The 288358-nt window shown below is 44.5% G+C and overlaps 3 protein-coding genes across 3 annotated transcripts; 1 reads left to right on the forward strand and 2 right to left on the reverse strand.

The window, feature by feature from the left end:
- Positions 1 to 9375: 9375 nt before the first annotated feature.
- On the reverse strand, positions 9376 to 143526 carry SMPD3 (sphingomyelin phosphodiesterase 3). The gene is made up of 9 exons (XM_081200830.1): positions 143339 to 143526; positions 99160 to 99254; positions 46012 to 47635; positions 34550 to 34625; positions 27605 to 27760; positions 22414 to 22503; positions 21763 to 21826; positions 17251 to 17413; positions 9376 to 16556 (listed from the first exon to the last, which is right to left on the reverse strand). The coding sequence occupies exons 3-9, from the start codon at positions 47356 to 47358 to the stop codon at positions 16455 to 16457; spliced, it is 1998 nt and encodes a 665-aa protein (XP_081056956.1). The 5' UTR covers positions 47359 to 47635; positions 99160 to 99254; positions 143339 to 143526; the 3' UTR covers positions 9376 to 16454.
- Positions 143527 to 235348: 91822 nt separating this feature from the next.
- PLA2G15 (phospholipase A2 group XV) lies at positions 235349 to 259356 on the reverse strand. Its single transcript, XM_081200858.1, has 6 exons — positions 259037 to 259356; positions 244786 to 244942; positions 242961 to 243079; positions 241739 to 241837; positions 240827 to 241051; positions 235349 to 239841 (listed from the first exon to the last, which is right to left on the reverse strand). The coding sequence occupies exons 1-6, from the start codon at positions 259200 to 259202 to the stop codon at positions 239330 to 239332; spliced, it is 1278 nt and encodes a 425-aa protein (XP_081056984.1). The 5' UTR covers positions 259203 to 259356; the 3' UTR covers positions 235349 to 239329.
- Positions 259357 to 272572: 13216 nt separating this feature from the next.
- Positions 272573 to 274940, forward strand: LOC308592509 (leukotriene B4 receptor 1-like). Its single transcript, XM_081204053.1, has one exon. It carries the CDS (start codon positions 272684 to 272686, stop codon positions 273692 to 273694), a length of 1011 nt encoding a protein of 336 aa, XP_081060179.1. The 5' UTR covers positions 272573 to 272683; the 3' UTR covers positions 273695 to 274940.
- The last annotated feature ends 13418 nt before the right edge of the window (positions 274941 to 288358 follow it).

Consider the following 288358-nt stretch of genomic DNA (forward strand, 5'->3'; position numbering starts at 1 on the left):
ATGAGACTGTTTCAGATTGTTTCCCCTTGTTAATGTGAGGACTGAATCATTGACAGCTGCAGCTTCAGAAGATTCCCTTGTTGCTTTCTAGGAACCAGGCTTGTTCTGCCATCCTATTGTTGCTGGTCTGGCTGGTTTCCTCACAGTTTCCTCCTTTGGCCAGACAGTGATGGCATCCCTTCTCAACTTCTGCATAGTATTCCTTTTCATCTTAAGTCATTTACATAAGCCAAGACAAATTCCTTCAAGTGTTGGTATATAAAGAAGATTACAATGAAGTTTTACAAACTTGCATGCACAAGGTTTCCAATTTCAAGCCCCCGCAACTTCAATTGAGAGAACTATAGGAAGTAAAAGGTGGGAATGATCATTGTCTGAAACCCTGGCTGGGTGTGGTATACCAATGCCCTGACTTGTGGCAAGGCTAATTCAATAGGTTCAGTTTCTGGGGATCCCTTCCCTTCATTTGCCGAAAATCTCTGCATGTCTGCTATGGAAACTCATCACATTGTATGAAATCTAATAGCATGTCCTAGGGTGCAGACTGCTGGCCCAGAACATACCAAGTACACCTCACTGGCCACAAATTGCACAGGTGGATCAGTCAGGGATGACAAGCATGTGCCTCCATGCCCACCCCTAATTACTGATCTTCTCTTTGGAAACGTCTGATGGGTCACAGTTGAAAACTACTACTATAATGTTAGGCAGCAGTTGAGATTATTGTTGAAGACTTTGAGTGTCCATCCTTTATGAGATCCACTAGAGGGCGGTAAAGCCTTTGCCCATTTAATCAACAGCATCAGGGAGGTGTTTTTGTGTGTGATATCAAAAGGATACACAATGTTATTGAAAAGGTATTTAGATGGTAACCAACTCGTTTCTGGAACCATTGGTAGAAAATAGGAAATGTGTCTTTATTTTATCCTATGTACTAATAGTGAACTCATTCTCTGAGTGAATCCTTTTTGTAGCATAAGCCACCCACACGAGGAGGAATGGGAATGCAGCATAGTTTGCAGAAATACAAAAATTATTTGGGGGAAGCCCAAAGGGTTAGGGCTGGGCTCATTGACTGCTGTGGTGTGTGGGAATGGAGGGCAGCTGGAATGGAGTATCCTAGAAAAGGGTTACTGGCGTATTGGAACCCTGAACAGGAATACTCTGCATGGCAACATTTTGTTGCAAGTCCCACTTGTTTTTAAATAATTAAACTACTATGAACCTATAGGCATGCCTAAAGTGCCACTTCTGATGAAGCTCACTGGGTGACCCTGGGTCCAGTCACCATCTCACTCTAACCTACCTCACAGGATTTTGTGTAAGGATACATTTAAAGGAGCAGAAAGATATAGGATTATAAAATGCCCCCCAGCCACTCTCCCCTCCCCCCATGAACGGGGAAACGCACCTACATCACCCACTGCTATGCTCACACACAGAAAGAAGCTGTTTGCACCCTTCCATTGTTCAGAACTGGCATCCAGTGAAATGTGGGCATGCTTCAGGGGGCATATTCCATGTAGGAGCAGGCAGTCCTTGCATTGTGGATTTTTGAGGGGATATTTACTGAGACTTTTCCTAGCACCATAAGAGGTGCTACTAGCAGGCACATTGGTGCCTGTGAGTGCAGCATGGTTGACCCATCCTCTTAAAAGCTTGGGAGAATCCTTTGTGGTGCCCCGCAAAGCAGCTTCTAGTTCATATTCTGTTGAGTCATGAACACAAAGCAGAAAGAAATAGGACTTTTTTACAGTTGTGCTCCCCTCTTTCACTATTACCACTGAACAGCAGTGTGTTTGTCACAATGCAGCAGTGAATGTATATATACAAGGTTTTGTTCTGATTCTGCAGAACAAGTGCTGGTTAATGTTCAACGTGTATATCTGTAAGGCAAATTCCATTTTAGTTCAGTGAATAAGGGTGCTCAGACATCAATACTGGCTATGCTAATGACCCCAACCATTAGTGCCTGAGCTCATCTGGATTCTGGTTCTTCATCCTGAGCTGTGTAAATGCTTTGGGGGAAGCTATATGCTTTCTCAACATCTATGAGTTTAGGGCTTAGAAGACCTTTTCCTGTAAATGAGGCACATCATCTTAGATGTATGTGTTAATTAAGGATAGGCGAATGCCACTTTTTGATTAATTGGTGTTCTGTTTTACCAAGACACTCAAAAACACAATAACTGAGCAACTTATCTCACGGCCCGGCTCACTCTCCTCACTTGCAACCTGAGATCTTGTCCCTGATTGGTTTGGATTGTACACCTCTGTCCCTTTTGACCCTCTTTTACTGCCTTTGAACTTGACCCGTGAACCACAAACCTGGCTCTGCCTGATTTGGATCAACAGCAAGCTACCTACCCCTTCTGTCCCCCAAACTCAACCACCTGGGACAGATCCTTGCTGAGCCATGACAGATTAGCAGTACATCCTAAAAATATGAATCATTTATTTCAACATGAATGGTTCAAAAGCAATAATAATTGCAATACCCCCAACTTTCACATTCATCAAAATCCTCTGAAATACCTGCATTTTAGGGCCAGTCCTACCATTAAACAAAGTGAGGCAGCTGCCTTAGGTAAGTAGTATACAAAAAAGGAGGGGGCATGCTTGGTCGGTGCTGTTAGCAACAATTGCAAATAAACATTCATGAGTGCACTTGAAGCTCCTGATTCTTCTTTTGCAGGATGCCTGACATCACATATAACATCATTTGTGAGTCAGGTGGGTTTGGTGTTAAGGGAAATTGCCTCATGGACCAAATTAGGACCCTGGACCAGAGGTATCCTACCACTGCCCAGTATATAAAGCTAGCACTGTTCTTTGAAACCCCCATATAAGACCACTTAGGAGGCTGGTTTAATGCCCAAGAATGAACATTTGTGGTCTTGGGGGGCCTCCTTTATTGAAAGCTGAGGTGCTCAACTCAAGCGTTTTGACTGTAAATGGGATACTAGCAATACTGAAAGCAGCAGCTAGGGAGATGATGTCTTGTCTCACAAGATGTGTGTGTTTGTGTGTGTAAGAGAGAGCTCATTAAAAACAACATCGTCCTGTGCATGGTCTTATTAGCCTGAGTTCTATTGATTTCCTTTTTCTCTGACGAGAGAAGAAACACAGATTTCAGCTCAGCTTGCCCGTATGGCTTCTGATTAGCAACCCTTGAGAAAAATTCAGGGGAAAGGGGGCAGAAAAGCAAACCGGATGCTTTGGCTTTGGTGCTTGTGTTGCAATCAATAGAAGTCAAACTCCTTCGAGCTTGTGTGTATTTGATGAATTTCAGCTGATTTGGGAGCCTGAACCAGCCTCAGATCAATACTAACTTGCTCAAGGGCCGGACTCTAAATAACAAAGGCAGCAGAGTTTTGATCCGCACAGAAGGACGTGTCAGCTTAATGAAGTTTTGTGAGTGCAATTAGCTTTGAAGTTAGGGGTGAAATTCGGGTCTGGCAGATTCAGACGAGGCTCAAATTGGTGTTTCTGCTATTGATTCCTATTGATAGGACACTGGGAGAGTCAGATCCCTGTGACTGGGACTCAAAAGACTGGGACAAAAATTACATCCCTATCCGATACCTCCCATTCCTATTTTCAAGACCACCTTGCATAAACAGTGTTGTATAAATGCCACCTGTATTATTATTAATTGAATTTATATACTGCCCTATACCCGGAGGTCTGAGTGCAGTTCACAGAAAAGATCAACATAAAAACCACAGTATATATAATCAAAATAAAAACAACAACCCAATAACCCCCCCCCCAAGGAGCCACATTTTAAAAGAGTATAGGATGTCAATCAGATCAACCAAAGGCCTGGTTAAAAAGGAATGTTTTTGCCTGGCGCCTAAAGGTGTATAATGAAGGCGCCAGGCTAACTTCCCTGGGGAGAGTATTCTGCAGACAGGGAGCCGCTGCAGGGAAGGCCCATTGCGTGGACAGGCAGAGTCCCCCCACCCCCAGGCGACCCCCGAGCAGAATGATGACTCAAGACAACGTGCTATGGGATTAAAATTGGCCACAACTTTATTAAATTTCTGATGTAGGGAGACCTTGGCTCACGCATTGGGTGTTTATCTTTACTAGTCCCCAGCCAGGCATCTGGGAGACATCAGGCTTATCCAGAATGTGGGGGGATTGGGCTGGCTTTGGGGTACATATGTTCAGAGATATGTTCAGAGAGCCTGCCCCCCGTTTCACCGCCGTTGGAGGGGAGAGCAATGACAACCTCTCTGTGTATGGCCAATGCCTCCCCTCAAGACCCCTTTAAAGGGGAACCCTGGGATCACCACCACAAGGGGGGTGTGGGTCACCACTTCACAGCCCCCCCCCCCTTTTAAGAAGATAGACTAAAGGATTCCGCCCAAGGCCTGAAACCGCCGTTCTGTGGTTCCCAGCAACTGGTATTTAGAGACAGATTGCCTCTGACAGTTATTGCAGATGCATACAAGCAGGTGGTTCCATTCTGGAAACATTTAGTGGACTTTTTTCTAATTACTACAGCAGAACATAAAACCTTAACCTTTACAGTGGTACCTCAGTTTAAGAACTTAATTCGTTCTGGAGGTCCATTCTTAACCTGAAACTGTTCTTAACCTGAGGTAACACTTTAGCTAATGGGGCCTCCTGCTGCTGCTGCACTGCCGCCGCTGTGCGATTTCTGTTCTCATCCTGAAGCAAAGTTCTTAACCTGAGGTACTACAGGTATTTCTGGGTTAGCAGAGTCTGTAACCTGAAGCGTCTGTAACCCGAGGCACCACTGTATTTGCAGGGCTTGTGGGGGGAGGCAGAAAATGATTCTTCCTTTCCCTTACAAATTGTAATGTTTTGACGGCTATGTTGCCATTGTGCTGTTTCCTGGTTTTAATACAGTTGATTTCATTTAAAGGTTGGGTTTTAATATTTTAAGTACATGCCGCCTAACAATCGTGGGTGTTGCTTCTGTACATACCGCCCCAATGGTCCCTTCCGCACCTGGAAAGAGCCCTGACTGCAAACAAGCCCAGTGCACACTAAGCTGGCCCCAAGCCTCAGAGGCTAATGCTTCAAGCCACAAAATCCCTGAGCCTGGCAGGCCTGCATTTTCCACTTGAATGTCTGCCATTTTAGAATCTGTTTCAAAAGTGGGAAACCCTGATTCTAGCTCAGAATCCCCCAAAACCTGTTGGATTCTGGCAATCGGGTTGTGTGTGTTTCAGATTACATGCTCTCCTATACTGCAATTTTTATAGACTTATTAAATCCCTTTTTATTTGCTGAGTACTTTCCCTATCCTTGGGGAATTCTGTGTTTAATGGTGGATTCCAGCCCTGCAATCATGGAAATGTATAGCCATGTTCCTTGCTGTCATCATCAGAGTCAGGTGACAACTTTTAAAGGAAAGAGTTCTGAGTCAAAATGGTTGGTATTTCTATCTATTTCTCGTGGAAATGTCTATTGTCTCCCCCTCTTTTTTCTTTTTCTTTTGCTGTGGCTGTACTGATAACCCCGCAGTGTGTCTGATGTTTATGGTCAGTAGACCAAGTAAATTGAAGTAAACACATTGTAGATTTTTCTTACACTGATGTGGCCAGATTGCACCAAATGTGGCAAACCACATACACCATATATGTAGTGCATATATGGTGCCACAACCATGTCCTTGATGCCTTTAGAGGTTCACTTCCATTTAGAAATATGAGGGTGAGACATGTGTTTTACATCAGATGTTCTGCCCCTTCTTTCACACTAGTATCTTGCCCATAGAATCCATAATAGACAGAAGGTGTATTTTTTAGCCTTAAAATTTTATTATATCATTTGCATCAACCATATTCCTTTCAGCACCATAGAAGTGAAGAAGAAAGACTTCTCTTCATTTGCCAAAATATCTTTTAAAAAAGAGAGAGAGGTGTAAGCTGATTTCATTTCATTACACACAAAGAAATGGATGGAACATTTTAATTTGGCTTTCTTTAATATATATTTATATATTATATATAATCATAACAAAAATGCCAGAAGGTTTGTATGTGCTTACCATATAAAAACATTAGTTTTTAGAAGGATACAATACAGAAAAAATCATTGAAATTAAAAAAGTTTCTTTTTTTAGGCTTTCTAAATCTATTAATACAATATTTAAAAAGACAAAGATTCATAGTTAAACTGTGTGCAGGTTATGGACAAAGGAGAATGACCGCTTTAGTAATACCAGATTTATTTATTTTTTAAAAAAGATTAATCTGTCTTGTCACTGAAAACAGTTAAATTGGGAATTTTTCTATTACACAGTTTGAAGTCTACACAAACTCCCTTTCCCCAGCTGGACAGAGACAGGCAACATTTCACTCTGTGAGCTGGGCCGATATGTGTTGACTAGCAGATTTGCATTCCAGGCTAACCATATGTTAAAATGGACTGGGCTGATTCTATGAGACTGCAGCCACTCATTAGGGACTCAGGGAAGTGGCTTCCAGCTGCAGTAGCATGGTCATCGATTGAGTATTCCATAATGCTAAGAAGAGAAGAAAATGTGGCAATGGAAGAGAAGAAAGAGAAGGAGGGGGAGAAAGAGAAAAAGAAAAAGGAGGAGGAGGAGCAGAAGGAAGATGAGAAGGAGAAGAACAATAAAGCAGGAGAAACAGAAAGAGAAGGAGGAGAGCATATTTTAGGGCTGACATTTCTGGAATCATGGCAATCTAGAACATTATGAGAACTACCTGTCTGATCAGATCAAAGGTCCATCTAGTCTGGCATTTTCTCACCAAAGGTGGTCAACCAGCTACCTCTGGGAAACTTAAGAGCAAGACATGAAGACTTCTCTCCTGCTGTTTGTCCACAGTGCCCGGTATTCAAACTGCATCTGAACATGGAGGGTCTATTGAGCTACTGTGGCTGCTTGCTGTTATGTATATGAGATAGGTGATGTCTGAGATAGCGGCCTAGTTCAGATACAGAACGATCTCAGTCTGACAAACCATGGTTTACCAGAAGAAGAGGTTTGGGCATGCATTACCTGCTTTGTTCCCTCCTTTCTCTCTTACAACTTTATGCAGTGCTTCTCAGGTTTGTTTCACTATTTTATATCTGATCTGGGTTTAAACTCTAATTAGAAGCCAGGATTGTGAAACACAGCATGAATGTAGTTGGAACTGAAACCACAGTTTCCCACTACTGTGGTTTAACAAACCCCAGCAGTATTGAAACAAGGCAAGAGAAAGGAGAGCGCTTTCAGGAAATGCTGCTGCTTCTCTGTCTGGTTTTTCAGACTGAGATCACTACAGCTGAATAAGGCTGGACACTGTGAATCCTGTAACTTGGGCAGACCTCAACTTTTCAAGAAGCACAGAGCCCCTGCTGCTTATTGTCTCTCAGTGATTCTTGGTAACATGTATCCTATGACACAACCATTAATGTGGTTCATTATGCTGTATGTTTCCCCGCCCCCATACTGCACAATCAACTATTGTGTGCCAAGGAATGTGCAGTGTGGTGTTGTCATGCTACATGTTGTGTTATAGGAAGAAGCAGGAAACAGATATGCAATAAACCCAACTCTGTGTCTCTCATAAAGTCTACTTCTGCCTTGAAAGAACAAGCTGATACTAAGTATACACATGTCCTTCCCTCCCTATTTCATCATGCTTGATCAACATAGTAGCACCTGTCTCCATCCTGATGCCCTCCAGATGCTGCTGAACTACAACTCCCATCATCCCTAACCATTGGCCATGCTGGTTGGGACTGACGGGAGTTGGAGAAGAACTGCTTGGATGCAGAAGGTCCCAGGCTTAATCCTTGGCATCTTTAGGTAGGGCTACAGTGCTAGAAGCACTAGATGGGCAGACTCAATATAAGGGAGCACCTTTTGCACATAACCTCTGGCAAGCACTAGGTTGTAGCTAATGGGCAGCATCAGTTGCTAAATATTATTTAACAAAGCTATCAGACCCAACAAATTTTAAAAATTCCATCTAGCAACAGCAGGCATGGCAAGGGGGAGCCATTAGGTTATGTACTTTGCACTAATAATAAGCACAGTATTAATAGGGAAGGAAGGAGAGCACTTACAGAATATCAGACAGCAGTAGCTACAGACAGGAAGTTGAGTCCAATATTTCTCAAGAGAGGAAGTGGTGAAGGTGGGTGTGTTCTTACGGACTGTATGTAAAGAGTGTGGATAGCCTGCGCAATGCCCTCAAGATGTTGAGGACCACAATTCCCACAATCCCTGGGCATGCTGGCTGGGGCAGATGGAATGTGAAGTCTAAAACAGTGGAAGCACATCACATTGGTGACCCTTGACATCGAGTATATCCGGTTGGAAACCATATTCTATGATGGACAGTGTAATCACTCAGTTACTGATAGTGCAGTCCTATTCCTGTTTGCTCAAACACAAGTCCCACTGAGTTAAATAGGACTTACTCCTAGGTAAGAGGGCTGTGAATTTATAGACTGAGGGGCCCTGAGCATATTCTTGAAGGTAATTCAGCTTGAGCAGTTTTCCCTTAAGTAGCCAGGGGGCAGGGTGTCCTGTAATTGCCTAAGAAGAATTAGGGATGTGGAGAGGCTCTCTTGGAAAAATAGTTGGTCTTGTTTAATTTCTCTCATTAAAAACCCCTTCCTTCCTTCCTTCCTTCCTTCCTTCCTTCCTTCCTTCCTTCCTTCCTTCCTTCCTTGACATTCCTAATACTTTTCTCTGTAGCAGGAATCAACCAAAAATGACCTTGAAGGATCACTTTAAACAAAATCTGTTGATCCCTCTGACACCTGGATTTTTCTCTCTGCAGAGAGTTTTCTCACCAGTCCTGTACTCCCTGTACTTGGATTCCTAATGCTGATTGGTGAATGGCAGGTCACAGCACACTATGGCCTAGCAACCTGGTTACTGTGAGTCCAAACAAGCATGTTTGTAAAACTCTTTGCTCAATGTTTTTCAAAACTTTTTTTTCTTCCCTTAAAATCCCCTAAATGTTTCTCCTAACAAGGGACCAACAAATTCACTTTCAAAATGTCGGTGGTGAAATTCCATGGCAACTCTAAAAAGGACAATAAAGTATCCTGTATCTAAGGGTAGTGTTATATAATACTTTAAGAATAGCATAGTGCTGTCTCAGGCTATACTTCCTAGATACATATCATATACCATGATGCTAGATCCCACAGGACTCTGAAGAGGACTCAGATGAGTGCAAGATTCAGGTCACTTTCCTCAGAAGAGAATATTCAGTAGCTGGTCCTGTGATCTCCTGCCTAGAGGATGTTGACCTACAACCAACCTTGGACTTAGAGGATGAGACTACTGTTCTTCAACCTTAAGTCCCCAGATGTTGTTGGACTCCAACTCCCATCATTCCCAACCAGCATATCCAACAGCACAGAAGCCAAAGGACATAGAATTGGGTGAGGGCCTCTTAAGGAATGTAGATGCCTCCTTCAAGGAGGTGGGGCTTAATGCAGTATAGGTCTTGCCTGCTTTAGAAGGCCTCAGATGGCTTCAGCTCCCTATTGTGGCAAATATCTTTCACAACTCAGCCAGCAAGACCTACTGGGAACTGTCCAGGGTTCTTATTCCTGGATAGCGAGACCTGCCATGACCACCCGTCTAGATTTAACTATACTTGACCCTGCCCAGAACCATATGTTCCCATTTTCCTGAAGTTCAAAAATTCCACCCATTTTCAAAGCTTTATGGCTCGCAGGATACATGTAGAGTTCTATAAATTATGCAGGCAGCACAAACCTTGGTCTCATCCTCCCTTAGGGAGCAAGTATCTCATTGAGTCATGAGTGGCTATGAGGAGATGCAGATGGTTTCTGCTCCTTTGAATTTGATTCTTCCATTTAAACACGCCTTTGGGGAGCTCGTTGAGTCGACCAGTTAACCATTTTGAATCGTTGGCATGAGCCAAACTTGAGGTGGCTTTCATAAGAAATCCTCTATCTCTAGTATCACCTTGCTGGCGTTGTGCATGTGCACATGATGCCTGTTCAAATGTCAACATTTCCTAGTCTTAGAAAAACACTTGGGGGAGTCCCTTTGGTAGGGAACTGGCTGGTTGTAGAAGTGTGGGAAATCAAGTTCTTGGGAACCAATGCCTAAATACAAAATGCAGACATATATTAACACAGTTATGATTGGTGTGCATGTGAATATATCAGGGCATTTTCCCTTGCAACATACAGGGGAGCCAATGGGAAAGGATTGTGTTATTTCCATGGTTAGTTCTACTCAGAGTAAACCCACTGGACATGGCTAACTTAGGTCCTTTAATTTCAGTTGGCCTACTTTTACTAGAGCTTGGTTGGTGATAACCCTTTGTGACACTCTGTGCATGAATAGGAGACTTATAAATTCAAGATACACCAGAGCCTGTGCTCAGCTTCCTCTGGCTCAGCCTGGTGCTTTCCAGATGTTTGGGCTACAACCCCTGTGGCCACTGGCTGAGGCTGATGGGAGTTGTAGTTCAAAACACCTGGAGGGCAGCAGGTTGGGGAAGGCTGGTCTGGGGCAAGGCATGGCAACCAGCACCAGTCATGCAGCTCAGGGACAGCCTTTATCTGCAGGACTGGGATGGCATGCATAGGATTCAATAGCCACATTTCAGCTAGGGATTAAGGACAAGGTGACAAAAGACACACCATGTTCACCACCTTCCCATAAGTTCAAGATTTCTCCCCTCCCCAACAAATAGGGAGGAGAAGGTGGTAATCAGTGACAACTGAAACCGCTCCTGTGACTTCCTCCCACCAATGGGTTATGTGGAATACTGGAATATGCTCCAAGATCTGGGTGTTTTATCCTTCCATCTGGTGTCCACATCATTGAAAATAAAATTGCATCCTAAGGGACTTTAGGCCATGTACATAATACAGCTGTTGTCTGGACAAAATGTAAATTTGCAATAACAGGAAAGAATGTGATCACAGATGTACGGAATTTACTTTTCTTTTTCAAAACACCGTTCTCTGGAATGAGAAGTATATTTCTTCCATTTGCCCTCAAACAGGATTCCAGCTCTCCCATAGCATATCAAGGAAGCAGAAGGCACAAGGTCAATGCACTAATAAGGCAAAGGAATACAATTCCCAGCCTAAAAGTTTCCCCAAAGTTTGACCCACAATACTATTCAATGGTTACGAATGACATTGTTGTTGATTAATCCAAAAGTATCTACCTCTTTTTACAACTATCAAATTTTCTACAGTTTTAAAAATGGAGAATATCCAAGAATGATAAACTCTGAGAAAGTTTACTTCAAAACTGACCCTGACCCCCCCCCCGAAAAGAAACCCCACAACTCACACAAAAAAGAAATCTTAACGCATCTAAATTTGAAAGGGGAAGAAGGAAAAACCTGGTTTGGTTTTCTTTCTTTCTTTCTTTTATAGAAAAGCAAGAATTCCCAGAAAGTAACCTGTAATTTAGACAGTTAGCTTTTGTGGGTTTTTAAAACTGTAAATAGTGTAGCACAGTTTGGCAGTAATTGGTACAATTGCTTATAGACCACACAGCATGTCTACTTCAGCTACTCACAGAATGTGGATATCTGGTGGTAATTTACACAGCTTAAAGGGAGCTATTTAAATACTGCGCCTTGGCTTAGTTTTACTGCTAGTGGTAAACATTCTAGACAGAGATGGTGGACAGCATATGAGCTGTAATTCATACTTTGGACAGAAAAAAGTTAATAAAATACAAGCAAAACAGAAAAGTAGAATGAGAAGCAATGTTGCAGATAAAACAACCAGTCAGGTTTAGCTTGGGTCATGACCTAGAAAATCCATTGGTTCATGCCCCTGTAGAGAAAGTTTGATGCAATGAAGACAGATGAATATGTGGGGAGGGAGCATTTTTCTTTTCTCTCTCATAGAATCAGAAAGTTGGAAGGGACCCCATGGGTCATCTAGTCCAGCCCCCTGTAATGCAGGAATCTCAGCATGCAGTCCCCCATCCAATTTGAAACCATACTGGACCCTGCTTAGCTTTACAAATGTGTTAGCAGTTTTTAATGCAGATTGATTTCTGTACTGGGTGATGAAATGCTATTTGCTCCTGGTCATCACCACCACAGGGGTTGGTACAGTCCATAAAGGTGCTTTGATATGGACATGATCCAAACTAGCCCTGATTAATACACTTTCTGTCTCTGCTTCCCTGGAACATGCAAAGCAGCCCTGTGGGTGCTAGTCATCTAGGGCAAATGGGCCCTGCCCCACCAACCTCACAGCCTGCCTGCCTTTTTTCTTACAATGGCTGGTGGCACTGACCATCAGCTTCCTCCTTTGTAGAACACAGCAGGGAGGAGGATGGGAACAAATGTAGAGTCAGTTGGCACCACCTGTCATTGTCTCGGGCTCTGCCTCCAGTTGGCCTCCCTGCCTTCCACCCTGTCTCAGTCTGCACCACTGGTGGTGCCTTAGCAGGTCTGCTGCAATCTCTGCTCACAGCTATTTGCTTTCTGGAGTTCCCTGCTTTGGAATGGCCTGATCAGGCATCTGTGGAAGTTTTACTATTGCTTAGGCTTTCAAAGCACGGGAGGAGAAAGGTGATTCCCCTTAAAGCTGAGGCAGTCAAGTCTCCTTCTCTATGAGGGTTGTGGAAAGGCAAATTTCTTCCCACTCTGATGTCTCCAGAATTTTACAGGTGCAATGATGTGCCACAGACTATGGCCCACCTGTAGCAAGCCTTTGCAGCCATTATGGACTTCACTTCGGAACCTGGTACAGATCCCATTGTCCAAGTCAGTTTTCAAATCCCTTTTAGAGTCATTTCAGGTGGACCCACCCTGTCCTTTATAGAGAAAACCCCATGACTGATTTTTTTTAAATATTATGTTTGCACTGTATTCCATTTCTCCAGAAATGTTTGCATCATTTCCAATCAGTTCTCTCTGATCCACCAGTCTTTTATTTCATCTTCCTTGATTTCTTGTTCTTTGTTTTTCAGAAGAGGCAAAGAAAAACCCTGGTTCTGGAGCCATCTGGTTCTATGGTACATCTTGTTCAATCTCACAGCCATAGCACTGAGATCTGTTGCCAGATTCTGAGACATGCTCTCCACTTAGGATGGCCCCCAATTAATGCAATTAATGCAATTAATGCATCTGTACAAAGATACACTAACTGGGGGCTTGCCCTTCCCTCCCGAGATGATCCAAAGTGTTGCACTGGCAACAACCTCTGTCATCCTTAGCTGCAGAAACGCAGAATTTTGAAGCATTATGAAATCAGAGATTTCGCTAAAGACTGGTGGGGCGGTTTGGCTCAATCTATGCTACACCCTAATGTATTTTGGCAACCGTGGAGCTGAACAGGCAACAATAGTGCCTCCCAGTGTACCTAATACATGACAGGAACATGTTTCAGTGTGCAGCTGCATAATGCTGAATGACAAGCCCACAACTGCTTAAGCATATTTGAAAATTCTGCCTCTGAGTTCAAGAGGGATATGAAAAGCAGATTGGGTTGATCTATGACATTTGATCTTCCACCATTTATAAGTGGCAATACTATTTTGGAGAGGTACAGATTCTTCCTGCTCTGGAAGGTGTGCTTGTCACTTCTAAAAAAGGAAAGTGTCACATCAGAAGTGCAGACTAGGAGAGAAACAGATTGTTTCAGGTGAGGGTCTATTTAGAGTTCATAAAATAAATTTGTGTTCAGGTAGGAAATAGATAATAGTGTTTGGGTACTTATTCGTGAACTTTATAGATGCCTGTGGGAAACCAGCAATCAGGATTCAAACACAAGATCATGGCTAGTAGCCATCAATAGCCTTCTCCTTCATTCTAACTCTCCAGTCTAATTCTCTTTTAAAGCCATCCAAATTGATGGCCATCACGGCCTCCTGTGTGTTGCAAGTGAATGAGGTTATAAACGAATGAGGTGCTGTGACTGGACAGTGGAAGTCATGTTTAGGCCACGCTGCCCCAGAAGCCACTCCCTCTATCATTGGGTGGGCAGAGAACACTGGATAGTTCTTAGTGGGGAAAACTTGGGCACTCTGCATGTGTTTAAAGGCACTCTTTCCTTCATACATGCTGTCCAAGCCCTGCTGTGGGAAGAGGGATGGGGTTCAGAAATTTCAGTCCACCACCTCAAATCAAGCTGAACTACCAAGCTGGGGGAGCGGGGCAGGAATGGAAGTCCATCAGCACAAGAGAAGAACGAGCAAACAAATCTTCTGCAACAGAAGTTAAGAGGTACAAATGGTAATGTGTGAGATCTTCCTCTCCTTGGAGTGACAGGCACATCTTCCGCATGTGGCACCTTTTAGTGTGTCTGATTCAGAATTTACAGAACTTCCCTACTATGTCTTGCTATGTGCTTCTGGTGAAGTTGCTTGTGTTTTAGCTAAGGCTCTCTGCCACCTATTTCCTTGCATTGCTCTTTCTGTTCTCACAATGCATGAGGACTAATATACACATCACTAGAGTAGCCACTGCTTCCCTGTGACTGGTTCCCATGCTGCTCTGATTGTGTTCAAATGAAGAAATCCCACTGGGATGGGCAGGCAGAATAGGAAGCAACTGCACTGGTGCTATACCTCCTTGAGGGTTGATAGCACTGGTGTGGTTGCATTGCACATGACCCATCTGTTCCATGCGATTCCTTCATCCAGACAGCACTGGAACTGCATGGGATTCAGCCGTGCCACTTTCTTGACATATTCAGTAGGTCTATGAGCCAATTCAGGCATTCAGCAGAATCCACTGGTCATGTTTCCCTTGTGGTTGTGATGGCTGGGTTTACATAGTTCAGTTCTCCCTCTCACCACCTATAGAAAACTAACACACTAGGGAGAAGGTTTAGGCTAGCCTTTCCCCTGACATACTACCTTTCCATGTGCTGAGAACCATCTTTTGGTGGAGGAACGTTCCAATATTCACATAACTGAGGTGGGTTCCATAGTCTACGCCAACTTTACATGTGTTTATTCATAAATCCAATCTGTTCCTGTTCCGTATTAATCTGTCTTTTTTTAAAAAAACACTGCACAAGAATTTGTATTTTGGTATTTTGATATGGATTTCAATATGCATTTCATCACAAAATATTTAAGTATGTATTTTGTCTCAATGTAGGCGTTTTATTCTAAAATATGCATTATTAAATGCATTTTGGTATCACAAAAGTTCAGAACCTGAAGGGTAATTATGGCCCCATCCACACAGAAGTTGCTGCAGATCAGGTTAGAGCCACCAGAGAGTCAGAGCAGACAATGTTGAGATAGATTATTAGACTGACGGGGTTGTATCCAAGAAAGTTGTCCTGTTAGTAGACGGACTCCCAGAAGCACAACAGAACCTCCTTCCCTTCCCTCCTTCCAAAATCTGCTCTGGAGGGTTGGGGAGGAACCCCAAACAGGTTTTGGGGAAACACCTGAGGGAAGGAGAATGAGGGGCAACTCCATTCCACTTTGTTAGATACAACTTATTGTCTGGTGGTGACATAAGACAGCTTTGAAAGTTTGTGTGCCAAACCTCTCATACTGCAAGCTGCAATGGACCAGTCCAGGAAAGATGCCGCCACTTGTATCTGCCACATCTGCCATAGTGTCTTCTGAAATCTTATCTCCAGGATTGCATTGGTAGAGAATACTTTAGGATTTGGCCCTACTGTTTTGACAGTCGCCTGCTTATAGGCAATATGACACTGTTTTCCAAACCTGGGTTTTCAAGGTCCTAAGAATGCTGTCGCCAGGATGCTTTGGGTTCTGAATTACCATTGCCATCCTTCTCGTTTCCCCTACCTGCCCACCCACCTCCACCCCAATGGTACCTCACTGACCATTCCATTCCTAAGTGAGTGGCATGCAATGTGGAGGCATGCTTCTGACGCAGGCATGCTACTACAACATTAACAGGCTAAAAAGAAAAAAGGAAAGGAAAGGGGGTGGGGAAGAAAAAGGATTTTTTTTAAAAAAAGAAGAGAGAAATTAAGCATTAGCTCATTAAGGATATATAAAGAAATGATTCGAAAACTCGCTTTTGGAGCAGCACTAACACAGAGACTGATTACAAACTAAATTGTGCTATATATCAGTATATATATATAAAAAAACATTGTTTTGTAAGAATGGCACTGGTTCAAAAGAATTGGGACTTCTACCTTGGTTCCTTTTAAGTCCACAGTGAAAGTATAGAAATACAGGCTTGCCCGGTTGCCTGGCAACTCCTGACGCTTGTGGGTGGGCTGACACCCCCCTCCCTTCCCCATCTCCCCATGCACACATTCACATACGTTCTCTGCTTCCCTTTTTAACATCTTCCTAACAGGATGCAAATGGAGAGGAATCTGAAAAGCAGGTAGAATCGCAGCCAGAGGATAGTCTGAGTCAAGCCTGGTCTGGAGGGGGTGGGGGCATCCGAAAAATCCCACACTCTGTCTTGCATCTTGGTCACAAGTTTGGAAGTTCCCTCCTCTACACACTTGGGGGACAAAAAAATGGTCCTTTTTTAAGGATCCTCTTCTCCCGTTGAAACCATCAGGCGCATGGCAACAGGCAGGTGATCAGTTAAGCCTGCCAGCTGAGTAATGAAACTGAACTCTTCCACTTCCTGCGGAGGAACAGCAAAAGAAATGATTTTTAAAAAGAGCTCTATGGTGTGTGTGTGTGTGTGTGTGTGTGTGTGTGTGTGTGTCTCCCCGCCACTTTTAAGGTTTCAGATGAAAATAAACATATCAGAAGAGCCTGGATAAGGCCAAAGACCCAAATAGTCCAGTGCTGTGTTCTCATAGTGACCTACAGAATTCTGCCCACCTGTGGGTCCCAGGAACTGCTCTTCAGAGGAATCCTGCCTCTAACAGTGGGATGAGAACATTGCCATCATGGCAAGTACCTGCTGATAGCCTTGTATTCCATGAATTTATCTAATCCTCTTTTAAAGCTATCCATATGGGTGACCACCTTGACTTCTTGTGGGAGCGAACGCCACAGTTTAACTATTTGCTGTCTGGGAAAAGTCCTGTCTTTTGCCTGACCTGAATCTTCTGACATTCAGTTCCATTGGCTGATTCTGAGTTCTAGAACGATGATGCCCTGCCTACAGTATGGCTGAAGCAAAACAAAACAAAACTGGGCGTCCTCCCAGGGGCATCTTAACATAATGGGATCCCATCAGAGGGTGACTGTTCATAGTGAGCCTTGGGGAATGCTGCTTGAATCAAGAAGCATTGTCCATCACAGCTGATGCCAAATTCTGACATGCAGAACTGTTATCAGTATGCCTGTTCATATGTGACTGGGCTTACCACTTTCCACTCTAGATAGAGTCCTTCTTCAGTGTAAAGCATGTAGTCAATTCGCCTCCCATTCCCCTTCAAAGCTCTCTTTCTCCCCTTCTGACTTGAAGGATGGGTCTTGCTGGTAGGAAAGACAATATAGGCTTTTCGCCCTTCTTCACTTTCCATTGTCCTGGTTAAACACACACACACACAATGGTTTATTATGTGTCAGATCTACATCTGTGTCATCCACTGTTCTAACAAATTTCAAATGGGTTCCCAGTTTTTGGTGGTGGGTGCTTTACTGGAGATAGCAAAGGTATAAGATCTTCTATTTCTGAAGTTTCATTTTATATCGGTAATTTCCACTTAACTACGCAAAACTATGGAATAGCATATAAATACACATTACAATTCTCACACACCCAATATCAACAAATTATCTCATGTGCATTGTTGTTGTTGTTATTGTTATTCTAAAGTGCCTAATGTTTCCTGAGAACTGTACAATTCTTTAAAAATAAGATATAAGTTGGTCCATCTAGCTAGATTGTCTACACTGACTGGCAGTCAGAAACCTGGTTTCAGGCATAAATCTTTCCCCATCCTACCATAGCTGTCAACCGTCCCTTATTTGGCGGGAAACTCCCTTATCCCAGCACTGTTTCCCGCTGCTGTCCCGGATTGATGATGTCCCTTAAATTTCCCAGGTTTCAAAGGAAGCAGCTCCTCTCCCTCCCTCCCTGCCGGCCAGGGAGGAGGGAGGCTCCAACTGTGTTGCTTGGCTGCGTTGTGACGGTGTTTTTCCTTGCTGCATCCCCTTTGCCAGGTTGCTGCGCTGTGGGATCCACCTCTTGAGGCTTTGTTTTGCTGCTGATTGACTAAAATCCCTTATTTTGTCTGCTGATCCCTTATTTTTGAGGCTGCTGGTCCCTTATTTTCAAATCTGTAAGTTGACAGCTATGCATCCTACCTAGAGATAATAGGGGTTGAACCTGGGACCTTCTGCATGCAAAGCAGATGTTCTGACACTGAGCTCCGATTCTTGTATCCTTGGACAATAAAGTATGCCTCTCTTTGGCTGTCCAGTTCTGGCGGAATGGGCAGTCAAAGCAGTATACTTCCCTAGATGTTTACTCAGAGGTATCTCACTGAACGCAATGTGGTTTACTTCCAAGTAAGTGTGCATAGGATTATTGACAATTTGTGGTGAATCATGGGCTTATTCTTCAAATAGTAGTCTTGGATTGAAGATCCACAGTTGGCCTTTGTGAATAAGGCACACACCAAAATTACCAGACTATACCATCAATTATTTTGGAAATGAGAGAGATGAAAACTTGATTTTTCCACAGAAGAAAAGGAGACACCAGTTGTCAAGGCCTGTGGCTCCTTTTCAGGAAACTTAAAAGCTTAAAAGAAAATAATTGGTACAATTGATTCTTATTACCCAGCCTTTATCAACCTTTAAAATGTAAAATCCAGTTTTAACATGTTCTGAAGTATTATCTCTGGAGACCTAAGTCAATTGGCACTAGCTTGCTTCTGATTAATTTCAGTATCAAGGAATCAATACTTATCAATGATCCCTGGATGCAATTTTTTTTTTAACTGCAAAGATCTTCTATGAAGATGGTGGTTCAAATATGGACCGTTGTATAATTAATTGTCTTCAAAAGTGCCACAGACAAGACATTCTTCAGACTACTTAGGGGGAAAAACTCATGGAATTTTCATTTTTTTAAATGAAAGAGCTGTGGCTCTGACAGAATTGACCTCTGTTGAAACACCAGCAGATTATCTCCGCTTCATAATAGCAAATTAAGCAAGAAGCTGAGAAAAGTGGCTGGTGTGTGTGCAACACATTTCGCCATATTTCCTGCAATATATTAATTTGAAAAATGGCTGTGTTCTATGGTGTGGTTACTTTATATAAATGGTGGATTTAGGAATGCCTGGAATCCCTTTGCGCATTGTAATTTCTGCCTCCCACCACTCTTCAGCATCCAGCCAGTCCATGAAAGACTTTTACCTTTGCCCAATGAGTTACATGTGCTACCACAGTCCTGTGCATTTAACTGAGAAGAGAGCATCAGACTGAAACTTTCTAGAGGGCCACCCAGTCTGGCTGCTTCAGTTCACATGTTGTTTTCGAACTGCAAATTAGGTTAAGTTCACCTTTAAATTCAAACTGAATTGAATTTCTCCCCCATCCATACTCAAATTACCACCCCCGGCTGCTTTTCTCCCCAGGACATAAAATATATGTGTCTACATATTTCCACTGAGATTTAAAATCTACTGCCCTGCCTGTATTCCCCCCCTTTTCTCCTCTAGAGGAAACAATCTTTGTTGGTCAGTCAACAGAAAGAAGCTTGGGTTCTGGATGCCACAGAGCTGAAAATTATGCCTATGGCACCCTGGAAGTGACACTTCCCACCTTTCAGTTTCTTGATGGCAGGTGAAGAGTTTCCCTTTCCTCATGAAGTTTGAAATCCAACTACACAATAAGAGGCACAGGGGTTTGCGGGTGCAGACAATTAGCTGATTGGCAGCACTCCACACTCCACTGTTGGGGGAGAGCTGCAGCTTTACATGCCCCACATAATGTATGACTTTAGGTGCCGGGCAGGTGAGCATGGTTTTGGGGAAATGGTCTCATGGGCCAAATTAGGACCCCTGGCAGCCAGCCCCCATTAAGCCCATGGACCAGAGATTCCCCACTCCTGGTTTATACTAACTGGCAGTGGCTCTCCAGGGTTTGGGGCGGGAGATCCCAGGGCAGAATTTGAGACCACCTGCACACAAGGCAGATGATTTACCACTAAGTTAAGGCTGTCCTTCCCCACTGTATCCACTACAGTATGTATTAAAAGTAGCTGTAAAGTCCTCCAAAACCACCCTGTCACAAAAGTAACTCCATCTCTCTGATACCACTGAAAAATTATGTAGTTCGGAAAAGTGTGCCACTTCAATCTCAGTGACATCCGCCATGATAATCAATATAAGGAACTGATAAATTGCCCTTTTGGTGCCAAAGATTGTCTGGGCTGATAGACTATAACCTGACTGTATACAACATTGTGACAGCTTTAGACCCGCAATAAAACTTGACTGATAGGCAGGTGACCGCCCCTTTGAATAGTGGATTGGTATTAAGTGAAAGAGACCAACAACCAATCCACCCTAGGTCTGTGAATATCTTAATTAAATGGCCGTTTCTTCACTAGTTGCCCTAACAGTATCCTATTAATCAAGTCAGAGGTGGAGGCACATTGTGACTAAGTAGCAACGGTGTTTATTGATCTTTTAAATAAGGAAATAGGTCCATGTAGTCACTCTTATTGATGTATTTAATAGTGCGGGCTTCTTAACTTTATTAATAGATTTCCAGAGGTTGGTGCTGGAAGTCTAATGGAAGCCTAATTTACTGGGCTCTTTCCAGAACTATTGATGCCATTATAAATAGGGTGATAAATTAGTTTCTATAGCTTGGGCAAATTTTATTATTGAAGGATTTCCACAAGAGTCCATTCTAAACCTCATCTAGTTTGTCAATGACAATAGCAATTTCAGATGGGTATCATTTGCAAGCTCTTCAGCAACTTTTCTTTTTAAAGATGACATTACAATTTGAGAGCTGCTTGACAACACATCAATTATGCATGGGGATTAAATGCCAATCAAACAAGGTGTCTTGAAAGACCAAGAGGAACTGGACTTAAAATAAATGAGAAGTTGGCTTTCAAAAGTGCTACAGACCACAAACTTTGTGAGTGCTTACTTTTTTGCCTTAGGGCCTGTGGAATTTTACTGCATTTGATTTTGGGGCGGGGGGGGGAGGTCAGTTTGCACTGTGGCAAATCCTACATGCCAGAGTAGAACGGAAATGAGGTCTAGGCCCTCCAGTCTGGACCAACACAGGGACTGTTCACCCTGCCCTGGATTCAGCCCCAAATCAATCTGGAGGTGAGGGTAAAGGTAACGGTAAAGGGACCCCTGACCACTAGGTCCAGTTGTGGATGACTTTGGGGTTGCGGCACTCATCTCACTTTATTGGCCGAGGAAGCCGGTGTACAGCTTCCGGGTCATGTGGCCAGCATGACTAAGCCGCTTCTGGCGAACCAGAGCAGCACATGGAAACACCGTTTACCTTCCCGCCGGAGCGGTACCTATTTATCTACTTGCACTTTGATGTGCTTTCAAACTGCTAGGTTGGCAGGAGCAGGGACCAAGCAATGGGAGCTCACCCCATTGCGGGGATTCGAACTGCTGACCTTCTGGTTGGCAAGCCAGGGGGTACTCAAGGGTACGCAGTGCCAGCACCTCCTTTGTTGTTATTAAAAAGTGTGGCATTTACTGTAACAACTTCATGGTGAGTACTGGCACCTACTTGGTGAGAGCGAAGAAAGACACTCTCTCCTCCCCACCACCACCACTGAAAACACTATTCAAAATATAAAAGCAATACTCATTGGTGGTGCAGATTTAAAAAGCAGCCACTATATTGTATAAGCAGAGAAACAAGGCGGTACTTACTTCTGCAGGTTATCTGCTGTGCACACTTCTTCATCGTATAGTCCTTCTGGATCTAACAAGGTTCCTAGGAAGAGAAAGGAATTTATGGGTCTCCTATCAACCTTGGCTTTCTCCCTAATGGATGTAGACCAGAGTCTGTATGCAGTACTGAGTTGCGTTTCTGCTTCCATATATGATGCCAGTTTTGAGGCAGGTAAAGGTGCAGCTGGGCCAGGAGGCGGTTTGTACATGCCAACCAGCTGGTTGGCAGCACCTGCCAAGCCCTGTGCACAGCTCTTTGCCGCCATCTTTAGTCCCCTCTCCATCTGAAATGTCATGCCGCTCTTTAAACTTAAATACAATGATGGTTGGGGAAGATAAATAAAACCATTATTCGTGTTACACCGTGAGTGTGTGTTTTGATGTTTTCTTAATCTTCTTAAGCATATTTTATACAACAGCAGAGCAGCTTGTCAAATTCTGAAGGCTGAAACAAAAACCGCTGAGAACTATGTGAATGGGTTGTGAATTGAACTGAAATGGAAATTCTTTCCTTTCCAGAGGAAATGAACTAATTCCTTTTTGGAGGGGGTGAACTGGAACAGATTAATGAGCTCCCCCCCCCAAGCACTGCTCCCAACCCAAGCCCAAGGCCATGGCAGCATCCCTTACCAATTGCCCATGATTTGTCCTCCCCTGGACCAAGCCGGCATGGGTCCTTGTAGCGCGTAAACAAGGAATGCTGCTGCTCCAGCTTGTCATCTGTAGCGAGAACACAAAGGACCAAGAACAAGGACATCAGTGGCATGCGAAGAAAGGCAAGGGCAGGGGGAGGCAGGGTTGAGCAACCTGCAGCCCTCCTGATGTTGCTGGATTGCAACTCCCAGCAGCCCCAGCCAGCTCAGGCAATGGTCAGGGAATAAAATCTAGATGCCCCAGCTTGAGAAACCAGAGGCCACACAGGGGGCATCCCTCACTCATCCTGGATTTATATTGCATTGCATTTACTTGGGGCTGCCCTATGTCTGGATTTTCCTGTACGTCACTGGGATTTCAAAGGTGGAAGGGCAATTTCCAAAATGCAGCAATTTGTCCTGTATCTTAGGCAAGTCAATCTAAAATTTGTGGGGGGTTTTGGTGTTTTTGTTTAAAAGAAAGTTCAACAACTTTCAGGTCTTCCTAAAAAACCTCACCAATTTTGGGGGTTTCCTTTAAAAAGAAGCTCAACAATTTCAGTGGTTTCCTTTAAAAAAGGTTGGGGTGTCCTCGTTTTTACTTTTTGAAATATGGCAACTCTAACTTACTTCCATGCCACTTAATACCAAGGCAGTCTCTAAGCAATTCATTAAAACATGAAAGAGTTGTATCTAACTAAGTTTTATGCAGAGTAAGCCCATTGAAATTAATGGACCTGCACTAGATCCCAAGACCTGCACTGCACCCAAGTATGACTAGCAGTGGATAAAGCCCACACTATACACTTTTCTTTTCCTCTTCCTTACTCCAATGTAGATCTCTCTAGACCTGTCAATTATTCCTTGGGGTTGGACTGATCTTTAGATTGGCTAAGGCAGGCAGCTAATTCAAGCAGTCAAAAATGGTGAATTTTCTATTTTATTGCTGAAGTTTGCTGGGAAAGGGGAATTATTTGGAAATGCCATTTGAAGGCATAAAATTGTCTTGTTAAGTTTTGGGCAATTGTTTATTATTTATTCATTATTAAATTTCTATACTGCCTGTCATCTAAAGATCACAGGGCAGTTTACAATATAAAAACACAAAAATACTTACCATGAAAACAACATACACACACACACACACACACACACACACACACACACACACACACACCTGATTAAAAGGCCATAGATTGTTTAACTAGCTAGTGGCTGGGGGGAAAGGTGTGTTTTTGACTGGCACCTAAAGATATGTGGTGAAGGCACCAGAGCATTCCACAAATGATGAGCCACGGCCAAAAAGGCTGCTCTCATGTTGCCGCCCTCTGGACCTCTTGCAGAGGAGGCACATGAAGAAGGGCCTCAGATGATGATCGTAGGGTCCAGGTCAGTTCATATGGGGAGAGGCCCATACGAGGTTTATGCAGTTAACCCATTCTGCTTTAGATCTAACTAACCCTGTGCAAACACCTGAAACCTATGATGCCTCTTAATTATTTTTCTGCATCTCTCCTGGAAGAAAAGAAAAAAGAATTTCTTTTTGCTTCTCCTGGGGGAATCCCACAAGTGGCTGCCACCGGCACTAATGATGTCATTTGTCACTGTCTATTGTCAAGGCAACACAATCCATAAATGCGAGGCTTTTAAAAAGCGGTAAGGCAAAGAAGAAAGAAGCCAAACTGCTAAAAATAAAACAGTGCTTTGAAGGTTATGCCGATCAGAACAACTGGCCAGGGTTCACACCTCTCCATCTTTTCTTATAGAGCAGTGACCTGATTTGCATCCAGGTATCTAAGGGTGGGCCAAAAAAAAAGGTTGCCAAAAAGTAGCTCTTTCAGTCTCATGCCAATTTATTATTGCCCATTTCATAGGTCCATCACAGGCACTGACTCTTAAGGGCTGAGGCAGTCTTGGTCCCCTGAATGTATTTTTTTTTTAGGGGGCCTGGCCCCCTCAATGCTCAGAGGACATTTGGCTCTGCCCACTGGCTCCTCGCAACGTTGTGTTGGGCCACCTAAAAAATATGGATAAGCTGGAGCCTCTGTTGTCCATCAGTGCTGCTAACAATGATACCAGAGGCTATAAATGGCTTCTAGGGATGGGGGAGATTTTTTGTTCAGTTCATGTTTAAAGGAAATTTGCACTTTCCAAAACAATATGTGAGCTGAAACACAGCACTCCTTCAAAATTTTCACATCATCCAATTTTGTTCTCATCTTGCCTTGGAAACGGCAAATGTGGCAAGTTGGCCATGAAATCAAATTTCTCTCCATCTCTATTACCAGCTACACCGACTTGAATCTTTGTAAATCTCAGTAAGCTAAAAATTTCTCCAAAAAGAGATTTCTAGGAAACCTTATCGGGAATTTCACCCTTTGGATATTCAGTGAAATCCACCCACTCCCCATTTTGCTGCCTGCAAAGAGCATGGATAATTTTAAGAGGCCTGCCCCGTCCTTGCAGTAGCCTAGCTTCTGTTTATTGATTTGGCCATTTATGCCTGTCTTTCTATGATAAAGTCAAGTGCAAGGTGGTTCACAAAGAAAAGACACAGCACAACTAAATTAAAAGCAAACTGAAGAACAGAATGAGCAGCAATAAATCAGCATCATTTCAGATTATCTCTGTTTATTTTAATAAATTAACCCCATTTATTAAAAAGCATCGCTTTCTCCAGTGATTCATTATAACTCTACTTCACCCTTGTTTATCCCAGTACATTGTCGTGAACTTCACACTAGGAAGGAGAGCAGGGAATAATTAGGAAAGAAGGATGATGATGAAGAAGATGAGGGTAAGGACCACTGGGGTTCCAGGCACGACACAGTGTTGGCCAATGAAGGCTGGTCCATTAGGATGAATGGGGCACTGCCCCACCAACCTTGGTCTATCACCAGCCAGCCTTCCCCTGTCTGTCTTCTAGGGGGTGACACTAGCTGCCAGCTTTGCTTTCCTTAATCTCAGCAGTAGATAGGTAGCCGTGTTGGTCTGCCATAGTCAAAATAAAAAAATTCCTTCCAGTAGCACCTTAAAGACCAACTAAGTTAGTTCTTGGTATGAGCTTTCGTGTGCATGCACACTTCTTCAGATACACTGAAACAGAAGTTGCCAGATCCTTCTATATAGTGAGAAGGTGGGGAGGGGTGTTACTCAGAAGGGTGGTGGGAATGGGAGATAGGCAGATAGCTGAGAGAGCCTCTTGACGACTCTTAACGACTGTAATAGGTCTTACAGGAAAAGGCAAGGGGTGGGAAGGTGAGAAATGGTTTAGTCATGTATAGTGAGATAAGAATCCAATGTCTTTGTATACCAATCTCTGTATACCAACATCCCACACAACGATGGTTTACAAGCTATAAGGAACACCATATCAGATAAAACCACAGCGGACCTTGCCACCAAACTCTGCCAATTTGTCCTTACCCACAACATCTTCAAATTCGGTGATGACCTGTTCCTTCAGATCAGCGGCACAGCAATGGGCACCCGCATGGCCCCACAGTATGCCAACATCTTCATGGCAGATTTAGAACAACGTTTCCTGAACTCCTACCCACTCAAACCTCTCTTGTACCTGCGATACATTGACGATATTTTTATCATCTGGACACATGGTCAACAGACCCTGGACACCTTTCACCAGAAATTTAATGATTTTCACCCCACAATCAACCTTACAATGAATCAATCTATGCAAGAAATACATTTTTTGGACACTATAAAAATACAGGATGGGCGCATAGACACCACCTTATACCGCAAACCAACTGACTGACAAACATATCTACATGCCTCTAGCTACCATCCCAAACATACCAAACAGTCCATTGTATATAGCCAGGCACTACGTTACAGCCGCATCTGTTCCAATTCTACAGACAGAGACTCTCACCTAAGAGATCTACAGCAAACCTTCTCAGAACTAAAATACCCAGCAGATGAAGTTAGACAACAGATCAACAGAGCCAGACTGATACCCAGAGAGAACTTGCTGCAAGACAGACCCAAAAAAGAAAATAACAGAACACCTCTAGTCATCACATACAGCTCCCAAGTTAAAACAGTACAACGCATCATCAGAGATCTACAACCTCTCCTGGACAATGACAGTTCTCTTTCTCAAGCTCTGGGAGGAAGACCTTTCATTGCCTACAGACAGCCACCCAATCTTAAACAACTCCTAACCCACAATAATACTACAACCAGACTTAACACAGACACTGGCACCAGAGCCTGCAATAAACCCAGATGCCAACTTTGCTGCCACATACACCCGGACAACACCATTACTGGCCCCAACAACATCACACATACCATCTCGGGACTATTTAATTGCTCATCGTCTAACATTGTGTATGCCATCAAATGCCAACAGTGTCCTTCAGCTCTCTATATTGGACAAACAGGCCAAACCTTACGCCAAAGAATAAACGGACATAAATCTGACATCAAGAATCACAGAACAGAGAAACCAGTAGGAGAACACTTCAATCTCCCAGGACATTCTACACAAGATCTCAAAGTAGCTGTTTTACTACAAAGGAATTTCAGAAATAGACTGGAAAGAGAAGCTGCTGAATTACAACTCATTACCAAACTTAAAACCATGAAAAGACCTGGGCTGAACAAAGACATTGGATTCTTATCTCACTATACATGACTAAACCATTTCTCACCTTCCCACCCCTTGCCTTTTCCTGTAAGACCTATTACAGTCGTTAAGAGTCGTCAAGAGGCTCTCTCAGCTATCTGCCTATCTCCCATTCCCACCACCCTTCTGAGTAACACCCCTCCCCACCTTCTCACTATATAGAAGGATCTGGCAACTTCTGTTTCAGTGTATCTGAAGAAGTGTGCATGCACACGAAAGCTCATACCAAGAACTAACTTAGTTGGTCTTTAAGGTGCTACTGGAAGGAATTTTTTTTATTTTGACTTAATCTCAGCGTTATCTTTAGCAGGGAGGAGGATAGGGGTAAAAGTAGAATTAGCTCTGCCTGCCACTGGCTCTGGATTTATCTACTCTTTACTGGATTTCTCTGCCCTTTGCCCCACCAGTCCCAATGGGCACCAACCACCACGGGCAGAGGTGGATTTAGGGCAGTGCAACCAGCACTGCTGTGCTGTGCACCGAGCCTAGGGCTTAGCAGCTTAAAATACATCAAGCAAATAAGTGGCTGTCTCACCTGATGAGCAATTGTCAAAGTTGAGATCTCCACAGAGTACATCAAATGCCACCAGCTCCTCTGGATTGGCTGTGCTGGAGGAGGAGGTAGATTTTCTGAAATCAGCCAGCCAATCCTGAAGCAGATCCAGTTGTTCGCATCGAACAGTACTGTCCCCTGCAGGAAGCACAAAACAAGGGTTCTGGAACAATTCCAAGTTTCATTGTATTTATTGTGTTGGTATCTTAAGCTACTAGACCATAAGATGCAGTTCTAAAATAAACATCTTGGAGTTCCTTCAAATATAAAGAGGTGTTTTTTTTTTAAAAGGAGTAGAAGAATGTGAGTATTGTGTAGAACAGGAATGGGAACCTATGACCTTCAAGAGGTTGTTGACCATTGTTCATTCTTCCTGAGACTGAGGGAAGCTGAAGTCCAACATCTCCTGAACAGCCACAGATTTCCCATCCCTGGAGTAGAATGTGGATTTAAAAGCATTTTCAATGAAAGCCAATGGGCAGACTTTCTTTGTTTCTTTATTTTAAATACTTCTTACCCACTTTAGATGAGCCAGATGGACCAATGGTTTAACTCAGTATAAGACAGCTTCCTACATCTGATCATGGGATTAAGGTGGCAGCTTTGTTGGGTAAGGACCAAAGAGCTCAGTGGTTGAGCATCTGCACATGGTCCCAGGTTCAGTCCCTGGCACCTCCAAGTAGGGATGAGAGAGACCCCTGCCTGAAAATCCTGGAGAGCTGCTGCCAGTCAGTGTAGACAATGCCAAGATATTTGGACCAATGATCTGACTCAGTATAAAGAAGCTTCCCATGTTCCCAAGGGCTCAGTCAACTGCTCCTTTTGTTTGTACAAAAGAATGAAAGTACTCCACACAACATAAGGAACACAGGAACCTGCTTATATGGGACCAGTCCTATGCTGACTGGCAAGATTTCTCCAGTTCTATCAGGAGAAGTTGGGGATTAAACCTGGGACCTTCTGTATGCAAATCAGGTGCACTACCAAAAGGGTTGGGGAGAAAGTCCTTTTGGTTATGCAGCTATAAATGGAAACTGAGCATCTACACATGGCGGCGGCAGCATTCCATGCAGTGGAAAGGGGCAGGGGGAGATTTCTCATATGCCTTTGTTTATCTAGTGAGGTCCAACTGATACTCTCCAAGGGCTCTGCCAGTTTTGCATCATCAGGTAGCTGCCCCTCACTTTTGCAATTTGATTTATGGCACAGTGTGTCTGTGTGATGCACAAGCCGTAAACGTCCTTGCTTGACTTCCTTACCTCATCCATCATTCACACCATTCTGTTCAAATATAATTTGGAGCTGGCTTGGAAATTTCCCTTTTGAATCACCAATAACGGCACACATGTATGCGACATGCTATATATGTTTTCATTAGCTCAGGCTGAACCGCTTCCCATCTAGTGTTTTCAGTTATTCAATATCTGTCGGCTGGTTTTAGGCAAGGAAAAAAATATAGATCTACAAAATTTGTGACTGAAGGCACAAGGGGGTATTGAATGAGTAACTTTTAGCTACCCAGTGTGTCATGTGCCTTATTCGCTGAGCCACCAGGACAACTCTCCACAAGAGAAAGCCACTGACTACTATTTCCTGCTCTTGGGTTCTCCCAACTGCAAACAGTCAGAAGGAGGTACTGCTGCTCAATGATTTAGAGCAGGCTTCCTTAACCTTGGCCCTCCAAATGTTTTTGGCCTACAATTCCCATGATCCCTAGCTAGCAGGACCAGTGGTCAGGGATGATGGGAATTGTAGTCTCAAAACATCTGGAGGGCCAAGGTTAAGGAAACCTGATTTAGAGATTGTGAAGTGACACAAGGGGCAATGGGATTTGCCCTGACTTAAAAAATCCAACTCCAGCCTGGATCTACAACTTGAGAAACAATATGTCTCTTGAGTAAAGGCCAAATTGCTAGCAGACAAAGTTGGTTACTCAAACGTTAAGGCCTCCAAGTTAAATGGGACTTGCTTCCTTAAAAGTGTGGATTGGGTTCTGAGAGCCCTGACACTCTCAGTGGAAAATGGTCTTTTAAATTTTTGAGTTGCTTTTGTTGTTGTCTGGTTTTATTTTATTTTTTAATCTGAACACGCAGTGTTGGTGCTAAACATAATAGGAGTGATTTTTAAAATTCATATCTACAACTCAAGCAGCAAATCAAAAGAAGTCACTGTGAAGAATGCAACAGATCACTTTTGAATCAAGTATAATTGAACGAGGCAGAGGGTTGGGGTGGATTTCCCAGTTCTGATTTGTAAGTTTCCACCAGACTGGCTGTAACCAGCATCCTGCTCTGCTTTTCTTTCTGATTTCCAGTGGATAATTCCTATAGATTATTTTGTGATATTTTTGTTTATTTATTCAAACGAAAAAAACATCTATTCTATTTACTTGATCTTTTTTATTGAAATGAAATGTTTTCATGCCGCTCGGTTAGTTAATTGCATATCATGTTCTTATTGTTGCATGATTTCATTTGACAGGGTTTCTTGCCCTGCAAGGCTATATAAAAATACTGGGTGGTGTTAAACTAAGTTTTACTCAGAGCAGACCAACTAAAACAAATGGGCCTAACTTAATGTTCATTAACGCCAATCGGTCTACTCTGAGTAAAACTTACTTGACCCATATCCACTTAAATTAAATAAAATATTAAATGCCTTGAGTGGAGTTTGTTCTTTTTCTCTTTGTTGGGAGCTTTTTGTCACCCTTTTATTTAAAGCATGTGGTTTGTGTGTAAGAGATTTATATTTATGGTTTGCACTTAAAGGGGAATCAACTGGATTCGCACTTTCTAGAACAATCCGCAAACACAGCCATCCTTCAAAATTCACATTTCTCTGAATTTTGCAACACAGTTCTCCAACCGAGTGCACAAAAAATGCATATGCTGGTGAGAAATGAGCATGAAAATACATGCTAATGAAAATAACATACAAAATTGCATTTTATTAGGGGAAATTACTTTGCAGAAATGTGTATATCAAGGGAAATTTGTTCTAAGAAGAGTTTGGATTTGATATCCCGCTTTATTACCACCCGAAGGAGTCTCAAAGCGGCTAACATTCTCCTTTCCCTTCCTCCCCCACAACAAACACTCTGTGAGGTGAGTGGGGCTGAGAGACTTCAGAGAAGTGTGACTAGCCCAAGGTCACCCAGCAGCTGCATGTGGAGGAGCGGCGACACGAACCCGGTTCACAAGATTACGAGTTCACCGCTCTTAACCACTACACCACACTGGCTTTCTAAGGATCAAAGGGTTTGGGGGGGCAAATTGATGTGGAAATGTGGACAATGGAATTTCATTTTGGGAAAATGAGAAACTGAAATGGATAGATTTTCTCATGGTTGGTGGTGGGTCTTCCCCCTGCTCATGATTTTCAATTCAAAATCACCTCCAACACATTTTCTTAGTTAAGAGCAGCTCCAAGGAGGTTATCTGTAAGGGCCCGGTGTCTTTGGGCTGACAAAGGGTCTCCACTTCTGCTTTAAGTGCTGACTCCACTGTCCCCAACACTATTCTTCTGTTACTTCTTTTTCAGGAAGTACAGCTCCTGCTTCCCAAATTGCAGCATCTGACAACTTGAGTTGTTGCACGTACACCTCTGAATTCTAAACTGGAGCCAGGCTTATTTTCAGCAACCATCAATTTGTATGTTTCAAAACATTTCCAAATAGGCTTTCTTTGACAAAAACACATCCCAGACCAGCACCTTTTATGTGGCTCAAGCTTTCCTTTTCTGCCATCATGTCCCATCCCTCATTTTTTAGAAACACAAGAAATGTTTTGGATGAGATAACCAGCACAGCCAAGCAAACTCCACTGTTATGAACTCAGGTCATTCTGTTTTGTTCCATAAATGAACAGAGATTTATTGAAGGACATCTAAGCTTTTAAAACCTAAGCTCTCTTGTATTTGAATACAGTGTGATAGATAAGCCGGGAAATATGAAGCAAACATATGAAAGACAAACAGGAAAGGAACTTGGAAGCCTTAAAGGGAGACATTCTGATGGGGCAAAGGGGGATTATTCTAGTCCTCTCTTGCCATGCTCCTTCTTTGCCTTAAATCTCAGTGAGATGGTCCAAGAGTAAATCCACTAAAATTTGGCTAAAGTGCAGGGGGTGGGGAATAGTATGAAGGAACTGTACAAGAACTGCACAGATAGCCATAATATCACATCTGAGTATTATTATGACTACATTTGTTTCAATACTTTCATACTTTAAGGTTGAATACCAATGTTTCAATGTTTCTCCAATGGCTACCAGCCATGATGGCAAGGTTCTCCCTCCATCGATGGTGGCAGTATGCCTCTGAAAGTCAATTGCTGGGAATCACAAGTGCTCAGAGTACTGTTGCATTCAGGTCCTGCTTTTGGGCTTCCCATTAGGGCACTTGATTGGTCACAGTGAGAGCAGGGTGATGGATCGAATGGGGCATTGGCCCAATATAGAGAAGGTACCAAATTGGTACATCCCTACTACAAAAGAAGTGTATTGAGAAGACAACAAAACCAGAGTCTGTTTCTTATCATGAATAAGATCAGCAAAACAAAGAATAGAATTGGATCAAAAATATATTGGGAGGCCTATTACTCATCGGGCACTGTGATCTAAACCACTGAGCCCATTGGGCTTGCCGGCCAGAAGGTCAACCTAGCCATTCAAAAGCATACCAGTGCAAACAGATAAATAGGTACTGCTGTGGCGGGAATGTAAATGGCATTTCTGTGTGCTCTGGTTTCCATCATGGTGTCCTGTTGTGCCAGAAGCGGTTTAGTCATGCTGGCCACATTACCTGGAAAGCTGCTGTGGACAAACACCAGCTCCCTCAGCCTGAAAGCGAGTTGAGCACCGCAACCCCATAGTCGCCTTTGACTGAACTTAACTGTCCAGGGGTCCTTTATCTCCTTTTTATCTCCTCTTTTGACCCAAGAACCACATTCAACCTTTGCACCCCAAAGTTGATATTGTTAACATGTCCATACCAACCCATTACTCTTTTGTATCAGCTCTTTACAAAACAAAGTCTAGAATGTTCCATCTCCAGTGTTGTATATACAGGAGAAATATTTTTACAAAGAGTCCTAGACTTCTGCTAACAGTTTATGCTGGGAGAGGAAAGGTTGACAAGTTGGATTTATTTGATCGCTATAAAGAGACTTGGTCTATAAGGTGTTTCCCACCAATGCCACCATTCCCTGTAGAAGTTAGGTGGCAGCTGGGAGGGCAAAGCTTTTAAATTTATAGGCTAACCCCAAAGCTTTACCAGATGACATAATGTTTATCTTGAGATAAGAGTTAAATAATATTTGGATTATCAACCATTACGCAGATTGGCTGAGGATGGCAAGTTTATTTGCTGACATGAGGTTGGTAGAGAAACAAAGTTGCCCTGGTCTCTTTCTGGATATTCTCGGGTGGCCATGAAATGACTCAACATGGTGGTTTTCCCCTTCCACATCATAAACTGATTTTTTTACAGTTGTATTGTGCTGGAGATTTACGTGAAACAAGGTAATGGGAAAGATCCAGTAAACAGTGGAAGGAGAGGCCAAGGAGAGTTCAGTAAACCATGTTTCACATGGAGTGAATCACACCACAATCCAAGCTCCTTTGTGCTGGCTTGGGGGTAGTTGGATTGGATGTCCCTTCACTAAGCTCCCCCAGCTTCTGCCGGCCTCTGTCCAATGTCACTCTGCCAGCATGAAGCTCACTATTCTGCCTGCCAAATGTATGGGACATCAGGATCTGGGGACAGAGGGGCAGAGCAGGCCTAGGATCTGCTGAGAACTCAAGGCAGACTGACTACCACCCCATGACAGCAACTAGACCCAGTTTGGGCCCAACTCCTGTGCCAAGTCTAGGTTGGTGAAGATTTGCAAGCTGCCCAGCTTCTGCTCCAGCCAGCACACAGGAGCCAATTCCTAGGGGCAGAGGTCCTTCCGGTCCCCCCAATAAATTATTTGAGGGGGCTGGGCCTCCCCAAAGTTGATGGGCATTGCCCTTCAAATGGTATGTGTGCACCATGTCTTGTGATCAATTATGTGCTTACCTCCCCCCATATTTTATTCATATTGGTACCCTTGCGCTACCAGCATGAGCAACAGATGTGGTAAAGGTAAAGGGATCCCTGACCATTAGGTCCAGTCGTGACCGACTCTCACTTTATTGGCCGAGGGAGCCGGTGTACAGCTTCCGGGTCATGTGGCCAGCATGACTAAGCCGCTTCTGGCGAACCAGAGCAGCGCACGGAAACACCATTTACCTTCCCGCCAGAGCGGTACCTATTTATCTACTTTCACTTTGACGTGCTTTCAAACTGCTAGGTGGGCAGGAGCACAGACCGAGCAATAGGAGCTCACCCCATTGCAGGGATTCGAACCGCCGACCTTCTGATCAGCAAGTCCTAGGCTCTGTGGTTTAACCCACAGCGCCACCTGAGTCCCTGTCCCCAACAGATATGGTAGCCTCTGTCTATTTCTAGTTTATGACACTTTTGCATCTACTCACTCGTATATCTGCCCAATCTTTCATCTATCGATATTTTTTTAGCCCTCACAGAAATTTGTATTTAAATATGTATTTTCAATCTATTTTCTTTTAAAATTCATTTCTAAATGTGTTTCCTCTCTAATTCCCACCCCGCTTGAAGCCAACATTTCTGCACCCAGACCTCTCTCGATGGATCTTAGGCTTCCAATAGACCTTGCAGACCTGATGTCTGTCTGCTTGCCCTGGCTCTGCAGAATACTTAGGGTAATGTACAACCCTTCCCTGTCTGCAACATTTTCAGCTGAGATTGTTAAAGTACTTACAAGAGACCATTGAGAAGAGAATAGCCAAACCCACTCTTTCTATCTCTATTCTACAATAAGTAGCAAAAGAAGCAAAACAAAGATTGGGAGAGGAATCCGTACAGTACCTGCCAGAGCTTGCAAGTGAGTGCAGGAAATGTATCCCACAATTCTTTGGTCCTGAGGTGTACTTCCCACTTGCACCTGGGAGGAAAATAAGAGAGGAACAGAAGGGTTAATGGACAACCATCAGACCTTTCAGGATCAAAACCCATTAACTGCAGGGAAAACATGAGAACTATTTTTTTATTTTTTATTTGTAGCAAAGCATAACTGTTCTCAGAGTAGACCTATAATGAGAAGAGGCACTGGTTGTTCTTCTTGGGGGTTTTTAGGTGAATTTTGCAACATGCCCTTGATGCAATAATTAGTGATAGCTTTATACAGGACCATCCACATATCATACTGCTTTATTACTTGTATTGTGATGCTTCCCCAATGTTACAACACAAATACCATCTGGAGGGGCACCCTTGCACTATAGTGCAAAGAAAAGAGGAGAAGATCCAGAACACACACAGACACACATACAGCTCTCCTCTTTGCCAGAGGGGAGCCTGAGAGCCCATTCTCACTATCCTTGTTTGTATAGCTGACATCTGTAGGATGTGTCTGCAGCGGAAGCATGAGAAGAGGACAATAGGTGAACCTTCATTAAGGACTCCTAGCCATGTGTGGCCAGGGTGCACTTGCTGGGGATCACACATGGGGAGGGTCCGGTTACACTCAGGTCTTGCTTTTGGACCAGAAGAGGCACCTGAGACCAGGATGCTGGACTAGATGGGCCTTTGGCCTGATCCAGCAGCAGGGCTCTTTTCAGGTAGTGTTGTTTTATTGCTATGGCTGATGGCTGACTCAAATAAAGATTCATTCATTCATTCTTTTCAGATAATTATCTTCTTAACGTTTGGCTTGACAACATTTCTTTCCTATGGTTCCAGGGTTGATCTTGCATTATGACTTCCTTACCACTGAGTATTTTTGACTACAGTGATACCTTGGTTCTCGTACTTAATCCGTTCTGGGAGTCCTTTCGACTCCTGAAACCATTTGAAAACCAAGGTGCGGCTTCTGATTGGCTGCAGGAGCTTCCTGCACTCAAGCAGAAGCCGTGTCAGATGTTTGGCTTCCAAAAAACGTTCACAAACCGGAACACTTACTTCCGGGTTTGTGGTGTTTGGGAGCTGATTTGTTCGGGAGCCAACCATTCGAGAACCAAGGTACCACTGTATATACTTTAAAGGATTTCTGTTGAGTGGCAAAGCATCTATAATCCACCTTTTCATGCAGGAACCAAACAGGCAACACGTCACCCCAGATGCTTGATGAACTCTCCTGCAAAGGCACCTCACTCAATCATTCATTTAAAGGTTTGCTGCAGACTTGAAAGTAGCTGCATTCTATCTCCACTCTTAATCAGTTTCTGGAAATCACAAAGGGGGGGGGGAGTGTTGCTATTGCTCTCCTGCATGTGGCCATCCCATAATGGACATCTGGTTGGCCTCCTTGGGAACAGGATGCTGGAGTAAATGAGCCTGATCCAGCAGGGTTCTTCTTATGTTTTTATTGTTCTGTGATGGCAGGAAAACTACCATTTTCTCTCTCTACTCCCCGACAACCCTTTTCTGTTCCTTTAGCAGGGTGAAATTTGCACCAATTTTGCACCTGCTCTGACTTCATTATCCAGGCTCCCCCTGTGCCCAACAAGTCAGGCATATTATACTACCCAAAGGGTCTGGGGGGCGGGAGCCTTTGGAAGTGATCTTGCCAGAAGGCACATTTCACATTTGCTCTTGATTTCAAGTTGATCTTTCATTGGGGAACAATGAGATGGACAGAAATGTTGGTAGAGCCTACAATCAATCAGTAACCTCAACAAGGAGCGTAACTTTGCAGGCTTAGTCACCACCCTCCCAATAAGACCATTAATTCTAGAGTCTAAAATTACCCAATTGCACTGCCTCCTCTTGCCCCAAGTGAGATTTGTAGGCCTTTACGCAGACAAGGACAAGGGGAAAGCCATTGTGGGCACTTGCATTGATAAGGCCACCTCTGGAACAACTAAAAACGATGTGAAGATTTATTTCCCCTTTTACTTCTACATTTTTGCATTGTTCTCAAGCACAACCGGGTTCTATTGGGAAGTGTATTTTAGGAAGCATGGGCAGCCAGTGAAACTATAAACAGCTGTCCAGAGAGCATGGTCCCCCCCCAAGTTAAAGAACAAATACACACCCAGCCCTCACCAGACTTGTAAAATTAAGGCAGGTTCTGTGCCAAAATCCCACACCCCAGAGGATTTCTTTTCTCTGCCCCTCACAAAAGAGGCAGAAAAACTGCAGCTTTTTTCACAGGGCTGGGTTGCAATTCTCGAAAAGGATGGGCATGCTTCTGCCCAGCACAACATGATATGCTGCCCCCAGCGATCACCAGTGAGAGTGTCTCTTTCAGGGCTCTCCATGGGGGAGATTTTTCTCAGGGCCACAACGGATGAAGAAAGTGGCACCCCTTCCTTCTGTGCACTTGCAATGAAAATTGGGCCCCTCTGCACCTAAGAATTTCATTTTGGAAAAGGATGCAAATGATTTCCGCTGAATACTAGCCCTGAGAATCGCAAGGGAGGGCAGAGCTGTTGCACTCTGCTCCTGCTTGCGGACTTCCTGTTGAAGCATTTGTTTGCCCACCATAAGAACATGATGCTGGACCGTGATGGGCCAGACCTGACAGGATTTCGCTTTTTTATGTTTTATCTCTTAGAGCCTCATTTTCTTACGTCTTTTAACCCTCTGGTAGGCATTTAATTAGTGACTGCAGAATGCTAGTAAATCATATGCAATACATTTTCAGAAACACAGGCTTTCCAGCTTGCCTCTTGCTAAGTTGAGAACACAGGTGCAGCCTTTCAAGGACACTTGAGGGCAAGACCAAAAGGCACATTCACCTCAAAGCTTTGGAAATGCATTTTCTTCTCTCCGATGTGCTGCCTGCCTGCTGCATATTTGGCTTCAAACTGGGGTCGAACAAGATTTACAGAAATCCCTTTTTATGAGTTGGCATTCTTGCCCTCTTGCCTGCAGAGATTTATTGTACTTTACAAAGCAGCTATGCTATGTTAATATATTATTTAAGCACGCTAAAACAGAATTAAATGTAAGTATGAAATGTTAATGGAACTAGCTCTAATCCACCCTCATTGCTTGGAGTGCCTGGTGGCATAACACAGCAACTTGTGGAACTCACTGCCACAAGATGTGGAGTAAGCTACTATCTTAGATGGCTTTAAAAAGAAAAAAATATTGGCTTGCCAAAAACTAAATGCCATTGCACACAAATATTGTAGAGTTGTCCATTTTGGTGCTGACCCATAGCTGTCCCTTTAAAAGCACACCGTGGTCCAGCAATCAGCAGGTGATGATTTAAGCAGGGGGGGGGGCTTTTTCAGCCCAAGATTCCATTCTGGGCAACTGTTTCAAGGGCCACATGTCAGTGGGGTGCGGGACCAGAGGCAAAAGTGGGTGTAGCAACTAATGCAAATTCTACCATTGTACGGTAAGCTAATTTCTACACACTCTCACAGGTGCTTCTTTTCCTGCAAGCAAGCAAACAAGCGGCACTATAAGAGTTCAAGGGCACATTCCAGTCAAACAAAAATACACAGGGTGTGAAGCAAAGCCAGTGAGTGAGTGTGGCCTTGGCAAACTACAGAGGGCCAGATAGGGAGGAGGCCTGGGGGCCCGCATTCAGCCCCCAGGCCTGAGGTTCTCCGCCTGATTTAAGCTCTTTGCAAAAGAATTTACCCTGCAGGTTATAGCAGAAAAGACACATCTGTTTAAAGGTAGAGGAGCAAGGCAGTTTGTTCTTTTCCTGGTCATTTGGCAGCACTACAGTCATTGAAATAATTGGGCATCAAATGCAGATGCTAAAGAAATACAAGGCAAAATGTTTGTATTAATAGAGCTCCAGTTCAGGGTTCCAGCAGGCCTTGCTGGCTGTGCTCTTGTCCATGATACTCCATTCCATTCTTTTCTCCCCCAAGCTTCCTTCTCAACCTTCCAGCATTCAGACAGCATTCAGTGTGGCCATGAAGCATCCTCTTGTTGAATGATCTCTTTAAATTTTAAGGTTTGTTCTTGTTCCATAAGATGTGTATTTCTTTAAAGGCCAGAGCAAATAACGTGACCTAGTTTTACAGCTGTGAAGCAGTATAGCAGGTGCTGTTAAGTTGTGGCAATTAAGCTGTTGGGTATGGTATATAAAGAGCAGCATGGAGCTCTCTCAGTACCCTGGTGGATGGGTTATGCTTATTGATATATTGTAATTTAGTGTAAAAGGAGTTTTTGTTTTTGTTATTAAAACCTAGCAAAAGTTATTTTGCGTTTCCTGAATGTGTGGTCTCCCCAGCATGCCTTCTGCAGCGCAACTAATCTGCAAATAGCCAACACCTCTACCCCCACTTGAGTGTTCTGGGGTCCTTCCCCCCCACCCCCCATTTATGGTTTTATCCCTTAAATAAAATTTGTATACTTCTGCAAACCATGGGAGTCCCCTTGAATCTTCTGGTACCTCCCTCTTGTTCATTTTTCCAGGCAGATTTTAAAGGATTTTCCATTACAAATTTGCCTGGAAACAGGATGAGGCAGACTTCGTCCCATCCTCTCTGAAAACTGGGATGGATCAGACTTTTATAGGTCCAATCATCCCCATGTGCAACAGTCCCACTGCCAGGTACCTCTGAAAGGTAAAGGAAGTGAATGAATGTGGTGGCAACTAAATGCCCCGTTATCTCCACGATGGTGATTCCCAGTAATAAAGGAAAGCAGGAAACAATAAGATAGCTAATCACATTCTTATTTAAAGGAGGGCCTATTCTGCTTAATAGTCAAAGGCAAGAGCTGCCCACTGTTGCTTTTCTCTTAAGATTCTCGTGCATCTAGAATGTGTGGAATCCAGCCAAGTCTTGCATTAGCAGAGGCTGTGTGTGCATATATATAAAATATTTAGATTACTGCCTAGGAATAAATGGGAAGCTGCTTTTAAAAGCTGATGCAGAAATTCCCAGGACAGGTATGTAGGCAGAAATAAGCATGAGGTGCTTGCAAAACCCTAGAATGGTTACTAAACCTCTGAGGGTTTGTCCATCTGTACTTGTAAATAGGCAACACAGTGGGACTTATCACAGTTCACACACGAGGCTTACACTAGCCCAGTTCAATTTTGGACTTCTTCCTTCCTTCCTTCCTTCCTTCCTTCCTTCCTTCCTTCCTTCCTTCCTTCCTTCCTTCTTTCCTTCCTCAGCTATTAGATTCATTTAAAAAATAAATAAAAATGCTACCCTATCTTTCTTCCTTAGCAGAACTCAAAGTAAGGCTTTCTGGGGATTTCCCATCCAGGAACTGACCTGCTTAGTTGGCTCCCTCCTGATGTTTTGGACTACAACTTTCATTAGCCTCCACCCAGAATGGCCTGGTGGAAACTGTAGTCCAAAACACCCAGAAGGTGACAGGCTGGGGATTGGTGCTCTGATCACTACACCATACTGGCCTTTTTTTGACGCTCCCTTCAGTTTGTGATTCGCCATGGGGAGTGGCGAGGCTGCTGCTGAAGAAAAATAAGTCTAAAACTTCATTGAGCTGATGGAGCTAGTTTGCTGACTCTTTAGTTCTTGAACAGCGTAATTGCAAGAACAACAAGCAAACAAGACAGTTTGGAATTCATGACAGACCACACTACAGCATGCCTTGCAAAATCTTATGGTGATCGATGAGATTTAGGCACCCATAACTTTGCACCCAGCATGCTTAATAAAATGCTTTGCACAAGATTTTTTGAAATGGCACCGATGTTGCTCCAGTGCACTTTCTAGCTAGGCTGGAGGATCTGAGCAAGATTTACTGATTTGTTTTATTTGGAGTCCTGGCAGTAAACAAGTCCCTCCATCCCATCTTAGTGAAGACTTGGGAGTTGATAATTAAGTCTATCAATCCTCATAGTAGCTGGAAAAGAGGCTTACTTTCCTGCAAGAGGGGTGGAAAAACAGCTGCCAGCTTGCCTGGATGGGTCATAAATCAATGACTCAGCTTTGGGCATCTGGAAGCAGACTGGTTTTTTAATCCCTTAATCCTTAATATATGCACATGCTGAAGGGAGTCAGTGACATGAATGATGCCCAGATTTTGGAAAGGTTTGGCTTCTTCTTTTTTGTTTTATTTTTAATTTTATGAAAGCCCCGTACAGTAAAAGAATCCAGATTTACACACTGCTGCCCATCAGAGCAGATAAAAATTGTGCTTTGTCTTGGTACAAGGCACCTTTCCGTTTTTTTGTTCAGTAAACGAAGATCATGGCCACTGGTCCCATCACCTCCTGGCAAATAGAAGGGGAAGAAATGGAGGCAGTGAGAGATTTTACTTTCTTGGGCTCCATGATCACTGCAGATGGTGATGGCAGCCACGAAATTAAAAGGCGCCTGCTTCTTGGGAGAAAAGCAATGACAAAACTAGACAGCATCCTAAAAAGTAGAGACATCACCTTGCCAACAAAGGCCCGTATAGTAAAAGCTATGGTTTTCCCAGTAGTGATGTATGGAAGTAAGAGCTGGATCATAAAGAAGGCTGATCGCCGAAGAATTGATGCTTTTGAATTATGGTGCTGGAGGAGACTCTTGAGAGTCCCATGGACTGCAAGAAGAACAAACGTATCCATTCTTCAGGAAATCAGCCCTGAGTGCTCACTGGAAGGACAGATCGTGAAGCTGAGGCTCCAATACTTTGGCCACCACATGAGAAGAGAAGACTCCCTGGAAAAGACCTTGATGTTGGGAAAGATGGAGGGCACAAGGAGAAGGGGACGACAGAGGACGAGATGGTTGGACAGTGTTCTCGAAGCTACCAGCATGAATTTGACCAAACTGTGGAAGGCAGTGGAAGACAGGAGTGCCTGGCGTGCTCTGGTCCATGGGGTCACGAAGAGTCGGACACGACTAAAGGACTAAACAACAACAACAAATGTTCCTACCCCCTGTACCAAGGGTGAAGGATATCTGCCAGTGGAGGGCACATCCAAGTGGTGGGCTGGGTCAAGGGCCAATGTGGGCAGAACCCCCCTTCTCACAGTGTCTTTCCAGAACCCCCTTTTCTCCTCCCGTTTCTCCTTACCTAGCAGGCTGCTGGTTGTCCCTTGTGCCACAGAAGCCTGCTAGTCTCAGGCTCAAAAACCCTCTCCCAACATAGATCCAACAGGCATCCTCACTTTTGACTTTCAGCTGACTCAGGGAGGCCTTTTTTATGTAGACAGGCCTCTGCACCTGCTTACATTTTTTTATCGGCCAGTCCCTGTAATCATATTGCACTATTTTTGTGGTGTTTAATACATCGCCACATTATATTGTGTCTGTTTTGGTGGTATACAATACTTGAACGAATGAATGAATAACATACTTGCCAAAGCTCTGAACATGCAGAATAATTTTGAAATTAGACTAAAGGCTGCCCACTGCCCTATTTGGAAAGCCAGAGAGGATCCCTAAAGGAACACCTTTCCACATATCTTTCCCTACCTTTTGCCACCTGCCCATAAACTGAGGCTCTCCTCTGAGTGCCACCTCCAAGGGAGCTCCAGCAGGTGGCAACAAGAGAACAAACCTTTTCTTTAATAGCCCCTTATTATTGCAATACTTTCTCCAGGGAGGCCTGCCTGGTACCTGCTTTGTTATGATTTTGGTACTAGGCACAGACATTTTCTCTCTCCTCTATACATTCTGGCTGCCCCAATGTATGTTTTGTTTCGGTGTTCATCTCCAGTTGGGTGCGGTGATTACAATAGGGATGAACCCATGTTAAAATTCTTAGTATGTTTTTCACATGCTTTCATCATTTTCATGGTTGTTTTTATTTTTTACTTGTGTTGTAAATCACTTTGGGACTTTTTTTGTAGTGGGAAGCGACATACAAATGTAACAAATCTAGAAAAAGTTCCCTTGGGAGCAATGCAAGTTGTGCCACCATTTTCAGTGGGGTTGTACAGGGGAAAACGTAGCTGCCCCCATGGAACCAACAAAAGACAAGAGAGGAAGCTCTCAGACCACCTTCTAAGTGAACGCATTTTTGAAATTAAAAAAGTTTCATGCAGAGGTTTGAGGGGTTTTTTAAAAAAAGGATTTGTGCATATTCCTCCTAAAATATCCACATGGAACCAGAACAATGCCGGCACTACTGTAGAACTCTGCAGAACTGGAACCAGTCAGGATTTGGTATCGTGTCCATCGCTACCTTGTATGCAAAATGTCCCAGTTTTGGGCTCTAGCAATTCCCGGGAGATCTGGGAAACACTGAAACCCTGCAGAGCTGTTGCGAATCATTAAAGATGCTACTGAGGTAGACAGATCAGTGACCTGCTTCATAAGAACATAAGAAGAGACCTGCCAAAGCAGGCTGGTGGCCCATCTACTCCAGCATCATGTTCTCACTGTGGCCAACCAGATGCCCCTCATCCAAGCAGGACTGAGCACAGCAGCACTCTCTATATTTGTGATTCCAAGCAACTGGTATTTAGAAGCACACTGCCTCCAACCATGGAGAAAGAACATAGCCATTGTGGTCAGTAGCCACTGATAGCCTTAGCTACCACCGCCCATGAATTTGTCTATACCCCCTTTAAAGCCACCCAGGTTTATGACCATCATTGAATCTTGTGGTTGTGAATTCCAAAGGTTAACTGTGTGTTGTGTGAATAAGTGCTTCTTTGCATCTGTCCGGAAGCTTCAGCTTCAGTGGATGGCCCCGGTGGGTTCTCGTATCATGAGAGAGGTTCTTCCTACCCATTTCCCTCACACCATTTTCAAGAAAGCATCCTTTAAGAATTGGAGGGCATGGCTTGCTTAATTGGCAAATGGGACCCAGGTCTTGGAATCCTCTGAGATTTATTGCATTCCGTTGTGAAAGAGTTCCCTGTCGGCCCCTGCAAACTGTTTGCTGCGGTGCTGATAAAGAACAAGGGACGGAAAGTACAGCCAAAAGTCCAAGTAAGAGCTTGGGCAGGAGGTGAGCCAGCAGCTCCCCAAGCTCATAAACTGACAGATGCGCCACACAGTAAAGTCAATGCAACTGGGTTTATGAGATGGGCAAAGTCCATGGCCACTGAGATCATAATGCCTGCCTTTTCCTCCCTACCTTCACAACAGCTCTTTTTGCATCTCTCTCTCAGAGATGTGTTTTTACCAGGGATGGGCGACATTTTGGTTTCTCTCTGTTTCTCATTTCCCCCAATCTCAAATTCACTTATCCACACATATTTGCAGAACAATTTTACTTAATATAATGTACTTTCGTATGCTGCTTTTCACTAACATATGCATTTTTATTCACACTGAGGGAAGACTGAGGTTGATGGGGAATGTCCCTATTCATCTGAATGGACTAGGACCCACTGCCTAGCTCCTTGTCCCTCCCCTATCAACAGCAAAAGCAGAAGGCAGAATAAGAAAGATGACACACATTTTCTTAATTTGCCACAATCTACACAGGTCAGAGAAGCCCACTTTGCTTGGGGCCTGGCTTACAGCAAATGGAACCCCAGACTCATTTGCCCAGAAGAAAGGAACAACTGAAATTTTACTAACATTGTAAATGTAGGTGGGAAACAAGCGATGAAACAAAAAAAAATTGAATTTACAAAATAAACCAGGGAAGTTATTAGCCTGGCAACCGAAGAAAGAAAAAGAAAAAAAGGATAATCCATAGTCCGCTAAAAAATGGAACCTCCATAATCAATCAAAAAGAGATAAGACACAAATTTGTTAAATTCTACATAGACCTTTCTAAGAAAGAGAAAGAAAACGCAGAATTGATATTGGCGTATTTGGAAGAATGTAAATTGGACAAATATCAGAAGAAAATGCAAAGATATTAAATACTCCAATATCAATGATGGAAATGCAAAGGGCGCTAAGTCAAATTAAGACAGGAAAATCCCCAGGGCCAGATGGTCGGTCAGCAGGATATTATAAGAAATTTTAAGAGGACTTAATGCTTCCACTCAGACGTTATGAACAGGGTATTGGAGACAGGAAGGATACCAGAGTCCTGGAAAGAAGCATATATAACTTTGATACCAAAATATAATAAAGACCTATTAGAACCTAAAGATTATAGACCAATATCATTATTAAATAATGATTACAATTTTTTCACGTTGATATTGGCAAATAGATTGAAAATGACTCTAAGACATTTGATACATGAAGACCAGATGGGTTTCCTTCCTGGGATACAAATGAAAGAAAATGTTAGGAACATTATAAATGTTTTGGAATTCTTAGAAGTCCATAATGAAAAGTAGGCAGTGATAATATGTGTGGATGCCGAAAAGGCCTTCGATAATGTCTCCTGGCTATTTATGATGAAGTTACTGAAAAGATGGGATTTGAAGAAACCTTTCTAAAGGGTATAAAATCAATCTATAAAGCTCAAACAGCCAATATTATAGTAAGTACTAATATTTCAGAAAAATGTAAGATACACAAAGGGACGAGGCAGGGCTTCCCATTGTCTCCACTGTTATTCATATTCATATTAGAAGTTTTGGCGCAAAATATAAAGAAAAATGATAGAATACAAGGAATAAAAGTGGGGCAGCTAAACTATAAATTAAAAGCACTTGCGGATGACTTAGTGTTAATTTTAGAATAACTGAAAAAGAGAATATCAGAAGTGATACAACAGATAGACAGATTTGGAAAACTAGCTGGTTTCAAATTAAATAAAGGAAAAACCAAGTTGATGGTTAAAAATATGGACAACCAAACAAAAAATGATCTAGAAATAATGTGTGGGAGGAAAGTAGAGGGGAAAAATAAATATCTGGGGATCTGGTTAACAATGAACAACTATAACATCTACCAAATAACTACATAAAGGTTTGGAAAGAAATAAAGAGAAATTTGGAAATGTGGGAAAGAATAAAACTATTGTTACTGGGCAGAATTTCAGCTATTAAAATGAATATCCTTCCCAAACTGTTATTCTTATTTCAAAATATTAAAAAAATTAACAACACTTGATGCTTCAAAGAGTGGCAGGAAAATATATCAAGGTTTATCTGGCAGGGAAGGAAGCCCAGAATACAGTGGTACCTCAGGTTAAGTACTCCCCAGGGCTGCAAAGTTCAGTGAGCTGATTGTAAAGTTCTTTGCACACAAAATGGCAAAGAAATGATATAAAAGAGAGAAGAGGAGATCCAAAATCATGGCCCATAAGGATGTTCTCGTTTGCAGGCCATATCAAAATGGATAAGGGCCACTCCCAGGACTTGGGACAGGTCCCATTCATTTTGATGCTGTGTTAGATGGACCAATGGTCTGACTCGGTATAAGGCAGCTTTCTATGTTCCAACGAAGCAAGGGGTTCTTTATTGCACACCACAAATTTTGCATTTGCATAGTGGCCCAGACATGCAAAGTACACAAACATATATGCACTTGTCCTGCTTGCAGGCCAGAAGGTCCCTGAATCAGTTTTTATAGAAAGAGACCTACCTTGAGAAACAGGGCCCCCTTAGAAGACAAGGCGTCTGTTCCTTTTCCATTGGGATAACAGTGATAAGCAGCATCCATAACTGGATAGCGGCTGGCAAAAAGCAGGCCACTGTTCACAAACTTAAAGGTACAGCAGCCGTGGCAGCTGTAGACCCCAACATCGTACAGAATGTATTCAAAGTAATGGTGGAGCTCCTCTTTCAATTTCTCAGCCGCCCTTTTGTCAAACACTTCCTGCAAGCACAGGAAGTCCAAATTGGCAGGGAAGAAAGCGGAGATCTCGTGGTCAAAGAGCTCATCTGTGTTTCTCTTTTTTCTCAAGGAGGTCTTCTTCATCAGTGAGGCCTTGTAAAGGAGCTTGCTGTTGACAGTGCTCTGGTCCACAGGGCCATCTGCGGCACGCACCTTCACTAGGGACTCTCGCGAGGCAGTGTAGCTATCTAGGCTCCCAGAATCCCCCTCTTTCTGCTTATGGTTCGGAGTCTGGCGTTTCAGGCTCTCGGCTTCAGATTCTGGTGATCGGTCTGCTGGCCCCTTGCTGTTATTGACTTGGCCACCAGTGCCATCTGCTTCCAGGTCTGAAATGTGCCCATTGTCCTCTCCACCTATGCGCACAATGCACGTGTTGCCATCTTCACCCTCATTGGTATCTCCTCCAGCTTTGCCATCTCTACCATCTTCACTGTTGTTCGAGCCGGAGTTGTCCCCTTTGTACTCCATCGAGGTTGTCCTCTTGATGCCCACATTGACTGTGCGGTTATTACTATCTCCGCCCTGAGGAGAGACCAGGCTGCTGAAGCTTGCTGCGCTGATGGACGTGTTTGTGGGGGAATCGATGTAGATTTTGATCTGTGGCCTGCTAGCCCCATTCCGTATCCGTCGCCCAACCTCCTTAGCACGGGCCTGTGTGTTGAAAACATTGTTCAATCTTGCCAAGGAGTCTGGGAGCAGGCAGACATTGGCGCTGCCAAAGCAGAAGCTTTTCCCATTGCTGGCGGCCTTCCACTCTGTGAGCAACGTGCTTCCATGGATCTGGCTCTTGTCTTGCAGCCTAGAGTAGATGTACGGTCGCCTAGCAGACTGGAGAGGGGACCAGAGCAGGAAGCCAATCAGGGCAAAAGGCAGAGAGACCACCAGCAGCGCCAGGTAAATTGGAGTGGTGATGATGATGCACAGAGCGTGGAAGTAGCACGGATCATCTCCCCTTTGGCGCTTCTCATAGGTGGTAGGCACAAAGGAGGCTATAAGCCTGTCTCCAAGCCAATAACATGGGAAGATCAAGCCCCAGGAGAAAGAGTGCAGTGCTGACAGAAAGCCGTTTGGAAATGGGGAAGTGTATAAAACCATTGCAACTCAGTTAGGACACCCCTTCAGGACCTTCTACATGGTGTCATCACCGCCCGCCAGCCATCAGAATGTGCGTTTGCAGACAAAATAAATAAAAATAAAATGTCCTAGTGAAGTTGTGTCTTCTAGACTGCAAGAAGCAGTTATCACCTTAGGAACACCATGTCATTTCGCGACAGTGAGAAGGAAGCGAAGCAACCATTCCTTTGGATGTTTGGTCTCTGTAGACTTCAGAGTGTATCATTGCTCATCACAAGAAGCCATGGCAGAAGTTCACCTGCGAAGACAAAAAGAACAAGAATGCTCATGTTCAGAGGTGTCCACTGAAGGGAAGAGCTATCAGAATTATAAAGCTGTAATATTCCCCACAAATAGTCAACCAAAGGTTCCAGGGTGATACCTCCACACACCAGTCTGGCCACCAGCATCTCCTATGGCACCTGCAAAAGGTTTCAGTAAGTATTTCTTCAAAAATCCACAATGCATGAGTAACTCTTTGCTCTTCCTGCCAAGTACCTGTTTACACTGGTTCAGCCTCTCCTCCATTGCACATGCACCCTTAGGCATCCCCACACTTCACTGGATGTCAGGATTGGACACCCACCCTCCCACCAGTTTTGGACAGAGGAGCAATGCAAAGCACTTAGTGAGTGTGATGGTGGTTGATATAGGTGCCTTTTCCCCAAGGACTGAGTGGGGAGGCAAGCTCACAATTTTTTGTGGCCCTGTCTCTTTTTCTGCATTTTTAGAAATGTATCTTGCCACACACCCTATGGCAGCCATATTCTGACTGGAGCCCAGGGCACTTTCTCAAAACAGCCTACTGGCCCAAAAAGGTTGGCGATACCTGCACTGAACCATACAAACTGAGGGCTGCAGCCATAAAGGTCCTGTGCGGTCCTGACCCCCTCAATAATATTTCATGCCCCTCCCTGAATATTCAGCTTTCATGAAAAAATGTAAGCTTTTATAGAGGTATAAAGGAAAACATGTAGGCAGTATTCTACCCAAGTCCATGCAAAGTAGCACACCTCATTCTGCCTTCTTGTGTATTGGCCAATGAGTGCAAAGATAACCCATGCTGTTAACCTCATGATTAAGAAGAGAAGACATTGCAAAAGCAACAGAGCCCCTCCTGCCCTTCTCTCCACAATAGTGAAGCATACTCAGTAACCTGCTCTTCCAGAAGTCAGTTTGGAAAAGGAGGCAGAGGGGCTGCTCCACAGGAGTTTGGAAGAGGCCTGGATCTTTGCTTTAAGCTTGTTGTCAAGAGTTACAGATTTATCTGGGTTCCTGATCTACCACCAGATGTAGTTGTGGGATGAAGCAGAGAATTCCTGCAAGGAACTGTGAGCTGTATCCTGATCAGAACATGTCCTTGGAACTTTGAAATTTCTGAAACTGTTACATCTTTACATGGTTTCTCTCTCTTTTCCGTCTGTCCAGTGCAGCTTCTTAGGTGGGATGGAAATGTGATAACAAATAAATAAGCAAGTTCCAGGGCCAGCACAGGGTTGGGCATCATCAGGCACTTGCTGAGGCCCATGGCCCTAAGCACGTGCCCCCTGCCTACCTCCACAGCCCCCTGGGGCCGAGTCTGCTCTTCCTGGCTATTGTTGACTGGCTATTGCTGTCACCTTGGGGTGGGTATGCAAGCACTGGCAAGCGGGAGGAGATGACGCTGTACCCCACAATGAGGTTTTCTCCTTCCTATTTATCCTCACAGCAACACTTTGAGGTAGGTTTAGGCTGAGATACTCTCACTGGCCCAAGGTCACCCAGTGAGCTTCGCATGAGCTTAGTGGGGACTTGATCCCAGGTTTTCCAGGTTCTTCTCTGGCCACAGAGTTCTTATTGTGCATAACCTTTGCCTCAATTTTTTAAAAGTGTGGTGGTCAAACTGCACTGGCAGCTTGGAGGGGATTTTATAATCTCTTTCTCTCGCCGTCTCTGCTTGAGCCACCACTGCTTCTTATCTCAGCTCTGCCTACCTCTTAGCAAAGGCAACTTGCCAGTTATCTGCAGGTTCTTCCTAGACAGCATTATGTGTGTCTTGCATTTTATCACTTAAGCTAATCAGGCTTGAAACAGCAGAGAAATCTAGGGACTGGGCAAGAAAAGGATGGAAAGAGGCATAATTCCAGGAAGCAGCATATACTGAGGTCCTGAGACCTTGTGAGGTGCTGGTGAAAATGTACCCCGGAACTGTAAAATGTACTATCGTGAGAATTCTCTTTGTACAGAACAAGGTAAATCAAGCAGTACTTGAGGGTCTTCCGGCCATTGACATGGGTGCAAGTTGCATTGCAGAGCACACAACACCCCCCCCCAAATGGGGGCTGTGTGCCAGTGGAGGGTGGGGCCAGAGGTGAAAGTGGGTGGGGTTACCTTTGTACAGAAACACAAAAGCCAGAAGTTGCTTTCTACACACAGACTGCAGCATCCTCCATCCAGGCGAGAGCAAGAGGAACGATCACAGTTCATGCAAAAGAAGGAGGCTGCAAAGCAAGGCCGGGTGTGTGTGTGTGGCCTGGGGAGAATCACAAGGGATGGATAGAGAGGCATTGAGGGCCAAATCTGGCCCCTGGAAGCCTCAGGTGTCAGGGTGAGGAACCTGCAGCCCTCTAGATGTTTTTGGAGTACAATCCCCGTCACCCTTGGCCATTGGCTATCCTGTCTGTGGCTGATGTAAGTCCTATGTACAGTTACTGGGGAGGAGATCCCACTGAACTGAATGGGACTTACTTCTGAGTAGACATGTCTAGGATTGCACTAGAAACATTTAGTTGTCTGGGGGGGGGGATGTCTGAGGCTGCAACCCTATGAAGACACTTACCTAGAAGTAAGTCTCACGAAATTCAGGAATGCTTCTTTCTGAGCAGAAATGCATAGGATTAAGTTTTTTCATATGGTGTGTGGGTTGTTTAAATGCGTAACAAATTGGCCAAATCTGCTGTGACGTGGTTTATACATTTGTATATTTCTAAATTTGCTACGGCCAATGGCTAAGGAATGTAATGCCACTAATTGAGCTTCTGCCTGTGGTTCATCGCTCAGAAGCTAAGCTATTATGTGCCTGACTTTGGAAATTAATGTGTTTGCAAACAGCTTTAAATGCTATTGAATGAGAATGTGTGTTAAGACAACTTTCTCTAAGAAGTTAAACCAAAACTCAGTGGAGCAAAACAGCAGTTTGCTGTGGAGGATGAAAAAGCCAATCTGGCAAGCAACGCAAAACACTCCCCACAAGTAGAAAATGAACATAGCGGGATGAAGGCTGGGAAGATAGCTTTATTTATATTTCACAAGGGGGACTGTTCTGATGTGACACAGCACAGTCCAGCACATCTTGCTCCACAAACCACATGTTGTGACCAGGGCCAGATTTAGGTTTGATGAGGCCCTAAGCTACTGAAGGTAATGGGGCCCTTTATATGTCCAGCTGTCCTTTGCCAACAACAAATTGTTGCTGTTTTTTGTGTTGAATATATGCTCTATGGTAATTTATGGACCTAATAGGTATCTAAAGCCTTTTGCACATAACAAAATACGTATTTTATCAAAGTAATTTGCTTTTTATCTTATATTTTGGAAATGTACACCCAGTTTTTTTCATTTTTTGGGGGGGGGCCCCAAGAGAGTGGGGCCCTAAGCTATAGCTTGTTTAGCTTATACGTAAATCCGGCACTGGTTGTGACAGATGGAATGTTCCACTTGGACTAAGTTTCAATCCCTACCCAACCTCAAAGCTTATTTATTGATTAATCTTAGCTACACTCAGCCGAACCCTTCTTCACTGGGTTGTTGTGCAGATAAAATGGAGGCAGGCGTGTACCTTAGGGTAGTGTTTCCCAACCTTTTTTGGGCAAAGGCACACTTGTTTGAGGAAAAAAATCTCGCGGCACACCACCATTACAGCCCCGTGACGTCAGCGCGCAGCGTCACGCTGGGAGGGACGCACGAAAGTGAAAGTTTTCAATTTTTTTCCCTCCCCCTTGCCGGGGAACCTCCAAGCTTTGGGGGTGGGGGGGGAGGAGGCAGCAAAGCGAGGTACTGAGGGATGGCGGCAGCTGAGGCGGCGGCGGCTGTTGTGGTGGTGGCGGCGATAGCGGGCGGAGGAGGGGGCGGCGGCGGGGCCGAGGTGGCCGGCGGTGGTGGGGGAGGCGGCGGCGGGTGGAGCAGGAGGGCGGCCGAGGCCGGTGAGGGAGTAGGGTTGCCCGGGGCTTGAGGAGCCGTCGCCGGGAGTTGCTGCTGCTGTTGTTGCTGCTGCTGCCCGGACATGCCGGCCTCCTCCTCGTCCGCTGTCTCGCGCTCCTCCCTTTTGCACGCGCTGCCCCGCCGCCGCCCCATTGGCTGGGTCCTGTCAGCTGATCCTGTGTTATTTCCTGTGTGTGTGTGTGAGGGGAGAATGGAGAGAGAAACCTCGGCACCACCACCGCGGAGCCGCCCCCGGCTCGACGCGGATCCTCGCCGCCGCCGCCTCTCACCGCCCGACTCGCCCGCCTCCCTCCCACGGCACACCAGCCAACTTCTCACGGCACACTAGTGTGCCGCGGAACACCGGTTGGGAAACACTGCCTTAGGGAAGAGCAGAAGGGGACCAAGCAGGCTTTCTCCCAGGCAGGCACCTGTTTGACAACACCAGGAATATTATTGATATTCTGGAACTTTTGCAAACAAACATTAACACTAAAGCAGTGCTAATTTTTATTGATGCAGAGAAGGCCTTTGATAACATCTCTTGGAAATTTATGAAGAAAAACTTGGAAGGGATGGGAGTGGGACAGGGGTTTGAAAATGGTATAGAAGCAATTTATTCAGAACAAAAAGCTAAGTTGATAGTGAACCATGTGGTGACAGAAGAGTTCCAAATTGAAAAAGGAACACGGCAGGGGTGCCCCCTCTCCCCCCTATTATTTATCTCAGTCCTGGAGGTACTCCTGAATATGATTAGGAAGGACCGGCAGGTACAAGGAGTAAGAGTCGGAGCGAAACAATATAAACTGAAAGCTTTTGCAGATGACTTGGTCTTAACACTACAGGAGCCAGAATCTAGTACAAAAAGAGTTTTAGAACTGATTCAAGAGTTTGGTCGGGTGGCGGGATTTAAGTTGAACAAACAAAAAACTAAGGTTTTGGGAAAGAACTTGACATCATCAGAAACAGATGGGTTTCAGAAGGAAACAGAATTAAATGTGGTTAAAAAAGTGAAATACCTGGGGGTCAACTTGTCTTCCAAAAATCTGAACTTATTTAAAGATAACTATGAAAAATGCTGGTCAGAAGTTAAAAAAGACCTAGAAACTTGGTCAAGATTGAAACTTTCCTTGTTGGGCCGAATTGCAGCTATAAAGATGAACGTATTGCCAAAGATGTTGTTTTTGTTTCAAACCCTACAGATCGTGGACAGAGTGGAATGTTTTGGAAAGTGGCAGAAGGACATTTCAAAGTTTGTCTGGCAGGGCAAAAAGCCCCGAATAAAGTTTAAAATACTAACTGATGCAAAAGAAAGAGGGGGGTTTGCCCTGCCAGACTTAAGGTTATATTACGAAGCTGCAGCCTTCTGCTGGATGAAAGATTGGTTTCTGTTAGAGAACACTGATGTCCTAGATCTGGAAGGTTTTAATAATTCGTTAGGATGGCATGCGTATCTGTGGTACGACAAGGTAAAAACACATAAAATGTTCAAAAATCATATTGTCAGAAAAGCAATATTTATGGTCTGGACAAAATACAAAGACTTATTAGAAAGTAAGACCCCGAGGTGGTTATCACCAGTGGAGGCCAAGGCTCGGAAAAAACCCAATATGGAGGCCGGCTGGCCGAAATATTGGGAAATTGTAGAAAAAATTGGAGATAATTGGAAACTGCAGAGCTATGAAAAACTAAAGAATAAGGTGCAGGACTGGTTCCATTATGCCCAAATTCATGAGGTTTTTAAGTTGGACAAAAAAAAACAGGATTCCAGGTGGAAAAATCGAAACTAGAGACAGAACTGTTAGAACCAAAGACTAAGTTATTATCAAGAATGTATAACTTGCTGCTTAAATGGAATACTCAGGATGAAACAGTTAAATCAGCCATGATAAAATGGGCTCAATACATTGGGTACAACATCATGTTTGAAGACTGGGAAAGGTTATGGACCACCGGTATGAAATTTACGGCATGTAATGCCCTGAAAGAAAACATTATGAAAATGATATACAGGTGGTACATGACCCCAGTCAAGCTTGCTAAGATATATCATCTGTCCGATAACAAATGTTGGAAATGTAAGGAGGCTGAAGGGACTTTCTTTCACCTTTGGTGGACCTGTCCAAGAGTGAAGGCCTTCTGGGAAATGATCTACAATGAGTTAAAAAAGGTGTTTAAGTACACCTTTCCTAAGAAACCGGAGGCCTTCCTCTTGGGCATTGTCGGCCAAAAGGTGTTAAAGAAGGATAGAACGTTTTTTATGTATGCAACTACAGCAGCAAGAATTCTTATAGCTAAATATTGGAAGACGCAAGATTTGCCCACACTGGAAGAGTGGCAAACGCAATTGATGGACTATATGGAATTGGCCGAGATGACTGCCAGAATCCGAGATTTGGGAGAAGAAACAATTGAGGAGGACTGGAAAAAATTTAAGGACTATTTGCAAAAATTTTACAAGCTATATGAACTATAAAAATTCGCATGATTTGGAAAGGTTAGCTCCAGCGATGAGAGCTGATGATATATGAAATTAGGTAATACCAATGAAAGGATTAAATGTTTGAGTGTCTAAAACGATATTATATTTGTTTTTAAAGTAAATGGATAATAAGTAATTTAAACTCAAAATGCAATGATTTGAAAGTATAAAAGAAACACATGAAACAAGGTTACAATTTGCTGATAATTTTATTGTTAAGAATGCATTGTGTGGGAGATGTGGGGAAGTCCGATAGATGACTGAAATAAGCTTTGAAACGATTCATCTTTTTTTCTTTTATTTTCTTGCTGTTCTTGTTTTTTTTGTATATCTGAGCAGCAAAGTCAGTCCTCAGGGAATGTGCAGGCGAACTTGGAACGGACAGCTCATGGAAGAACCCCGACCAAACCTAAGAGGAGGCGTGTAGTGGTGATAGGGGATTCCCTACTGAGGGGAACAGAAGCAGTGATCTGTGGGCCTGACAAGATGTCTCGGGAAGTGTGCTGTCTCCCCGGGGCTAAGATCCAAGATGTAACTGAACGACTGCAAGAAATCATAAAACCCACTGACAGATACCCCTTCCTCTTGGTTCATGTGGGAACCAATGACACTGCAAGCAATAGCTTCCAGAAGATCAAAGGAGACTACGAGGCTCTGGGCAGGAAATTGAAGCAATTAAATGCACAAATTGTCATCTCATCTGTCCTCCCAGTTGAACGACGTGGCCCAGGGAGAGAGGGAAAAATAGTGGAAGTGAACAGCTGGCTTCGCAAATGGTGTAAACAGGAACGGTTTGGATTCTTAGATCACGGACTGCAGTTTCTTGAAGATGGGCTTCTGGCAAGCGATGGGCTGCACCTCACAACGGTTGGGAGAAATGTTTTTGCCAAAAATCTCAGAAACCTCATCAGGAGGGCTTTAAACTGACTAATGTGGGGGAGGGAGACAGTGCTCCTGAAGGTAGGAGTCTATCAATTGATGAAGATGATCATCCAAATGTCATAGACCAAATGGAGCAAACAGCACGCAGACCTAGTGGTGGGAGGAAAAAAATCCTTAAATAAGAGACATGGGGGAATGATTAATGGACTTCAATGTCTGTACACTAATGCGCAAAGCATGGGAAATAAACAAGATGAGCTTGAGCTCTTGGTACAGCAAACTAAATATGACATAATAGGCATCACTGAAACCTGGTGGGATAAGTCCCACGATTGGAATGTAATAATGGGGGGATACAATCTATTTCGGAGAAACAGACCAGACAAGAAAGGAGGAGGAGTGGCGTTATATGTCAGGGATGTGTATACCTGTGAAGAGATCCAAGATTTAGAACCTCAAAGCCAAATTGAGAGCATTTGGGTCAAAATTAAGGAAGAGAAGAATAACAGAGACCTCATTGTGGGAGTTTACTATAGATCCCCAAGCCAAACGGAGGACATAGATGATGCCTTCCTGGAACAGATGGCCAAGCATGCAAAAGGAAGGGAGATAGTAGTAATGGGGGACTTCAATTACCCGGATATTTGTTGGATGTCAAACTCAGCCAAGAGCATAAGGTCAAACAGATTCCTCACTGGCCTTGCAGACAACTTCATTGTCCAGAAAGTGGGAGAAGCAACAAGAGGAACAGCCATTTTAGATCTGGTCCTAACCAATGTTGATGACCTGGTTAGTGGGGTAGAAGTGGAAGGATCATTAGGCGCGAGTGATCATGCTCTTCTGAAGTTTACTATACAGCGGAAAGGAGCAGCCAAGCATACTAGGACTCAATTTCTTGACTTTAAGAAAGCCGACTTCATAAAACTTAGGGAAGTGCTGGGTGAGATCCCATGGACAGTAATACTAAAAGGAAAGGGAGTTCATGATGGCTGGGAGTTTGTTAAGAGGGAGATAGTAAAAGCACAACGTCAGGCAATACCAATGAGACGGAAACATGGAAGGTGCCTAAAGAAGCCAGGGTGGCTATCTAAAGAACTTTTAACTGAGTTAAGATTAAAAAAGGATGTGTACAAAAAATGGAAAATGGGGGAAACCACCAAAGAGGAATTCAAACAAATAGCCAGCACGTGTAGACACAAAGTCAGAAAAGCTAAAGCACAGAATGAACTCAGGCTTGCTAGAGAGGTTAAAAGCAACAAAAAAGGCTTTTATGGGTATGTTCGTAGCAAAAGGAAGAACAAAGAAACAGTGGGGTCACTCAGAGGAGAAGATGGTGAAATGCAAACAGGGGACACAGAAAGGGCTGAACTCCTCAATGCCTTCTTTGCCTCAGTCTTCTCCGATAAAGAAAACAATGCCCGACCTGAAGAATTTGGAGCAAATGATTCAGCAAAGGAAACACAGCCCAGAATAACTAAGGAGATAGTACAAGAATACTTGGCTAGTTTAGATGTATTCAAGTCTCCAGGGCCAGATGAACTGCATCCAAGAGTATTAAAAGAACTGGCAGATGTGATCTCAGAACCACTGGCAGTCATCTTTGAGAATTCCTGGAGAACAGGCGAAGTCCCGGCAGACTGGAGGAGGGCAAATGTTGTCCCTATTTTCAAAAAGGGGAAAAGAGAGGACCCAAATAATTACCGCCCAGTCAGTCTGACATCAATACCAGGGAAGATTCTGGAGCAGATCATTAAGAAAACAGTCTGTGAGCACCTAGAAATGAATGCTGTGATCACCAATAGTCAGCATGGATTTCTGAAAAATAAGTCATGTCAGACTAACCTGATCTCGTTTTTTGACAGAATTACAAGCCTGGTAGATGAAGGGAACTCAGTGGATATAGCCTACCTTGATTTCAGTAAGGCATTTGACAAGGTGCCCCATGATATTCTTGTAAAGAAGCTGGTAAAATGCGGTCTTGACTATGCTACCACTCAGTGGATTTGTAACTGGCTGACTGACCGAACCCAAAGGGTGCTCATCAATGGTTCCTCTTCATCCTGGAGAAGAGTGACTAGTGGGGTGCCACAGGGTTCTGTCTTGGGCCCGGTCTTATTCAACATCTTTATCAACGACTTGGATGATGGACTCAAGGGCATCCTGATCAAATTTGCAGATGACACTAAACTGGGAGGGGTGGCTAACACCCCAGAGGACAGGATCACACTTCAAAACGACCTTGACAGATTAGAAAACTGGGCCAAAACAAACAAGATGAATTTTAACAGGGAGAAATGTAAAGTATTGCACTTGGGCAAAAAAAATGAGAGGCACAAATACAAGATGGGTGACACCTGGCTTGAGAGCAGTACATGTGAAAAGGATCTAGGAGTCTTGGTTGACCACAAACTTGACATGAGCCAACAGTGTGACGCGGCAGCTAAAAAAGCCAATGCAATTCTGGGCCTCATCAATAGGAGTATAGCATCTAGATCAAGGGAAGTAATAGTGCCACTGTATTCTGCTCTGGTCAGACCTCACCTGGAGTACTGTGTCCAGTTCTAGGCACCACAATTCAAGAAGGACACTGACAAACTGGAACGTGTCCAGAAGAGGGCAACCAAAATGGTCAAAGGCCTGGAAACGATGCCTTATGAGGAACGGTTAAGAGAGCTGGGCATGTTTAGCCTGGAGAAGAGGAGGTTAAGGGGTGATATGATAGCCATGTTCAAATATATAAAAGGATGTCACATAGAGGAGGGAGAAAGGTTGTTTTCTGCTGCTCCAGAGAAGCGGACACGGAGCAATGGATCCAAACTACAAGAAAGAAGATTCCACCTAAACATTAGGAAGAACTTCCTGACAGTAAGAGCTGTTTGACAGTGGAATTTGCTGCCAAGGAGTGTGGTGGAGTCTCCTACTTTGGAGGTCTTTAAGCAGAGGCTTGACAACCATATGTCAGGAGTGCTCTGATGGTGTTTCCTGCTTGGCAGGGGGTTGGACTCGATGGCCCTTGTGGTCTCTTCCAACTCTATGATTCTATGATTCTATGATTCTATGATCTTTATCTGGAAAAAATGCAATAAAAATCTTATTAAAAAAAAAAGGGAAGAGCAGAAGGTACTGTAGGTTGGGATCTTCCTACAGTCTATTAGCATCAGTTTATTTCTGATCCCCAACAGTTTAATGACGGCAACAAAAATGTGCCCCCTCCCCTTTTAAATGAAGATCCCTTGGAATAACCAGGAGGGGACACTCTTGTTAAAGGACTGTGGAACAAACTCCCAAGGCTAAGAATGTGCCTCTGCTTTTAATTCTAACTGTGGGCACCAGTAAATACCAGATATAATCTAAACTCTGTACAAGTAAATCAGGATGAATCTACTAGGGGTTTTATTCAACCAAGACTTTACTTGGAACTTAATGACTACAACTAATTTAGGTCCATTTATTTTGTTGGGTCTACTCCAACTAGAAGTTAGTTGACTATAACCCTGCAATAGTTTGGAAAGTTGTTTGTCCGTTCACTCTGCATCTGAAGATAGCCTAGCCAAATGCAGCATGATGGTTCCTGAGATCAGGGAGCAGGTTTTCATTTAGGTTTTGTTACAGTTTGGAGCCATTTTGAACTAAGGTGCCAGACTGAACCTTTCAAACCTGCACGGATTTTAACTAATGATTTCAAAAGTGCATTGATGTTTTGGGTTTCTTAGAATGCCTAAGTAATGCTGGGCAGGAGACCGCAAATGCTCAATAAATAGGAACCAGGCAGAGGGCCTTCTCAGTAATGGCGCCTGCCTTGTGGAAAGCCCTCCCTTCAGATGTCAAGGAAACAAACAACTATCTGACTTTTAGAAGACATCTGAAGGCAACCCTGTTTAGGGAAGTTTTTATGTTTTATCGTGTTTTTAATATTCTGTTGGGAAACCCAGCCAGATGGGCAGGGTATAAATAATAAATTATTATTATATTATTATTATAGGTCACCTGGAAGGGTCCTGCATGGGATTTACACCTGGCTCTGCTTGGTAGACTGTGAAGACCTATGGGTGCTTAAAAAAAACAAAAACCAATTAAAATATAGATTCAGCTTAAGAAATAATGCCAGAGGGTCTGGGAATGGTAGAGTTGAATTTTAGAGATGGCAGAGGGATGCAGTAATGAAATTGAACTAAATGTAGCCTTCTTGGTCCAGTGTACCAAGGTAACATGATCCCATAATTATCCAAGAGAATGGAACAACCATGAAGAACTCTCAGCAGTCCACTGGGTACTTAGCATGCTTTGAAGAAACCCCAGCCTGATTGTGTAATTACCCAGCAGACCAGGGGTAATTGGTCTCTGGGGTAAACAACATACGGTCCTTCAGGGTGTGGAGATACCAAATGGAGAAGGGACTCATCATGCACCCCTTGCAAAAAGATGGCATGTGCTTCCAATGGGAATAGTTGAATGCAATATAAAAGCTTTGATTTGCATGTAATAGCTAGGTTCCCTTTCCCACTCTTTATTTTTATTTTAAACTACCCACATAAGATAAGCCACAGCAGCCAAAGACAGATCCCAGGGTTATTCCCTGCACATTAAAAAGATCCATAAGTATCCCTTTGAGAAAAGCTTTTAGAATGCAATAGAGATCAAAGCAATCCCAAAAGAGTCTGACTTCTAGTTACAATCTTAGTTTCTGTGCTGGATGGCTTGGCTCAGTATCGGGTGACGTGGCAAAAAAATGAGATTTATTGGAGCTGTTTTAAACCACCCCCACCCCCAACCTAGGGCACAATTTCAGATCTCATGAGGACGGAGACAAGGAGATTTCAGTGGGAGGAGAACATGATTCCTAGCCAACCATCAAGTGGGGAACCTGTGGGGCCCTCCAGATGTTTCAGGGTATCTACTTGCTCATTGGCCACCCAAAACAGCAGAAAAGATTGCATAGGCTAGATTATATGCATAGGCGCAAATTTTCAAATTACTATAATTTAAATAGAAATACATTACATTGTTTTATTAAATTTATATCTCAGCTTAATGATTGTTTCTTCTATGCTTTTACCTGTTTCTGATTTTATCTTTAAGCTTTTGGATGCTGCATGTTGCTTAAGTAATCTGAAGGAATCTTTTATATTTACAGTACTGAAATGTGTTTTTTGTGTTCTTGTATTTGCTGTGTTATTGTTATGCTATTATGAAATTGTTTTTGTGCTGCTTGAAATGTGTTGCTGTTTCCTTTGTTGTAAGCCGCTATGAGCATTGTTGGATATTGTTCCTGTTTGGTTTTATTGATGGATTTACAGTAATATATATTTTTACTGTTTTAACTTTGTGTTATGTTTTTATTTCTTTCTTTTTTGTACACCACCACAATATTTTCAAATGGTAGGCAGTTTACCCATTCTTTAAACAAATAGATATTACTTAGAGCACATTCACATCGTACACTGAAAGAACGTTCAACACACTTTTCAAGCACAAAACCTTCTCCAAAGAGTCCTGGAAACTGTAATTTCCCCTCACAGAGCTACAATTCCCAGCACCCTTAGCAAACTAGTCCCCCAGGTTCTTCTGGGGAAGTGATGTGCTTTATATGTGCATCAGGTGTTCCTTAAATGCTTGACGTGAACAAAGCCCCCCATTTTGGTTCTTGGGCGATGGTGGAGGCCTAGTTTCACTTCCTGTGTGCCTTTGATGAAGGAACAAAGCCATGGAAATCTCTCTCACCTCTTCCCACTTTCCCCAGTGGGGGAAAAATGGGGGGGGCAGCCTTAGCTCAGTTGAAGGGCATCTGTATTACATGCAGAAAGTCCTATGTTCAACCCTTGGCATCTTCAGGTAAGGCTGAGAACAATGCCTGCCTTAGAGCCACGGCCGATCAGTGTAGGCACTACTTAGTGAGATGGACCAATGGTCTGACTCAGTATAAGGCAGCTTCCTATGTTGAGCTATATTTACCAAATGACCCAATATACTGCCTGATCCAGGTTAAACTTAGCTGTCGCCATCATAGCCAAGACTGCCTGGTTGCCTACCTTGCTGCTCACTTACTGTCATGCCAGGGAAGAAGCGTGGAAGCTATCAAACACTACTTTGCTCTCAGAGTTTACTCCTTTCCTTTCAGCCCTTAAGAGCTAAATCAAACAATTTCCAGCCCTCTCCAAATATGCCACTCGGGCAGCCCATAAGCTACCAGAGTCGACAGTAAACAAGCTGTCAATTTAATTGAGTGCTGCTATAAAAATGTATTTCAAATATGTGTTCATAAAGTTACAGGAGATGCTCTCCCATGGATTGTTGCTGCCAGGCTCATCCCTAAACGAAAATCCCCAAATAGTCGAATCATTCTTTGCTGAATGGAACGAAGCCAGGAAGACTGAGCCACATGTCCAGTATTAAATGAAACTCAGAGCTTCATGCTCTGGACCTATTTATACACGCACTGGGGACATTTCAAACGCAAGCGTTTTTTGGCCAAGCAATGCAAATATGAACACAAACCTCTTCGGGCCAGTGCTTCATTTGATTTTTACTTTGTCAAGCTGGATTCAGTTCCTCTTTTGGCTGCCAGCACGCCTGGGCTGTTTTCAGCGAATGTCTCTTTCTCTCAAGACCACTTCAAGCCCAGCATATTTCTTACAGCATAGATGGAGAGCAGGGACCCTGAAGACATTTTTGCCAGCATGGCTAATGGTCAGGGATGATGGGAATTGTAGTCTGACAACATTGCTGGGGTGAGCACAGATTCCCTGTCCCTCTTTTACAGTGAAGTTAGGAATCAGATCAGCAGTGGGCCCTGAACCTGAGAAATGTCTGGCAGATTCAGTTTGAAGAAACTTGACCCCAGTTATATAGTGGAAGAGGAATGAGAATGGGGGTAGGGAGGACAGCTCCAGGCCATTTTTCAGAGCAGAACTGATGACATTATCTCTCAGAGAACCAGGGTTAATTGACAGACTCTCCTTACGATGGCGGGTGAATCTGATGATAATGAAGCTTTCAAGTTCTACATTTTTTTAAAAAAAACAGTTTAGCATAGTGGAAGGCAGGAGAAGAAGAAAACCATCTAGCAGAGGCTGAGCATTTCTTTCCTTTGATGGGGTTCCTACTTCATACTAGAGCTTTAGATTATTCCATTTAAAAGCTAAATGTTGCATCTTGTTGTTTTAACCAGAGAAAGTGGGATATACATTGCAAAGCAAATAACCATTCACTATTTGCTTGCACAGAGAGGCCAAACAGTTGCTCATGATGCCTTGTGACCACCAGATATTCTTTGCCAAGGATTGTGTTTTGCATTGGGCATCACAGCCAGGAGGGCCAGATCATGAATCTCTGCAGTATTTTTTTTTATCTTTTTGCTAGGGGCAACACAGAAGGTTTATTTAGCGTAAAATGGAGATGTTTACATTCCTTTTTTCTTCTGTGCTAAACTGTCCCAGTGGAAAGAAAGCAATCTCTTTTTAAGTAAAACATGGAGCTGTGCAAGTGATCTGCAGAAGCCACAATGGGAGAGTGAAATCTGTGGTGAGGCCTTTTGAGGAACTGCTTTTCTCTAGACTCCACATGTCCTGATAAAAACAACAACAACAAAAGCCCAATCAAAGATGTTTTCCTTTCGCACACGAGCACACTAACCCCCTTCCAGTGTGTGAAATAATTCCACCAGCCTCTCAGTGCAACTGAGGTCGATGTTTTTTGCATTCACTGAAACAACCTACATCCATGTGAATAAGAAGAGGGAATTCCTTATGCAACCATCTGAGTGTGGGAAAGACAGCAGGGGATCCTCAATTCTCTTCTAATCACAAAGAGATGATGTGGCATAATGGTTGGAGCATTGGTCTAGGAGGCCAGGGTTCAACTCCCTACTTGGCCATGGCATTCAGTGGATGACCTTGGGCCAATCACCATCTCTCAGCTTTACCTATCTCATCGGGTTGGTGTGAGAAAATAATGGGGAGAGAGAGAGCCATGTATGTCACACTGAACTCTTTAGAGAAAAGGTGGGATATAAATGCACAGTTGAAGATGGGAGGAAGGGAGAAAGATTTGTAATGGTGTTACCCCCACCCACCCACTGCTGCCCAGGACTCGGTGTCAGACACCCACCATTTAAATTACCCACAATGCCCTACAATAGAATTTGGATTAGAGATACTGTGGAAAATTTAAATGGAACTCACCGAGCGGAGCACCAGGAAAGGGGCTCAGCAGAATGCACTGTGGCAAGAGTCCCCTTAGCTAGCAAAATGTATTTTTTGTGGCAAATTGGAGCTTGCCACCATGTCACAAATGGCAAGACCTCTGGTAGCACACAAGTATGTATGCTCTATTAAACTAGATCATGGCAATAGTGTGTGTGTGTGTGTGTGTGTGTGTGTGTGTGTGTGTGTACACACACATATACACACACACGCAAATATAGATATAGATCTATAGATATAACTGCAGATTGGATACTGGGCAGCATGTGAGGAAAGCCTCATCCACCCACCCTGTTAAATATTTTTAAAGTAGACAAATCTCACCTTCATGTCCTTATTTGGCACAGGGGATCAGTAGGATAGGCAAGTGAATCCACACAGAGCCTTGTTTATAGAGGAGCAATGGAACTGGCTGTTTTTGCAAAACATTGCTGGGTCTGGTTAAGTCTCCTGCTTCATAGCAGCTGTTGTAATTTAGTTTATATTTCAATAAATCTCATCTCTGTGGGCATTTTGTTTAACTGATCTGCATGGAGGCAGAAGGGATGTTTGCGTTGGTGCTCTGGGTCAATGGCAGCAAAAGAGGAAGGGATGTCAGGGGTAAAGACCAGCTCTGCACTTTCCTCACAAGTCCATGGATTCTAAGAGGGCTCTTGGTCCCGACAGAAAGAGTGCTTTGTTAGAAATTGAACTGAATTAAATGGACATTGAACAAACATCTGAGGCCAGCATTGTTGATAGAAGGATGGTGGTTGTACAACTCAAACATGATTAGTTTTCTTAGGGGGTCGGATGCTAAGGGAAAGTAACATGGTAATAACACTTTCCTTAATTCCACCCTGATCAGCGAGATTTTGTATCCCCAGATGCCTCGCTTGTGAAGTGTTTAATGAGGTGTACAAGAGTATAATGGGGAACCTAATGTGCTTAATTATCAATAGGTTCCAGAGTACAAGGAGATTTCTACCTTTGATAATGATCTAGAATTTTACCTGGGTGCATGTCAGTGAGAGATGGGAGAAGACTATGATCATTACCCTTATCAAAATTTGTAGTTGCCCTTCACCATAGGATCCCAGGGCAGGCTTACAGCAATTGAAAACACAATGTTAAGAACTGTCTAAAACAGAAATAATGCAAGCTTGCGTAAATGAAGTTCTTTTGTTTTATATTACTCCTGCTTGATTCTTCATGCTAACTAATACCTCTTGAAACTTCTTGGAGACCGGGCCAGAAAAAAAATAGTAATTAAAGATGGTGGTGGTCATGCCAAAATTGCATCAGACATTGGAGGTGGGCCTTGGCTGGAGCATTAACAGATGCTGCCTTTTCCCCTGACGGGGACTCGAAGCAGCTTACGGATAAAAATACAAATCACAGATAAAATACGAAAAGCTAAAAGCGGGAAGGAGAAAATCATTAAAAAGTAATTAAACCCTAATATAATTTTTTAAAATACAAACACATATCTATTAAAATACATATAATAAAAACACCACAGCACTACAGTGGTACCTCGGGTTACATTTGCTTCAGGTTACATACGCTTCAGGTTACAGACTCCGTTAACCCAGAAATAGTACCTCGGGTTAAGAACTTTGCTTCAGGATGAGAACAGAAATCGTGCTCCAGCAGCGCGGCGGCAGCAGGAGGCCCCCATTAGCTAAAGTGGCGCTTCAGGTTAAGAACAGTTTCAGGGTTAGAATGGACCTCTGGAATGAATTAAGTACTTAACCTGAGGTACCACTGTATTAAAACTCATTCCTTTAAAAGCAGTCAATTCCCCAAAGCCTGTTGGAACAAGCAAGTCTTCACCAGTTGGTAGAAATGCAAGGAAGGAGCCAGTCTAGCTTCTCTAGGAAGGGAGCTCCAAAGTTGGGAGCAGCCACCAAGAAGGCCCTCCCCCATGCCCCTACCAAGTGTGCCAGTACTTTCCCTCCTCATTTGAGCCTCACAACCCTGCGAAGTAGGTTAGGAGGCTACAGCTACAAGGAGTGGTATGTAGGGCGGGGATGGCGAATTATTTTTCCAGCCCAAGGACCTCATTCCCTCAAGGGTAAGCTTCTGGGGTGGGGGTGCCAGTGGTGGGCAGAGCCAGAGGCAAAATGTAGGGGGAGCAAAATATGTGAGTTAGTGGACCAATGATCTGGCCTGTTCAAATGCAGCTTCCTATGCTTTTAGAGGAGCAAGGAAGAAGGAACTGGATAGGATGATAATCATTATATCATGTCTAGCCTGTGAGCTTCTGAGGCACCTGCTTAACCAGAACACTTGGCTAGATGGACCTTTGGTGTGATCCAGCAGTACTCTCCTCCTCCTTTCCTGCTTTGTGGGCTGCATGGTGCCTTTTAATGGCTCAAAGGTATGTATTGTCATTGTTCTGTAGACTGGAGGATGCTCTTAAATGACTGCTGGCAACAGGGATGAGTGTTTGATAGTACAGCAGTTCAACTGTTGCCTGGGAGACCGATCCACTTCAGCACAGAAGATCTGGGACAAACTCCCCCACAGCTCAAGGGAAGACCTACAGCTAGGCACAGAAAATCCCCAAAGAACTTAGGGGAAATCCTTGGGGGGGGGGGAGTCATAGAATCATAGAGCTGGAAGGTTTCCTCAGCTCCTCTACAACGTTTCCTCTGGCCCCTCAGCTTTCATTCCTACCCTGACTAGTAGTAACTCTCCAAGGTTTCAGGCAGGCGTCTCCATTGGTCCTACCTGGACATGTCAGGGATTGAACCTGGGACCATCTCCACACAGAGCAGATGCTCTATCACTGAGCTATGACTCTTTCAGCAAGGGACCAAAGGCAATGGTCTCCCATTCAAGCACGGACCACTGAGTCAAGACATTGGTCCATCCAACCTAGTATTGTCTACGCGGCCTGGCAGCAGCCCTTTGGGATTTCAGGTTGGGGGCTGTGAAAATGGGTGGGATGGCATTTCATCTCAGTTCTGTAGTGACCCATAAGTATGGAATTGCCTATCCTGTCTGCGCAATCCAAACTGCACTTTTAAAAGAAGAAGCACCAGCTCCCTTAGCACAGATCCTGATCCAGCCACAGATACTTGCCTGATTAGACTTGTGGTGGGTGGAGAGAAGTGGTGTCTAATTTGCCCAGAAAACTGATTAGCAACCAATAAATGTAATGGGGCCTAAATGCAGTGCTTTCCAAGCTTGATGACTTCAATTAAATCACACAGCCCACTGAGTAATTCTGCAGGGGACGTCACTCAAGACTGGTCTCCATAGCAACTCCTACCCACTCCAAAAAAATAAAATAAAAAATAAACAGCCCCTCTATCTGGCATCAGCAGGGTGTGATGAAACACTAAGATGCAAAAAAGAAAAGTTTAGTTGGGGTGAGGAGGGAACATCAGCCTTAATATCGCTCTTTCAGCACTTTAACCGCTGATTATCTCACACTGTAGAATTCAGATTAATATCTTTCCCCCTTGAATTGCTTTCAGACCCTAATTTGGAATGCTGAAGCAACAGGGAGGCTTAAGGGCTTGCCACAGAGTGGGGGTAGGAAAGCTTTAATAGAAATGAATTTTGCACTGTCTTCTTACTAACTCATCTACTGCTATGCCATCCCTGTGAGGCTCATAACGAGGCCTGACTTCATAAGCAAGAGGGAGTAGCTTTGAAAATGCAGGCAAAGGGCCTTCATTGCCAGGAGTATATTTTAAAACAAATATCACGGGGTTCAAGGCTTGAAAAAGTACATGGTGTATAACTGCCCTTATCACCCACTTAGGACCAAGCAACTTACAACAGTTTTTGCTTGTATAGTACCAAACCTCTATAGCACAGAGGGCTATTTCAAAGAACAAGGTTCCAGCTTTGATTGCAGGAAAGCAAATTTGGCTTGTCTTGGGAGCAACATGGGGATTTAGGAGACTTTTAATGAGCCATTTGGCCCATCTAGTCCAGCATCCTGTTCTCACAGCGGCCAACCAAGTTACTTGGGGAAGCCCATTACTGCCTCTGATGGTGGAGACAAAACACAGCCACCATGGCTAGTAGCCACCAATGGTCTTCGCGATTAATTCATCTTTTGAAGCCATCCAAGTTGGGGGCCATCCTTTAAAAATAGATTGGGTGGTTCTGACTTGAATGAGTTCTGCTTGCCTTGTCCTGCCCCTTGCATTGAGCGCCTACGTATGAATGCCACTCATGCAGGTTTTTTTAAAAACCAACTAACTGTATACAAAACTATCTGAAAAAGTGTACAGTGGTGCCTCGCAAGGCGAAATTAATCCATTCCGCGAGTCTCTTCGTCTAGCGGTTTTTTCGTCTTGCGAAGCAACCCTATTAGCGGCTTAGCGGATTAGCGCTATTAGCGGTTTAGCGGCTATTAAAGGCTTAGCGGCTATTAAAGGCTTAGCGGATTAGCGGCTAAAAGGCTATTAGCGGCTTAGAAAAAGGGGGGGAAAGCGGGGGGAAATCGGAACACTCGCAAGACGTTTTCGTCTTGCAAAGCAAGCCCATAGGGAAAATCGTCTTGCGAAACAGATCAAAAACGGAAAACCCTTTCGTCTAGCGGGTTTTCCGTCTTGCGAGGCATTCGTCTTGCGGGGCACCACTGTATTATACAGTGGTATCTCTGGATGCGAATGGGATCTGTTCTGGAGCCTCGTTCACATCCTGAGTAGAACGTAACATGGGACTGTGCGTCTGCACATGCGCAGGTCGCGTTTTGCCGCTTCAGTGAATGCGCATGACGTTATTTTGAGCGTCTGCACATGCGTGAGTGGCGAAACCCGGAAGTAACGTGTTCCGTTACTTCCAGGTCGCCACGGAGTGTAACCTGAAAATGCTCAACCTGAAGCATATTTAACCTGAGGTATGACTGTATGTATAAAATAGTCATACCCCAGGCAGCAGTATATTCCTACGGCATAATTTTATACATATATTCATACCTACACATTTTTATACAGTGATATGCATTGTTGTATGCATCTGTTTATATGCTGGTTCCTTTAGCAAACATGGAGTGTATTTGTATTTAATATTATACCTATAATAAACAAGAACTGTCTGTATTTTTAGCAGAACCAGAAAGTGGGGGGGGGGAGCTTGCTTCTCTCCTAGATTAAAGGGCGAGATTGGTATTAGAAAAAATATGCCGAGATAAAACTGATATTCATATTTCCAGCTGTGCTGGCTGTTCTTGATAGGAATGACAGGCCAAAACATCTGGAGGGTACCAGGCGGGGGGGGGCAAGCTACAAAATATGATCTCATTTGGGGGCAAAGACCAGGTAAACCCATCTTCATCTACCTGCTTATCTGCAAGTTTAATCTGCTGTGAGTCATTTATCTGAGCTGCTGAACATGGGCTAGGTGTGAGATTAATGTGTGTGATTAAACCAGTGCTTGGTCTATATCTCACTTTGGGACATGCATTATTCATCCACTACACAACTCTCCATGGACAAAGGATGTTTAATGCACAAGTATAAGACACACATTTTGTTAAGAACCCTGTAAGGGCCCCCTCTTGGGGAAGAGGGGCAGCTTCCTATCTCTTGGGGAGGAAAGGCCATTTCTTGGTTTATGCCCCCACTCCAAACAGACCCAGTAACATGACACAAAAATTGATATCATAGAATTAATCCTCACTGAATGGCCACAAGCATAACTTGGAGAGAGGAATAAAACTTTGACAAACTAAGCTAGAAGGACCAATGGGTTGACTCAATACATGGCATCTTCTTTTGTTCCTATGTTAAGCAGCCTCTTTCTCCACCTGCTGCTTTTCTAGTCCTCACTGCAGCCTCCAAGGCTGCTTTTCCCGTATACAGTATATATAATAACTGTCTGGGGAAAGAGAGACAGGACTGTGTGTCATGTCTAGTTTGGCTCATAGATCGTAAGTATGAGGGCAAAGCTGGTGTCTTATTTTGATTAATCGACAGAGCCCAGTTAACATTAAAATACATTACTGTCATCATCATGATAGCAAGGAATAGAACACCTTTTGAACTACCAAACTGCCCACCAATCGCATACAGCCACTCTCTAGGGGCTTGGAAAAAACCTCCTGATTTTGTGCCTGTTTTGGATTGCAAATAGGGGGAAAATATACACACCCTGCACAGGCATAAGTGGGTTGTGAAACACCTGCAAGCAACACTAATCACAGTACATTTATTTAAAGTGTTATATGCAAGTTACACTGACTTTTAGTTAGGGTCACCATATTTCAAGAAGTGAAAATCCGGACACAAAAGTTTTTGAGCTATTTTAAAGAAAATCTACACTTCCGACATGGGTTGTCAAACGTCCAGATTTCTCCAGACATTTCAGCAATTTCCACCCGATGGCTGAATGTCCAGGAAATTCCGGATGTATGGTAGCCCTATTTTAGTTCCTTTCTAAGCACAAATTAAGGTGCTGGTTATTATAAAGCCCTAAATGGTTTGGAACCAGGATACTGCATGGATCACCCTCTTAAAGTGATCCAAAGTGGGGGCCTATCTCTTGTGGGAGCAAGTTCCATAGTTTAACTATGCATTGTGTGGATAAGTACTTTATTTTATCTGTTCTGAACTTTGCAACGTGTCAGACATCTGTTGGATGTCCAAAATTCTAGCATTATGGGAGAGAGAGAAGAACCTCTTCTCTAGCTACTTTCTCCTTGCCATGCAAAGGACACCCTGACTTGAAGCCTTATCCTCCACGAATTTTAAAGCCATCTATGCTAGTGGCCATCACTACATCTTGTGGTGGCCAATTCCATCATTTAACCATGTGACCAAGTTCTTCCTTTTGCCTGTCCTGAATCTCCCAACGTTCATCTCCATTGGACAGTCTCGAGTTCTAGCGTTACAGGAGAGGGAGAAATTTTTTCCTCTATCCACTTTCTCCAGCAAGTGCTATCCTGTCATTTGCCACAGGCCACCTCTCCCTTGGAACCACCGGTTGCGCACATATTTCCCTGACGGAAAAGCGGAACGTGAGTGTTTGCAGAGCCCCGTCGCCTTCCTGAGATCCTCTTGCTCTGCTGCATTGAATGCCTGCTTTCTGTAGCAGCAGCAGCTTTGTATTCCACCCACCCTCAGCCTCAGCCCATTAACATTCTATTCATCTAGCTGCACCTATGCAATTACAGCTCACTGCATCCACTTTTCATATGGAAGTGGTGCTGGCAAAGCAAAAGCACTGCTTTCTCCATCAGGTCGCTTTGCATCTGGATGTCAGTCATAATATCCTTAGTATGTCGTTTCTGACAGGAGGTCTCCTTGCCTTGAGCTGGATATTAAATGTCCTCTGGATAGCAAGCCAACCTTGATCGGGGGATGGGTTCTGTAGGAGGAGCAGGAGACCCACATGCATCTCAATGATGTTTGCTTTCAAGAATCAAGGAGCTTTGAATCTCAGCTTGAATACCGAAGGATGCTTCCCGGCATTACCATTTCATAATGCAAGTTCCCCATCATAATCACTGGGTGAATGTTGTTCATCAAGAGCTGTGATGGGAGTGTTATGAAAGAGGCTTGCTGGAGAAATGCACAGAGCAATTCAGGCAACCACAGCGAGTTCGGCATGGAGATTTCATGGATGGTCCTCACTCGGCATGCAAAGTGGCTTGTTCTCATGGTGCATAGTTAAGCTCTGGCATTCACTCTCACGAGATGTAGTGAGGACCCGCAGCTTGGATGGCTTTAAAGGAGGAATAGATAAATTTCATGGAGGATAATGCTATTAATGGCCACTTGCCATGATGACTATATTCTCCCTCCACTGTCGGAGGTAGCAGGTCTCCAAACACCAGTTGGTGGGAATCATGAATGAAATGTGTGCTATTGCACTTAGGTCCTACTTGTGGGCAGCAGTAAAACTGCTGGCACATTTGCAAAGCTAAGCAGGGTCCAGTATGGTTTCAAACTGGATGGGGGACTTTGTGTTGAGATTCCTACATTGAAGAGAGTTGTACTAGATGACCTTTGGGAGCCCTTCCAACTCTACGATCTGGTAATCTGGTTGGTGACTATGAGAACAGGATTCTGGACTAGATGAGCTTTGGCCTGATCCAGCTGCAGGCTTCTTTTTATGTTGACTACCTCTAAAGCAAATTCAACAGTAGATCCAAAAGGCAGTGAAGAGTCTTCCTCAAGCAGCAAAATGTACAGCGCTATAAAGAGTTGCAGGTTTATTGTGGCATAAACTTTCATGGACTCAATAAATCAGTTAATGTTTAAGGTGTCATAAGATCCTGAATTGTTTTGGCTGCAGCAGGCTAACACGTTACCCTTTGGGAAACTGGTGCGGTTTATTGTAGGATCTACTTCGAAGTCTTGAAATCCTATATGTGTGTACTCTGAAATATGTAGATTCATCCCAGATAAGTGGATATAGGACTGCAGCCTTAGAATCACAACTTTTTAGCCTTTATAAAGATAGATTTGAGAATGTAATGGGGAAAATACTGTTAATAAAAGGTTGGGGAAGCTTTCATAATTTCTGCCACTCCAGTCAGAAACACATTAATGTATATGAATGGATTGCCATTTTTAATGGAATTCATTTTCATTTACGTATGCCTCGGATCGGCACCTTTATCTGTTTACTGTTTACGTATACAGCTTCACCAAGGTATTAGGTGCTTAACAGCAGTTCAGAACCAAAAAAGCCCTCGACAGGTCCCTGCCCCAGGAGGTTGCAATCTAAAATGCAGAAAGAGGCTGGCAAGAGTCAAGGGAAATTATTGGTGACAAATTTCAGTTTATATGTATTTTAAGAACGAGCATCTATCATGATTTTGTGAATGATGGTCTAGTCCTTTTACCTTGCTGGATAAGGGCAATTTCTTAATCAGCTGAAGTTTGGCATCTAGTACATCGATGAAAATAACAGGCAAATGGTGTGAAACTAAGTGCCATTGCATTTGGTCAGTGTCCATCTTTTGCCCATGAGGTTGGAGAGGATCCACAACTGATTCTTCCAAGCAAAGTGCCATTTCCAACCCCACTTTTGAGCTGCTGAGCCTGGCGAAGTGAGCACTCATTGAAGGTCAGCAACAGAAGCAGCTGTTTGCCTGGTCCTTCTCCAAATCATGGCGATGCCGAGAAATTAAAGGGCATGGGAGGAGAAACTTCATTCTTCAGCCATAACTGGGCCTGGAGCCACTGGCACGTCATGCTTCAGGCCAGAAAACCCATCATGACATGGCTGTAAATGATCTCATTGCAGGGGGTTAGACTAGATGGTGCTTTGGGTCCCTTCCAGCTCTGCATTTCTACGATTCTAAGATTCATTGCAGCAGCAAATGGCCTTCAGATCTAATGGGCCGCTTGCTTTTTCCACTGGTGCCAAGTTCGGGGCATCGCATTCTGCTGCTGCTTCTTTTAATTACGATTTATAGATTTGCTTCTCAAAACGAGAGGTGGGCCTCTTCACGGAGATGCATCCCAAGCTGCCAGAACTCTTTCTGCCAGGTGGTTTGACCAGGGTGGGAAACACAGAGCTAGCCCACACCATAATTCCTGCCAATGAATGTTCCTATGCCAGTGTTCTTAGAGGACTGGCTGAATTCAAGGAGAATACTACCTTCAGTGTGAGAGGCAGTGTGTGTCTGAATACCAGTTGCTAGGAATCCAAAGAAGGAAGAGTGGTCTCGTACTCAGATTCTACTTGCAGGCTTCCCTTGGAGGCCTTTGGTCGGCCACTGTCAGAACAGGATGCTAGGTGGGTCTCCAGCAAGTTCCTTCTGATGTCCTAATCTCCTGTCTCTACAACAGGCAAACATTTCAAGCGATATAAATGAAGGTAAAACCCAGGAATCCCAACCCCTGAAGGCAAACGAATGGCTTCACAAATGAATAAATATTATTTGCTTTAGAAATAAAACATTTGCCTCTCTGCCCTTCCCTCATTTGCTTCCCGGTTGTGAAGCCTTTGAGGCATGATTTGCAGTCATTCACATATATGCCTATATAGACAAACATATATATATATCCATCCCTAACAGCTATGTAGGCTGGGGTGGGGTGTGGGGAGAGATGCTTTCCTCTTTCTCTTTCGTCTTTTTTCCAGAGAAAACCGAAGCTTTCTCATTTTGATCCTGAGGGGAATGTCGGCTTTAAATCACTCGACTTGCAATTAAATAAGGTGCCTAAGCTGGCACCCTGGAGGCAGCCCGGCCAGAGGGCTTACAGGGGTGATGTATCGCTGTGTGAGTAATGCGCAGAACCATGACTGTGGAGCTGCTGGAGCATTTCCCTTTCCACAGTCACCCTTCATGCGCCTCTTACATAAGTGCAAACTTGGACAAGAGACGCTGTCGTATTTTAAAGCAAGTCTATCACACTGAAGTAATTAAACAAGGGAGAAGAGGGACCGATTAGGAATCCCCAAGGGGCAATGTTGAAATAGGCAGTGGCTGGCTGAGATGAGACAGGCTGTTCTAAACTAAGCGGAGGAAGGGACTGAGTTGAACATATGAAGCAGCCTCATACGGAGCCAGAACGCAGCTCCCTCTAACTCGGGATTGCTTGTTCTAGCTAGTGGTGCCTCACTGGGGTTTCAGATGCGGGTCTTTCCCAAGGCCTGCTATTTTCTCCTTTAGCTGGAGATGTTGGAGAATGAAGCTGAAACCTTCTGTGTGCATTCTTTCATGAGAGGTGCCAACACAAGCCAGGCCCTGTAACTCAGAACCAGGGATGAGAGGAATCTGTCGATTTCAGTTTCTCTCAGTTTTCCATTTTCCAATCTTAATTTCAGTTCTCCAGATTGCCACATCAGTCTTCAGTCCCCCCCCCAAAGTCCTCCTGAAATTCATCAGTATTATACTGATCTGTATAATGAAATAGATTGTGTAAGAAACAGACTGCTTTGCACACCCCTCTCTGAAACTGACCTTGCTGAAGATTGGATGTTTCTAGCGATGGGTGAATTGGTCAATTTCTATTTCTCTGAGTTTCCCATTTTTCCACATTTCAGTCCTCCACTTAAAAAAAAATGAAGTCCTCATGAAATTTCACAAGCATTTTTGTTGACTTTCTCACAATATACACATGCTTATATGCAATTTGGCCCAATATAACATTTCTGCAAAACATTTTTTCTTAATATAATGAATTTTAATGCATGCTATTATATCCACTTAATATATCCACTAACATATGCATTTTTATGCACACTTTACTGCAGCATATATATATATTGTATCCATTGCCTGAAGGGAGAGCTGCAATGCAAAATTTGAGAAAGTGCAAATTTTGAAGGATTGCTGCGCTTCAGTTTTTGTATCATAGTGGAAAATGCTAATTAGGGAGGTTTACATTTAAAGGAGAACGAAATCAAAGGTCAACCCCACCCCTACTCAGAAGTCCTGCTCCATTTATTTCATTGTTCATTTGATACATTGCACTGATTAGTTGCTGGTTGTTTTGTCAGCTGCCTCAGAAGGGTTTATAGCAAGGGTGGTGTGTGTGTGTGTGTGTGTGTGTGTGTGTGTGTGTGAGAGAGAGAGAGAGAGAGAGAGAGAGAGGAGATTTGCAGAGCGAAGCCAAGATTCACAACAATGTTCAACAGCCTGCCTAGGATATATTCAGAATTAAATTGCAAGTAAACAGTTATGGGTTTGTTTTTAAAATCCTATCATAAGGAGAGGCAACAGTGCTCCAGAGGCAGAATCACATTAGGCCTCAAAATGCTTCCCTGAAAGGACACTCCTGAAACATCACTCCTTTTTCCTCTCCACTCCTTTGCTGTTTTATGAAAACTGTGATATTTTCCAGGACACCATTCACAGCTATCAATACTCCACTTTTGCTTTGTGAAATTAAAATGGGCTATCCCTGCTGTAAGGTGTCGTGTTCAGGCAAATGATGGTGACCAAACCTCTTTACTGAGAACAAACATGTGACAAAAACAACAACAACCACCCACTAGAAACCTGTTGTGCAAAACCAGACTGAAATTGCCCCAGGCTTTGGTGAAATGGTACACACACAACACAGATTGAATTTCTGTAACATTACACCCAATGCTTTTTTTCTAGAAAAAGAGGTGCAGGAACTCCCACTTTTTTTTTTACAGACAACCCTGTTGTTGCTTTTTTTTAGGGACAGAACAACTCCTTTTTGGGGGGACACACCTTACAACGTCGCCTGAGATGCGATGTCCCACGGCCTCCAACACAAAACCACGAGCAGCATGCAACCCAAAGCCTCCGACACGCAGCTCTGAAAAAAGCCCTGATTATACCTATTGCAGAGGATTTGCCTGCCCAGTTGTTCATGTCAGCATCCAGGCAGTGATCTGGAAACCAGCTGGACCAGGAGAGCCAGGAGCAGAGGTGCATTGAATCAGGTCCTCTGACACTGAGCCCAATCCAGAGCCCCCTGAACCTGAGACCCCTGAACCAAGAACTCCAGATCTAAGAACCCCTCAGTGATGGCAATCCTTGAAGCTCCTCATCGCTAAGGGCCTCACATCCCACAGAGCCTACTCAGTCCCACAGGCAGTGTACCCAGCAAAAGGTGATGCCCCTTTAAGGCTCTCTATGACCCCAGCAAGGAGGTGAGGCCTAATAGGAGGTAGACAGGCCCAGGCCATAGTGGACTCATTTTAAGACCAAGCACTAGTCTGAACAGGTTTTTTGCTCCATTGGACCTGTCCAAGGTCCTGATGCACCTTTCTTTGACCTCACTCTGTCAGCTCAACCTCGCCAGGACTGGAAAGTGGGATGGTGGTGGACCACAATCAAAACTGGGTGCCTGACAAGTGGTTTGCCTGATGCGCTCATTGTGACAGGCAGTGTGGTTCAGAATGTCAGACCTGGAAGACCAGGATTCAAATCCCCACTCAGCCATGATACTCACTAGATGACCCTGGGCAAAGTCACCAACTCCCAGCCTAACCCATCTGACAGGGTTGTTGTGAGAATAATATGGAGAGGAAGAGAGCCAAGTATGCCACTTTGAGTTCCTTGGAGGAAGGGTGGGATATAAATGCAATAATGAATGAATGAATGAAAAATATAATGCTTCGGGTGATATTGGAACCAGGGGCTCTTAGCAACACCAGTTTTGGCACAGTGCAGCATCCTCTGGGAACGTCCACCTTGAGGCATTTGCTCGCAGGCATTCTGAAGTGCTGAATGGCTCTTGCACGATTCATCCCAGTGATTTCATGGCAAGCCACCAAAAATGCTTTCCCTCTTAGATTGCAGAAGTCACAGCAAGGCCTCTCTTGGGGACACTTTGCATACCCAATATGTGCACACAGAAGGCAGCGGCGGATGGCTGGGTGACTAACAGATCAATTCAGCAACCAGGACAATGAGGGAAGCCTCATTCAGTCAGCATCCTACCAATGTAAATGGGGGTTGGTGATGGGGAAGGCCTGAAGTTATGAAATTATAATATCCATTGATTTTAGAGACATGATCCCCACTTCTTTCCCATGAAGGAGGGAATGAGCCTTTTAAAATGTCACTTTCCCTTTGCAATTTATATATGTATTATATTTAAAATATTTGCTAAAATAATAATAATTAAAACTGCTGCCCGATTAATCAGGGCTGCTTTCTGAGTGTATGAAAATATTTCTAATGAATTAAGCCAGTTTTTGCCACCCTGGTGCCCTCCAGCTGTTTTGGACTACAATGCCCATCGGTCCCAGCCAGCATGGTCAATGGTGAGGGATGCTGGGGGTTGTATTCCACAAGACCTGGAAGGTACCATGTTGGCCGCCCCATCTAACTGATCTGGCAACTGAATGCTTCTACCTCTCAACAATGTGTACATTTCCAGACAAATCTATTATTGTATGAACTGGTTCCTTTCTTCCTGCTAAGCATTCTTTAACATGCCAGCGTTGTGTGTGGTCTTTAAAAACAAGCTAGTGCTCTTGTATTTTTGCAAAGCATTGTGTATGAATCTCTCCAGGAAAAGGTGGGGTGGGAAAGAGAAGACTAACGGATTGGCAAAGAAGCACGGAGGGAAGGCAGCAATTGCTATCTGAACCTCTGCTGCATTAGCTTTGCTGTCAGTCCCTGGCTTCTATACCAACTCATCCCCTCTCCACAGTCAAGTGGTTCAACCTTCCCTTTGGCATCCATGACCAGGAAGCACGGATTCCATTGAACAGTTCTCAGCATCTCACTGCAGTGACGTTATGGAGACCTCCTCTGGGACAGGCACTGACCTAGTTCAGCGGTATCAATGGAAATAAACAGTGCTGGGAGTGGGGGGATTCTGCCCAGTTCCTACAGAACATTTGCAATGAACTCTGGGTAATAGGAGGAACCGAACAGCATCAAGCTGGAGACTCTGAGAACTGAAAGCACAGCTCTCTACAGCGAACGGCAATGGAAAACTATCAGAGCTGTAAAGAAGGGAATATCTGTTTGGAGGGCTTTCTCCTAGGGATCCTTCCTTGTACATGGCAGTTCATAAGAATCCGTAGCCAAAGGGATAAAGAACGATGGGGAAGGGGCATAGCTCAGGGGTGCAACTCCTGCTTTGTGTGCAGAAGGTTCCAGGTTCAATTCCTGGGGACTTCAGATAGGGGTTGAGGAAGGCTTCTGCTTGGAAACCTGGAAAACCATTTCTAGCCGGAGTAGAGACAATGCTGAGGAATCTTAAACAAAATGGGCCAATTCAGCGTATTCTGGGGAAAGGACATTACTTGATTGTTTTGTATGCAGGAAGTCTCAGGTTCAATCCCTAACATCTGGGGAATGTTCAAGGGCAAGAGCTCATTATCGCAGTCCGCACAGCAGGGGAAAAGGCAGCATACAAATAGTAGTAGTAGTAGTAATAGTAATAATAATAATAATAATAATAATAATAATAATAATAGCCATGCCTCCATGATAGTCCAAAAGTGCAGGCAGCAATGTTGATACACACGCACTCACTCTCACACACCAAAGAGCAGCAGTACATACCATAACACCCAGTTCATGAGTATCAGCATGATTGCAATCTTATGCAGAGTTCCCTAGGAGTAAGCTCCGCTGAACTCAATGGTGCTTAATATTGAGGACATATGTTTAGTTGGTTTGTTTATTTGTTTATCTATTTCTTTGCATTTGTTAGTCATTTTATCTTGCCCAAAGCAACTTACAACCAAACAACCAGCCAACCAGCCAACAACCCACATTAAAATCAAGGGGCTGTTCAGCTCGTAACAGAAGATATTCAGACAGCTGAAATGCAACCTATACACTCTGAATACAAATGTAAAGCATCTTGCCTAGGGGTAGGCAACCTAAGGCCCGTGGGCCGGATGCAGCCCAATCGCATTCTCAGTTAGGCCCACGGATGGTTCGGGAATCAGCATGTTTTCACATGAGTAGAATGTAAAATGCATCTCTGGGTTATTTATGGGGCATAGGAATTTGTTCATTTCCCTCCCAAAAAATATAGTCTGGCCCACCACATGGTCTGAGGGATGGTGGACTGGCCCACGGCTGAAAAAGGTTGCTGACCCCTGATCTTGCCAATAAGCTTTAACTAGCATGAGGTAGAAACCCCATCAAAGAAAAGAAGCACCCAGCATCTACTTAACTATTTCCCATTATTCTCTGCTTTCCTCTATGCTAACCTGTCATTAAACAAACTTGAAAGCCTTGTTATCATCTCATTCACTTGCAGCTATGGAATCATAGAACTGTAGAGTTGGAAGGTATCCACAGTGGTCATCGAGTTCAACCTTCTGATAGTCAGGAATCACAAGTTTGGAGTGGGAAAATAGGGAACTGAAAGAAATAGAAACTGACAATTCACCCGTCCCTAGAAACATCCAGTTTTCAGCAATCTCAGAGATGAATAGTATAGAGCAGCATAATTCCCTGTTTGGCCTCTTAGCTACTCTGTCATGGCTGGTGTGATCATTAGGCCAGCTAGGCAGCTGCCTAGGGCACAGACCTCAGAGGAACACAATACTGACGTTTGCGGGTCAGAGATTAGTTTTTGTTATATAGTTTTGTGCCTTTCATTTTTTCTACAGGACACCTGTTTTTGAAAATTGAAGTTAGCTAAAAAAATAATAATTGTGGCAGTGCAAGTAGTTAGCCTTGCCCAGGGTGCAAAATAGCCTGGCACCAGCAATGGCTACAGCAGCTCATCTTCCTGGGTTGGGACTTGGAAGCACATTTTCCAAAAAGCTGGAAGGGCCTCGACAGCAGCTCCAGGAAGCTTGCTGTGTTCTGATAACATGTGAACTGATCTGTCATGGCAGGGTTGGACAAGACATGCGGCGAACGAGAACAGTTTACTTTCCAAGCTGAAGAGATTCAGGGCAATTTTAAATTTATATTCAAGGGGAAAGAGCCAGAATAGAATGATAAATGGGAGCCTGCTGAGATCTTGGTAGCAGGTAAATGAAAGCGCAGTGTGCTTTGGATCATAGGGATAATGATTTATGATGATCGCAGGACGTTCCCTCCTCCTCTCCCCCAAAGGAAAAGGCGGTCGCAATCTGATAGCCATAGCCACATAAGGCTTCTGTCATAAAGCAGGGAAAATACATAATTTTCCATTCAGTATGTTTTTATGCATGCATCTGCCTGTTCCCGAATGTCAACCCACTCTTTAGGTGCGGAGTCTGTCCTTCATAAAACACAAATGCAGCAAATAAAACACAAATGCAATCAAGACTAATCATCGATTTGAAAGGGACCTCGGAAGTCATCTCGTGCAATGTCTAAAAAGTTTATGGAACTCACTGCTACATTGTGCAGAACTAGCCTCTTAATCCCCTTCCAGGTGTTCTTATGTGTACAATGCATGTGTGGAGGAAGGGGGCTCACTGCTGCTCTATACCTGATCTCCAAAGGTTCATTCAAATATCTGTAGGGAGCCCCTGCATATGTACAGGAGTCCCCTACAGACATCTGAATGAATGTGTTTAGGCTGGGTTCTGAAGCAGCTCTCCCCTATTCATTGTACACAGAACAACACCTGAAAGGGGCTTCATATAACTTTTTAAAAATAGGTAAATTCATTGGTAGCTATTAGCTACACTGAATACATCCTCTATTTCCTGAGTCAGTGTATATGACCCTAAATACCATCTGCTGAAAGCAAATGATGGTGGGGTATCTGCTTTCATTGTCTGCTTGTGCATTTCCTGGAAGACTCAGAGTCTCATGCTCTTATCAACTGAGCTATCCATGAGTTCTTCAACTCTGATGTCTCTTGTTTGCCTAGATGGACAATTGGGAAGGTGTGTAGGAACTAACCTACTGTGCAATAGTAACATCTGTATTTGTGGCTCAACCAGCTTTTGTCTCTGGCTCCAGCAACATCTGACATGCAGCCCTAAGCATACCTTATAACTGAGAAGCCCTTGTGAACGCCTGGCCACCAATTCAACAGCTGGAGGGTGGGACCCGTAGCTTAGAATGCTGAAGATACTAGATACCAGTTTGAATTCCCTTTGAAAAGGGGAGCAGGGACCAGGCAGTTCATTGACTGAGACCCTGGAGAGACCCTGCCAGCCAGAATAGATGACAGAATTTGTCTAGATAGACAGATTGTCAGAAGCCCTATGGAACAAGTTTGCCGTGCAACAAATAAAAGCAAAACACCAGCAGGCAGGCCATATAGACCAGGGCCTTTACGAAGACCAAAATTGGTGGTTGCTGCTTTTGGATGCAGCCGCAAGGATATGAGCTCACATTATATTTCAATGTGCCTCTTTCCATCAGTCCCATTAGCCACTGATTTCCTTCGAGGGCATGAATGTGGAATGAAGGAAAGAGACATTTTAAAAAAGGAACATTTGCCTTTTATTTCCCCCTCGCCGTTGCCACCTGCAAGCTCTGCTATACCATTCTGCTTCTGGTGGTTTGCTTTGAAAATTTACACTTTCTATAGTACTTTCAGAACTGGCAGCAAAGAAATGATTTCTGCAAGGCTGTATTACGGTTTCCTGATTTGGACAGTACTAGAGGCACTTTGAAATAATATCCTGGGAATTCATTAGGATGGATCCCATCTTGAGCTGCCTCCAACTCATCCCCTGAGATCTTAGCCTTCAAGCCTATTTTCTCCTCTCCTTCCTTTATTAGCTCTTGCTGACAATCATTGCAATATTTTCCTAGCAATTCTTCTCACCCATAGAGGAGATATGCAACCTATCTTCGCATACAACCTTGCCCAACGTGGTGCTTCAGCAGGGTCAAGGCTGGACTAACCATTGTGCTAAGGAATCTATAGAGGGGAGTCCTAATCGTGCTGTTTTTGGAGGTCCCAGGATGAATCAGTCACTGAGTTAAATAATGAAAAATGGAGGATAAATTTGGCTCAGTTTGACTCCACCCCTTTATATTTCACCATTCTCAGAATCATAGAATTGTAGAGTTGGAAGGGACACACAGGTCATCTAGCCTGAACCCCTGCAATGCAGGAATTACAGTTGTAAGAATCCTGGAGATATGGCCATCCAACCTTTGTTCAAAAACCTTCAACCACGGAGAGTCCACCACTTTCTGAGGAAGTCTGAGTGATTGGGGCTTGGAAGAGTATAATATATGTGGCAGCCCTTAAACTGTGTAATTTCTTCTCTGCCAATGTGTCTGGTACCTTGATTATGTAACTTTTGTCAAATTCTGAATGTGTACCTCCTGGCCTCTAAGACCTGGGGCATATATCTCAGTATTCATCCTAGTCTCTTGACTGTATTTTGTTTTAACTGATTTTAATATTGTATTTTAAAATTACTGTAACCTGCCCTGAGACCTGATGGTGAAGGATGGGTAAGAAATGAATGAATAATAAATGTTGTTGTTGTTGTAGCACTTCCAGGATCAAAACACATCTATCCATCTCTGAAAATTGTGATATACAAAAAATGTCCATATTATGGGAAAGTGTGCACAAAAATGCAAATGTTAGTGAAAATAACATACAATCATGAATTATATTAGGGAAAATTGTTACCTGTAGAAATGTTTATATTAGATAATGTTACACACAACAATGTGTATCATTAGGAGAAATATGCACTAGAATGCTGATGAATTTTCACAAAGACATTTTTTTAAAAGTTTGCAAACTGATGTGGAAATTTGGCAAATTGGACTAAAGACTGGGAAAATAAGAAACAGAGAGAACCAAAATGGACAGTTTCATCCGTCCCTATAAGTAACCTATAGAGTTGGGTATCTGTTGAAACATGGCCTCCTGCCATTAATCAAATGCCTGGGAATGAAGCTGAGCTCATATTTTCTTCTAGAAAACTCCCTGCTGTTCAAAACAAACCAGCAGCTCTTCATTATGAAAGGAAGAAGCAATCCCCAGCTGGAAGGACATGAAAAATATGCACAGACTGGAAAGCATGATGTGCAGAATATGATCTGTAGTGCAAAAATATGGTCAGGAACCATGAATGGAAGGGAATAAAGACTTTTGCTCATGTCCCTTTTTATGCAATCAAGTAACTGTTATAGATATAAATTTAGAAACCCCTATTATTATGGACTGGAGCACCCTTGGGCATTTCTTTCTTGTTATTTTTCATTTCTCTTTGGTGCTCTTTCCAGTAATGACACTACATATTCTTTGGTCTGGAGTAACAGTGAGTAGGAGTGTGGTTTATATTATCCAAAGGGGGCCAGTATATAGAAAGGCAACATGAGGAAACGTAACAAAAGCGTCTTGTCAGGAAATCAAGGAGTATAATGAAGAAAAATAGGACTCATGGAAAGATGGGCCACTGTTTACTAGCAGCTGAGATCACAGATGAGGGCTGAGAGAAAGCAGTATTTATCCCTGCCTGTGGCAGAAAAACATACTTCCTCTCAAGAAGCTTGATGTGGCCTCAAAAGCAAGGAGACAAAAGTGAAATTGCAGGCTCCATGCTGGGGAGACTGTTCCAGCGATGGGATCAGTGTGTGCCCTTGCCAATACGAAGGCCCAAAGAGGGACCAACAAGGTAATAAAAGTGAAAAGGCCAGATGTCTTTGGCCGAAATAACTCAAAACCACTCAGACTTGATTGGATGGACCTGAAGAAAATGAGAGTGGAACAGGAAGTCCTAGGATGCCCATCCTTCTGTGTTCCAAGAGGGCATTACAAGCAAGGATTTATGTCCAAGAGAAAAGCCAGCCAAAGCTTTCGAAAGCCAGACCTGAAGGCTCCAGAAGCCTTCAGAGAGGAGACTGGCGCTGAAGTGGACATTGCGGAGAAATAAATAGGGGCCTATCCATTCACTAAGTGGCAGACTTCGGCTAGTGGAACATTGTTGCATGGGAGAAGACATTACCAGCGATTGCTGTGCAACCGTTAAAGATGGTTGTGCAACCAGTTAGCACACATAGAATTGTAGAGTTGGAAGGAACCTCGAGGGTCATCTAGTCCAACCCCTGCAATGCAGGAATCTTTTGTCCAATGTAGGGCTTGAACCCACAACCTTAAGATTAAGAGTCTCATGGTCTACCAACTGAGCTAGAAGGCAAAGCTTATTAATTATGCACTTTCCAAAACAATAGAAGAACCAAAAACACAACTATCCTTTAATTTCTTACTTCTCTGAAATTTGCAATGCACCTCTCTAATGCTGAATTGTGTACAAAAATGTATATATTGGGGTAAAGTGTACATAAAACAGAATACATTAATGAAAATAATGTGCAAAAATGCATCGGGCAAATGTGCATATTTAAAACTGTATATCGGGAATAATTTGCATTAAAATGCTTATGAATTTTCATGAGGACTTAAGAAAAACACACAAACTGATGTGGAAGTATGAACTGAACTTAAGATTGGAAATTTTTCCACATTTTGCAGTGCCATTCTCCAGCCAAGTAATGTGTACAAAAATGCATACAGGAGGCTTTGTGAGTTTTGGTGTTCCAAAAACAGTCGCTCAGAATATACCTCAGCTATGGAAATCATGCAGGCATTTATCGCCCATAAGCGAACACCGCTAGGCCAATGCACACCAAATGTCTTTGTGAGGTAGCGACAGAGAGGTCAGCTTCTGCAAACAGCCACTCTCAGGGGGCAGAGATATTCTGTGCACAAGCACCTCCTGTCTGCTTTGGCAGCCACAGGGCTTGGCTGCTTGACCAAAGAGCCAGTGTGCAGCCAGCAGGAGGCTTCTCAACACCCCCACAGGTCATTCAAGGTTGCAGAGTCAAGAGACTTTTCCATCCTATAGGCTGGGAAAAAGAAGAAGCCCCAAAGTTGGGGTTTCACCCAGCTCAGAAAGAGAGCTGAACTGCTGCGAACAAATGCTGTTGCCAAGCATCAGAATTACCCAGTTTGGATTGGAATATATGACTTTGGCCTAGTTATAATCTGTGCTGGCATTCCAAGCATGGCTCATTGATCTTCTCTAAGCCTTGAATTACAACCCGAGCCAAAGCTCTCTCTCTCTCTCTCTCTCTTTTGCAAAATCTCCCCCCAAAATTGAAGTTTTTGAGGAAATTCGCCAAAAAAGCAACACTTCAGATATGGGTTGCCATAGCTGGACATTTTTACCAATTTTGGGACATTCTGCCTGAATGCTATTTCTGACGGACAAATCCAGGATATTTCCAGGAAATTCTGGATGTATGGCAGCCCTATCCTAGTAACTCTTGTCTATTCTGATGTATTTGCAATCTGTTGTAAGATGCTTAGTGAACTTCGGCTAGTAGGTGGGGTCTACATACTACAAATATGTAAAGTGCAGAATATTTTTTGGGAGTAGTGATGCTACAGTATATGCCCTTCCCACGGGGCAGTCTGCTGAGGAAATGAATCTCATTGCATTGACTTATTGTAGCAGCTCTGGGTTTTTCTTCCAGTGAAGAAAGAAAAGAAGAAATAAGCCTCCAGTACTTTATATTTTATTTTCAGATAGTTTAAACACACGTAGAATTTCATCCCATGCAATCCCGATGCAACGCAGGAAAAATTGGGCCCCGCTCTCTTTTCAGCTAGATTCCATGTATGGCTTAAACATTGCTGACCACACACCCATTTGAATTATCTTGCCACAGGGCAAAAACAGGTGAATGAGAATTCATTCTGGGATGCAGCAATTTTCAACATATCCTGCTATTTTTCCTTTGTAAAGGGGAGATGACTCTCACTTATTCATAGGTGATATCCTTCTCTTTCTTATGACTGCTCCTTTCCCGCTCAGTAATATTTTCTTACTGGGAATAAAATTAAGATCAACATTCCCCAGACTAAGTATTTAAAATTAGCAACACAAGCTGTTCCTTTTCTTAAATGTCTTTATTATTGCAAAGAAAAACAGTGCCAGCCCTATGCCGATTATTAATACTTAAGAAGGCAATGTTGGCACGCCACTTGGAAGTTTTGTGTAAAATCCTGCCGTTAGAGCTGTGGGTGCCAAGGGATTTGTGGATCTGGGTTATGCACAGGATGGAAAATAGGATCCTCACTGTTTCATTATTTGGGGCTACTGTAACATTGCTTCTCCACTCCTGCCTCCCCCCCAATACCACTTAAAAATAACACAAAATGTGTCCAGCAAGCAAAAATTCCCAGTGAAGTGAACTGTAAGCTGAGGCAATCCCTTCTGCAACATTATAAAAGCAAGCTGTTGATCAAGGCTTAATTATGCAGCAATGTTGGGTGCTTTTTTTTAACTAGTCCTGTACAAAAATGATGCTTTAAAGGCTAGCCTCACATCCTCAGAGATGTGAAAAAAGATAGTATCATTAGGGGCATTTTGCAGAAGAATGTTTTACAGGGAAATGTTCAGCAATCCTCCCATACTTATTTCAATGCATTTATTTCAAGATGGTTGCCTTTGAATGTGGGGCTCAACAAATTATTGGAGGATAAGGCTATCTATCACTATGAACAGCAAAGGTTGTGTTCTACTTCTGGTGTTGGAGGCAGAATGCTTCTGAACACCAATTGCTGGGAAGAGAGCTGTGGTGCCATCGTCCCGCTTATGGGTTTCTTATCAGCATCTCATTGACCACTGTGAGAACAGGATGATGGACTAGATGGGCCTTTGGTCTGATCCAGTAAGGCCTCTCATGGAGCCTCCACATGGTGACGTAAACCGGGGGGGGGGGGAGATCTGTTGCATATTAAACTTGCTTCCTGCTTAATTTTGAAAGACTAAATGGTTTATTGTGGCGCACATGTTAGAAAGAATTAGAAAGGTTATGTCATAATAAATGTCAGGGTTGCACTCCCTCTGAAGGAGCAGGTATGTAATTTCGGGTGCTCTTGGATCCAACTTTGTCCCTTAGCTCTGTACTGGTTAGGATGGAGGTTTACTGGTGGGAGTCAGATCGCAAAAGATCTGGAGAGCACCAAGTTTGCAAAGTTGTTCTAGAGATTTTTATGATTCCCTGGCAAGCCTAATGGATTCTGCCCCGCCCCCATTCTCTCTCTCTCTCTCTCTCTCTCTCTCTCTCTCTCTTAATGCCACGCAACCCTGGACATGGCAATATTGAGTTTTCTATTATTCTAGCTGTAGGCCACCAGTAGTTAATGAAAGGGAAAGAAACACTCCATTTCCTTAGGTATTGAGGCTCTGCAAATAAATGAAGATTGTGGTGGCAACAAATTTTCAGTGACGTCAGCTACAATTCCAGCTCATCAGTTTGCCAGCAATCGTTAAGTATTTATGTATCTCTTCACCACCTTTTCCAAGTGATTTATAGGTAAGGTTCAACTGTTAAATATTTCAGTCACCGGTGCTCATTGCAGGCTGCTTTTGGCAGAGTCAGTCAGAAGATTTCGACACTATATTGATCAAAAGCTTTCAGCATCCAGCAGAGAGACAGGGGAAAGTCTCGACAAGAACAACATAATCTGGAGCTCTGCTGGAATGCAAGCTGATTTAAAAGTTGAGACAACGGGGGAGAAGAATAAAGATGGTTTGTGTTACTGAACAATCATCTCTTGTCTTAATTGTCCCTAGATTAGGCCTGGACAGTTTGTGCCCCACTCACTCCAGTACAATCCATGACTATGAATGGATGGATCTGTCAGTTTTGGTATCTTGCAACTTCTCACTTTTCCAATCTTAAGGGAATCTTAATCCAATCTTAAGGTCAGTTTCATCTGATTTTTGCATCAGTTTCTGAATTATTATTTTTTAAGTCACCCTGAAAATTTATTAGCATTTCAGTGTTTATGCTTCCTGATATGCACATTTCTTTGTATGCCATTTCCCCTAATAAATGCACTTTGGCATGAAATGTTTATAATTTGATCCATTATAATGTTATTTTCACTAAAATATGCATTTTCATGCACACTTTCCCCTAATATTCACATTTTTGTAGACACTTTTTTTGTTAGAGAATTTTGAAGGGAAGTTACATTTCAGTTCCCAAATTGCTGAAGGAAGTGTGAAGCAGGCTAACTATAATATAAGGACACATAATACAAATTGTGAAAAATGAAATAAAAGCAAACAACAAAAATAACAACTTACATTGAAGCATCACAGTAAAGAGATTATTGGGTGATCCTGAATTAAGGTGACACAGTATAAAGTATTATTTTTGAAACCAGCAACTACCATAATTAAAGTCAGAAAGGTCACTTTTATCATTGCCATCTGTTGTGAACTTCATATTCCTTTCTTTGCTGAAGGCTACATTTTGAACACGCCTTTGGGATGCTTCTGAAATTGTCCTCACTGAAATTTCTTCCTGGATTTTGGAGTTCTGAATTGACTATCCTTGTATACCAAAGCAGAACCAATACCTTAGGAATCCTCAGTTCCTCAATGGCGCTCTCTCTCTCTCTCTCTCTCCATCCCTTTGTTCTTAATGTTTGCACAGAGCCCTAAGCCTGAGCAATTTGATGCAGCTGTCACTTTCTTTGGTTCCTTCATGACTTTTCCTTCCCAAACTAAAAATGCATAGGCAAGCATTGACAAGGTATTGTGCAAAAGTAAAAGAAAAAGAAACCTTATTTGGGTCATATGCATGATGATACAGAGCTGCTTTTGTTGGCGATCAGCTTAACCCACTGTTGCTCAGTGGAAAAAGTCCTAGCTCAGTGGTAGACCATCTGCTTTGCATGCAGAAGGTCCCAGGTTAAATCCTTCCAGTTAGGGACTGGAATGACCCCACCTGAAACCCTGGAGAGCTCCTGTCAGTTAATGTAGACCACATATGGCCCAACAGTCTGACTCAATATAAGGCAGCTTCCTGTATCCCTATCTTGATAGGAAGATGTAGCGGAGCATCAGCTTTGCAAGGAGACAGCCCCTGATTCAACATCCAGCATCTTCAGGTAGGACTGAAGATCTCCATGGTCTTAAACCCTACAGAGATGCTGGCAGTCAGTGCAGACCCTCCTGATTTACATGGACCAATGGTCTGACTCTGTTTGAGGCAGCCTCCGATTTTGTTCCTATTTGGAAGAATAGGGCTATAGCAGTGGAACATGTGTTTGGCATGCAGAAGGCCCCAGGTTCAATGCCAACCATCTCCTGTTAGGACTGCTGAACCCTCTTCCAGTCACTGTAGACAATGCTGAACTAGGTGGGCCAGTGGTATTAATCAGCTACCTATGTAAGACTCAGTTGTGGGGGACGGGGTAGGCACCAGCTGTAAACACAAGACTCCACACCTTGTCCACATTTACCCAAGTAATCCATTGGAGAGATGAAATAAGGTCAAGCGATGAGTTCCTCTCCTCAGTGTCACAGCAGAGGTCTGGAGTGGATAATGATGGCAAGTGGGAAAGAGAGGCCATCTGCTTATTAGCGAGATGCTTTAATATGCTTTCTATATTTAGAAGGCAAGTCATAGTTAATATTTATAAGGCACGCTTTCAATCAGGTGGCTAATTTCCGCTTTCAGGCAGTTGGACACGTTATTACCAAAAGGCAGCTCTAACATGTATACCAGAAGGCAATGTTTGTTTCCTGCTTTAGCGAGAGGCAGGAACAGAATTTACCGTTCCAATCTGGTGTCGTCAACTGGGCTGCCTGAACAATGGGTGACAAAGGAGGGATAAGCAACCTGGTGCCCTAAAGATGTTGTAGAACATCTGGCTCCCATCTGCCTCAGCCAGCATGGTGAATGGCCAGGGATCATGGGAGTTACAGTCCAGAGACTGCAGGAAAGCACTAGGTTGGGTAAGCCTGGATTAAAGCATCGTATCTGGTATGAAAAACTAGTCTTGGTACACATTGAAGACTAAGGGTTGTAGCCAATGATAGTCCAGCTCTGGGCAGACACACTGAAATTAATGTGCATGACTAACTTAGGTCTGTCCATTTCAATGGATCTACCCTGACTAGAACTTACTTGGTGGCCACCCTAACAAATGTATTATGGCAAAAGCTTCTAGCATTTGTTAGTCTTTGAGTTGCTACAAAACACTGCTGCTGTTTTTGCTGCCACAGACTAACTCAGCTTCCCTTCTGCAAAATTTTTGGGATGGATGGCCTGCTTTGGTTTTTAATAATTGGGATTTTAAAAGCTTTGTCTTAGGAGCACATACATAGCCACTGTACATCTTGTTCCTTTGCAATTAATATGTGCCGTATTTTTCGTGTATAACAAGCCCCCGTGTATAACATGCCCCCTATTTTTGGGGACTCAAAATTAAGAAAATTGGGGGGGGGAGAGATTGCCCCTTTGTATAAGACTACCCCCCTTTTAACATTATTTTTTAAGTAAAAAAACTCCCTAGTCTTATACACAGAAAAGTACAGTAACCTCAGTCAACATGTAAACATGACCAGTCCGTGTTCTCTGCAGTGCTTGAATAGCCTGGTGTCCTTTCCCCCTTTTTGAAATATAACCAGTGTTGTATCCATCTTCAGTGCTGTGAACGCTGGCTCCCTTTGTGATATTCTGGGCCATTTCCCAAAAGTTTCTGCTTTCATTTTATTAAAAATTAAGGTTATAGGCAATGCTTGCGTAGAATGAAATGTGCTCCCGCCTTTCAATGTTCTTTCCAATGAGTTCAAAAATGCTAGGATGACTGACAAGTGTCAAATCCCCATTTTTTGTTTTTCCCCCTGTTATTAATATTCAATAGCATTAAATTGGCCAGCCTGCATTTGGGATCTGGATGTTCCACACTGATTCCCTTCACACCCATTTCCATGGATCTGGACTAAAGTCCACGTGGGGGATTTTGCTTAGCCTAAGGGCCACATTCTTGGTTGGGCAACCTTCCAACATGCCAGTGGTCGATGGGGCCAGAGGCAAAAGTAGGTGGGTAAATGTAAATATTACATGAAAAGGGGTGTTGGAAGGAGACTTGCATGCAAGGCCCCCTTTCACTTTCAGCCTGCCTGTATTTTCTCTCAATGGATGAAGAGAGATATTAGATTCCCTCACCATAAAAGGCCTGACTAAGGGCTTATTTGTAGCTGGTTCGCACATGTAAGTTTATCTTTCCATCACTGTAAAATCTAATGATGGCCAGGAAATTTAATAAAATCATAAAAATAAATAATTGTGAATGGTCCGTTTTTGCTAGAACACCACATATAGAATTCCCATCATATCAAAAACCATTATTTTAAAGAGTGGAGCCAAACAGATTTCAGCCAAGGAATTCCATCCCTTATGATACCTAGCATGAAATTTGCATATTGAACAACAACTGCATACTGGGTTAACATTTTCATCAACTTATTGACCAAAACCAAAAGATTCTTTTCCTGGTCAGTCACCACCAGTTCAGACTCCAAGGGTGTGTATGTGAAATTGAGAGCTTTTGTCCCAATGTGCATCAATTCTCTCTCTCTCTCTCTCTCTCTCTCTCTCTCTCTCTCTCTCTCTCTCACACACACACACACCCACACACACACACACACACACACACCTCACACTGTGGGATTATCAAGAAACCTGACCACTTTACAGCTTTCTCCTAACTTCAAATCACTGATGATCAAGTTAAAAAGAACTGGTCCCAAAACTGTCCACAGAGGGCAATTAAAACTGTTGCAGAGTAGAGATTTTGCCCTCGCTCTGAATTAGGTTTGTTTGACCACAGTTTACATAGCCAAATCTCATTGACTACATGATAATCTCACTGTTTCCAGCAACAGAAGACCAGTGTGAATAAAGAACCTTTATGTGAGCAGGGAGGAAAGTTCTGCTTAATTTAGATGAATGCAAGAGGACTGGTAAATTTTGCAGCTGCAAAGGCTTTTTGAAGGATGTTCAAAAACCTCTCTAGAGTGTTTGAAAAAGCACCAGGAAGGGGAAATAAACTCCACAGTGTTTCCCTTTATGTACTAAATCTTCTAATTTCCAAGAGAGCTGCAATAAACAAACCTGGTAAGATGTTCAGCTGAATCACATACGTGCTACTTTCCAAATGGATATTGAAATGAGGGGATCTTCAATGCTGACCTAACAAAATGGAATGCCAGATAGGGTGAGGAAGCAGCTGAGAAATCTCCATATCAGAAAACGAGCACCTATTCATTTATTTTGTTTCGTAAAAAATTATATACCACTTGATTGTAAACCTCAAAGTGGCAGTCCTCACCTTAGGCATCCAAAGGAGTAGGTTGTTAGGGATGGCAGCAGATTCTGCTTCAAGCGGATTGCGCCCAGCTGCAGACCTGGCAGTCAGCGATGTGTATCTATCTGTTAGTCCTGTTTTATTATCATCATTTCCTATAATGGAAGATGTGGGTGTCGATTCATGGAGCGAACCCCATAAAGTGGACTAGAACAAGCCCAGCAATAAAGTCTATGGTGGAGACAGCTAAACTATGGAATGTCGAAAGTATTAACCTGGAGACAGAGAGGAAAGAAAAATTGGGGGAGCGAGGGGTGGGGATTAGCCTGCCTGAGCCACTAGGAGATTATAGAGCTGGTATGGGGAACCTTAGGCCCAGGGGTCCAAATGCAACCACAGGCCTCTCTACCTCGCCCCTGGGAGTCACGCATTGCTCACTGGCCTTGCCGTCACTTTCCTCAAGTGCTTTAATCTGGCTAGAATGTGCCCCTTGGACTGCAATGATTCATCTCACTTGTATGGTTGCGGGATGAAGAGCTGTGGACATGTTTATGTGAGTTATTTTATTTAACAACATTTTATACTGCTTGATTTTCATCAGACCTCTTAGAAGAAATGTTAAAACAGTTAAAAACATTTAAAGATAATTAAAGTAAAACGCGCCAACATCTATGTGTCTGGATACAGGCACCACTTGGGTGGCCTCAAGCTGTGAAGCGGTTTATAAATCTGTAAAATGAAATCATACACCAGGCGATATCTCTGCAGTCATTCAGATATTCTTTCATAACTTTCCATGAAGGAGAGTTTGTTTGCCCTGAAGCCTGACCCTTGGCGTCTGCTCTTGCATATTATGGAGACGGTGGTGGGATTAAGGGTCTGGTGATGGGGGATATGACAGGAACAAAGTGACTGAACACTAATATACAAATCGTGGCATTACAAAATCAATTTGGGAGACAGGTGGGATGCGTGTACACACACACACACACAGAGAGAGAGAGAGAGAGAGAGAGAGAGAGAGAGAGAGCCTTCTGGAGAAGGCTTCCCAAGCTAAGCATGCTTTTTAGAAACTTCACGGCATTTGTCTCTCCTTAGATATCCCCTAGGGAACTGCGTTGGCATGGAAACCGTGAGCTCTTATGAATGGTTGACTCTTTGCTTCTTTAAACAGTCATCTGATTCTTTCCACTTTGCTCTCTAGAATCAGGCACATTGCTTTTTTTTGCTTTTTTTTGCAAACCTGGTATTTCAGAGGGGGCGGTTAAAAGCATAAATTTTATTTCTTAATTAATCAAATTTAATATAGGAAACATATTGAAGGTGTGTGTGTAATATCTTGCCTCGCAAGAAACATGTGTGGGTATACTATTGGCAGTAAAACTGCCCACCATCTCCTTTGTGCATTGCTTGCGTTACATGGGGCAACCAGAACTGCGTATAGTATTCAAAAAACCATGGATTTGTGGTTCGAGGACCCGACCCCCGTGTGGTGAAATAAAGACACAAGGACACGTGATATATGGTTAATGGGCAAGAAAAGGCCACAACTTTATTGGTTACAGCAATGGAAAAGGTATTGGCTTAGGCATTGGACGATGGGTTATTCAACCAGTAGGTGGAGCCTGTCGATGCTGATCCGACTCTAGGCTCACCCCTGTTGTCACCGAGGGTCGTGCCAAGGCCTCCCGCCAAGCAGGCATCGGACGGATACATGACCCCCAGATTCCTTTAACGGAATACCCCTAAAAAATTGAAGGCATAGGCGATGGCCACACCTAGCACTTCGACACACCACAACACATTATTCCAATGCCTAACCTACCCACCAATACCGCAAAAAGTTGTGACGATTGCTACGAGGTAGGCGAAAAAACCAAATAGCCTAGTGCCAAGTGGAAAAACTCCTACCAGGCCCCCCAAGCAACCGGGGCGACCAACCTAAGGTCCATAGCAAGGCCAAAAAACCTAAGCCCTGACTAATAGGGAGTGGAGGGTGGGTGACTTCCCGAAGAGGCGACGACGGAGAATGAGGCCGGGGAAAGGCTGTCGCTGCAGCAAAAGCTGCTGAACACGCCCCCTCAGTGGCACCTGGTTGGGTGGCCCTCCGAGGGGGCGTGAGCGCCAGCCAGGTGAGCTGAAGGCAGGGGGCTACGCCCCCTGCTAGGCGGGGCTCAGGCTCCCGACCACAACCCCTCCCCTCTCTTTCAGGGAGGAGAGTCTTTATATAGCAGAATTATGATATTGGTAGTTTTAGTCTTAATTCCTTTCCTAATGATCCCTAATATGGAATTCACCTTTTTCAGCACAGCTAAACACTGGGCCAGTATTTTCTTTGACTGATCTACCACAACCCCCAAACCTCTTTCCTGATCAGCCACCACTGTGCAGACCCTGATGTATAAAGTTAGGAGCGCTTTTTGCCCAGTTTCAGCCAGTTTAATGCCTATTCACCAATTCTCCTTTGCATCAAAAATCTGTCCTGAGCAATCTTCACCACATACAGTTGTGACTGTAGTTTCAGAGGCTTCTGGGGGTTGTGCTAATGTAAAGTAGCCCTCATCCCACATTGTTGCTGACTGTAGAAGTATGATCTAATACAGTAGCAATAGACCACCTTCTCATCCACTACCCAGTAGGGCCATAAGGATTAACAGATGGAACCTAGTTGGTTTTGCAACAGCCTGGTGATTATTGGGTTGTGGTAACACAGAGGTGGGCTTTTTCACTGACAGCATCAGTGTTGTGGAATGCTCTACCTGCTGAAATATGAGAGGCTCCATCAGTATTGGCTTTCTGTTTGTTCTTGAAGACACACCTCTTTAGACAAGCATTCCCCTGATCCACTTGAACCTCCTCTGTAAATTGTTTTAATTGCGGTTTTAACTATTATGCTGTCTTGATTGGCTTTTTATTGTACATTTTAATTATGGGTGTTTCATTTTAATGTTTTGATTATTATTTTTATTGTGCATTTTAAATGTGTGTGGCTATATTTTTTCTAATTCGTTGTATACTAGGAAACTGCTTAGAAGCCATTTCGGCCAATGAGCAATATTAAAATTATGTTATGTTATATGTTATGTTATGTTGTTATGTTATGTTATGTTATGTTATGTTATGTTATGTTATGTTATGTTATGTTATGTTATGTTATGTTATGTTTTATGTTGTTATGTTATGTTATGTTATGTTATGTTATGTTATGTTATGTTTTATGTTATGTTATGTTATGTTATGTTATGTTACAATGGGAATTTTGATGGTTCAAGGTATTTCACATATGTTATCTCATAGTCATAGTCCTGTGAGGTAGGTCCTCCCCACCGCAGGTTCCCATATTCTCCATTCCCTGCTGTATTCAAGCCAAAATATGTGTTAAAGGTAAAGGTAAAGGTACCCCTGCCCGTACGGGCCAGTCTTGACAGACTCTGGGGTTGTGCGCCCATCTCACTCAAGAGGCCGGGGGCCAGCGCTGTCCACAGACACTTCCGGGTCACGTGGCCAGCGTGACAAAGCTGCATCTGGCGAGCCAGCGCAGCACACAGAAATGTCGTTTACCTTCCCGCCGGAGCGGTCCCTATTTATCTACTTGCACCAGGAGGTGCTTTCGAACTGCTAGGTTGGCAGGTGCTGGGACCGAGCAGCGGGAGCGCACCCCGCCGCGGGGATTTGAACCGCCGACCTTTCGATCAGCAAGCCCTAGGCGCTGAGGCTTTTACCCACAGCACCACCCGCGTCCCTACAATATGTGTTACTGTAATTTTAAAAAATCCATGTTCTTCTCCTGTCTTTGCCTACTCCATTTCCTTTTCCTTTCTCTGTGTCAGTTTAGATTTGAAACCCCTTGGGACCATGTAAGGGAGGAAGGGATGTTGTCTTCATGGCCTGCATGGAAACTCCCCAGAGGCACCCTCTTTGCATATTTATGCTTGCACCTTAGGTCTGATCCTCCAGGGCACTTCTTTTGTTGCCTGCTGGATCAGAACAAAGGCCTATCTAGCCCAGCACCTTATTTCACACAGTGGCCAAGCAGATGCCAATCAGAAGCCCGCAATCAGGGCATGGTCTCAATTTCCCCCTCTCCCACGCATATTCTCCAGCAACTGGTATTCAAAGGCATACTACTGTTCTTAAGCAGTGTGACTTCTTTTCCCTACAATTATGAGATGAGGCTGGGAGACAGATTAAAAAGGTAAAGGGACCCCTGACCATTAGGTCCAGTCATGGCCGACTCTGGGGTTGCGGCGCTCATCTCGCTTTATTGGCCAAGGGAGCCGGCGTACAGCTTCCGGGTCATGTGGCCAGCATGACTAAGCCACTTCTGGCGAACCGGAGCAGCGCACGAAAATACCGTTTACCTTCCCGCCAGAGCGGTACCTATTTATCTACTTGCACTTTGATGTGCTTTCGAACTGCTAGGTGGGCAGGAGCAGGGACCGAGCAACGGGAGCTCACCCCGTCACGGGGATTCAAACCGCCAACCTTCTGATCAGCAAGTCCTAGGCTCTGTGGTTTAACCCACAGCACCACCCGTGTCCCGGGAGACAGATTACATCTACCTTAAGAACACAAGAACATTAACAACACAAGAAGAAGAGCCTGCTAGATCAGTTCAATGGCCTATCTAGTCCAGCATCCCGTTCTCACACTGACAAACCAGATGTTTGTCAGGGCAAGAGCGCTCTCTCCTCCAGTGGTTTCCAGCAACAGGTACGGTATTTGGAATCATGGCTGCCTCTAACTGTGGAGTCAGAGCATAGGCATTTTGGCTAATAGGCATCAATGGACCTCTCCTCCATGAATAGACCTTACTTACTTTATTTATTTATAGTTGCTTGCTGCGTTTTTATTTCTTTTTTTGGCCTCAAAGCGACATACAATTTGAAGGGGAAAGCATGCAATACCATATTAAAACACATTCGAAGATTGAAAACTTTATTAAATAAAAGCGCTACCTGGCTGCATGTAAATGAATACCTTCCTTAGTCACCCTCCTCTAATTGCTAAGCAGTTTGAATGACAAGTATGTGCAAACGAGATCAATGTAATTAAGGTGTGAGCAACGAAGGCAAATCAATATTTGAAGGGCAAACTTGGAGGATAAGGTGGCTGAGGCTGCCCTAATAGCATGTTCTGGAGGCAGAAGGCAAGCACCTTTTGACAACCTAAGTGCACGTAGGGTGGGTTAATGACTGATTTGAGGACTGGGGGGTGGGTGGGTGTCGATGGGTGTTCATTTTAATCATTTGTTCAAGGAGGGTGAGGGTGGAAACCTTTTCAGCCCAAGGACAGCATCACCTTGTGAGCAAACCTATGTTCAAAGGCACTATGTTCAAAGGCATAAGCACTCAAGGATGGTACAAAGCAGCGGCCAGTAAAGAGTGTGTTTGCTAGAGAGGCAGTGTGGTCTGGGGAGAGTTCTAAGGGCCAGATATTGAGGCCTGGAGGGCCACATTCAACCCCCCACCTGGAGGTTCCCTATTCCTGCCTTGGAACCATAGGGTGGTATTCAACGGAGTTTATTCGGGATAGACCCATGGAAATTAATGGATATGACTAGGTAAACTCCATTAATTTCAATGGGTGTGCTTTGAATAAAGCTTCATTTTTGTCTGCTTTATTGCTGTTGTCAATTTTTTTAAAAAAACACACCTGTTAAGCTATTGTTTTAAATTATATTAGCTACATTGGACTTGTTGAGGAACGGTAAATGTTAAAATAAACAATTTATCTGGGGAGAAATTTGGATGAGGAGTATTTTGGAAGCTCTTCCACCTACCATATCTCCTCTTTCAGAGAGTGGTGGGAGGGGGGAGACCTAATGCTGTGCAGTGACAAAATGGGATTTAATAAAAGGTTGCACAGGAAATAAAGGAAATAAGATTATACTAATTCAAACACTCCATAAAGAATGGACCTGCTGCCTTAATTCAGGCAATTTGAATTATTAATGATTCTTTTTTCTTTCTTTCCTCCCCGAATACTCTGTGAATGTTCCCTTGGTAAGACTTCCTCAATGCCTGGATCAGGAAATTGGGGAAATCAGTTTTCTAAAAGGTCAAATGCTAACAGCGAGCAAGATTTGTTCTTTCACACATGGCCTGGTTTCCTTCACTGGCAGAGGCTGGAAATCATAACCTCGCACGTTTTGTACGGAAAGCAAAGGAAAGAATAAGCACCCAATGTCCGTGAGCTACCTTTTTCTGTGCAGAATACAATCCTGTAAAATGCAAGGCACTTCCCCCTGAGGGTCAGATTGGCTAATGAAAACCACATATCTTAAAATACAATTCACAAGCAATAGGAGATGAAATACTACAACAGAAAGCTTTTTAAAAAATGCATTCAAAAGCCCGAGAAAACACAGGAGCCAAGCATCATTCCCTGCCCGAGTAAGATCTACAAACTTGGAGCAACACAGGGAGGCCACTGAAAATGGCATCCCCGCAATGGTTTCTCTCCATGTCATTGTGACATCATCATAGTGCGCCTTCATCCAAAGCTTTGCTCTCTGGTGTTGCCTGAAGGGCCTTCCCTTGCTGGAAGACTTCAAAGAGAAAGGAGACAGGCATCTGATGGGTGTTTCCCATATCTCAGGGATGAGGTCCTTTGCAACTCAAGGGCCACATTCCCTTTGAGAAAACTTCCCAGAGCCACATGCCAGTGGTGGATGGGGCCAGAGGCAAAAGTGAGTGGGGCAACGTGTGTACATTTCACCTATGGCACACACAAGCACACCCCTCTCTACCTCTCTAGTCACCTACTTCACTTGCAATCAACCTGGGGCCTGAGGTTCCCCATCCCTGCTATAGGGGTTGGACTAGGTACAAAATCCCTTATAATTTTTTTTCTGTAATTCCCAAACCAGAGCCAATGTTGTCAATTTGAGGCAGGAACACTGGTACCATGTTCTTGTGACGTGAGTCACCTTCACATATTAACTGTATAAAGAGGGTCCATGTAATTAAAAAGAAATACGTTTTCCTGAGTCACTGAGATTTCATGCCCTACTGACCTCCTCCTCTACCAGAAACAGGGCCAATCTCCATGCAAGAGCATAAAATGGACCCAATTTAGACATTAAAAAATGGCAACATTCAGAATCCAGAGGGATAAAATTTCAGTCACCCAGGATACTCTGCAGTTGGCCTCACAGTCATCAAATTCCAACAAAAAAAAATTCAAAGGGAGTGGTGTCTATGGTAAAAACTGTTGAATTAGAATTTATCAGCAAGTTTGATTTGATTGCTTAGAGCTCAGTCGAAACCAAGGTTTCCTTTCCCACTACAGATGTGAAATTATTGATTGGATTATGTTGTTCCCAACACTGCAAATTGTCGCTGTGCTTATCTTGGTTTCCTTTGACGCCACAGCTTTTGTGCTGGACCACTTCAGCATGAGGGTGGGAGTGGTACTGCACAACCTGAATGCTCCAGTGGAATATAATAGCCACCTGGACAGACAAAATTAGTATCCAAGGTATGTAAGTTCTAAGGTGAACTTAACTCCCTAAACAGTAGTCGTAATAATGATAAGCCTGAAGCCCCATGTCATTTCTTCTAGGCTGTTGTAGATCATTTCTAAGGGTACATTTTGAAATTCTGATAAACTATAGAAACAAGTGACTTACCTGAAAAAGACCTGCTACTGTCTTGGGCTCCCTGTTTCAAGATTCATTCAGCCTTTCCTTCTGTAGCATAAGCTTGTTAAAGTCGGGTTCCTTTCCTGAAATAAAATGAATATAATTCAATGTTACTTGTGAAGATTTGGGAATGAGCAAGACGTCTCTCTCCCTCTCTGAGTTACGATCATGCTGGATTATGTCCCAGCGTGAAATGTAAAATCATTATATGCTTCTTTGTGAGACCTTTTGTTATCCATGGCTGTATTTATTTCTCTGCCTGAAAAAAATATGTCTGTGTAACAGTTTCCATTTTATTTTGAACACTGTCTCAGCCACATTTCAGTTATTTCTGGAAAACATTGCTAAAACTGTGCATCGCTGTTATTGTTGTTTGGTTTTTTCAATGCTGATTTAATATGTGAGTCTGATTCATATGGGCAAATCTGACATGCATGAAATCAAGGGATGCACAAGGAGGGAGGAAGAGAGAGGAAAAGGAAGAAAGGTGGGAAGATTCCACAAGGAATTTGTAAGAAAAATTTGCCTACAGTGGACAAAAATTAAATAGCCAAGTTCAAAATAAATGCCTTTGACCTATCAAAACCAGAGCATAAGGTTTCTACGATTTATTTTATGAGTTTGTTAAATGATACAACGATGAAATAATATGTTCCAACTCAAAAAGATAATGCAGAGCTAGAAAAGGACACCCATGTGCCTTATGGCTGGTCAGCGTACCTGTCCATAGGCTACACCAGAATTGGATGGAATACTCCACTAGTGATGAGGGATAAATTGGAGTCAGTTCACATTTAATCTAATTCCCACTTTCCAAAACAATGGGGACCAAAACACAGCCAGCCTTTCCAACTCACACTTCTCCAAATGTTGAATGCATTATATTAGGCTAAAGTGCACATAAAATATCATGGAAAAAGACATGATATTAGGCAAACTTGCTTTGCAAAATATGTATATTAGACAAGATTACATTTAAAATGTGCATAGAAGGAGAAATTTGCACTTAAATGCTGATGTGTTTTCATGAGAACTTGAAAAAATACAAACTGATCTAGAAATCTGGAGAAGTGAAGATCTGGAAAGTAAGAAACTGGGAGAAGTCCCCTCACCCTTCCTGGTGGAAGCACTCCCCCTGCCCTTCACAATCCAATGAGGGAGGCCCCGATGCCTACGCCCAATAATAATAATAATAATAATAATAATAATTTATTATTTATACCCCGCCCATCTGGCTGGGCCTCCCCAGCCACTCTGGGCGGCTTCCATAAAAACCAAAAATACAGTAAAATGTCACACGTTAAAAACTTCCCTGAACAGGGCTGCCTTAAGATGTCTCCTGAATGTCAGATAGTTGTTTATCGCTTTGACATCTGCTGGAAGGGTGTTCCACAGGGCGGGCGCCACTACCGAGAAGGCCCTCTGCCTGGTTCCCTGTAGCTTTGCTTCTCGCAGTGAGGGAACCGCCAGAAGGCCCTCGGCGCTGGACCTCAGCGTCCAGGCAGACTGATGGGGGTGGAGACGCTCCTTCAGGTATACTGGACCGAGGCCGTTTAGGGCTTTAAAGGTCAGCACCAACACTTTGAATTGTGCTCGGAAACGTACTGGGAGCCAATGCAGGTCTTTCAAGACCGGTGTTATATGGTCTCGGCGGCCGCTCCCAGTCACCAGTCTAGCTGCCGCATTCTGGATTAGTTGTAGTTTCCGCGTCACCTTCAAAGGTAGCCCCACGTAGAGCGCATTGCAGTAGTCCAAGCGGGAGATAACCAGAGCATGCACCACTCTGGCGAGACAGTCCGCAGGCAGATAGGGTCTCAGCCTACGTACCAGATGGAGCTGGTAAACAGCTGCCCTGGACACAGATTTGACCTGTGCCTCCATGGACAGCCGTGAGTCCAAAATGACTCCCAGGCTGCGCACCTGGTCCTTCAGGGGCACAGTTACCCCATTCAGGACCAGGGAATCCTCCACACCTGCCCGCCTCCTGTCCCCCAAAAACAGTACTTCTGTCTTGTCAGGATTCAACCTCAATCTGTTAGCCGCCATCCATCCTCCAACCGCCTCCAGACACTCACACAGGACCTTCACCGCCTTCACTGGTTCTGATTTAAAAGAGAGGTAGAGCTGGGTGTCATCCGCATACTGATGAACACCCAGCCCAAACCTCCTGATGATCTCTCCCAGCGGCTTCATATAGATGTTAAAAAGCATGGGGGAGAGGACAGAACCCTGAGGCACCCCACAAGTGAGGGCCCAAGGGTCTGAACACTCATCCCCCACCACCACTTTCTGAACACGGCCCAGGAGGAAGGAGCGGAACCACTGTATAACAGTGCCCCCAGCTCCCAGCCCCTCAAGACGGTCCAGAAGGATGCTATGGTCGATGGTATCAAACGCCGCTGAGAGATCCAGCAGAACTAGGAAACAGCTCTCACCTTTGTCCCTAGCCCGCCGGAGATCATCAACCAGTGCGACCAAGGCAGTTTCAGTCCCATGATGAGGCCTGAATCCCGACTGGAAGGGATCCAAATGGTCCGCTTCTTCCAGGCGTGCCTGGAGTTGTTCAGCAACCACTCGCTCAATCACCTTGCCCAGGAATGGAAGATTTGAGACTGGGCGATAGTTGGCCATCGTGGCCGCATCTAAAGATGGTTTTTTAAGAAGCGGTTTAATAACCGCCTCTTTCAGCGGGTCTGGGAAGGCTCCCTCACGGAGGGAAGCATTCACCACCCCACGAAGCCCATCGCCCAGTCCTTCCCGGCTAGCTTTTATAAGCCAGGATGGGCGAGGATCCAGGAGACAGGTGGTTGGTTTCACTCGTCCAAGCAGCCTGTCCACATCCTCGGAGGTAACAGATTGAAATTGATCCCACTCAACTTGACTAGACAGAACTCTAGCACTCTCCCGCCCCGGCCCTGCTCCCACGGTGGAGTCTACTTCTTCCCGAATCTGGGCGATTTTATCTGCAAAAAACTTTGCAAAATCATTGCAGGAGAACATGTGGCCCGTACTGGGCCCCGATGTTGCAGGTGGTTCCGCTAAATTGTGAGCCACCTGAAAAAGTCTCCTGCTGCTGTTTTCTGCAGATGCAATAGAGGCGGTGAAGAAATTCTTCTTCGCCGTCGCTATCGCCACTTGGTAGGATCGACGTTGAGCTCTAACCTGTGTCCGGTCAGATTCGGAATGAGTTATCCGCCACCGGCGCTCTAGCCGTCTCAACGATTGTTTCATTGCCCTCAGATCCGTGGAAAACCACGGGGCTGTCCGGGCTCCATGCAATCGGAGAGGGCGCTTCGGAGCCAAACAGTCAATAGCCCTGGTTAACTCCACATTCCAGCGGGCCACCAGGGAATCGGCTGAAAGGCCATCAACATGGGATAAAGCATCCCCTACCACTCTCTGGAAACCATTTGGATCCATTAAGTGGCGGGGGCGGACCATCCGAATTGGTCCCACCTCCCTGCAGAGGGGATGGGTCGCAGAGAAGTCCAGTTGCACCAGGAAGTGATCTGACCATGGCACTTCTTTCATTTCGCTTTTACTTAGTGTCAGATCACCAACATCCATAGAGGTAAATACCAGGTCCAAGGCATGTCCACGGCTATGGGTTGGGCCAGACTTATTCAGGGATGTCTTACATCTGTGGTCAATAAAAGTTGTGGCCTGATTTGACCCAAACACTAGTGTCATGTCTCATTATTCATGGAATTTTGGCAGACCGTAGGGTGGGGAGACACCTGGGCATGCAGACCACAATGGACAGGTTCACCCACCCTTGCTCTCCACACACTCATGCAGGAGTCCCCCCCTCCCAAATCCCGCTCTTATCATCACATACTCCATGCTCCCTTTTGTAAACTAGAGATACCAAGGATTGTACTGGGGACTTTCTGCAGGTAAACCATATGCTCTGCTACCTAGCCATGTTGTCACCGTATGGGGAGTGAAATCAGCAAGAGAAAATTTAGCAACACACATGTTAATAGTGGAACAATGGGGGGGATTGTAGTTTAAAAAAATGAGCTTGTTTATTTTACATTGGCACAACAAAGAACAAGTCTCTGCTGGGGGGAGTCTAAGAGTAGGGAATGTAAATGAAATAGTAAAATAACTTGGGAAAAGGTGATGATGAAGAATATTAATATTGAAATATATTTAAATGACTGATGTGGCTTTTTAATAAAATATTAAACTTGCTTTTTTTAGAATTCATAGGCTATTCAAAATAACTGTGCATTACTGCAGTGTTGTATAACATTCTGCTAAACATCTCTGCATATTATTAGGAACAATAAATATATTTTATATATTATAAATATATATTTAAAATCATTTAAAAATGGTAAACAGGGGAAATGCATTCTTAAGTGATGCTGATGGCATATACACCGATACATAATCTCATACATAGTTCCCTGGCCTCAACCACATGGGAATCTTTCCTGCCCACATTCTCCCAGTGAAAATATACCAGTGCTCCATCCTTGGTTTAATCAATGGGTGTGGAGTTACATTGGTTCCCTTTTCTAATTCTGATATGGCTACAGGCTATAAGAGAGCAGAACCCTCAGGAGTGGCTCCGTCGACTAGCTAAGTGTTAAAGTTTCCCTCCATGGACCAGGTAGAATCAAATCCAAGAGTTATGAGGCAGTAAGGACTGTAAACAGATATTCCCCCTGTTGGTCCGGCAGCAAGAATTGCTATTGATTTTTGTTTTGTTTTGTTTTAGACGAAGAAACTATGTTGATGTGTGAAAATACTCCCCCCTCCCTCCGGTGAATAGTTTCTGTCAATCTGTTGGAAGTTCACTGCACAATTGCCAAGGCTGGTGTCTTTCGGAGGAAGTCAGCACCAGAAGTCTTCGTGAAAAGCTACATTTGCACATTTACAGATTGCGATGAGGATGGAAATTGGCTGCAGTCAGCAAGGGGGAATCAAGCTACAGTACATATAGCAGAAGTCACTCACAGTCCCTCCAAGTGTTTCTGCCTAGACTCTTTCAAGTATCTGAGAAAAAGGCTGCCAAAGCATGTCACCCCAAGTACGGATACACAAACATAGCAGGACTGAAATCAGGACTTGAATGCAGGAAGGTGCCTTATAATATTGTCCCATCTAGCTCAGTACTGTTTACACTGACTGGCAGGGCTCCCCCAGGTTTTTGACAAGGGGTCTCTCCCAGCCCTACCTGGAGATACCAGGGATCGAACTTAGGATCTCCTGCATACAAAGCAGATGCTCTCCCATGGAGTTACTGTACTTGATTTGCACACTCCTATAGTAGCAATAACCAGAGAGGAATGTAGGAGATGCTAGGCAGAGAGACATGATTCTGCCTGAGATTGTCCAGGTTCCTCAGCTGGACATTTGCCAGGCAACAAGAGACAGGGGTGGCAGAGATTTTGTGGGTTTTTCTTGATGAAATCATTCCATGCCTCACAGGACATTTCAAAGCAAGAGCCCGCATTCATACACAAGCAGCGAAAAGCTGGAGAATGTAATTTAGTTCTCAAGAGAAAATGCCCTGGATTTCCCAAAGCCTTCTTTGTGAAAGCAAACTACACATCCTTGATTTTTCATTGGATTAATACTGGGGATTGCAAAAGAAACAGCACCCTTGCTTTGAAAAAAAAAATGGCATTAAGGGTGCTTCCAGAAGACTGTAGGTCTCATGGACTTTTTGTCATCAGAACATATACTGAGTCAGAGCATTGGTCAATCTGGATAATATTGTCAACAATGAGGGGCAGTGGTTCTCTGGGGCTTCTCAGCCCAACCTGGAGATGGCAGGGATTGAACCTGCAACCTTTTGCTTGCAAAGCATATGCTCTTCCACTCAGCTACAGTCGTTCCCCAGCTCTGTCCCGACATCTTTCAAATTGGTTTCACTAAGGATTTTAGTGATCCTGGGGTTAAGCTTTCCACATTCAGTGATAAGACTATAGACTCTAATGGAGTGGCTGAGTGAGGGAAGGATTCACACCCAGTGCAGACCCCGAATACGCCTTCCCCGAGGTAGTTCATCCTATGACCTGAAGAGGTCACATTGACATCATCTTCTTGTTCTCAAGCTCCACCCCAGAAACCATGACCAAGCCATAATAATAATAATAATAATAATAATAATAATAATAATAATAATAATAAATTTATTATTTAAACCCCACCCATCATGGTTTCCCCAGCCACTCTGGGCAGCTCCCAACAGAATATTAAAAACACAACAAAACATCACACATTAAAAACTTCCCTAAACAGGGCTGCCTTCAGATGTCTTCTAAAAGTCAGATAGTTGTTTATTCCCTTGACATCTGATGGGAGGGCGTTCCACAGGGTGGGTGCCACCATCGAGAAGGCCCTCTGCCGGTTCCCTGCAACCTCATTTCTCGCAGTGAGGGAACCGCCAGAAGGCCCTCGGAGCTGGACCTCAGTGTCCGGGCTGAACGATGGGGGTGGAGATGCTCCTTCAGGTATACTATTCCCCTCCTCAATACAATCAGAGCCACTGCTGTAAAACAACAACAACAACCCACTTTAAATACAAGAAGGTTCTGCTTGTGGTGGCAGAGATGCGGCCTATTCAAATTCAGGCTGCCGCTGCAATGAATTCCACGCTGCTGTTGAAGCAACATCCAAGGCTATCCTGCTCATGTGTTAGCAACCATCCTGATCTCCCATGGAGCTGCCCAAGGTGTTGTTCATGCCTGAGCACATACATGTGCCTGCTTGGAACAAACCTCCTTCTTGGAAATAAACTCCTTTGGCTCCTGATTCAACCTCCTGCCTGGGTTTCCATACAAACTGCCCATGCTCACGGGCTGGGCCAAGATAAAGATATTCTGGGGAGTGCCAGAGACCAGTTTTATTCTCCACGGGATAAGATGAAGGCATTCTTTGTACAACTGGGTCATAACAAAAACATTTCCCCTCCCTGCCCCAAACGTGTAGGAAGGGTTCCTGTAAGCTGCTGCTCACAATATTTTTGAGGAGGTAGCTGGATGCGTGACCCATCCTTGCCCAGTTCCAATTCATTTCAGAGAGCTTGGTCTGGTCATCTATCTAGAACGGGGTGTAGGGATTAAGATGGGGACAATACTTAAATTCAGAGAGCACGATCAAGATACTAGTTCTTCTAAGCAGAGCCTCATTGAAAACCACACTTTTGGTGCTTAACTTTGGCTTGATCACACCCAGGTAGCCTAATACGTTTAAAGCAAAGTTATTCACATTATTAAATGAAATATAATTTTGATTATTTTTAACTGTTTCCCAAAGCACCAAACCAGGATCCAAAACAAATCCTGTGGTCAGTGCACATCCATACTGAGGGCATATCTGCTCATGCACTTCATTTCAAAGAGTCCATCCTTTCCTGTGTTTTGCTCACTGTTTCCTCTGTGGAGCAAGGTTTGCACAGTTAAAGTTACCTATACATGATAGAAGGACATTGTCCTAACAGGACACAGCAAGAGAGACCACTCTTTGTACATTTCCACTGCATTCCAAATATATATTTTAAAATATCCTAAAAGACACATTTGAGAAGCAGAACGCTGTAGCTGGACAGCCAAATATTTGCATTTTAAAGTTTTTCGCCCTCCCCCTAAATTTAGCAACCGGAATGTGTAAGCAGATAAATAAAACAGTGCTCTCCTCAGTAAAATGAAGGAGGCAGCAGTCTCAAGAAATGGGAGGGCACGCCAAGGGGAGATGTTTAGCAAAAAGTCTCTGCCAATATCAAGGCACAAGCAAAGTGGCTCTAGTTGGTAGCACCTCCTTTATAAGAAGAGTCCAAAATGCAGCTGGTGTTCCATTTAGAACTCGTATAAGCCCTGTTCTAAAATAGCTGCACCAATTGCCAGTTTGTTTCTAGTCCCAATTCAAGGCGCTCCCATTAGCATTTAATCCCCAAACAACTTAGGCTCCAAAGAGCTGAAAAACTGCCTCCTTCCCTACAAACCTCCTCGGGTGCAAGGACTGCCAGAGGGGGCCTCTTAGTAGTTCCATTGTCAGACTAGAGGTCCATCTAGCTCAGTATTGTCTACACTGACTGGCAGCTGCTCTCCATGGTTTCAGGCAGGGGTCTTTTTCAGCCTCGTCTGGAGATCTTGGGGACTGAATCTGGGAGCTTTTGCACACAAGGTATGGACTGTATCACTGAGCTAAAAGAAACACATATACCCCTCTCAGCACCTGCCCTGACAACACAGTTAAACCTGTGGTGGGTGGAAACCATTCAGATAAATTTGGAATTTGCTTGGTGATTACGAGCCAAAAGTTCACATCTTTTCTGAGAGCTATCTCCATCTGTGTAGTGTTGCTCTCCTTGTTGTTGCTGAAACACCTCAATTTTCCAATGAAAATATATAGGGATATGGGAGGAAGAGGAGGAGAAAGAGAGAGAGTTGCCTAAGTCCTGGACAGTAATTGCAGGTGAAACAGACCCCTGATCTCTCCCACAAATGCATTTCTTTCTCTTTCTCCAGGGAACTGTGCACTCCCTGAACTACTGATACAGGACACAACTCAGGAAAGGCTTCTGAGCCTTGGGAGTTAGAGAGCTGAGCACATTTCCCTGGAGCATGAAGATATATAAGTTTTAGAAGGCTTTTTCACAGCTGTGTATGAGCAACGACTGTACTTCATGTCCAGGTCTTGGACAATAAATAAATGAAATCTTAAGGGACACCTGGCATATTTTGCAGAAACATGTTTTTGAAAAGTTCAAGCCAGAGAAGTACTTTGTGGGGAATAAATGCTTGATTCATAATACATTGAAACATAAGAGTTGGACAGATCTGTCCTCTGGACCAAGTAATTACAAAGATTAGTGGTGAACACCCACCCAGAGGGATGGGTGAATCTGCCCATGTTGGTTTTTCTAAAACAAAGGGGGGGGTCTCATTTTTCCAGTCTTACATTTAGTTCTCCATAATTCCATAATTCATCCTTTTAGTGCAAATTTCTCCCAATATAAACATTTTTATGTGCACCTTTGCCCGACACACACATTTTTGCAAAGCAATTCCCCAAATAAAATGCATTTGGAGTATGTTGTTTTCACTAATGCATGTATTTATTTTATTTTATTTTATTTTAATGCATTTTCATGCAAAAATTGCCAAAGTGTAACATTCAAAGGATGGTTGTGTTTCCATTTGTATATTGGTTCAGAAAGTGTGAATTAAGAAAGTTTGCTTCTAAATAAGAACGGGATAAGATCTCTCTCCCATCCCAACCTACCAAAGGAGGTATTGGGGATTTGGGGGTTGGCAAACTCAAATAACTTTTGGGTGAGGGTAGGCTTCCCTTAGGGATGTGGGTGGTGCTGTGGTCTAAACCACTGAGCCTAGGGCTTGCTGATTGGAAGGTCAGTGGTTCAAATCCCCGCAACAGGGTGAGCTCCTGTTGTTCGGTCCCAGCTCCTGCCAACCTAGCAGTTCAAAAGCACACCAAAAAAGTTCAAGTAGATAAATAGGTACCACTCCGGCGGGAAGGTCAACAGCATTTCCATGCACTGCTCTGGTTTTCCCAGAAGCGGCTTAGTCATGCTGGCCACATGACCTGGAAAAACTGTCTGAAGATAAACATCGGCTCCCTCGGCCAGTAAAGTGAGATGAGCACTGCAACCCCAGAGTTGTTTGCGACTGGACTTAACTGTCAGGGGTCCTTTACCTTTAGATTTTAGGCTTCCCTTAAATATAAAATGGTTTTTTTGTTTTTCATTTTGCATGGGGTGGAATAAAATAAAAGCTTTGGCACCACTTCAGGCACCAGTAGCCCTGTTGTATTTCTTTTGGAAGAGAATAATCCATGAGATGACACTGTGCTGTGGTGTAGCATTTGCTGCCTCCATTGGCCAGTTGTTGTTGTTTAAAAAAACAAACCCTCAAACACTTTGTCTTTAAGGTAAATCCATCACCTCCACATGCCTCTTCTTTAAGGTAAATCTACCTACCTGAAGAATCTTAGATTGCATCATGCTACCCTCTGAAAGTAATGGAGGAGTCTCCATCAGATATTGGAGTCCATTAACCCAGGGTGGAATTCTAGTCCTACTCAGAGCAGACACATTGAAGTTGATGGTCAGGACCAACTTAGTTTCATTAAGAGCAATGAGTCTACTCTGAAAAGCACTTAGCTGTCTAGAGCCCCCAGACTCCAATATTGTCCCTACGGGGACAGTCTTTTAAAACAAGCATGGTCAGATACAATGCCAGATACAATGACTGAGGAGACCCAGATTCAAGTGATGCAGGTATAACACTCTCTAGGTCAGGTGTAGCCAACGTAGCACCTTCCAGATGTTTTGGACTACAGCTCCCTTCCGCCTCAGCTGGCATGGTCAATAGGCAGAGATGACTGAAGTTGCAGCCCACATAGAGGGCACCAGACTGGCTGCCCATGCACTAGGTGCTCCTTAGGCAAGTCACCATCTTTAGGATAGTTGTGCAGATCATATAGGAGGGGAAGAGCATCCTGAGCTCCTGAGGGGGAAGGGTGGTTTATATATAAATACATTATTAAATATTGGAAGCATCTTAAGTATGGTGTAAGACTCTTATGCCACTAGTGTAGGGCAGGCTTGCTTTTGCAAATTGCATTATAGATGCAGCAAATAGGCTGACAGAAGGTGGTTCTTTCTATTTTTGATGGCCACTGGGGATGTTGGAGAATTCCATTAGAAATGAAAATGGGAGTGGAAAATGCTACAATTTGCATGTTTGTTGGAGGTTAGGAATGGAAATCATGGTAGCGAATGCAGAATAGTATTTGCTATTGTTTCTTTAGCCCGCAAATGCTCCTTAAATAGTTTTTTGGGGCGGCATTGTTTTTAATGTTTTTCTTCCATGGAGATGCATTGAAATCAATTATATTATTGATTACATAATTAATTTAGTGAGTTTCAGTCATAGTGGATCGTAAGATGAACAACCCGGGTTTTAGTGAAAGCTGAATTATGGCAGAGCAGAGGCAGCACTGAATGTGACAAGCCTAGAACAGGACCGAAATGGCCATCTACCGGCAGCTGCAGATTGTTTACATTAGCAGGGGGTGGACTAGATGGCCCTTGAAATCCCTTCTGACACTTTGATTACAGTCTACTCACCAACGGCTTTCTCCACTGCTTTAAGATTCACAAGCTCTTCATCTCCACAAGTCTCATTGAACCTTTTCTTTGAAGGAAACATGCATGGCATCAAGCTGTTTACAATCAGTCAAGGTGGAGCTTTTAGGATAGGAGGAGGGGCCCAAATCTACTTCTATACTTTTGAAAAATGTCAGCAGAGACATTTCTGCCATCAGTTTCCTGCCAAGACTAATAACAATGAGGTCCATATTTTCTGCAACAACTTAAACATGTGTATGCTCCCCTAAGCTGTATTCTCCGAACTTTTAAGGCCTGATTTTCTTCTTGGTACTCTTACATGCAGGGCAGAAATACGGCTGCAAATAAACCCTCATTGGCATAATTATGGTGCACAGCCCTGGTGCTTGAGTCATATGCCCTCTGAATGAAAAAAAAATTATCAGCATGCAAAATTGCTATGAAACTTTACCAGTCTAGCAATGAAGCCGTCCTTCCCTGTACCTCAATAATAATTTTAACAATCCAAGTCACTTAAAACCTGCTTCCAAGCTGAGCACATATTGTGGGTTTTTCCTGGGTAAGCAGAATTTCCTATGACTGCAATTCAATAAGTTATATCCCAGAAACAGTCATCAAATTCATGTCGCTATTCATTCTTGAACAGGGCAGGAGCCTTAAAATCTATCATCAAGAGAACAGGGAAGTAGAATGGCTTGTTCTTCTCAAAAAGCAAAATAATGGGGCCCAAGAATAATGCATAAAAAGTGCAATTGCAGCCTAAATGAACACATTCAGCGCAAGCTGAAAGGGAACCTCTTAGGAAATAACAATAGACCTGCTTGGCTGGTAAAATACATCATTAAGCTGCACAAAACTAAGGTCGCTTCTTTGTCTTCTGTAAAGACATAGGCATTTTGGAAGGAAAGGTTTCTCTTGATGCATAGTTTGCTGAATGCATATAGTACTGGAATTGGAGCAGAGAGACCCAAGTTCTAACCATGAACCCACTACAGTATGAGTGCATCTTATGCGGAGGTTTGATTCCAAGGGGGCATATAGAAATATACAGAAAATACATATATACAGAATATACGTATACAGAAAAATGTGCATACCCAAACTGCCCCCTTGTAACCACCACCACGTAAGCACCCCTTGCCTTCTGGAGCCGGCACAATAAGAGGGCCTTGTCCGGCAAGCAAGGCAGACAGCTTAAAAGCTCTTTCTGTGCTGGGAATACCTGGTACAATAAGACACCTGGTGCCAGCCGTTCCCATGGGAACTCACACAGTCTGAGATCTCGCAAGAGCATCCCTGAACTCACATGCCGAGTAGGTCTTTTCTCCTAAGAAAGGCAAAGAGCTTGAAAGCCCTTTCCACGCAGGGAAAACATGAAGCAAAATGAGCTTTTAACCTCTCTTATAAGCTTGCATAAGGGACGCGGGTGGCGCTGTGGGTTAAACCACAGAGCCTAGGACTTGCCGATCAGAAGGTCGGCGGTTCGAATCCCCATGATGGGGTGAGCTTCCGTTGCTCAGTCCCTGCTCCTGCCAACCTAGCAGTTCAAAAGCACGTCAAAGTGCAAGTAGATAAGTAGGTACTGCTCCGGTGGGAAGGTAAACGGCGTTTCTGTGCGCTGCTCTGGTTCGCCAGAAGCGGCTTAGTCATGCTGGCCCCAGAGTCGGTCATGACTGGACCTAATGGTCAGGGGTCCCTTTACCTTTATAAGCTTGCATATAACTTCTTGAATTTCAACCAGTCTTCAACCATGCATGGTTGAAATTGTGGAAGTTAAATGTGCATAAGCTGCAATTGTACTACATTTTGTCTTGGCTACAGTGCAAGATGGATGTCAAGGCATCATTTGGCACCAGCTGAGGACCTCCAGACCAGCAGTGGGTGCACTGACAGGTCACCACTTCAAACGGCTTGTTCACTTGCCTCTGGCTCTGGCCCAGAGTGCAGGAGCAAACAAACAACAATGGCGGGGAGGACCTGGACCTGCCTATTTTCACACTGGCACTGTCCGGCATGCAAGCAACCAACAGTGAGGCACGTCAGCAACAGGGAATGAGGACATTGAGGTGGAAGACTCATGGAGAGAGGGGACTTCCATGGATGGTGTCTTGCCCAAGCACCCCTCAAAACCTGGATTTGTAAAAACAAATTCAAGCACTATTCTCCTGCGAATTTCCTTTCAGTCACTGAATATTCAACCCAGTGATACAACTTAGCATACAGAAGGTCTCAGGTTCATTTGTCTGCATCTTCAGGTAGGTCTCGGGAAACCTCCTGGAGAGCCACTGCTAGTCAGTGTGGACAGTAGTGAGCTACATGGACCAACCTCTCACATCTTTTGTCTTTCCTCCCCCCCCCCAGCCCTTCCAGCTCTCACTCCATTCCAGCTATCTCTTCTTCACTCTCTGCTGAGCCTGATATTATGTTTCTCTCCCCTTCTTTCCTCCTCTGTGCTCTGTTGTTCTTTGTAAAGCACCTTGTACATGGATGGAGCAACAGCAGGCAGCCAGACACACAAATTTGCTGCTACTTTAGTCCACTGGTTCAAGAGACACCACAACCATCCTTATGAAAACTGATGAATGGGAACAAGATGCCCCTTGCTTGCCTAGATAGAAGATGAAGAGGTTGTGCGTGGAAGCAACTGGTGTTTCTGTGGCATTTACAGCCTACTGTATGATGGCAAGAGCCACATAGATTCATAGAGCTGGAAGGGATCCTGAGGATCACCTTAGTCCAGGAATATGAAGCTGTCCCTTATGGGAATTGAACCTTCAACCTTGCCATTATCAGCCCCACACTCTAATCAACTGAGCTATCCAGCTGATTGTGCTGCTCTACCTAGTTTTGGGCAGGCCACACCCATTCCTGCCACTGGGCCCCCAGAAGGCTGCTCTAAAGGGAATTCAGCCTTTGGGCTGAAACAGGTCTCCCGTGCCAGCCTTAAACTGTTGGGCAGGTTCTGTCACGTTACGCGCTGTGTACAATGCTCAAATCTTCGGGTGCTCAAATTTATTTCTTCGTCAATTAAGCACCCAGTCTATCCATTAATTGCTCAACATTGCACCCTCTGTTCTAATATCAAAAGCACTGCTTGGAAGAGGGCATGTGAGCCGCACAAGCTCCATCGCGTGGGTTTCGTCAGCAACACGCACTGCTGCTTTGCTGTAGGATGCTAATTGGAGAATGTTCCTTTTTCATCCCTTGCGTTGACTAGGAGACGTTTCTGGGCGGTAGAATCTGGGAGAGCTTCCCAAACTACTGAATGAAAAAGGATGGCTTTGCTATGTTCCCAACAGTGTTCTCTATTCAAATTAAATTAAAGGAAGAAATTAAGTTTTCTTCTACCGTATTGCTTGGCTAGGTTCCTAATTATTAGAAAAGAGACAGAGAGGAAACAGACCTCGCACTGCCTATACCTTAGCTGAGCTGCTCACAGCTGGAAAATTATAACATATCTCAATGAATTTGGTTTAAAAATAGTACAGTCAGAAGGGAAGGGAAGAATCCATATTGTTATTCTTAAAACTATGTTCAACATCCTCGTATTATTTAACTTTGCATTATTCACAGGGACAACATAAAGTTCATTCTTGCTTCTGAAGAAAGGTCAGGCACCTAAGAATAGCTGGGAATATCCAGGAGCTCAAAGAACTTCCTACCTGTTGATTGAATTCTGCTTTGTCCAGGGATGTCCGCTGTAATGAAGGAGGGGGAGCAGCGAACCCCAACTCAGCAAGTTCATTAGGCTGTGAAACCTGTCCATTTCAGTTTCATTTAGAGTGCATTCAAATGTAGGGAATATTATGATAATTGCCCTGTAATGCTAGTGCTTCTGTCCTGTTTTCTAACGCCCCTTTCATACTGGGGAAGCTAGTGCTTTTTTCCGGGGGGGGGTACGCAGGGGTACACATACCCCTAAACATTTTGTAAATCTTTGTACTTTTGTCCACTTACTGTATTTTTTCACCCGATTTGAACTATAAAATTGTGATTTTATTGAGTCAAAATGAAAGTACCCCTAAACATTTTTGAGGGGGGGAAAGCACGGGGGTACCTGTTGTGTTATGTAGCTTTTTGACCAATATACTGGCATGCCACACAACATTTTATTCACACCAGTGGGTGTGCTGTGACACAACAACAAACATCATCGGACCAGGTTGCTACTCCCCCACCCTTTCCACACATGGGTGCTTCTATTCCCCCATGAAAACTGCAGGAAGTACGTAAGTATATGCCCCAGTATACCATCCCCAATTTCAATTTTCTGGGTTTATGGGATTGCAAACAGGTTTTTTTCCTCTTAGCAATTAACACGAAAACTAAGCTAATCTAGAAACCATACATTCGGTAAAACACTGCACCAATAATCAAGAAATCACACATTTGGTAAACATTGCACAACAAGAATCTAGAAATTGTACTTAGGACCACAGCTAGGTAGCCTTTTGGCAGGGTTGTATCAATGCACACACTGGTAACACAGAGGAATGACAGATGAACTGAATCAACTGAAAGCTGCAGCAAGCGGTTTGTGGTCCAAAGCTGGAATTAATATGAGAAATTCCAGTTAAACAGGACGCTTAGGAGAATCAGAACTCAGAGCAGAACAAACTGATGCATCTGGGAAAATCTGTATATCTCTAAGCAGTTGGTTTTTTTAATGACCAATATATTAAGGGGCAGCAATGAGGTATCAGCTGCTCCCAGAGCTGCACATCTCAAGTCCCCAAAGGATGTTCAGGTGCAACAAATTGGTCAGTTTCCCATGTGCTCATTCCGAAGTCTGTTCTGTTTTGCATCTGTATTAATCTTTGAGGGAGGTTTTTTGTTTTTTACAATAAAGGTGTTTAGAAACTTTATGAAATAATTAAAAAATATATATCTGGTTGAAAATTTGTACTTAAATATGAATTTAAATACATACGTTTGAAAATACTTTGCCATAAAACTCTTCTTGAAACATACTTTTCCTCAAATAACTCACTTCCAAAAGTATTTCAGCCCACAATAAAATACCTTTCAATGCATTTTGGAGCCACGGCCTGCAGAGAAGTGCAAAATCTTAAGAACAACTTATGGCCTGATCTGCATGGGAGATCTGTTCATTTTGGAATGTGATAAGATCAAATTCCTCAAGCACCGCTAAGAGGCAGTTCTGGCATTGGATGGGTTCAACAGCCCTGGGTGACAAACGGTCCTATGCGAGGCGGGGGGTGGCATACCTGAAAAAGCAGCTTCGCAAAAAATAAATAAATCCCACAACCCACCCATTTTTCATTGCTGATCTTCTGGAATAAATTATCTCATTTCACCAGCAATCACAGCATCAAGAAAGCAATTGCCCAGGAGTGTTATCGCCAGCGAAACCTGCTTGCTGAAGGAGAAGGGTGGTGGAATATAAGCAACGCTCCCATTTAGACATGTGCTATATTTAGATTTCCATTTTCAAGCCTCAAACAATCTCCTGTTCTCCCCCTCCTCTTTCTCCCTTCATGGGTACAGCAAAGCTTTTAAACAGTACTGCAAAGTAAAAATAAAAATAAAAGTGTTGAAAAATAAAACATCACCCTGAGAGACAAGTGGCTCCGATCTCTGATTCCTCCCGCGCCCAGTGCATTGTGCAGAAGATATTGCTCTCTACAGATTAATAATAAATCTGTTACTAACGACTCTTTTTCCATCCGAGAACCAAATGCCCGGGGCTACACGTCAGGGATTGGTGGGGCGACAGACAAAAGTGGGTGAAGCAACTGTTGTGGCTCTTAGCTTCGTGCAGCAGGATGCATTCCAACCTCGCAAAAGTCAGAAGTTTCTGCACAGAGACAGACCTCTCGCCATCTTCCATCAAGACAAAGAAGGGGCATTATCTCACATTCTCGGCAATCAAAAGCACCTTGAGGGTGGCATGGAGCAGGCCTCTGAGGGGTGTGGTCTGGGGAGAGGGATAGATGGAATTGCATTGATATGTGTGGGGAATGGCCACCCTGCGACATGGTTTTTTTCTGTGGCAGCCCTGAATTTCTGTCTAGCATCATCACTGTAAAACTTCCACATATGCTGATGAAAACCTCTTTACCCTGGCCTTTGACACCTCAGTTATGTGGGGGGTTATTAAGACTCACTCTATTATATTAACACATTTAAATACTGCTGTTTTATATTGTAATCCACCCCGGGATCTTATGGTGAAGGGTGGGTAAGAAATCCATCACCAGCATGTCATCACTTTTGAAGTTTTTAAACCCATGGGAATTACCAGACATAGTGAATTCGAAGCTGAAAGTCCACCTCAAGTACTACAAGTGGCGTCAACTGTGCGTCAGTTGGACGTGCCTAAAATGGTCGCCACCTGTAGTGGCAAAAGATTAGAAACAACAGACATTACCAAAAGGAGGAAGAGGTGGCATACCATATTGGCATACCATAAGCTTTCCTATCGGCTCTGAGAGAGGGTGAAAATTAATCAAAAGTCTCATTGTCACAGCTTTATTACAAGGGTAGGAAACCCGTTTCAACACAAAGGCCACATTCCCATCTGGTCAACATTCAGGGGCTGCATAAGAGTTGTGGGTGGGCTCAGGAGCAAAAGTGTGCACAGCATCAAATGTACATTTAGATTTGTACATTAGGCTGGTTTCTACACTCTCTCTCTCTCTCTCTCTCTCTCACACACACACACACACACACACACACACACACACTGCTCCATCCAGGTAAACAAGAGGCCTAATCAGAGTTGAAGGATACATTCCAGCCAGGCAAAAACACTCAAGGAGGGTGTGAAGCAGGGCTGGTGAGGGGTGTAGCCCAAGGAGATAGGGGTGGCTAAAGAGGGAGTGTGGCCTGGGAGCATTTCAGGGGTCAGTCAGAGAGGCCTGGAGGGCTGCATTTGTCCACAGGCCTAAGGTTCCATCCTTTGTTAGATATTGGAATAAGATTAAGCTATAAGACCAAATGTAATGGCTCTTGTCAAAGTATGATTTATGGAGATTGCTGCTTTCTTATAAAGTTTGCATTGTGTGAAACGGACAATAATTTGTTGCTTTTTAATTTTTTACGGTTTTAAACCATTTTGTGTTCCTTGCACCTTTGCTCTTGCCGGAATGCCATAATTCACAAGCGACAGGCCGTAAGCGCTGCAGACAATGCAGGCTGTAGCAAAGTATTTGGGAACCGGAGTGGCTCTCGTATCGTAAAGGCAAGAAATAATGTGGTCTGCTTTGTTGCCAAATTAAAGCATTCAGGAGAGGAGGTCATGCTCCTGGCTGGGATTATTGAGTCTTTAAAATTCACTCCTGTAATTAGGTTCTGGGGAAAACTAGAAAGGAATTAAATGAATACATTTCTCCTGTTTTCTGAAGCACATTGTCTTGAGCCTGCTAGCGAAGGGCCTGTCATTATGATGAGCGGGGGTGATTAAAGGGGAGAGAGGGAGGGGCTGTGCATGGCTGGGGAGCTGGGGGAAGTCTGGCTCTCTCCATGGCACTAGCGGATACAAATGGAAGCCACTGCTTGCTTGCACACAGCAGTATGGGGTGTGGAAGGAAGACAAGCAACTCTGAGTACAAAGGGAAGCAGCAGATGGTGCTGGGTTCTGTTCTCCTACTGCAGCCTTCCCCCAAACAATATTTTGGACTCTACCCACCCCATCAGCCCCAGCCAGTGTAGCCAATGACCAGAGACGATAGGGAGCAGTATTCCAAAATGGCGACTCCCAAACTCCTCCTCTGCCCAGACCGCTGGAAAATTGTTGAGGGTCTTGGCGGACTACTGGATCTTTCTGCCTGTCACTTCGCAACTGCAATGTGCTATGCAGGCTTACAATTAGTGCTCATTTGAAATTTCCCAGAAAGCATTCTTTTCTGAGATATTTCTTACTTCTTGCCCCCTCACTTCCCTGCCCCCTGAAACATAAGGCCACTTTTCAGAATTTTGACTCACTTTCCTTCACTGCCCTGGCCCTGGACTTCAGCAGAAACCAAGACACCGAGTCAGAGGCTGCAGCATCACCACCCATGGAGAGCATCCAGGTTTGTGACTGAGCACCTGATACTGGTGACCATGGGGCTGCTGTACCTGGTAGACAGGAGTTTCTGGATTAGGTCCTGCAGCACCAAGGCCCATAGACCCAGAGCCAGGGAAGCAACTTCCCCTGGGCCCAAGGATCTGAGTGTCTCTCATCCTACCCCACCAGTCCAACTGCACAAGAAGCACAACAGGCAGGGGACAGTGAGCACACAAGGAGTGCCCAGTTACGGATGAGAGGGCTGACCCTTTGAGAGACTGACTCTCTAAAAAAGGGTGGAGCCTAGGAGAGATGGATGGGAGGCAGAGGCTCTGAAAGCTTCAGACCACCTCTAGCATTTATTGAAGAAAGTTGCTCACTCCCTGGGCTCCTTTGCACCACCAGAGCAGACCAGGGCAGCCATAATAGTTTGGTGGTGGCTGCAATTTGTGTTGAAATACTGCTAGGTCTCTGGGGCATTGTGGAGGATTCAAAATGATAACCATGGCCGTCAACCCAGTGCCAATTGGTGCCATAGTTGTTGTTTTTTAATTTAGGAAAAAAGAAAGCTCTGTTACTGTTTTTGCTAATGGTGGTCCCCACCCCTGAGAAAAAAACATGAAGATGTTTTCCTTCCCCTCAATAGTTAGTGAAATTTTTCCTCATTGCCCAGTCCGCAAATATGGTGGAGAATTTTGAGAGGCCGTCAGTACAGAGCTCTGCTTACAACCCAATCTCAAAACAGCATAGTAAATAATTAAGAATTAGGAGAAAGAGAAGGAGGGTGTCAAAATTAAAAACATAGTACCAAAAAAGAAACTAAAAACATAGTTGTAAAATAGCTGAAAGTAATGAATTGCAAATCTTTTAATGGGGAAGGGAATGATTGATTGAATGAAAGGAAAGGAAATTTCTTACAGTCCCAGACCAGATTCACATACCATACTAAGTGAACATAAAACACAATAGAATTACCGTATTTTTCACTCTATAAGACGCACCAGACCACAAGACGCACCTAGTTTTTGGAGGAGGAAAACAAGAAAAAAAATATTCTGAATCTCAGAAGCCAGAACATCAAGAGGGATCGCTGCGCAGTGAAAGCAGCAATCCCTCTTGCTGTTCTGGCTTCTGGGATAGCTGCGCAGCCTGCATTCGCTCCATAAGACGCACATACATTTCCCCTTACTTTTTAGGAGGGAAAAAGTGAGTCTTATAGAGCAAAAAATACGGTAAGTTTGAATTAACAATCAAATATAACAATAAACAATAGGAATACGATTGAACCAAATATCAGCTGGCAACAATTTCCAGAAATGTCCCTGTCCTTTAAACATGCTTCCATTTTTTTAAATATTAAAATCCCCCCCCCAACCCTCGGCAGGGTGAATCAGTGCCCTAAGCGTCCACACTCCCTGGCTCCACCCTGGCTCTAGCCCTGTGGCCCACTATAGCATGTGATATGCCTTGAGTACAGTGTGGCTTCCTTGTAAATGGGTCAGCCTGAGCGGCAAAATCATAGTAACTCATTTCCTGACCCAAATCCTTACCACGTTTATTCAGCCACGGAGCCCCCTGATTACCCAAACCTGCCTTAGGGAAGATTTGCTACATTTCATTCACCCCCACACCAAAAAACAGGCTTATTTCTGCCTGACACATTGGTTGAGCATCTTCAGTCCTGAAAGGCATGCGTCACTGACATTTTCTGTACATAAAAATATTACAGCTGCCAGCATTATCTGACTCGGCTACTACACTGTGAAACAAAAGCTTCGCATAGCCACCTCATCAAGCAGCACAACACTTTGCTTTATATACTTTCTGTTTGGAAAAACTCAGATCATCTTCCTTTGCAGCGGTTCTTTGTGTTATGTTCCATCCCTCTGGAAGGACCTAGTGGGCTGCCATTGTTTGCCATTGTGTCCATATGGGGTACCATATGCTTCCAGGGAAATACGTATGTAGTTGTCGAACTGAAATATGGCTTTGGGTTTTGATTTTCAAGATAATGAAGGGTGTTTTTTTTTCCAAGTCAGCAAGCTCTTTGAAATATTTACATCATCTCTTGACATTGCCCTTCACAGCACTGCCTGCTTAACTTCACTATCGGCACCCCTGTGAAGTTAGCTGCAGGTGAAACATTTACAGCAACATTTATAGCAGGGATAGGGAACTATGCAACTCGTTCCCTCAGGAGCCAGTGATGGCTACCAATCTGGAAGGCTTTAAAGGAAGATTAGACAATTTCATGGATTTGGGGGGGGGGGGGCTATTGAAGGCTATTAGCCACGATGGTTATGCTCTGCACAGTGGCGGAGGAAGCAGGGTGTCATCACTAAGGGGGGTGACAAAATGGCAAAAATATGAGTTTAAAAAAATAAAAATTGGGCTCACGAAACTTTTTAGTTCAATCAGCAAACCTAACAAAATGTGTCTGCCACTGGGCACCACACCGTGAGGGCCGGCACTTACTGCGAGGCCTGCAGCGTGCCTGACCCACGCATCTTTCCTGAGAGTGACATGGTGGCTTGGGCGCCTGCAGATTCCACGCTGTCTAAAACGGCAGCGTGGGACTTGCGTCTGCCCTCCGCCTCTCCCTCCATCACCCTACAGCTGAGGGGGAGGCAGTGGAGAGGCTCCTTGCAGTGCACCCCACCTCCGTGGGCAGCTTGCCCCGCATCCATGGGAGGCTCGCCCCGCCTCCGGCTGCAGGACATGCGGGCTGCACCCAGCACCCGAGTGGCCAGCTACGCTGCTGGCTCTGCCTCCACAGTTGGGGGCACCAATGCTTCTTAATGCCCATTGCTGGAAAACACAGGAGAGGAGAATCTCTTGTGCTCAAATCCCACTTGCTGCTTTCCCACAGGCATGTGGTTGTCGCAGATAACATCCTTGGTTCAGCAACGGCTGCCACCCATTGGTACTTGTAGGGTGAAAACAGGGAGGCTGACAGTAGGGGGAGCCACAGCCAATGAGAGGTGGAGTCAACTAATTATGGTTTCATCTCCATCCTCCTCCCTGTCGTGTTTTGGTGGAATGAAGGAAGAGGAAGTTGGAAAAAGGTAGGCATAGCTGAAATCCTTTGCACACTTTTCTGGGAGTAACCTCCATTGAATACAGTGTAGCACGCTGAGGAGTAAACATGCTTAGAATTGTGCTACATGAATGATACCCATTGGTTATATAGAATCACCATGCAGTCCAATGTACAGCGGTACCTCAGGTTACAAACACCTCAGGTTACAAACACTTCGGGTTACAGACTCCGCTAACCCAGAAGTAGTACCTCAGGGTAAGAACTTTACCTCAGGATGAGAACAGAAATCGTGCGCCGGTGGGGCGGCAGCAGTGGGAAGCCCCATTAGCTAAAGTGGTACCTCAGGTTAAGAATGGTTTCAGGTTAAGAACGGACCTCCGGAATGAATTAAGTTCATAACCAGAGGCACCACTGTATAATATAGCCATTAAGTCTATACAGCAAAGTTCCCCAAACATCTCATAACAGGGGCACATTAATTTCTTTTTACTGAATTATAAACAGGAAGCACACTTCAATTCTACACCTCAGAAGGCTTACTTCCAGAGCAGGGGTGGGGAGAAAGCCACATGTTCCCCAGCCTTCCTGTATCCCAGGGGCGAGGAACCTGTGGCCCTCCAGATATTGCTGGTCTGCATGTCCCATCATCCTTGACCACTGGCTATGCAGGCAGGGTCTGGTGGATGTTGCAGTCCAACACCACCTGGACGGTCACAGGTGTCCCACCTCTATTCTTGCACCACACTGACAGTTCTTGTGTGCCCTGAAACATGATGCACAAATTGTGTCCTGGCAACACTGGAGTGGTGCGCTTTCTTTGCAAAGCCAGCTCTTTCCAAGCCCACAGGCATGTCGGAGTGAGCCTCATTACCGCCCTATGGTGCCATTGCCTCCCGCAGATCACACGAGCGAAGCTGGCATTTCCCTTCATTATCAAATGCTGTTGTCTGCCACGAAACAACAAATGCATGGGGAAAAAACACTAGGCACACTTCCCCCACACCCCTTGCCGAGTTCATTTGTGGACACCTTCGGTCGCTTCTGGACGTTGCAAAATTACAAAACAATGGAAGCTCCTGGGAGCAGACAATTACGGTGTTGTCGTACACTTTGCTGGAAGGAGGACACAGACAACGCTGTTGATACAGGCAGGGAACACTTATGAAATGCCTCTATCCTTTTGAGGACAGATGCAAATTCGCTAGCTTCATTGAAAAATCATTGTCCTCAGCATCCACTCATTCTAACAAAGCGGTCCCCGGAGGCTATTTTGGTTTGTCATCATGTCATGTCAATAAAAATAGTTTGTGCCTGTGATTCCATTTTTAGGCTATTGCTTCTGCAGCAGAGGCTTGTATTCCCCCTGCCCCCATATGCTTTCTAAACCACCAGTCGGGGTGAAATTACTCCTAGTTTACAGCTGCTTCCAGTGAATCACTGATGGCATAGAGACCATGGAACATTTTATCATTCCTTTTCTCAAGTCAGTTTTTGTACAACAGAACCAGGGATGGGCGAAGCTGTCCATTTTTGTTTCTCTCTGTTTCTCATTTTTCCAACTAAGTTCTTCACAATTTCACATACATTTGAGATTTTTTTTTAAGTCCTCATTAAGATTTTTCAACATTTTAGTGCAAATTTCTCCCAAAGTACACATTTGTGCATTCATCCCCCCCAATATAATGCCTTTTTTGCATATTATTTTCTCTGATATGTGCATTTTTATGCACACTTTACCCCAGTATATGCATTTTGTGCCCATTCTATGGCTGGAGAAGTGCCTTGCAAAATTCAGCGTGATTTTTGAAGAATGGGTACATTTCAATTCACTTACAATTTTGGAAAGTATGAGTTAGCCTTTAAATGTGAACTGAAACAAATTTCTCCCCTATTAGGAAGGAGAAACTCTCTGTTCCATTTAGAATATGAAAGGTGAGCTGAAAAGTGTTCCATCCACTCGGTCAGGGGTGGGAGAATCCCCCCTGCCCGCCTGCCCAAGGGCCCATTTCCTTCTGGGCAACCTTCTATGGGCTGCATTCTTTTCTGGGTTGCTGCCTGGTTGCCTTCTTTGGATGAAGGATTGCCAGTCTAGTCAATATATGAAGGCCAAAAGCCCATCTAGTCCAGCATCCTGTTCTCATGCTGGCCAACTGCATGTCTACACATGGCCCACAAGCAGGACCTGAGCACAACAGCACTCTCCCCACTAGCTATCCCCAGCAGTTGGTTTTCAGAGGCATACTGCTTCCAACAGTGGAAAGACATATTGTACCAGACTAGGCAGCAAAACAGTATTCTACCAGGTAACCAGTACTGTGGTCTGAAAAATCAGCAAAATGAAGATTCTGCCAGGCACTACCCATGACTTGTTACAGGCTCCACCCACGATCCTCCCATGACCCACAAGATTCAGTCATAGCCCCACCTGACCTGGATCTGCACCCAGGACCTGCCCATGGGTAAATATCTGTTCTTTTAACTCCAAAGTTGGCCATTCTTTATGTGTGATTTGCATGCACTGTTTTTCTCAGAGCACAGCTACAAACCCGGGATCCTCTGTGTACAAGATTTTTATTACAGTCCTGCAGTAAGCGATGGTTCCAATTTATATGCACTGAGATTTTTTTAAAAGGCAATAATAGATTTTTGTTGAGGCTTCCCATTTTTGTTTTCCTGGGAGTTTTCTCTCCACTGCTCCTCATTTAAATATATGCAGCTTTGAAAGGCCTATCTTATCTGTGATTGAGCAACACAAAAAGAATGAAAAAATCCCAGCTGGGGCAGGAACACAATGCTCAAACTTCTTTAAACCTGGCCAGGTGACAACTCAGCCGCAGACCTGCCACTGGTGCCTGCCTATTGGCCATGGAGCCAAGCAAGTTCCAACTAAACATTTGCCAATTTCCTCTTCGTATAGAAGTAATTATACTCAGTTAACACTCACACACATACGAGGACAGCTTTAATGCAAGCTTTAATTGTAAACTGCAGAACTAGAGGGCATCAGTAAATCTGACTCTATGTGGTTCAGACTGCATCAGAAATCCCCCACTGTAGTGGTTAAATTAATTAGCATGCTATAGCTAGCAAGATTATCACCAGCGACTGCTGTTATGAATGGTTACTGTGTAATTATGTTACATGCATTTGGGCTTTGTAGAAAAACAGAACTGACCTACATTTCATAGCCACTTGGCTCAGCAGTTTACAAAACGTTTCTTTTCCATCCATGTGTCTGCTGAAGGAGGGCAGGATGTCATGGCAGACGATTCTAGTCTGGTTTCACCACAGGAAGATCTTTAAGGTGCTGCAAGACTTCTGCAGCTGTTCTAAGCGTAAGGTGGATGCACCACAGAGATCAGTAGCACACAGCAATAAACCACTGGAGTCAAAGCAAGCTCCGACTGCACTCCCCAAATGCACACTAAAATATTCACATTTGCTGTAAATATAGCTTGTATGGTAGATGAGGAAGTGGTGTGTGTGTGTGTGTGTGTGTGTGTGTGTGTGTGTGGCTTTAGGGGCACCAAGGAACAGAAAGGAAGCACTGACTGCCCAAAAATTTGTAGCGCCAGTTTTTCCAAAGCTCACACTGAAAATCATAGCAGAAGAAGTGGGGAATCTCAAATCTGTAAAAAAAAATAAAAATACATACTTGAGCCAGGGAATGTCACAGGGATGAGAGGTACAAGAGACTAGGGCCCTGCGGGACCTGACATCTTTCTGCAGGGCCTGCAAGACAGAGTTGTTCCGCCAGGCCTTTGGTCAGGGCGCAGCCTGACTCCCTCCTCTGGCAACCTGCACAGAATTTTGCTTAATTGGTTGCCATCAATTTGATTTTAATTAATTTTTATAATGAAATATTTTTAGATTGTGTGACTATTTTACTGTTTGATTATTTGATTGTTGTTAGCTGCCCTGAGCCCGGCTTCGGCTGGGGAGGGCGGGATATAAATAAAATTTATTATTATTATTATTACATAATTCTTGAAGACAGCATATTGGGCTATCTCATGAACAGTCTCCGGTGCAAATTGCTTTTACCCAAAGATAACAGAGCTTCATAAGGGAAATGTTTTTCTCAAATACTCCAATCTAAATAAAACAGGCATTTTGGAGTGAGAAGGGCCATGGTTCAGTGGTCAAGCAAACACATGTAAGCAAAAGTTTCCAGGTTTCAATCTTTGGAATTTCTGGTTAAAAAGAACCTCAGGCAACAGAGCTGAGAAAGACCTTTGTTAGAGACCTTGGACAGCAGTAGGCTTGAAAGGCCAATGGTCTCTCTCAGTGAATATGTAAAGCAGGACTGGCCAAGATGATGCCCTTCAGATGCTGCTGGCCTCCAACGCGTCAGCCCCAACCCAACCAGCATGGCCAATGGTTATTTGTTATTTGAATGCCATGTTGTTTTCACCCTCTCCCACTGTCACTAATATATGCATGTTTAGGCACGCATTCAGTTTTGTACACATCCTGTGCACTGCAAAAGCTGGAGAAGGGCAAATTTCAAAGAATAGCTATGCTTCGGTTTGTATGTTGTTCTGGAAAGTTTGAATTGGGTAGATTTAAATGCAAGCAGAATCAAATTTCTCCACCACCCCAGCCATGGCTTACAGAACTGGGGAAAAGTCCTCCTGGGGAACATTTGGAATCTGCTTTTGGTCAGATTGATGACACTAGGACCAAGTGGACCATTGACCAAAATAAATATGATACAATTCCTTAGAGCGAACTCTCACGGTAAGTCCTTGGTAAGTGTGTCTGTGCTGCATATTCTATGTAGCTTTGTTCACAAAGGTTGCTCCTTTTGCATAATTACATGGTTCCCTTCCCCACTCCACCCCCTGTTCAAATGGGTCTGTTTGTTCATAAGGTGCTGTGCAAATCAGAACACTGTTTGCCCTGACATACACTTAAAGACTTCTCGTTTCAAACAAAGCATAATAACAGGGCAGTGCAGCAATTATCCCCAGAGATCTCATCTCAGTAGTATGTTGGGCAACAGAAACAGAAAAAAACTGCAATTAACTAATCTAAGAACTGGTTCACACATTTACAGGCTCATCCCTCAAAGGCTGAAACATCAAGCCACAATTTACAACTTAAAATGTGAAGGAGTCAACACGGATCCAATACCACAGACAGAAATTTCACACTTGCAGAAGCATGGATTTTAAAAATAAACAAGTCGCACCTGTATGTGGGAATGGGGTAGAAAGTCATTCAGACTGCATAACTTGTAGTTATCGAACCAATTTGCAAACCAAAACAAAGCTATCCTTCAAACTTGCACTTTCCTGAATCTTGCAATCTTCCAACACACACAAAATGCATGCAATATATATAAAATACATATCAATATATTGAATATTTAAAATAATAAATATATTAAATATATATTAAATAAACATATATGAAACACACAAAAATATATTAGAGGAAAGCGCATAAAATGCTTATATTAATGAAAATAATGTGCCACATTTGGGAAAGCTGCTTTTAAATGCACATTTTAGGCAAAGATGCATACAAGGATGTGTATATTAGGTGATGCCTTAGAAGATCCTCACCATTGCCTGAGGCCAGTGCCCTTGATGTAAGCTGCAGCAATGCCCATGTCAGAAGAGCAGATCTATGGCTCTGTCCCACCACACTACTGCAAGCCAAAGATCTAGTCTTCTGAACAGCTTGGTGAAGATTTTGACCGAGTGTTCAGTGGCTGGGAAAAACACAAATTTCTTTCTAGGGTCCATTAGGAAAGGGTTTGAAAACTACCAATATCATAATGTCATTATTCAAATCTATGGTGTGGCCCTGCTTAGAATACTGTGTATAGTTCTGTTCACCTCACCTCAAAGAGGATATTGTAGTGTACTGGTTGGCCACTGTGAGAACAGGTTGCTGGACCAGATGGGTCTTTTGTGTGATCCAATTATGGGGCTCACGTCTTATGTTCCTTTGCAAAGATAGACAGAAGTTATATGGCCAAGCAAACACTACACGTGTTGCCCGGGTTAAGAATACAGCAAAATCAGAACAAGAGGCCTATTTCTAAATTCATTTTCACCCTCTGCAAAACCTAGGAGCCATTTCCAGCTTTGCTCCCCTCCCACTTTTTATTCGTGTTATTTTCCAGTTGGGTCCTGTCACTGTAATTAGGAGTAGCTGAATCAGTCTAATTCCAGGCCATGTCTCTTCTTTATGTAGGCATGCTGCTCAATTCGGCAATAATGTGCACACAAAAAGAGCACATTTAAATACACATTCGTAAATGTGTTGCCTCTCCAAATACGTGTTTTAAAAGGACTTGCAGTTTTTGAGCTGAGCATTACATTGGAACTTCCCAGAATGGTGGAAGCCCATGGATAATTAGGTTGCGATCTGCATATTAGTGCAGGAGGTGCTGTAGTTAACTGTGTTCTGGAGCGTGACTGGATAAGAGGAGGGAACTGCATGCAGGATGGAGCATGAAGGTCAAGGAGTCAGGGTGAAAGTTTATGGGAAGAGGGAATGTCAGGGAAGGCCCAGCTGGGATTAAAGCAGTTGGTGGGTTGAAGGTTCTTAGGTTAGGAACTAGTTCAGGAGATATCTCATGCTCTGAAGCATGTTTTGAAGCAGGCTTAGCTTAGTTTCCCTTTTTCCCCTGAACAAAATCTGCCAATCTTCATCCTGGTCTCTCACAGGGAACTTACATTTTAAGGGTTTGAGCACCCATTTTGAAGCAAACTGTTCATAGTGAGGTCTGGACAGCACTTTATCACACTTTCCCTATGTTTCCTTAGCTGATAATTTCTACATTTTATGTGACCTTTCACACAATGTAAAAGCCACTTCTGGAAAAGGAGTGGAATCTAGCAGACGTTTCATGCTCATTTCTGTGGTATTTGCTTACAGGGTCAACCTCATTAACCTGGAAAATTACAGGAGTTTTCGCACTGCAATTCCACATGACAAAATTGAGGATTATGTTCTGATCTCTACAGTACAGTTCTTTCTTTCCATTTAAAACATGACAGTTTATTGATCAAAATGTCACAGTTCCATAATGTAGTAGTTAATGCAGTGTAAAAGGAACATTAGAACCTGGGCTAGAAGTGCTAGCATTATAATCAGGAAAACTAATGCAATGATCCCATCCAATTGCACCCCATGACAGTGCAGATCATTTCAGTTTGTAATGGAATTCAAAAATTCCTCAAGTGTTACTAGTTGTGATCGTCTGGTGTCAGCAGGTAAATATCTCCTTACACTGCACCTGCATGCTGCATGATTTGCTGGTGTGATGAGCGACATGTCACATTGTGACCAACACGGAACTTTATTGGCCACACAGAATCACATGTTTTACAGAAGTCACTGACAACTAAGAAGATGGCTGATCAACTGTAGTGTCCCAACTTCTCCTGAAAGGCTCACCTGGCGCCACCATTGCATTCTTTAGACATAATATATCTATATTTAAAAAGCATCGGCTCAAGATTCTGAAGTTCTTTTTACATATTGTTGACTCTTTTTTATAGATTGGCCGGTTTTATATGTGTGATTATCTGCATCTAGTGTGTGTGTGTGTGTGTGTGATAGTAAATCACCCTGAGATAAATTTTGTTGATGGGAAGTATTGAAGTTTTATCAATGCATATTAAGGTACTAGCAATGCACATATTCTTTAAATGTCTCTATTCTTTAAAAACCTATATTCTGCTGTTTTCAAATCATTTATAAAATTCCTTTTGTCTGGGTTTTGTTTTTGTTTTTGTTTTTTTAATGGTATGCCCATAAATTGCTGAGTGTGGAAGGCTTTCCTGGAATTTGGCTTGAAAGAGGCGCTCTGTCATAGTCCATGGAATCAGTGGCAGTACTGTATATGCTTTGTTGCAATGTAAGTGTAGCATCCATGACAGCTTCTCCCATTGGCAAATGTCCCCCAGGACCCAAAAGATTGCTGACCTCTGGTATCCATGCTTACCTGGGACCTCAGTCCCATTGACCTCAGTCAATGGATTGCACTATGAAAGCTCCAGTTTCTGTGACACACCCCATTCTTTGTGGGAAAACAAAAGCGGGCAAGGATTCATTGACTGCATGCTAAGAAGTAGCACAAAATCTTTGTTGCATCCAAATTTAGTGGGACCCAGCAATTGCCAAAGGACCCTTGTAGCTGGCAGTCTGCCTAATGAATATTCCATCAGACAAAATCCTTTGGGACACTATTCCTCTCATTAGACAAGAGCCTCTGCCCTTTGTTCAGAGCTCTTCAATAATATTCAGCACAAAGGTTTAAAAGGAACTTGGGTTGGTGGGGGAGAAAGAGTTATTCATGTTTAAAGCAACATCTGAAACCCGAGAGATGACGGAAGGGCCACTGGGAAGCCGCCACAGCTCTTTGGACCTCATTTTCGCACCGCTAAGCGGGCTTTGTACACAGCGCCAAGGTGTTTGGTTTTCAAAAGGCCTTTATGATCCTCTAATAGTTGGTGCTTGGAGAGAAGCAGGTATTAATCATGCAAAGCCATTTTGTGAACGAGGATTGCTCCAAGGGGCAGGTAAAAACTTTCCTGTCAAGTGCCGCCTGGGTCCAGAAGTAAAGACTTCCAAAACGACTCGGCAGAAGGAGGATGGGGACAACTGACTGCTTCAACTGTGTTATTGCAAAAACAGGCAAAATTACATACAAAAATGTGTCGATCAGGTGAAATGCACACAAAAATGGATACACATTTTCATGCGGAGTTCTGTTTTGTTTTTAATCATGATCACAAACTGATGTGGAAATGAGCAGAAAGCTTAAGGTTGGGAAAATGAGGGAAACTGAAATTTAGAGATTCACCGATCTCTACCTCTATCTTCATGTTGCACCCACGTCCCGTAATCTTTCAGACTCTTTTAGAACAGTCTTCAGAACTGTTCAGTTACTTGGGGAGGCAAAAACCACCCTGAGCACCATTGATTCCAGGTTTCGGGGGTGCTCTTTGCCAACATACTCTCAGTCCCCTCAATTCATAGTGTAGAGGCCCAATTTTTTCTCCCTCTGCTGCTGCCTTCAGCCAACTCCCCTGCCCCAAAACCATTTCTGAGAATTCTTTCACCAGCTTTCATGGCTTCTGAATCTAGCAGTGATCCAGACCTGGAGTGGGGGGCTGCATTGGCACTCCTCTGATGCCATCACAATCCCTATATGGGGATATTCCTGCATATTCCTGCATTGTAGGGGGTTGGCCTAGATTATCCTTAGGATCCCTTCCAACTCTACAATTCTATGGTTCTGTGATCACCAGCTTTGAGACAAAAGGAGCACACCAGAAGAAGACTATGGAATGGAGTAGGAGGAGAACCCATCTTCAGGCTGTTTAAGGTATGGAGGATGGAAGTGGTAATCTGGAGACAGAAGCATAAAAGGCTTCAGTCTGGCTGCAGGCTTTGCTGGAATAAGTGGGAACTGTCTGTGCTGAGGCAACTTTTGACCAGCCTCCAGCCTTGACACCTTCTCCATAGGATCTGGCATCGGACCAGTATGGACAATACTGAGCTAGATGGTCTGACTCTGTATAAAGCAGCTTTCTATGTTCCTATGCATGTCCACATGCCACAGCAAACGTTCCAAAAAGAAGAAAATGTAATTGCTGTGTACAATGAATGATTCAGATGGCCCTTTGTTATGGGAATAGTGGTGCATTCCAGCCATGGCCAAAAAGTGTCCAGGCATATGCTGAATGATAGTGTGAATTGCCAAAGGCACCAAATTAAATATTATCATCCAGAGTCTAGTTTTACATTCAGGCAGAGAGAGTATAAGGCACAGAGGAGCCACTGCTGAGGTGCCTTGAGGATGAGAAATACATTTAGTATAATCCACTTGCTCTAGGACAAAGCTTGGAGGGGGAGAGAATCAATAAAAGATGTGAGAAAAATGAGAAGAGCAAAGCCTGTTAAGAAAAAAAAGGTAGCAGTTGTTCACACTCCAAATGAGAAATCCTCCAAAATTATAGTTTCATTTGCAAAAGACTATTCAGGATATTCTAGACCAGTCAAAAGCAATTTTCCTGAAGATAGCAAGCTATAACCAGAGTGACTTCACTGCTTAGGAATTAACCTAAATTGGAAGCCTAGTGCATATTATACAGATTATTATTATATCTTGAGCATTTATACATCAGGCTGATAAACCTCTTCTGGGGAATGCCTTGCTCTGGTCTTTGCGCCAAAGCTGTCTAATTCCTGTTAATTAAAAAATAAAATTTCTGAACATGTCTTACTTCTCCTCTTTATGGAGAATGTGTGTGTGTGTCTCCAAATACCAACCCAGCATCTACTTCCTCCCATATTGCCATTAACATATACTTATATTAACTGCTCCAAGAACACATTAATTAATTTAATAATAATAATAATAGTTTAAGTATTTACCCACCCTTCACCAGCAGATCCCAGGGCATGTTACAACAATTTTAAAATTCAGAATTTAAAACACAGTGTTACACTTGATTAAGGATCCATAGCTGCATGGTAGGTCCCTTTTTTCACGTTGAAGGTCCCAATCCCTGGCACCTCCAAGTAGGATTTAAAATAAAGTAGGTAAACATGTAAACAACTGGTTATTATGTCCATGTGAAACATCCCTATGCATTGATTTGGCTTCTATTTTATTTCAGGGAGACAGGAAGTAAGTGATTTGCTCTTCCCGGTGTAACGTTAAGGGAGCCGTCTACGGCAGCTGCAAATGCTGATTCTTGCACCCTGAACCCTCCAATGAAGTCCCTGTTCAATGTTGCAGCACCTGTGGCTTTTTAGTTAAGAGAAAAGGCAGATAAGAAGCAGTACGACAGAAGTTTATGAAATTATCCATGCCGTGGAGAAAGTGGGCAGGGAAAGGTTTTTCTCCCTCTTTCATAGCATGGGATTCCTGAGCATCCAATGAAGCTGAATGAAGGAACATTCAGGAGGATGGAAAAAAGAAAGGACTTCTTCACATAGCATATAGTTAAACTGTGGGACTTGCTCTAAAAGGAGGCTGTGATGGCCACTAACTTAGACAAGTTCACAGAGGATTAGGCAACTAATCCGTGGCCACTAGCCATGGTGGCCATGTTCCACCTCCACTATCAGAGGCAGTAGGCGTCTCAATCATGGTTGCTAGGAACCACAGGCGGGCAGAGTGGCTGTTGTGCATGAATCCTGCTTGGGCGCTTCTCACAGACTTCTGGCTGGCCATTGTGAGAACAGGATGCTGGACTAGAGGGGCCATTGACCTGATCCAGTGGGTTCTTCTTCTTGTGTTGCTCCACATGAGCCAAAGCAGGAAGGACGCCTCGTCTGCATTTCCTGCATTTCCTGTCCCCATCAATCAGACACCACCTGCAGCTGCTCTAGGGATGAAGGTCTCAGTGGTGCACTTATCCACACATGCTAAAATTTCTCATATATTATGTATATACATTATTATACTTTTAATATTATGCACACATACACACCAATACATTCCAGGTTTCCTGCAGTAACCAGCACATAAACAACACATATAACTGCATAAAAATACCTATGCAATTATACTTCTAAAATTATGCAGCAGAAATATAGTACTGCATGGGGCTTGACTATTTTATATGTATCTAATATACATATTCCTTTTCTGTGCCATTGTGCACTTAAATAGTCAGGATTTCTTTCTTTCTTTACAATGATGTACAGACATAAGCAAGTACTTGATGCAAGAGGTAGCCTCGTATAGGTAGAACTTGGATGGATCAGAAACACCAGCTTCTGTGTATAAATCTGTTAAAACTGATTCTTCCTTCATCTCTAAACTGATCTCCTCCGCCGCCCCCCCCCCCCCCCCGTTTCCACAAGGGAAGTCTTGTAGCCCCAGAAACAGCCTGGTGGGACTTCTGCTTAAGTTCACCTAAAACGCTGCAAGACCATCTCCACACAACTCTGTGCATGCTGAGAACAACTTTTCACTGCCTGATCTACATAGGTAAACAGTGGAGAGGGCATTTCCTCCCCTCACATCTACAAATACGGTCTAACTTCATTAAATGTATCAATTAGGGAGACACAATTTGATACCTACAAAGCTAAACAAACTCTATGCAGAAAATCAATTTTAAACCTGGAAATGAACAGCAGATAATGCAAATTTGTTGCATACATTCTGAGATCGCCCAAGCGCAATGAGCTATCAAGGACAAATGGTGCAGGTTATATATGAAATTATAAGAACAATACAGTATGTATAACTCCAAAGCTAATTCTGTTCAATATATGGCTTGCATGTATCCAACTAAGTTATACTCTGAGCAGGCCCACTGAAATGAATGAACCTGTCCATTTCAGCCTCTGCAAAATCCCAAGACCACCACAAACCTCTTTGAAACATGAGCAGCTTCTAATTTTCATTTTTCATTGAGATGGCACCCTGGCAGTGTAATGGTAACTCATTGAAAGAAGAATTAGAAGCTGTCTCTGCAGTACCTTACCCTGTTTTGTATTTGATTTTGCAAAAATATCCCTCTCAGGAATTACTTACATTTAAATTATAACTCCGGTTTGCCAGTGTTTGGACTTAAAAGCCATACTTTTTAAGTCACTGTTATTGCTGTAGTAGATTTAGGGGTATGAAAGGCCTTCTGTTTACTGCTTCATATTAACAAAGCATTTGTTTAGCAAGCAGATTGGATAGATGTTGCCACAAGACCTTAAATTATAAAACCAGCCCCTCACATGGGTGCTTTTTTCTTTTCTTTTTTGAGAGTAAAATGACAGTCCTCATGGAGGGCTAGAGTAAATCAAATACGACTCTGTCCGCCTTGCTTTGGGCAATCTTCCCTAATGAATGTACAATAGCATTTCCCAACATCTCTTATTCTAGGACCTCACTTAGGAACATAGGAAATCAAAGAACTACTCTGCTTATAGAATCATAGAATTATGGAAGGTACCCCAAGGGTCATCTAGTCCAACCCCCCTATGTTCTGAATTTTCACATCAGTATCTGATAAAGATCTCTCTTTAGGATCTATCAATTTCTGAACCTTTCTCTTCCTTTTTTTGCAGGTGTCCGTGGTGGCAACTGGATTGTGAGAGAATAACCTAGTGTCTATCTTGTTGTCAACTTGATGTGAGATAAAGACTCTCCTCCCTGAAAGAGAGGGGAGGGGTTGTGGTCGGGAGCCCGAGCCCCGCCTGGCAGGGGGCGTAGCCCCCTGCCTCCAGCTCACCTGGCTGGCGCTCACGCCCCCTCCGTGGACCACCCAACCAGGTGCCGCTGAGGGGGCGTGTTCAGCAGCTTTTTGCTGCAGCGACAGCCTCTTCCCGGCCTCATTCTCCGTCGTCGCCTCTGCGGGAAGTCACCCACCCTCCACTCCCTTTTAGTCAGGGCTTAGGTTTTTTGGCCTTGCTATGGACCTTAGGTTGGTCGCCCTGGTTACTTGGGGGGCCTGGTAGGAATTTTTCCACTTGGCACTAGGCTATTTGGTTTTTTCGCCTACCTCGTAGCAATCGTCACAACTTTTTTGCGGTATTGGCGGGTAGGTTAGGCATTGGAATAATGTGTTGTGGTGTGTCGAAGTGCTAGGTGTGGCCATCGCCTATGCCTTCAATTTTTTAGGGGTATTCCGTTAAAGGAATCTGGGGGTCGTGTATCCGTCCGATGCCTGCTTGGCGGGAGGCCTTGGCACGACCCTCGGTGACAACGGGGGTGAGCCTAGAGTCGGATCAGCATCGACAGGCTCCACCTACTGGTTGAATAACCCATCATCCAATGCCTAAGCCAATACCTTTTCCATTGCTGTAACCAATAAAGTTGTGGCCTTTTCTTGCCCATTAACCATATATCTCGTGTCCTTGTGTCTTTATTTCACCACACGGGGGTCGGGTCCTCGAACCACAAATACATTTTTAAAAATCTGCATGCCTCTTAAAATTTGCCTTCGCCTTTGAAATCTGTTGTGAACTAGTAAATTTGTTTCAGCCTAGTTTTTATTTTCTGCTGCCCTCTGCTGCATTCTGATTCCAATTGTTGTATTGTGGCTGTACACAGAGGCAGCCCACCCTGTTTCAGCACCTGAGGAGAAATGGGAATCACTGCCTCTGGCCCTGCCGCCCCTGTGCTAGAACGGCTCGCTCTTGGCGGAGGAAGTGGGGCAGGCAAAGTGCCACCTCTTGAACTTCTGCCGCCTGAGGCACACACTTCACCCCGCCTCATGGGCAGGCCGGCTCTGGCTGTGCAGTAGACTCGCAACTCCCACATGTTTGACATGTGCAATTTCAACTTTGCATGGCTGAAGATCAGCCAGTTGAAACCACACAGATCTGATGCATGGAAGGCGGAGAGTTTAAAAGCTATTTTTGCACAGGGCTTTCCCAGCACGGAAGGCACTTTTAAGCTCTCCGCCTTGCTCTGGGAGGCTCTTGCACAGGCTCTGAAGGCTCTTGAGAGATTTTGCAGGAACTCAGATGGCCCTGCAATGTCTCCTGACAAGAGCCCAGAGAGCTGCCTTGCTTGTGGGGTAAGACTTGTTTGGCGTGCCTCCTCCAGAAGGTAAGGTAGATCATGTTCCAAGATATGCACACTATCACTGGAACCTCATTCCCATGCAAGTTGTGGGTGGGCTGTATTTATAATCTTATATTCATTCTGTAGGCTGCCCAGATAACAAATGTTTATAAGGCAGGCTATGAATATAAGTAACTCCGTAAGTAAATGAACAGATAATGAAATAATTGTCAGGTTGTAAGGTTCTAGTCCATATGGGTAGCCTCCCAGTATTTTGCACTGCATTCCTTAAACACCTTCCCCTAGTCTCTGGCCCCTTTCCTGCAGAGGTGCATGGTGAGGCAAAGTCATTTTCCACCAGGGAACTCACTGCGTTATGCCTTGCTCAGCTGCCCATGATTCCTAGAAATGCACATTGCAATCTCACTGGATTGATTAATCAGTTGGTTAAAAGACACCCTGAAGAATATTGATAGACAGGCAGATGGACAGACAGGCAGATGATAGACAGGCAAACAGATAACAAGAATCGTAGTTCTCCCTGGAATCAAACCTCTACTGTATAAAATGTGATACCAGCACTTCGATCCTGTGCATCTCTACTCCAAAGTAAACCTTATTTAATTCAGTGGGACTTACTCCCAAGTAACCACGTAGCCAGAGTTGTCTTTGCTATATCAGCTGATCATTTCCCCAGAACATTGAGATATAAAGGAGAAAGTTTGCAAAAGGAGGGTGTTTGCAGGATTTCTTTTGCAAAACTGGTGTGAGAAGATATAGGTCCGTACACACACACACACACACACACACACAATACGTTGTCTAACAGATCAGTGAAATCTATAAAATAATGCTGAAGATCAAGCCTATTAGGCTGCCACCCATATGAACTCATTATCACACGGAGTGGCTGTTGGGCAAATGTTCCATGTCTGCATGGCTCTCCAGTCTGAATGACCCTATTCCCTAGCAAGTGTGTCTAGAATCACAGCCCGAAGTTTCTTTTTAATGTGTCTCCTGCCTTGGGCAACAGTATGATTCTGTTTTCCTTGTTCAATCAGGTTAGCACGGAAAGTGCTTCAGCGACATTCCCTTGTCATGTAGTTGTCCTGTATTTTAGCGCAACAAGGGAAGCATTCAGTTGTAAACACTGAAAGGAAATACTTGTTCATCTATTGGGCTGCTGAGGTCCTGGGAATATGATAGCCGAGTGGCAAAAATTGTGAAGCTAAAAATAAGATTGGAGACAGACCTTCTAATAAAATGAAAGCAGAAAACAAAAAGATCAGAGCACCCACCATCTCTCGCACAGAGGATGTTGAATTCTATGCAAAATGCAGTCATGGTTTTCAGAGGGGTTCTCAAATCAGTCTGCTACAAAAAAAAAAATTCAGTGAATCTGGTATAGGGATGGGAGCGAAATTTGATTCAAATTGGAATTAAATGTGAATCAAACTAATTTGCACTAAAAATAATAATACGCAAATGGAAATGCATCCTTTGAAATTAGCACTTTCCTAGATATTGCAATGCAGTTCTCCAGCCCAGTTAGATGTACAAAAATGGATACACTCCAGTAAAGTGAGCCTAAAAATGGATATATTGATGACAATAACATACAAACATACATATTTGGGGGCGGGGGAATGGACTGCAACGCTGATGAATTTTCATGATGACTTTTTTAAAAAAAAGAATTTGCAAACTGATTTGGAGACCTACAGGCAAAGCTTTTGTGGACTAGAGTCTACATTAGCCTTTCTCAACCTTGGGTCCCTAGATGCTGTTGGACTACAGTTCCCATCATTCCTAGCCAGCATGGCCAGTGTTTGTGGATAATGGGAGCTGTAGTTCAAGAACATCTGGGGACCCAAGTTTACGAAAGGCTGGTCTACATCATCAGATGCATGAAGCGTCCTCCTCAGTTGGCAGAAACAGATGCCTGCAAGGGCAAACGAGTGGCCTTAAGCTCTTCAGATCTGCCTCTTTAGCAACATGGAACTGGGTTCCAAAACATCCTGCTTTAATAGACATTCTTTCTCTCTAGTGAGCCCTGAGAACTGTAGCTGGGGTGCAGAGGAGAGGGACATTGCACTGAGCACACAGCCACAATTTTAGGCAGGTAATGTTGCATGTGACTTTCTGTGCAAGCTGCAGGCTTTGTGCTTGCATTTTATTTTGTTTTATTCTTTAACTACTGATGAAATCAGATGTTAAAAACGATCTTAAAAAATCCAAAATATAAATAAAACCAGCAGTTTTTAGCATACGCATCATAAAACAAAATGGTGTATTAAAATAACATACCACATTTACAAGTCTGGGTGCAGTAAGCTTGCTTAAACAAAAACAAAGGTTTATATCTGTTATTGTTCCTTGCTGGGTTAGGTTACTTGGGAGACCGGGATTTGTTAAGTCAGTAACAGGAGGGGCAAAGTGGTTAGCCCTGACCCAGCTGCCAAACTGCTGAAGCCACAACAAACCTACAAAGGAGAATTCCTTGAGCGAGGTCTAAGGCGATAAGGAAGGATCCCTTGAGTGCAAAAAGAGAGAGCAGCAAGCTGCCTTTCAGCTATGTCTCTTGGGCAGGGTATACGCCAGGGGAAAGGAGTTTAACTGAGGCGACAGCTATGGAAAGCAACAACTTTGCCTTTTGTAGCATGCTGTTGCAGGCATATCTAAAATCACTGCCTAATAGGGCGGTTCATAAAAAACTATTTTTTGAAAATGCCTTCTCCAAAGGTCTGGTCTTACTACACTAGGGATTATATCGTTATATCTGAAATTTCATGCATATCAGTTAATATCTTGACCCTGCTCCACTGAATTGAAATTTCAGCCTTCATGACATAGGAAAACGGCCAAGTAAACAGCTATTTTTGTGGAGGAGGGTCAAGATATTAACTGATATGCATGAAATTTCAGATATAGCTATATAATCCCTAGTATAGTGAGATAAGACCTTTGGAGCAACCATTTTTAAAAAAGTTTTTATGAACCGCCCTACTGCCTAAACAGGGATCAAGTGCAGGTCTTGACGGAGCCTGGGTTCACAAGGCTCAGACTTGGAAATTATTTGGGTGTTCTTCACTCCCGTATTCAACAATATGGGAAAGGGGCAAGCCATCCATGAGGAATGCAGAAGCAATTCCTCAGGGCGGCAGGCTCAGGACCACTGAGAGGGGAGGCAGATCTGGGTCCCCCAAGAGCAAGCTGCTCACTGCCTGCCTCCTCCACTGCCTCCTACTCCCCTCTCACATCCTCCTCTGTCTCTGTCCACCCCCACTGCCACTGGCGCACACCCCCAGCCTCTTTTTCAGGCCCTCTTTTTCTCCCCTTTTTCTCGGCAGTTGGGGTGGAAGCAAAAGAGGAGCTTGCATCAGGGGCCGGGGAAGAGTCAGTATCAAGGTGGGAAAGGCAGCACTTTCCATTTTGGCTCAACGGCAAAATGTGCTGGGCCAGCCCTGATATGGGAGCACCCCTCCCTCAACATGCATGCATACAACATAAATGTGCCGTGTATCCCCCCCCCCCCACATACGTCCATCATGGATGCAACCAGGGGGCCAGTGACAGTGGTGATATGTGCCAATAGATGTCCCTTTAGTGCAGGAGTAAGGAACTTGTGGCTTTCAATATGTTATTGGACTCCCAGTTTCCCATTAATCCCTGGCCATGTTAGCTGGGACTGGTGAGAGCTGAGGTCCATTGACACCTGAAAGGCGCCATGTCCCTCCTCTCTAGTATTTTGGGAGCTGCTGTTGTGGGCGCAGCAAGCACTCCATTAGACACATTGGGAAAGTGGTTCTAAGAGCTGGACCAGATGAGCAGAACCCTTGTGGGGTGTACCTATTGCCGGGATGTACCACTGCAGTATGTGGGGGCGGGGGAGGGGGGCGTAACTCGTGTTTGAAACATCTTCCCTTAAAAAACATTACCTCTTAATTAAGATATGGTCAAAAAGTACAAGCCTAGAACCTTCTCCTTGACATGATAATTTTAGACGTGAATAGTGCATTTAATGTGTGTATGGCATTTGTACAACTGACACCCCCCTTCCGTTTCAAGCAGTGGTTCTCAACCTGTGGGTCCCCAGATGTTGTTGGACTACAACTCCCATCATCCCTGAGCTCTGGCCTTGCTAGCTAGGGGTGATGGGAGTTGTAGTTCAACAACATCTGGGAACCCACAGTTTGAGAAAGGCTGGGTAGCATGAAACAGTAATGCCCAGTACCACATGGGAGATATACTCTTCTGTTTTATCTCTCAGCTGACTCTATTTTCTATACAGTGAGGGCTGTGGCTCTGTAGTACAGCATCTGCTTTGCATGCAGACAGTCCTAGGTTCAATTTTTTGTCATCTTTAGGTTGGAGTGGGACAGACTTCCCTGTTTGAAACCCCAGAGAGCTGCTGCCAGTCAGTGTAGGCATTACTGAGCTAGATGAGCCAAAGATCTGATTCAGTATAAGGCAGCTTCCTATGCTTCTGTGCACAGCATAAGAACTATATACCTGCTTCCTGTAAAGTGTTAAAACAGTGACAGATCTGGAGGCTGATTTCTTACTTTCAATAACTACATGGCTGAATTCCTAAGCTACTCCTTATAATGAACCCACAGGTACAACGGTGGCCACTCAGACAGTATAAAACAATAATCATAGAATTGTAGAGTTGGAAGGGGAACCATTAGCGTCATCTAGTCCAACCCCTTGCAATGCAGGAATCTTTTGCCCAACATGGGGCTCAAACTCACGACCTTGAGATTAAGAGTATCATGCTCTATATATTGATTAATCCCACTCTCTAAAATGGATGCATTGAGGGGAAACACTTATTCATTCTGTTGAAAGGGGTCAAAAAGGCAGGTGGTTGTCTCCAACTGAGGTCTACTCAGAGCAGACACACTGAAATTAATGGACGTGACAAATTTAGGTACATCAATTCCAGTAGGTCTACTTTGAGTAGAACTTAGTTGGAGACAACTAAGCAGACATAGGCAAACTCACCCTCCAGGTGTTTTGGGACTACAACTCCTATCATTCCTGACCACTGGTCCTGTTAGATAGGGATGATGGGAGTTGTAGTCTCAAAACATCTGGAGGGCCGAGTTTGCCTATGCCTGACTCAGAGGCTAGGAATGTTCCATTTATTGACACTATGCTATACCTAGTTAGCCAATTATCCTTTTATACAGCAGGCATTTTACTACACATGGTGGTGCCCCCCCCCCAACATCTGAACATTGGTATTGGCATCTTAAGCACACAATCAAGTTCACAGCCCTTTATGTGGGTTTATTTAACCTGGACTGATTATCACTCCCCCCCCCAGTTCTGCATTCACAGTTATACTCTTAAGTGTTATGCTACTACAGTGAGCCAAGACTCTCCACTCCACCTAGAAGCATGAAAGAAGGGGCGGGGTGGTGGTGAACCCAACCACAGTAATCATGGGTAGAACAAGGCAGTTAAGGTATATAAAGAAGGACCGGATTCAGTAAGCTACTTTGAATGATATAATCCCAAGAATCACAAAGAGTATTTGGAAACATAAAGGACACGACACCAATCCCAAAGGGACCTCCCCTTTCTGTGTTCCTTCAATGATCTGCAAGCCTTTCTTCTTGACCAAGATACATTGGCACACTCTGAACACACGTCAGCTGCCAGATGCAAAAATGCCCAGCTGGATATGAAATCTTCTTGACTCTGTTCCTGCAGGATCCGAGAAAGAAAAGGGGGGGCATGCACAAAATCTCGCCAGGAAAGCCTTTCAGGCAGAGAAGCCTGCACAAGAGAGCCAAATGGGCAAACACACCAACAAAAGAAGCACAGAGCTTTGCTTTTTTAAAAAAAAGAAAAAGAAAGAAAATGGCAAACAGAACCATTCATGCAACAATCAAATCAAATAAAAATGGCTGACATTATTAAAAGACACACACACACACAGATACAGATACACACCCACCAGCTTATCCTGAAATAAACCACCTTTGTTCTGGGTCCTGGCTGGTTATTGTTGTGATACACATTTTATTCTGATCATTTTATCAACAGATATTCTGAGTACTTTTGACTTCCAGTGCACTGCATGCTGCAGATTATCTGTCAGATGGGCATCCTGGATAGAACAGTCCAGAGGTAGGCTGCAAGAAAGACAAAGCCATATGGCAGAGAGCTAATTGGTTTGCGTTTGGCTCCCTCCTGGATTAGGCAGGGCTTCTCTGCTAGTTTTGCATCTCTTTCCCCCCACAGCCAAAGGCAAATCATAGGAGGTATTTGCGTGGCCCCATGATTCATTGGCATGGAAAGCATGCTGCTCCTTGATTAAACTTCAATCTCTCTGTCTCTCGTTTTCCACGCCCAGATAAGCACTTCGCCGAGTTCCCCCTGCTGTGCTGCTGACCTCTTTTTATTCCTTGGCGACTGAGAAAACCGTAAAGCGACAATAATCCACCCAGCACCAGAACTGCGAGCAGCACAACCCACCCGGTGTGGGACAAAGGGTTGATCTGGGCACCAGAACTGAGAGCCCGGGAGAGGGGTGCGATATCAGCACAGAGGCAATGTTCCTGGCTTGGTGGCATATGGCATTGCTCAGTATTCACAGCCAGCCCTGTCGCTAGGCACAGAAATCTGTGGCGTGAACCACTGGTGTGCAACAGACAGCAGCAAAAAAGAAAGAAAAGGGAAAACCAAATCACAAAGGAGAGGGCAGGTCTGCCGTTCGGCCATAAGCACAGCCACGCTGGATTTCCCCCACCGCCTCTCTGCTCCGAGGGATCAACGCCCAACCCAGCTTAGCTTTCTCTCCACCCACCTACCTCAGTCAAACAGTGCTGAATGAGAAAATATTAATCTGTGGAAGAAAATTAACCGTAGATTTTGGGGGAGATTTGAGGGGTGGGGGAGGCAGGTTGGTGAGAGGGACTGTACGATGCAAGGGAACCATTTTGCAATCTGGGCTGCCCACCGCCTCCTACTTATGGCTGTAGTAGTGACTCTACTCCACGCTTCACCCCGCATAGTACTATCTCCCCGCAGACGTGCCTGCAGGGACTTGTGGACCGACTCAGAGCCCCCCTCAAGTTATTCTTTTTAAAAAAATAATAATTGAGGTGGGGGCATCCTCAGTCTCGCCACCACTCGAGTGACCCCGCCTCAGTGCATAAAAAGGAATAAAGCCGCGATCTGTTCGCTTGTTCGCAGCGCCTTCTGGACGCAAGGAGTGTCCGTGCGCGCCGAGGCTTAAGCAAACACACAAAGGATATGAATACATACACCCTTCCGGAACAGCAGAGGCAGGCGCTTGGGGAGGGGCAGCAGCGTGGACCACGTTCCCCTTTTCCTTACTCCAGATCGCCTTCCCCACGCTGGAACTCCACACCCGCGCACAACAGCAGGAAGGCGGGCAAGCAGAGCAGCCACGCGAAAAGCGAGATCCTTTTGGGTCGCTCCCTTTCTCAAATCCGCATACAAACATTCATATATATTTGCATAGGTGCAATCGCTTACTGTGCGTGGCAGTGGAGGAAGCCGGATCCCAGTCCCATGCCGCCAGCCAAGGGAGCAGCAGCAGCAGCAGCCGGCGGAGCCTCCTTAAGCGCGAGCGAGGCTCAGCACCTTTGCGCTGAACAGCTCCACACACAGCCTACCCATGCGCGTCGCTTCTCTTGCACCAGCCGCCGCCGCCGCCGTGGCCACCGCAGGCTCCATCCTTCATCCCCGCCCAACTCCGCCCCCGGCTTCTCCCATTGGATGCGCCGCCTGGCTGATTGATGCTGAAGCGATCGTTCCAATTCCACCCCCTCTTTCTTCCCCAAAACACACATACACACACACGAGTGACGCCAGCCAAAGGAGGAAACTATTTCTCCCAAGCGGGAGTCTAAGAGGAAGGTTTGGACTACATCTCCCAGCCACCTCTGCGGCGGATCGCTCTCTCGCACGCTCCTCTGCAGCAGGGGGTCCTGGGATTTGTAGTGCTTGCCTGCCAGGAGTTATTCCCCACCACCACCACCATGAGACAGGCAGGCTCCTATCGCCTGGTGTGCAAAGGTGATAAGGCCATCAATTTGATTTAATTAATTTTTATAATGAAATATTTTTAGATTGTGTGATTATTTGACTGATTATTTGATTGTTGTTAGCCGCCCTGAGCCCGGCTTTGGCTGGGGAGGGCGGGATATAAATAAAATTTATTATTAATTTATTATTATAAGGTATCGAGGGAAGGTCCTGTAACCAAGAAAGTCGCTGAGGTCCATTTCAAACTTACATGGGGGGTGGGGGGTCTCAAAGGGGTAGCTGTAAGAACTGGGTTGGTATTAAAGCCATGATTTATTTGGAAATGCGAAGTGGAATAATAATTATAACCCCTTGAATTCTGCTTTGAATTTGAGCACAATCTTATAAGTACATAGTTAAGTACATGTTTCTATTTAAGCTGTAAGCCACCTTGAGTCCCTGTCTGGGAAAAAGGTGGGATATAAATACATACATACATACATACTCCTTTGCTGTACTGCCAGATATGCCTGTGGACATATTTTTTTTAGCAATCAGTTTTCAACAAAATTATTGAGTGGCCTGGAAGCAGGAATCCCTTGCAAACAGTGTGGTTCCAGTCCCCAGGCCAGCATCTGGTTTACAGTGGGGATACGAAAGCCAGAACATCTGAAATCCAGCACTCAGCAGAGTTGAGGATATAAATAAAGAAGCCTTTTGAGGTAATTAGGAGGGACAGAGTAAAAGCAAGCAAGCAAGGATGTTGCAGTGCCAGATGCTCTTTTTTAATCCTTGAGGCTAGTGGTCAAGCCAACCATATGGCCAGTTGTGTCTTCCAGATGTATAAATGCACATAATTGCTAAAAAGTGAAATGGAGCACTGTTATTATCATGTGCCTTTTCCTCAGCTTTCTGAAATAGAGCTGAAATGGACTTGTGAGAAGTTGATGTTTTGCAGCACACGAAACCTGCCGGATCAGACCAAGTGCACAATTAGTCCAGCATCCTATTTTCACAGTGGCCAACCGAATGCTGTAATGGGAAGCCTGCAAGCAAGACATGAGTACTTTCTCCACTCATGTTCCCCAGCAGCTCGTATTCAGATATTTGCCACCCCGACACTAGAGGTAGTCCATAGTCGTAATGGCTAGTGGACATTGGTAGCCATATCCTCCATGGATCCCTTTTAAAGCCCTCCAGTTTGGCCACCACTGCATGAAAATCACAATTTAAATTATTATCTTTAGAACCTGCAGGCAAACATTTGGAGTTGGGGAGGATTTTGATGCACATGGTTTCATTCCCTGCTGCCTGTATCCAGGCATCTTTGCCTCTCTGCTTTCTGAGGTCCAGGATTCTCAACAGCCCTTTGCCATGACAGGCAGTGGAACAGGTGAGTGACAAGCAAGGGGGAGGGACGAAGTGAGGCAGGGGGAACACCATCACACCAGGAAATTTAAAGTTGCAGCGTGGCTTCCCAAGTTGAACCCCAGCAATCCTGCTGCGTCCCTGCAGGAGAACTGATATCTCCCTTAAGCATCCTTCAGGGTGCTTCAGAAGATAGGTGTGGGGAAGAAATTGGATTCCTTCTGCATTTAAAGAAAAAGCAAGCCAGTTCACACTTTCCCAAACAATACGTGAACCGAAACACAGACATCTTTTAAAATTCTCACTTTTCCAGATTTTGCAATGCAGTTCTCCAACCACTAGACTAGGGTAAACATGACTGAGCTGAATTACTTTTTAATGATTATCTTATATGTTTTTACCTTTTTGTATTTTATCTGTATTGTTTTAATTTGTTGAGTCCTGGACTAGGGGGGCAGGATATTTATTTATTTATTTATTATTAAATTTGTATACTACCCTATACCCAATTTGTATACTACCCTATACCCATTGATCCCAGGGTTAAATATAATAATAATAACTTAGGTTCATTGATTTCAATAGGTCTGCTCCAAGTAGGACTTCATTTAACACATTTATTCATATATAACCCACCTTTCTTCTGGTACAGAACCTTAGGCAGCTCACAGCATAATTCAAAACACATACAATTGAAAACAGAGAATAAATATATATATAAAAAAATAATTCAGTATCTCTATTAAAAAACAACACTGAAAGCCACTTGAAACTAATGGTAATAATAAAATATAATTGACAGCCATTGGCTATTCTGGGGACAAACTGAGAAGCCCCTTCAGACTTGAGGCTTGAGCCAGAACCAGTTGCCATTTTCTACTACTGCTTTGGATTTCCCCTTGCTAAGGGTGCACTTAGTGTGATATGAGGCTCTTTCAGTGAATCTTGGCAGCTCTCAAGCTGCAACAGGAGCAGAGAGTTCTTATCCCCCAAACAATGTTCCAAGTGCAGTCAGCACACAAAGCAATATGGTGAAAATAAATTGCTCTATAAGTGAGTTTGAAAAGAGGGGGGAGAGAAACATTTTAAGAGAACAATCCAGATTCTGTACAGTGAAAAGGAAGACAATGTTCTTAACCGAGAAAGAGCAAAAAGTAGAACAGAAACAGAAGAATGGGATTGAGGCATTGGTCAGAGTTTCCCCAAATGTCCTTAGGCAAATTTTGGATGGATAAAATGAACATCCACCTGGCATGTAGGCATCTTAGGAGGTTGATGGCAAGCTGGGAAGGCTGGTGCTCCCAACCAGTATCCTTGGGCAGCTGTACAACCGGGGCCACTACCATCCTACACTGGATCTCAGGATTAGGATTATTTAGGATTAGCAGGGAAGTGCCTAGCACTGCCCAGGAATTTTTAGAACCCAAAGAATATAGTAGTGGTTTTAAAATGGATGGTGTAATTTCTGAATTTGGACCCATCTTGCCAAAAATTGGGTGACGCTGTGCCAAAGCCACATTTGGGCTTGCCATCTTGATTCAAAATGGTGCCTAGTATCCAGACATGAATGAAGACTGCTGCCCCCACCCACTTAAGGAACTTGAATGCAGAGTTTCGCAACGATATCTCAAGAGATAGCAGAACCTATGCCAAAAACTGGACGAAATCAAAGCAAGGTCACTTTTTAGTCTGCCACCTGAATTCAAAATGGCCCCCGGCCTGAAGGCGGCCACCCCCATCTTGGGAACCCTCATGCCAAGCTTGGCAGTGATACCTCAAGAAGTAGCCAAACCTGTAGAGAGCAGACGGATGGACAGATGGACAGACAGGGGGCTGTGGTGAAGAGACCAAATTAGGGGTTCCTTGTGTAGCCCAACCCCCACAGCATGTTTTTGCTGTAGTTTTAACTGCTTCTGTGACGCATTCTTTCTCCTCTTAAAATAAGCCAATTAATAAATGTGTGTTAAATTAATTTAATGCATATATGCACACATAAAATTCAAGGTTAGATAGCTGTTGTTGTTGTTTTAATGATGTTTACATGGCAGACACTTAAAAAAATTAAAACAAATGCTCAAGAATATTATTCATCAATACAGTTTCGGTCAGTGGCTAAAAATTAGATTCAATCAGACAATATTTTGGGACCCGGTAGGCACTTTCTATTGTAAAGCAGAAGGGGAGAGTAAGGAATCAAGGAGCTCTTGACAGCATCTGAAGACACAGCTGGAACTTTGCAAAGCTTTCTTCAGTCCAATACCAGCAATTACCTTTTAATCACTCTTTTATATTCTGCAACATGACTTTGGATGGCACAGAATGGTATCGTGGCTGAGCACAACACTGCTGCAAAATACAGTAAAATTAAGGGAGACTTTCTATTCTTGAAAAATAAGAAAGGCTTCCTGCTGAACAGACAGGGCATAAGAAGTTCTGCCATTTATCCTGAATCAAATCTGCTGTCGTGTCTCTTCCTTCTGCTTTATGCTTCATAACAGCCAGAAGAGATGTTGCATGTAATCAGATCTCCTGGTTTTCTTAAAAGGGGGCGGGGAGGCAATTCTGATTGCAGCAGCCCTGTGCTCCCCAGTGCTGTTTTCCTGATCTAAATTGCCCCCCTACCGTTCTCCAGTGCTGCTGTAAGAAACCCTTGGAAGAAAACACAGGGGTGATAAAGGGACTTGCCTACTCCCACATCCCCCAGCTTCAGGGACAATTTGATAGGGAGAACCACAGACCCAGGGGCTGAAAATGGTCTCCCAAGCACTCCGTTTGGGCCTTGGATCTCTCCCTATGCCACCCCCCTCCCCTGCCCTGATTCACACCCTGAAAGTATTTTTGCCTGGCTAGGATATGTCCTTGAACTCTGTCAATGCCTCCTGCTTGCCCAAATAGAACAATGTGTCTGAGCAGGTGTAGAAACTAGCCTACTGTTCAAAGGTAGAATTTGCATTAGTTGCTCCACCCACTTTTGCCTCTGGCACCACCCACCACTGACATGATGTGCCCCTTGGAATCTTGCCCAGAAAGAAAAGTGACCCTAGATCTGAAGAAGGTTCCTCGTCACGGTATTAACACAAGGTTAAAACTGCCCCTTCAAATTCAGGTTCAAACTTCACTCTCATGACTGCTCTGGAGTTTGTTTGGTTTTTTAACCTCTAGGATTGATTGTGACGCCTATTGTGGCTCTCTGCTTCATCAACTACCTCAGCAGCTGTGTAAATCTTCCTTTTAATGTTGAGTCTCCCTGTGATGGTATCACCCACCCAAATTATGAAGGTGAAAATGTGGGCTGTGTGTGCTCTTGTAAGTAACAAGGCCACTATTTTCTAATGCCGCAGGGCTCAGGGAGCAGATGACTCACATTTTGACAAGGAATCAAGCTCTTGTTTCCTGACACTTATGTTAAGCCAGCAGCTTCTTTAAAACATCCTTTTGCAGGGCACATTATCTAAGGGCAAGCTGGAACCAAGAGTCTTCAGAGTTTTCTTAGAAATTTGCAGCAACTTGGCTGTATGGGTTTCCCTGGGCTTCAAAGGGAGGGGGTTTCACAGACCCAGTTTGGAGTGGAACGGTATTGTAAAATTTGAACAACATCCTTGCTGGGTATGCCATGGGTGATCAGGCCTGAGACACACAGCACAGGGTTTTTTCTTTTACTCTCTCACACGAACACATACCAAGGACCCGGTACAGGGATCCAGTAACAAGCAAAAATGCTGCAGACACAGGGCTTTCTGACTGGCTGCCCTGACATGATTAATATGCATATTATATTTTTAAGCATGTTAGTAAGCTGGCAAACCTAATAAGCAGAAGCACCAGGGCCAACTTGTGTATTTGGCAACCTAGTAAGTTAATAAGACATTTATGCTCATGATATATTCACATATAATGCTTTATTCTGTTCTATCCTTTTAAAAGTAATGTTCCATTTTTAATCCAGTTGGATCAACTTTGATAAGAAATAACTTATACCTTAGCAACTGCATGGCAACCAGGGCAGAGCAGTTACGTGTGTATGTACGTGTGTGTGTGTGAATAGATTTTGTTTACAGAAGGGTGAAGAAGTGAAGAAGCAGGTGTGACCTAGCAGATGAGCAATGTCAGCAGTCTGGACTTTGTTACTTTGCAAGGCGGAAACTTTGGGCCTCTGCAAAGGGAGGGGTGTTCATGTTGGGGTAGCAGGAGAACAAATCAGGAAAGAGAAGGCGTCTCAAACACAACTGCACTTTATTGCTACGTAACAAGAATGGGGGGGGGGGACTTGCTCAGCAGCACAGCATGTGAATGACAGGAGTTCAAGAGGTCCGAAAAGCAGTGCACTGAAAGCACAGCGCCCCCTGGCATATATCACAGTTCCCACGTCCAACACTGAGGCAAACTTGGATTTTGGCGATGCTGCTTTTGCAACCAAATGGCATTCTAGATACAGTGCTTTGTCATCCCACGTATGTATAATGGCAGTTCTTAGTGCCAATTCATAGAAGGAAATTTTGGTGGAGAAGCCAATGCAGAGTGAAAGCAATTTGGAGCAGAGAAGTCCCAGTGGAACTGAGAAAACCAGTTGCTCTGTGGTGGAGCATCTGCTTTGCATGCAGATTGTCCCAGGGTCAATCTCCAGCATCTGTAGGTACATTGGGAATGCCCCCTCTCTGAAATCCTGAACAGTTGCTGCCAGTCAGTGTAGAGCAGGCATAGGCAAACTCAGCCCTCTAGGTGTTTTGGGACTACAACTCCCATCATCCCTGACCACTGGTCCTGTTAGCTAGGGATGATGGGAGTTGTAGTCCCAAAACATCTGGAGGGCCGAGTTTGCCTATGCCTAGTGTAGAGCAGTGATTCCCAAAGTGAGCAGCAGCAGCACCCCCTGAAGGGTGGTAGGATTACCTGGGGGGGCACTAAGAGGCAAGACGGTGATGGGGGCACTGGAGGTGTAAATGACTATCAGACTTAGAAAAGCTAGTATCACAGGATACTTGATCAAGTTCTTCAGTTTTGTTGAATTAATTTAATTGGATTTTGAATAAGTGTGTGATTAACTGTTACTGTTTTGAAGTTTATTGTATTATTCTCTTCCTTGGTGGCTCATGAAAACTGCTAGTCTGGATAATGCTTTTTATATGGTAGAGCAAGAAGGGAGGCTGGGGATGAGTTTATGGAGCCAAGGGGGCAGTGGCCCGAAAATATTTGGGGAATCACTGGTGTAGACAATACAAAGCTAGATGGAATAATGGTCTGGAGCAATATAAGGAAACTTCCTACATTCCTGGGATCCTGTGCTAAACTTTCTCTACCAAAACCCTTCTATCGATGTGCATAACTGCAGAGAGCAACATCAGAGAGGCAACAAAAGAAGATCCACAACTTAAGGGTTTCAGCCTAATCCACCTACTTCTGATGCCTTGGCAAAACCCCCCACAAAATCCTGTCTATTTGCATCTGCAGCACTAGAAGGACCAGGCAAATCCTCTGGGTAAATAGCTCGCTGTCTAATGCAGCTGCCAGATCTAGCCACAGGCCTAGCCTGAAGCTGAGACAAGGCTGGAGGTAAGGTCAAGGCACGAACGGGAAGCAAAGCTAAAGAGGACCAAGGGAGCACATCATGTCCTCATGGCATTAAGGAGACAGTCTGGCAGTCTCCGCTCAAGGCCACTGCAATGTTATAACATCAGTGGGAGTGTGCAAGACTCCCCAACCCCGTCATTTAATTATTCTCTTTTATATATATATTTATTAAGTTTTCTGTTTTACAATTTAAGATACTCATTTTACATCCTTAAGATGTCAATGACTTCCCTTCTTCTCTTTCCATAGTTCATATCACATATCATAAATCCCTGCATATTTTACAAAAACTGTACCATTCAGTATTCCATTACTGCATCCATCAAAACTTATTTACACTGTTGAATTTATCTTAATGCTGCCAGTGTTTTCAGCTGTACACAATTATTTCCCATATATTCAATAAACATTTTCCAATCTTCTTTAAACATGTGTTCTCTTATACTAAATAAATAAATTGTAAATTGTAAATAAATTAAATAAATAAATAAATCTAAATAAATTGTAAATAAATTATACTAAATAAATAAATTGTTCTCTTATACTAAATGTTAAGTCTGCGAGTTGTGTATATTCTGTCAACTTACGTTGCCATTCTTCTTCAGTTGGGACCTCGCTCGTTTTCCATTTTGGGGCTAACAAAACTTGGGCAGCAGTGATAAATAACTTTTCTTTTTTTTTTACACCTGGGAATTTCAGTCTGAATTATCCCCAACAAATTATCTGGGGGTTTTTGGGGGGAGTACTTTAAAATATTTTTTTCAAATCATTATGGATCATTTTCCAATACTCTTTTACCCTTTTGCAAGCCCACCACATATGAAAAAACGTTCCTGCCACCTCTTTGCATCTCCAGCACTTACCTGATTCAGTCTTATACATCTTAGCAAACATATTTCTTCATTTAATTATTCTCTACTATTTTCAGTATAAACTATTCCTTTTAATTCATTAAAGCAGGGGTAGGTCACCAGTGGCCCTTCAGATTCTGTTGGACCAATTCTCACTGCTGGGATCAGGAGTAGGTTCCCTCCTGGTAGTTCTGCTGCCCTCATGTATCTGGCTGGTGGGAGGAGAGGGCATTGTCTGTGGCAGCCCCTAAGTTGTGGAATTTCCTCCCCACAGAGATGTGCCTAGTACCTTCATTATATAGTTTCACTTGTATGCTCAAGGCACAACATTTTACCCTAGCAATTGACTCTCTCTGTGCTTGTATCCCAGCTTGCATTGCAATTTGTTTTAAACTGTTGTTAATGTTGTGTTTTTAAATTGTTGTAACCTACCCTGAGACCTTAGGGTGAACGGCAGGTAAGAAATCAAATTAATTTAAAAAATTGTATTATTATTTCATAAAAGTATTTGTATACTCCTTTCTCACAAAACATCAGTGCAGTGAACATTCATCATCAACTAATCATAATCTCTGACTCATGGCCATGTTGGCTGGGGCTCATGGGAGCTGCAATGCAGCTATACCTGGAGACCCAGAGGCTATGTGTTTGTTATGCATTTGTATGAGAAACATGGTTGGTTCAATACTTTTGCATTCATTTTCATTACATTTTTCTTGTCTTTCTTGTGGTGGCAGTGGGAGCAGGGCAGATTTCAGTCACCGCTGCTGCCAACAGCCGTCTTGTTTTCCCAGAATGCTCCATCTATTGCATTGTTCTGAGGTATTTCTTTTTCTGAGGAGTGGCAATGACAGTCCAAATAAAGTTTTTTTAAAAAAAGGCTTCTGATTGTCCAGAATGGCAAAATATCTAGGGCATTCTGGGAAAATAAAATAGCAGCCACCAGGAATAGTCACCATGCCTTGGCCCCATCAGCTCTATCAGGAGCTGGCATGATTTGGCAATGCCAGATGCAAGAGGAGGAGGAGCAGATTGGGAGGGTGGCTGGAAGGGATAGCAGAGAAAGACCTTCCCCTTGTGATTCAAGATGTCAGAAGGGAGGGAGCATCATGGAGAGAGGAGTGCTTTGACCAACCAAAGAGAGGGGCTTAACAGGAGGCAGTGGTGGCAGAGCTGAAGTAGAAGGGCAGGAGACTGTCTTGTTGTCAAGAATCAGGTGCTTCCTTCATAGCTGGGATCAGATGCGCCTGCCCCAACAGAGCATGGGTTTCTTGCACAGCTTGTCCCATCTTTTGAAGCTTGGCAGAAGGGGCATGCCAAATGCTCAGACATCATCATGTCTTCTGTTCAGTTATGAATTTCTTGCCTTGCTCTCATACTTTGGCATCATGACTTCTGGACTTTTGTTCTTGATGTTGAACCTGAGTTTGGTTCTCTTCCATACTTGGGAGTCTAGCACACCAGTGTCACCTCCTCTACCACCACCACTGATTCCAGAAAAAGGCAAAGTCACCTCAAGCAGGCATGATTATTAATATGTATCACTATGAATAATAAGAGATGTACCCATTCATACTTATTTGTTCATTGTGAAATTCCTTTTGGAATGAGTGGAATTTGAACTCATCCCTAGTAATCCCACCTGAGAGGTGAGATGAATAAAGCTGGTAGAGGAAGCTTTATTCAGGGGAGGTTAATGGGGGTCTCCTCCAATAGTCCCTTGGCAAATGTCTTTTTCAATCTCTTTCTAATCAGGAAAGCAGTTGCTTGTGAATTAACAAGAGCTCTTATTCCTCTTCGCCAAAAACAAGACCTGGCACAGTTTAATCCCCTTCCCTCCAAGGAGCTCAGGACAGCATATGTGGTTCTCCAAGGCCCTAACACGAGCCAAATCCGGAAAGATGCAAAATGGCCTCCCGCAAGAGGATGCCTGGAAAATGCCGTTGGATGAAGATGAATAAAATAGCTTTATAAACAACAGTGGTTGTCAAGAGTTCTGTTTCTGGAAATTTGGCAGCTGATTTGCGGATTTACAGTGACTTAAGACTGCAAAATGGTGGCTTGTGAGTAGTCTCGATTGCGACTAGATCTTGTGGATTTTAGTCAAATGGTCCTCTGGTGACCTTTATCAAAAGTCTCGGAAGTATGCCCTCACTGCAGGGCCGGACCAGCCAAGAAGCAAGGTGAGGCAACCACCTCAGGCAGCAGGATCCACAGGGGCAGCAGATCTGGCTTCCAATGAATGCCTTGCCTGCTGCTGCCACTGCGGTAGCCGTGACTGCTGCCAGTGTGCTCCTTGGACGCCAGTTCTGCCCCCCAGTGCCACTTCAACATTTTGCCCAATAGGAGGTCTGCTGGTCTTCCCCTACCCCCGTTCCCAGTGGAGCTCTTTACTCCTTCCTTATTTCTGATGTAGATCTTTATTCCCCGCTTGTTCTTGATGTAGATCTTCCCTCAGCCCTTCTTCCCTGGCCAGGGGATGCACACACACCATTTTGTGTTTCACTTCAGGTGCCAAAATGTCTTGGGCCTGCCCTGCACCACTGTGAGCATAGGATTGTCGCCTGAAGGAAACATAGATTTGATACAGACAGTGCTCTCTTTTTAGGAAAAAAAGGTGCTGGAGGAGACTCTTGAGAGTCCCATGGACTGCAAGAAGATCAAACCTATCCACTCTAAAGGAAATCAATCCTGAGTGCTCACTGGAAGGACAGATCCTGAAGCTGAGGCTCCAATTCTTTGGCCACCTCATGAGAAGAGAAGACTCCCTGGAAAAGACCCTGATGTTGGGAAAGATGGAGGACACAAGGAGAAGGGGATGACAGAGGACGAGATGGTGACAGTGTTCTCGAAGCTACAAACATGAGTTTGATCAAACTGCGGGAGGCAGTGGAAGACAGGAGTGCCTGGCGTGCTCTGGTCCATGGGGTCACAAAGAGTCGGACACGACTAAACGACTAAACAACAACAACAACAACTCACCATGAAGTTGTTACATGTATAATGGGAGCGGAAGTCCAACAATACCTGGAGGGTACCATATTGGTGACATCTGGGATGCAGACATGGAGATTTCAGGTTGGTTCCTGCAGTTAAAGTTTCCGCATTCCCAATTTCCCATGTGGCAACACCTGTCACCAGGGCAGTTTACAAAACCAACATATCAGAAACGATCACATTTTATTTCAATTGCCTTTTTTTGTATAGTCCTCTCTACCAATGCTACATAGCCAAATTAGATGGGTCCTGTAGCACTGCAGTGCCATCTCTCAAATGGCACGACCCCTGGTTCATTGGGAGAAAATAGAAGGGCAGCAAAGAAGCAACAGAGGAGAAGGTGGGGGGGAGAATCTGCAGTCAAAATAACAGGAAAATATGTACATGGGGGCCCTGTGTACCTTCAAAAAACCCATTCCCTCCCATATTTTGTATTTCCCCACCCCCATTGGTGCAGCCCTAGTTTATTTGGTTACTTCAAACACTATGTGGCAAAGCATCCTATGGGGGCAGACATATTTTTTTTCTGTGCAAAGAAATTTTCCTTGTAAAAATGAATTCTCATCAGCCCCAGCCAGCATGACCGTGGTGCCTCGGGCTAATGGGAGTTGCAGTCCAAACATCTGAAGGGTGTGGAAGGCTGTTCCACTTCCAAAACTAGGATTTTGCTGTGTGGGCTTTATTCCCACTGCTGCCCATTCTCCTGGAAGCTTGTGATCAATACAGCACATAGAGAGGGGATAACATCGCCCATGCGAATAATCCAATTGATTCAATGAGGCAACTAATCATATGACTTCTATTTACTTACGTACTTGGCTGTTTGCAAAGGTAACCTTTCGGATATGAAGTCTGACAATCTTTTCAAGATTACTATCCAAATTAAGCATCTAAAGACACCTGGGTGAAAATGCCTCAGACCAGGTCAAGGGAGGGGGAGAACCCACATACACCCCAGTTAACTGTGTGATTGCTTAAAGGAGGAGGGACCCCTCCAGATCTTGATCTCTCTTTTTCTTCTTCTTCTAATGGCACAAAACCAGTCATGAGCAGATGCATTGTAAGAGGCGCTCCCAAGCATATTTCATAGTACTTTTCATTGTCGAAAGTGCACATTTCCCATAGCACCCTGCAATATAAGTAAGAGATGGGAGCACTTCTGGGGCTGATCAATTTTCTGCCCCTTCAGATTTGAATATTTTATTTTATATTGCATCTGTAGTCCATTTTACAACTTGAGATGATTTATCCTTCTGCAAAGTGTTGCAAATTTCCTCATGAAAAAGTCAATGCAACACCGGTCTGAACAGCACTACAAGCTGTTCCCTGTTTTCAGCTGAAGGTAGGTAAGCCAGGATGCTAAGTGTTAGCTGTTGGAGATGCCACAAAGCACGTGACTGGGCTTCTAATGCTTGTGCAGTCAGCTCAGGCCTGTCCATTCCAGAGGCTTCATACTGCCTACCTAACATTTTCCATTGGTGGATACATTCCAAGCATTTAGATTTTCGTGGGTGGGGAACTTAGACCAGACCACTGAAATCACCAAGGAAGAAGAGAAAGGGGGACATTAATCTGCATATCTGTGTGTCCTGAATTCTTCATTTTCGAGTGGCCCTGTTTCCTACTTCACAGAGATTACTCTTCTCAGTCCAAGTCCTGTTGAAACACAGATGGAGCCCGGAGAGAAAAGAACTGGTGATAACACATGGCTGAGGAAAACTAAACAAAAACTGTGTATTGAGAGCAGTTTTGTGTTTCTTACTTCAAGCCTTGTATATTGCAGGGAGACATTCAATCAAAGGTACAGAGGAAAAACTCCCACAGCTTTGCACAGCCAATCAGAGTGTGTGCCAGCTTAGCAAATATCATGCCACTCTACTTAGTTGCTAAGCAACACCTTCACCTGGCACCCTCTTGACTAGTTGTACTGACCACTAGCAAAATTAACTTAAGCTGCAAACTGAATGATCCCTGCTGTTTTACTTCCAACATGAATTCAGGATGAGACGACAATAATATCTAAATTTGCATCTACAAACATAAATTAGCACATGCAAATTTATAAAAATCTGCACTCCCCTTTGTCCTCTTTTTTGGTGATGTGTTTCTGATTGTTTAGCCAATGTGTAAGGGGTCACTTAGTTTTCTGAGCACCTGAAAAATGCTTATGACTCACTGTTCACTGTCAACGCTCCTCTAGAGTAAGATCCCAGGTTCTGGCTGCCTTACATGTGGGATTTAAAAATACCCTTCCAGAGAATGAACCAACCATTTGGTTAGGCACAAACATTTCAGAGCGAACAGTCAGTGGGGACATGAACAAACACACTTTCATCTTTCAGAAACTGCTTTTTCAACAAAGTGGTTAACACACCATGTTTAACTCAAAATATTTTTTCCTCCAGGGATTTTTGTGGCGTTTTGCTCTTTTTTTTTGTCCAAAGCCTTGATTTGGCACCCGCTGCTTTGGTTTAGTTTCACTTTCCTTGCAGAAATGGCAAACTGCTGTGAATTTCAAATGCAGAGCTTTTTCATGTTTCCAAGGAGAATTTGTCATCTGAATTTGGGCTAGCTAATGTTATGCAAAAATGCTGAGCTCCTCTTTCAGAATGAGGCACTTCAGAGTGCAGGGATGCCAAGACCGGCGAAGCGCCTTGGTTGGGCAGGAGCAAGAAGGAAGGAAGACGTTCTGTTGTGCTGTGGGGAATGAGTGCAGCACAAGGGAAAGATTGCGCAGACATTTTAAAAACTGGGACACAGGGCTGAATGACGACCCCACTGTAAGGGCAAAGGGGAGCTGAAGCAAGGGCTCAAGCAACAGGACCTGGGCACCTTGCTCCCTGTGCATAGGAGTAACAGAGGAGGCTGCCTATCAAGTCAGACCTCTGGTCCATCTAGCTCAGCATTGTCCACATTAACTAGCAGCAGCTCTCTAGGCTTTCAGGAAAGGGATGCTCTCAGTCCTGCCTGGAGATGCTGGGGACTGAACCTGAGATTTCTACCTGCAAAGCAGGACTCCTGCACTCAGATCCTGCTTGCGGGTTTCCCACTGTGAGAATAGGATGCTGGACTAGATGGGCCATTGGCCTGATCCAGCAGGCTCTTCTTGTGCTGTTGTTTCTAAATTTGCATGTATGCAAATTAGCCTATGCAACTTTTGTGCAGTCTTTCTCTCAACCCCAACCCCTTTTTGGCAATGGAAAAGTGTCCAGTGCAGAAGACACAAAGGCCATTTAACTTGCAACGTATATACAGTTAAAGAGCAAAACACACTGTCCAGCTCACTTGTAGGAAGAGTCCCCACCTTGAAAATTTCATTTTAGCTGAGACTTCCTTTTCCTTTCAGTACATGCAAACATTGCGGAAAACTTCAAAATCCTCAACAAGGGAAAATAAATATACACACACATGCACACACATCTTTTTCACCAAAAATAGAAAGCAAGTTCTGATTCATATTTTTGCTTACTTGGAGAACTCATCCTCTCCTCTGTTGATTTGTTTAATTAATCCACCAGTTAATTAGGCCCCATTTTTCAAATGATTAATGCTTTGTGAATTTACCATAATGGGTTTGTTAAAGTGGATTTTTCATTAGCACTGGGAAAAGAATTTGAGTGGGGCTAATTTTAAATTGAAATATTTTTAATATCTATATCCTCCCCTCAACCCTTTGATGAAAATACTTTTGAAAATTGTTGTTTTTTCATTGCAGTGCTCTGCATGAAGTCAGTCTCTGAATCATTTTTGAAGCTGATAGTCGGCAGAGTATAAGCTATGGTGTGAAGCAGTCCTGGCGGGTCACACCAGAAAAACCTCTGCACAAGTGAGCAAGTTGGAGAAATGACATCCTGTAAAAATGAAACACCAGGGGCTCATCCAAACTTCTGCTTTGTCCTCCGCTTTCCTCCGGGGAGACCCACTGTTTACCGCTGAATCAGAGCAAATGTCAATCAGATTCGACATTTGCTCCAATTTAGCACTAAAGAGTTGGTTTTCCAGTGGAAAGCAGTGGGGCAAAGGCAAAACCTCTTGGACTCTTGCCTAGAAAGTGGAAAACTCTTCACACCTGTTCTGGGGATGGATGACCACCCTTCCCACATTGCAGCATACCAATTCACCACTGTGATTCCAAGCACAGGGTGTCATTGCTAACCACACTGTCAACATCATGTGTAACTTCTCTCTCTCTCTCTTGGCGAGGGGAAAGCTGTGGGCTTAACTACTAGAAAGACTTGAGTAGTTTTCTACAACATGGTGCCCCCTCCCCCAGCTCCAGTCAACATGGCCAATGGTCAGGGATGATGGGAGTTGTAGTTCAACAGCATCTGAAGGGCACCTTCTTGAGTTGGGCTCTGGGTGGCAGGGGGATAGGTGGACACGACTGGAAATGGGATCACACATTTTGAGATGGGCAGTTATGTGCCAAAGTCTTGCAAAGGGAAGAAGAGACAAGAGAATGGTGGGAATGGAACAGGCAAACGTAATTACACACTCCTCAAGTTTAGTTCAGGATACCTGAATGTGAGCTGGAAATATGGCTTTCCAACTTGGAATTTTGCATGGAATTTGCCCGTGCAAGAGGTAATGATGGCCCCCAACTTGCATGGCTTTAAAAGAAAATTAGACAAATTTGTGGAAGGGTGCTGCCAGTGACTCCCACGGCAGGTTGCCAGGAATGTACAAAGGCAAGGAAATTTCTTACCGTCTGCTTTTTATTCAGAATTTACAGAGAGAGGCTATAGAACCCAGCCTCTTAGATAATGGCATCCCGAGTGAATCTCCACCCCCCATCACTTCCGCTTCCTCATTCGTCAATCTCATCACTGCCTCTGTCCTTGAGTTCTTTGCTCTCCTACTTTCAAAGCTTGCCGGGGTTTTGGGGGGGGGTCTGGAATGCTTTCAAAAGACACTGTGTCCATCAGCTGTCACCCCTCTGGTGTTTCCTCTCCCTCCTCCTCCTCTCCTATTATTTCCCAACTTTCCCCCTCGTCTGCCTCTGAGCTGTGACCTCCCTCGAACCCCTGTTGTAAATCTAAACTGTCTTCCTCCTCCCTGGAAGGGTCAAGCTGGGGAGGTGGTCTCCACCATTCCTCCTCTGCCCAGTCCCTGCCATAAGATTTACCAGTGGCTACTAGCCAGGATGACTCTGTTCTTCTTCCACTGGCAGAGACAACAGTGCATTTGACTACCAGGAGAGGAGAGCGCTCTTGTGCCCAGGTCCTGCTTACAGGTTCTCCATCTGGCTGGCCACTGTGAGAACAGGATACTGGACTAGATGGGCAACTGGCCTGATTCACCATGGCTCTCCTTAAAACTAGCTGCAGAGAATGGCATTATGAGAAGCAGTGGCGTAGCGTGGGTTGTCAGCACCCGGGGCAAGGCAAGTAATTTGCGCCCCCTAACCTGTGGATTTGCGCCCCCTAAGCCGTGGATTTGCGCCCCCTAACCCTAACCCCCAGATGTTGCGCCCGGTGCGGCCGGTCCCCCCTGCACCCCCCACGCTACGCCACTGATGAGAAGGGAACCTAAAAAGCACCAAACAGATATTTAAGATTGAGAAACTGGGAAAAATAAGAAGGTATTTGCTAGGTGCTAAAAAGGTCATTATGTAGATGCTGGGTGAGCCTCCCTGGTGAGAGCATTCCATAGGTGCAGAGTCTCTGAACCCCACGTCACCCCATCTTGACTGCAGAAAGGCAGCCTCCCTGAAGTGCCTGGGATTGGTGGTAATGATGAAGGCGTGTCCTTAATACTTGAAAGGATGCAAGGAAAAGAATCTTCCTGTAAGAGGTTAAATCCTCTTACTTGTCTGTGCTTTTGTTTTATGTCTTTGCAGAGCAGATGTAAAAGAAAGGCTTTCAGTGTCCCTCTGTACTTCAAAGGAATGCATAGCCTGGAGTGCAAGCCATAATGTAGGTCAATGCATCTAGAACATGACAAAGGCATCACCTTTGATCACTCGGTGGTGATTTGCTTCTAGTAACAAAATGGGAAGCTGGCTGAAGCAGCAGATGCGAGGAGCGGGTCCCTCTAGTCTAGAGCTTTTAAAATTGACTTAAACAGATACAAATGTTAGCAACACAACAGAGATGAATCTGAAGAGGCGGGGGGGCATAGAATGACAGTGTACCACTGTGGAAAAACCTATTGCACCACTCTTCATACATTACAGCATACACACATTTTCTATTGATTTAAATAATATTTGATTGAGAAGTCCTCTGGCTTTTAATTATCATGCAATGCAAGTTAAATATACTTGCATTTTTGCCCAGCACTGATTAGGGTGCCTGTTGCTGCCATTGCCTTAAGCGCAACAGGGGGCACAGGAGAAGGTCTCACTGAAGGTCTCATTGCCAGGGACCCCCTCAAATTAGGAGCTGGACCTGTCACATGGAGTGGCAGTAAGGGGTCAATAGTTCTCACCAGGGTTCTCTCCATGAACTCAGCACACATTATAGAAGATGCCCCAGAAGCCTCTGCAACGTGTTGAGGTTGTGTAGCAGATGCTTGGGAGGTTCCTTGGCAGATGAGCCAATGATGAAAGTGGATGTGGAAAAGACATTTGTCTACTCCATTAACATTATCTGTCTATTTGATAAAAAATAGATCAGCCAAGCCATACAACTGTTGCTGTTCCCATCATGATGCAGATAACCATGGGCCTTGTGATGACCAAGGATGAGACATTTATTTACAGTCATGGGGAGGGGACCCTCTCCTTGACCATCTGTGTCTCTTCCAGATGGCAGATGGCTTTGCAATGGCTGTGGTGCTCTTAAATGGTTGGCTTGTTGACCTGTGGAATCATTGGGGCTTTTTTCTGCTGTGAGTACTTTGATTTTCCCAACTATGATTAAAACAAGCCTAAGGCCCTGTTAGAATTCTTGCCTGTTCCTTCATTTTCTTGGAAACTGGCTGGACAACACTGTAGCTGCCCCAGCATAACCTTATTGCCTCTAATTGTAACTAAGGAGCTTTCCTCACTGTTCAACATTAATCTGGGAACGTACTAAGAATGTAGCTCCTTCACTAATCCTGGGTGATGACCGGGAGTAAGACAGCTGTCGCCGCTTTGGCCAGTCATCTGCTCTGAAGTTGTTGGGTTTTTTTCTTTAAATGCTGTCACTCTTCCTTGTCTGCAATAACAGAGTACAACATGAGAGTACAACAACCAGTCAGCAAAAGCTGCTCCCAACCCACAGTCTCTCTCTGTAAAATGTATTCGTATGCAAGGGCTGGGAATGTTGGCAATCTGCATTGTGGCCTAGCTCAGCCTTCCCTTATGGCTGTGCTGGTTAAGGCTGATGGGAGATGTAGTCCACAACAGCTGGAAATGCAACAGCAGAGGTAATTAAGGGTTAATTCTGTTGCCAGTCACTCAACAAGCCAAGTGGTGGGTGGGTGGGTGTGTTAGTAGCAACCAGGGCAGGTGGCATGAATTTTATTGAGGTGGCAAATGCACCAGTCTTGAAAGACCTACATTGGCTCCCAGTACGCTTCCGAGCACAATTCAAAGTGTTGGTGCTGACCTTTAAAGCCCTAAATGGCCTCGGCCCAGTATATCTGAAGGAGCGTCTCCACCCCCATCGTTCTACCCGGACTCTGAGGTCCAGCGCCAAGGGCCTTCTGGCGGTTTCCTCACTGCAAGAAGCCAAGTTACAGGGAACCAGACAGAGGGCCTTCTCGGTAGTGGCGCCCTCCCTGTGGAACGCCCTCCCACCAGATGTCAAAGAGAACAACAACTATCAGACTTTTAGAAGACATCTGAAGGCAGCCCTGTTTAAGGAAGCTTTTAATGTTTGATGTATTACAGTATTTTAATATTTTGTTGGAAGCCGCCCAGAGTGGCCAGATGGGTGGGGTATAAATTTATTATTATTATTATTATTATTATTATTATTATTATTATTATTATTATTATTATTATTATTGACTGTTTAACTGTGCTGGAGTTTTCTTGTGGATCTAAACCCAGTGCTTTTTTTCTAAGAAAAAAATGTTTAGGGGTACTCTCATTTTCCTACTCATATTGAAATACTGCCCCTCAGTGAGGCCAAACTTAGATTCACAAAATGTTTAGGGATACCTCTGTGTCCCCCTCAGAAAAAATGCCCCTGAACAAGGCCTGTTGAAAAAACTAACAACCCTTCTTTCCTTTCTGCTCATGTTGCATACTTGCATTATCTGTTCACTTTGTGCACTAAAGTTTTACCAGGGTTTTCTCTCTGCATCCCATATGTATTATTCAAGTCCCCTGCCATGGTGGGGAAGACGTGGCCTAGCTTGTCACTTAAGAGTTGGGAATCTTCAAGCATGCAAATAGCAGAGGGAACAGAGGAGAATTATTCTGCTGGAGGGCACCCATGTGTTCTTCTTTACAGCTCTTTGTTTGAGGAGCCCTGTGTGTGGAAGGTTGTCCAGTGCAAGTCCAGTTTAAAGATGGAGAAGCCTAGAGAAACCGGCTTTAAAGTTGCCCATCAATAGTGAGCACCTGGACAGCAGACTGGTCAGGCAAGCACACAGGTGTTCTGCTAAGGGCAGCTGCTCTTTTGGATTCAGAGGTAACAGGCAGGCTTTGGGGTGATGAGTACTAGTTTTATTCATTGCATAGCAAGTATTAGACATAAAATGCACAATAACCCAACACACAGACTTCTCTAACTAAGCAAGCCAGACTACTGAGTACTTCAATACAACTACAATAAAACAGTTTCCAGATTGCTTCATTCTTACATTCCATCAGTTGTTGGAGAACCCCTAGACACAACAGTGAATGACCCACTTTCAGCTGGGGCTGGTTAATGCATAGCACCATCCTGATCTATACTGAATTCCCATTGCTAGTGCCTCAAGCTCTCATGTGAGTCACAAGTCAGAGGTCCTAAGACTCCCCCCATAAATATCAAGGGGATGGATGATGAGAAGGCATGTGAAGCTGTCTCATGACCCTGCCTCTCATAGTCACAGCATGTGACTTCACCTTGCTAATGTCTAAGGCAGCATTTCGCAACCTTGGGGACCCAAAATCCCTGAGTACTGTGTCGCGAATTCCTCGCGGCGCTTTTAGCGAATGCTCAGAGTCCCAGGTTTCTTTTCAGTGCAGTCTTTTTAATGTGAGCTATATACAAGTATTTACAAAAACAGTCCATACAGAGTACCTGCTCCTTAAGGCAAACGAATACTCTCCACCACAACACCACAACACCAAAGCACAACCACCACAACCACTGTTGAATAGGCTTTCCTTTTTAAAACAGGTGATAGCCAATCACATTAATCACATTCCTGCTGAGTCACTCTGACCCAGCACTTCACAGAGTATTGCATCAGCCTATTGAAGCCTGCAGACTTACTCAGTATCCTGCGAATCCCAACACACTGGCCATGCTGGCTAGAAGAGATGGAAACTGTGGTCCAACAACATCTAGGGACTCACGGTTGAGAAAGGCTGGCCTAAGGGATGGCCACCTGTCAATACCAGGTCAAGAACTTCAGCAGTGTTGACTTCAGCAGAATATGATCAACTCTTTCAGGACTCTAGTCTAGAACTTTAGAATATTATACCTGCTAAGCAAATTCTCATGCCAAGTCTATGCCTGGGCACCTTTGAAGGTTTCAAAGGGGGTAATTGCCAAGCATCATTCCTAATCTCATGATTGCAATGGTCTTTCAGATATGTCCCATAACAACAGGTCACCTGGTCAAAAAAACTCCCCTGCAACGGGGAGATAGGAAAAAGTCCTGTACCTCAGGAGTGCAACATTACAGACAAGTGCTGCCTTATAGCAAATAAGACCACTTGTCCATCAAGCTCAGTATCACATGCTCTGGTGACCCTCCCTGGGACTGTATGGTGAAGTTTGGGTAAGAAGTCCAATTAATAAATAGCAGGTCTGAGAAAGGCAGGCATTACACAGATGCAGAATCTCCTACCCACTTTTCAGTATGGTGAAATATTAAGAGTCAGCAGTACCTGCGGCTACTTGCCTTGATAAAGATTCGGAAACCCTGTCCTAGATGACATCCTGACACATGATATGACAGAACCTGTCCCTTAGAATTTAGGACTTGACGTAAATCTGGCTACGCTCTTTCTTTGAGAAATTCTTACCTGACAGTTAAGTTGTGTTGTTTTTTTTCCAGTTTGGCACATTGGAACTTAATCTCAAGAACCCAAGACCCTAATATGGTGGATATTCTGAAAAGTTCTAATCATATTAAGCTTTTTGTAATCCCTGTGTGAAATATTTCAAATGCTTTCCTCTAAAATATGCCCCACATGCTTTAAAACACACACAAACACCACCTCCGCTTCTTTCCTTAAGGAAGCCGTTCACTTGGTCTCCAGCAAAAATATAACAAGACCTCAAGCAACGCTGTAGTAGCGATTGGAGGTGAACTAGTATCCCACTGTTCACCCTAAAGGGGCCAAGCTTTTGAAGACACTTTATTCAAACGGTCATAAAAGACTCATTTGCAGAGGGCCTGCCTCCTCTGCCTCTGCTGTCTCCAGCTTCTAGAACTAGGGATGGTTGCACCAGTCTACCTTCTGGGTCCATTTAGTGATGGATACAAAGACTGTCCAATCCTGTCTATATTCAGATTTTTTAAAGCGAACAATCAAATCAGTATAAAATTCTCTTTAAAAGATATATTAGGAGAGTACGCAAACCTCACCATTCATGATCCAAATCGGGAGCTGATTTGTTCGGGATGTGGCATTTGCCCTCCTAGGTATGTGACATCATACTGGGGTCATAAGGAAAGGGTTAACTAATGGTAAAATGACTAACCAATGGGAACCCAAGGGGAGGACTTAGGAGTTAGAGTTAGGGTGGTTGAGAAGACAGTCTGGAGTTAGAAGAGACAGAGAGGATAAGTCTGTGTGTTGGGCTAATGTGTGAGAGTGAGAGAATTTGTTAAGAGGAGTCAGTCAAACAGTTGAGATAATCAGTCAGAAGGTATTAGGAAGGTATAGGCCGGTAAAGAAACTAAAGTTAAGATACTGACAGGAATATTATCTGGGAAACCATAAACTCGTTAATGTTTATAAAATAAACTTGTTTATTTGGTTCAATTTTAACAACTGTCTGGACTCAGTGTTTTACCCGAGAGTAACGGGTTGGTGGCAGCAGGGAAGTGAGCACAGTGGTGGCACAGGGATCAATAGACCGTTAAACGTCTGGGGGCCCTGTGTGATTGCCACAGAGAGCCAAGGCGATTGAGATCCAAGGTACGACTGTACTCCTAATTACAGACAGTGGTGGCGTTTGAATATATCAAGGGAACGGTCCATAGTTCAGTGGCAGAGAATCTGCTTTGCATGCAGAAGGTCCCATTTTCAATCCCTGGAATCTCCAGATAGGCCTGGGAAAAGGTCTCCTGTCTGAAACTCTTGGAAGCCACTTCTGAGACAGTACTGAACTAGGTAGACTAGTGGTCTTCCTCAGTAGAAGGCAGTTCCCTATGTTGAAATGTTGTATCTGGCTGGGCGAAAAAAGAAATGAAGAAGATTCTGAGGGATCAAGGTCTGTTTCACATATCAGATAATTCCAAAGAGGTACATCTTCATATTCCTCATGGGTACCCATGTCTTAAACATATATCTCTGAAATAATTTGCATTGGTTTCAATAATATATACAGCCAAGTATGGATGTTTATGATTGCAGCCTTAATTAAGATTTTAATTTAGGATCATATCCTATTTTTAAATCTCTAGCTGCTGCAAAAATGGCATGCCTATTTTTCATAACAGAGATAAATAACAGGATACCTTCCTGATCTATCTGCCTGGTAGGAAGGCTTGCCACCTGTTCTTATTTCAAAGATTAGTGCCTTGTTTAGTATTGAAATATAACACCCCTGTTCAAGTGAATATGTTGATTTAAGACATATGAAGAATCGTATATTCTAGCAAAGTACAGTGAATGTCTTGACATGGGTAATAGTTATTTTCTTATGGCCTTACAATGCCTTCCTTATTTTTGGTGTTTTTAGGTGGCAACACTATATGCATGTTCTGAGTAGGTGGAAAGGTTTGGCTAAAAAGGTGCCTAACAGAAATTCAGAAGAAGCTTTTCCTACCCTGAAGGTGCAGAGATCAATATTTCATGTCTGTTCTCAGAAGGCCTAGCAGACTCATGGTAGCCACTCTAGATGCCAAGTTGTATCAGAGGGGACTTAAGAAATAGTTTTGTAAATTTGTCACCATGGGCCAGGGGCCAGGTAGTGATCAATGCTTCACTGGAGCAGAGGGAAGTACCATGCTCCTCAGACTTAGAAGTACTACATAACTATAGCTTAGTAGTGAATATGGGAGGGGCAAGGCACTTGAGAGGGTGATAGCGGCACAGCTTCAGGCATGCTTGGAATAAACCAATTACTTGGATCCACTCCAGTCTGGCTTCAGACCGGTCATGGCAATGAAGCCATGTTTGATGACCTTTGTCAGGAGAGAGATGTCAGGAATGCAACCCTGCACAGACTCTTCTATCTGTCGGTGGCTTTCAATACTGTTGACCATAGAGCATCTCAGGGACATTGAGACTGGAGCACTGGACCTCAATGATTCTGCTCCTATCTCCAGGGCCATTGGCAGAAATTAGTTATGGAACGTCCACTGCCATGGGAGATATCTTGTAGTGTCCCACAGAGTTCTATCTTGTCCCCCATGCTATTTAACATCTAAATGAAGCCCCTGGGAGCTGTCATCAGGAGATTTGGCATGAGCTGTCATCAATATGAGGATGACACCAAGATTTCTCTCTCTGTTCTACCTGAATCTGCCTGGAGGCAGTGATGGACTGGATGTGAATCTGTAAACTGAAGCTGAATCCTGAAAAAATAGGGGTGTTATGTGTCTCAAGTTCTCAAATCCAGAAGGCGGGGTTTCCCTTGGCCCTTGACCTGGAAAAGGTTCCCTACACCTGGTCTTCACCGACTGGCAGCAGTTGTCCAGGATTTCAGACAGGGAATCTTTCCCAGCCCTACCTGGTGATGCTGGAGGCTGAGCTACCACCTTCATGCAAAGAAGATGCTCTACCAGTTTGCCAAGGCCCTTTCCACAAGGTGTGGCAGAGTTTCCAAACTCCGTGTCCAAGATGAGTAAAACTGCCTCCCTCTTCACAGAGACGGTTGCTTCTCTGATAAATTCACTGGGTGGACTTCTGCAATCCAAGGTCACCATCAGAGGGATCCAGGGACTGAGTCAAAATAACAATAGTGGGGAATATGAATGCAGACAAAGGGGGAAATGGCACTACATTCCTCATTAAGGAAAATGCTCCAGGCTGCCTCTGTGTGGCTCTACAGCAAGAGTCATTTAATAAGGTTGTTTTGGCAATGTGTTGTAAACCATTCATCATGCTGCTGGTCCCCATGATGATCTTTGTTTGCTGAAGCATCATTAGAGGACCATGCGCTCGCACCACTTTCTATTTAGCAAGGGATTAAAAGTATTTAAATCCATGGGTCCTTCACATCCCTTCCCCTGAACAGACTCAAATCAAGATATGTGAAAAAATTTGAATGAAGAAACACTGACAAGTATCTCCCTTTGCTTATCCCATAAAGGCTTTGGACCAAAGGAGCATCAGAGAAGACTGACAAGCATAGACAGATAATGCTTCTCTCCCCCCCCTCCCCGCATCTTAAAAAAATATCAATCTATAATCATCTTGAGCGCACACAGTGGAGCTAGGAGAGCAAAGAGCGGAAATCGATGGGAAAAGCAGTCTCAGTTTTGTTCAAAGGCTTAAGAAATGTCTTTGAATGGAGAAGAATGTCTTTAGAAATTGTGTAGAAGACAAAACTAATATGCAACCCTCATGCGTCAGTGTGGTGTGGATAGATAGAGTGTTGAACTTAAGAGCCGTAAAGCCCAGGCTCACTTATAAAGTCCATAGACCTAAGAGTGAGAACCTCATCCCTTGGAACTCTCCTCAAGCCACACACTGTCTCAAGTAATACACACACAATCACACACACACACACACACACAGAGAGAGAGAGTGTGCCCTGCATTGCACCTTCCTTCAGTGTTTTGGCTTGGTTGGAAAATGACCTTGAACACGTACCAGTGGCGTAGCGTGGGTTGTCAGCGCCCGGGGCAAGGCAAGTAATTTGCGCCCCTAACCCGTGGATTTGCGCCCCCTAACCCGTGGATTTGCACCCCCTAACCCGTGGATTTGCGCCCCCTAACCCTAACCCCCAGATGTTGCGCCCGGTGCGGCCGGCCCCCCCTGCACCCCCCACGCTACGCCACTGACACGTACTGCTTCTTGCTTTCCTTGATGTTTATGTTTGCGCGCTCTCTCTCTCTCTCTCTCTCTCTCTCTCACACACACACACACACACACACAACATTCCTCAAAAGCTGGTTTTGAAGAAAAAAAGAGGAGGAGGAGGAGGAGGAGAAGGAGGTGGAGGAGGACTCATGTGTGCTGCCCTAGGCTCCAAGAAGCCAGCATGGTTCTCATGGCTAGTTGCGCAACAGGTTGTTGTAGCCCTGATAGTTTCTGTTGTATAACCTATTGCACAACCAGCTTCCACTAGTTGTTGCGCTGGGTTTCATATTTCATGATTATTATTCTCACCCTTATGCTAGCACAACATCCCTTGTGCTGGTGGTCAGGGGCGTAGGAAGGGGAGGCAATGGGGGCAGGTCGCCCTGGGTGTCATCCATGAGGAGGGTGACAAAAAGGCCCAGCGCATGGCATGGCTGCTGCTCTGGGCGCCCATGCAGCTAACTCCGCCACTGCTGGTGGTCAGAGAATGCTGGATCTGGGCCTGAGGTTCCCTCTCCCTACTTCAGATGTAGTCATTTCCCTGCCCCCACCTTTTTTCTGGTCATTTCCTGAAGGTTATGTGAAGGAAGACACACACACACCCTCTTCCATTTCCTCCTGCAGTCTTCTAGTTTGTAGAGCTCTGAGAAAATATTCCCTTTAATCCTTGGATTACACAGAATTGTTCTACTGTATGTGATTGCACTTCTACTGGAAGTTCAGAAAAGCCTTCTGAAGCTGTTTGAATTCCAGAATGTCAAATTCGTTACTTGGCAAGCTCAGAGCTTACATGGGGGTATTAGCAGAATAGCTTTGATTCAATATCATCAGTCAAGTCAGCTAAGTGACATGGTAGTGGGGGGTTTTCCCCCCTGGCCTGCTGAAATATTTCCATATTCTCAATATAAGTACCAGTCTCATCTTGACATCCTCCTGTTTTTCTAAAATAAAATAAAGATGGGGGAAATGGATTTTTTTTTTAAAGTTAATCTAGTAAATACTCTGCTGTCATTGATTAAAATGAAAGGTGTACTGTATGTGTGAGGTTGTACTGAATAGTTCTGGAGCATGGGCAGACGGCACATGATGGTTGGATGGGCAGCTGCAGCTGTGATTCCAGCATTACAAGGGGTTGGACTAGATGACCCTTGGCACCCCTTCCAACTCTACAGTTCTATGATTCTGTGATGCACCCAGGAACCCTGCTGAATCTAAGTCAGGAGCGAAATCCTGACCACATCCCCCAACCCCAGCCTTCTAGCTATAGGGGTATTAGCAGACTGCCTCTGAACCTGAAGCTCTATGGAACCATCCTATATTCTGTTTCAGAATCTGTTCTCTGAGTGCCGTTGTCTATGTAGTCAAAGCAGCAGCACAAAAGGGGGGCATTTCAGCAGACTCAGGGGAACTCCAAGATCTGCAGAAGTAGAAGAAGACAAAGAAGAAGAACTCTAAGGAATGGGGCCGGTCATGTGCTGTGCCCACCATAGACTGACCATGGAAACTGGAAGCTGGGGAGAGGGGGAATGGAGTGGTTGGGAAAGGAGGCAGGATAAAGCAGCACATAGGTATTAAAGGAGTAGGAAGAACTCTCTCATTGTCTTGGCAAGTCATTTCCTGGTTCACACGGAGAAGCTACCACAGGTATGGAAGAAAAAGCTGCCTATAGAAATCAATGGATGTTAATGTAGCTGGCACTGGGCACCTGGGTACCCACCCCATCTCGGGGGGGGGCAACCTCAGAATGAAGTGAACATGAAAGGGGGAGGCTAATAGAACTCAGTCCGGATTGACCATGCTCACTGCCACTCAAGGTTTGGTCCCTGCAATTATTAATGTCGATTAGGATTGCTACTGCATCCATAAGCTCAAAGGAATAAATACTGTTTTGCTAATCTTACTCAACACTCTAATGGTGACTAAATTTTTTTCCATTTGACAGCAAATGGGCTAAGACCTTCAGCTTGCTCTTGACAGGTAAGGTCAACATGGTGTGTGGAGTCTTCTTGCGAATTGTGGGGCCGCTAAGATTCAATGTGAAGGGGAACAAATGTGTTAAAAAATTATAGTAGGCAACATGTCCTGTGTGTATGTTCAAAGAGTGGAAATCAGATTGCAACTTACACATCCTTTCTTAAGCCTCAACCAATTTAGATGAGCTTGTATAGTCCTGAGTAGCAGCTCAGAATGTAATCTGTGTACAGTGGTGCCTTGCAAGACGAAATTAATTCATTCCGCGAGTTTTGTCATCTTGCGATTTTTTTCGTCTTGCGAAGCACGGTGTCGGGAAAGTTTTGGAAAAGCTTCAAAAATCACCAAAGTCTTTAAAAACCTCAAAAAAGGCTACCACACCGCGTTCTATGAGTTGCTCCTCGAAGTCAAGTCGCAACTGTATTAACGGTGTTAAGAAAAAGGAAACAAACTTGCAAGACGTTTCCGTCTTGCGAAGCAAGCCCATAGGGAAAATCGTCTTGCGAAGCAGCTCAAAAAACAAAAAACCCTTTCGTCTTGCGAGTTTTTTGTTTTGCGAGGCATTCGTCTTGTGAGGTACCACTGTATTGGGAAGTAAAGCCTCCACTAGTCTGCAGTTCAGATCTTGCCTCTGCCATTAACTCATGGGCCTAGTTAACTAGGAATGGAAGCAAAACACACCAAAATGCAGGGCTGACTCCTTCTATTAGGCAGGATGAGACAGCTGCCTCAGCTGACAGAACTGCACGCACCATATGGCAGGGGTGGGTTTTGGTCAGTGCCAGATTTATGTATAGGCTAAGTAGGCTGAAGCCTAGGGCCTCTAAATCTAGGGGGCCTCACCAGTCCTCCCGCTCCCCAGCGGGCAGTCTCCCCTCTCCCAAAATTGCAAACCCAATACTTCATGTGAGGGTAGGACCACTCGGGCCTCTAAATCTAGGGGGCCTCACCAGCCTGTCTGCTCCCCAGTGCTGCAGTCTCGGCGGAGCAACAGAATGTGGTGTGTCCCTCCTTTGAGTGTGTCTGCTCTTTCTACAGCACCCATTTCCTCACTGCTCAGCCGCTTCACCAAGCTTCTTCACAAGTTCCACTTAAACATAGGCACGAGCTGTGTGAAAGATCGTGTGCTTGTTGATTTGTAAAACCCAACTGTTGTGGATACAGATGCAAGGACTGTATACTTGCTGAACATTGATAGGAATAACTGTGCACAGCTCGAATATGTGTGTGCACTCTTGAAAGCAATGTATGAGCACCCCTACATCCAAGCTGGATATTGGGAGATGAAGAACGCAGAGAAGGGAGGTCTTATGAGTGTTTTTGTTTGTGTGGGTTGTTCCGTGTGTGTGTGCTCTGCATGAGAGACAAAATGAATGTGGGTGGCCACACCCAGTGGTGGCTTGCAGGCCTCAGAGGGTTGTTCAACTGGGAATGTAGCCCCTTCCACTGAAAAGGGTCAGCAGCCCTAGTTTCATTCAATCCACATTTGGGCAGCTGCATATTCCTGCATTGCAGGGGGTCGTCCTCAGGGCCCCTTCCAACAAATCTATGATGAATCTGAAGAAATTTTGAACCACATGAAACCTACTGTAGACATTCTTACTCTTAGTTATGTGTCATTAATGCATAGTTTGTACAACATTCTTTCTTTACCTTGAAAGCATCAGGCAAAGCGGTCCTCCTGAATATTTTGAACATATTAGGGGGGGAAATAGTTTTATAAAAATGTTTACTGAGGATTAAGTGGAATGTGAGCATATGCTTCTGTTAACTGATAATCCTTTTAAGGAGATTAAAATTAATGCAGGGAATGACATTCCTTTATAAACTGTTGAACAAATAATTCCACACCTAAGGGTTTTGTGCTGGCAAAGCACCCCTTTAAAAACTGCCCATTTAGTGCAGAGTTGGATAAAGAGAAAGCTTTTGTTCGTGTTATTTTCACTTAACCCTGATTGGTGATCTTTTCGTTTAAGGATTTTCACAGTTTCCTCTCTACCACCCAAAAGGCAGACAAAGGTGCTAGGAGGGGAGACCTTGGTATGTACTAATCTGGATGATTGTTAATTGTAGAAAGAGCTGGATGCTCAGACTAGAGGGAAAATCCATAAGACACAAGCACAGGATTCCAGAGCCTTGACTATATTAGGTCCACTAAAGTGATTTATGAGCAACATAAGAGAGATAATATAACAATGGACTATAAAATCAATAGTCATGCCCAGAATGGATTAAATCCTCGGGCAATGTTCGTGCTATGCCTCGTAGCGGGGGATGGGGCCAATCGGACTTCAGGCATGAGTCAAATGTTCCTTGAAGTATCCGTGTTTCGCTGGTGCTAAAGAGGTAATGAATGCTCCTGGCTTTGCAGCTCAACATCCTTTGGGATAGAGCACATCATACATTTCAACACACATCTAAAGCTCAGTATAAGATGACATCCCATGTCCCTAAGGGAATGCAAGTGGCATTAGTGGGAGTCCCAGCAGCAAGGGGAGACTCAAGGCATTTTGCTGCCTAGAGAGCCATCCATACCATGAGACAGGATGACGCAATCACTTCAGGAACCAGGTGCTGAGGAGGGGGCGTAGTGGCTGTAGTCCTCTGGCTATTCCTCCTGACCCCCAGCTGGTCCTCTCTGTTGGAGGACAGAATTATATGTGACACGTGGCTTGGTCTGGCTTCCTGTGTTAGTCATCGAGTTAAGATTCAGCAACCAGAAAGGGTCTTACGTCCATATAGGATTTTGCTTTTGAGGAATGCCTTTTAGGAAATGTTGTGAATGTGCTATATGGCTTGCCTTCCCCCAGCTGTATCTTGATTAGAATTATTTAGAAATGTTAAACATGACATTCAACACCTTCATTATCCTCTTCTGAATCCTTTCCAGTTTCTCTGTCACCTGCCCAAAGTACAGTGTCCAGAAATGGACTCAGCACTGCAGGGAAATCTGACTAGTACAGAATAATGCAGAACTATGACTTTCCATGACTTGGAAACTATGGATTGGATCCAAGCTAAGCTAGTTGTTAGTTGAACTTGGGATCACAAGTTAGTTGTGATTAGTCTACCTCACAGGGCTGTTGTAAGGAATAAAGGGAAGGCAGGGGAAAGGCATGTTTGCTACCCTGAGTTGTCCTTGGAAAGGACATAAAAAATCTAGTAAATAAGTAACACTGCTACAGTAATTATGAGATATAAAAGAGATAATAACCAGAAAATTGATCCTTAAAATACACTGGAGTGGGTGGCTTTTTGTGTGTGTGTGTGTGTTTGCCATAGTATCTCTGAACAGCTCTTTGAATCTTTCTCCTCCACAACTGAACCCTGAAATGGCACCCTTAAGAACAGGATTAATAGAAATTAGAGACAAAATGTTCAAGATATAATATTGTATTAGCTTAATAATGCACCTTTAAGAAATATTCTCAGGCAGGAACACAAAGAGACACATTCTTAGTCTGAAAGTTCTTTCTCTGCTGTAACAAAAGAGCTGTAAATTGAATTTCCAGGTGTGACTTGAAGCAAGTAGACTTCAGAAGGCTTTGTCATCTTTGCACAACTCCTGTTACAATGACCACCAAGTATTGTTGAGCAAACTGTTGGATCTTTCCATCACCACTCATCAAAGATTTCAGTAAACTTGATTTAAGAAATAGTGAGCTGAAAGAATATAAAGGAAAATGCATGAATATGGAAAATGCATTCTCTGTGGTTTTCTTTGGGTTGGGTCTACGGCAGAAGTATGCAGCCTTTGTTCTGTGGAGAGCTACATTCCCTTTGGGATAATCTACATGTTGGCAGTGGGAAGAACCCCAGACTAAAGCGTTCTGGATTAGTCAGTCTACCATAAAGACCCCAAACCACCCCCAAACACACACTTTAATTTTCACCTTGACTGACTCAGATTAGAATTCCCAGATTCTATACAAGTTTGATCAGAGGTAAACCCTACTGGATTCAATGGGGTTGCTTTCAAATAAGTATATAGAAGATGTATTTTTATCAGTCAGTTCAAATGGAGTGCTTAAAGCTGTATCATAATCTAAGGCAGAAAGTAGGAACAACAGACATGAAAGAACCATTGGAGGTTCTGAAACAGAGGATGGATGGCCATCTGTCTGGGATTCTTTAGCTGCGATTCCTGCAATGCTGGGGGGGGGGGTTGAGCTACATGACTCTTTGGGTTCCTTCCAACTCTACAATTCTATGCAGATGCAGCTAGGGATTGGGATTTGTCTATGGTTCTCGCAGCATTCTGAAAAGCATCGTCCAAATGAAAAAGGGGGCAGGGGAAAATGTAACAAACACCCTCTTCAAATAGTCTCGATAGAGTATTCTGGATGTATATTTAACCTGAGTATTAATTGACATGAGAAACTGCAAAACCTCTCTCTTTCATCAAGTCATCCTGTGCTAGGAGTTACCATGACGGCAGGCACAATGGCCACTTATCCAGAGACATCGGCTTGCATAAATATGACTCCCTTGCACTGAATGGAGGTAATTATGCCAACTTGATTTGCAGCTGCAGACTGAAGCACAAGACCTGGATGCTTGACCAAGAGGGAGATTAGCATGTTAAGCAACGACTGCAGACTTAATGTCCCTTGTCCACCCCTCCGATTGATTTCAGTCGAGATCTTGGCTGCCATCTTTTGCCTTACTGTGATGGTTTCATGCCTGATTCTCTCTCTGCAGGCATATTTATTTTTAAAGAACAGGCTCCTCTGTTTGATTACATTAATAATCCTAAGGCATCATTAAAAGCACACACACGCCTCATATTTTCGGACTGTTTTTACATTCAAATGTCTCTTTGTACATAATTCATGTCCTAAATACAAAAAAATAAAAAATGAAACTGTTCCCCTAATCCAGCCTTTCTCAACCTGTGGGTCCCCAGATGTTGTTGAACTACAACTCCCATCACCCCTAGCTAGCAAGGCCAGAGATCAGGAATGATGGGAGTTGTAGTCCAACAACATCTGGGGACCCACAGGTTGAGAACCGCTGCAGCCTAATCCATTGCAACAAAGTGGTGGTAGTGCTCCTAAAGTGCGCTCTGAATGTTGCCTATACCTCAATCTGAGGAAATATCAGAGTGAGGCATTGTGGGGAAAGTGGCCCATAAGCACCTTTTAAAAGTTTAACAGTTTACTACTCCCCAGAGGAAGAAGAGATGTGCGGTGGAGGAAGGTGACTCCCTACTGAGGGGACAGAGGCAGCAGTGTGTGGAGATAGCAGGATGTTCCAGGAGGTGTGGAACTGTCTTCCAAGTGCAAAGATTCACATTGTGACAGATAAGTTTCCAAGTCTTATAAAGTGCAGTAACCACACCCCCTTCCTTCTGATTCATGTGAGCACAAACAATACTGCCAGACACAGTCTTCTACATATACAGTAGGAAGGGTCTATGAGACTCTGGGCAGGAAGTTGAAGGGCCTTAGGGCACAGGTGGTCATCACTCCTTCCTGTTGAAGGTCGTGGCCCAGGACAAGAGAGGAAAATACTGGAAGTAAACCACTAGCTGAAAAGGGGGTGTTGTCAGGAAAGGTTTGGTCTCTACTTTCTTGAACCACACAGCAGTTTGCTAGAATGTGTTTGCTAAGAGTCTTGCAATCCTGATTGGGAGGGCTTTAAACTAAATCCTGAGGTGGGGGGAGACAATATTACAGATGAGAGGGGAACACCTGATACTGGGGATAACAATTTCACTGATGCACAGGAAACTGAGATGGTGCTCCAGAAACCTGCCAAAGGTTAGGGAACTACCAGGAAGAAAGCAGCTGGAGGAAATGGCTCATGGTTTCAGTTGTCTCTATCCTGATGCAAAGAGTATGGGAAACAAGCAAGATGAGTTTTGGCTGGTAAAATGTGGGCTGGACAACTATTTGTCATGATGGCTGTATATTATCTTCACATTACTATTATCTCCACATTCCTATTATTTTTATTACCAACATGTATTTATCACCTACAATATAAAGCATCTTGAAGCAACTTACAATTGTAACCCCACAAACAAAGAAACCACATACATATACAAAAGTTTTTTTAAAAAAGAAAGAAACAAAAGAGCATTATTTACTAAAGCTGCTCATCTTTCAATTTTATAAAAGGACAAATCCTACTCCACCTACTAAGAGATTAACACCAAAACAAGAAGGCTCATCATACTATATGATCCCTCATAAGAACCAAATGCCTGGGTAAACATGAACATCTCTTGGTGCCTAAATGTTGATAATAATTGTGCCAGGTGTACCTCCTCCCTGGATATCAGTTGCTGAGAATTATGAGTGCTATTCAATTCAAGTCCTACTTGCAGGCTTTCCAGAACCATCTGCTTGGTCACTGAGAGGAAAATACTGGCCAAGTTGGTCCTTTGCTCTGATGCAGTGAGGCTCTTCTGGTGTTCACAGTGTTATCAATGCTTAGAAAACTGCTTCGTTAACTTGTGAATTGTGGATTTGGCTTAATTAGAAAGGAACCAACATCTGTTCTTGTAACTTGTGTTTTCTTTTAAAAGCCTGTGTAAAGACTGGCTTCCAGACTAGTTGATGTGAAGCTCCTGTGTGATTCTTGTGTGTAGGATCAAGTATTTTCAAAGGAAACTATTCAAAAGGTTTTAGGTCTAATTCTGAATGAAATGTCTGAGAAACTGATAGACAGGCTGACTTTTCTTTTAATTAAAGGAGAAGTGGGGACTTAATACAGACTGGTGTTTCTACAGAAATAAGGGAATGGCAGTTTGAAATGCATTTGCACAAGTATGTACAATATCAGAAATGATTCAAGTAGGTAGCCGTGTTGGTCTGACGCAGTCAAAATGAATAATAAATTGTCCAGTAGCACCTTAGAGACCAACTAAGTTTGTTCTTGGAATAAGCTTTCGTGTGCATGCACACTTCTTCAGATACACTGAAACAGAAGTCACCAGACTCTTATTGCATTCTTGTCTCATTACATATGCTATATACTATATATAAGGGTCTGGAGACTTCTGTTTCAGTGTATTTGAAGAAGTGTGCATGCACACAAAAGCTTATTCCTAGAACAAACTTAGTTGGTCTCTAAGGTGCTACTGGACAATTTTTTATTTATTTTATTTATTTAGAATATCAGAAATGGTTATTGTGAAGGGCCAATTAAATGACCACCGCATGAAGTGAGAAAGAAAGAGGCAGGCTTATGGCAAGAATTGGAGAAATGAGGTTTATTTCACCAGTGCAAGTCCCTCTAGTAGCACACATACTTAGGCATAGCAGAGTTTCCAGATAATTTCTCACACAGAACAACAAGATGGCAGCATAAGAGTACAAAGCAGTCAGCAAGGGAATGGTATAGCACCACCTACTGGTCAGAAATCCTGCACACCTGAAAATACCTGCATATTTCTTGTGATAGGTGAATGTGTCAATTTTAATTTCTTCCAGTCTTAAATTCAGTTCTCTACATTACCAAACCAGGAAACGGGTCATGTGGAAGCAACCTGAGACTATACCATCCTTAGGTAAAGGTAAAGGGAACCCTGACCATTAAGTCCAAGCGCGGATGACTCTGGGGTCGCGGCGCTCGTCTCGCTTTACTGGCCAAGTTAGCCACCATTTGTCCACAGACAAACTAGAGCAGTGCACAGAAACGCCATTTACCTTCCCGCCGGAGCGGTACCTATTTATCTACTTGCACTTTGATGTGGTTTCAAACTGCTAGGTGGGCAGGAACTGGGACTGAGCAATGGGAGCTCACCCCGTCGTGAGGATTCGAACCACAGACCTTCTGATCGGCAAGTCCTAGGCTCTGTGGTTTAGACCACAGCGCCACCCATATCCCTAAAGCATCATTAATTTTCTGATGCACCTCATATGCCAATTTCTTAAGATTCCTACTTAAGATGCCCTAGATCCAGTTTATATTTTTTAGCCCCAAAAGGTAAAACTGAGCCCTAACCTTCACTTACATCAGGAAAAGAGACACAATGAGAGTCAAATGAAACAAGAGGCTAAATGCTTCACCTGCAACAATGCCAGATTTCTTTTTAATTGATTGATTAATAGCAGAGGGGGGATGTTTGGCAGGACCACAATGTGTAGGAAGGGGAGGTTTATAATAATTTTCTCTACTCCAGTGGTCCCTAATACCATGCCTCCCCCTTCACTTGCTGCTGCCCAGGAGGATTGGGCAGATGTTAAAAGATGATTAGCCAGATTCATGGAGAATTAGACTATGAATGCCTTCTAGCCATGATGACTATATTCTACATCCACTGTCAGGGACAATATACTGGGGTTCATGAGAATGAAAGTCCTATGGTGCTCATGTTTTACTTGCAGCCTTCCTATACTCATCTGACAGACCACTGTGAGACCAGGATGCTGGACTAGAGTGGTCTTTGGTCTGATCTTAAATTTTTCCTAACTGACATGATTGCAATTTGTTTGGCTCTTGCTGTATATTGCTATGCAAGTTAGAGATATACAGTGGTACCGCAGGTTAAGTACTTAATTCGTTCCGGAGGTCCGTACTTAACCTGAAACTGTTCTTAACCTGAAGCACCACTTTAGCTAATGAAGCCTCCTGCTGCCGCCACGCCGCCGGAACACGATTTCTGTTCTCACCCTGAAGCAAAGTTCTTAACCTGAAGCATTATTTCTGGGTTAGCGGAGTCTGTAACCTGAAACATATGTAACCTGAAGTGTATGTAACCTGAGGTACCACTGTACCAAAAATTGTAGACATTGGTTATACCCCACTCTTTTTTACACACATGTTTACTGTCCCAGCTGGTTCATTTGGCTGGATACATGTCTAAACCACATCCTCTTGGCTGATTCCTGTGTTTAAGAAAATTACAGTATCCAGATCTGAAGCCTTTCTCAGTCTGCTTTCTGTATGAAACAGCTATTCACAAATTAACAAGATCATCCACGCTGCTGCTTTAAGAAACGTCAAAAAGATCCCCTTGACTTTCCAGAGTGAATCCTGAACAGAAAAAAACAGAAGCAAATTTCTCTTTGATGCAAGTTGGATATTATGAAATCCTATGCACAGGGCTGCAGTTTAGAAATCAGTGGTTAAAACTGGTGCAGTTTTCAAAAGGTTCAGTCCGCCAACTTGATTCAAAATGGCACCCAGTGCTCTTTGTTCTTAGGAAACACCATGCCAGCATTTGGTTACGGCTTCAGCAGCCCCAAGTCTACTCACAGAGGCACTCCAAGGGGCAAGGTCTGCGCACACTCTAAAGTCTTCATCGTCATGGCATAGTTTTAAAAACAACGTAATAAACCAAATTACAATATTCAGTATAAATGAAATATAACAATACGATAAAAGAAAAACAATCCTTGGCTTGAGTATTCTGATTTTACAGAATTAACACACAAACCAAATAAATCAATTCATTCTTCACACAAATTTTAGAAGTGTAGCTGCTCTGCATGCAGAAGGTCCAAGATTCAAGTCTCAGCATCTCCAGGTAGGGTTGGGAATGTCGCTTGATCTGAAACCCTGGAGAGCCACTGCTATTCACTGTAGAACAGAATTCCCTAAATCCGTGCCCTCCAGATGTTTGAGACTACAGCTTCCATCATCCCTGACTGTTGGGCATGCTGGCTGGAGCTGGTGGCAACTGCGGTCTAAAACATCAGGATGGCACCAGGCTGGGGAAGCCTGAGTTAGATGAAACAATGGTGTGGTTCAGTATAAGGCAACTTCTGACCTTCCTACAGACTGTACCACATCCTACTGAAGCATTCATTGCTTTCGGAAACATCTCAGATCTGAATGCAATATTTAAAACTGCCACCTTCTCTGTTGCTACACTGGCAAAGTCCCCAATTCTCACTAGTTTTTCTGCATCTGCTTTTGGCATCCTCAGGCTGTTGCAAAGGCTTCAGTGCCTCCAGAGGCCTCACTGCTAGCATGGCTAATGCTCTAAGATTATGAGAGCTTGAACCCAGCAAAATCTGCAGGGTACCAGGTTGGGAAAAACTAGTGTAGACAATATATACAGAAACAATTGTCTGCTGCTAGATAAGGCCACGTCCGGTGTTGGGAAGGGGCCATATCTCTGTGTTAGTGTGCATGCTTTTCAGGCAAAGGTTCCTGGATTCAAGCCCAGCCATCTCTAGGTCATGAAAGACCTCTTTCTGAGACCCTGAAGAGCTGCTGCTGCTGCTCTTGATGGACCAGTGGTAGCTACTTACATTCTTATGCCATGTGAAGCTTGTCGACCAGAAAAGCCAGAATAAATTATGCAAAATAGCAAAGACTGCAGCATAAATTATGCAAAATATCAGAGGCATTTTGCAAACCTGTTTGGGATGCATCATTTATTCAGGTCACAGAAAGTAGCTTTTCTCCGCACATAGTTCTGTCTCGATGCATACAGCTGTACAGAAAGGGCATAGGTAGAGCCGACTGAATCAAGCCAATGGCCTATCCTGTTCTCACAGCATCCTGTTCTCACAGTGGCCAACTGGATGCATGTGGGAAGCCTGCAGGCAGGACCTGAGTGCAAGAGCAGTCTCCCCCCTCCCACAGTTTTCAGAGGCTGGAGGCAGAGCACAGTCATCAGAGCTAGTAGCTATTGAGAACCTTCTCCTCCATGAATGGCCGTGATGTGCATTTAAAGAACATGACTTTCCCCAAAGAATCATGTACAAGGTAGATATGGTGAGTGGGTGATGGTTTTTGTTTTGGATTATTTTGAGATTTAAAATGCAAACTAGACAGATTTGGGTCTTTTCTGAAGTTATAAAATCAGGGTTGGGGAAACATCCTTTGACCTGAGGGCCAGATTCAGCCTTCTGAGGGCCGCATTCCCATGGCTGGGGCAGAAGGTTTTCAAGGTGTTCTAGCATACATTGAAAATCCTTCCGTAAAATAAACATAATTTTGGCTACTAGAAAAGAAACAGTGCACCCTTTCAAGAAGGAGGTAAACTATGTGCAAATGTCATCTTATCAACAAGTTTGTCTCCACAGAAAGAAAACCACAATGGTTTCTTGGATGGAATTTCCCAAATACAATTTCACTTCACAGAAAGCAGCACTGTATTTTTCGGTGCCACTTCATAGCCAAAGGATTGGCCAGTTCTTGCCAATAAATGTAATTATTATCATTCCTGTTTTGTGGGCAGAGCCAAAGTGAAGGATCATATTTTTGGAGCACAGCTTTCAAGTTAGGCCAAAGGCCCCCCAGAGATGGTGGTGATCCTGTAGGAAATCCTTCAGCTAAACATTCTGCCAACTTAGCCCTTTTCCACTATCCCAACTACTTGTGCACTCTCTCTTGCACTTTATCATCTCAGAGACCACAAAAGGGCAGTGACTTGAAAAATCAAAGGAAGCTGCTATTTCATAAAATAAAAATAAAATAAATCAACAACCATCCTCCATAATTTCAGCCACAGTCTGCCTGAAAACACAACTGTGGTCTCTATAGCAGCAGATGTACTATAAAACGGGAATGATCCAGGGAAGATGACAGAGAAGGATCACATGCAGAAGGTCCTGGGTCCGGGTTCAATCCCTGGTGTCTCCAGGTATGGCTGGGAGAGACCCTCTGCTTGAAAGACTGGAGAGCTGCTGCCAGTCAGTGCAAACAATACTGAGCTTGATGGACCCAAGGGTCTGACTCCATAGAAGGCAGTTTCATGTGTTCCTGTAATAAGCTTGGTCCTCACATGAGGATGACATGCAGAACCTGAAAGTGTTTCATTTTTGAAAACAACAGAATTCACTACTACGTGATGTGGTGACGGCTAGTGGTCCAAATGGGCTTTTGAAAAGGCCTAATGGACTCTGCAAGAAGATCTGTCGCAGTGTGGAGCTTTCCTGTTCTGTCCGTCAGCCACGCCCTTTCCCAGGACACTCCATTCCTTTCTCTCTCTTTCCAACAGCCAGCCAGCATTTTTCTGCCCATTTAGGATGATTAATCTTGATTTCCCCATTTTGGATCCCACGCCTTTCCCAGTACAATTCTGAAATGTATACTTAAAAGTAAGTCCTCTTGAGTACATTTGAGCTTACTCGCAAGTTAAGTATGTATAGGACTACAGAGCACACACATTGGAAATTTGGGGGTTCTTGCTGAATCCACCCTCTTGCTCATGGATGCTGCTGCTCCGGCTGCATAAAGATCCACACTAAAAATAATGAGTTTGCTATTAGGCAAATTCATGAGGGATATCTGTCAATGGGTTTTAGCCATCAGGACCCTGACATAGAACCTCCATAAAGTAAAGACAAGAAGAAAGTGTAGATCCCAGAACCATGCAGTCTGCCTGCTTCTGTTCTAGACATTTCATCAACATTGAAATGAGTTGCTGTTGGTTCTGAGAGGCTTCCTTCCAAATACAGGGGAAGGGAAAAACTGGTGGAACTGTTTGGCTATCCCTGTTGTGTTTGGACTGTCATTCCATTCTCTGTTGAAACTGGAGTGTGAGAACCTTTGCGTTTCCCAGGCGAGTTTTACATCAGCATTATCTCTAGAAAGAAAAGGAAGCATGAAGGCTGAACATGTGTGCATGTGTGACAATTCTGGGGATGATGCAGGAATTAATTCAGATAAGCCTTGGGGTCTCTAAGTGGTAGCATATTTCTAGCAAGGATGGGGATGGATGAGTCTGTCCCTCTCGGTTTCCTATTCCCCCCACCCCACCCCCTTTTAATTCTGTTTTTGATTTTTTTGCATCTTTTTGCAAACTTTTTTCTTTTTTAAAAAAGCCCCCACAAAAATCTGTATGCATTTTCCTGTGCATTTCCCCTAATACGTGCAGTTTGCTCAATATTTTCATTTCTCCAAGCAGATAGTCCTAACAAAATGCCGTTTGGGAATTTATATTCACTAGTATGTGCATTTTTGAGCCACAAAATTCAGAGAAGTGCAGATGTTGAAGAAGAGCTGTGCAAATGAAATTCTCCCCCATTCGTAATCAGGGATGCTGTCTGTATTCACCACCTTAAAATTACATTCTACCTTTGCTAACATGAAAACTACTTAGCTTCTGTTTATTGGGTATTGTGGGTACACAGAGTGCTGGGAATTGAACCTGGGACCTTCTGCATGCAAGGCAGGTGTTCTACTCACTGAGCTACTGTCCTTCCCCTTTTTCTCCTTTGAAGTCTTGCACCCCTATTACCCTGTGCAGGAGGCTATGCAGGCCTGACTTAAACATGATGAAGATCAGAAAGCATCTGGCACATCCAAAGTGCTGTGTGAATTATTAATTCATCCTACTCCTGACCCAAGTAAGATGAGAACTAATATGTGCATAAGGCCATGGGGTGGGGAGCAACACACCATTTAAATATTATAGTTATGCAATATAGTATTTCTGCACCCCTGGGAAACCCTACTATGCGTCCAAATATTGCATTTTAATCAACAGCAACAAGAATGATCAACTTTAAGCACAGAACATTCCAAGAATGTGTTTCCATGCTGGGTATTGTTCTGAATGCCCCTCTCCCTCACATTCTCCATTCAGTTTCATCTCAAGTCAGGAAAAGTTATCCATATTTTATGACGATTTGTGTTCAGGGAATTGTGCATCTAAAAATATTGTGTTACCCCAGGGGCCTCACCAGGCAGCTTTTGCATCTCAACATTCACTTTACGCATGATGCAGTCAGGAGGCAATTGGCTAAACTGCAGAGGTGGAATGTGATCTGAAACACTTTTAAGAATGGCCTGGATTCAAGTGCTGTGCATTTTAACGAAAGCCAGGGCGATGTAGGCAAAAGGAGAGGCAGAAACCAGGGAAGGCAGGATTAATCAGAAATTAATGCTTCGGAATACCAGTTGCTGGAAACCACAGGAGGGCAGAGTGGCCTTCCGGTTGAATCCTGCTTGCTGGTTTCCCACCAGCATCTGTTTCACCACTGTGAGAACAGGATGCTAGACTATATGGGCTATTGGCCTGATCCAGCAGACTCTTCTTATGTTCTTGTTGATAAAATCAGTTACACACACACACTAATAATAATAAAGTGGAGGGAGGGAGGGAGGGAGGGAGGGAGGGAACTGCCTCCCACAGAAAACAAATATTCATATAAATTTGAATATATATATCCACACACCTATGTATTGTTTTGTTGTTTAGTCATTTAGTCGTGTCCAACTCTTCATGACCCCATGGACCAGAGCACGCCAGGCACTCCTGTCTTCCACTGCCTCCCGCAGTTTGGTCAAACTCACGCTGGTAGCTTCAACATTGCAGGGACAAGCTCATACACTCCCTGTTTGATGTGGTCAACCCCTGTTCCCCCAATATCTCACTCTGGAAAATTACTGCCTTTGGGGAATGCTTTGGTGGAAATTGAAGTGCGAGTTGCAGAGTTCAGCTCCCTTCTTATGTGCTCTTAGAGTAAGGTGCAGAAGTCACATTTTCAGAGTCCCTTGGTAATATCCAATGTTAGTCATCCTTAGAACAGACCCACTGAAATCCAACTCCAATCAGCCCCAGCCAATGTGGCCAGAAGTCAAGGATGATGGGAACTTTAATCCAGCAGCATCTAGAGGGCCACAGGTTCCCCTCACATAGTAGCAGCCATGGGTGTCTGTGGAAATAATCTGAGGCAAGGCCTAGGACTTGTAACTATAGGTTGTTGACTTGACAACTTCCAGTCTTTATACAACTGAAGTAGCTGCAGAAAGCCATAACTGAACCAACAGAAACAGCTCTGCTTCTTTTGCTTTCTCTCTCCAGCAACCTTATATGGAAAACCCTTGTGCCTTTCTTTCAACCTTCACCCAGTCAAAATAGCAGCACCACCTTTCTCAATCTTTTCAATCTTAAATCCACATTTCCACGTCAGTTTGCAAAATTATTTTAAGTCCTCCTGAAAATTCAAAGGCATTTTGCTGCGAATATATGCATTATTGTATGTAATTTTAGCTAATATACACAATTTTGCAAAGCCGTCTTCCCTTAAAGAACACATTTTGCATGTTACGTTCACTAATATAGCTGCACTTCATCCCAACATATGTGTTTTCGCACACAAGAGAACTCAATTGCAAAATTCAGAGAAGTGAAAATTTCGAAGGATAGCTCTGTTTTCAGTTCATGCATTCTTTCAGAAAGAATGTATTAGGTAGGTTTGTCTTTAAATGTGAACCAAATCAAATTTCTCTCTGCCCCCATTCCTATTTGTTCTGCTAAAGTATAAAGCAAATCACCCAAGAAACTGAGTGCAAGGCAGTGGTGAGATCTGAATGCCAAAACAGAAAACAGGCTTGGAGATGGATGAGCCTTCAACAATGCACAACTGAGGAGTGGGTGGATCACAAAGCTATCCCTGGTCAAAGGTGCTGTGTTACCAATGTATCTTTCTTTTTGCCTGACAAAATATGGGCAGAATATGAGTCCTAATTTAGCTCTGAAAGCATTCAGCAACCATAAACGTTCCATGGTCCCTTGGAATCTAGCAGTTTCTTCTTTCAAATTGCTTACCTAAATGCATCTATAATTAAGCATCATTTTATCTTAAAATATATTGCAGGGTTTCTGTTTGCTTTTTGCAGAGTTAATTTTAACTCCTTTGAAGAAACAGGGCGGTTTCTTGCTGGAGTATCTATTAGCAGCTTTAAAATACACACAAGGCGCATTCCTGGTTGACCAGTATCACAGAAGTCAGCCCTTAGAAGTTACAAGGAGCTTACATCGTAATGCCATCTGCTTGGGACGTGGCAGCTCTGCAGTTTTTTTTTATTATTATTACTGACCTTTTGTGCATGCTGACCTTTGCATCGTACACACGTATTTTAAGCCATCTGAGGTGGGTGGGTGTTCCAGAGTGTTTTGCCTGGTGTAAGCAAATTGTCATTTATTAAGCCTCTGTAATATATGTGATACAATAGTACAAAGTAAGTATTCCCCCTCCCTCTCTCTCTCTCTCACACACACGGATTCCTGATTTCTGCTGGTGTTTTGTTATTTAAATGGGGTGGGGGGTGAATAAATTTCCCAGACATTTTTGGGAGGTTGCCCCTTGGACTATGGAGGGGCTGGGTTGTCAGGGACCATTCTGAGGAGGGCTGCACTGAGGAAGAATGTTGGGAGCCACCCCCTCCCCCTGACCCCGATCCTGAATCTTCCCAGCAGCAGGAGGACAGCATAGATTTGGAACAATGGTTTGCAGAGGGGCAGAGTTCAGAAGGCAGAAGCTGGGAAATACTGGATGGGGAACAGCTAGCAGAAGAAACACTGGCAGAGAGAGGGTTAACAGATTCACATTCTCTGGATAGCATCCACCCTCCTTCTCCAAAGTCATGGAGAGCTCAGAAAGTGTCAGAACAGAAAGCACAGAGGGTACAAGCTCAGATTACAAGACATAGGAGTGATGTAGATGAATAGGGACGGAAGGGGGGAGTGTCCCTTAATTGGGAGCACCGCCATTTCTAGGAGATGTGTTCTTTGTTCTCTCGCTGTGATTATTAAAGATTCTAACGGGTAAGGCGTTCCTTTCATTTGATCTCTTATCTACTGCCACAGGGGCAGGAAGCCGATTCCCTGAAGCCTGACATGGGTGTAAGTTATAGAGCACCCTCTGCCAACAAGTCACTGTCCCAATTTTTCGGACTATGAAACCTTATATCCCAGCCCAATCACTGATATCATCCAGGAGGAGAGCTTTTAGCTGTCCGCACGTCACAGAGGCCCAACTGACCTCAACTAGCACCTAAAGGTTGATAGTGATGGCACTAGGCACATCACTATCACATTGAGTCAACAATAATTCTGTTCTCATGGTTGCCAACCAGATAGTGTCTTATGCTCTGGACTGCCATGACACGCTATCAGTCCCTCTTGTTACGTACCCCTGGTCCCTTACACTCTGTTCTTATGCAGTGTTCTGAGGACCATAGCAGAAGCTGTTGTCAAAGTTTAGGACAAGAGTGCATATCTGAGGCTTATTTATTTCAGAACTGACCCGGGAAGCACTTTGAAAAGCACTAGAGTTTTAGCATGTTTTGCCAAAAGGTCAGCGTTTTCAAAATAATTGCTTTGCCACCATCCCCCTCCCCAAAGAAACTGATGGCTTCACTAATAGGATTATAAGATTGCATTTATCATTTTGACCATCTTACAGCTTAGCGAAGAGCAGGGAGACCTGTGGCCATCTAGATGTTGTTGAACTTAAGTTCTCATCAGCCCCAACTGCTGTAGTTAATGATCAGGGATGATGGGAGTTGTAGTCCAGCCACATCTGGAGGGGTCCCCAGCCTTGGCATAGTGCTTCAGCTAGGCAAGGGCACTGCAGATGGCACTAGATAGTAACCACTAGGCATCAAATGCCCTTAAGGAAGCACCTTCAGCTGTCAAACTATACAACAGAATTGAGAGAAGGCCATTTCCATTATCCCCCCTCCGCCCCCAAATGTTCACATTACCACCACTTCCTGGAATGTCTGAAGCACATCTAAAGGGAAGCTTCCTATGTGTTTTTTGTCAACGTGTGTCAGAGCTGCTTCAAGATCCTAGCTCACAGAGGATCACGCTAGCCAGCGGTCATTAAGTAAAAGTCTTTATTGAGTTACAGTTTCCATTCCCAAGCTGCTGCGTGTAACTCTACGTCTGATGGCTAGATCGGCGAAGCTCCGTCTGAGTCTCCGCCCCTTGTGCACCAACTTAATATCCTAGCCCTGCTCCACCTTTTCCGCCTGACTGCTCTCCTCTGGGTCCCTCTGCCCCCCGGGGTCTCTTCCTTCCGGGATTCTTCTGACGCCGACCCCCCGGAACTCCCTGTCTCCTTGCGCCGGGCTTTAGGACCTGGCTCCCTTTCCTGGCTGCCTACTGCGCCACTTTCCTGTGCATTTGAACTTGGCGCGTGCGCCCAACCTTCCACTTTCCGTCTGACCGTTTCTTCGCTCCCCGATGGAGGTGTGGCCACTCCTGACTCGTGCCCTCCCCCCTGTTGCGAGCTGCCAGCGCTTGATCTCTGGCGCTCCTCCTCTTCCCTGCTCTCTGGCTGTGACGCTGGTCCCGATTTCCAACTGCTCTCCTCTGAGTCCCCTCTGGCTCTATCTTCCTGGGGTGTCCCCCTAGGCTCCCCCCTTGCCCTGACCACTGGTGCTCCTTTCTGTGAATCTTCTGATTCACTGGAAAGACTCGGAGATCTCGGGTCGTCGTCATCACTCATCTTTTCTTCTGCCTCCTCCCCCTCGCTCTCTGTTTCCTCCCTTGCCCTTGCCTCTGCTCCTGAACCCCTGACATCCATCCTCCCCTCGAAGCCCCCCGTTCCCCCCTCCCCTCCTTCCGGTGCGGGAACTGGGTGCTGCTGTGTCAGAGGGACGAACGTCGGATACAGTTCGCTTCCCGTGGCGGGCCTCCATCTGAAGTCTCCCGGTTCTGCCTCCCTGCTCTCGTCGACGACGGTCACCTCCGCTTCCATCTCTGTGCCGCCGTGCTCGAAACCAGGGTCGTCCCCGAAAACGTCCATGTCCGTCTCTCCCTCACTTCCTCCTGGCGGCGTTGCTCGTCCTGGACCTTCCTGCCACTTCCTGCGCCACTGCTCCTCTGGTCTATCGTCCCACCAATACGAGGGTTCTGAGGCAGATCCCGAGGGTGACCCCTCCGGGGAACGGGCGTCTCGTATCGGGTCCTCGTCCGAGTCGAACCCCCGGAACGTGCTGGCAGAAAGCGTTGGCGTGAAAAGCCAGTCGTCGAAAAATTCTGCTGGCATTGGTCTATGTGGGAAGAGGGCATGAAACTCGTCTTTGAGCAGAGGTTCGTCCAAGGCGTAGCCCGGCACCCAGCTGTTCGCACTGGCCGGGGTGCCCTCCTTGGCGAGAAGGTATTCTACCCCTTCTTCCCCCCCATCTGGAGTCCAAAATCTCCGTGACTTCGTTGATGCGTTCCTTCTGTGCCACTCCCGCGTGCCCGGTTCCTTCTCTGAGCGGACTCGGTGCCGTTCCGGGTTCCTGAAACCTGTGCGGTGCCTTGTAGGGGGTGAGCACCGATCTGTGGAACACCGGATGCATTCTGGAACCCTCCGGAAGCGCCAGCCTGAAAGCCACCGGGTTGACCTGCTCTTCGACTTGGTAGGGCCCCAGTTGCTTATGCCCCAGCTTCTTCTTGGCCAACGACCTGGCCGGCACTGCGTGGGCTGCTAACCAGACCCAGTCTCCCACATGGATCTCTTCGCCAACCCTTCTGTGTTTGTCCGCTTGCAGCTTGTATGCATGTTTGGCCAGCTCCAGGTGTCGCCGCAGCTGATCGTGGACCTCCTGCAACTCCGACGCGAACGCATCTGCTGTCTGCGGCTCCCCCTCCCCCATCCTTTCCAGTCCCGGGAAGGTTCTGGGGTGCCTCCCGTTGTTAGCGAAGAACGGCGTGACCCCCGTGGACACGTGCTTCGTGTTGTTGTAGGCAAACTCGGCGAGCGGCAGGTAATCCACCCACGTCGCAGGCTGTTGATTCGCATAACATCTCAGGTACTGCTGCATGATGGCATTGACCCGCTCCGCCTGCCCGTTGGTCTGCGGGTGTCTCGCCGACGCCAGGTTGATCTTGACGTTCAGGAAGCCCATCAGCTTCTGCCAGAAATTCGAGATGAACTGTCGCCCCCGGTCGGACAGAATAGACCGTGGCAGACCGTGAACCTTGAACACGTGGTCTATGAACAGTTTGGCGGTTTGCTCCGCCGTGGCCACCTTGGCACACGGAATGAAATGTGCCATCTTGGAGAACAAGTCCACCACCACCAGCACGGCCGTCTTGCCCCTCGAGCTGGGCAGATCCGTGACAAAGTCCAGGGCCACCCTCTCCCATGGTTCGACCGGAGTTTGCAGCGGTTCCAACAGTCCGGCCGGTGGTTTGTGCACCGGTTTGGCCCTCTGGCAGGTGTCACACCTCGCCACGTAGTCCGCGACCTCCCCTCTCATTCCGGGCCACCAGAAGTCCCTGGCGACTAATTCCACCGTCTTCTCCTTGCCAAAGTGCCCGGCAGTGGGCGCGTCGTGCAGCTGCTACAGTACCTTGGCGCGAAGTTCATCTCCCGGCACGTAGATGGCCCCTTTATGGATGAGCAATCCATCTCGCAGCTGGAACTCGTCGGTCGCTGCCGTGCCCCTGTGCACCTCTGCCATCTTCGCTTGCGCGAAGGAGTCATCCTGCAACGCTCGCCGCACCGCCTCCAGGTCCACAGTTGCCGCAGCGCACGCCCACACTGTTGGTGCGAAGATGTGCATGGCGGCCGCTGGCTTGGCGTCCTCCAGATATTGTGGCTTACGAGAGAGAGCGTCCGCCATGATGTTGGTGTCCCCCGGGACATACTCTATTCGGAAGTTAAAGTTCGCAAAGAACTCAGCCCAACGTATCTGCCTTTGGTTCAGGAACTGTGCCGTGCGCCAGTGCTCCAGATTCTTGTGGTCCGTGCAGACCTGCACCGTGTGCTTGGCGCCGATCAGGAAGTGCCTCCATGCTTTGAATGCTGCATGAATGGCCAGCAACTCCCTGTCCCAGATGGTGTAGTTCTGTTCAGACTTGCTGAGCTTCCTGGAGTAAAACGCTCCCGGCCGCCAAACCCCCTGCGGGTCTTTCTGCAGCAGGACTGCTCCCACGGCTCTGTCCGAGGCGTCTGTCTCCACCCTCATCGGCCTGCTGGGGTCGACATGCAGCAGCTGCTCTTCCGACGCGAAGAGACGCTTGAGTGCCTGAAAGGACTGCTCCGCCTGCTCTGTCCAGATGAACTTTTTTTTGGAGCTAAGCGTGTCCATGATGGCCGCTGTCTGCATAGCGAAGCCTTTGATAAACTTGCGATAGAAGTTCGCGAAGCCGACAAACCGTTGGACCTCCTTCCGGTTGCGTGGGCTCTTCCAGTCCAACACCGCTCGAACCTTGGCGCTGTCCATGGCGAGCCCCTTGTCAGACAACTTGTAGCCCAGAAAATCCACCTCCGTCACGTCGAATTGGCACTTCTCCAGCTTGGCGTAGAGCCTATGCTGCTGTAGCCTGCTTAGCACTTCTTTGACGTGTCTGTCATGCTCCTGCTGCGATTCCGAAAAGATCAGGATGTCATCTAAGAAACAGACGCACGTCTTGTAGAGGAGCCCCGCCAACACGTGATGCATGAACGCTTGAAAAACGTGGGAGCCATTTTGCAATCCAAAAGGCATAACTCTATATTCGTAGGTGCCCAGCGGTGTGAACATGGCTGTCTTCCACTCATCCCCTTCCCGCATGCGAATGAGGTTGTACGCCCCTCGCAGGTCTAACTTGGTGAACACGCTGCCCTTCCGTACCTTTGCGAGGAGGTCGTCGATTCGGGGCATGGGGAAGTCCGATGGCTTGGTCACACTGTTTAAGATGCGATAGTCCACCACAAGTCTTTTTTGGGGCGTGTCCCGCTTCTTAACAAAGAATACAGGACTGCCCCCCGCTGCCTTGGACTCCCGGATGAAACCGCGCTCCAAATTATGATCTATGAACTCTTTGAGTTCCTGCAGTTCGTCCTCAGACATGGAATACAGCTTCCCTTTAGGCAGCGCCGCCCCCGGCAGCAGGTCAATTTTGCAGTCATATGGTCTGTGGGGGGGTAGCCTGTCTGCCTCCTTCTCGCAGAAAACCTCCAAAAATTCTGCGTACTTGTGGGGAATCGCTTGCAGCGTGCCTAGCAGCAGCTGTGTCTCCTCTTCCTCTCCTTCCTGCCGGGGGACGATGCAGTGTTCAGCACAAAAGGAAGAGCCGAAGGTCAGCTGCCTCTGGTACCAAGCCAGCGTTGGGCTGTGCTTGTCCAGCCAACTCATGCCCAATACAATGGGCGTGTCCGATAGTTGAGTGACGTTGAAGCTGATGATTTCCTTGTGATTCCCAAGGCGCATCACCATTGGTGGCGTCTGCTTCACCACTTGCCCCCCTAGCAGCTCCCTGCCATCCACCGTGACCACCTGCAGGGGCAGCGTGGCCGGCAGCAACTGTATAGCGTGCCGGTCTACAAAGTCTTGCCCTATAAAGTCCGCATTGCTTCCCGAGTCAATGGTGAGCGGCACGTCCATGGTGATTCCATTGGGCAGCTGGAGCGATGCGGTGAGCCTCACTACTGGTTTGGGCGGGAGGGGGTCCATGGGCTGTGAAATCTCCGGGGACTTCTTCACTGACACGTCTGGCTGGGCCCCATTGCCTCTTCCTCCAGCCAGACATCGTCGTTTCCCTGCTGTGGTCCTCCTTGTTGCGTTGCTGCAGTTACCATTGCTGAGGCTGCAGTGTGCTTGTGGAGCCTCCGGGGACACTCTTTCGCCATATGCCCTGGATCCTCGCAGATGTAACACTTCCTGTTCCCTCTAGGAGGCTTCACTTTCACTGTTGTCGGTGCTAGGGCTCTGGCTGCTGATTGAGCCCTTGCACTTCCAACCTCCATAGGTTCCACTCCTCCTCCTGGCGGAGGCGTGGATTGCGCACGCGCTGCTTCTCTGGGAAGGAAGGAGGAGCCCCTGGCTGGTTCGCGCCCTCCACGCCCCTCGTCCCTGCTCCACGGACGTTCTTCCAGCCGCACCCCCACGGCTAGCGCCCTCTGAACGATCTCCTGCGTGGTCCGGGGTCTCTCCCCCCTCGCAATTTCATCTTTAACAGAGCCGTGCAATCCCTCCCAAAACAGGTCTCTTACAGGAGCCGAATCCCTGTCCCATTCCAGAGCACTGACCAAAGCGAAAAAGCGGGCATGATACTGCCTTACGCTGGCCCTCCCTTGTTTCAGTCCATGTATCTGCTGCCGAGCAAGATCCACATCAATGCTTGATAAGAAACACCCATCCATCGCTTTAATAAAGGCATCCGCATTTTGGAGCGCCGGATCCTTATCCCTCCACAAATTGCGCAGCCATGCTTTAGCTTCCCCATGCAAATGGGACATGATGAACCCCACTTTCTCTTGCTCATCTCTAAAGTCTTTTTTCAGCAGTTCCAGTGCGCACATTACATCTGCTCTAAAGTTGGGGTACTGCTGCAGGTTCCCATCGAAGTGAGAGACCAGACCGCCTGTTCGTCTCGCCAACCCAATTCCCTCCTGTCTGGGTGTCAGTTGCCCGTGCTTCGTAAGCATGTCCAACCTGACCTGGAGATCCCTGCAGGCGGCAGCTGCCTCCTCCTCTCTCTTCCTGGATGCGAGAGCCTCGGCATTCAGTTGTGACACTGCTTTTCTGAGTTCCTCTATCTGCTGCTCAGCCGTCATGTTGTCTGCCGTTCGTGAGCTAGCTAGTAGGCACCTGCTTCTCTCCTCTCCTCGAGGCTGTAGATGCCCACAATTTTAGGGACGGAGCTTACTGTCAGAGCTGCTTCAAGATCCTAGCTCACAGAGGATCACGCTAGCCAGCGGTCATTAAGTAAAAGTCTTTATTGAGTTACAGTTTCCATTCCCAAGCTGCTGCGTGCAACTCTACGTCTGATGGCTAGATCGGCGAAGCTCCGTCTGAGTCTCCGCCCCTTGTGCACCAACTTAATATCCTAGCCCTGCTCCACCTTTTCCGCCTGACTGCTCTCCTCTGGGTCCCTCTGCCCCCCGGGGTCTCTTCCTTCCGGGATTCTTCTGACGCCGACCCCCCGGAACTCCCTGTCTCCTTGCGCCGGGCTTTAGGACCTGGCTCCCTTTCCTGGCTGCCTACTGCGCCACTTTCCTGTGCATTTGAACTTGGCGCGCGCGCCCAACCTTCCACTTTCCGTCTGACCGTTTCTTCGCTCCCCGATGGAGGTGTGGCCACTCCTGACTCGTGCCCTCCCCCCTGTTGCGAGCTGCCAGCGCTTGATCTCTGGCGCTCCTCCTCTTCCCTGCTCTCTGGCTGTGACGCTGGTCCCGATTTCCAACTGCTCTCCTCTGAGTCCCCTCTGGCTCTATCTTCCTGGGGTGTCCCCCTAGGCTCCCCCCTTGCCCTGACCACTGGTGCTCCTTTCTGTGAATCTTCTGATTCACTAGAAAGACTCGGAGATCTCGGGTCGTCGTCATCACTCATCTTTTCTTCTGCCTCCTCCCCCTCGCTCTCTGTTTCCTCCCTTGCCCTTGCCTCTGCTCCTGAACCCCTGACAACGTGTGAACTATTTCTTCCATGGTCAGAGGCAGTTATGCTTCTGAATACCAGTTCCTGGGAGCCAAAGGAGAGAAGAGTGCTCTTGGGCTCAGGTCCTGCTTGCTGGTTTCTCACAGGCTTCTGGCTGGCCACTGTGAGAACAGGAGGCTGGACTAAGTGGGGCATTGGCCTGATTCAGCAGGCTCTTCTTATGTTCTTACACGACCCTGTAGGCTTTAGGGTGGTAAGGTAATAGCCTCCAGAAGATTCATCATTAGCATTTCATCAATTCCCCCTCGGAAGAGACAGCCAAACAGCTTCAGCCTTGCATTGGTTTTTAACCTGCACTTGTATCGGGGAACCAGATGGGTCACCGTCTGCCTTGTGTAGAAAGAACCTATTTGACAGTATTTGCATTTCCAGGCAGATTTGTATGCAGGGTTTGGACATGCAAGCAGCTGCTGCTTCAAATTCTTACAGCAGCTTCACCAAAGGCCAGATGGGATTTTTCATTTGGGAGAGAAGGCAATGATTCAAAGAAGAAGAAGAAGAAGAAGAAGAAGAAGAAGAAGAAGAAGAAGAAGAAGAAGAAGAAGAAGGGGAAGGAGAAGGGGAAGGAGAAGGAGAAGGAGAAGGAGAGCTTCTTTCCGATCGTACTGAACCAGTGTTTGCAAACCAAGAATGAAAAAAATCAGGGGGGGCACCTAAATATCAATCAAGACATGGAGCAAACATGCTGAGCTAATGAGCTTCCCGGGTCTAAAGCTGCTGAAGGAGAAAGCTCCCTTGTCTGTGCAAAGCTAGCATCTAAAAAAGCATTGGGTGGATTCTGCAGGCAGTGCAGGGCGATTTCCCAAACATCAACGCTCTTGCTTATGGAATGTCTGGATGAGCTTTGGCAAGATGGAGGGTGAAAATGGAAGGGATTCCTGGCTCTTAAGGTGTTTTCAAAAGGTGCAGCTCTGTTTGGGGGAATTTTATTGCTTTACATTGCATTGTCAGTTTTTTAAAAAATATTACAGTGGTACCTCTACTTACGAACACGATCCGTTTCGGGGTGCCATTCGCACCCTAAAAAGTCCTTAAGTAGAGCACCACTACTGCACGTGCGCCAAGCACGATAGAGCGCTTCTGCGCATGCTTGGCACACGCAGATCACTTCTGTGCATGTGCGCGTGGTGAACCCAGAATTAAACACTTCTGGGTTTGCCACGTTCATAACCTGAAAAGCTGCAACGTGAAGCAAAAGTAACACGAGGTATGACTGTATATTGTATTGGGCTGTTTACACACTATACTTTTAAAGCCCATTAAAAGCACATTCTGGGCAGTGCAGTTTGCTAAGGTTTCCTGGGGCTTGTAACTCTGTGAGGGGTAAACTACAGTGCCCATAATTCTTTGGGGGGAAGAATGTGTTTTGAATGTGCCATAATGATATAGTATGCACACAGCCTTGTTGTTTGTCACTTTTGTTATGTAGTACTAGGCATTTTCATAAACAGCTAAAATACTGTTTTAGTCTTAAGTGGTGTATAAATATATGATTAAAAAATGATGCAATTTATATCTTGCCTTTCCTCCATTTCCTCCAAGGAGCTCCCACAAGATGGGCCACCAACTTGAACGGTGTTAAAAGGGTTAGACAAATTCATGGAGGATAAAGCTACCAATGGTTACTAGTCATGAAGTCTATGGTCTCCCTGCAGGATCAGAGACAGTGTGCCTCCGAAAAGCAGTTGCTAAGAATCAGACATGGAGAGAGAGAGAGTAGGATTGCATTTGGGTCCAGCTTTAGGGCTACCCATTGAGTCATCTGGTTGGAAGAGGATGCTGGAATTGATGGGCCTTTGACCTGATCTTGCAGGCTCTCTTCTCATGTCCTATTTGGGCACCCTGTAAATGTATTCGCCATTTCAAGGAATCTTTGTGAGATTTATTTCCATCCTATAATCTCCCACAGTCAGTTGTTTTATGCTTCACGGACACCTGCTGTTGCTTCCAATATTTAACCACGAGTATCCAACCACAATTTAATTTCAAAGGCTGCTTTGTCTGTGAATTCCTGCTCCCCGTTCCAAACACAACAGCTAAAAAAAGAAATGGCCACATTCTACCTTTCCTAAGGTTAAGATCTAAACTGTCACTCACGTTACTATAGAAACCAGAGTTGGTTTTGCCAGCCTATGCATCACACAAACACAAGACGTATTTTTAAAAGCCAGCCTAAAACAGGAGAGTCTTGCCGGGTAGACAACGGCGCTGATCACAGCTAGTTTACGCTGTGGCAGCTTGTCAACGTGCTGCAAATCTATTGTGGCCAGACCTATCACAGCCTGGCTGTTGCTGTCCTCAGCAATTCACAAGGAAATAGTCAAACAGAGGGAGGGGGAGAGCAAAAAGTGATTTGCAGAGCGGCTGTCTATGGAGAGATTGGTATTCCCAAGAGAAAAGTCATTTTTGCATCAACAGTGAAGGGAAAGCTCCCGCTGCTAGCTGATTCCTCTTGCTTCAATGTCACAACAAGGAAACTCACACCTTTCTGATTTTGTTAGAGGCGATTTCAAATCCCAAGAGACTTGAAGGTCACCCAATTCAGTCTCCTGCAGTGAGGCATGATCTTCAGGAGGGTGTAATATCAACGCATACCACACAGACCAGGGTTCTAGTAGCGGGAATGTCTCTTTTTTTGGTGGGGGGGGAGGTAGGTTGCATCAAAGTCCTCTGGCATCAGACCCTTCAGGAGTATTTCAGGCCCTTTGACTACATTTTTCCATTTCATCTGAAAGAGGCATTTGAAGGTAATATTCTGCCCAGCTGCCAAGCAAGAACCTGAGAGAAATTCAGCTCTGTTCCATAGAAAGGTCACACTATTTCTGAATTTCTGAATCAATGTGAGAAGTGAAACATAGCCATCCTCTGAAATTTGCACTAATATAAATTGACACTTGTATATAATACTTTTTTTAAAAAAATCCCTGAAAGTAGAAAGCTAAGACCTGGGGAACAGACTGAGATAGAACCTTTCCCCTTGAAAAGCAATGATTATTAATTTTTGGTAGGGAGGTTTCACATGGGGAAGCTTTGCAAAATGGTATCACCACCTACAGTCTGACCACGTACCAAACCAGGATTCTGCCATCTCATTCTGTTTAAATCTACAGACCAGGTGAAAGCTAACACACATCCAGCCACGTCATGATAAAGTTGCTTAAACTTTGTTCATTGTTGTTGTGGTTTTAAAATAATGATAACGAAAAGCAACAAAAAGGGTGCTAGAAACTGGTGCACTGGAAAACAAGCTAGCAAATCTATTAAGCCCACACATTAATTAACTAATCAGTTTATTTAGAACATTGATATAAACAGTTTGATTACAGTGACAGCCTGAATTAATCGTAGAGATAAATGAGCTGCTGAAGTTTGTTTCAAAACTTGGCGATTAACAGAGATTATGGAACAGAGGCCTTTTCTTTGTGCAGAAGAGTGAAAGTGTCTCCAGCAAAGTTAGCAGGAGTCTTGGCTGGGGTTGCTACAGATGTAAAAGGAGCTCTGCAGGAAATCTGCCCAAACAAACCCAGAACACCTGAGGCATCACAGCTGGGCCGTGCATAGAGGTAGCCAGGATAATAGGGCTGGGAGATAAATTTGGTTCATTTTAAAGGCAAATTTACCTAATTTGCACTTTTTGAAACCATGTAAGAACTGAAACGCAGGCATCTTTCAGAATTTGTACTTTTGCAGTGCAGTTCTCCAGCCAAGTAATGTACACAAAAACATGTATACTTGGCTAAATCGTGCATAAAAATGCATATATTAGGGAAAATAACATGCAAATATGCATCATATAAAGAGAAATTGCTTTGTGAAAAATGTGTATCTTGGTCAAAATCGCACACAAAAATATGATTAGTGACTTGCTGTGATGGCTATATTCTGCCTCCACAGGCATCATATGCTAAGCTGTTGCTCTCTTGCCATGGTTTCCTCTCCCGCAATCAACTGCACTCATATCATAGCCAGCTGATTGAGGAATCACCTCCAATGTGCAGCAACTGGAAATAACCAACTAAAAAGGAGTTATGGACCAAAGGTGATAATGCTAAGAGTGTAGTGGCTTAACTTGGGTAGAACAATTTGAGTAAGTCAACAGGGTGGGGTGGGGAGAATGGCATAAGAATGGGCCCCGTGCTAGGGGCCCCCTTGAGCCTGAAGCAAGTCCTGGACCAATCAACCCCCATTTGACTGTCATGGACTGGTTGGCTGCAGAGGAATGGTGGGAGGAACCAGCTTGGGAACCCCCAAAGGAAGAAGACACAGAGTCTGAGCAGTGGTGGTGGGACAATGATGAGTAGTCAAAGGAAGAAGACTGGGAAGAAGAGGTGTTTGAAACTGAAGAGGTAACAGGCCTTAGTGAGCTGGGAGAGTCCAGAAGCAGAAGCAAAAGAGTGGGATGAGTGAGGCCAAGAGGTAGAGATAAATCAGGCTGGTGAAAAGTCGCAGGTGTCTCCCCCTCCTGCTGCAACTAGCTCCCCTCCCCCTTGTCTCCCAGAACCAAGAGAGGCATTAAAAGGGCAATGCAAAGGTTGAATGTACCCAGGCACCATCTCTGATTGCTTTGAGTAAGTCCTGGGGAGGATGCAGGGACTTTCTGTCTCGGCAACTGATTTTCATGGAGGAAGACCGGCAGTAATGAGCTACTCTGATCATTAGGCCTGACAGCCAAGTCTGTGGAGCTCATGCTTTTGCTAATAGTGAGTTAACTCCATCTTTGAACTGTGTAGTTGCAGACCGACATGCTCCTGTGACATTGACCCTTTTATTACACGAGCTGAAATATACTTGTTGTCAGGGCTGCCTCAGGTCTCAGCTCACAAAAGACCAACGCCAGGTTCTTCCTATATACAAGGATGTTTATTGCAGTTCATTATTGCTTTCACAACCGAGGCGCGCAGCCCCGCGTCTCTTAGCCTAGACGTTTTAAGTCCCCTCTGAATCGGTCCCGCCCCTACACCAGCTTAAGAGGCTTGTGCTAGTCCACCTCTTCCTGTCTTTCCTTTTCCGCAGGGTCTTTCTGCCCCCCTGGGTCCCTTCTCTCCTGCTCTCTCCTGAAGCGGATTCCTCAGATGCCTGTTCCCCCCTCCTTCGTGCTTTGGGGCCAGGCTCCTCCTCCGGGCTCTCTCCATTTCCGCGCCCCTCCACATTTGAACTTGGCGCGCGTTCGCTACCCCTGACCTTCCTCTTGACACTTACACTACTCCCTGTACTACTCTCCGCCTCTTCCGGCAGGACGTTCTGCCCCGATCTCCTTCCCCTGTCTCCTTCCTGCTCTGCTCCGTGTGTCACACTGGGAACTCCACTCTCTTCACTTCGTTCCTGCTGGGAAGCCGGCCCCGATCTCCCACTCCCACTCGGGGTTTCCCTGCTGCTTCCCTGCCCCTGGCATGTCCCCCCTGTGAACCCCCTTGGCCTGACTAGGGGCGCCCCCTTCTGGGAATCCTCCGATTCACTTGAGAGACTCATGGAAGACCTCAAGTCATTGTCCTCCTCTTCCTCACAGTCCTGGGATTCTTCCCCATCACTCTCCGTCTCCCCCCTCACCTGTGCCTCTGTCCCTGAACCCCTGACACTTGTGTTCACGTATTCCATTCACACTATGCATTTAGAGCACATGGTGTCCCCCACAGAATCTGTGGGGCTGTCGTTTCTTAAGGGTTCTGGAAACTATAGCTTGCTGAGGAATAAGCTACAGCTCCTGGGATTCTTTGGGGGAAACCATGACTGTTAAAGTGCTCTGAATGTGCTTTAAAGGTATAGTGCGGATGTGACCATCTGCTTGATTATTACTCAAACACCTCTGGGAGTAGTAATGACAGCCATCACCTGCTGGCATGTGGGCAGAGAAAGAACCTTCATGATTGCGCTGTTATCTAATTCCTAGAGGTTGCCTCCTCCGCTAATTTTGTACTGCGTCGTTCACCCTCCCATGTATGTATGCTGCGGTGACGTTCTTCACAGCCGGCGGCGGGCGACGCCTGACGCCATCAGCCTAACTTGTTAGCTGCTCAAACATTAAGCCTTCACAGCTGAAGCACTGCCATTAATTACAGCTAATTATATTTAGATGAAGCTAATCTGAAATGTGCAGGAGGAATGAGCGATTGGCTGCCTCTCCATAACAACATATGGCAGAAAACCAGAACCATTTCATGGAGCAACGTCACCCATTTCAGAATATCAGTTTATGGAGATAACAATCCAGAACGAGCCTCAGTGTCTATGTGTGACAGTGCTACTTGACAGCATGCTCTGGAGCTTGGACCAAAACAGATGGGAAGACTTTATGGCAGGGCCTGAAGTATGTTCTGAAGGTAATGCTGATGGCTGGGTCACCTACTGAGCAAGTGAGTCTTTAGATACATCGAGGATTGTAGTATAACACACATCCCTAAAGCAGAGATTGTTGTAGGTCAGGGTCAGCAAGCTTTTTCAGCAGGGGGCCGCTCCACTGTCCCTCAGACCTTGTGGGGGGCTGGACTATATTTTGAAGGGGGGGAAATGAACGAATTCCTATGCCCCACAAATAACCCAGAGATGCATTTTATATAAAAGCACACATTGTACTCATGTAAAAACACTCTGATTCCCGGATCATCTGCGGGCTGGATTTAGAAGGTGATTGGGCCAGATCTGGCCCCCAGACCTTAGTTTGCCTACCCATGTTGTAGGTGCTTAGAACACCGACAAGCCTTTTCCAAGTTCTTGAACTGAGAACTAGCAAAAGGTAAATCCATTTTAGGTTGAAACAAGAGGTGCTAGGCATCCCTGCCTGTAATCGGTCAGCAGGACATCCCTGGCACCTTCCCTATATGGAAAAATTGTCTCTATTTTGGAGCACTGGATCCATGCATATACCCTGGGTTGGTCTGCTGTTGCACCATCCTTCTCCTGCAGTCAGTTTACAGGCCACAGTCTCGAGTCCTCTTCCAAAGGCTTAGAATTGACGCTAGATGGACAGGCAGAAAGGGAGGAAGGCAGACCTGGGGGTTGCGGGGAATAGTGTGAAAGACAGAGGTGGCTGATGCCCATTGGAACTGGTAAGGCAGAAGGCAGGGAGCCCAGCAGTAGGTAGAACCAGAGTCAATGACAGGTGGGGCAAACTAATTATGGATTTGTCCCCATCCTCTTCCTGTTCTACAAAGGCAGCACAGGGACATCGGAGGATGAAGCTGACAGGTAGTGCCACCTCCTGGACTGATTGTCAATAAGAAAGCAGACAGGTGGGGCCGGCCAAAGGCAGACTGGTGTTGGTGGGGCAGCATCTCATTTGCCCTAATGGAGTTGGGGAGAGACAAGTTGAAATGGAGTCTGCCATTAGCATGAAGATGCCATGGAAATCTGTTGCTTATATATATATCCCTAGTGAAGATCTATAACCAGGGAGGAAATTATATGGTTCGGGAGTCTGGAACAAGCAGACATATGGGATTCATCTCTGTGTGCATCACAACCCTGTCACTGTTGGGATGGTAAGGACGAACGTGCCAACACCAGCTCTACAAATTTCCAGCTGAACATCCTTCTCACACCTTAAATTGGGGAGAGCGTTTCTTCTACTAAAGGAGGGAAATGCCACAAGCACAGCATATGAAAGTTGATGCTTCTGCACAAAAATAGTTCTTGCATGCAGAACCACAGGGAAAAAAATGAGTTTATTTTGTCTGATGGTTAAGAAAGCTTAAAAATAAGTTGGCCTTGCTAAGGTGACAAAGTAACCCGATTCTCACTGAGAACAAGCAAGCCTGGCAGAAATAACTGTGCGTAACTTTGGCGGCAGACCCAAACCACGAATGGAAATCTCTTGCCACTCTCCTTTCAAAAGCGAAGTTATAGCCTTGTTAAAGGACCTTGTTTCACCTTAAATGTATCCCACATGGTGGCTGGAACTGAGCTAAGGTCAGGTTGGTAAGATGGTAGGCCTTCAACTATGTTTAGCTCTGGCATTTCTGTTAGCTTTGGAGACTTCAGTATGTTTATTTTTCAACCTTTCCCTGAAAAAAAAGCACCCTGTATTTTGAGGGAGGGGGGAATCTTGGCTTTATCTACTTCCTTTAACAGTGGTCCCTTTTCTGCTAGGTCGTCTGCCCTAACCGATCTTCAGAGGGAAACATATATTCTGGGCAAAGTGCTTTATTTGGCAGCCATTAGAAGCTCCTTTGACATGATTCATTCATCAAGGACTTGCACACTTGAAACTCGCTGAGCCACTACAGAAACCATTTCAGATTTCTGTATGGGGCAAAGAAATATAAGTGGGTAGGGCAAGTTCTCGGCAAAGCTTAAAGACTCAGGCTGAAACCCAGTGGAGGTTGGCCTGTTAGGGGAAATGGGGCACTGCCCCACCAACCTCCCTCTGCCAGTCTAGGGGGTAGCCCTGGCTGTCAGCTTCTTCCTCCTCCACCTCAGTGTTGCCCTTGTAGAACTCAGCAGAAAGGAAAATGGAGACAAAAATTTGTTGGTTGTGCATGTCAGTCTGCTACTTATTGGCTCTAGGTTCACCTCATGCTGCCTTCTCTGCTTTCCACCAGTTCCAATAGACAGCAGCTGAAATCAAGCTACTAGTGAATAAAGGCAAGGTGGATTTAGGGGAGTGTGACTGGTTCAGTCGCACTGGGAGTGAAGCCTCAGGGGTGCCGCAATTATGATTTACAATGGAGCATCAGGGGCAGTAAGGTAAAGGGACCCCTGAACATTAGGTCCAGTCGTGGCTGACTCTGGGGTTGCGGCACTCATCTCGCTTTATTGGCCGAGGGAGCCAGCGTACAGCTTCCAGGTCATGTGGCCAGCATGACTAAGCTGCTTCTGGCAAACCAGAGCAGCACACGGAAACACCGTTTACCTTCCCACCGGAGCGGTACCTATTTATCTACTTGCACTTTGACGTGCTTTTCATAGAATCATAGAATCATAGAGTTGGAAGAGACCACAAGGGCCATCGAGTCCAACCCCCTGCCAAGCAGGAAACACCATCAGAGCACTCCTGACATATGGTTGTCAAGCCTCTGCTTAAAGACCTCCAAAGAAGGAGACTCCACCACACTCCTTGGCAGCAAATTCCACTGTCGAACAGCTCTTACTGTCAGGAAGTTCTTCCTAACAGTGAACTGCTAGGTTGGCAAGAGCGGGGACCGAGCAATGGGAGCTCACCCCGTCGTGGGGATTCGAACCGCCGACCTTCTGATCAGCAAGTCCTAGGCTCTGTGGTTTAACCCACAGTGCCACCCGCGTCCCATCAGAGGCAGAAGAGCACCAAATTTTGGCATCACAGAGGGCACCACTGAAATTTGAGACTTCAAGATCCGCCACTGGTAAGGGGTCTACTCAATAGAAAGCAAGTGTTTAACCCCACTCACTTCATATTTTTATTTTAGCTTTCCTTAGTCAGATGCCCTTCAGATTTACTACAATTCCTTAGTCAGGTGCCTGATGGACTACAATTCCCATCAGCCCCAGCCAACATGGATCAGGGCTCAAGTCAGACACTGCAGGACCAGCAATTTCCTCTTGGGGATAATTTGATTAAATCTTAGGAGTCCTTTAAAAATGTCTGCTTCTTGCAGTGCTATATTAACAGCCCTCCTTAAAATGGTGTAAATGACGACAGCATTCAGCCCCATTGAACATTAATGCCACAATTCAAAAAATTAAAAATAGTTCTCTTTCACACCCTCCAAAAGGAAAGTGTGGTTATTTCTTTTAAGGGTGAGCTTATTCAATTAAAGGGTGCTAAGAATGACCCCCTTTTTTTAAAAAACCAATTATGCTTGTCACGATTCCCCTTCACCCACCACAACTCTGCTGTTTGTTTGTTTTTTCAGCTCATGCATGGAAGTCATGCCAAGAACCCTCTTTCAGCTGAACAAACTTTGGAAGGTGATCTTTTTAAAATGGCAGTAATAACAATAACGTCCATATGCACCAGCAAAAAAATGTATGCTGGTGCATATGTGCGCAAAAAAATGTATGCTGAACATCATGGGGGAGGAGCTTTTATTTATCAGGATTTATATACCATTTAATAAATATTCAGTAAAAAAGTAACATAACAGACTTTAAAAACAGTAGACAACATTTAAAAAATCATAGATAAAATCAATAGTTTTAACAGTGCATAGTTAAACTGTGGTACTTTCTTGCACAAGAGGCAATGGTGGCCACCAAGTTGGGTGGCTTTAAAAGAGGAATTAGGCAAATTCCTGGAGGAGGAGAATGCCAAGGGCCACTAGCCAAAATGGCTGTGTTTCACCACCCCAGTCAGGGGGAATGTGCTCCTGGAAACATGCTCCTAGAAATGTGCTCCCAAAGAGCAGGGTGTTGGACAAGATGGGCAGGGCTGTTATGTGAAATCAATACTGTTTGATGTCCACACAGGTTTTCTGTTGAGGGGGATATACCGGTACTTTCTCTAATTTTGTGTTTTTGCCATGTCCTCCCTCCCCAGAAGCCATGCCATGCTTTGCCCACAGCTGCCATTTTGTGACTGGTGCCCTCAGCACCTTCTCAAAACTCAAAATGTGCCCCCTGCTCCAAAAAGGTTAGCAGCTACTGCTCTGCTGTACGCCAAATAAACAATCACTCAGTATATTATTAACATGCCTGTTTGGTCTGAAAGTCTAGGAAATGCATCATAATGAGGGCTTATTAGTATTGCACACTAATGAGATGGATCCTCTCTTTGATTTAATATAGAGTCAGCTGAAATCCCCCCTACAGTTTTCTAGCACTGAGATCAGAACTGAAAGGAATGCTTGGGGATAAAGTCCCTTTGCCTGAATAGCAAAAAAACAAACCAGATTTTCTCCTACATTCTCCTGGTATTTCCTCTTCCAGCCCCTGACCCAGCACAGACCCACATTCCATATTATGTTGTTGAATTTGGAGGATTGTTGGGATAAATCAGTTCTACAAATTAGGCAAATTAATATTAAATTTAAGAGTTAAGATGATGGTGGGGTGTTTTACTGATTCTTCCAAAGTCAGTGTTGGCAGGTTTAACTGGAATTCTCAGCATTTGCCAGTGTTGTTCAACTTGTACAAGGTCTCGGCTAAGCTCTGAGCTGAGTGCTTGAGCAAAAATGTCCTCCCTACCCCCCCCCCTTTGCATCTCCTTGAAGTATCTTAAAAGCCTCTTCCATTGCCTAGCAGGTGCTAAAGGATAACACATGACTATGATTAAAAGGGCCTCTGTGAAACTGAGGAAGCTGCAGGTTTCATCCTGGAGGGAGTAAATCACTGATATTTATTTGCTGATGTAAAATATTTACCCAGGCATCTGCCTTTAAGAATAATATATATGTCAACAGCCCAGAAAGCTTTAAATCTGAACAATAAAGCTTTCGCCCCAGGAACAGCCGTAGTTCAACAAAGCTTAGTGCTCAGGATTACACCTGCAAAGCCATGACATCTGGCACAGCTGCACAAATGAATTCCAAGCCACCAACCTGGTTTGCAATGGCAGGGCCAGCCAGGAAGCTGCCTAACAGAGTAGCCCTATGCATGTCAGCTTCAAAATACACCCCTTGCATCCAATGCAGCTTTCTCCCCAGTACAGGGGTAGCCAACATGGTACTGCCAGATGTCAATGGACTCCAACTCCCATCAGCCCCAGCCAGCATGACCCAATGACAAGGATGATGGGAGTTGTGGTCCAGCAATATCTTGAGCCCATCACATTGGCCGCCCCTGTGTTTAGGGTTGCATCTAGCCTGGTATTAGCTACTGTCACTGGCAATGGCTACATTGCAGGTGGGGGGCATTTTTCAGGTCAAGGACTGCATTCTCTCATCTAGAGGCCACATGTGGCCAGGGGTGGGTGTGGCCAGAGGCGGGTGGGGTAAGATGTGAGTGCCGGCAGCACCATGGGTGTTCCTCCTAACACTGCAGAATAGACTTCCTTCCAGTCGTTCAAAAGCCAAAGGCCTCTATATTTGTGCACCCCTCAAACCTATCCATTCTTAAGGAAATCAGCCCTAGGTGCTCACTGGAAGGGCAGATCGTGAAGCTGAGGCTCCAATATTTTGGCCGCCTCGTGAGAAGAGAAGACTCCCTGGAAAAGACCCTGATGTTGGGAAAGATGGAGGGCACAAGGAGAAGGGGACGACAGAGGACAAGATGGTTGGATAGTGTTCTCAAAACTACGAACATGGGTTTGACCAAACTGGAGGAGGCAGTGGAGGACAGGAGTGCCTGGCGTGCTCTGGTCCACGGGGTCACGAAGAGTTGGACACGACTAAACGACTAAACAACAACAGCCGCCATCCAGATGAGCAAGAGACACTGTTCAAGGCCACCTGCCAGCCAGGCAAAAGCACCCGAGGAAGGTGCAGGGTGGGGTCCAGTCAGGGATGGGAGCTAGGGAGGTGTCGTAGCAGAAAACACTGTGTTTTTAAAAAATCAAAGTTGGTGGTCAGGCAGCCTGAATGCTCAGAGTAATGTTTGCAGTTGGCTGGATGGTGACATTTGACCTGATCTCTGCTACAGCAGCAGTACGCTTGGCATTTTAGCCGTGGGGATGAGTGGGCAGCTCTTGCGCTGCACAGGGGAGGAAGACATCAATTCCAATTTGTGTCTTGTTAGACGCACCAGTGTGCAGCCTCCTTCCAATCTTTTTCCTGACAAGCAAGAACCTAGCATGGAGCAGGAATTGCCCAACACCACTGGGAACAGAAATGCAATTCAACTCCTTTTGCTGCACGTAAAGTCTGAACTGTCCGAGGATCTGTCATATGGCTACATGGTCCCAGGGCTTGGTTTATGGCAGGGCTGGGGAACTGGTGGACTTCCAGTTGTTGTTGAGCTTCAACTCCCCACGGCCCCAGCCAGCATGACCAATGGTCGTAGGAATGTAGGGAGCTGTTTTATACTGAGTCAGACCATTGGTCCAACTAGCTCAGTATTGTCTACACTGGCTGGCAGTGGCTCTTCAGGATTACAGGCAGGGTTGTCTACCTGGAGATGCTGAGGACTGAAGCTGAATATCATGGGCTTCCAATGAAGCTGAAGATTCAGGGCGGATGGGAAAAAGCACTGCTTTACACAGTGCATAGTTCAATTATGGAACTCGCTCTTGCAGGAGGCAGTGGTGGCCACCAACTTGGATGGCTTTAAAGGAGAATTAAACAAATTGATGGAAAAGAAGGCTATCAATGGCTACTAGCCATGACGGCTATGCTCTGCCTCAGAGTCAGAGGCCCATTGCTTCTGAATGTCAGTTCCACAGAACGGGAAAATGCTCCTGTGCTTAAATCTTGCTTGCTAATTTCACACAAGCATCTGGCTGGCTCCTGTGAGAATGGGATGCTGGACTAGATGGGCCATTGGCCTGATCCAGCAGGCTCTTCTTATGTATAGGAAAACAAGCCTGATCTCAGTATATAAGCTAAAATTGTCTACTCCAGTCTTTGCCAACCTGTTGCCCTCTAGATGTTTTGGACTACAACTAGGGATGAGTGAATCGATCCATTTCGGTGTCTCATCTCTCTGACTTTTAACCCAGTTCTCCACAATTCCACACTGGTTTGCAATTTTTTTTAAAGTCCACGTGAAAATTCATCAGTGTTTTAGTGTACAATTCTCCTAATATGCCTATTTTTGTGTGCAATTTCCGCCTGTTTGTTTTTGTTTGTTTTTGCTTTCTTGCAAAACAATTTCCCACAATAGAATGAATTTTTGTATGCTATTCCACAAATATATGCACACTTCTTCCTCATTTATGCATTTTTGTATGCATTACTTGCCTCACTTGGTAGGAAAACTGAACTGTAAAATTGGAAGGAGAGCAAATTTCACAGGATGACTGTGTTTCAGTTTGCATTTTATTTCCGGAAGTGCAAATTGGCTTTTAAATGCGAGGTGATTTGAATTTCTCCCTGACCCCTAACCACAACCCCCATGAGCTCCAACCAGCACTTCTATGGCTGGTTCTACAGCGTTCTCTTAAAGAGGAGAACTGGGGATTGAGCCGGGGTCTTTCTGCATGCAGAGCATGTGCTCTGCTTCTCAGCTCCAAGAAAACATAAAAATGCAAACTCCAGAGCCATTCTGCAGAACCTCATTAGCCAGATTTGGACAGGCAGCAGCTGCATGCAGCCTTTGCAGAGCTCCTGGGTTTGCTCCCTGAAGCACTGAGATGAATTCCACCCCCCAGCAGCCTTGCCAGGCAGCAGGTACCAGGAAGCTCTCTGTGGTTCAGATGAACTTGGCACCCAAGCTTCTGCCTGCAGCTGTTCAACTCTGTGACTGGTTTTTAGCTTGGACTTTTCTTACTCTCACTCTTTTGCAAGGCCTTTTGGGGCTCAAGAATGTTAGAGGTAAAAAAGAAAAAGGAGGAGGTGTGATTTTGAGCACATGCCTTTGATAAAGCACTTCTTACTTACTGCTACCCAGGCATCGCCCCTAAATTGTCCCAGTTCTTTAATGATCAATTGCATTTTGATCCTGTTTTTCCTCCAGTTTATACCTCAAGACAGAATGATCACTTTCACATCCCTTAATGAGGTAGGTCAGGCTGAGAGAAAGTGTCAGGCTGAGTAAACCTGACGTCTAAATGAGGATTTGAAGCTGGGTTTGCCCCAGTCCTTGTCTGATGCTCTAGCCCAGGCTTCCTCAACCTCAGCCTTCCAGATGTTTTGAGACTACAATTTCCATCACCCATAACTACTGGGTCCTGCTAGCTAGGGATCATGGGAGTTGTAGGCCAAAAACATCTGGAGGGCTGAGGTTGAGGAAGGCTGCTCTAGCCACTACACCACACTGTTCAGATCACACCCAAATCAGAATCTCAGCTATTTTCCAAAAGTCCTGTGAACGTCCTTGCTTGAGATTTTATTCAACAGGTACAAGCTTTAGTATACTGCTTTAGTATACTGTATCTCATATGGGACTGTTGCATTTTATTTGTTGATGTTACACTTCTTTGAGCATGATAACTATCCCAATCCCCAAAGGTGGGAAGTCTAGAAATAAGCATCCACTTTCCAACAGGAGTTCAAAGAAAGGGATATTTTTAATTAGGTACCACTTCTTGCATGCATCCATGACGAGAGGGCAAGTTGCCAAATGTGCATTTCAGTTCATTCTCCCAGAAAAATAAAGGTGGAAGGTGGTAGGTGGAGAGTGAAATAGCAGGACTGCAAGGGAATCAGCTGTTTTCTGGGGCCAGAAATGCGAAATGCCTTGGTTTTGCATTTGCATTTTGCAGTCTGTATCGCCATCTAGTGCTGCCTCCCCATATGTGCTGCAGAATGTGTTCCCAGTTCCATTCCCTTTTTTCATCAAGGGAAAAGCAAACCATCACAAAGCAAGCAAGTCTAATTGGCTGATCTGCATGATGTCACAAAGGTATTGTGACTCCCAAAACGTTTTGCATGAGGAGATCCCTCAGCCCGTTCCGATACCCACATCCAGTGGCATTATTTGTGTGTGGTGGTGCAGTGGTTAGAGCATTGGGCTGAGGGTTCATCCAAATTTCCATTTGTCCCTCCGCTTTCCCTGGGGACACCATTCTGCTTAGTACTAAATCAGAACAAATGGTAATCGGGTTCTCCACTTGTTGCGGTTTGCTCCAATTTACTGTTAAGGAGCAGAGGGGAAGTGCAAAGGCAAAACCACTCAGACCCATGCCTAGAAAGCAATGTTGGGTGGAACTCAAAGCCTCTGTTCTGGAGTGAATAAAGTCTAATGAATCTCATTTTTTTGACATGAGATAGAGAGGAACCAGACTCTTCAGGATAGATCCCAGCCTGTTCTAGAAAAGCAGAAATCCGTGCCAACCCCTTAGCAATCTTTCCTCCCCCCAGCTGAAGTCCCTAACAAAGATATAGGGGAATGAGCTTCTTGCAAGGCTGAGCAAACCTATATTTGCAAACCTCTGATTTTCAAGTATACAGCACTCTAAGGGGTTAAATGGATAAGTCTTTGTGTTACCCATGTCTGAAAAATACTCCTAATCTGTTATAACCAGCTGGTCCACACACTATAAATCTGAAAAGTAAACAGTCAATATACAGTGGTGCCTCGCAAGACGAAAAGAATCCGTTCTGTGATTCTCTTCGTCTAGCGGTTTTTTTCGTCTTGCGAAGCAAGCCCATTGAAGGATTAGCGGATTAGCGCTATTAGCGGCTTTTAGAGGCTTTTAGCGGCTTATCTGCTGATCGGATCAGCTGATAAGCGGCTTAGCGGCTTAGAAAAAGGGGGGGAAGGGGAAAAAACCAGCAGGAACTTGCAAGACATTGTCGTCTTGCGAAGCAAGCCCATAGGAGATTAGTTTTGCAAAGCACCTCCAAAACGGAAAACTCTTTCCTCTAGCGAGTTTTCCGTCTTGCGAGGCATTTGTCTTGCGGGGCACCACTGTACTCACAGAGAGACACAGAGAGTGTTATGCAGAATAGATTTCTTATTCCGGTAGACATAAGCCTAGAAGGGTGAATGGTTCATCTGCCCAGTCTTTGCCTATCTGGGGCTCTCTAACTATTTTGGACAACAACTCCCATTATCAGCCTCAGCCAGCCCAAAATAGCCCAGCTGGCTGGGGATGTTAGGTGTAGTCCTGAGCATCTATTCATCTTGTCCTTTGATGGGGGGGGGCAAGACTTGTGGGTATTTTTGAATGAGAAAGGTGCTTAAATATTTACCTGTGAAGAGTTAACAGCTGGACTATCCAAAGCTTTTGGCTAATGTTATAATCAGTTGCAGGTTCTGTGAGGTTTCAAGAGGCACTTTTTAAAAAGTCTTCTATGCATACACGGTGAATTGTTGCAAATGCAGGGAATCATTAGTAGTGTTTGAACTTCAGCAATTATGCACCTGAATTGTTAAAACCGCTAAAAGAGCTAAGATGGAAGTGCTGACAGCTGCAGTTACTACAAAGCACCCTAAATTGGTTTGCTAAAAATAAAAAAGCTATCAGCTTTTAGGGCTCTCCTTGGAAAATATAATGCGAACATCTCATTTGTATATCATGGTAGACAAGGGTACAGACTGATATGCATAATTCATTCTTCTTTAGTGAACCAAAAAGCCCACACATGGTATGTAGCTATTTTCAACATTACAGAGTTGCAAACATGGCTTTGCCATCAAATTTCCAAACCTCAGCCAGGCCCAGGGTCAGCAAACTGTGCCCCTAGAGTCCCAGAGCTCACACCTTCTCTGGGCTCCCATTTTAGCATTGCTTCCCCTCCCCCCCCCCACAACACTCCAGTCCATTTTGCAAAATTAAAATGGCAGACCCCATGGCCTGTTGTCTATTGATGTGCTGCTGCTGCTCCCTTCTGTAATAAGTCCACTGATGCGCAGTAGGGGGCACTGATCCACCAGAGAGTGGACCCCCTCAAAGTGGCAGGCAGCCTGGATGATGGTGGCCACATGTTCTATGTTACAGAAGATGGTCCTCGATTTGGAGGGCTGTCAAAGGGCAGCCTGTATTTGAAGGGATCCTCTCTTTGAAGGACCGTTTGGTCCAAGGGGAAGGGAGAGGAGACACATCTGTAGCACCTGGGAGCAGAGTGAGTAGGCTCACCTGGTCACAGTGTTCGTCCCTATGGCTGCTGACAACTCTGATTCCCTCAAGATCGTACCTAGTTCACATGCATGTTGTTGAGAGGACACTCAGCTAGCTTGGGGTGTTGGGTATGTTAAGTTGTTGTTGTTGTTTAGTCGTTTAGTCGTGTCCGACTCTTCGTGACCCCATGGAGCAGAGCACACCAGGCATTCCTGTCTTCCACTGCCTCCCGCAGTTTGGTCAAACTCATGCTGGTAGCTTCGAGAACACTGTCCAACCATCTCGTCCTCTGTCATTGAAATGGAAAATAGCTCTGTATGTGTTTGAATGTGTATTGCTGAAAGTTTAACATGGGAAAATCCCTTGAAGTTAACGAAGAGCTCTCTGTGTACCTAAGTGGCTTGATAATTGACATAGGATGTTCTCTGCTCTCTCGCGTGGTGTTTAACTTCAAATCATGTGAGAGGGTTTTCAGTTGCAAATCTCTGTGCTTTTCTCTCAAATAACAGAGGATGTAGTGAGGTCTTTCCTGAAAAGAATAGTGAGGTCTTTCCTGAAAAGAAAACAGCTCCAGGTTAATGGAGGCTGTGGGGACAGGCATACCTTTGATTTTAGGTCTGTTTGGAGTTACTTCAAATTTCAAAGAAGGTGAACCTGTGCTGAACATGCACATAATATTATACAACTATTTGGATGTATTTGTTTTTGTATCTGTTTTGGAACAAGTTCTGTTAGTACAGCTTTTGAATCATATTTATGGGTCTGGACAATTTTTTTATTCCAAGAGAAGTCAGTTTTTATTCATCCTATTGCTTCAAGCTGTGCAATATTAATATCTACAGTAGGGCAGCAGGATACCAGGCATTTCAAAAAGTCAGAAGAAAAATGCAGAATTAGCAAATCCTTTGGGCATACTGAAGGCCACTGGGAAACGGGTCGGGGGGTGGATTCTTGTGAGCTTTTTTCCTCACTTTGAATATTAACTCCATTCTTCATTGTTCTCTTTGTTAAATAGTTTCAACCAGAAGGAGAGTGTTGGTATGCTACAGGGGCAGTGCTTTCCACACATGGTGTTTGAATGTTGAACAAGCGAAATGAAAGAGGAGGTAGGTGTGTGTGTGTGTGTGTGTGTGTGTGTGTGTGTGTGTGTGTTGGAATTGCTCTTGATAAAAATAATTGCCTTCTCAGCCGGTGCTAATGTTGTCTGTTTTGCTCAGCAAAGCATGACTCACACTTTCTTCACATACCAGGCAATTAAAATAAAATAAAATAAAAATGTCACGGTATATTCCCTATCCCCAATTGCACTTTTAATTAACTTCAATCTCTGTACAAGTTTGCCTGACAGAATTGCTAGGGGTGGGATGGGGAGAAGAATTAAGGACATCTGGATATTTATGCCTCAGTCTAAGGTAAAAGGCAAAAGAACCCTGGATGGTTAAGTCCAGTCAAAGGCAGCTATGGGGTGTGGCGCTAATCTCACTTTTCAGGTTGAGGGAACCGGCGTTTGTCCACAGGCAGCTTTCCAGATCATGTGGCCAGCATGACTAAACCACTTCTGGCATAATGGAACATTGTGACAGAAGCCAGAGTGCACAGAAATGCCGTTTACCTTCCCGCTGCAGTGGTACCTATTTATCTACTTGCACTGGTGTTCTTTCAAACTGCTAGGTTGGCAGGAGGCCTCAGTCTACAGATCTCTCAAAGAATCACAGAATTGGAGTGTTGGAAGGGACCCAAACCCTCTGTTGCAATACGAATGCAGGAAACCAGCATTGCCCATCTAGAGAAGGAAGTGTGGCATGGTGGTTAGAGCGTCATACTAAGACCTCAAAGACCAGGGTTCAAATCCCCACTTTGCCATGAAAGCTCACTGGCTTACCCACTGTCTCTCAACCTAACCTAACCTAACCTAACCTAACCTAACCTAACCTCACAGGGTTGTTGTGAGGTGGGGAATAGAGTGAGGGAGAACCATGCGCACTCCCTTAAGCTCCTTGGAGGAAAAGTTGGGTGTCGATGTTGTAATGAAAGAATGAAGCAGATCCTAGAGAAAAGAAAATAATTGTCTCCCTTCAAGACAAGAAAGTTGGGGGAAAGAATCCTCTGCACTAGAGAGGAAGAACTGTGGCCTGTGAGATGTTGGATTCCAGCTTCTGTCATCCCTAAGCACTCGCCATGCTGGCTGGGACTGCTGGGACTTGTAGTATAACAATGTCTGGATGGCCACATTCTACAACCCTTGTCTTCCCTTCTCAGCCAATGAAACTCTTTCCCAACTTATCACGGGAGAGAGATTGACAAATAGGAGAGCTCAATGTGGAAAAGTAGATAGTGTGCCCTCTAGTGGTGGAAGAGGAAGGCACAGCAAGCTACCTGCTTCCCTGAAGCCAATGCATCTCTCAAATAAACTCATACACACAATATAGCTTTCTCCTCGGCAGTTTTGCTCTGTACAATAGAAGGGGGTGTTCCCACGGGGGGGGGGATTGAAATATGAAACCCCAACCTTTCCCCCTGAAGTGGTACAATCCAATAAATGTTTCAGCACTTCGTTTTGTGTGTAAACTCGGCCACAAACATTTTAAATGTCCATTGACAAATGCCGGGCTTCCGCCGATGCCTCCTGTGACATGCATGAAGGTAAAGGAAGGACACTTTAAGGATTTCATGCTTGCAATTAACATCTTTGCAGCTGCATCGCCTGCTTTGGTGCTGCTGCCTTATGCAGAAGAGAACAAGCAGGAGCGACTGAGCCCATTTCATCCCATTTAGACTTCCTTCAACTTAACGCTAACCTCTCCTTCAAGTTTTTGTGAGGTTTCTTGCTGATTGCTGTGTGAACCTCATCTGTTTTGAAGCATCATGTTAAAAGCCTCTAGAGAACCATTAAAGCACGCTGTGTGCGCCAGAATGGAAATGGAAATGGAACAGAGCCACTTTGTAACCTGTTTCATGGCTTTGACTTCTGCCTAAGGTGGCCATGGGTTCTACTTTCTGGAAGACAACCCTCTGTATGCAATATGACCACAAATTACATGGGGGTTTGGTTCCAAAGGTTCTGTGTATAGGTGAAAACACATATACTCAAACCGTCCCCCCAAGGCAGAGAGTTCTAAAGCTCTTTTCATGCTGTGTAACACAAACGTACCCATGGCCAAACATTTAGGGATAACAAAGACTGGTGACTGGGTACAATAAAGATATTATTGGCCTAATGTTGGAAAAGGCACCAGAGCCTTTTGTAAATTTTGTGAGGCATGTCAGCTGGAATTGCGATCCAGCAGAACTTTCTCAAGGGCTTTTCTGTGTCCAAAAGAGAGGTTCAAGAAGGGTGACAAGAATTATCAGTGGCTTCTACTCATCTCTAATCTTCACATACTTTAATCATAGGCAGAGGGAGGATCTAAATTAAGAAGGGATCAAGAGGGAAGATTCACGTGGGTGCCACTAACTGAAATATGCATGTTGGTGGGAAAAGAAATTGAAACATGCCCCATGTTAACATAGGCTTTCCAGCTAATTAGCATCTCTGGAAGAAGTACCAGGGGAGGAAAGCTACAAAGGAAATTGTTTCTGTGCGCATTCCGGCCAGACTCCAGAACTGACATCACTCACAAGGGTCACACTGGAAATGGAGGGTGTGCAGATGTTGCTTTCCTAAAAGATAGGGACCAAGCATCCCATTGACTTGAGGAGACCCAGATTAAAGAGTGAGCAGATTTGCTTCTGAGAGAGAGAGAGAGATCTGATCAACTCTGACAATCAGGTGTTACCATGGTAATGAAAGACTGTTGAATGCTACCCAACAGGCTCAGCCAGATTTGTTAGAGTGCCCCCCCCCCTTTACTTTTTCATTTTTTTTCTTCAAAGCATTTTGTTTGCATTCAGATACAGTATTATTCAGAGCCGGCACAGCAACTGATGTTGAAAAGTTCAGGCCAGACAGGTTTTTTAAAGCATGGAAAATCTGTGCTTCAAATGGATTCTTGACCTACAGCTTAAACAAAGGAGATGGCAGAAAGCTAGAAGCTAGAAACACGGTACTGGTTTTAAGTTGATACTGTCCAGTTTTCAGTTAGGAATATGTTGTTTGGGTTTTGCTCCCTCTCTCCAAGTCTCAATATGTTCAAGGCTGAGGATGTTCTGGGGTTCCTCTGCAGGGGAAGAGTCTACTCTACACCAACACTACTCCTGATTTTTAGCATTTCAGAAATTCCAGTGGATATTCCACATGCCCTGATTTGACAAAGCTGCCTATGCTTTTGTGAATGGACATTACATTTCATCGCAATATATGTATTCTGACACTCGTGCAACTTGCAATTTGTGCATCACCTGCATTTCTGTCATGTTTCAATGATGAGCTGTCTTCAACCTTGCAATGAAAAAAAAAACACACACACACAGGCATGGGGATTGCCACTTGCAAAGTGTTAAGCCTATAAAAACCATGATGCACTGAGGTGCCAACAAAAGGAAGCATGCATATTAACATCCAGAACTTTAACAGTGGTACCTCGGGTTAAGAACTTAATTCATTCTGGAGGTCCATTCTTAACCTGAAACTGTTCTTAACCTGAGGTACCACTTTAGCCAATGGGGCCTCCTGCTACCACCGCCGCACAATTTCTGTTCTCATCCTGAAGCAAAGTTCTTAACCCAAGGTACTATTTCTGGGTTTGCGGAGTCTGTAAACTGAAGTGTCTGTAACTCGAGGTACCACTGTACAAGAAGCAAGGACTTGATACTACAAGTCGGGTCTGCAATGAAATGTTGCAGCGTGGAATGCTCCTGTTCAGGATACTCCATTCCATTCCCCTTCCCAACTGCCCCTTGCCTCTCAACAGTCATCTAGCATTCTGTGGCCTCATTGGGCTGCTAGAGGTTTTCCCCCTAAGTATATATTTGTGCTTCTGCAAATTCCAAGGTTTCTGATTCCTCCCTGTTATATGTGTGGGGCTGCTGCTTTGGCTACAGAAGCTGTGGAATGAGTTTTGGAAATAGAGGGAATGAATATGGAATGACCTGGCTGACCACTGTGACGCACTGAAATTCCAGCTGTAAGCAACATCTGCCAGGCATATCTGCAACTTGGGGCTATGAAATAGAAGTTACTTCCTCCAAGCAGCCTCATCTCACACCTAATTTAATTCCCTCCACTATTTGCCTCTCAGTGCTTTAGGTAGTATCTAAGGGTTGACCCAATGAAGTCAATTTAGTAGTGTCCATTAACCTCACTCTGAGTAGGACTAATGTTGGATCCAACCCATTGTCTCTCTCCCCCCTGGCAGCTGAATGTTACTTCAGCCCTGGCACTGGACTAGTGTCTTCCATGACACCTGATGCAGCTGTTCCACTTTGCCTAATAGAGCTAGCCCTGCACATTGCCATCAAAAGAGGAGGCCTCTGTAAGGTCACAAAGTCTAAACCAGCCTTTCTCAACTTTGGGTCCTCAGATGCTGTTGGACTACAGCTCCCTGTCATGGAATTCTACTCAATATTGATCCAGAGCATTACTCCAACGTATAGTTAGCAAACTTAAGCACGTTGCAGGATTCCCCAAAAATAGACCAGAGGCAATTGTATTTCATCCAGCAGAGCTGCACTGCTACTGAAGACAAATGAGCATAATGGCCACTAATTCATTTTTTTTTTAAAGATTTTTATTAGTTTTACAAAAAAAAAATTAAAACAATACAAACATATAAAAAGACATACAAACATGTATAGTTTCATACCCTTTTTTCATAAACCTTGTTTCTCGGACTCCCCCATACCTCCCCCTTCTGTATCCCAATGTCCAAAGTTTTTCAGCAACTTCTAAATAGTTCTGTGAAACCTCTGTCCTCTTAAACTTTCCTTCATTCTAATCTTATATCGCTGTAGCCCTTTCTTTCCCAAAACCTCGACATTCTAACATTCATGCAGTTTATAATAGTCCTTAAGGTAGACTTTAAACTTCTTCCATTCTTCTTCCGCCGTCTCCTTCCCCTGATCACGGATTCTGCCAGTCATCTCAGCCAATGTCATGTAGTCCATCACTTTCATCTGCCATTCTTCCAGGGTGGGTAGATCTTGTGTCTTCATAATGGCCACTAATTCAATACATTAAGAATTGGCACTGTCCATAAGAAATCCAGTTGCAGCAGGCTTAACTTAATATTACAGTAACTTATAATAAGACTAAAACTTAACACTATATACAGAACACCACACCAGAAGGAAAGAAAGACAGAAAGAGAGAGTGAAACCCAGGCTCCTTCTGGCCTTACTATTATAGCTGGCATGACCTTGACAGAAGAGACAACAGAACCAGTTTAAGCCAGTTGTACTCAGCTTCTCTGAAGGAATAACCCAAACATCATGAACCTTCTGCTTGTTTCTTTCACACAGAGAAGCTTCCAGAACCCTCTTGAATTAATTAAAATAGGAAAAATCTCTGCACATCAGATCAATACTTTCTGTACTAAGAAAGGCAAACTGGCACTCCCATCACCCCTAGCTAGCAAGACCAGTGGTCAGGGATGATGGGAGTTGTAGTTGAGGAACATCTGGAGAACCAAGGTTGAGAAAGGCTGGTCTGGACTTTGCCTATGTACATCATTGACTCCACCTTTGCTCCATCTCTGCTTCACCCTGCCTGGGTAAGGACATAGAGTTGGAGGGGACCCCAAGAGTCATCTCATCCAACCCCCTGCAATGCAGGAACCACAACTAAAGAACCCCTGATGGATGGACAACAATGTATGCATCCACGCCATACATCCAAAGCACATGACTCCCTCTCCTCAGAAGAATCCTGGGAGCTGCAGTCTTCCTCCCACAGAGCTGCCACTCCCAGCACACTTAGCAAACGCAGTTCTCGGGATTCTTGGGTGACGGGGAATGCGCTTGAAAATGTATGGTGTGCATGCATCCAAAGTTACTTAGTGCAGCTTCTACACTGAATGGCGTCTTACGCAAGTGTACAAGCCTTGACTTTTGTGTTCACCCCTTGCTATTAAAATGAACCTGATTTGCCTGCTCCTCTTTTGATAAGATATGCTAATTCAAAGAAAAAGGAAGCAGCGGGGAGAGAGAGAGTGGGGAGTCAATAGACGTGCAGCTTTTAATTTCCCATTCCAAGGAGGACAATGGCAGGGAGATCAACATGTCAGATTGCTGCTTTCTTTCATCGCTAGCGATGGCCCCTCGCAAAATAAATCCATTGTCTGCACGTTGCCACACAGGCCGCGGAAATAATAACATTGGCCAAATCATCTCTGGGTTGGCACAAAAGAATTATTGGGCATAAGAGAAGCAATCTGTCGTTTCCATGGAAGCATTTTAATTTTGCTTCTGCGGGCAGGCACAGAAGCCATGTCCGTGGTTCTGCAGAGCAATGGATCCGTTACCCTGAGGGAGGGGATTAACTGAGGCGCACCCACTCCTAGCAGAGACTTCCTTCCAAGTAAGTGTGCACAATCTCAGCTGCGTCTTCTTCTCAGGTCTCAGATGTCAACCCAATTCTTTGCTGCCAGGTGTGCTGGACTGCAGTCTTAATGTTGTCCAGACTAATTGAAAACTGCTTCTCTTTAAGCCAAGGGATGGGGAACATTTCTTCAGCTCAAAGGACACATTCCCATTGGTGGGTGAGGCTAGAAAAAAAGTGGGTGGATTTTCATGGAGGATGAGGATATCTGTGGCTACTACCTGTGATGGTTCCAGCATCAGCATCTCATGGTCATCTGGCTGGACAATGTAATAGTAACCGAGGTCACACTTCAACAGAAGGAGGCCCCGGATCACCAATTCACCTTGTTATTCAGACCCCAGCAGAGCTGCTGCACACCACATACCAGTCACTAGAGCACTATGTTCAGTTGTGGGTGTTGTGCAGGAAGGAGCTGGCACACACTCTGAGATCACTGTGTAACAAAGAACACTTGGTACATCTTATGTAGCCGCTCTGCTATCACTAGCATCATCTAGTGACAACAATTATGACTGCATGGTATTTTACAACTCCTAGGTTCCATGTATTTCAGGGAACAACAGGATGTTGATGTCCTGTTTATGAGCTTCCTAGAGACATCTGGTGGGCCACTAGGAAGGAGGACCACATGGATCTTGGGCTTAATCCAGAAGGGCTCTTCATATATTTTGAAGTAGAAGGACATAGGGGAAAGAAGGGGCCACATTGGACACAGCAGTCACGCCAGAGAAGGCCCTTCCCATGAGCAGGATTCAGTGCTTACTCATACCCAAGGCAAGGGAGTCAGGAGATGAGGGTGGCCAGGCAGCTGCATGTAGAAGTTAGCTGGTCTTTCTGATAAGGAAGAGAACCAGAAGGGTGTAACTTACTCCTTTCTAGGGTTGCCGTATTTCAAAAAGTAAGAACCAGGACAGCTGAAAGTTTTTAGGAAACACCAAAAATGCCTTTAAAATGTGCTTTTTCCAATTGACTTGTCTAACATCCAGGAAATTCCCCCCAGATGCCAATTCCACCTTTGAAATCCTGGTCATGTCCAGGAAAATCCGGACGTATGGCAGCCCTACTCCCCACACCCCAACCTCCCTTCCTTACAGTGGCCCCAACCTGCTTTTGTAGACACTGATTCTCCATTTCTGGCTGGCTGGCAGCAGCAGAGCAGGGCCTTTCTCCTTCCAAAAGGAAGCTGCAGTGCAGGAGAGGCATTGCAGAAGCCTCCCAGGGGGATTCAGGCCTTGCTGCCATAAATTAAGTCTCTCTTTCTCCCCACCCCACTCTGTCCTCCCCCGCCAAAATCCCATCCCATGAAAATGTCATCGCTGACAATATTTCTTCTTGCTCAGGTTCTTGTGATTTTCAATATAGCGTGCCCCTGAGAAGCACATCATGGCCGCTCTCTCGCAATGGCAGGTGAGCGTTTGGCAGGGACTGTTGTCACCTTGAAAAGAAGAGCAGAGAGAAAGAGGAAGCAGCAATTACAGGAACAGTTTGCTCCAGAAATCAACACACAAACACACTTGTATTCTTTTGCCCCTCAAACCATCTTTATTTAATTTATGGCATTTCTGTCCCACCTTTTTCTCCAAGGAGCTCAAGGTGGTGTGCATGGCTCTCCACCTCCCACATTGATTCCTACAACAGCCCTGTGAGGCAGGCTAGGCTAAGAGGCAGTGACTGGCCCTTGGTCACTCAGTGAACTTCGTGTCTGAGTGGGGATTTGTTTTTGGTTTTTTAATAATAATTTTTTATTAACCGACCAATCACATCAAATCAAACCAAATTACATAAATTCCAAATTACACAGCCGAATTTTAAATTTTTGTTGGGGGTACCCATATTTCAAGTTCCGAAGGGGATGCAATCAACTTCTTGCTTCTTGCTGCTGTTTTAATGTCCACAAATCTAACCTTATGATGTTCAAAGTACTATCCAGTCCTTTCTTATTGTTTTTCCACATCTCTTGTTATTTTCATATATTTTTCCTTTCTCTTTGTGACCTCTGATAGTCTCCACAAGCTGGTTAGAACAGTTTGTAATCCTGCGTGGATATTATTTTTTTTATCCAGTAACCATATCCAGACGTTTTCCATATAACATCACTTCTATACATCAAAACAGTCTTAGCGTCATAAATCTTCACCAATCTGCCTCCTTTCTCAAAACCTCTGAGGAGATTCACCAGGAATGCAGTCTGAAAACAAGTCCGTTCTTCCTCCCGGCTATAAATCCTTTGGCAAGATGGCGACTCCGAATTAATTGCTGTGCCATTCCAAAAGCTCTTATTGCTTCTCGATCTCCATAAAGTATACTTTTGGTTAAAGTTTACCTCCATACAGACCTTAATCATCCTGCTTGGGTCAGTTCAACCGACGATTCTAATGAAGAGGGGTTCTTGTAAATCACATAAAAGGAAAGCAAAAAAGGCCCCCCCCCCATTCAACATACCCAGCCTTTGGTGTATCTTCATCGTAAAATATTCCTGTTTCTCCAACCCATCGTCTTCTTTTGCAGAGGTCACTTAAATTAGCAGACTTCACTTCCCTTCTTCACTTGAAATATGTGCATTTGCTTCTTTTGTAATTAATTATTCCAAATTGCTGCAACTAGTGCGTGATCAGAGACAGCTTCCAGGAGAGCCGAGGTCCACACGGGGGCATTCTGTCTAGGGCCCTCACCCCCTTCATTCGTATTAGGGGGTGATTTATGGGCACAGCAGGCAAGGGCAGTGTTCCCCATTTCCTTGGGGCAACAAGGGAGGCTGCCTACTCCCATAACAGCCTCTTAATTACCCCGTGTGGGTCGGAGAGATGGTATTGTCGGCCATCTTCCAATGCGCCCCCTAGTGGCCCCCCGTGACTGAGTGGGGATTTGAACCCTGGTCTCCCAGGTGCTAGTTGGACTCTCTAACCACTACACCAACAATGGTTTTAAAGTTACATCCGTCCTGAGCCAACTAGAAGTTGGATGTAGAATCTTCTGATCCATAGTCAGACACATTATTCATCTTGCTGCTGGCTCTTGGGGGCAGCTTTCCCCAACTTGCTTTGCATGCAGACCCCAGCTGATATTCAATGCCCTTCTAAAATGTGTTGGGAGGGTATTGGGTTGTTCTTGGTTTTTGATTATGAATTATGTGTTTTTCTATTATGATTTTATCCTGTGAACCACCCTGAGACCTGCAGATATAGGGCGGTACACAAATTAAATCAATAATAATAAAATAATAATATCTCCAAGCCCATTCTCATATTAACATCACTTTGCACAGAGACAATCTTAGTTTGTGCCCTTGGTGGTATAGATGCTTTGGAAAGAGAAACCCAAGGAGGATTGGCCTTGAAGCAAGGAGCTCCTGCAATTTGTGTGGCAATGAAGACATACTGTAGCTCCCCACTCCACCCACCCCCCGTTTCTGATGCTGTGCAGAATGCCTCCCAGCCCGTGTTCAGCTGGCTCCCTAAATCCAGCAGGGCAATTGCTCTCCTTCAAGGGAGAAAGCTATTCCACCCGGCTATCAAAGCATCCACCAGTGATTCTCAATAACAGCTGAAGAGCATTGTGGGGAAAGAAGACGGTAATTTTGTTCTTGTTGCATTTATAATTTAACATTGCCATTGACTCGGGCAACCTGGGCTTGTTTGTGCAACAGCCTGAATGTGGAAAGGAAGATTTAAGCAATTTACTATATGCTGCACACAAGTAGGTTGTAAAAGTCTGAATTGCAATCCAACAGCCTCAAGATGCAGAAAAGAAAGGTTTGTGTCATGTAATCTGAGATTTTGAGGGCAAAACAATGAAAGAAACAGGAAACCGAAATGATCAAGGGGCTGGAGCAACTCCTCAAAGAGGAAAGGTTACCATATTTGGGGCTTTTTGGTTCAGAAAGAAAGGGGAAATGAGGAAAATAATCAAGCAGAAGCTAGGTGCTCCTTCTCTTCTCTTTGATGGTATTCCTACTTCAGGCTAGCAATTCAAATGGTAACACTCCTATGTAAGTCTCTTTGTGTTTCCAATTAAAAGATAAAGATAAAAGCTGAAAACAAACTGGTGCTCCTAATAGGATGATAAAGTAGATTCTCAAATCCACAGAGGATAGATAGCCCCCCACACATTTTCTCTCCTGAAATGGCATTCTTATTTGTTTATTATTTATTCCGTTCCATTCCATTTATGAATCACTTCCTATAAAGCATTTCAAAGCTATTTAGCAAAACAACTGCAACGATTTCATATATAAAAGCAATGTTAAGTTCAATACAGGTCTAGTTTGAAAATCATCTCTTAAAAAGCTTGTTTAAAAAGGAACTTTTTCAACTGGCACCAAAAAAGACTGTTGAGATGGTCCCTGTCTAATATATAATGGGAGGGAGTTCCAAAGGTAGGTGGCTAAAGGCCTGATTCCTACATCATAAGAACATAGCAAGCCAGACCTACTGGCACATCTAGATCAGTATTGTCAACACTGACTTGCAGCATCTCTTCAGAGTTTCAGGTGAGGGACATTCCCTGCCCCACCTGGAGATGCCAAGAATTGAACCTGTGACCTTTGGCATACAGAGCAGAGGCTCCACTCCACCACTGAGTATCTGGCCCAGTGGTATGAAGCAGACCTGCAGAGTGATCAGCTGCATATATAAGAGGTGAGACAGTCTTCTAGGTGCCTTGGTCTCCAGCTGTAGAGGGTTTTGTGCTGCATCAGTACTAGCAATTTGAACTTAGCCTGGTAGCTAATTGGCCAGGCAATTCCTTGCAGCAGTAGCGTAAAATGATGGCAGTGGCGTAACCCCAGTGAGCAGTTGAGCCACTGCATTTCACACTAGTTGCGGCTTCTAAGCCAGGCTTCCTCAACCTCAGCCCTCCAGATGTTTTGAGACTACAATTCCCATCATCCCTGACCACTGGCCTGCTAGCTAGGGATCATGGGAGTTGTAGGCAGGGTTGGGGAAGAGGGTTCTGTGAGCAGGCCAGATACTGAGAAAGAGTGGAGGAATATCGTTGTGTCTGTCTGTCTGTCTGTCTGTCTGTCCCCTCTCATCAAAAACAATGGAAACAGTTATTTAGAAGTGCGTCTAAATTTTCCTGTTTGTGGGGGCATGTTGGAGAGAGCCTCTGCTTCCTGGCATGTCCTCAGCTTGCCTCCATTTGGTACTACCAGCTTTAGGACTTCAGAGAAACCAGCAGAGAGAGGGAGATTCCAACATTGGGTCTTCCGCTTTCACCAGAGCCTTTTGTCTTTGATGCGGCACCTATTCTGTGGCTTCCTGGGAAGCCCTCCCAGAGACCACAGAACTGCCACTTTGCTTGCCTTGACAGATACTGACTGTTGCATGTCAGCCATCCAGTACTGTCAAGCGTATAAAAGTGCCACATGTCAACTTCTAAGTGCTGTATTAGCAAATATCAGATACAGAAATCGAATACCACTTGATATCATGGTCAAATGCAGTCATCGAGTATATGCAGAATGTTTGGAAAGTATTCAGAAGAGTCTTCTGGAAAATGTCCAGCATCAACAAGGAGAAGAGAATTTGCTTGTGTCCCTTTTTTCCATCTTTAACACACTCTTCTTGGCAGAATAAACGAGAGAGAGAGAGAGAGAGAGAGAGAGAGAGAGAGAGAGAGAGAGAGAGAGAGAGAGAGAGAGAGAATGTGTTCCAAGTGTCAGGTAAAATAGCTCATACGGAACATGAACATGGCCCACTTGGAGCCCAACGTCACCCGTTATCTGGCAGCTCCCAGTGAGAATTGTTTCACCTTTGTGTATGAGTCCTCGCCGCTTGGGTAAACCCAGCTGCTGCATAAGGACAGTGGTGGCATTTAATTTCTATTCCCGTTCATTTTTAATCACGCTGAAATTTCCTGAACATGCCAGCTGAGTTTCTGCTACAGTAAGCTTCTATTAGAAGCGTCGGGCAAGACAAGCCTGTCAGATGTACAAATGAGAGCTGGGAGGAACTTAGCAATTTTATATTGGTGTGGAGCTTTGAACACATTCCCTCCCACCCCCCAGGTTTCAGACTCTGTCAAACTCCCAAAGGAAGTTTTGTCTTACCGACATTCAGGTTTTAATTAATTCTAAAGAAATCCAGTCTATCCAGAAATATATGCTGCTCTGCTTTCTCCCACACCCCTTTAAAAAGATTTGCATCCTGTTTCAGGGCTGCATAAAAGAATGGATAAACATGGTTGGCGATTTGGGATCTCTAACGAGACTCTGAGGAATGCTACAAAATTCCTATTTGGGTGGACGGATTTCCTGGAATACTACATGCATTTCATAAAGCTTGGTGATTCTTTCTGTGGTGGTATTAGTTATGTGGAACATGTAGGATGATTTGCAAGCTCCTCTCCCCTGAATCAATGGGAAATGGTGCAGTTTTTCTGGGAAACAGCAACTGGCTGATTTGTTTGTTTTTAATGTCTGTGTGTTGAATCTAGACTTTTAGTCAGGTCTAGTGTAGATCCGCTGAAATCCATGGGGCTTAGACAGAGACATATACTTGGAACAATAAATAAACCAAATGCACTAAATTATACATTATGTGAATGTGCAGTGCAGACTGGTCTTCCAGAGTCTCAAAAGCTCTTGCCTTGTGAAAAAGGCTTCCATTTGCTGCCTCCTTGAGAATTTTAGAATGTTGGTGGGTGCGAGGTTTTGAGATTACCTTATGATTGCATGATGGTCGAGGGTTGTTTCTCTATTTGTGATTTCCCTGCAGCCTGATTTCCCACTCTGAAAAATCCCCATGGAAGGAGTTACCTGATCTTGTCTTCTCAGGGTGAGCTTCATGGCTGAGTGGTGAGTCAAACCCTGGTCTCCCAGGTCTCTCTCTCTAACCACACCACCAACCTGACTCTCTAACTGCAACTGCTTTAAGGTAGCCACCCCAGAATTAAGGAATTTCAAAGAGAGGCTGCAATGGGAAACCACTGATTTGTAGCACATCTAGAGGTTCATTGCTCTGGCATTTGTGGACTGAATTTACACCATGGATTTTCATCACCCAACACATGCTAATTAGTTGACTGTGCAAGGATATCTGTATTTCCAGCGTAGCCATTTGCTGTGAGCAACCATGGTTAATTATGTAATTATCAGGTCAGTACTTTTCTGCATCTCATTTTCTCCCTCAGAGGGATTTGGGGCGTGCCAGCTCTCTGTTCTGTTGAATGACTACTTTCTGTACTTCGCTAACTAAGAACTGGTGCCTGGAGTTTTCACTTTTCTTCCTCCCTCCCAACGCCTTTTCCTTTTGTGTCAGGTCTTTTAGATTATAAACCTGAGACCAGAGGCCATCTTATTTCTGTTCTCTGTGATTCACACTGGGCTCCTTTTTCAACTGAAGGGGGGGTAAAAATGCTTCAAGTTCAAGAGACAAGGAAGAGATAAGAAACTTTATTTGTTTTAAAGCCCCATAAACCTTTGAGATATACTGAACATCTGATTTCCTCTAAACATAAGAAAACACTTTCCAGCAGTAAGAGCTGCTTGACAGTGAAACTGTCTGCTTAAGGAGTTGGGGAGCTGTGCTTCACTGGAGATGTTTAAGCAAACACTCAATGGTCATGTCAGGAATTTTATTTTCTTACATTCATATCTCCCATGCTGCCTTCTGCATTGAGTACGGGTTGGACTAAATGCCCTCTTAGGACCCTTCCAGATCTATCATTTCCTTCCACCTGTCAGTCCATTTCCTTTCACCAGGTAGCCCATTCACTTTCCACCTTTAAGAAACACTGGAAGCTGGTAATTCTGCTAGGGATGGAAGGACCTGTAAATTTCACTTATTTTGGTTTCTCATTCTTTCCACTAAATTTAGTTCTCTACATTTCTGCAACAATTTGCATTAAAAAAAAAAATCCACATGAAAATTATTCAGCATTTTAGGGCATCTCCTAATAAACACATTTTTGTATGTAGTTTTGACTAATGTGCCTTTTTTGCAAACAATGTGACCTAATATACTGCATGTTTATTTGCTATTTCCAGAAATATATTCATTTTTATATATGCATTTTTGCAAACATTGTTGAGATGGAGAACTGCATTGCAAAATTTGGATAAGTGCAAATTTCTAAGGATGGCTGTGTTTCTATTTTCATATTGTTGCAGAAGGTGCAAATTTTATCAATTCAGCTTTAAATGCTGGATTGAATAGAATTTCTTCCCCGTCCTCAGCCCGGCTGTTCCTGGGCTGCCTCACTTGCATCATTCCCCCTGCACAGCGTTTGGATGTAGGTACAATATAAATAATAAATATTAGCAGCATTGCTCTTCACCTTGAAGTCTTTCATCACTCTTTCACCTGTAGAAGCCAGGGATGGAAAAACCACCACCTCACCCACTTGATGAGATATCTAAGATTCAAGCATTTCAAGTGAAACACTGTCCTCTACTGGCCACAGAAGCAAACTTATTTCAGCTATCCAACAGTTACCTTTACAAGTCAGAAACGGTTGTATCTATCATTCCGATCAGGCCCCTCCAAGAGAGGTTAGATTGCTCTGTTCAATGCCACCTCTTTGCTCTTCCCAGCAGTCCATTTTACATGAAGGAGGGAGATACAGTAGGGAAAGTGCTGTGAGCTCAGAGCCAGTCCAATATATTTTGCTACCTGAGGCAAAGGATACAATGGTGTGTCAGCATATAAAGCTCCCTTACATTGAATCAGAACACTGGCCCATCTAATTCAGTATTGTCTGCACTGACAGGCACCAGGTATCTGGGGTTTCAGGTGGGGCATTCCGAGTGTTACCTGGAGATGCAGGAAGCCAGGAGCTCCAAGGTAGCTTTCTCTGAAATGTTACTGGTTCCATGCACAGGACCAGGTAGACAGGCACAGCTTCATTGTCTCAATGCAGGGATTAAACAAGAGAAAGGGGAGAGGAGAGAGGGATTTGTTAGGCATTGGGAAACATCCTGAGAGCACCTTTTAAACGGATTGTGAGGGCAAAGCTGACAGGAGTGAGCAAGGTTCTGTTCAGAACAGTGAGGTGTCAGGTGCTCTTGAACATGATGCAGGGTTGCCCAATCTCTGCAGAAACAAGGCTCAGGTGACCACTTTTTCCTGGAAAGGCAGAGGGCACAGCTGTTGTCTCACCAATGGATTTAGCAAGCCCTCAGCTGCTGAAAATGATCACGCTCTGTTCCAAAAATGTGTCATGTGCAGCTCGGCTCTGGAACACCTTGGACAAAGAACCAAACAGATCCTGGCATACACTGTAATGTGCTTATGTAAAATGCATAGGAGGGGCATAAAAAATGAGAAAAATGGCTTCTTTCCCTCATTCCTGGCAGGGGAAAGAAGTGTTTTATGAGATGATTAACCCAAAGAGTTAAAAATGTGAGGTGGGGAGAAACTCAGCGGCTGATCTTGCAGACTCCTCCTGAGCGAGATCAGCAGCACCTGCTAAAATGCTGGAAAGCAGGGATCCTATTTCACAAAACTGCCACCTCTCAAAGCCTGGTAAACCAACAGTCAAAGCAAATCTAAAACAGCGTCCAAGGCCAGCCCAAGACATTTCACAGCCTACAGCAAAGGACAATATGCCACACCTCCCCCCCCCCCCAATTCCTCATACGGAAGCTGACTAAACTGGCAAGTGAATCCTATTACAATGCTGGCAATGGAAAAGTATCCTCCGCTTCAGTGGTGGAAAACCTCAGGCCAAATGCAGCCCCTCTATGAGTCTCTACCCCACCGAGTCCTGTTCCTACCCCCGTCACTAGTTTTAATGTGACCTTAAACTCTGATAATGTACCTGGCTTGCCAGGATGGATAATAGAGGTATGTATAGAAACCAGGTAAAACTCTCTTTTGTTGCTTTGGTCACTTTTGCATCTGGTCCCACCCACCACTGGCATGCAACCCTTGGAGGTTTCCAAGTATAGAATGTGGCCTTCCAGGGGGAAAAGTTTCCCCAGCTGCATCAGAGGGCAGCAAGATAATTATGGGGGTACAGAACAGGCCATGTGGCACCCACAACTCTGTCCTCCAACAAAAGGGTGCAGTGGCATTTGGCGGAATTGCGGCAAGGGAAGATGGCAAGCCCCTCAGCTGCACAGAGCTCCTGCGAACCACCAGCATCAACTGCACTACCTGGCTGGCCCCACGCCGCCAACGCCGTTGTCAGTGGGGAACCAGGGGTGCTCAAGGCAACAACCACAGAGGCTACCCAGAGACCCCAGCCTCCCCAGTGGCCTCAACCCCGCCGGAACCGGGAGCACCCCACCGATGGCCAAGTGGAGCTCTGCCAAGTGGATACTACTACGAAAACAACAAACCCATACAAACAAGATGAAGTAGGGGACACCCAAATACCTTGGGCTAACACACCATCAAATACATGCCTTCTTAAACAATCCAGCAGTAAAATCAGCAGCTACTAGGCCCTTGGCAATCTTCGAAAACCTTCTCCTGACAGCAGAAGGACACAGCAAAGGGATGGTATCCACAATATACAAAATACTGCTCCAAAATCCCACAAACTGTTGGGAAAAAGCACCAAGGCAAAAGCCAGCTCCAGATGGCTGGAATGCAAAACAGGATGTTGTGGTTTGGAGATGTACTGTTGGAGAAAAGGTGGAGTCTATTCTCTGTACTGAGCACCGGATGTTAGCTCAGAGTGTCATGTGACCTGTGCTGGAAGTACAGGGGAGGAGTTGTGACTCTTCTGATGGAGTCTGAAGGGTGCAGTCACGTTTTCTATGTACTGCTGAATGACAGGAATAAAACATGTAAATAGGACTCCTGTCTGTCTCATTTCCCCTCCCTGGGGAGAATGCAGGGAGGGAGAGAAACAGAGAAGCAGAGGGTGTGTTTTCCTCACGTCTAATGAGGAGAATCGCCGGGTTTATGACCTTGCCTGCCGGGAGACGCAGCGGAGAGGTCATCAAGTATCCAGCTCTTTTGCCTGGGGGAAGCCAGTTACCTCTGACTGTGGGCTGAGATACTAACATATGGTAGCAGAGGATGGTTCCGATTCATCGAACATCTGCATGAGAGGCTGGTGAATTGTCCTCCTCTGCTCCAAGGGAGAAGATAAGCATCTGAGAGCAGCCAGACGCTGAACAGACGGCTGGATCCAGAGGAAGCTGTTTTCAAAGCAACGGAGCTCAAGGTATGCTGCATTTCGGGCTAAAAAGTGTGAACGCAGATTGATTAATTCTCTGGTTCATGGGGGAGCTGCGTATTGGAAAAATACAGCTCCGGGAGAAGAGGCCTGCAGCTTGGAAGCTTAGCCTGCATTCCACAAATTCTTGTGGTTAAGATAAGAAGTCCTGTATGCACTCTTGCTAAGTAACGATCGTGGAAAGTTACTGGCAGAGAAGAAGCTGGATTGTGAGGCTGGGAAAGCGAAACAAAACCACGGAGTGTTTTGGCTACAAACTTACGAGCTCTTGGAAGGGACTTTCCATAGCAGCCAGCGTTTAGCTGCCAGGTGCCAAAGAGCGTAAACAACTTGCAGTTTGCCTGCCACAGAGATGACAGGAAACAACTGTTGGATTTTACAGCTTGCTTGAGAGTGTGAGCTGAAGGCCTGGCTTCAAGATGGATGCCAAGAAGGGGGGAGGGTTGCCTTACCCACCTCCCTTAAATAATGACAATTATTCATCTTGGTCTGTAAAGATGAAGGCCCTGCTGCAGAATCAGAGGCTTTTTGATGTAATTGAAAACCCCATCCCTGCAGCACCAACCAGAGGTTGGGAATCACAAGACATGAGGGCCAGGACTGCTATAATTCTGTGTGTCTCAGATTCGCAGTTGGTGCATATTCAGAATTTAGAACACGCGAAAGAGGTTTGGGACACGCTGCGTACAACGCATCAGAGAGATGCTGGTTCTTCAGCGTTGCTGTATTTTGAGAAGTTGACCAATCTGAGACTAGCGCCTGATGGAGATGTTCAAGCGCACCTGACAGAAATGAAGTTTCTGCGTCAACAGATGGTAGAACGCAATTTCCGTCTACAGGAGGAAGTGTTTTGCTTCATGATGATAAACAGCCTGAACCGGACCTACAAGGTCGTTGCCAGTCAGCTTGGTTCCCTACCGGCCACGCAGCTAACCACGGAAAGAGTGTGTGCCGTCGTCCTTAATGAACACGACAGACTTGCTGCACTGGAAGTGAAGGACAGGGGGAGGGAAGGACAGAGTTCAAATCTCCCCGCTGCTGGTGCTAATGCAGAGCATGCTACAGCATTGAGCGCTGTCCGATGCTACAATTGTGGACAGACTGGGCATCTACAGCGGAACTGTAGAAAGCCACGCCAGTCAAAAGGAGCGAAGAGTAGCTCTACGAAGCCTGAGGCGTCAGGCAAAAGCCGTACCAAGTGCCAGGTGAAACCTGCAAAGTCTATGATGGCGAAAGGAACCACGCCAGATGTTGGGAACACCTTCATAATCGACACTGGTTGTACAAAACATATGTGCCCGCACAGAGAACTGTTTTCAACGTTGAAGAAGCAAAGCTTCGCTGTGAAACAGGCCAACGGTCAGGAGCTGAAAGCGACCGGAATTGGGACTGTGTATCTTGAGAGTCTGAACTTGACTATAAGCAATGTTTACCTGGTTCCAGAACTGAGTTTTAATCTGCTGAGTGTGTCGCAGATTGCAAAGAAAGGACTGAAACTGTCCTATGATGCTAAGAGATGCAAGATCTACAAAGATGGAGAACTGTATCTTACTGCCAGAGAGAAAGATGGACTGTATTTGTTGACTTTTGATCAAAGTGATTACATGAAATGTAATTCTTCTGATTCTAACGAAATCTCTCTTGCAGGTGTGACCAGTGTGAGCACCAGAAAGGTGAACAAGAAGGTCGACAGGGCATTTCAGCGGGTGTATGCTGATGTGATTGGTCCTCTAGAACCATCTAGGGGGGGTGCAAAATTTTACCTTCTGTGTGTGGATTGTTTCACTAATTATTCTTGGGTTTTTGTGATGGAGAAACCGCAAGAAACTTTAGAAAAGTTTCAGGAGTTTTGTGACAAGGTTAAAAGAATGCATGATGCTAACATTGATTGTCTTTTCACAGATGAGAAGCAAATTTTTCTGTTACAGAAGTTTCAGAAGTTCCTGGATGGAAGAGGAATAGACCACAAAGTTGCTGTTTCGGCAGAAGCGTGGAACAGGGGTGTCTGTGTGAGGGTGAACAAAGAATTGCAAAAGGGGATGCATGCGCAATTGCTGAGTTCACATTTGCCACATGAATATTGGGCGGAGTCTCTAGCGTCCTATCTTCACGTGTGGGTGAGAAAGGTCTCAACAGAGTTGGGATGTTCTCCTTTTGAGAAGCTGTTCCATAGAAAACCTTCTGTTGCCTATTTCAAGGTTTTCGGGTCTCATGTGAGAACAGAAGCTCCAGGTGGAGTAAAGAATGCCAAAGGCATTTTTGTGGGATATGAAAAGGGTCTCTACAGAGTAATTTTGTCTGAATCTAGTCAGGTGATTCTCACAAAGTTTCTAGAGAGTGCTCCGGAACAAGAGCGGGTAGTAGTACCCACATTTCCCACAGGTGGCGCTTCTGATGATGATGATGATTTTTCTGACGATTTCACAGATTACAGTGGTACTGATGATGACACTGATAGCTCAGAGAGTTCAGTTGTAACAGTCATTGAGAGAAAATCTCACACAATGGATAGACCTTCACAAATGAAGGAAGAACCACTGATTGCTACTGGTTCTCAACAAAGTCCAGAGGTCGAACCAGTGAGCACAGAGGATCAGAACCTCATACGCAGGTCTGAGAGTTACAAAGGGTGTACCACCAAAGAGGTACTCAAAAGAGTTTGCTAACTTAGCTGTTGCATGTGTTGCTATTGTTAACAACTCAAAACAGGTTAAAGCAGTGTCTAAGTCAGAGACAAAGACACAACAGAGAATAGCAAGCCAAGGTAATGCAGAAGCACTCATTCCTTGGAAGCCAAACAACCAGAGAGGTACACTGGTGAAACCAGTGGTGGGGAGTTCCAAGAGTGGAACTGAAACAACAGGGGACTGTTATATGTATAACAACTGTTTGTTTTCTTCTCTGGATCATGTTTTGCCTATTGATGCTTTTGGGGGAGGTTGTTGGGAAAAAGCACCAAGGCAAAAGCCAGCTCCAGATGGCTGGAATGCAAAACAGGATGTTGTGGTTTGCAGATGTACTGTTGGAGAAAAGGTGGAGTCTATTCTCTGTACTGAGCACCGGATGTTAGCTCAGAGTGTCATGTGACCTGTGCTGGAAGTACAGGGGAGGAGTTGTGACTCTTCTGATGGAGTCTGAAGGGTGCAGTCACGTTTTCTATGTACTGCTGAATGACAGGAATAAAACATGTAAATAGGACTCCTGTCTGTCTCATTTCCCCTCCCTGGGGAGAATGCAGGGAGGGAGAGAAACAGAGAAGCAGAGGGTGTGTTTTCCTCACGTCTAATGAGGAGAATCGCCGGGTTTATGACCTTGCCTGCCGGGAGACGCAGCGGAGAGGTCATCAAGTATCCAGCTCTTTTGCCTGGGGGAGGCCAGTTACCTCTGACTGTGGGCTGAGATACTAACACAACCCCCCTTGACCCAATCAAAGAACAATGGGAGCACGACATAAGCTATGAAATTAACCCCACCCAATGGACTTGAATGTGGTCTAAACCTCCCTTTAATTCCATATCACCCAAAAGAAGGGAACTCAGAAATTCACCTACAGGTGGTACTTAACATCACATAAACTGGCACGGATACACCTAGGAACCTCACCAAGATGTTGGAGAGGCTGCACCTTCAAAGGCACATACCTCTACATGTGGTGGGAATGCCCTAAAATTCAACCCTTCTGAACAGCAGTCCTACAAGAGATATGCAAAATAACTAAACAGATATTAGAGCTCACCCCAGAAGTAGCCCTACTGAACATCTTCTAAGATCATAATGACAAAAGTCCATGGTGACCCCCCCAATCGAAACACTGACCCTAAACCTCCTTAGCTTCAGCAAAGTTCCTTCATCATGTGCCCAGAGAGTCCTGGAAGGCCTGGTGCCAGCAGGCCCATTCTCAGTTGCTTTAGGAAAGCAGAGCCCTGGTTGACTCCAAGTGCAAGAACTGTTCCTGCTGCAGCTGTGTTGAGTGTATTTCATATTATTTTCCCTAAACTTGTGTTTTTGTTAGTATGGCTTTGTTGTACCTGTAAGTCAATCTGTTCTCTGTCTTTGTAAGCTGGTTTGGGTGTGATTTTGAAAAGCGGCACATGAATAAACCTGATGACGAGCCTTCAGAGCATGCACAGGTAAAGAGTGAACCAACCAGTTGCCAGTTGGGTATTGTCCATTGCCTACAGTGCCCTTCTTTGTTATGAGCTCTTTGGGCAAGGTCTGTAAACTGTATGCTGTAGAGCAGACGGTTGCTGTTAAATATTCTGTGTTTGAAAAGCACAAAAGAGAGGCACAGGAAACATTTAGCATTTGATTCACTTTATTGTTATCAAAGTATGATAATCAAATTGTCAGAAATCTACTGAACTCATTCACACAAAGAGGAAGGTGTATAGAAAAACAACAGGCCTTCCCAGGCAGTGTTCTATATTAAATACTGTTAAGCAGAGAACAGCAAAGTAATTGCTCAGTCCCTGAATTTTTGAACACCTCAAATACTATGTACTCCACAAACTAGCTTCATGGCTAGAATTCTTGACTTTGGCCTGCAAACTCCGTTTCATTTATTGCTCAATGGTGAAATCTACTCTTTCTAGCAGAATCACATAGTAGCCCTAAAACCTTGCAGCAGCAGCAGCATCTATCTATCTATCTATATTTTGAGCAGTTGAAGTTCCATCCAGCACTCTCTACATATCAGTTGTAGTGCATTTGGTCCTTAAAAGTATTTTGGTTTTGGGGAGCAAAGTTGCAGGGACATGAAAAATGAACACATTTGTAATAATTGGGGATACCAAGAGATAGCGTGAAGTGGCAAGCAGTTGGAGAACGTGTCTCTCATGTGCTTTCACAGACTGACAGCAGCAACCAGAACCCAAAGACACATTTTAGGATCATCGTGCCCAGTGAAAATTTGACTTTGAATTGTTGATTCCCAAGATAAATAGAATGTTTTAAAACTCTAGTTTCAAAAGCAGTTTGAAAGAGGGACACAGACACATTGTTGTTGGAAAAATGTGAGCTTTAGGAAATTAATTGCACAATTTGTGGCTCCCTGGCTATGATCTACAGGAAGCTCCAGTTCAATCAGTACTTCACCACTGAATTTATGACTAACCATCATTCACAATGTTAAATGGTGGATATAAATGGCAAAATCTAACCCAATATAGCTTTTCCCATTCTGTTATCAGTTAAAGGATAAAAAGATAACAAAAAAGCCACAATACGATACAAATATAGAAGAGAAAGACTGTAATATAACCAGAAGAAGCCCCAGTGGGACAGCTAATGATGCTTGGCCATATTTAATTTTACAGTAGGCAGCTGGCACAAGCATTGATAAACAAACCACCAAGGGCCTGGAATCAACGGCGGGAGGCAGGTGTATGAGATTGATCGGGACAGATGAGAAGGGAGAAATGAAGAGGTGACATTTTGATTGCACTATGTATTAAGAATGAAATGCAGGTGGGACAGAAGTATTACAGGGCACATAAGAATGGGGCTGGAAGTCACAGCAACAGATGCCAGTTACCAGCTACAGCTGGACAATATGATGCAAGGCCAAAACATGGAAGGCACACATACAGTAGGAGCGCACTCTGAATATACATGTGGCCTTTGGTTTAACCCCTTAGTCCTCATCCCCAACTAAAACTAAGCCTACGCACAAGTAAATCAACACATTCTTGTTACCTTCGCCTCTATCACTCCCCCAGCCTGGCACCCCCTGTGTTGTAATTTAAATTGGATCCTACTCAGGAATCAGAGACCTGTGCTTTTGCTTATGTTCCACTGTTATGCACCATATGTATGGCTAGCTCTATATGAAGTGTAAGTTAGCAAGTCTCTGAAGATCTGTCACACTCGTTTCCTGTTCTCTGCTGTAACAGTCCTAAACAGACCATTAAGGCAAGCCCTAGCCTTCAGAATGTTCCATGAAAGTGATGTTGTGATGAATGTGGATTTCCCTGTGAATGTGTGAGGCCAAATAGTAAGAAATAACTCGGCAGGGAAAAGGAACCCAGTGTCACCCACATGAACCCTGCCATCTACATGGCACCAAGCATAATGGTACCTTGAGGCCATAAGACTGAAATGGGTAGGATGGGGAGCAACAGACAAGGCGGAACCAATCTTTGAGCTATAATTAAGTATAGCGTCAGTTTAGCAAGTCAGATTTGCAATCAGAAGCATTCCCAAATGAAACTTGCAGCTACAGAACAAACAGAAGCAGATTGATGCTGACAATTCAAAGACATGGCTTGAGGAGGCACTCTCAGAGTGCAAGGCGTAGAACAATGTCTGCTGGAAACTTTCAGAGGTTATGTTATTGCCATGCCCACAGTGATCACCAGTGGCCTTGTTTAAAATGGTTACTGGAATTACTGAAAAACAGGAAATTGGATGAACAGGATTGCACATTCCATAAGGCAATAAATACTTTGATAAATATTTTGTTTCTTGGAGGACCAATATTATGCTAAAACTACTACAATGTAGCAATACACAATCTAGAAAACCTAAAAGCTTGACAGAGACTATATAAAAATGTTACACCATACCAGTAACGGGAAAATATACTTGCAGACTGTAAGCTACCACTGCAGATTCTGTGTGATCTCATTGTATAGTTAGGAAAAAGTCTGAAGATTAGAAAAATACGAATGATAAACGTGTCCACAGCTGTCGCTCTGGGCACTTGCTTACTAAGAGGTCAGGCTCAGTGCAAGTTCCTCAGAACAAAATTCAGATTTCCAGGTCACTCTTACTCTCAAACTGGAGTATTTGGCACAAATCTCAAGTCAGCCCCCTATTACAAGTGTCCCTTATGACATCAGCAATTGACATACTGCCCCCTTTTGGGTGCTTTTAAAGTTTCAACACAGGGACTAACCAGACATAGATGACGATGCAGCAACTCGTATCCCAAACATATACTGAGCTCAAGGCAGGAGAGTTTGGTTGTGCCATGTTGGCTAGACACTTATGCTGGTTAGTTAACTGAGGAGATGGTCACAAGCTGTTATCTGGGTGGGCAGAAGCAGCAGGAATGAATACTAAACCATTTGCTCTGGAAGGAGGGATTGTCAATAGATGGCCAACCCAGCAGCTAACAGGCAATTATGGGTTCAGCTGAGCCTCTCTTTTTTTGCAGTCTGCCCAGCACTGCCTCAGATGAAGGTTGGTGCTTTTTTTATGGGCACTTCCTGCAATTATGGTTGCACATTACACTCCTGAATCAGGAACGTGAGCACCTTTGCCCCATGCCATTTTGTTCTATGGTACAAGGCTTGATCTTCCATAGGGGACAAGGAAATAGAATTTGGAAGAGGATTACAGTACAAGAAAAGGAGACTCCAACGAAACATGACAACCAAGTTACAATACCAAAATTTCTGGGAAGAGTTAGCTTTACTATCAGTTCCATCTTTAAGAAGTCTCCAGTAACAAGAACAGTTTAGGCTGTTATTTTGCTCTACAATGCTAAGCGTTGCTGGAAGGCAGCCTGTGTTTTAGACACTCCAGATCATGGAAGGAAGGCATCTGGCTAAAATAGCACTTGTCACAGCACTGGCTTCTGAACAATGGTTGGCAAGTACTCAAGAGACAGCCAACCGATCACAGCAAAACAGAGAGCATCTCCTTAATATCTGTCAATTCTTAGATCTACAGCCAACTGGAAATATCCAAGTTACAGGAGTAAAGAAAACCTTGCTGTCTTCAGCCACTGACCTCCACCTTGCTCCAGCAAGGATCAAGCTAAAGGGTTCAGCTTGTGCTAGAAAATCTTATCAGGAGCTCAGAGACATACTGTATCTTCTTCATGAACAATACTCATCTGGCTGGATGTCACCAACTTAAATAAAACCAAATAGCTGCTGCTGGGACTTCACTTAATACTAGCTTCCCAGCTGGGAACAATGACCCAGTACTTGTGACCCTTCAGAAAAGGTTATGTTATTGTTCTTTTCTTTATATTACAGCTCATCTATGCCCTTCCCCACATCCCAGAGAACAAGCGCAGCACATTCTTCACAAAGATGGGCACTGGGATTGCACTAAATACAGCTGGAAGGAGCTTTTGTATGTAGGACACCACAGTGTGTTATGAGCACTAATCAAAGAGACAAGTGATCATTAATTGACAGCAACATTTCCAACAAGGCCCAAACAAGTCAAGCAGGCTTTAAATAGGGTTGTCCAAAATAGCCATTCTTCCTCCCTGCCTTAAAAGGCCCTTCAAGTGTCATGTCAGAAGAGGGTATTATGCATTGTGTCATGAACCAAAGAGAACTTTTTTTACGTAGGAAATTGTATTGGCATCATAGAGCATTTCAATGTGCTCACTCCCTGGAAGCTCATAGAGTGTCACATTCTGTTTCTGCTGGCCCACCCACTTCTGACACTGCAAGGCACTTCGCAAATTCACTGTTCCATCACCATCACCATAAAAGATCTTAGGATCCTTGTCTGGAAAGGTGTCATAGAAGAACGACTCTGGGGTCTCCACCCCAGTACCATAAAGACAGTGTATGCGCACCCCTGGAGGAATCATATTGTAGACCAAGGATTCGGTCTCTGTTCTCATGAGCCAGCCATCCTCAAAGCCAATGTCTGTATAAAACTTTTGGTAATCCTGAATAGTATAGTTAGCAAATGGAGTGCTGACAAGGATCTTCTCTGGAGACCAGGTGTAGTTGTAAGGGAGCAACCAGCTGGTTGACACTGCAGATCTCTGCTGGCCTCTGATCTTAAGGGAGCTGATGACAGGGATCCGATTATTGTCACCTGAGGCATTAAAAGTATTATCTGGTTAGTGATCACATGTTGTCATATAAACCCATAATCCAGTAGTTATAAACTCATGACACAGACCAAAACTAAAGTATAGTTTTGAATGTTGTCATTTTACACTTATTAGGTTGTACTCTTCAAGCCCTGACATGGAGGGCAACAGTAAAAATATTTGATGCCAAAGATGGCATAATCCAAGGAAAACTACTGCCGTATAAAACTGTCATACAATATAAATAACTTCATGTAATCTAAAGACTTACCTTGAGAGATCGCTTGATGAATCATAACAGATAAATATATTACCTGCTATCTAAGGACTCTGCCTCCCTATCTTTAAAATTAGGCAGGAGTTGGCTTTGAACAACATCAGTACTTAAGACACCAGTAAGGTAAAGGGACCCCTGACCATTAGGTCCAGTCGTGACCGACTCTGGGGTTGCGGCGCTCATCTCGCTTTATTGGCCGAGGGAGCCGGCGTACAGCTTCCGGGTCATGTGGCCAGCATGACTAAGCTGCTTCTGGAGAACCAGAGCAGCGCACAGAAACGCCGTTTACCTTCCCGCCAGAGCGGTACCTATTTATCTACTTGCACTTCATGCTTTCGAACTGCTAGGTTGGCAGGAGCTGGGACCGAGCAACGGGAGCTCACCCCGCCACGGGGATTTGAACCGCCGACCTTCTGATTGGCAAGCCCTAGGCTCTGTGGTTTAACCCACAGCGCCAACCATGTCCTAAGACCACCAGTAGCTTCCCACAATTATAGAATCCAATCATCCTGGAAATTCAAAGATTGTTTGTCCTCCAATGCCTGTTTCGGGCTGGCTCTCTTCAACCAAAAGCTGGTTTTAGGATGAAGACTGTAGCTATTTATTACAGTAGTACATCTAGATGTAGCTAAGCATGTTCAAGTTGCACCACAAACCCCTGTCCCTTTTAATGGAAACCCCACCCTCCTCTGCAAGCTGGAGACATTTACCTGATGCTAGAACACGTAGAGTTTTTGCCACTCCTCCCCATGGGGCACCAAGTGAAATGAAGTCCCTTATGTATTTGTCTTTCCAGTCTTGCGGCTGATGGCTGAGGAAGTAGAGAACATACATATTCCCCATGCTATGGGCAATTAAAACCACTGGTTGATCATATTCTTCATACATTATCTCTATCAGCTTCCGGAGGGCCACAAAATAGTCTGCATTCTCATCTAGGAGGAAGGCAGATAATATATCCCATTAACTGAATGAGCTTATTAAGTATCTCTATTGTCATTTTATTTAAAACATTTAACACTGAACTGAAAGCTGTAGAAGATCATGTGCACTGTTTTGGATAGGTTTTCCCCCATTGCCCACAATTCCCTAAACCTTTCAGACTAGCTCCCCAACATTCAAGACAAAAGTCTCTCAGGTTTGTTTGTTTCTATGAGTCTAAGTTAAAAGAAAGTGTGTCCTGATTGTATAATCTGACACAGGCTGCAAAGAGAATGATTTTGTTCACACATGCACGTACACCACTTGACTTCTGCATCTCAATGACTGGGAAATGAAAATGTGAAATGGCCCCATTAAAAAGCACTGATTTGCATGGATGGTGGGTGACTTTAACAACACCCTGTATCAACATCTACCCTCCAGGATTCCAGCACAGCTCTTCAGTAACAATTTGGCTTGTTGCACCATCTTGACTGTATGAAGTAGAAAGGTCACCAAGACTTGTTTTTAAACAACCCTGTAACTATTTAACTATCAGGTGACATTCAGTTGCATCAGGGGCTAAATAGGTTGAACTTGTAAGTCTTGGAAAAACTTGATTACTACAAATTGTGTGTTTGCATGAGCCACAGTTCATTCTGCTCTGTAACCCTAATCCCAATAGATGAAGATTTATTTACTTGGTGCCTTCCGCCAATCATAGGGAGCGCCTCTAATATCTTCATCCCGTTGGTAGCCCAAGTCCACCAGAGTCTGCACCAGTGTATAGAAGTAGGTACCTATGGCCAAAAGAAGAAACTGAATTGCAACAATACCGCAGGCCCAATTAACACTGCCCTTTATGTAACGTTAAAATTTCAGAGCCTTTTTAAGCCAACTCCCATATTGGTTACACCATGTTATCAGTTAATTCGTTCAAATTAATCATTCTTCAGTTATAAACAATTACAATGTCAGTTACGTTAATCCACAATTCTGAAATCACAATCTGGAGATGACATTCATTTTCAAGCCCTCTGGGACAAGATGTTCCAACAACTGTTCATTCCTGAGTGGTCAATTTGCTCTATGTTTTCATCTATGAGGGTACATGACCACAGGAAGAACCTAAAGAACCTATATGATCACAGCTGTTGGAAATGAGCACTCAGAGATGGTTGTCAGTTCACCTTTGACGCAGTCTGGTTTTGTTCCACTTAAATTTTCTCTGACCTTCTAATACCAGGTGAGATGGTACTGACCTTAGCAGCTGGTAGAGTACTGAACTGTGTTTCCATAACTAACATAGTTTAACATGGTTGCCTCTATCCTGGGCTGAGCACATTTCCACTCTGTTGCCAAGGAAGTGAAGGCTGAAAGTTAACACCAAGGGTGAGGGCAAGAAATGCCATCTAAATAACCCTGGCACCATGGGGGCATTGTTATTTCTGTTTCTGGTATCAGACTTGAATGTTACATTTACCACAAGGAAGAAGCATTCTAAATCAAATGGCAATATGTACACAGGCAGGTTGGGGAACAGCCATAGCTCATCATATTCAGGTAGGGGTAGGGGAGACACTTGTCTGAAACCCTAGAAAAATCCTGACCCAGTACAAGGCAGCTTCCTATGTCCCTTCCCAAATTACATGCTTGGGCCTATGTATAATACAGATTATTGTAGTTCTTTTCCCAGCCTTCCAATCAGACAAGTGTGAGCTCTTTCCATAAAATTCAAACAAAGGCACACAGAGAATAAATCTCAGGAATTATTCTCCATCTGTGGAATTATTGTGGTTTTTGTCCAAGGACATTTAGGGGAAGGGACTATTTTGCCAGTATGTTTCATGCGTGCATTTTTGATACTTGACACTACCACTGCCAAGAATCCGAATGAGATCAGATTAGGTGAAAAATACATACCAACACTTCTTTTACTAGGGTCAAGGAATTCCAAGGAGTAAGTCTGTCCAAATCCAGGGACTTTGATATCCACCCCCTCTGGTGGCCCAGTGGATCCACTTGTTCGATTGTATACTAGCCTGGGGGGAAATATCAGTATCAAGACCAAAATTTGAATGGGAGTCTATATATTTGAATTATCAGGTACACAAAAGATGCACAACAAATGGACTTTGAAAACTTGTTTTCTGATGCACACCAACATACACTAATTAAGCCAGTAAGGTGTTAAGTCCAATCTGCAGCATACTGCAGGTCTAGAGGGAAGAGATAAGCTTTCTTTACTAATATAGCCATAAGTAGAGTTTTAGCAAAAAGGGCTAAGATACTGGTAAGACAGCTTTAAGTAGGTTATTTCAACAAAGCTTCTCAGACAGACTTAATATAGCATAAGAACAATATCCACTTAGCTGCTAGGTACTGAAGCAGCCCAGTTGCAAACAATTGGTTGGCCTTGTTCTTGCTGCCATACAGTATCCCCCTTCCTAGAGCTCTCCCTTCCTCTACTCCCTGTAATGTAGATGAGTTCCAGCAGTTTGCCTTAAAATGCACCTGATGATTTTGGCTAAAGTCCTCAACTTGAGTGCTGGACATATGTTTTTGTCATAAGCAAATAAGGTAATTAATCATTCTGCTTTGACTGTTCTGGCAGGTAAGTGGAGAAATGTTAACCAATGCCTTAAGTAACATGAGGTCTACAGACTTGTGTCAATAAGAAAATGGATGTAATATAGCATTTGTAGTGTTTGCTCTTTGAGAGACCTCTGGGTCCAAGGAACTATTTAATTTATCATTAACTCATAGTTAACATTCTGATACGCAATACAAGACAGCAATGAAGTGTTAAAAAGGCATAATGCAAGTTGAGTAACAAGCAAATTCAAGAATAACCGTTTATTCATGTGGTCACATGGAAGACAGAGCAAACTTGTTTTCTCATGTTTAAGAGGATAGGACCCAAACTAAAGGCTTCAAGTTACAAGAAAGGAGATTCTGACTAAACATGAGGAAGAACTTTCTGACAGTAAGAGCTGTTTGACAGTGGAACAGACTCCCTCTGAAGGGGCAGACTCTCCTTCTTTGGAGCTTTTTAATCAGAGGTGGGATGGTCAGCTGTCATGGATGCTTTAACTGCACAGCAGGGGGTTGGACTAGATGATGCTTGGGGTCCCTTCCAACTCTACAATTCTATGATTCAACAGCTATTTGAACTTTTATGTATGCAGGTAGTATTTCATGACTGGATTCCTGCCAATTTCAAACTACCACCTTTTTGAATGCTGGCTCAATTCCTACAGCATATCAAGCCACAGTCTTTGCTAACAAAATTTAGAACACAAATCATGTGAGTAACTGGCAGGGAACCACCATGAAAATTGTTCCAGAGGGACAAGGGTGGAACTAAATGATTCTCTGTTTCACACACAATCACATTTCCTATACTGCAATGGGAAATTGTGAATCCATGGCACGTACACATATTTTGCACTGTTTGATTGTAGCCTAAACCTGCTGCCAATTACTGTAGTTTCCTGCTGTGGACATGTGTTCCTCAAAAGTGACAAACTGCATACAGACTTCATAGTTTTCTGGCTGCTACACATAATAGCCGAGCCAGGATTTGAATTCTGATCCTACTGACTTTCCCACATTGTCTTCTAAGTGGTTTGGGATCTCAGCTAGATCTCATAGAATTTGGGTACTTTTTGCTACTCAAAAAAGAATCAAATTATTTAAGTCCCATTTTTATACAGAACCGAGTCCTTTTAACAGTGCTATGACCCACCTGATATTATCTATCCAACAGTCAATGATAACGGGAAGCAGCAGTTCTAAGTTGAGCCACAATGTGTAGTAACTTTCTGTCTTCTTGGAGCAGAGGTAGTGCACCACAGAAGGTTTGTCCAACTTTGCTTCTAACTGGTTACCCAAATCTCCCGGCACTGTAATGGCAAAAGGAAGGGAAGAGTTACATCAAGTGCTGTGGTTTTGCTCAGGCATTTTTACTCCCACCCCAAAGCTACACTTGGTTTTAAAATGCATTGAGGTTTTATAACTTAAAGAATGCTACACTCTGTAAAGCAATCGGAGCTCTGTGGAGAAATGGCCTCAGCACTATTGTAAAGTAGCCTAGAACAGTGTTTCCCAACCTTTTTTGGGCAAAGGCACACTTGTTTCATGAAAAAAATCTCGAGGCACACCACCATTACAGCCCCGTGACGTCAGCGCGCAGCGTCACGCCGGGAGGGACATGAATTGCTAGCAAATTACATAATCACCTCCTTGAGGGCTGGCTCATCTTCTCCGAAGGCAGAACCCCATTAATTAACAGCACAGACTCACACCATAGCCAAGACGAGGGGGGAAAACCTCAGTCATGCACAGTCATGCACATGTGGGGGCTAAATGAGGACGAAGACCGGGCAGAGAGCAGGGTTCAAATCACCCCACCTGGCCAGGACAATCCCTGGGTGCTCCCTTGGGCCACTCGCCTGACCCACCTCGCAGGGCTGTTGTTGCGAGGATAACACAGGGAGAACCACGCGCGCCCCCGGGAGCTCCTTGGAGGAGAAAGCGGGCGATGAATGCAATGCACGAAATATATGAGAGGCGACCAGGTTTTGCAGGTGAGGGGCCCCCGCCAGCCTCCACTTCCAACACCCGGCGCAACGACGCCGAAGTTTCCCCCCGGGCTCGGCTCGGGGAGCAGCGCTGCTCCCCCCGGCTCCCCTTCGCCCTCCCGGCTCTCTCTGCCGCCCACTGGGGACCCCCCTCACCTGCCAAATCCGGAGCACCGGTGGAAGTTGCATGCATGCATGCAGGGCGCCGCGTTGCCATTGCATTGCACTGCACTCCATGCAACGCCTGCACGCATGCATTGCCTTGCACGCCCGCCAAGGGGTCTCCCCGCGGTTCGATGCGTCCCCTCCTGCGCGGATGCAGCATTGCAAAAATAAAACCCCCCCGAAGCAGCCCTACCTGGGGGGCAGCCTCCGCCTCCGCCGCTCCACCTCCGCGGGGATCCCCGGGCTCCATCCTGCCGCCCGATCTCCGCGGGGGCGCAGGCAGGCTGCGCGGGGTCTGCGCGGAAGAGCCCCTGCCCGCCCGGCCGCCGCCGCTGCGCTCATTCCATGGCCGGGAGAAGAGCGCTTCAAACAAAACGCCCGGCCCGCCAGGCCACGCTGGGAAACGTAGTTTGCGCACCCCGCACGGGCGCAGCCCAAGGGCTTGGGGACTACGGATCCCGGCAGCCCCCGCGCCGGGGACGGAGGGGGAGAGGCCGGGTGCAGGGATGGAGGGACGGGTGGGCGAGCGAGTGAGTGGAAGCCGCCAAGCCTTGGCCGAGAGCCAGGAAGGGCCTCCCAGGAGGAGGAGGAGGAGGAGGGAGGCGCAGAGCGGGAGGGAGGGAGGGAACCCCAGGGGTCATCTAGTGACGGCGCCCCAATCGAAAATTTGACTTTTAAAAAAAAAATCTTTCGAATTTTTTAATTTTTCCCGCGGCACACCAGGCAACATCTCGCGGCACACTAGTGTGCCGCGGAACAGTGGTTGGGAAACACTGGCCTAGAAATTACCCAGTCTCCAAGCCTGTCAGCTGACCTGTAAGAATTATCACACACTTGTGATGCTTGATATTCTAAGAAATGTAAATACTTCTGAGTTCAGATTATGTTCGGTGGGGGAGAAACTTGTTATTTCAACAAATGGGAGTTAAATTGACTGTTTCAAACTATTTTAGCACACTATGCATTTTTAACTATGCAAGGAAAAAAGTGCCTTCAAAATTATTATAAGATTTTGCAACCGAGAGTCCTTTCATGGAACCTCCCACCTACATTACACAAAACCGATTTGTCAGCTTATTTATCAAAATTTTTGTTTGCTTTATATTTTCCACTATTATACACATCAACTGTGCTTTATGCTACTTTTATACTATTTCTGACCTGAAGGAAAGGAAGAATGCAATAAAGATTCAAAATTAATTATTTATTTATTCATTATAGTACCATAATTAAATGTATACGGTATATCACCCTTCACCCAAGATCACAGAGCGATTTATTTATTTATTTATTTATAAAAATGATATTTATTACTTTTCGAACAGTTTCAACACAACACTACAAACAAACAAAAAAAGAAAAGAAAAAAAGAACAATACAAATACAATACAAAAACACTACATACAAAACAAAACAAAAACAAACAAAAACAATTTTAAAACACCTCAAACATTTTCAATATCTTATCTTTCATTCGCTTATTTCCAACGACCTCCTCACACCTCCCTTTTTGTATTCCACTTCTATTTATTGTTTCAGCAATTCATTTCCATCTTCCTCTGTTTTCTATCCTATAATTATCTTAACACATTCTTGCCTTATTTTTTCCTTTAATTTTCTATTCATCTATTTATACAGTGATGCCCCGCAAGACGAATGCCTCGCAAGACGGAAAACTCGCTAGACGAAAGAGTTTTCCGTTTTGGAGGTGCTTCGCAAAACGAATTTCCTATGGGCTTGCATCGCAAGACGACAATGTCTTGCGAGTTCCTGCTGGGTTTTTTTCCTCCCCCCCCTTTTTCTAAACCGCTAAGCCGCTTATCAGCTGATCCGATCAGCAGATAAGACGCTAAAAGCCGCTAATAGCGCTAATCCGCTAATCCTTCAATGGGCTTGCTTCGCAAGACGAAAATCCGCTAGATGAAGAGAATCACAGAACAGATTCTTTTCGTCTTGCGAGGCACCACTGTACTTAATTCCTTATAACATTTCTACTAAAGCCATATAACTTCACTCCAACATTCTTCTAACATTCATTAATTTTACAATATTTCTATAAATAGTCTTTAAACTTTTTCCAGTCTTCTTCCCCCGACTCTTCTCCCTGGTCTCGGATCTTGCCAGTCATTTCCGCCAATTCCATATAGTCCATCAACTTCATCTGCCATTATCCAACACTTCAGCGCTTTCAAGAAGCAACCATTCTCTCAGCCAGCAAAAAGCAGGTGGTTCACAACAAAGTTTAGAGGTCTGGCAGGGCAAGTCCACCTCCTTCTTTGGCATCCGTCACTATCTTAAATTTTACTCGTGGCTTCCTGCCCTGCCAAACAAATCTAGAGACATCCCTCTGCCACCTCCTGAAACAATCCATCCCATCCAAAGCCTGCAATGTTTGAAACAAAAGCAACATCCCCGACAACACAGCAACCCTCATCCCCACCACAGCAACTCGGCCCAACAATAACAACTTCAGATTTGTCCATATTTCCAAATCCCCCTTCTCATCAATCCAACGTCCTTCACAGTTATCCTTGAATAAATTCACATTTCTGGCGGTCATACTAACCCCCAAATACCTCTCTTTCTCAACCGATGTTAGTCCTGTCTCCTCCTGAAACTCTGTCAAGCTTTCCTTTTCCTCTGGTAGGGCTCTGATCCTCAAATTCATCTGTTCCTCTTTAAGTTCAATCATAACAAATGTCAGCTTATGTTCATCAAGTTGTCCTTGTATGGATTGGACTCTCTCTCTCTCCAGTTGTATTGCTTTACATTCAGCAGCAAGGGTTTTCTCCTTGACTTCATCCGCAGTTTGCCGTATCAGAGTAGATTCCTGTATCAATTTCTGGATGGTTTCTGTATTGGTATTCACCTTTTGTCCCAGATTATTTAAACTTTCCACCATTAAGTCTATTTTAATATTTGCAGCATCCACTTTCACATTTATCACGTCTGTTTTCTTGTGAAGCTGTTCCAGCGAATCGTTTATTTTCACTAATACGACCACTAAGGCCTCTTCTGTCGACATTCCGTCTGTTTTTTCCTTTCAATTTGCCATAACACTTAAGAGACGCAGCTGGAAATTCCCCTAGCCCAGCTCCTGTAGAGCAACCAATTTCAAAAGCTTCCACTAGGGGAAAACAGTTTCTATTTGTATTAGTCAGTACTGTCCTCTTTTAAACAATGTTCCAATAATCCAAAGTTAGTTTCAGTTTTCAGTTACTTTTACTCCTCTTTAAAAGCAGCCGGAGACAGTAGAAACAATGTATTCTCTTATTTAGCTACCTGTCAATGAACGTTCTAAACGCTGTCAATGAACATTCCAAAAGACATCGATCCTGCTAGCAGCCCGTTTCCAGGGTCTGAGCGGCGGTATTTTAACTCTCTTGACTCTCTCCTACAGGCATATTCAGTCCACCACTTCCCCCCCTCTTCTCCTGTCTCCAAAGGGGGGGGTTAGTTCTTTGCCGATGGAGATTTAGTCTTTTTACAAAAGGCTTTCCAAGACTTCAGCTTGCAGGCTCATTGCTTTAATTTATTTACAAAAGGGGAGGCGGACTTCCTGTATTGAACCTCCCCGTTTCGATGCCAAATTAAACGTTTAAAAATCCAATTCTCCCACTTCAGCTCTACTCACGGGTAATTACATTAGAGTCCAATTGTCCACAGGAAAAAGTCAGTGCTCTCCAGCAACAGCTATGCAGCTTCGCTCCGTGGAAGAAGCAGACAATTTGAAGCACCGCGCCGCTCACCCCACGTCGCTCCTGATCCCCGAAACCGGGTTTCCCCGCAAGTAGGGGAGGCGCAAAAGGTGCCCGCCGAATCCCACGTTCACAGGCTTCTCCCGCCTGTAATTTTTACGGGTCTCCGCCTTCGCCATGGCGGTACAGACCCAAATTCCCACGGGGCAAATTCCTCCCGATCAGAGGAATTCCGCCATTGCCGGAGGCACCAACCCGGAAGTCCCACAGAGCGGTTTACAGTATAAAAACACAAAACTACACAACATAAAAACAAAATGAATTCTATAAAAAATGTTAAAGGCACTTCTGCATATGCAAGACAGTCCCTCCTCCTCATGCCCCATCCCTTTCATCAGCAAACATTTACATTGCCCAAAGCAAGCATCATTCATGTCAGATTGGATAGAATTTATGGAGAATGGAATTCAACAGTCATGAAACACTGTTTCCTTTCTCAGCACAATGTGATATATTTTATCATCTCAATTGCTTCTGAAATTAGGTTGAATGAAAACTGCATGGACAAGTGTATTTGGCATTGCTTTGTATATAGACCATTATAGACACTTCCCTCAAAACTGATTATTCACTTAATATTGAAAATGAATACAGGAACTTAATGTAACAGGAACATTGGACTTAATGTAAGGAAATATGCTTGTTTCCTGTAAAATAGCTGCTATATAGGCACTTCTTCAATACAGTGGTGCCTCGCAAGACGAAAAGAATCCGTTCTGTGATTCTCTTCGTCTAGCGGTTTTTTTCGTCTTGTGAAGCAAGCCCATTGAAGGATTAGCGCTATTAGCGGCTTTTAGCGGCTTATCTGCTGATCGGATCAGCTGATAAGCGGCTTAGTGGCTTAGAAAAAGGGGGGAGGGGAAAAAACCAGCAGGAACTCGCAAGACATTGTCGTCTTGCGAAGCAAGTCCACAGGAAATTCGTTTTGCGAAGCACCTCCAAAACGGAAAACTCTTTCGTCTAGCGAGTTTTCCGTCTTGCGAGGCATTCGTCTTGCGGGGCACTACTGTATTAGTTTGCATTTCCATCAAGACTATGATAACTCCATTAAATGAGTTAACACTTTTTTCTCTTCATTTACTTTTCACTAGCTATTTTACAAGAAAATCTTTGTTACATGTTCCACAAATCACTCCTAGCTCATGTCTGGCAGGTGCAAGAGCTCCCAGAAACTCAAGCCATGTCAGAAGTTAGGCTGCTGCAGTCTGTGTGGTCCCTGAAGCATCTGGAAAGTCACCAGGGCAAATATGCCTTAAGTATCTCTTCTCCGCCCACCACCCGACATATGCATCAATGGATGCTGACTAGCCAGCATACAAGGCAACGTTCTCCTAAAAACATTTTCAAGGTCTCATCCTGTATTATCTAGACAAGATCACGCGCCAGGCAGTTTGACTACTTTCCCTATCTCTGTTTGCTGCTTTGACTCAGATGTCTATCCAGGGCTGGAAGACACAATCAAATGCATCTCATGTATTTACTAATAGTACTATTCTTAGAGCAGACAACAAAAAGCTAGATACAGAATTACCACCCTAGCAAAAACATTTTCTTTCCAATGTTGCAATCTTGAAGGTTTTCCCACCTAAATAGAAACTATATAAACCAAAACTAGTTTCAAGGAACTGAAGGAAGAATTGACATAAATAGGTGTGGGGGGTGGATGGAGCTACCATTCATTAGGCATTTAAAAATCTGATACAATTAAATGTCTTAAGTATTTGCACTTGGAAACTGGCTGGGGATTTAGAACTTGATTCACCCTCCCTCTGCCTGTTATAACATGGATTTGAGCATGTTTTCTTCATGGTGGGCAGTTCTCAAGTTTTCACCTCTAATTCCAAGAAACAGGACTCTTTATTTTTGCAGCTTCTGTTTGCACGGAGTTGTGGAAAAGTCTCCCGTAACTGTTGAACAAGATGAAGAGTTTATAAAACCACTTACAATTAAGGGTTGTTTATTTTGCAAGAAGCTTCTATGTTATAATTAGGACTAGAAGGGCAGTCACATGATGTGCAGATTCCTCCGAAGAGTGCATGAGTAAACAAACCCTGCCACACACACCCAGCTGCCAACCTGAGTCAAACAACGGAGTAGGAGCTTAAGAAAATGAATACCCAAATAGCTTTGTTTAGGGCCAAACTACATCGGACCGTGACAGACCAGCGTCTAAAGCAGATCGCTGATCAATTGTTATAAAGGAGTATTTGCATGATTTAAAGCAGAAATGTCAAGTGACTGCTGAACCCTTCCTGTGCTCTCAACCCCGCATTCTAACCACTTGTTCTCAGTGTTTCATCTTGCAGTAGCAATCTAAACCTCAAAGTTAAAAGCAGCTGAAATGAAGCTAGGGAGGGAAAGGTTAAGTACCCCACCCCCATCCACATCTGGCCCACATCATATTAAAACTTGACCATTGGCTGGCTTCCTAGGAATTGTACACAGTCAACTGTGGATTGTGTTGCATTGCTGTCACGTGTAGTTTGGCCCTTAGGTTCTTAAGAATTTTAGCAAAAAGTCAATTCAAATCCTTTGTAAGTGATCCAGCAAACCAATTCTGATCCTAAAATGTATTTCTTAAACGCTGCTCAGAAATTAATGTAAATGAAAAACAAAAAAACAAAACAAAGCTGAACGGTTTGCTTAAAAGCACTGAAGTTCTTTTAAATAAGTAGTACATAGCAAAATGAGCAAAGAGATCCTTATGAATGTTTATAAATACACTACCCTTGATACGAGTCCAACCTACTTGCTTACCCAAGAGCAAAGCTTGCGTCAGTTAGTATAATTTGTAGCAGGAGTTATAGACTGAAAATGGTATTGTTTCAAATGAATGGTATCAAACTGGATCTGGATCTACATAGATTATGCACTAATGTGCGGCAGCAAGCTTTTATTTCCAGCTGCTGCAAAGCTTGGCACTGTATTCAAAAGTCTGAAATACTTGCCTATCAGGCATTATCCTTTATGACTAAAAAACACTATGTCCAAGCATGCTGCCCTGCGAAAAAATGTAAAAGAAAATTAAAAGCAGATATTCTTGAGGTCAAGTTCCCGATACAGTTTGATACAACAACTAGCACATTGCCTGAGAATAAGTCCTCTCCGCTTGCAACTGTAACTATATTATAATAATATTAAGGTGCACACACATAGCAGGCCCCACTCCACAGAAAACAAATCTTTCACCTTTCAAAATTAGGAAATATTCCCTGAAAAAAATAAATACACTTCATCTGAGTACACATAGCAAAATAATGCGAATATTGCACAACATCAAGAAAAGTGCTTAAAAGTCAAAGAAAAGTACAACAGTAAGGAAGCATATGGAGAAGGAAGCTACAGTTCCGGTAGGCAGTATCACTGGAGCACAGCCTAACTTACTATTCTCCTGTGCAAACTACATGAAGTGTGGGTAAATTATATTGTTTTTAAAATGCAAAAGTGGATCTATTCCAAGGACATGTATGAAATGGAACTGGTGGTGGTAACAAGATTGTCCTCTATAAAATGATGTTCAGCATCTCATACTAAAGGTTAGCAACACTTTAGCCACCACAAATGTGCTATGGCTATACATTAAATCATGGGGCAATCAGTCAATAATAACTATCACTGAAATTAATCTTCCTAACAAGGTGCCACAATACATGTTGTGTACCTCCACTTGCAACTATCTCCATGGCTAACTGCCAGTTTGAGAAGCAATGATTTAGTCTCAAAGAAGACCAAGTGGATCACAGAAAGCTTCTTATCCTACTAAGTCAAGTAAAGAGATTACACTTATTCAAGAGAACGGTGATGGCCAAGAAGCAATCACCAAGTAAAAAAGAATGTGGCTCTACTCCTTAATACAAGATGGGCATGGTTGTTTATGTAAGCAACCTGCTACAGGAACAAATTGCACTTGCATGCGTAGGTTATAGAGATAAAACCTATGCAAAGACAGGAACTCAACAAACGAACACAAGTAGTTATGCAGTCTCTTGCAGTATGAGCAGGCAGATCTTTGACCACAGTCCAAAGGCCAATTTACATTTACTTTCATCTTTTGAAATTCACCAGTTAAGCATCTGGAAACCCCTAGGATGAGGAAAGAAGCAAAATATTAAGAGGACTGCTGTTGGTTTCATTTACTTTTTAAGTAGCCCATTAACTACTCATCCCTAGTTGATGCTTGCACAACCCTATTTGACCTATGCATATAGGAACTAACCAAGACAATTAAAAAAGAGACACAGACAGCTTTCTGGGGTAGGTGGTGGTAGGTTTTTTTTTTGTTGTCGTCCCACCCCCACAGCAATTCCCAAACTGACTTAGGATAACATAAGACATTTTTTTCTACCAAGTCAATTTAAATATGTCAGTGTGGTAAAACGTCCCAAAATGAAGCCATGTGTGATGCGTCAGAAGTAGGACTATTATCTGTTTCCCTGGACTGGGTTTTGTTGCTTTTTGGGAGGAAGGTTCGACTTGGAAAACCACATGGAATATTTCTTTACCCCAACAAGTTAACAATGGACAAAAGGAAAAGACAGCTCAACTGCAAGAATCTATAGATTTTGTGGGATTTTTTGTTGCTGATGTTTTTCAATTCACAGGTGTTTTGCAGCACAAAACTTGTAAATAATAAATGGCTTAAATTTAGGGAAACGGTTTACTAACCCCACCTGCATGACCATCTCTACTTTTCTGGAGCTGGCATGCTGAGTGGCCCTTGTCCCTCATGCAACGCAGAAAGCTTTTAAGCTGTGTCTTGCTTACTGGTCTCTGAAAGGCTCTCACACAGGCACCGGGTGGCTCCCAGAGCCTGTGCGAGATCTTCCCAGAGCCCTGTAAGCAAGGCAAAGAGCTTAAAAGCTCTCTTCATCATGGGAAAACCCAGCACAGAAAGAGCGTTTAAACTCTCCACCTTGTGTCCGTTTAATTGCAGGGCACAGATGATCTTCAGGGTCCCTTCCAACTCTATTATTCTGTGAGCTGTGATCTGCATGCTGGCCAGCCACCAGGCACATAAAGCTGTGATTGTGCAGGTTCATAAGTTGTGAGTTGATTGTATTGCATCCGAGATCAGACAGTCATGGGAAGACAAAAAAATTAGTAACTGGTGTGTTCCCAATTCTGATAGAAACAGGAAATTAATGCTCCCATAAACAAAGGACCAGGGTGTTGTTTATATTATTTGAATCTTCATATAAACAAGATATGTTAATTGCCATCTGCTTGCCCATATTGGATTTATTAGCAGCTGCATTAAAACCCCATAGTGAGCATCTGTCTAGCACATGACTTATTTTAACTCATTTATTTCTCATGTGGCTGAAGCCTGATATTAGATCTGCAGATATTTCACTGGTCGCTTTATCTCAGTTGATGCCAGCCCTGGATTAAATGTCAAAGCACATTGTTTAGCCTTTGTGGAAAACAAGTAAGAAGAGAGAACTGGTAAAGGCTCATCTCCATAAAGAGACACATAGGCAAACTGTTTGCCACTCCACGACCTCAGAAATTCACACATGTAAATTCATTTCATTATTTGATTCTGTTAATCAGGTCTCTCAATATGACATATCCTTTTAAACAATAGTGAAAATTATTAAAAGATAATCAGCCTTTGTCTCAATGACACCATAACAGCTAACCTCTGCTTTTGGCTGATCGCAATGCAACAGTTTAAAGAGCTATTTATTGTTTCTATTCTGTGAACACATACCTGCATGATTAAATTCTGCAGTAGTCAGAACACTGCCTACATTTAATCTGTCATTCTGCTCTATACAAATAACTGAAGTACTATAAATAAGATTATGTTTCATTTTGAAGCGGGTCAAGATCTAGTCAACAGGCAAGGTTTCCCAATGCCAAAATAAACATAGTATACGCTTTTAGATGTGTGTATTTCCTAGTTATAAAACTACAACCATTTGTGTACGTGAAGAACACAGTTTGGTGAAATCCATGGACTTTAGATTAACTGAATTCAGCTTATTTAACAGAGACCTATGCTGGCTAGTATTACTTGATCTCTCAGTGGCTTCTGATTCCCTTTTTGCTCCCACCCCTGCCCCCAGAGTATATTGTATAAAACAGAGTAATTCTATAAATTCAACAGCTCATAAAATACTAAGAAACACAAAATTCTACTATTGGTAGAATCTTTACCAGATTAACTGCCACCCCACATGCTTTCTCAGGGAATACTGGCAACTTCCTTGCACACAACTCTTCTAACACTGTTCTTAGAAATAAATCCCATAGTTATTAAAGACACTTATTCCCTGGTAAATATGTGAAGGGTTCCAAGCAGTGGGATGTTAGGGTTATAGATTATTCACTACTGGTTTTATCCCACAGCATAAGAAAAGCCATAGTTTTTCCTTAATATTGGTATCAGGGTTGGCATCACTGTTGTAAATGTTTGTTAAAAATAAATGTCACCATAAATAAATAAATAAATAAATAAATAAATATTGCTTAAGCCAAATATCTGAAGAATCAAATGAAGAAAAACACCAGTAACTTGTATAGGACTACAACACCTCCTATGTTATTTATCCATTTAGTCTAGGTTGTATCCTGTTAGGCCATACAGAGTAGACACTGAAATCAATGTACATTACTAACTTAAGTCCAATGATTTTCATTTACTTGGATACAAACCACATTGGCAGGAAGGAGGTTAAAGTTAACATTATCACAGTGGTATATAGCTGTTAGACTAAGTGATAGTGAGGATGCAGGGTGGAATGTAGGAAGCTGCCTTATGCAATGTCAGACCATTGGTCCATGTAGCTCAGTACTATCTACACTGAATGGCAGCAGCTCTCTACAGGGTCAGTCAGGGAACATTTCCAGTGCTATCTGGAGATGCCAGGGATTGAATCTAGAACTTTCTACATTCAAAGTAGTTAGACACTTGTCTGATAATATGAGAAACATAATTAATATTTTAGAAAAATTACAAGTGAATATTAATACCAAGGCAGTTTTGATATTTGTGGACGCGGAGAAAGCTTTTGACAATATTTCTTGGAGTTTTATGAAGAACCTACAGGGGATGGGGGTAGGTCAAGGTTTTGGAAATGGTATAAGTGCAATTTATTCAGAACAAAAGGCTAAATTAATTGTTAATAACGTGGTGACGGAGGAATTTAAGATAGAAAAAGGGAAACGACAAGGTTGCCCAATCTCTCCATTGCTTTTTATATCGGTCCTGGAGGTCCTGCTGAATATGATTAGAAGGGACCAATTGGTTAAAGGTATACAAGTCGGAGCTAAACGGTAACAAATTGAGAGCATTTGCAGATGACTTAGTATTGACATTACAGGAGCCAGAATCTAGTACTAAAAGAGTTTTGGAACTGATTCAAGAATTTGGTCAGGTTGCAGGATTTAAACTGAATAAGTTAAAAACAAAGGTTTTAGAGAAAAATTTAACAGTGATTGAGAGAGAGGTTTCAGAACGAGACAGGTTTACAGTGGCTAAGAAAGTGAAATACCTGGGGATTAACATGATAGCTAAAAATGGGAATCTATTTAAAGACAATTATGAAAAATGATGGACTGAAGTAAAAAAAGATTTAGAAATTTGGTCAAATTTGAAGCTTTCACTGCTAGGCCGCATTGCTGCGATAAAAATGAATGTATTGCCTAGAATGTTGTTTCTGTTTCAAACATTGCAAATTTTGGATAAAATGGATTGTTTCAAGAAGTGGCAGAGAGATATTTCTAGATTTGTCTGGCAGGGCAAGAAGCCTAGAATAAAATTTAAAATACTAACGGATGCAAAGGAAAGAGGTGGATTTGCCCTGCCAGACCTTAAACTTTATTATGAATCAGCAGCTTTTTGCTGGCTGGAAGAATGGCTGCTTCTTGAAAACACAGACATTTTGGATTTAGAAGGTTTTAATAATGTATTTGGATGGCATGCATATTTGTGGTATGATAAGGTCAAAGCACATAAAGCAGTTAAAAATCATATTGTCAGGAAAGCATTGTTTAATGTCTGGATAAGATATAAGGACCTACTTGAAAATAAAACCCCAAGGTGGTTGTCACCGATGGAAGCGAAGGCTCAGAAAAAGCTCAATATGGAGGCCAAATGGCCGAAATATTGGGAAATTTTGGAACAAGAGGGAGACAAATTGAAATTGCAGAGTTTTGAAAAACTAAAAAATAAAGTGCGAGATTGGCTTCATTATTATCAGATAATGGAGGCATATAATTTGGACAAGAAAATTGGGTTCCAGGTGGAAAAATCAAAATTGGAAACAGAACTGTTAGATCCCAAAATCAAGATTTTGTCAAAGATGTATAACTTGCTGTTGAAATGGAATACTCAGGATGAAACGGTGAAATCTGCTACGATTAAATGGGCACAAGATGTTGGACGTAACATAATGATGGCTGACTGGGAACAGTTATGGACCACAAGTATGAAGTTTACTGCATGTAATGCCTTAAGAGAGAATATTATGAAAATGATATACAGGTGGTACATGACACCAGTCAAGCTTGCTCTGGTGGACGTGCCCAAGGATTAAGGCTTTCTGGGAGATGATTTATAATGAAATGAAAAAGGTATTTAAATATACCTTTCTGAAGAAACCAGAGGCCTTTCTCCTGGGCATGGTTGGCCAATTGGTGTTAAAGAAGGATAGAACTTTCTTTATGTATGCTACAACAGCAGCAAGAATACTTATTGCAAAATATTGGAAGACACAAGATTTACCCACTCTGGAAGAATGGCAGATGAAGGCGATGGACTATATGGAACTGGCGGAAATGACTGGCAGAATCCGAGACCAGGGAGAAGAGTCGACTCTGGGGTTGCGGCACTCATCTCGCTTTATTGGCCGAGGGAGCCGGCGTACAGCTTCCGGGTCATGTGGCCAGCATGACCAAGCTGCTTCTGGCAAACCAGAGCAGTGCACAGAAATGCCGTTTACCTTCCCACTGGAGCGGTACCTATTTATCTACTTGCACTGGCATGCTTTCGAACTGCTAGGTTGGCAGGAACAGGGACCAAGCAACGGGAGCTCACCCTGTCGCGGGGATTCAAACCGCCAACCTTCTGATCGGCAAATCCTAGGCTCTGTGGTTTAGCCCACAGCGCCACCTTAGCCCACGTTAATTTTTTAAAAAAATTTAAAAATCAAGTGCAAACATAAGGCATGAACAGAATAAGCCTGTATATCTTCCCCCACCCAATAAAGCAGAACTTACTGCTTCCTCTCTGGGCTTGAGGGTGACCTCCAGGCTCCCCACATCCCCCTTCGCCCACGTCTCTCCACATCGCCGCCCCACCCTGAGCCCATGAATAGCCAGGGGGGCTTTTGAACTTGAAGGGTGCCTCCCCCACCCCCAAACCCCACGGAAACTTCTCGTCCCAACCATGTGGGGGGATCTGTAGCCCTAGCAACCTTTCCTCACAGATGCCCGTTTTTTTCCTCTCCGACCCCGACAAGGACTCCGCCCCCCGGCCAGTCCTTACCCAGCACGACCGGGGGGCCGGGGGAGCTCCTTCCTCTGCGGGGCAGGCAGCAGGCGCCGTGAGGCGAGCAGAAGAGCAGCAGGAAGAGAAGGGCCAGCGAGGGGAAGGCAGCCCCGTCCGGGAGGAGCTGCTTCCTCCGACCCCGCCTCGAGCCGGCCGGCCGCATTATCGCATCAGCTCATGCCCCTCCTCGGAGGAGCGAGCCGCGAAAGCGATCAGAGTCCCAGTCCCGCCGCCGCCGCCTCGAGACAAACAAAACGGCTCTCTCCCCTCTCGAGCTTCCTCCGACCGCCGGAGCCTGTCAGCTGAGGCGGCGCGCGCGGTGCCAAAGGGCCTATATAAAAGGGGGGGGGACGGCTAGCCAATCAGCTTCTCACCGGCTGCCTCATAGCCAATGAGAGAGAAGTAGGCGTTCCGGCGCTCCTCCTATTCCTTTCCTACCCTCGAGTTCAGTACGGGAAGTTGAGAGCGGAGATGTCGATTGAAAGAAAACACACACAAAAAAACCCCAAGACGTTGAAGAAAACACGCCCCCCCCTTTCTTCCCCGCGGCCGGGAAAGACCAATCGCAGATCGAGCAGATCCGCTCCGTCTCAAAGCATAAGAGTTGCATATGCTGCAATTGTACAAGCGAGGACTGGTGCAACGCGGTTTGTTTTGCAATGTCCACCCACTCATCTCCTAGTGCAGGGATCAGGAACCGGTGGGTGCCCAGCTTTGCAGCTGCCAGTCCTCTTGATCATGGAGCATGCTGGCTAGGGGGTGTTGGAGGATACCAGCATATTGTGGGTGGGGGGCACTGGTGCCCCATCCCTGCCGTAACAGAAGTGCTCCTGCTCAGGCCGCTATATAACAAGTTTTAAGGAGCTTAAAGCGGGCCGGGCCAGCGAGGGCTGCATTTCTTACTTTTCCAGCTGACGTTCAGCCTTCTGTGAATACTGAATGTATTGGGCTGTTTGGGAGGCAAGCAAAAGGCATTTCAAGGACACATTTCAGCCTGGCAAAGACACTAAAGGAGGGTGTGAAGCAGGGCTGGCGAAGGTGCAGAGTGGGAAGAGTCCCAGGGGCAGATGCAGAGGCTCGGAGTAATGTATTTGACACACATACCCAGACCTGTGGTCCCCCCTCCCTTCCATACATAGGTGCAAGGACTTTTCTGTTATTGTCAGAGTAGCGAAATTGCATTTTTACTTGATAAAGGAGCTGCATTCTACCTTATGGTAAAGTCAGCTCTGAGTGTGACTCAAAAAAGTATTTAGGGTGCGCCTAAATACCACTGACATCAGTTTATCATATTTCTGTGTGTGCCTGATCACAGCGTAGGAGTATAAACCCATCCGTAACCAGTTCTGTACTGTTTCCTGGAAGCCAGATGGGTTTTTTCCCACCCACATCTCTCTGGGTTCTATTCCTGCCCCCAAACGCCACCTTTTCCTCCCCAATCCAAGCATTTCATATAACAGGAAAATGAAATACCTAATATTGATTCATTCATTCATTTTATGGAGCATGTGACTTGCTGAGCTGCTTTGTGTTTAACTAGCAACAGATAAAGTGGAATCCGTTGCCCTTTTTTTTCTTTTTGGCTTTTTTTGTCCACTCTGTCATGTGCCTGTGCCTTGAATGGGTCACTGATAACTGCTAATCAGCCAAGAAGGCCCTTGCCAAGAAAAGCCTTTTAAATGACAAGACTCTGTATCTTGAGTTGAGCAAGAGCTATGCCATTATTAGTGGAGTCAGAGGTGAAACTGCAGCATAGGACCAGAGTAAGCACACCCTAATTTGTATTTGGCAGACTGGCAGGCAGGCAGACACTAGTCTTTGAATATTCAATTTATTAAATTATATGTGCTTCAAATGAAAAATGAAATTGAATCTGTAGAATCGTGAAAGAGGTGGGATGGTTCTCTGAGCATGCAAGTTTGCAAAAATCCTGTTGTCACAGGAGGAATCCTATGAATATACTAAAGAAGGGAATGCCATGAGAGGCTACCTCAGCCCCAAAGACCTTGCTTGTTACCAGTGTGGCCTCTGCCAAAGACAGAACAGGAAGCAGACCTTAGAAGAGGCGGTATGATGTAGAGGTTAAGAGTGTGAGACAAGGACCTGGGACAGCAGGGTTCAAAGCTCCCCTCAACCTTGAAGCTCACTGGATCACCTTGGATGAGTCACTGTTCTCAGCCTAACTTAACCTCACAGTGTTGTTGCAAGGATAAAATAAGGGGAGGGAGAGCCACATGCGCTACCTTGAGCTGCTTGAAGGACAGGTGGGATAGATATGCTATAATAAATAAAATAAATAAAAGATCTAGCTTAGGGCCCCCATGCTGACTCTTTGTGAAAGGGGGGAAAGGGCAAACCACACTGAAATGTAGGGTGGGCCAAAGAGATATGAGAAAGCCTCTTCTAAGGTGGTGCTAGACGTACCATATGTAATTTTTAAAAGCTAGTCTTTTTAATTAAAAAAAAATCAAGGGAATTTTCTAGACAATTAAAAAAAGGTTTGCTCAGTTAATCTAATGAAGGAAATGGAGTTCATCTAATAGGGAAAATGGAGGAAAAAACTCCCTAAGCTAGGAATGGAAAATCTGGGACAGAGGGCAATGGAACAGAGCATCCTAGAAAAGGTGAAAGACTGGTCAGGATCATTCCATAATGTGTCAACATGCTGCAAGGACTTACTCATATTGTCTTATATGGGAACTCCTGACTTCAGTCTGACCTAGAGGAGAAACAACTCCCTTTAATATTTGTCAGAACAGGTTACCATATGGCAGACTTTGCCAACCTGGTACCCTCAAGTTGTTTTAGACTAAAACTCACATCCTGTTAGCTGGGGCTGATTGGCTGACATATGGCTTCTGAGAAGACTCTTCCCCTGACTAGATGTGGTGAAACTACTGATTGGAAAAAAATGAGATGGTTGGAAACCACTGAACTTAGAAGCAGCTAATGAGGAAAGATGTTTGTCTTTTCAGCTGTGGTTGAATTTAGAGACTGCTCAGCGTGAGACCTTGAGGGTTTTTCCTCAATCAAGTATTTATTAGCTCATCAACTCCACATTTCAGACAAGTGCATGTATGCAATCTTCATTATGTTGCCTAAGAGCTGACTCAAGCTGTTCTCCAAACCAGGATATAAGCTGGTGCTGGAAACACGGAAAACTGATTTGCATTTCCTTGCACCATAACCCTTTGGTTCAACTTGCACTAAGCATTATTGCTTTCATCTGAAGTCTCTGTCTTTAGGCTTCTCAGTGTTTGGATGCTGGAGTTGTAGTCCAAAAGCTAGTGAATTTTCATGGGGACTGTTTTTAATTGCAAATTGATCTGGAAGGGTGGAGAACTGAATTTAAGATTGGAAAATGAGACTGAGAGTAACTACAATTGAGGGATCCACCCATTCCTAGCCCTTGGTCAGCCCTTAACCAGGTGGACCCATCACCCTCCCCTTGCCTTGGTGGCGGCAGGTGGGAGCAGCAAGAGCAAAAACAACCCAGTCAAGCTGGCAAGCAGTGATTTTGCTGACACCTGCCATTTCAATTCAACCACAAAGCCCTTGGAGCCTTAAAAAAGCATTGTCCTGGAGTGATGCCATGTCAGATTCCCTGAGGCATTGTGTGGGGAATCAAAAAAGGAGGAGCTAGTCACATTCACCCAGCCTCCAGCACTGAGAGGTGGCACTTTGGGTTGGTGGCAGAGTAGTGTCGAGCCCTCCTGAGGCCTGGGCCAACATCAGCTGCCCAACAGTACCAGCTTCTGATGCCAGGCCTGCCCAGTCCTATTACACATTTCTGGAAGCTCTTGTTTGTCATTATTATTATTATTATTATTATTATTATTATTATTATTATTATTATTATCATCCTCATCATTAGTTGTGGCAGCCACCATTTCCCCACACAGACACAAACACAACACCCTGTAATGATGATAGTTCTGAGGCATTGTGGTAAGGAATACAAAATGGTGGAAAGGTTGCCAATACAGCTGGTGGCCTCTCCCCATCCTGGAGAAATGCAGTAAAACGGTCCCATTTCCCTGCCCACCCCCAGTTTCTCTGCCACGAATGAGAAGTTTGAGAGGCCATTTGCACACAGCTCTATGCTGAATCCTGGGAAAGGTCAGTGAGAACTAGGCCGAAATCAAGTGGCCCTTAGTAAACTGCTATCCAAACAAACAACAAGGACCAAATCGGTTCCTCCGAGTTTGGATTTAGTTAGTCATAAACCATGTGGTAACAGTGGAATGAAATCCAGTCCTGACAAAACCAGCAAACCAACAGGAGAAATTCATTGCCATGTTGGTCAACAAACAAGAGGGACGAAGCGTACATAGCATATGCAGGGCAATAGGTCTATTGAGTAAGAATTTTTGTGCAAGATGGTGACTAGTAAACTTACAGCTACCGTTAGTGGATTCATTGGGGACAGCCGAAAGAGCCCCGCCCATCTTTTGCTCTGAGCCACGTGGCCTCAAATTTGCAAAGAGCACCAGAATTTGCTTTCAAGTTTTTCACAAGGTAACATTTGCAACCTACTTCAAACTACTCATCTACCCAACTCTCAAAAAAATAAAACATTCATTTCCCCTTGAATGGGACTTTTTAACCATCAAGACTGTTCTCATTTGAGCCTTTATATCCCACCCCATCACTGAGATCTGAAGGAGCGCTGTCTGTTGTTTCCCATGTTCTAAAAGCTCAAATGGTTTCGATTAGAAGTCAGACATTTAGTGCCACCAGTCCCATGCTGTGAAATACCCTTCCAGCAGTGATTTGGCAGGCATCCCCACTCCACATGTTGAGATTCCTGCACTGCTGGGGGTTGGACTAGATGACTCTCAGGGTCCTTTCCAACTCTACAATTCTGTGATTCTATGATTCTAACTCTTGGAACCGTTTCCATGTGAGGGAGATGCTGAAGACAGGGGTGGGGCCTGCTGGTGGTGGTTATTTTGATTGGCTAAGCAGAGGAGATGGGCAGAAGCATCTAAGAAGCCTCTCAGTCAGTGGAAATGTATTAATAGTAGCTGTGGGTGACAGAAGAAAACGACTATGGCTTTGGAGATTTCGTGTGTGTGTGTGTGTGTAGAATAGAGGGGTGTGCAAGTGTGTGCAGAAAAACTATGACAACCCTGCTGTACAAAGAAACATTTTCACTCATTGCTGCTCCTGCTTTTGCATCTGACACTACCCACCACTTGCATGTGGCCCCCAGAAGGCTTCCCTGACAGGCATGTGGCCCACAGGCTAAAAAAAAAAAGCTTCCCACAAACCCGCACTAATATTTTCAGATAAAGGTGCTGTTCAAGGAACAGGAGTATGAGCCTGTCAGAAAAAGTTGGCAGCACTGGCAAGCACTTTTGAAGCATGCCGAAGTTGGCTTTACATTCGCAGCCAACTCGTTTGGGTACCCTTCTTGCACTTCTCATGTGCTAACTTGCCTTGCAAACCTGTTTCTAGTTACTTCCCACCCCCAGGAATAGTGTGGGCAAGGCTAGAATTTGGAGGGTGTGGCTGAAGCATCCCACCTCACACCCTTGGGCACAATAAAGTGTATTCCAGATCAAGAGAGAACGCTATTCCCTGGGCAGGAGATCAGATGAGACCATTAAGAAATGCTGGGAAGGGAGCAGAGCTAACAAAGCAGTTGAGCAATCACTGTGAGAAAGTAGCAGAACATTGCAAAATATTGTTGCATGCCACCCCAATCTCCGAGCAGTGTGAGATTCCAGGAGTCCTGACAATAGTCCAGGGTTTGGTTACCTTGGAATGAATGTACAGTAATTGGAAACTGTGGTGTCTTTATGGCTTCATTTGCACATATGTTCAACCTGAGCATAGGATGGAGGGGCCCAAAGCATTTAATATCCCCAGGTCTTGCTTCACCATTAGGCTTTCATGGAAGTGCCAAGAAACAGCTTTGTGTCCAGCACTGAGCAGACATGCCTCTGTGTTTCCCAACTTCCAGCATCTGCCAAAGACTCTCACACATAGCCTTTGGCTTGTTGGTCTTCATCCTAGGGTGATGTGACATCCAAACAGGTGAGCAGGGTGGAGAAAATCTGTGTCCCTTTCCTAGAGAGGACCATCACTTAGTTGTCGCTATGGTGGCATAGCTCTCAGAGATGCTGATGAAAGGATTTAACTGGCCACCTAAGCACATTACCTTAACAAAGGACCTAGAATGACAGGTTCACCAGGTTTCCTCTCAGATGTTCTAAGTCACATACACAGGATCACAGGTTTGAAGGGGACTCACAAGTATCATCCAGAATGATGTGTTTCTGCTCCATTTCAGTATGGGATAAGGACTAAGGAGTTCTGCCCAAAATTTCATGGAAATGATGGGTTGGGAGGAAAGTCTTGAAAGAACACCACAAGTCTGGTATCAGTACAGTGGTACCTCAGGTTAAGAACTTAATTCCTTCCAGAGGTCTGTTCTTAACCTGAAACTGTTCTTAACCTGAGGTACCACTTTAGCTAATGGGGCCTCCCACTGCCGCCGTACCGCCACTGTGCGATTTCTGTTCTCATCCTGAAGCAAAGTTCTTAACCCGAGGTACTATTTTTGGGTTAGCGGAGTCTGTAACCTGAGGCATCTCTAACCTGAAGCGTCTGTAACCTGAGGTACCACTGTACTTGGCATACAGAGGCAGCTCTAGAGGACCCCCAAAACATGGAGCTGAGTCTGGAAGAGGGGTAGCAGCATGACACTGGTGCTCTAGGAGGGTTCTGTAACCCTAGCTTTGGATTCCAGCTTGCTTTCTTTTTACGCAAGCATAATCTGAAGTAGGTACGTGGCTAAACAGACCCTGCCCATAGGTTTATAATCTAAGAAGAGATACGGAAAAGAAGGGGGTGTAATGTAAAAAGGGAGGCATGGCCATGCTGGCTGGGGTGGGTGGGAACTGTAGTCCAAAACATCTGGAGGGCACCAGATTGGCGAAAGATTGTCTATAGGGAGAGGTCAGGGTCCATGCCTGCTCCAAACATTGGGCCCCCTGTATAAGGTGCTCTCTGTGTAAATCCCACTCTCTGAATTTATTTATTTGCTTAATTGCATTTTATTCTGCCTTTCCTCCAAGGAGCGCGAAGTGGCATACATGGTTGTCTTCCTCCCCATTTTATCCTCACAACAACCCTGTGAGGTAGGTCAGACTAAGAGACTCCAACTGGCTTAAGGTCACCCAGAGAGCTTCATGACTGAGCAGGGATTTGAACCCTGGTCTCCCTCAATCTTAATCCAATACTCTTACCACTACTCCATACTGCCACCACTGCCCATTCATTTGGCCTCTCCCTCTGGGCCCAATCCATATCACTGCCCAGAAGGAGAGAACAACACTAGTGGAGCTTCTTTTTTCGGGCGCATTGGAGGTCGTGTCCCAGGACATTTCTGGTCCTGCTTAAAACATGGCAGTTTGCCAGCTGATGCAATCAAGCCTCACTCGAAGATAATGGAATTAACAGAAGCCACCATCAGCTAATGTATACGGTGTGTGTGATGCTCCATATACATCTTTCCGATTGATTTCTTTTTAAGCTCTACTCCCCCTGGAGATCTACATCACAAGGGTTTGCTGGAAATGATTCCATTATTGCAGCAGGAGTCTTTGCTGCCCACCCCAAGGTCCCAAGCTCAATTAGCAACATCTTCCCAGCAAGTAAAGAAGAAAGGGAGAAACACCAGGCCTGCAAAAACTTCTGAATTACCAGACTGGATGCAGCCTGTCACTTGTCCTTAAGGCAGCCACTTATACAAACACCACCAATAAAAAAATAAAAAAATGAGGTCAAATGTGTCACATTAAGTTTGCATATACTGATGCATGCAAATTTAAAAGGAATTACTACAGTTTAAACAGACATCTTAACATTAACACTGGGCCACAGCCCTCCCCTGAAATACCTTAAGTGATTAAAAAAAAAAATCCTTTCCAAAATCTCAAAGCCACACACGCTTTCCTGTTCCACACACATTTTATATTTACAGTGGTACCTCAGGTTACATACGCTTCAGGTTACAGACTCCGCTAAGCCAGAAATAGTGCTTCAAGTTAAGAACTTTGCTTCAGAAATCGTGCTCCGGCAGCGCGGCGGCAGCAGGAGGCCCCATTAGCTAAAGTGGTGCTTCAGGTTAAGAACAGTTTCAGGTTAAGTATGGACCTCCGGAACAAATTAAGTACTTAACCTGAGGTACCACTGTAATTGAATTTAGCAGTGGCACTTCTGTCAACTTCCTGTTCTTCCACTCTCTGCACCACTCGGCCAATCCTAATCCTAACCCAAAAGCTTCGTTTTGGCAAAGATGTCCCTGCCTCATTCAACATACGACTCAGATCAAGACCATCAACTCTTTTTAAAAATAATTATTTCAAAGCTACTCAAAGGGGCTGATCTCCAACACAGCCTCTCACACCACACCTTTCTCTCCTACTACTCCTAATTCCCCCAGTTGACACCTCTGGCTGGCAACTTTTATGCCAGTAGCAAGTGATGAAACCCAGGAGGGTGGGCCACTGTTATCTTGACAACCCACCTGCCTTGGCCCTGGGCATTACTCCTCCTCCTCCATCTTGATACTGTGTCAGAACTTTGAGGCACCTGCTGTTCTGTCTACCGGCTTGCTGCAACAGCTCTCTTCATTTTTATATCTCTGCTTCTCTAATAAAGGTGTTCTTCATTAAGCAACATTTCCAGAGGGAGGCCACTCCAGCCTCTTTTTATATGCAGTAGAAAACTCATCCCTCCCAAGTTTAGGAGGACTGTAATTCCATGAGACACCATCTGCTTTGCCTGCAAAATGCCCAAGGCTCAATCCTCAGCATCTCCAGGTAGGAGACTTCATAAAATACACCCAGATAGGTAGGTGCTGGAAACTTCACAAGTCTCAACAACTTTGGAAGGGCAGGGGAAACGGCCTCAGGTACTGTTTCGTTGCAAAAACTGACATTTTGTTGAATTACATAGTTCTTCTGAATGATGTTCTGAGGTAAATATTTTTAATGTGTATATATATCTGTAGCCTTATGCCATTTTCAACCTAGTCAGGACCAGAATGTTGCTAAATCCAAAGAGACGGTCACTTTGGAAGAGGTGAGAATTAATGACGCCATTCTTATTAGGCTGTCCACACACAATACCTTTAGAGCACATTCAAAAGACAGTCCTTCCCTCAAAGGGTTCTGGGCACTGCAGTTTTCCTGCAATAGTGTTACAATTCCCAGCAACTGTTAACAAACTACGTTGCCCAGAAGTCCTTGGGGAAAAGAGTGTTCTTCGAATGTATAATGTGCACACAGTTTAGTCTGTGGAAAGGAGCCACCATACAAATGAAAAACAGAGAGAAAGGTTGGAACAACCAGGACCTTAAGCATAAAGAGAATTTTGTTGATATAACCATAGTTGAGAGGGCTGTGACTGGGTGACCTGTGTGTTCTGTCCAGGTGATAACTGTGGATGGGCCGGTTCAAGGCCCCTGGAGGGACTCAGCTATACAGTTGCAAATAAAACATTTTAAATGAATTGTAAAGTGCAATATACAGAGGCGACGCTAAGTGGCAACACTGAGCTATGCAAATTTCAATGCATTTTTCAAAATGTTTTTTTAAAAAAGTATTTTCACAGCATTTTTTATATGTGTGTAGATTCCACCCAGGTCACCTTTCACAGGGTTCTTTCACTTTAAACAGGACTTCCAAGTAGCAGACTTTACAGACTGTCCTCTGAATCATGGGAAACATGGCCACCCTAGCCTCAGGGACCTTTCCCAAACAGTGCTGTCTGTGACATATTGGGAAAGTGAGATAGCCAGCAAGCCTGGGCCAGCAGTAAGCAAGCAGTGCAGACAAGGCACTAGCTGAAAAGGTTGGGAATAGACAGGAGACTAAGGAGAACTCTCTGGCAAGGGACTGCTGCCACTGACACGCACACTCACACCAGCCATTTGTGGTGGCTGCCTCCTCCCAGTTGGCAGGGCCTGTCCCAAGGGTGTACCCTCACTGTGCAGGTGTCAGCTATTTTTGTGCCAAGCTATTGTTTATGCAGAGGGTACATCTGGATCTGGCAGAACTTGCCTGAGGAAATCTTGACCAGATGCAGCAGACCTGGCAATGTATTCCACTGTCCTTGAACATGCATTAATCCAGCCATATATTTTAAAAAGATGCACAGGACTCTCTGACTCACACATGTACGGTCCAGAAGAAAATCCTTTTGTATTTGCAAACCAGAGGAAATTCCACCCTATCCCTCCGTTGGCAGGATCAACTGCAGTAGAGGAGGAAAGAGTTGACTTCTTCCTTCACACCCAGGGCTGACCCATCCATGAGGTAGACTGAGGCAGGTGCCTCAGGTAGCAAAATCCAAGAGACATCTCCATGGGCCCCTCCCACTGCTGCCAAAGAAGTGGCTGTGGCAGCGAGATCTCACCAGAACCTGGAAACTGCAGCTGCGCGACCCCAGTAAGCACGGCAGCACATGCGCAGGAGGGCAGCACCTTCTCCTTTCACCTCAGGGGGCAAAACAGGATGGGCCACCCTTGTCTACACCAACTGGGATCCTGATTCTTACCATTCGCTCCCACCATCACCTGATGCTATTATGAAATACCATGTGCAGTGCAAAACCATCATTTGGTTCTCTAGAACTCATCCTGTGGAACTTGCTTCTGACCAAGATGAAGCACTTTGGTGACCTGTGGAAGTCAGTTGGTAGTTCACCACACCCCAATCAGTGTGATATATCAGCAGAGTGCTCTCAGTGGAACAGCTTCTTCCAGAGTCCCCTGTTAAGGGGAAAAGGTCCTCTTCCACACAGTTCAAAGTAATAAACGTGTTTATTGTCTCCAGACACAAGGCAGTGCTAAACACTGCTGCCTACTATATGTGGTTCCTCTGCTCTTTGAAGTAAAGGTACATATGTACAGATCCACCAACACGACCAGCATGCTAGCTAACTCTGCTGTGTAAAGCCCACAGCCTCTTCCCCTGATTGTCACAGATTCCGAGTCAGACCCTGACAGCATCAGGACAGGACAGGACAAGTTTAAATTTAAAAAAAATACTGGAGGAAACATGATAATGACTCCTCCTCACGTTTGTGCTGTGGGTTTTGTTGCTTATGCAACTGAAACAGCATCATCACCCACACACAGGAGGGATGTTTCACTAAGCTTGGGGAAACATAAAGATTAGCACTGGCATGCTTAAAGCCTAAAGAAGACCGAGCACTTTTAAGTGCTAAGGGCATCCAAGGCAGGGGCGAAACTAGGCTTTATTTCACCCGGGTCAAAGACCCACTTTGGCACACAAACCTGTGCACACATTTGCATGCACACACATATAGTCTGGGAGCCTCAATGATGTCCCTCTGAAGGCTTCACCCAGGGCAAAAAAACCAGCTAGCCCCCCTCCCCCTCTGTAGCTGCAGCTCTGTCCAAAGGTCTTAATCCAGCCCTGACTCTAGTCCACATAGCAACGTCTGTTCCTAGTCTTAAATCCCCCAGTGAGGCTCAGGAGTCCAAAATCTTATACAGTGGTAGCTCGGGTTACATATGCTTCAGGTTACATACGCTTCAGGTTACAGACTCCGCTAACCCAGAAGCACCACTTTAGCTAATGGGGCCTCCCGCTGCCGCCACACCGCCGGAGCACGATTTCTGTTCTCATCCTGAAGCAAAGTTCTTAACTCGAGGTACTATTTCTGGGTTAGCGGAGTCTGAAACCTGAAGCGTATGTAACCCAAGGTACCACTGTATGTCCATCTGTACTTAGTTTGGATGTACAGTGATACCTTAGCGCGGCAGCAGCAGGAGGCCCCATTAGCTAAAGTGGTGCTTCAGGTTAAGAACAGTTTCAGGTTAAGAACGGACCTCCAGAACGAATTAAGTACTTAACCCGAGGTACCACTGTATAAAGAAAATCAGCTAGAAAGGATTTTTAGAAAAGGAACTTTTGGAGAAAGGGCACGTCTTATCAATTCTGTTTTTACAGTAGCAACCTCTGTGAATCCACGTTTTCATACAAACTGCTTCTGTCGCAATACTGTACTAGATAAATTTTCTCAGTTTTCTATGGCTCAGTAGTTTCGCCATTTTCCTAATTTTATCATGGCCATTTATCTGACTGTAATAAATGAGTATTACAACAGAAAGAAAGAAAGAAAGAAAGAAAGAAAGAAAGAAAGAAAGAAAGAAAGAAAGAAAGAAAGAAAGAAAGAAAGAAAGAAAGAAAGAAAGAAAGAAAGAAAATGACTGCCACTTCGATGATGCATAGTTAATTATCAGTTAAGTGTAGCTGTTAGGTTCAGATTGAGCCACTAGGTGGAAGCACACATCCATTCAACACATAACGAAATCTGCTGTTTCGAAATATTTGTTTATTGGGACCAACCAAAATGCCACAAAGTGTGGCAAGCTTCTGGGTTCTCCAGGAGTCAGGCAAGATTTTATACAGTGGTGATTTTGTTGGGGCCCAAAATGTCATAGCATACCTAGACGTTTCAGTTCCAAAAGATATTTTACAAATGACTGAAATGAGCTAAAATAGGTTGATAATGGAGATTTCCGGTAATTTGGAAAGCTAAGCATCACATAGATTTAGTAATTGGGGACAGACCACCTAAGATGAATATTTTGCCATGGATAATATATGCGCTTTGTGCTATTTCTTTATATATCTTCCGATTGCATTTGCAAAAAAAAATTGAGATTTAAAATTGAGACTGATCCGGAAAAAAATTAATGTTTCCAGGGAAGGCACTATTTAATAGAGATAGATGCTGAGGGTGTAATGCTGATAATCCCTTGTTGCGGGCATGTTCAATAATATAGTATTTTTGGCCTGAAGCTGGTGTCCTTATAAATTTTGTACTGGAGAAATCCTTGACATTTGCAGATGTTCATGTGCTTTTAAACTGTATCCCCCTAGCATGAGGATTAATGGCAGGACAACAAAAGTGGATTTTATGAACCCTTGTGGTTGCTAAGGAACTTATACTTCAGGCCTCGAAGGATAAATGCCCACCCAGTCAATGGTCTGAGGACCTTACTACCCTCTTAACATATTTCTTATTAACATCAGTCTCGAGTGGATACCTCTCTGGAGATTTGCGTGCTTTATATGTTTACATTTAGATGAATATATTGGATTCACAATGATGAATTCGTAAGATGAATATTATTGTACCCATAATGAGAGCCGATAGTTATTTTCTTCTTCTTTCCTTCTTTTTAAAATTTGTGATAAAAACAATTAATGGGGGGGAGGGTCCTCCTACATCAAGTCTGGTTTTACCAGCTCTCCAGAAGAAAACTGGTGTCTGCCTACACGCTTAAGAGAAGCAGATAAAAACCATCATGCTTCCACTTCTTTTTAACTATAGCCATGCTTTGCTTGGGTTTTGGTGACACACCCACACACCCAATGTGGACAATTTCTCAATATGTAAACGGAAAAAGCTCAGCAGAAAAAAAATAGGATATGAAACGATTATCTGTCTAGTCAGAAGCTATCTTTTGTGGTCATGTTCTCTTCCAGTCTGATTCAGACAGCCTTTGGAGGGTCAGAAGCAAATAGCGGGCATTCACTGCAGAACATAGAAGCTGCAACCACTAGCAGAAGCTCAGCCAAAGTGCCAGTCAAAATGGATCCCTCTGAAGAAAGCAACGATCTCCTGCCTTTGTCCATTGCAAGGCATTTGGTTTGCACAGTGCTGAGTTTGTCATTCATCGTCGGGGTCCCTGGGAACTCCTTTGTCATTTGGACCATCTGTGGCAGAATGACCCAAAGGCCTCCAACGGTCATGCTGATCCTACATCTGGCCATCGCTGACCTCCTGGTTCTCATCACCTTGCCAATCTGGATCTACTCCTTCGCCAACACCTGGCTCTTTGGGCTCGTTGCTTGCAAAGCCCTGACATTCGTCGTTTATTTCAGCATGTACGCAAGCATCTTCCTGATCATGGCCCTGAGCTTCGAGCGGTTCATGGCTGTCTTTTACCCCTTTGCTGTCCAACGCTGGAAGAAGAAGATGACCACCAGGATGTTGGTCTTTGCCATATGGTTCCTCGCCATTGCCTTTGGAGCCGTCATCATCCCGTTTCGGGAAACCAGCAACACAGAGGCAGGTCTTCAGTGCGCAGATTACAGTTATGATAGTAACACTCAAATGACTGCCTGTCTCTTGCTGGAGACTCTTGTGGGCTTTGTCGTGCCCTTTGCCTTCATCTCCATCTGCTATGTGCTGGTCGGCAGAAGAATCAGCAACATGACTTCTCCATCAAAGCAACGCTCTGCAAAGCTGATCGCTTCAATAGTTGTGGCCTTTTGTCTCTGCTGGCTGCCCCATCACGTCTTTAACTTGATAAGCATTGCTTCAGCTCTGATGGAGGAGTCCTATCCAGGGACATCTGAAGCTCTGGAGAAGATTTCAGCAGTGGGGGCCAACATCACAGGCTCGCTTGTCTTCGTGAGCAGCTGCATCAACCCTCTCCTTTATGCCTTTGCTGCCAGGAACTTCCAAAGCAGTGTGAGGTTTACCAGGCTATCAAGACTGTTTGAACAGATGAGCCCTTCAGAGAGGACGGAAACTGCGAAAGAGGCACCAAACACAAACGCGAAAGAGGAGAGTTTGACAAGCACAGAGATGATCTAATGAGGGCCAGGGGAGAAAATGAGGTCAGTCTCCATAGCGGTGGCCGCACTGTTGTTACTTACTGTGACTCCTTCATTCTTTATCTGTTCAAGCACAGCTATGCAGACCAGCTCTTCATCCAGAAACATGACTCTTCAAAAACAGTTATTCTAGACAAGCTAACTAGACCCAACTCCGGCAATTCATGTTGGCTGAACAAAAGCAAGCAGCCAGTGTGCCAAAGACCCAAACTGAAAAGAGTAAGAAGGAACGGAGGAAGCTGCCTTGTACAGAGTCGGACCATCTAGTTCAATATTGTCAGTACTGACTGGCAGCAGCTCTCCAGGGCTCCAGGCAGGGGACATGCCCTGCTCTGCCTGGAGCCACCAGGATATAACTTGGGACTTTCTTCATGCATATGCTTTCCCCACTGAGCTATAGCCTGAAACCCTGAGGGGCAGTTTAGTGAAATCTGAGCTAGATAAACTTAGGGTCTGATTCAGCATAAGGCAGCTTCCTATGCACCTGAGACAGAAGGTGATGTTCAAGGAAGGTATTTCATGTTGAAGGGGTAACCTGGGTGAAGGCGTGGTATAAGAATAAGCAAGCAAGAGACAGTTGGGCGGTTTGAGGTGGTAGCCCCATGGAGGAACATAGATCCAGGGCAGGGAGATGTCTGGGGATAACAGTGGAGAGCTTTGAGGGCAAAATCAAGGGCACTTAGGAAGCTGCCTTATACCAAGCAAGATACTAGCTCAGTGTTGTCTCCTTGCAGGGTCTTTTGCAGCCCTATTTGAAGGAAGCAGAGCTGAACCTGGGACCTTTTGCATGCAAAGCATCCACATTATCCAATGAGCCATGGTCCTTCTTAAAGGGGGTACTAGGGATGGGTGGATATCTCCATTTTGGTTTCTCTCAGTTTCTCATTTTTCCAGACTTCAGTTCCCCACACTTCCAGATCAGGCTTTTTTGGGGGGGGGAGGGGGAGTTATCATGAACATACACTAGTATTTTAGTGTGAATTTCTCTTAATATGAACATTTATTTGCATATTTCCCCCAAATACACACATTTTTGCAAAGCAGTTTTCTCTAACATTACACATTTTTCTTTTTCAAAGGATTGCTTAGACTCATGCCATTTTATTTTATTTCAAGTTTTGTAGTATTGTTGTAATTTTAACGTTTCGGTAAGCAGTTGAAGGGCAGGGGACTGATCTAAATAAAACAGAAGAATTAAAGTAGTTTTGGGTCTACTGTGTGGGTTTTATAGGTTGTTTTGTCGTTGTTGTTATAAATGCAAAAATGGAACAACATCATTAAATATGGGTGGGCAGACCAAACTTCAAATGATGTTTTGTTTCCCCTTCTTCGACTTTGGGAGAGAAAAACTTAGAGCATGAGCCACCCTAAATCAAACACTCTTAGAATGCAAAGTTATGCGTGTCCAGTGTGAGAGACAGTGCTGTGCAGTGGTTAGAGCGTTGGACCAGGATCTGGGAGACCAAGGTTCAAATGCCCATTCAGTTCTCTAGGTGGCCTGGGCCAGTCACCACTCTCAGCCTAACCCTACCTCACATGTTGTGAGGATAAAATGGAGTGGGGAAGAACCATGTACTCCACCTTGGACTCCTTGGAGTAGAGGTGGGAGACTAGTTAAATAAATAAATAAATAAATAAATAAATAAATGTCCTCTCAGAAGTTCTATTATGTTCCGCGGGACTTCCTCCCTGCTACATTGTGACCCACCTCCTTTGCAGAAGTTATATTGCTTGGTTCCATTTTGGAGGGGTTTTTCATATTGTTACCAATGTTGGATACCGCTCCAGCTCCCAGCCAAGCAGGAGCAAGATTTCAAGGAGTTCCAGGCGCTCACCCAGGATTTGTGCTCCTTTGGAGAATTGAAGACACGGCGGAGACTGTCGTAGCTTTAAGAAATAAGGTTTATTCATCTATTTACACTTTCAGGCTGCATGGAGGGAGGGAGTCCAGATCTTACAGCGTGGTCATCTCAAGCAGGGCTTTTTCCCTACAGCAGTGCAACACTGGAGTCAAAGGTATCACTCCTAGCCAGCCTGCCCAAGATGGATCCCATCCTTTTCTCCTCCTCCTCCTCCTCTTCTCCCAGCACATCTTGCTAAAGACAGCCTCCACTTGGTGTGGTTTGGTGTCACGGGCTGGTTGGACACAGAGGAATGGTGGGAGGAACCAGCTGGTAGGCATCTTCCTGTGGCTTTCAAACAGCCTCCATCCACTTTATTGTTGTTTAGTCATCTTAGTCGTGTCCAACTCTCTGTGACCCCATGAATCAGAGCATGCCTTGGAAACTTTCACTTTCTTCTCAAAGCTTCTCCTTTTTTATGTCCATGGAGTTTTCATGGCAAAATACTGGAGTGGGTTACCAGTTCCTTCTCCACCTCCCGCTTTACTGAGCCTGATAAGGATCTGGCCCATGGAGCCAAAATGGTTACACACACACACCCCACTTTAGAATCTTAAATGGCCTGTGACTAGAATATCAGAAGGCAGAGCTGGCTAACCCCCCAGGCCACACCTGGCCTGCCAAGCTACAGGAAGATGCCTGCCAGGTCCTGATCTGATCCGGAGATAAAGCAGAGAGCGACTCAGAGGAACAGACAGAGCACTTAATCTTCTGATGGGGGTAGATAAATAGGGCTAACCAAATCCCAAACCCATGCAGGTCCTTTCGGGCCAATGACCTGAAGCAGCCCCAGATCTCCCAGGATTGAACTGGTCCACACAGAGTGACCCATAGTTGTCTCAGGGGTGGAGGCAGTCAGGCAGTACCAGTGGAGAAGTTATTGCTCTGATTGTTTGGACCCAGCTCATGGTCTCAGTCACGGCTGCCACCACATCCTTCTCTGCCTTCCTCTCCCCTCTGCCTCCAGAACTCCCATGTGTAATGGGAACTGTAGTCTTTTGCCAATGAGTGTCCTCTGAAGCCACGCCTACTGTTACAAAAGTTAACACTACATTCCACATTGTTCTTCTTGGCAGAACCCACTGCCCACAAATCAGGTGGCCTGTGTGCCTGACATACCTTGCACTGGGGTGGGGAAGAGGCGCCAAGTTATCTCCCAATGGTTCAGGTGGAATCCCAATGCTTATGTAACCTCTGTGTTTAATAAAACCCCAATTAAGCATCTGGTTGGGAGGGGATGGCTAGCTACATGTGAATGCGAGTTCAATTAGGATTTTAAACCCTGTGCAAGGCCCCTATTCAGTTTGGATCCAGATCAGGTTGGCCCCAGTTGTCTGGGGCTGGAGCTGTTCTGAAGCACTGGGAGGACAGAACGCTTCAGATCAGGGGGGTGTCATCTCTAAAGAGCAGGCAGAGGGATTTCTCTCTCTCTCTCTCTCTCTCTGCTCTTAGCATTAAGTACCTGCTAACTAAGTGAGAGCTGGACCATAAAGAAGGCTGATGGCAGAAGAATTGATGCTTTTGAATTATGGTGCTAGAGGAGACCCTTGAGAGTCCCATGGACTGCAAGAAGATCAAACCTATCCATTCTGAAGGAAATCAGCCCTGAGTGCTCACTGGAAGGACAGATCCTGAAGCTGAGGCTCCAAAACTTTGGCCACCTCATGAGAAGAGAAGACTCCCTGGAAAAGACCCTGATGTTGGGAAAGATTGAGGGCACAAGGAGAAGGGGACGACAGAGAATGAGATGGTTGGATGGTGTTCCTGAAGCTACCAGCATGAGTCTGACCAAACTGCGGGAGGCAGTGGAAGATAGGAGTGCCTGGCGTGCTCTGGTCCATGGGGTCACGAAGAGTCAGACACGACTAAATGACTAAACAACAACAACAACTAAGTTCAAAGATAAAAGTCCTCAGCCTGCTTTTTAAAGGTAAAAGGCAGCACCCCTCCTCTCCTCCATTTCGGTGCTAAAATTTCTCTCTGTGAGCAGGCAGAGGAATCTTTTAAGAAGACCCAAAGACTGACTTATTCTGAAGGAATATATGTTCTCTCTTAAGGCATCCTACCTTCATGAACAGGAAGGTGGTTGAACATGACAGGGTCTTTTGGGTGACATGCTCAGATTGTAGAATTTCCTCCTGCAAGAGACCCACTCTCTCTCCTGGTCTTCTGACATGTCTCCTGGCCAAACTCTTTTGCTTTACAGGGCTTTGTGGGTATAAACGTTCTAACATCAATCTCAGTTAGGTCCTGCTTGTGAACTTCCTCTTCTGGCTGGCCACTGTGATGCTGGATTAGATGGGTCTTTGATCTGATCCTTCAGGACTGTTCTTAAATTCTAAACACTGCATTCTCTCCTGTGGGGATTTTGTCTTGATTTGTTTTTTTCTGCTGTTCTGGTTTTGTATTTTTTCCCTATATTTACTTAAACACACACACACACACACACACACACACACACACACACGGTGGTTTTAGTTTGGGACAGAAAAGGAAGCAGCACCAAATATAGAAGAGAAAGACAAAAAAGAGGCAAGCCTGATAATGACGCTGAAAAACAATGAAATGGCAAATTGCCTACTTCATCTGAAGTATGAGAGTTCATCTTGTTGGGTTATTCTGGGAAGCCCATTTCTTTTATTCTAACAATATCTTGTCAAAACAACTTCCTCTGCCCCTGAGAAGGTTTTCTTTGGAAACCTTTTGGGCAATTTACTGTTTTATGAAACTTCCCTATTGTTTCTTAATGTAATTTTCAGGCTTCTTCAAAACCTCTTACATTTTACTGTAACCTTGGGAGCTGCTTTGGATGCTGCTGCTACTTTTAAGCAGAAAAGCAGCTTATTCACATTTTAAAATGACAAACAGTCAAGACCACATGACTTATCCCTTCCATTGCACACGAAGCATCGTAAAGGGATATTGACCAAACTGTGGATAGCAGCCAGGATAGAGACAGACAGAAATAATGTAAGAGTAACGTAAAAAAAAAACAAACCTCAGGTCCAAGCTCCTGCAGCAACCCCTGCCCCAGCTAAAAGTTTACACATGGTGGGCTGCTGGGAAGCCATCACTTTAAATGGCCCACAATGCTTCAGGGCAGCCTTAGATTGGACACTCTGGGAAATTTAAAATGGTGGCTGCACAGACTCCGCTGCCTGGCACAGACAGCTCAGGGCAGGTATTAGCGGCGGTGGTGCCCTCCTGGAGTTCTAGGACCCCAAGGTTGGCACCGCCCCAGGGAGACAACTGGCAATGGTCACAGGCCTTGTCAAATACCATTTTAGGCAAAGGCATACAGAGGGGCAGGGGCATTCAGTGTGGTCAGACAGACAGCTCAGAGATAAAATGGGAACAGACAGTGAATGCTGGTTTCCGGGGCAGGGCTTGACCTGGCTTAACCTTTTGAACATCTCCTTGAACACAGCCATGGGAAAAAGAATGAAAGGAATAAATATTTCACTTCCCCACCCTACCCCACCCACCACTTCTTTCTACTAAGCAGGCTATTGAGACATTGTGCAGAAAGAAAGGAAACAAAAGAAGAACTTTTATACAATTGATGTCAAGGTTGTCCTGCTTGGTGGTGCAGTGAGAGAAGCCAAAGCCCATCAAGGGTGCTTCAGCAGCAGTCTTATGATCGTGAAAACATACTCTCCAACATTTCTCTGATGAAAATAGGGACGTCCAGTGCTATTTTTCTAGAAAAAGAGGTGCTGGAACTCACCATGAACACCTGCCTTGTTCTCTTATAATGGCAATGGCACTCACCAAAGAGGTGCCAGAACTGAGTTCTGGTGAGTTCCAGCTGAAACAAAGCCCTGGGGATGTCCTATTCCATACCCTCCAATATTTCTCTGATGAAAATAGGGGAAGGCAGGATATTCCAGGATCAAATCAGAAACTGGGGCGGCTTCTGTAAATCTGTGACTGTCTCTGGAAAATAGGGACACTTGGAGGGTCTATGAAAAATCCACCCTCTGTCAGGGAATGTTTTGAGTGAGTCGAGTCTAGGGGATTCTTCCTGATGAGGCTTTTGCTGGGCACTCACCCTGTCTTATTCACTGAATTGTTCAAAGGGTCCTATTCTTATATCGCTCCCATTCTTAAAGTAAGCAGTCATTCTTTAAATATGGGCTGTCATGTCACAACATAGAAAGACAATTATTAAAAAATATTAATGGGGGCAGTCACTCCTTGGGGTTGGGGGTACACCCATTTGCCTACAGGGCTGGATCCATTCTGCTCCCCCTGATTGGCTTATAATAAACAGTTTCCTTTCTTTTCTTACTTCTCAGAATTGGGCACAAAGAGGCAACAAAGCATATGTTGCTGTTTTTCATTTTCAGGAATTGAAAGTTGTGTCTGCTGAGTCCACTCATCTAGAAACCAAGAAACTGGAAATCGTATTCAATAAAGTGTTCTTCTTTTCAGGAATTGAAAGATGATGTCTCTGGTGGGTGCTGGATTCACCCAGCAACCCTGAAACTCTGTAAGCCCTCTGCCCTCAGCCCTGTAACTAGAGCACAGGCCATCTTCAGAACATATCCTCAGTGGTGTTATCAGGGTAGGACCTTGGGGCTGAAACTCAGGACTTCACTTAGTAGAATGAGTAGGAGCCCCCCCCCCCCCGCGCGCGCAACACACCAGAGCTGGCTTACCACATTTCAAAGGAAGTTCAGTGATTACAACTAATACAGAATGCGGCAGCTAGACTGGTGACTGGGGCCGGCTGCCGAGACCATATAACACCGGTCTTGAAAGACCAACATTGGCTCCCAGTACGTTTCCGAGCACAATTCAAAGTGTTGGTGGTGACCTTTAAAACCCTAAACGGCCTCGGTCCAGTATACCTGAAGGAGCGTCTCCACCCCCATCATTCTGCTCGGACGCTGAGGTCCAGCGCCGAGGGCCTTCTGGCGGTTCCTTCATTGCGAGAAGCAAAGCTACAGGGAACCAGGCAGAGGGCCTTCTCAGTAGTGGCGCCCGCCCTGTGGAACGCCCTTCCAGCAGATGTCAAAGCGATAAACAACTACCTGACATTCAGAAGACATCTTAAGGCAGCCCTGTTCAGGGAAGTTTTTAACGTGTGATATTTTACTGTATTTTTGGTTTCTGTGGAAGCCACCCAGAGTGGCTGGGGAGGCCCAGCCAGATGGGCGGGGTATAAATAATAAATTATTATTATTATTATTATTATTATTATTATTATTATTATTATTATTATTTGCATTTCTAAAGAGCAGCTTGTAAGGCCATAAAGTCCAGAGTCTAAAATTGCCTACCTCCACCACTGCATAGCCTCTGAGCTATAAGTGCAAGAAACTTTTCTAAAAATGATATCTAAGATTCTCATGAAACTGCATTCAGTAGTGTTCAGTGCCAAGAGTCCCGAACAGATAGTTCTTCCCTTCTGTTCTTCATATGCTTATGGGCCAACAGAAATTGCACCGGCTGAGAGCCTCAGGCTGACAGCCCTTTAGTGCTTGCCATTTGGCTCATGCCAGAGGCACACTCCTCGTCTTCCCAGCATAGATTCACCCACTGAGTGCCTTTCCCGCTTTCCCACAAAATGGGTGCCAGCTCAGGGTTATGCATGCTCATCCATTGGCCTGACAGAGCAATGCCTCCTGGGTGTCATTTTTAAGAATCACCTCCCTTCCTCCTGACAACAATGGCGCTCGTCTGACTTTGGAGCAAAGTGCTCTGCGCATGGGTGAGAATGCATTGATCCTGATCGTCACCTTGTTCAAGCCTGGATACAATGTGGATTGGATTCCAACCACCTCTGCCGTGGCCTATTATCCATGGGGTTATTGACACAAGGAGCCATAAAGAGTGACCCGTCCCATTTTCCAGGTCATCGCATGCCTAACGAGTCCTCCATTTGCTATTCATTAATGCAAGAGGCGGCTCTCCACAAGCCCTCCTGCTCCCCTGAATAGGGCAAAGTTTCTAACGCCATCATTAAAACTGTAGCCTGTGTAGCTAAATCCCTATAGGTAGCAATGCTTCATAGATTTGTAAAGTAGATGGGCAGAAGGAGGCTTCTCTTCAGGTAAGTCATTTCAGTTTAGAAAGAAGGGTGGGTTGTCAGGGGCAGACATGATAAAGGTTTGTACAATTATGCACGGTGAAGAGAAAGTAGATAGACATTTCTTTTCCCTTCTCAAAATATAGAACCCAGGCTCATAGGAAGCTGCCTTATACTGAGTTAAGTCATTTGGTCCATCTAGCTAGCTCAATATTGCCTACACTGGCCAGCAGTGGCTCTTCAGGGTTTCAGGCAGGGGACACTCCCAGCCCTACTTAGAAATTCTGGAGATCAAACCTGGGCCTGTTTGCATGCAAAGCACAGATTCTCACTTGGGCTCTCTTTCCATGTTGGTTTTAAAGAAAAGACTACAGTGCTACCTCAGGTTACATACGCTTCAGGTTACAGACTCCGCTAACCAAGAAATAGTGCTTCAGGTTAAGAACTTTGCTTCAGGATGAGAACAGAAATTGTGCTCCGGCTGCGCAGCAGCAGCAGGAGGCCCCATTAGCTAAAGTGGTACTTCAGGTTAAGAACAGTTTCAGGTTAAGAACGGACCTCTGGAACGAATTAAGTACTTAACCCGAGGTACCACTGTAGTGCTTCAGGTTAAGAACTTTGCTTCAGGATGAGAACAGAAATCGTGCTCTGGTGGTGTGGCAGCAGCAGCAGCAGGAGGAGACCCCATTAGCTGAAGTGGTGCTTCAGGTTAAGAACAGTTTCAGGTTAAGTACGGACCTCCGGAACGAATTAAGTACTTAACCCAAGGTACCACTGTATTTGGTTATCTGTCACGGATGCTCTATGATATTCCTGCATTCCGGGGGAGGGGGGGTGATGCTTGGGGTCCCTTCTAACTCTACAATTCTATGATTCCACTGGTGTTCAGTGTTGCTCAGGGCCAAACTAGATATGATATTAAATTTTCTCTTTAGCTTGCAAATAGCCTAAGCAGCCTCCAGTCCATGAGGGTTGGGGAGGGAAAGTTAAACATTTTGCTTGCCATTCGTGGGCCTGACAAAAGTCACATCTCCTAGTTTGTATTTCAAGCCTCCTCTGACACCAACAGAAACTTTTGTGCTTCCCCACAAACTGTGGTTGGATTCAGCCCCTGCAGCACTAGAAATCTGCATTTTAAGCAAATGCAAAAGGTCCCAATTTGTTTCAATGGGCTCTTTTGCTACAAAGCAAATTGAAGGTGGGGAGGGGGCAGTCTGGATCGAAGTTGCAGGCAGAATCATAGAACTGTAGAGTTGGAAGGGACTAAGGGTCATCTAGTCAACAAAGGTTTGAAGCCCACTATCACAGTGATGCAGGCTGGGGGCTTCGCCCTGGAAATCTGTGGTAGGGATAGTACCCTGCTCTCAAGTGCAGAACTATACATTTATGACCATGTGTAGTTTGCTCTGACTCTACAATAAGTGGTGGCCAGAAATTATAGCGATGCAGTAAGGCCTGCTTCCTGCAGGTGGCGAAAAAAATTGGTTATCACAAATGCCTGTTGGTGTGCACCCAAAATTCTTCTGAGTGATGGCACCCACTTGTGGAATTTGCTCCTTGCCCGCTCCCCACTGTCCCTCATAGCAGTTAGGATATCAGTGAAGAAATGGTTATTCTGTGTTGCGATGGTGTTTGGGTTAGTTCTTTGATGTAAATCACTTTGGGGACCCTGGCCCAAAAGTGGTATAAAATGCGTTTTCCAACATAAATTGCAAAATCCATTTTAGGTATTAGGCTAACCAAAATGTTACACAGTTATGTGCAAGCTTTCAGGATATCCCCACCCTGCCTTATTTATCATTTAGCTTGATGAAGAGTTCTGGAGAACATGAAAGCTTGCACCCTGTTTTGTAAAAATTTTATTGGCCCAATCCCTAACGGGGATTTTTCTTACGGATCAATGTGGCTATCTTTGCTCTTTATAAAATATGCTCAAGTTAATCTGTTAGCATCTCCTATTCCTGTTAGGTGAGAAAAAATCCCAACTCACCCCCTCTCTGTTTTAGGAGTGCAACTGAAACCAACCTATCACAGTTTCCATATTCACAGGCAGGGCTGCAGCAAATTTTACCTTGGGGCAGAGATGGTGGTTCATCAAAGGCAGTGGCGTAGCGTGGGGGTGCAGGGGGGGGCCGGCCGCACCGGGCGCAACATCTGGGGGTTAGGGTTAGGGGCGCAAATCCACGGGTTAGGGGGCGCAAATCCACGGGTTAGGGGGCGCAAATTACTTGCCTTGCCCCGGGTGCTGACAACCCACGCTATGCCACTGATCAAAGGTATGAACAAGTCAGCTACATAACAGGCTTAACACCTGCCAGGGAAGACTGGTTCCTGCTTCCAACCATAAGCTTTACAAAAGGCCTTTTCTCTCCCTCCTTCTGTGAACCAAGAGAAACTTCCTTAAATCCATAACTCCAAAAGGAAAAGAAGGGTCTGAACCAGAGGTCGGTAACCCAAGGCCCATGGGCCATTTCCAGCCCATGAGCTTACTGGAACCGGCCCACAGCCGTTCCATGGATTGGCATAAGGATTCCGTGCTCCCCCCCCCCCATGGAGCCTTTTTTTTTTCTCACCGCAGGGACCGACTTCCAGGTCAGAAGAGCGCCAGAAACAGCTTGAGCACACACTCCAGCCCACAAGAGGTCTGCCGGGGAGTGGACCGGACCGGCCTCAAAAAACGTTGCCACCCCCCTGGTCTGAACGTTTAAGTAACTTAAGAGACACAGTTGTTTCCTTCCAGGCAATTTGGTTTCAGAAGGAAGAAGAGCTTTTTTTAAAAAAAACAAACTCACTTTCAAGGGACCAACTGCTTTGGGTAAAACAGACTACAAGCTTTCAACCTATGCAGAATTGCCTGATAGTGACCTCCATGACGCAAGCCAGATGCCCTTCTCTGTGAATTTTCCAGCAACAGCAACCTACATCACCAGTAAAAAGCACTGTTTTGTTTTAAAAACAAAAACAAAACAAAAACATTTTGGAAGCAAATTAAGATACAAAGATCACAGGGTTTTTTTTTAGAAAAAGAAAAAACAACATTGTTTGTTTAACATCACCAACATACTTAACACTTTACAGCCAGCATGGCCAATGGTCAAGGATTATGGGAATTGTAGTCCAGAAATATCTGGAAGGCCACAGGTTCCTCATCTTTCTGGTAGCAGAGGAGGAGGAGGAGGAGGAGGAAGGCCTCTGCTCAAAGATAGCTAGAGTTTTTGCTTGTGCAGTCCATTCTGTTGCATATGAGGCGACCAGACCATAGTGAGTAATGTGGGTGAGATGCTGTTTCTTTCCAGCAAGCTGCACCAGACTGTTCCCACTGGCTTTCTTCGCTGTGCTTCCCACGGTTTGGCAGGGCAGGAAGTTCCTCACAGGCACACCCAGGATCACTCAACTCCAAGGGCTCCGGGCAAGATACACTATCTTCTTGCACACAAAATTTGTATACCTGCACATTTATGAAGCCAAGTTTCCAGACCCTGCTCTCCTCCCAGGAGGACGGTGCCGAAGTGACTGGCCCAGCCCAATACCATGGGCCCAGCAAGTATTTCCATTGGGCAATGATCGCCTTTTAACAGCACTCACCTGTCTAGCTTATAATTGCTTGCAAGCGGTGGTTTCTAACCCCATCTAGAGTAAGTCTTGAAAGATATTTGCCAAGGTGTGGGATGGGAAATTGACTTATTCCCAGAGTATGGTCCTCAACAGGAATGGGGAAGCTGTGGCCCTACAGATGTGGTTGAACTCTAGCTCCCATCACCTCCATCCAGCATAGCTACTGGTCAGGGATGATGAGTATAGTCTAACCACTTCTGGAGAACCATAGGTTTACCCCAAACCCTGCCTAAAGGAACACAGTGAGGAAACTAAGCAGGTTTGGGTCTGGTCAGTATCTGGACAGAAGATTGTTTTATGCCCTCTTGAGTTCTCTGTTCAAAGAATGGCAGAAACCTAAATAAATAAAATACTGTCATGGGCATATAATAGAAGCTGATGTGGTGCAATGGTGAAAGTGCCGGACTAGGACCTGGGAGACTGGGGTTCAAATCCCCACTTGGCTACAAAGCTCACTGGGCCAGTCACAATCTCTCAGCCTAACCGACCTCACAGGGTTGTTGTGAAGATAAAACAGGTATAAGGAGATTCATGTGTGCCACCTTCAGCCCTTTGGAGAAAAAGGTGGGATATGAAAGTAATTAATAAATACCTATGATATATAGAGTATTCTCTTACACATCAGCCCCTCCAAAAAAGAGAAAAAGGCAATGAATCATGAAAAGAGAAGAGACAAAGAGAAGAGACAAATCCTCATAAAAAAAAATACAGATGATAATTTTACCTGTAATTTAGAAATAATTACTGTAATACATTGCACCATAGCTGGGAAGATAGTGACTATCCAGGTACTAATGGTTGTTGAGCAACTTCAAGGACCTGTTCTCCCTTTTAATGGCTATTTACCTTTAGCACAGACTTGGGCCAGAGGGACAGGCTCCAGAGGGTATGTTGGATGTCATCTGGTGGGTTAGTAGGATCCACTAGTGGCCTGTGGCCTGACTTAAGGTGGGCTGCAGCAACAGCAACACTAGCACTGTACAAAGAGATGGCGTAAAATTAAAAATTTTATGCATGCTGGACTCAAGGCGAGTCCCTGGTGTGGAAAAGGTTCTGGGATTATTGAAATAGAAGAGGCCTTCAAACAGGGGGCTGTCCTCTGTAAAGCTGCACACGCAGCCAACCAGTCATGATGGGGATTCTTGAATCTCTGTCCTGATGCTGTGAGCCCTTCCATTCTCCTCCGCTAGGTTTGCCCCCCACAAATAAGCCTGGCTAGCTAGGCAGAAAGAGGGGTGGTGGTGGCAGTGGAGGGAGAAAATGGTGGCTCAGACTATTAGATCAGCCCCTCACAGGGTCATTGTGTTTATAAAATGGGGAGGGAAGAACCATGTGCACCACTATGAGCTCCTCAGAAGGATAGGTGGCTTATAAATGTAATACATACATACAAGTTGCGATAACTAATAAGTAAAGAAGAAAACGCTTCCTAGATTTAATGTAATATTTGCATCTTTTTAAAAAGCCTGTTTGGGTGAGGCAAGGAAACACCTTGATTTGGGTGAAATAAAGTCAGCATGTTTTGACAAGCGCCCCACCTGAATACGGTGATGGTGAAAGAGGCAATAAATAATCCATCCTGGATCAGTTTATTTGCTTTCAATGCTGGCTGAGAGTTGTAGTCTAAAACCTCCAGAGGGAATGATGTTGTGGGACCCTAGGTTACACAATGGCAGGAAATGTCAGCCAACAACATTTACCAGGTTTCAGGGATTTGCACACCTCTAGCAATCTACTATATACAGTGGTACCTCTGGTTACATACTTAATTCGTTCTGGAGGTCCATTCTTAACCTGAAACCGTTCTTAAGCTGAAGCACCACTTTAGCTAATGGGGCCTCCCACTGCTGCCACGCCGCCGCTGCGCAATTTCTGTTCTAATCCTGAAGCAAAGTTCTTAACCTGAGGTACTATTTCTGGGTTAGCAGAGTCTGTAACCTGAAGCGTATGTAACCTGAAGCATATGTAACCCGAGGTACCACTGTATTTGGAAAGTGTTTTGTCCATCTGTTCTCTACAGATTTAGATGCCTCTAGATATATTGTTGCCAAACTTGGCAGAAGGGTTCCTAAGGTGGGGATAGTGCTCTTCCTCAGCATTTGGTCCTTGGCCACCATTTGTAATCAAGATGGTGGACTGAAACATCCCTTTGGAGTGTGTTTTGACATAAGTTCTACTGTCTCTTCAGATTTCATCGCCAAACTCAGCACGAGGGTTCCTGAGGTGGACGTCTACACTGCTGTTTAGGTGTCAGGCACCATTTTGAATCAGATAGCAGACCAAAATGTGGCTTTGCCATGACTACACACATTTTTCAGCATATATTGTCACCAAGCTAGGCATGAACGTTCCTGAGGTGGGGGGGTGACAGTCTTTGTCAACACATGGATGCTAGGAGCCATTCTGAATCAAAACAGCAGACCAAAATGTGACTTGGGTGTGATTACATCTGTTTGGGGGCATAGGTATGGATGCCTCTTAAGATATCATTGCAAAACTTGACCCAGGGATTCCTGAGTTTAGGGGTGGGAGATTTCATTGGAGTTTGAATACCAGGCACCAATTTGAACAAAGACAGTGGAAAAAAGCATGACTTTGGTGTGACATCACCCAATTTTTGGCATGCTAGGTCCAAACTCACCAATTACACTATCCATTTAAAAAATCACCATATGTATGGGGGTTATCAAAATTCCCAGGGAATGGGCAATCACCACTAGCATATAATTGATAATAGGGATATACATGAGATAGATAGATAGATGATAGATAGATAGATAGATAGATAGATAGATAGATAGATAGATGATAGATAGATAGATAAAGATAATAACAAATATTACAAAATAATAGAAGTTAAAAGCAGAAATCTTTTGACACAAAAAGCCCAGTGTTATATTGCACAACACAACCAAAAATCTCATTCATCCTCTCATTTTCATGTTATTCTATGTGGGCAATGTACCCTCACTAGAAAGCAGAGGCAGTGCACCAAATTTCAGGCTCCAGAGATTTACAATGTGCTTGTCTGGGTCTCCTGCTGGCCTCCTTCATCAGCAATGGATTATCCTTCTCTGTAACAGAAGTCTCGCCT

The sequence above is a fragment of the Podarcis bocagei genome (assembly GCF_964188305.1).
Source record: "Podarcis bocagei genome assembly, chromosome: 7".
NCBI lineage: Eukaryota > Metazoa > Chordata > Lepidosauria > Squamata > Lacertidae > Podarcis > Podarcis bocagei.

What these genes read in the sequence shown, in the direction of transcription:
- SMPD3 (XM_081200830.1), bottom strand. Translation starts at nt 47,358, where the DNA reads ATGGTTTTATACACTTCCCCATTTCCAAACGGCTTTCTGTCAGCACTG. An exon ending in ACAGCAGATAACCTGCAGAA is followed by an intron (nt 17,414 to 21,762) that starts GTAAGTACCGCC and finishes GTGTTTAACCAG; the next exon opens with GACAATGGAAAGTGAAGAAG. An exon ending in TCTATCTAGAGTGGAAAGTG is followed by an intron (nt 16,557 to 17,250) that starts GTAAGCCCAGTC and finishes GTTCCTCCGCAG; the next exon opens with GAAGTGGAAGAGTTCAGTTT.
- PLA2G15 (XM_081200858.1), bottom strand. Translation starts at nt 259,202, where the DNA reads ATGCGGCCGGCCGGCTCGAGGCGGGGTCGGAGGAAGCAGCTCCTCCCG. An exon ending in CGGCCCCCCGGTCGTGCTGG is followed by an intron (nt 244,943 to 259,036) that starts GTAAGGACTGGC and finishes TTGCCATTACAG; the next exon opens with TGCCGGGAGATTTGGGTAAC. An exon ending in TCTACGTGTTCTAGCATCAG is followed by an intron (nt 239,842 to 240,826) that starts GTAAATGTCTCC and finishes TTAATGCCTCAG; the next exon opens with GTGACAATAATCGGATCCCT.
- LOC308592509 (XM_081204053.1), top strand. Translation starts at nt 272,684, where the DNA reads ATGGATCCCTCTGAAGAAAGCAACGATCTCCTGCCTTTGTCCATTGCA.